Raw genomic sequence first — 287,716 nt, 5'->3', positions numbered from 1 at the left:
GCGCACGGTCACTGCTCACAACAAATATGAAGGTTACAAAAGAGCTGGGAAAAAAAGAAAACTTTTCCTAACGGGACTAAATCGCTGTTTGAATCCACTGCAGAGCAGCAGCTCCTTCAAACCCCATCGCTTCAAGGGCTCGGTTTGCATTTATTTCCACTTGATATAGGCTGGTGCTTATAGAAATGAAATAAATGACATGAAATAGATGACAATGAAAATAAAGGCAGCTTTTATACATGGACAACGGGCTTAAAACACCTTGTAGGGGGCCAAGTGAGCCTCTTCCCTGCTCTGGCTGGGAAGGAAGGAGCGAGCGCAGTGGGGATGCTGCGGGATGCGGGGGGATGCTGCGGGGGGGATGCTGCAGGGGGGATGCTGCGGGGGGGATGCTGCGGGGGGGATGCTGCGGGGGGGATGCTGCGGGGGGGATGCTGCGGGGGGGGATGCTGCGGGGGGGGATGCTGCGGGGGGGATGCTGCGGGGGGGGATGCTGCGGGGGGGGATGCTGCGGGGGGGGATGCTGCGGGGGGGGATGCTGCGGGGGGGGATGCTGCGGGGGGGGATGCTGCGGGGGGGGATGCTGCGGGGGGGGATGCTGCGGGGGGGGATGCTGCGGGGGGGGATGCTGCGGGGGGGGATGCTGCGGGGGGGGATGCTGCGGGGGGATGCTGCCGGGGGGATGCTGCCGGGGGGATGCTGCCGGGGGGATGCTGCCGGGGGGATGCTGCCGGGGGATGCTGCCGGGGGATGCTGCGGGGGGATGCTGCGGGGGGGATGCTGCGGGGGGGATGCTGCGGGGGGATGCTGCGGGGGGATGCTGCGGGGGGATGCTGCGGGGGATCAACAACAACCAACCAACAACCCCGCAGAGACCAGCTCTTTCAGAAATAGGAAAAACTGCCTCCCGAAGCACCACCACACAGACTCACGTAGCCTCTCCTCACAATTTTTGGAGGAACAGGGGAGCTCCCACCTGGAATGGGATGTTTTGGCACAGGAAAGCGATGGGAAAAGCACGATAAGGAGTTAGGAAAAGCATCGCACCCCGGTTAGTCCTCGGCCATGACTCTCTGGGACCCCAAGACCCCGAAGGACACCGGCTGCCGTCCCAGTGCTCCCAGTAGCACAGAGGTAGCTGGGCAAGCGGAGCCCACGGAGACCCTGGGCACCTGAGACCCCCGTGTAACGGAGACCCCCGGGGCAGAGGGAGACCAGGACACACCTGGAGCCCCCCAGGAAACAGAGAAATCCAGGGACCGGAGGCCCCCAGCCCCAAAGACCCTCGTGCACAGGGGAGACTCTGCACACAGCAGAGAAACCCGTGCGCACGGAGACACCCGGGAGGCTGCACCCACCACGCACACCGAGACCCGGAGAGGCTGCACCCTCCTGCACCCCGGAGCTCCCGGCTACCGAAGACACCTCACTCCGGAGCTCCCGGGAGGCTGCACCCCCATGCACCCCGAGCGCCAGGTACCTAAGACCCCTCACCCGGAGCTCCCGGGGAGGCTGCACCCCCCATGCACCCCGAACCTCCCAGGAGGCTGCACCCCCCGTGCACCCCGAGCTCCCGGGGAGGCTGCACCCCCCATGCACCCCGAAGCTATCGGGGAGGCTGCACCCCCCATGCACCCCGGAGCTCCTGGGAAGGCTGCACCCCCCATGCACCCCGAACCTCCCGGGGAGGCTGCACCTACCGTACACCCCGAGCTCCCGGAGAGGCTGCACCCACCGTACACCCCGAGCTACCAGGGAGGCTGCACCCCCTGTGCACCCCGAAGCTCCCGGGTACCTAAGACCCCTCACCCCGGAGCTCCGGGGAGGCTGCACCCCCGTGCACCCCGAGCTCCTGGGAAGGCTGCACCCCCCGTGCACCGCGGAGCTCCCGGGAGGCTGCTCCCCCTATGCACCCCGGAGCTCCCGGGGAGGCTGCATCCCCCGTGCACCCCGAGCTCCCGGGGAGGCTGCACCCACCGTACACCCCGAGCTCCCGGGGAGGCTGCACCCCCATGCACCCCGAGCTCCCGGGCACCGAAGACCCCTCACCCCGGAGCTCCCGAGAGGCTGCACCCCCGTGCCCCGCATCCCCCGCGCCGCCCCCTCCTCCTCCTCACCGTGCGGGGCGCAGGCGGCTCCGTGGCGACGCCCGCCCGCCGGGGCCCCGTGCCGGGCCGCCCTGCCCCGCAGCTTGGAGAGCGTCCTGCGGAGCGGCTCAGCCATGCCGCCTGCTCAGCCCGGGGTGGCGGCGGCGGCGGCGGCGGGGGGGGGCGGTGCGCGCTGCCCCATGGCCGAGCGGCCCCGCGCGCATACCGGGCATAGCTCGGCGGGGCGAGATTGGGGGGGGGGGGGGGGGGGGGGGGCCGCGCGCGGCACTGCGCACGCGCGGGAAAACGGAGCGCGGGAACGCGCGCGCGCCGAGCCCGCCCCGCAGAGCGCGGGAACGCGCGCGCCGCCCCCTCACACCACAAACACCCCCCCCCAGTAAGGCGGGGGCGGGGCTGAACTCGCCAATATGGGGGGGGGGGGTGAGAGCTGAGGTGGGGAAGGTGTGTGTTATGGTGAAGGTGCCTGCAAATAGAACTCTCCTAAGAGTCGTTTTGGAGGTTTGGGAGTCCAACCGTTCCTATCAAACCACTAACCCGTGTCCCTCAGCGCCTCGTCCACCCGTCTTCTAAACCCCTCCAGGGATGGGGACTCCAACACCTCCCTGGGCAGCCTGTTGACCCTTTCTGTGAAGAATTTTTTCCTAATGTCCAGCCTGAACCTCCCCTAGCGGAGCTTGAGGCCATTCCCTCTCGTCCTGTCCCCTGTCCCTTGGGAGAAGAGCCCAGCTCCCTCCTCTCCACAACCTCCTTTCAGGGAGTTGTAGAGAGCAATGAGGTCTCCCCTCAGCCTCCTCTTCTCCAGGCTAAACACCCCCAGCTCTCTCAGCCGCTCCTCATAAGGCCTGTTCTCCAGCCCCCTCACCAGCTTCGTTGCTCTTCTCTGGACTCGCTCCAGAGCCTCAACATCCTTCTTTCCTAAGGATGTGTGATAAAGCCTTAACTTAGAATCACAAAGGTTGGAAATGACCTCTAAGCTCATCCAGTCCCAGAATCAGCTCAACACTGCCAGGCTCTTGTGCCTCATCTGCGTGCTTTTTGAACCCCTCCAGGGATGGAGATTCAACTACTGCCCTGGGCAGCCTCTGCCAGTGCTTCAACTCTATTGCCATAAGGAATTTTTTCCCTAATATCCAATCTAAACCTCCCCTGGCGGAGCTTGAGGCCATTCCCTCTCATCCTGTCCCCTGTCCCTTGGGAGAAGAGCCCAGCTCCCTCCTCTCCACAACCTCCTTTCAGGTAGTTGCAGAGAGCAATGAGGTCTCCCCTCAGCCTCCTCTTCTCCAGGCTAAACACCCCCAGCTCTCTCAGCTGCTCCTCCTCAGACTTGTTCTCCAGCCCCATTTCCATCATCATGTGCAACTGATCCCCAAAATAACAGAAATAAAACTCTCTAAGAGTCAGTTTTTTGAGTTTTAAAAAGCAAGCAGCCTTTAATTTCAGGGCTAGGCAACACAAAGGACTGATGCCCATCACTCATCCCCAAAATGCCCACAAATAAAACTCTCTAAGAATCCTTTCTTGGACTGTAAAAAGCAAGCAGCCTTTAATTTCGCGGCTGGGCAACGGGAGGGAACGATCTCCATCGCTCACGTGCAACTGATCCCAAAAATGCCAGCAAATAAAACTACTTAAGACCCATTTTGGAGCTTTAGAAAGCAAATATGCTTTAATTTCAGGACTAGGCAACACAAGGGACTGATGTCCATCAGTCATGTGCAACTGATCCCCAAAATACCAGGAATAAAATTCTCTAAGGGTCGTTTTGGAGGTTTAGGAAGCAAGCAGCTTTTAATTTCAGGGCTGGGCAACATGAGGAAGTGATCTCCATCAATCATGTGCAACTGATCCCCAAAACGCTGACAAATAAAACTCTCTAAGACTCATTTTGGAGTTCTAGAAAGCAAGCAGCCTTCATCGGGGCTGGGCAACGTGAGCGAATTGATCTCCATCAGTCACGTGCAGCGAGACAAGAGCTGGTTACAGAATGTATTTCGCTTTTACATGAATGTGTATATATTTTCCCAGAAATCTTATGCGTATTCTATTACTTTCCAAGGTCTAATTTTAATGTCACCATGAGCTTTGCAGCAGAACAGTCAAAACTTGCTACTTTGGAGCTAGCACCAGCATGAAATAATGCACAGATCCAGTCTCTTGGGATTGTAGAATCATAGAATAGTTTGGGTTTGAAGGGACGTTAAATTCCCATCCAGTTCCACCCCCTGCCATGGGCAGGGACACCTCCCACTGGATCAGGGGCTCCAAGCCCCATCCAACCTGGCCTTGAACCCCTCCAGGGATGGGGCAGCCACAGCCTCTCAGGGCCTCCCCACCCTCACAGTAAAACCTTTCTTCCTGAGATCTCATCTCAATCTCAATCTCTCCTCTTTTAGCTTAAAACCACTACTATCTTCTAGGAATACCCTGGCCTCTGCTCAGGAATGCAGACACCGAGTCCTCAGAAAATGATGAACTCAGTAGTTCATAGAACCATAGAAACTTTGGGTTGGAAGGGACCTTAAACGTCTCCTCTCTAAACAAAATACTTTGTTCCAGGAGGGGTTTTTTATTGACTTCAGGTAACAGCGCCCCGCTCGGCCCCAGGGTCGGACCTGGGTGGGCACAGGCACCCCATCACCACCTCGAGTTGTACCTGACTGCTTCTCCCAGTATCATTTTCTCTATCAGCCGTTTGCGTAGTGTTTCTTGCCAAAGACCAAAGGATTCACAGCATATTTTAAATTCTTCTTTCCCCTTGATGTTCTTTGTTTTCCTCCCAAAGAAACGAATCCGTAGGCTGCAAACTTATTCTTCCCCTCTGGGCTCAGGCTGCGAGTGTGGCAATTCTTGCAGGTTTTTCGGCAGCCCTGGCTGCGTAGGAACAGCAACGCGCTCGCTTGAAAAGCCTGTGGATGCTGCATCCCCAGCAAAGTGGGGATGGAGTTGGCTCTGGGGTCAGTAGCCTTTCCTATTCCAGCCAAAATGACACATAGGTAGAAGACAAACGGCATTAGGACAGAGCAAATAATGAACCGTGGCCGCTGAAGCAGACGAAAATTTGGATTTGTTGTATGTGTTGCTCAGCGACATCGTGCATTTATTCCATTAGCAAGTGCACGGCCTTTCAAAAATCTGTCCTAGGAAATGGGATGCCATTGATTTTTCACCAAGATAAAGCACTGAGAGAGCTTTCATTGGTTAACATCTAATTCTCCTGCACTTCGTTTCATTATAAACAGTTTCAGGAACTTATTTTGCAGTTCTTTATATAACATATTTCAGAAACTGCTTGATAAACCTATCTTGGGGTTGAATGGTTGGACTCGATGATCCGGTGGGTCTCTTCCAACCTGGTTATTCTATGATTCTGTGATTGGGGAGGGTGACAGCAGAGGAGCCATCACCACCTCCTATCTGGTGGTGGTGGGTGGGACACTGCCTCCCTGAAGAAGGCAGCATTGAGAGCAGCCCTGAAGAAAAGGATTGAGGGTGTTGGTGGATGAGAAACTCAACATGAGCTGGTGATGGGTCCTTGCAGCCCAGAAAGCCAACAGAGTCCTGGGCTGCATCTGAAGCAGCGGGACCGGCAGGGAGGGAGGGGATTCTGCCCCTCTGCTCTGGTGAGACCTCACCTGGAGTCCTGTGTCCAGCTCTGGAGTCCTGAGCGCAGGAAGGACATGGATCAGTTAGAGCAAGTCCAGAGGAGGCCACGGAGATGATCCGAGGGCTGGAGAACCTCCCACACAAGGACAGACTGAGAGAGTTGGGGTTGTTCAGCCTGGAGAAGAGAAGGAACAGTTTTAAGCCAAAAGGGGAGATTTATATGAGACAGTAGGAAGAAATGTTTTCCTGTGATCAGGTTGCTCACAGCCTCCCCCAGCCTGGCCTTGAACACCTTGAGGGATGGGGCAGCCGTGGCTTCTCTGGACAACCTGTGCCAGGGCCTCCCCACCCTCATTGTAAAAAATAGTTACCACGTGTCACGTTGCAACACCCCGAAATGTCGTTTTGCCATCCCGTCTTTTGAAACCATTTGCATTCCTTTAAATACACGTATTGGGAAATGTCTGTCTCCGAGTTTCAGAGCGAGATGTAAAACCGTCCCAGAGCGCCTCTGGTTGGGAGACATCCCAGACGAGGCTGTGGTGGGTGGGATGTCCCAAGGTTCAGGAGCCGGGTGTCCTGAGGGGTCAGATCCTGCCCTCTCAGATGGCCACGGCTCTCCTGGCCTGGACTAGGAACAGCATCTCAGGCAAAATAACATGCAAGGAATGCAGAAACCCCAAAAGTATCTGACAGCGCACTCGCTGTGCCCAACAAATGCACCGATCTCCAGCAGATTAACCCAAAATTCCATTTTCTTCGTGATCTCTGGGCCCAAGGAAAGGAAAAGCCCAACGCCACCTTCTCTACCTGATCTTAACCATAGAATGGTTTGGGTTGGAAGGGACTGTGAAGGTCATCCAGATCCAAACCTCCTGCAGTGAGCAGGGCCATCTTCAACAGGATCAGGTTGCTCAGAGCCCCATCCGACCTGGCCTTGAATGTCTCCAGGGATGGGGCCTCCACCACCTCTCTGGGCAACCTGGGCCAGCGTTTCACCACCGTCAGTGTAAAAAAATTGCACTTTAAGTAACTATATGGAACTTTTAGCCAGTTCCTTTTATTTAGGTGGCATTTGGGGAAGGTTTTGTTATTTGGATATTTCTTTTTAGCCGTTAAAACATCAGTAGAAAGTAGGTACCAGCCAGAGTAAGGACCAGGTCCTGCCCCGAACTGGAGTAGTGACGTTTGCTGTGCAGCCCTGCCTTCTCCCATGAGTATTAGCTATGGAAACAAAAGCAAATTCACCATCGTTGTGTTTTCTGTGCTACTTCCCACAGTATTTTCTTCATGTTTTATATGGTTTTCTGTGTTAGTTTAAGCACTGAGATTATTGCTCTGTGCAACAGGCACACAGGAAATAACTTGTGGAAAAGCTGCCAATAGCTGGGTCTATAAACACAGTTTGATCCGTATCTTAGAAAATTGTTTCCATTCCAAACCCTGGTTACAAAGCACTTTTTCTTGTTGGCAGCTGGATTTTTACTTTAAATCCCTACGCACCCCGTATTTGCCCAACAGAGTTGGCATTGATCACACAAAAAACCCCTCTGCAGATAAAACAACACGAAGGATCTGGCTGGAACTCACTTGAGCCAGTGGGGTAAGAGTCAAAGCTGAGCTTTTGTTTCCAGCTCAGCCTGGTTTGTGCAGGAGCTACAAAGCCCTGAAGGTGAGTGCTTTTACTCAGCTTTTTTTACATAAAGTAAGAGCTACTTCAAGACAATGGAAGCGGAGCTTTGATTGGCTAAAGAGGCTTTTTATTAGGAGATGGACAGACATTTAGGACATGCTTAAATAAATAGAGAGCAGTATTCTTCTGAAGGTACACAGAGAAATGATTTAGAAGTTCTTTTCATTAGCAGACGGAGATATCACCAATCTTTTTGGATTTAGAATCACAGAATGTCCTGTGTTGGAAGGGACCCAACAAGGATCATTGAGTCCAACTCCTACCCCTGCACAGGACAACCCCACCATCCATACCATGTGCCTGAGAGTGTTAGCCAAAGGCTTCTGGAATATTGATGTTGTGAGGATTGTAAATGACTGCACAAACAGAAAAGTCAAACTTAAGTTGGAAAACAAAATGCCTTGATGAGGAAGATATCCCTGGTCAAGAAGCTGATACGTGGGTGGCAACATTTGGGCCCTGATGAATTGATGAATTTGGGCCCTGAGTGATGAATTATGGAGATAAATAGTCCCAGACTGAGGATTCCAGAGCTGAACACAGAGCTGCAGGTGAATTTAATGAATGTGTTCCCAGGAGGATAAACTTTCTTAAAGTTCCTTTCTACCACCACGTCTACCATTAGAAACAGCAATTTTTTTCCAATGCTTGGAAATATTTTCTGAGTTGGACTGGAAAGTCCATGTATCTCAGCTGACTTCAAGTAGATGGGAAAGGCTACAAAGTGGTCCTCACAGTAAGGGCGCCCTTCAGGTGAGATGTTATTGAGAAGTGCGAGCTATTGAAAACATTCAAAATATTTACATTCTTTAGTGGACAGAAGCACCACTCTATCTTAATTTCATCTCTACTTACTTGAGTTTCCAGTCGTGCCATGGCATTATCTGTGTCACACCCACAACAACGGCCCTCAGCACTTTAATACAGCTGAAAGAGGGGAAATTGAGATGAGATCTGCGGAAGAAATGTTCTCCAGTGAGGGTGGGGAGGCCCTGGCCCAGGTTGCCCAGAGAAGTTGTGGCTGCCCCATCCCTGGAGGGGTTCAAGGCCAGGTTGGATGGATCTTTGATCACCCTGATCCAGTGGGAGGTGTCCCTGCCCATGGCAGGGGATGGAACTGGGTGGGCTTTGAGGTCCCTTCCAACCCAAACCATCCCATGGGTTATAGTTAAACTTCAATTTTATTACATTGAGCTCTAAGATCTAAAATTGCTGAGGTTTTTTCAGATCTATTTTTGGATGGGTTTAACTTTGTGTGTTCCCAAACACCGGTTTCTGCTCTGAAACATCATGTGCAAGGTCATTTTTCAGTGTTCTTCCACTTTTGACCAGCAAATTCCCCTGTTGTTTCTATAGAAAAGAAACACAGCTAAACAGGATACACTGAGTGTAAAAACAGAATCTGCATGGGAGGGACAAGGGCAGAGGGACGTCTGAAACTAAAATTACTCCAACTGGCTTTTTGAAGCTACGTTTCCAAGGTGACAGAAACTCCTTTATTGCAAGGTTGTTCATTTACCTTGAACAGTTGCCAGGATTTTGATCGAATTTTTAGTTCTGAAGAACTAATATTATCCCAAAGCCTTCTCAAAATAAAGCTTAACCAACCAAACACAAACTAAATAGATTTGAACTGTGTCGCGTCTCTTTGGATTCTGATTAGGTGCCTAGTTTTCAGCTGAAAACCTTTCGCCCTCATCCCATCCCTGCTCTCCCTGATCAAGAACCCCTCCCCAGCTTTCCTGGAGCCCCTTTCAGCACTGGAAACTGCTCTAAGGTCTCCCTGGAGGCTTCTCCAGGCTGAACAACTCCAACTCTCTCAGCCCGTCTCATCCAGGAGGTGCTCCAGCCCTGGGATCATCTCCGTGGCCTCCTCTGGACTCGCTCAAACAGATCCACATCCTTCCTGTGCTGAAGTCAAACTACTCGTCATTCCCTGGGCCAAGTCTTTAAGATTCCATTAGGAAACGTACCCAAAGCATCAGAGGAAAGGTGAATGATGTATTTTTATACATCTGTTTCAACAAGCACTGGTGAGTCAGTTATCTACTGCGAAGCACGCTCAATGTAGCTTCTGCTTCTGTCTCAAAACCACATCCATCTCCTCTGCTTGCCCATAGGAGACAGAGAGAGGGAAGCTCCAAAGTCAACAGGGGCGATTCCCATCTATTAATGCAGCCATGACAATGCACATCTATGCCTCTATGCTTTTAAGATGCCTCTTATCCTGGCTTGCACTCTCCCTGTCAGTTCTGCGTATAAAAATACATACTCATATTTAAATATAGTCACAAATGTTATCATGAAGCAGAATTTTTCTTTGCCTGTGAGCAAAGAGCATCTGGAAATGATCTATCTCTCTCTCTCCCTTGCCCTAATGTCCTCAGGGAGAAATCAAACCAATCTTCTAAGAATTGAAATGAAAAAATCCTCTTGTAAATGAGCTAAATTCATATACTTGTTTTCCTGAGAAAAAAGCTTAAGGAGGGGAATAGGATCCATTCTTTCTAGGAGTAAAACAACACAACTCACTTTCCTTATTCTGATGCTAGGTACATGGCAAGAATCACAGAATCCCTGAGGTTGGAAGAGACCTCGAAGCTCATCCAGTCCAACCATCAGCCCAACACCGCCGTGCCTACTAAACCATGTCCCCAAGCGTCTTGTCTACACACTTTCTGAACCCCTCTAGGGAAGGAGGCTCCACCACCACCCTGGGCAGCCTCTGCCAGGGTTCACCACTCTTTCAGGAAAGGCATTTTTCCTAATATCCAATCTAAACCTCCCCTGGCGCAACTTGAGGCCCTTTCCTCTCGTCCTGTTACTTGTTAGAAGAGACAAGCACCCACCCCACCACAACCTCCTTTTGGGGAGCCACAGAGAGCGACAAGGTCTCCCCTCAGCCTCCCCTTCTCCAGACTAAACAACGCCAGGTCCCAGAACCTCTGGGCTCCAGACCTTTCCCCAGCTGCTTTCTCCTCTTCTGGACATGCTCCACCCCTCAGTGTCCTTGTTCTGAGGGACCCAAAACAGAACCCAGGATCTGAGGTGCATCCTCACCAGCACTGAGCCCAGGGGGATGATCCCTTCCCTGGTGGCCACACCATGGCTGATCCAAGCCAGGATGCTGTTGGCCTCCTTAGCCACCTGGGCCACTGGGTTCACGTTCAGGTGCTGTTGACCCAGCAGCCCCAGGTCCTTTTCTGCTGGGCAGCTTTCCAGCCGCTCTTCCCCAAGCCTGGAACGTTGCCTTCACTCCCTGTCACGAATGAAAGGCCCCATGCTGTGGCTCCTAGAAGCACAGATTTATGTGTGTGATTAGCTTCAAACAGAACCCTTTCCACTGCCTTGTAGTGGGATTCAAACAGAGCTGAGCTCCATACACACATTTGGTTCTTGCAGGAATTAATGCAGCATCCCTAAGGAGAAATGTTACCCATCTGGGAACGGAGAAGCAATGATTTTGCTCCCACTCTCATTCTCCACCACCCCTTGCTCTTAATATAAGAACCAGTGGATCAATTAATAGCAAAACCACCAAAGGTGAGGATAAAGCTGAGTCTAGAAGGTGATACTGGCTCACTACCAAGAGCACAAACCTTGAACGCTGTTGTTCTTCCCAGCAGGGTGTATTTGGGTGCACAGGCGTGTCCCGGGGCCGCTCGGGCTCTGCGCACGCAGCAGGGTGTGCCTGCAGAGGTATTGCGGTTTGGATCAGGAGGCTGCTTTTGAAGGGACTCTCCCTATCAGCCCGTTCGACTCCGCTCAGGTTTGCCGAGCGCACCAGCTGGATTCCTTTCAGATGAGACTCAGACCAGAGGATGCACTCCAGGAGTGCCTTTAATGCACTCAGACTGCTTCACAGGCGCTCTCTTACTGTGCCAAATGACTTGCTGATGTACGTGTGGCCACGTGGAGAGGGATTCCATCCAGAGGGACCTGGACAGGCTGGAAAGTTGGGGCCGTGCAAACCCCATGGAGTTCAAAGCCAAGGGCGACGTCCTGCACCCGGGTGGGGGCACAAACACGTGCCAGGTGGAGAATGGATGGAGAGCAGCCCTAAGGAGAAAGGCTTGAGGTGCTGGTGGATGAGAAGCTCAACATGAGCCAGCAACGTGCGCTCACAGCCCAGAAACCAACCATATCCTGGGCTGCACCCAGAGCAGTGGGACCAGCAGGGTGAGGGAGGGGATTCTGACCCCCTATTCTGCTCTCATGAGACCTCACCTGGAGTCCTGCATCCAGTTCTGAAGTCCTCAGCACAGGAAGGACATAGATCACTTACAGTGAGTCCAGAGGAGGCCACGGAGATGATCTGAGGGCTGGAGCACCTCCCATATGAGGACAGGCTGAGAGAGTTGGGGTTTTTCAGCCTGGGGATGTTTTGTCAAACCCGTCTTGTAAGTCTTTATCAAGCAGTTTTGATCCTTCCTGCAAAAGAAGTGAAATCAGTCTGTCACGTTACCTGTCTGGTTCCTCAAGACATCCCTTCCCACCCTGGGTCAGAGAAAACACTTGCTTAACAAAACTGGACCATGTTCTGCTTCCCAACGGGAATGCTCCCCAATTACTTTTGCTGGGAATCTGCTGCTGTACGGGGTGGTTTGTTTGTTTGTGCTGTGTTGAGCAGAGCATGTTAATCCCCTCCTGATAAGACCTCTGGTTTGGGTTTAACTCCCCGTTACACTTTAGTGGGGTTACCCCATTTTTAATCCTATATTTGTTTTCACATCAGTCCCACCTACAGCAAGAAACAGTGGGAGAAGTTAAGCAAAGGGATGGGAAATTAATAAGTGCTCCAAAGAGTAAGCTTGCTTTGGTAGAACACAGCACACGGAGTCCTTGTGTCGCTGCTCATACCCTACAGCAAAATAAAGATGAGATTTGTCTCTTGAAGCTACCAAGACAAAAATATTTGAAAGATGAAGAGCACTTCGTCTTCTAAATGACGAGCACTGATAAAATTATTTGATAAGGACTCAAACTGCTTATCTCCATTCATTGAATTCATTGCATTCTTCTGTCAATCCAGCTCCACAGGTCCTGGCTGCCCTGAAAATTCCTGCTTTTTTCAGAAGTGCCCTGAAGAAAATAGTTCAAAGGAGCCAGGAGCACAAACCCATTCCAATCTCTGGTGTGACTCTGCCTTCCACATCTTTGTACTTTTCTATCAGTGACACAAATTCTTTGGACTCTCCTGAAGACGACGTCGCTCCCCTCGCTCTGGTACTCTGCGCAGGAGGAACTGGCTCACTGCGATCTCTGTCCCGCTGTCATTCTTGCTGTTTCTTGGTTCCTAATTGTATGACTTACAAGCTTTGACAAAGCAGTCCACTGCTACCAACACGTTTTTCTCAGAATAGAACCATTCTGAGATTTGCACGTCCCACGGGAAGGCTCCTGTGCAATGAAAACACCAGATTTCAGGTATTTTATTTACTTGCACAACGTTTCACACTACAGAAATCCTGCTTTTGTTTCAGCCTTTGCGTTTTGAGAGAGCTGCAGACTGCCTAGCTAATCGCTGCCTCTGGTTGTATCCTTCTTTCAACCTCACCTTAGTCAGCACATCCAGAAAATGCCTTTGGCAGCAATGGAATGGGATCAAAGGAGGAGAATAACCTCCCCCAAGAATAACCTCCCCCAACAATAACCTCAAGGGAGGGGATTCTGCCCCTCTGCTCTGCTCTCATGTGACCTCACCTGGAGTCCTGCTTTCAGTTCTGGAGTCCTCAGCACAGGAAGGACACGGAGCTGTTGGGGAGAGTCCAGAGGAGGCCAAGGAGATGATCCGAGGGCTGGAGAACCTCTCATATGAGGACAGGCTGAGAGAGTTGGGGTTGTTCAGCCTGGAGAAGAAAAGGCTCCAGGGAGATCTTAGAGAAGCTTCCAATACTGAAAGAGGCTCAAAGAAAGCTGGGGAGGGGCTCTGGCTCAGGGAGGGCAGGGACAGGATGAGGGGGAATGGTTTTCAGGTGAAAGAGGGGAGGTGGAGATGGGATCTCAGGGAGAATTTTTTTCCTGTGAGGGTGGGGAGGCCCTGGCCCAGGTTGCCCAGAGCAGCGGTGGCTGCCCCATCCCTGGAGGGGTTCAAGGCCAGGCTGGATGGGGCTTGGAGCCCCTGATCCAGTGGGAGGTGTCCCTGCCCATCGCAGGGGTGGGACTAGATATGGGCTTTAAAGTTCCTTCCAACCCAACCCATCCTATGATCACAAATGCACCATGCACTGACTGGCACTTTAAAATTACCAACTCTTTGTACTGAACTAAATACACTTTGGCAGTAAAGACTCTATCACAGCTCTGTCATAAATATTTCTCATATAAATATCTAGACAAGATTTTCAGTTTTAAGAAGATTTGATTCTCCTGGCACCAGCTCATCTCATGTTTCACTGATGCAGACCACATAACATCAAAACTAATTATCAAATATCAAACTCCATTACCAGGCCCATGTGTTTTCTGTTTGCAGTTGTCTATTTATTACAAACAAAACCCTGAGGAATATGTTGTGTCATAACAAATACATCACTGAAACACATACAGCACTGAGTTCATCCCTCCTCTTCACCAAGCACGTAATGCAATGTTTATACCACACAGGCTTTCAAAGGTAGTTTTATTCCAGTGACCTATTTTCACTCTTTACACGTTTCAAAACACCGTTATGCAAGCACAGCACCAGGACAGGACTTTAGTTTATACTCCTTTATAAAAGGGTTTGACACAATGGAGAAGTCGGTCCAGAAAAAATCACGTTACTAGGTTTCTGGATAAACAAAATACCACGAAGCTCCGTAACCTCCATGAGCACAAGTATCTATCGGGATGGATCTTGCTTCTGAATCCCTCGTTTAAATAAACAGGTTTTGTTCAGTAGTTGAGTTCCTATCACGACACAGTCCATTTCATTTTGTGCTTTCCAAAAGGCAAGCGTACTATGGAAATAAAATTCCCTACCCGACAGGAGAGAAATTCAGCAAACACATATTTGTTTCCCATTCCGGCAAAGGAATGCAAGTCCATTGAAGTGGCCAAATCCAGGATGAATCCTTATGATTTCTTCTTCTTCGTCTGCTCCCCAGAGTCCAGTTTACGTTTCTTGGCAGAACCTGGTTCGTCATCTTTTTCGTCATCTTTAAATAAAAGACAGAGTTAAGCAACGTCAGCAAAGCTCGCAGCTTTGTCTTAAACACCATCTTTATCTCAGGGCAACTGACTGAAGCACATTCAAGATGCCTGGAAGAAAGGCAGTTGAATTGATAGACAACATCCTCATTTTTGGACTGTGGACAGCGTGTGGACAGAATGGGAATGGTGTTCCTACCAAAGACCATCAGGGATAACTAAAAAGGGGGCTTGTTAAGATACTGTGCCTGTTCTAAAAAAGCATTACTTAAACAGATAAGACAAAAAGTGAGAAAATGACATCTCAAACATTGACGTTGGTCAAAGGAATGTTTCTCTTCTCATTCTTTGGATGAAGGCTAAGAGAAAGGGAGGGAATAAGCCTCCAGGACAACTGAAGTAAGACAGAGACAGGAAACCTGCCACTGGGGAAGGAACATCCATAACAAAAAAAAAGGAGGAAGAGAGCAAAAGTCCTTCCTTTTGAGGTTTGCTGACAACTTTACCAAAACACCATTGTGTGTTCTGAAAGCTCAGAATTTTTCTCGCTTTGTTCTCTTGGTTGTCACTGGCTATTCCTTAGCAGCTTTCTTCTAGGTCTCCAGCCACAAACCACCCACCCAGTTCGCCTCCCCATGCACACGCTTGTGAACCACACGCGCCTGTGTGGAGCACAGCGGCCCCACACCACGTCCTCACCTGATTCTACGGGTTCCTGCTCCTCATCTGGCAGGAACTTGGCTTTGCTGGGCTGCCGGGGCGCGTCATCACCATTATCCTCGTAGATGTTGGACCACTTTATGGCCATGTCAAGGCCTGGAGGCTGTGGGGGTGGCTTCTCAGGCTGCGTGTAGCTCTCTGGTGGGGGCACGGCGTTAGTTTTCCACACCTTGAACTCCTTCGGGGGCTGTGGGAGAGAGCAGGGACCTGTCCCACCAGGCAGAAGCAAGCAGGGACCCATCCCAACCGGATACCATGGAGCAGGGATTGGTCCCACCAGGCAGGGACAGAGCGGGGACACATCGCAACCAGAAAGGACAGAGTGGGGACACATCACAGCCAGCAGAAGAAAGCAGGGACCCATCCCAGCTGGGCAGGAGAGAACGGGGAGACCCATGCCAACCGTACACCAGGGAGCAAGGACCGGTCACACTGGGTAGAAGAAAGCAGGGACCCATCACAACCGGCAGAAGGAAGCAGGTACCGTCCCCATCACACAGAAGAGAGCAGAGATGCATCATGACTGGACAGGGGAGAGCCAGGACCCATCCCAACCGGCAGAAGAAAGCAAGGACAGGTCCCACTGGGCAGGTAGAGAGTGGGGACCCATCATGGCTGGACAGGGGAGAGCAGAGACCTATCCCAGCCGGCAGAAGGAAGCAGGGAGACCCATCCCAACCTGATACCGCGGTGCAGGGACTGGTCCCAGCAGGTGGGAGGGAGTGGGACCAGGTCATAGAATCATAGAATCCTAGAATCACTAGGTTGGAAAAGATCTCTAGGATCATCGAGTCCAACCATTCCTACCAATCACTAAGCTGTGTCCCGGAACACCTCATCCACTCATCTTTTAAACCCCCCGGGGACGGGGACTCCAACACCTCCCTGGGCAGCCTCTGCCAGTGCCCAATGACCCTTTCTGTGAAAATTTTTTTGCTCATGTCCAGCCTGAACATCCCCTGGCGGAACTTGAGGCCATTCCCTCTTGTCCTGTCCCCTGTCACTTGGGAGAAGAGCCCAGCTCCCTCCTCTCCACAACCTCCTTTCAGGTAGTTGTAGAGAGCAATGAGGTCTCCCCTCAGCCTCCTCTTCTCCAGGCTAAACCCCCCCAGCTCTCTCAGCCGCTCCTCTTGTTCTCCAGCCCCCTCACCAGCTTCGTTGCTCTTCTCTGGACTCTCTCCAGAGCCTCAACATCCTTCTTGTGGTGAGGGGCCCAGAACTGAACACAGCATTCGAGGAGCGGTCTCACCAGGGCCGAGTACAGAGGGAGAAGAACCTCCCTGGCCCTGCTGGCCACGCCGTTTCTGCTCCAAGCCAAGATGCCATTGGCCTTCTGGGCCCCCTGGGCCCCTGCTGGCTCATGCTCAGTCGCTGTCAACTCCCTCTCCCGGGGGCCGCTCTCCAGCCCCCTCTCCCCTGCTCCGTAGCCGCTCGGGGCTGTGTCCCCAGCGCAGGCCGCGGCCCTCGGCCTCGTTCCCCCTCACCCAGCCGCCCCCCCGGCTCGGCGCGGCCCGCGGCTCCCTCGGGGCCCCCCTCACCTCGCTCGGCGGCCTCAGCACGCGCTGGTCCCAGTCGATGCGGCGGAGCAGGGGGCTGTGCAGGAACGCGGGCGGCTGCCACTCGCGGCCCAGCAGCTCGTCGGGCGGGGGGAGCCGCGCCCCGGCCCCGCGGGGCTGCCCCGAGCCTTCCCCCGGCCGCCCACCGCCGCCCTTCTTCTTCTTCTCCCCCTCCTCCTCCTCGTCTCCGTCCCCGTCCGCCGCCTCCGGCTCCGAGTCCGAGCTGGAGCTGCCGTAAGCGGCGAAATAACTCAGCGGGTCCTGCCCCTCGGCGGCCATCGCGGCGCCGCGCGCAACGCCCCGCGGGGAGAGGGAGGGGCCGGGGGGGGGGGGCGGGGAGGGACCGGGGAGGGGGATGAGGGAGATCGGGGATGGGGATGGGAGACACCTGGGATATGATGGGATGAGGACAGGGGATGGGATGGGAATGGGAAAGACTGGAGATGGGGATGAAGACTGGAGGTGGGAACGGGGATGATGGGGATGGGAGAGACCAGGGATGGGGACAGGGGAGTCCAGGGATGAAGTCAAGGGTCTGGGGTAGAGGAGAGACCACCTGCAGATGGAGGTGAGGTGAGAGCTGGAGCATCTCCTGTACAAGGAGAGGCTGAGAGAGGTGGGGTTGTGCAGCCTGGAGAAGAGAAGGCAGCGGGGAGACCTTAAAGCAGCTTCCAGGACTGAAAGGGGCTCCAGGAAAGCTGGGGAGGGGCTCTGGATCTGGGAGGGCAGGGATGAGGGGGAACGGCCTTAAGCTGAAAGAGGGGAGATTGAGATGAGATCTTAGGAAGACCTTAGGTGGGGAGGCCGTGGCCCAGGCTGCCCCAAGAAGCTGTGGCTGCCCCATCCCTGGAGGGGTTCAAGGCCAGGCTGGATGGGGCTTGGAGTCCCTGATCCAGTGGGAGGTGTCCCTGCCCAGGGCAGGGGTGGCACTGGATGGGCTTTGAGGTCCCTTCCAACCTGAACCATTCTCCGTATAAGCAAGGCCAGGGCAGACAAAGCTGTGACCGCTGCCTATCAAGGTCCAGCCTAAGCAGGTCTGGAGGTCATCTTCACCTAAAAATTTCCTAAATCGGGTAGAAGCAGCACGTCCCAGACCTCCTCTGTCAACCAGGCCCTTCCCTCTGTTACTGCATCAGCTAAAATACGTGCTGGTCCTGGTGAGGTTCCTCACGCTACCACAGAGACAGGATAAAGGCCAGGGAAGGGGTTTTGGATACACTACGGTGAATGCCTTTACTCTAACGATACCAAACCATGCCCAGCTGATCTCTCATAATCACTGTTTTGAAAGAAACCCTACACAAAGTATGATGAGAACAACCAGCGAGTGAGCCTCCATGGCCCCTGCAACATCTGCAAATCCTATTATGAGTCAGCCTCTTGGGCACTCAAAGGTTTGATTTCTCCCCTGCTATTAATAGAAAGGAAAGCCTTAAATTAAGAATTAAGTCAATATATGCACAGCTAGAAGCGATGCTCAAGTTAAGAATCAAGTCCCGTGTGGCTGGAAGCTACACTTCTCACATCTTTAAGAAGCCGAGTCTTAAAAAAAGCAAAAGTTGGGTTAGTGGTACCAGTCATGAACCAAGTTCACCGACACCTTGTTCCTACACGCAGCTCTTGAATGTCGTCCGGCAGGCACAAGTGTTTCACGGGCCACCACCCCAACCTCTCTTTAAAAACAGAACAAGAAGAAAAGCCTCCCATGCACACAAAACCACACCCACACATCAGCATGAACTTCTCTTCCAACCCATACAATTGAATAAAGAGAGGCTGACAGGAAAAGAGGCAATCGTACAAAAGAATTTATTCCAAAAGGTGATAAAAACATTCTAAATTTACAAAAAAAAAGCATGTTATTACCATTCGGTAAGAGAATACATTCATTTGAAGTCTCAGGTTAACAGGCTGTGCCGCACAGGCAGGTTTCCTGCAGGGAACACCCCTGGCGTGTTTGGATTTCGAGCTGCAAGGCTGCTTTCACCCCAAGCTGATGCTCTTTTCCAGTTAACGCCATGCTTCCTCACTTTCCCCCGTTTACAAGAATCCAAACCTGAGCACAGCTCTTTAAGTGGGCACTTAGACATCAAGTTTTAGACATTAGAGTATGTGCAACTACAGTTCAAGTTAATGGAAGAGAGGGTTTAAGCCTACCTTTAATTTCACGTTAGAGAGCACAATTTTGCTTGCAGATTGAGGCACTTGACTTCCAGAGCAGCTTCTGAACCAAGCGGTTTTGATGAAAACCATTTTCACTGGCCTGATGTGTACATCTAAGGTCACAGATTAAGAAAACCCAAGGATCTTTACAACCACTAATCAGAAGCCCACATCTCCGCTGACTGTAAGCTGTTCATTATGGCACGTAGGTGAACACCGTTTATTCTAACCTCCTACCAAAACCAGAGTAAACATTAAAAAAAAAAAAAAATAGAGATGATATTGAGGTCCCACAGATGGGCTGCCTCCACAAATGGAGAACGCAGCGTAGGGATGCTACCTGGGTTTGGATTTGAATGGAATTGCACAGCCACAGTGCTGTATGAGAGCCCAAATAAATGAAAACCCTAAATACAAACCTACCCTTTGATATACTGAAAGCATCCCACTGCTTCCCAGTGTAGAGCACATTCCCAAGTAAAAGTTTGTCTTTGCCTATTGATTTTAAAGGGATTATAGGCCAATTTCATTAAAAAAGTAGATTACAAGTGAGAGTGTGAGCGGGATATGGCATATTACGTTGTGTCATGAAATGAGAACGTTCCCATGCTGAAACAGTTTAAATGCATTTGACTCTAGACAATTTGAAAAGTAAACCTGTCTGCTTTGAAGAGTTCTGAGTGCAACACTGCCAAGAGCCCTTCAGTTCCAGGTACTTCCTTGCTACAAGACTCCTCCTCTGCTTATCTTCTGGGACCACACAAGCAAACTTTGCTCCTCAACAGCATCACACAAGAACATTTTCTTACAGCCCACGTGATGCTGTTACAGCAGTTTACATTCCGTTGCCAGCACTAACGAGAATTTACATTTAAAGTGCATCTCAAATTGGAAATCTCTAACTAAATTTTAACTAAATAACAGGTAATACAAGAATAATATGCTAAGACTTGTGGAAGTCTATTTGCTAGCTCAAATCACCACAATACCGAGTGCCTTTCAATTTCCTGGTAGGACACAGAACAAAGTTCAGACAATAAGGACACTTCTGGCAAAAAAAAAAAAGCGTAGCAACATTTCGGGATAGATTCTCTTTCCTTTTGCAAATGGAGCACAAACACAGAAGGCAGAATTTATCCTACAGAGAACTGTTCAATTTGGTGAGCTTAAACTTTTAGCTCAGAAAGTAATTTTCAATACTCAGTACTTTCCTTCTCCATCTTTCCCAACTCACCCATCACAGAAACATTAAGAAAGTCAGATTTGTTAGGTTTTTTCTTCCTACAGAAACTATTTGTTCCATAATTGCAGCTTAAACATCTGTACCTAAATGTGAAATCTTAAATATAGCAGTTTAAAACCCAAACGTTTGCTGGTTTAATATCATGATCTTCTGAAAAAATGCTCCCTAAAGAACATAAAGTCAAGTAGGTCCAGAATCATCCACTTACAAAAAGACCTGCTCCCTAAAAACAGTAAACAGCACAGATTGTTTCCTCTGATTGTGCTGGTTAACAGTTTGAAAACATTGGTTTTAACATTTATAAGACATCGAAAAACGTTTCAGTACCAGTTGGATGAACAGACAAGAGTCACTGCATTCACTGTGGCTGAAGAGAACGTGACCTTAAAGGCAAAAAGCAATTGTCACTCGAACTCGAACATGGCTCCTGCTGCTCGGACTGGAGCTCTGGCGGAAGAGGGGGCGCGCCGGGGTCTCCTGGCCCTGGGAGGGTACCCGAGAAAACAGCGCTCTCGGCACTTCCCATCTCTGCAATCGGAAAATTCATGGAATGGAGAGAGACAGCGGACACAAAAGGGGCGGTGCTATAATCCTCTTCTGGGTGGTGTATCTGGGTAGATTCTGTCTCTTTGGTTTTGTCAAAAAAATTCGACTCATCAGAATAGGATCTGGAAAGATCGTTCATTCCCACATACAGTGAGGTCATGCAGGTGCTGCAGCTGAGACCTAGGACAAAAAACAGAGACGGGATTAAATTCCCATCTGGTGCATTCGTAAAACTCCGCTCTGGTTTAATATCAGTAAAATGGTCATAGGTCGATTATTCATAATTTTAAGAGACGCATAACAGACTCATGGAATGGTTCGGGTTGGAAGGGACTTTGGAGATCACCCAGTCCCACCCCTGCCATGGGCAGGGACACCTCCCACTGGATCAGGGGCTCCAAGCCCCATCCAGCCTGGCCTTGAACCCTTCCAGGGATGGGGCAGCCACCCCTGCTCTGGGCAGCCTGGGCCAGGGCCTCCCCACCCTCCTCACAAAGAATTTCTTCCTAATGTTTAATCTAAATCTTTCCCTTTCCCATTTAAAGCCATTCCCCCTTGTCCTATCACTCCATGACCTTGGAAAAAGCCCCTCCTCAGCTTTCCTGGAGCCCCTTTCAGTCCTGGAAGCTGCTCTAAGTTTTCCCTGGAGCCTTCTTTTCTCCCGGCTGAAGAACCCTAGCTCTCAGTCTGTCCTCATAGCAGAGATGCTCCAGCTCTTGGATCATCTTCTTGGTCCCCTCTGGACCTGTTCCGACAGTTCCATCTCCTTCCTATGTTGGGGATTCCAAAACCGGGCACAGAACTCCAGGTGGGGGTCTCATAAGAGCACAGTAGAGGGTCAGAATCCCCTCCACTGCCCTGCTGGCCACGCTTCTCTTGATGCAGCCCAGAAGACAAACCTCTTCATCTCACCTGCGACATTCCCACATTCATGACAAATTCAAGGATATAGTCAGGATACCCAGGCTGATGCAAATGATTTCTCTCTGTGTCTGGTTAGCTGCTATTTGATAAAGATGCACTGTAATTAAGCTTCATTTTAGGAAGTCGTTACTGCCCTGGGACCTATCTCTTTATAGATTTTCCTCATTGTGTTCTTGAAGCATTTAAACGCTTTAGCTCCATGGTTCCACACCAAAGCAAATGGTGCTTGAAGGCTGTTCTACCCCAAGCCAGTTAAAAATTACAGGCTCTTTTTCACCTCTAGGGTTAACAGGTACTACTTTCTCCTCTATTTCCCTTTTGATGGGTGTGGAAAGGGAAGTAAGGTTTTTGGTTTAGAAGGCTTATACTTCCTTTATCTGCCTTAAAATACGAGTGCACAGAGTCATTTCAAGCTTTGTGTGCCAAGAAAACCTCTATGCCTGTGTCACATCACACAGGTAGACATCTACAGTGCCTAACTTGACATTTTGGCATTGCAGGCCCACAGGAGAATTCCTCTTAGGCTGCATTCGCTGGCTGATCTTCTGCTGAGGTGCAGAGCTTAACCAAACCGGAACAATAAAGAGCTTCAAGAGAAATGCAAGATGGAAGATAACCACCTACTCTGAGTTTTGGGTTAGAACCGCATAGAAAGCAAAACTGAAATGGGAAGACAGAGTTATCCATCAGAACAATAAGGGGATTTGCAGTGTATTATTTACAACTGGACTTGATGATCTCAAAGCTCTTTTCCAACCTTAATGATTCTATGATTCTGTGATGTGTCCAGATAGTAAAAAGGCAAAGCCAGGACACACGCGCTCAGATCTTAACCCCAAACTGGTGATAGTCCCAAGAACCTTTTCCCAAACACAGAGGAAGCAAGGATAAAAAAATAATCCGTACAAAGAAACACGATTTAAAGAATTGATGGAGTTTAATTTTGCTGCCCCTCAATATAAAACAAGTCTCACAAAACATTATTATAAACTTCTCACCTTTGAGAGCTTCCAGTTTCTCATTTTTTACTTTCAGCACTACGTCAGTTATCTTTTGTAAGAGGAAGTTCTGTGTCCTCTCTCGTCTGATGGATTCAACCAAAGCATCCAGTCCCTTCGGGTTTTCTGCCAAGTAGTCCAATAGCTTCCCAGTTTTTTTCCTGCTGGAAGATCGAGAAGAAATTTCTTCTGTGTCCTCTCTAGTGAGTATTTTCTTTGAGCGCAGGTAATCAAAATGTCTCTCGGCTATGATTTTATCACAGAGGTAAGGACGCATCCTTTCTAAAGCCTGAAAAAACAAAACAAACAAGCATTAGCCAAATCTTTCTATTTATTTATGTGTGAACCCCATGAGGTTCAACAAGGCCAAGTGCAAGATCCTACACCTGGGTCAGGGCAATTCACTGTCTCAACACAGGCTGGGGGACAACATGACTGAGAGCAGCCCTGAAGAGAAGGGCTTGGGGTGCTGATGAGTGAGAGACTCGATATGCGCTGGCAATGTGCACTCGCAGCCCAGGAAGCCAGCTGGGTCCTGGGCTGCATCCAAAGCCATTCATGATTTGGGAACTGGAACACCTGGAATCCCACCACATTCCCTCAGAGAACATCTTCCTGGGGAAACGTGTGCTTTTTTGTAACCCTATTCAATTCTAACCCACCTGCTGATTTAACGATTTTGTAGCAGCATCAGAACTAAAGACTGCATTGTCACCTTTCTAATTTCCTTGGAAGATCAAGCATCCTCTCCTATACCAAGCAGTTTATTTGTACAGTTATCAAAACAAACCGCACTCCTCCACCTCATTCAGAGCGCACATACAAGCACAAACAGTGCAAACATGGAAATGATATTTATCTTATTTCAACCTGTACATTAACAAGCCTGCCTGATTCCAACATCAAAGCGGAGTTAATGCATGCGTTCACAACTCTCTGGTTTCAGTATCTACTGCTTTGTGAAGATGAGAATCACAAATGACATCCCTGTGTTTGAAAAACAAGTTCTTGTTTTATATAACACTAAAAAAGTTTCCTCTGCCAGCGTTTTCACTGTGCAGAACTGCATAAGGAGTCAGACGCCTCTTAGCTGAGTGTTACTGATGTGAAAAAATTAAGAGTCCTCCCAGCCTCACTGGATACAAAATAATAATTAAAAAAAAAAAAAAAAAAAAAAGATTTGAGAGCCAGGAGCAAAATCACCTTTACATATCCCAAATATAAAGAGCTGGAAATGACCAAAACTCCTGAGAAACATTTTCAAACACCCTGAAACCTAACAACTACAAGAGCAGAAAAGCACAACAGCACAGCTTCTACCAGTTTAGGTGGCTCTGGAACACATTTCCAGTGTCCAACTCCAACCAGCTCATGCCTGACTGGTGAAAAACGGAGTGGGCAATACAGATTTCTTCAGTTCTCATGGAAATCTCATCCTGCCACCTAAAGGATCAATCGACAAACTCTGAAACGTCAGCCAGCTAACGTTTCAACCTTAGAAGAAGACAGTTGTTATTGAAAGGAAAGACTAACTCTGACTAACGTCTTCCTGTAATGAGTCTTTCCCTGTATGAAGTGTATCGGTTCTGAATTCCCCTCCTTACAGGTTAATGGTTTATGAGGGACAGAAAGAGTAAACGCATTAGAAGACAAACTTTAAACAGACTTTGCTCTACAGTAATGACTTGGTGGGGCTCGCTGCTTCCTTCCCACCTCTCAAATGTTAAGACGACAAACTTGTAATTCCTCCTCACGACAAGTTTACCCATAACGAGTCACCGTTGCGAGCCAGCTCCTGGAGTCAAGACTTTGGGGAATGCAGCACTTCTGCGGGAAGCAATCCTATAGCAAAGTCACTTGATCAATTTTGAAACAGCAAAGTCAGTTTAGACTGAAGCCACAACCTTTAAAACCGAAGAGGAGCTCTGAGGTCAGAGTTAGAGGATTGTTTTTCAATGATAAAACTAACAGTATTTCTTTCTATAGATGAAGTTTCCATCATGCCCTCCAATTACTGAGGGAGATGCTGTAAGACTAATGGCTGAAATGCCATAGATGGGCCTCTGTGAATTCAGGCCTCTGACCCAGATCACTTCACCCCAGCAGTCTGATTTAAGCAGTTCTTATTTCTTCTGGTGTGACTACTGGATGCTAACCACTGCGATACTACCCTGTGGCTCCAGAGAAGCAAGTAATAACTCGAAAAACACACCTTGTAAAACTATGACAAAGCATTTAAACGATTACGTATGCATAAAGCTAGTAAGAAATCAAAACTGAACTCTAAACGTTCTTTATTGTACCTTAAAGTACATAAAAACCCAAAATTGAGGAAGGTGATTCTGCCTGTCGACTCCCCTCTCATAAGACCCCAACATAAGGAGGATACGGAACTGTTGGAACAGGTCCAGATGAATCATAAAGATGACTGAAAGGCTGGACCACCTCTGTGATAAGGCCAGGCTAAGAGAATTGGAGTTGTTCAGCCTTGAGAAGGCTCCGGGGAGACCTTAGAGCAGCTTCCAGTGCTGAAAGGGAGTCCAGTGAAGCTGGGGAGGGATGTTTTACAAGGGCCTGGAGTGACAGGACAAGGGGGAATGGCTTTAAGTTGAACAGGTGAAGATGTAGATGAGACATCAGGAAGAAATTCTTCACAATGAGGGTGGGGAGGCCCTGGCCCAGGTTGCCCAGAGCAGGGGTGGCTGCCCCAACCCTGGAGGGGTTCAAGGCCAGGTTGGATGGGGCTTGGAGCAACCAGATCCAGTGGGAGGTGTCCCTGCCTGTGGCACAGAGGGTGGAACTGGATGGGCTTTGGGGTCCCTTCCAACCCAACTTATTCATATAATTACTAGGTTGGAAAAGACCTCTAGGATCATCAAGTCCAACCATTCCTATCTGCCAATAAACCATGGCCCTGAGCAGCTCATCCACTTGTCTTTTAAACCCCTCCAGAGATAGGGACTCCACCATCTCCCTGGGCAGCCTGTTCCAGTGCGCAATGACCCTTTCTGTGAAAAATTTTTACCCGATATCCAGCCTGAACCTCCCCTGGTGGAGCTTGAGGCCATTCCCTCTTATTCTGTCCCCTATTATCTGGGTGAAGAGACCAACACCCACCTCTCCACAACCTCCTTTCAGGTAGTTGTAGAGAGCAATGAGGTCTCCCCTCAGCCTCCTCTTCCCCAGGCTAAACACCCCCAGCTCTCTCAGCCGCTCCTCATAAAGCCTGTTCTCCAGCCCCTTCACCAGCTTTGTTGCTCTTCTCTGGACTCGCTCCAGAGCCTCAACATGCTTCTTGTGGGGAGGGGCCCAGAACTGAACACAGGATTCGAGGAGCGGTCTCCCCAGTGCCGAGTCCAGAGGGAGAAGAACCTCCCTGGCCCTGCTGGTCACGCCGTTTCTGCTCCAAGCCAAGATGCCATTGGCCTTCTTGGCCACCTGGGCCCCTGCTGGCTCATGCTCAGTCGCTGTCAACCAGCCCCCCCCGGTCCCTCTCCTCCAGGCCCCCTTCCCCTGGTCTGTAGCTGCTCGGGGTTGTTGCACCCCAAGCACAGGACCCGGCACTTGGCCTTGTTAAACCTCACAACTCTCGTCCCAGCCCTTCGGAAAGCCTCCCCTCCACGATGCTATTCGACGCCTTTTCAGTACCACGCGGGGGCCGCGGGGAGGAGGCGAGGAACCCGGCGGGGAACCCCGCGCGGCCCCGGCCCGCTCCCCTCCCGCCCCCGCTCTGGCCGCCCTTCCGCTTCCCCCGCCCGGGCCCCGCCCCGCGCCCCCCAGCCGCCCACCCCGGCCCCTCCACTTACGTCCTTCTTCACCTCGGCCATCTCGTCCTCCGTCAGCAGCCGCGCCGCGGCCCCCGGGCCCGGGCCCGGCCCCTCCATGTCCCCCGCCCGCCGCCGCCGCCGGAAGCCGCTCCGAGCGCCGCTTCCGGCCTGGGACCCGCCCACCAGGGGCTGCGCACCAATGGGCTGCCAGGGGCATCGCCCCGCCCGCTAATAGGCTGCCAGCGGAGGAGGCCCCGCCCACTCCCGCCCCTCCACCAATGGGCTGACGGAAAAGGCCCCGCCGCAGGGGCAAGCCCCGCCCACCCCCACCCCTCCACCAATGGGCTGACAGGAAGGCCCCGCCTCAAAGACAAGCCCCGCCCCTCCGCCCCTGGGCTGTCAGGGAGCCCTGGGGGGGAGGGCTGCCTCTGTCACCCTCACGGGAAGACGCTCCAAAGATCCCATCTCAATCTCCCCTCTTTCAGCTGAAAACCGTTCCCGCTCATCCTATCCCTGCCCTCCCTGATCCAGAGCCTCTCCCCAGCTTTCCTGGAGCACTGGAAGCTGCTCCGAGCTCTCCCGCAGCCTCCTCTTCCCCAGGCTGAGCAAGCTGAACGCTGTCAGCCTGGCCTCATGCTGTGAAAATGTGTTCACAAGGCCCCTTTCTCTTGCCTTTCAAGTTTCAGTTGTGCCCTTAGCAGGATCTGAAATTAAGGGCGTCCCTGCCCTTCCCTGGTTCCATCACCAGGGTGTGACGGTGCCTGCGGCTGCCACATTCTCCTTCAACCTCCCAACACCCTCTCCAGGGTAAAAACCTGGCTGGATGGCTGAGCCCAGGGCGATGTGGTGGATCGAACGCAATTCCAGTGGCTGCTCGGCCCCCGGGGATCAGCGCTGGGTCCAGTTCTGTTCCATACCATGAACTACAATCTGGATGATGGGATCGAGTGGCCCCTCAGTGGGTTGGCAGGTTCGGCATTGGTGAGGTCGCACCTCAAACCCTGCGTTCAGTTCTGGGCCACTCACTCCAAGAAGGTCATTGAGGGGCTGGAGCGCATCCAGAGAAGGGAATGGAGCTGGGGAAGGGGATGGAGAACAAGGGTTATGAGAGGCTGAGGGACCTGGGGTTGTTCAGCCTGAAGAAGTCTGAGGAGAGACCTCATCACTCTCCGCAGCTCCTGGAAGGAGGTTGTGGTGATGTGCGTGCTGGGCTCTTCTCCCAGGTGACAAGACGAGAACAAATGGCCTCAAGTTGCAGCAGGGGAGGTTTACTAGCAAAAAGGTCTAAATGAAGCATTGGGACTAGCTGCCCAGGGAAGTGGTGGAGTCAGATTCTCTGATGCTTCCAGCAAGCCACTTGTGGCACTTCTGAGACAGAGCCAGGCATCTTCTCAGCTCCTGATTCCCATCTTTGTTCATTAAAAAAAATGCCTTCCAGCTCCTCCTCTCCAAGGTGAATCGTAGTGTAGACTTTGCTGCCTCTGTCCAACACTGCTGATAAAAAATGCTATCGTGCATTTTGGATTTAAAGAACTCATTAATAACCCTGCTCAGCCAGAGGCATAGTTCAAAGCCACGTGATGTCTGGATTCCCAAGCTGTGCATGAGACAAACTGAAATGAATTGACTTCAGCAATCAGGAAAAATGAGAATACAGGAATAGAAGATATTTTAGCAGACTTAATGCCGATAAACCCTAACAGAATTTAATGGTCCAGGCAGCTGGAAGAAGACTATTCTCAGCATGAAATTCCCTGCAGGAGGTTAGCAGCAGTTCAATAGTAAGAAATGAGCCTAGATGAAGAATGATTTCGAGATCATTTCTTTCAGGGGAGCCGGGAAGATTTTGGATGCTGCATTGGTTGCGAGTATGTACATTTGAAACATCCATCTAGAATAAATTCCTGAGCCAAAGAATTTCTGGAAACTGCTTACAACCCATCACTGTTCAATTTTTTCACAATATTGGTCCTAGAAAATGTAATGCTGTTGCAGTTTCTCAGAAGAGGTTGGTTGGCTCCAGGTTTTCTCCCCCCTCTGTCCTCACCGATCGACTCCTCTCCAGGCAGCAGGGGCCCCCACCTAGGACCTGGGAGCTTCAGTTCAGGTGCTCCCATCTCATTCCGCCTCCTGGTTCTTCCTCAGGAGTCTGGTCCTGCCCCAGGACAACTCCTTTTGGAGCTGGCAGCACCTCTGTGAGAGCAGCAGGGCTCTACAACCACCCCACCCGTCCCCTCCCTAGGGGTGTCCTTATACCAGAGAGTGAATTTGCACATCTGAGCGCTGAAGTCTCTACTTGCTGAAGAAATATTCTACAGCTCAGTTTTACAAAGGGCACTTCTTTTTAAATGATTATTATGCTTTTGTTTTTGAAGGGCTTGATATTTTAGGAGTAACTCCTTCATATAACAAGCAGTGGCAGCTTTTGATGGGTTTAGTTATTGCCATTTAGAGACAAACTCTAAATTGGTACCAACACTCCCCTGTAGATAAGAGGGGCTCCAGGAAAGCTGGGGAGGGGCTCTGGATCAGGGAGGGCAGGGATGGGATGAGGGCAAACTGTTTTCAGCTGAAAGAGGGGAGATTGAGATGATGTATCAGGAAGAAATGTTTTCCTGTGAGGGTGGGGAGGCCCTGGCCCAGGCTGCCCAGAGCAGGGGTGGCTGCCCCATCCCTGGAGGGGTTCAAGGCCAGGTTGGATGGGGCTTGGAGCCCCTGATCCAGTGGGAGGTGTCCCTGCCCATAGCAGGGGTGGAACTGGATGGGCTTTGAAGTCTCTTCCAATGCAAACCATTCTATGATTCAGGTACACAAAGATGCTATGTGCATACAGTTTACTCAATTAATTGCACCGAGCTCAATGTACCCACATCAAATGCTGTACTGATTTAAATACTGTGTAGTATTAATATAGTATTAGTATAGCATAGCATAGTGTATAAAAATCCTACTTTTAACCAGTGTAGTTAAACTAGTAGAAAGGCTATTTTTACATCTGCCCCATGGAATATTACCTGCTTCTCCAACGAGAAGAATATTAGATTATGGTTTATTCAAAGTCCTATTACTACCAAAACTGTACAGTTTGGAAAGGATGCAGTTCTTTTGCTACAGGACTGTTCATTTATGTTGGGCTTCTTAAAAAGTTGAAGCAACAACATTGAAGCAACAACTAAATTTCGGATTCCCACAAGGTGGCACTGAAGGTCCACATGCACTTACATGAGCGTCCATGGACTCAGAGTAACTGCATCGTATGCCGAGTTCCTTAATCCTAATATCATAACCTTACAATATTAGAGCAGAAGGGTATGAATAGAGTAATTTCACATGCACTGTTTGTAGCACTCAAGTGGTATTGAGATATAAAACATGCGCTTATCTGTCATGTTACTACAAAGCAACATCTGAAATGTCATCGCCTCTCTTGACATCCTAGGGGAGAAAAGACACATGAACAATAGAATAAAATGCCATGAGACCTTTGTAGTTTCACCTTTTGTAACTTGCGGTAGATACAGGAGCTGCAGAGTACTATAGTCAAACCTGTTTAGTTATCTTGGAAAGCAATAAAATTTAGTCACAACCATTGCACCCAGAACGCAGAGACAGTATCATAGAATGATAGAATGGTTTGAGTTGGAAGGGACTTCAAAGCCCACCTAGTTCCACCTTCTGTCATGGGCAGGGACACCTCCCACCGGACCAGGGTGATCCAAGCCCCATCCAGCCTGGCCCTGGACACTTCCAGGGATGGGGAAGCCACAGCTTCTTTGGCAATCTAGGCGAGGACCTCCCCACCCTCACATGAAAACATTTCTTCCTAAAATCTCATCTCAATCTCCCTCTTTCAGCTTAAAACCATTCCCCCTTGTCTTATCCCCACACTCCCTGACCAAAAGCCCCTCTCCAGCTTCCCTGGAGCCCCTTTCAGCACTGGAAGCTGCTCTAAGGTCTCCCTGAATAAAGGTCTCTTCTGAATAAAGAGATGGCATAGAACAATATTAAACACATATGCTTTCAGCTTCCAAACAAGAGGCAGAAACTACATGGTGCACAGTACAACTGACACTTTATTCCTTCGCAATGGGGATATAGAGCATTGAAACCGCAAGAATCACCAAAAAAAAAAACCAAAACAAAGTGCAACCCCCTATTAGAACAGATTATGGAATGTATTGATGACTTTGGCACAAAAAGTGGGGAACTATATACTGCAATGAGGTTCTCAGTGTAATGAAACGCAACGCTTCTGTGATCAGTAGTCATATTTGTGCACTGCAGAACAATTCAATGTAAACCAGTGACTAACACGTTCGCATGCAGCTCTGTACCAGTTACATCATCTGTCCAGTTAAAACTCTTCTGAAAACACATGTAAGGTCCAATAACACTCTCTTAACAATCACAATCTCTTAACAAATGCCATTCTTTAAGCAGTTTTATCTTTCCAGCTTCCTTATTGATAAAACCAAAAATAGAGACTCGTAAATAGTAAGCTATTTTCCCCCAAACGGATCCATGTGAACATTGATGTTTTCTATCAAAGCAATTTGGCTCAGACCTCATTGATGTAATGTATAAGAAGCTGAATGAAATCAACAGCTCATTTTTTATTCAGATTTCACCCCCAATTTGCTGTGAACAAGCAGCAAATTCTGTGCGCTGACTTTCTGTGTTTCAAACTGGACATGGTGTTGCCTACAAGCTCTGTACCTATCACATGGCAATCACCAAAACATCAGAGTGCAGCTTCATACAGTGGCATCTATTTAAGACAGGAAAGGAAGGTATTAGTGTAAAAAAGACAAAAAAAATTGCAGAAATGGAAGAATTCAAGTTTATCTTATAAGGTACAGTACGCATTCACATTTTCATTGCGGAGAGAGACACTGTTATTCACATTCTGGCGAGGAAAGAAACCCACGGATCACAGCTCTTCCTAAACTCTTGGCAAAGATAACGCCTGTGACAGATCTCTAACGCACAGTGTAGCTCTTTCATTGAAACTGAGCTAAACTGACTGCTCAAAGGGGGAAAAAAATCCCTTTGATGAGTCATTCAAGCTCCACTGCTGTTATCCACAAGACCTTCTGCACGGTCCTGCTATGTCCTACAGCCAAACAGTCACTATCAAGTGTTTTGTGTGGGCAGCTATTAGTGTTCAGTATCTCATCTCCTTTTTTGGTTTGAGATTTTGTTTTATTATTTGCATTAAGCAAGGATGATTATTTAGAGCAGGCATCTGAGAAATGTTCTGGTGACGAGACATACAGGATGCCCGTTAGATGCCCATGTATCACAGCAGAAACGTCCTCACAACTGAATTCTTCCTTTGGGCAACAGAAAAAAACAGCAAACACCGAGAACAAGAAGCGTTTGGCATGGGTTTAGTTCCTAGTACCATACTGCAAATGCACAAACTGAAGTGCTCTTAGTGGTTTTTTGCTTTGTAATGCCAGAATAAAGAATAACATGAAAAGCAGAGAAGCAAGGGCAATCCCACTAACTAGTTTGGGTGACTTGTGGTATCAGGCTAAGATGTAACTTGGAGCATCTGTGTTAGGAGACTATGAATCCTACTGAGACCAACAGAGAGAGCGCAGATGTGACTTAGAGCACCTAAATTCTGTGCCTGAAGTTAGTCTGAATACAGCTTGGAATCTTCACTTGAAGGAATTCAGGTTCTTCAGCCAGTCCCTATCCCAAAACGCAGCCTCCGAGGCACGGAAATCCAAATGGCAACAGGGGAAAGACCGGCCTCTCCATCAACAGAGATGTTTCTCAGCTCCGAGATCCCGACTGCCCTGCTCCTTCCCCTTAGGCAGCCAGGGGAATTCATTGCCCCCTATTCCATTGCTCACAGGGACACAAGATACCAACAATATCTCCTGTGAATGTTTCTCTCTTCTAGAGTAACACTAAACAGGAGGAGTCACTCTTGTCACTCTGGATCTACAGCTCCTGTTGACAGTCACCCTTCCAACTCAAGAGATGTTGCTCGGAGCCAAAGCAGACCCCTCCATTTCCCCTCCCTCCCGGTTCCTGACTCAAGGAGGGAGGGGGTTTAGGGTAGTCATCTCTGGGTTGGGATACTCTGGAGTGAACAACAAAGAGGGACGAGTGCGGAAAAAGATGACTGAAGTAGGAGAACTGAGGCAACAGAAGGAAAAATCACTTGGGGTTGAAAGAGAAAAGTGCCTATAATCAAAAAATCAGAGTCTGAGGAAGAGAAAGGTGAGAAAGCGTGGAAGGAAAACCCACATCAAGAGGTTTCAGAGATAAACTGAATAAGAATCCCACAGCTTAACGCTACCCCAGCGTAGCTGGGTGCTCTGGCTCCCTGGCAAGAGGAGGGAAGAGGGACTGAAGGCCATGGATGGTGGCCAGACCCCAGGAGACGCACAGACAAGTCAGGGGGGTCTGTTCTGGCTTTGTACAACACCTCCCACAGCTGCACAGGTTTTTAACAGAGTACAACTTGCCTCCAGGAGGCCACAGGGTCACTTTTTGGCACAACCCCTTTGTTTAATGTCATTTTAAAACGTAAGGTGCTTTATCAGTTCTTATAAAAGCACCAAAGGAAGGTAGGAGAATGCCCCACTGAAATGGTTACATCCTTCAAGCCAGGGTCAGGTTGAAACGATGGAGCCTGGGGATGGAGGAGACAAAAAAGAGATCCCTTTGAGACAGCACGCAGCCATAAAAAACAGTGATTGAAACAAGATCTTCTTTGGGACACGCTCTCTTTTCACGTACATTTCTGCTCATCACTGGTCTCTCCCTTGTGTCATCACAGTGCACCGTGCTCCCACAAAGCATCAGCTCAATTCTGGTCCCTGCCAAGAGGTTTCCTCCTCATTAGCCACTGAGATGAGGGAGGAATTATGCCTAGGAATACCTACGGATGTGAGTACTCGCGCTTCCTCCCTTACGACTGCACAAAAAAAACCACGCAGGTTTCCAAATGATATCCAAGTGTGTGTTTGGAAAACACTGTTTGCTTTCCTGCAGACCACACTGCCTGAGCTCCCCCTGCTCGCTTCCTACTGTACCTCAGCAACTTGCCACAAGCGGTCCAGGAAAGGTGGAGGAGATGTCTAGGAAGCTGATAACATGTTCAGACTATTCGTCAGTCTCTGGAGAGTTCCCACTGCTGCCTCTGTTTGGGAGTTTCTCCATCCCGAGTTTACAAATGGTTTAACCAGAAGCATGCGAATACAATCGGGTCTGCCTCGCTTTGCTGCGGTGAAATAAAAAGCGTGACTCAGTGGGTAAACGCGTCGTGGAATGTGCTACAACAAATATATTTGTTTTAACCGAATGCCATAGTAAATATTCATGCAATTAAAAAAAATAAGATGGTTATTGTTCCAAGGAAAATCGCCCCAAGGGCAGATAAAGTACAAACGCCAGTCTTTCAGGAAAGAATCGCTTCCCTTATTCGTGCACAGAATCCAGGAATAGCTGTCCTTCAACTCCTATCACCCAAATTCTTCTGAGATTTGCTAGTAAGTGGCCTCCAAAAGAGGAAAAAACAGGAGAGAGAGAAATAATAATAATAAAAAAAAATTGAATTAACCCCACGTACACATTTTAGATTACTTTTGTAGGTTTAACCTTTCCACAAGCATCTCAACCTTTCATTTTCGTGGTCCAGGTGCTCCCTGGGATCTGGCCTTTCAAAGTCTCTCCCATTCTGACAAAATTGTAAGTCATGGCATTAGCAGCAAACCGGGACCTGAACCTGCAGGATAGACCTTGTGTGGCTGCACAACTACTGCCTTGTTTGCCGTCATTCGTGTTTCCCAGGCCCTTGGATGCTCCCACAGGAGGAAGCTTTGTCCAAAGTTGCTACTTGGTGTCGGAAACTGATTCCAGACACAACAGCAACGGGATATGGCTGAGACAGCGAGCACTGCCCAGGGTTCCAGGAAGGTTCCCCACCACACAAGACACCAAGTTCACGAGCCCACTGGATTTTCATCAGTCCCCCCCCGATACCTCGCATCGCTGAAAGCAAAGAGAAACAGAGATGAAAGATGGAGGAAGGCGAAAAAGATGCAGAGCAAGGAAGCAAGATAAAAAATTCAGGAGAAGGGAACAGTGTAAAGACAACAGAGGTGCTTGAGATGCTGAGAATTAGTTGGTTTTCATTAAATTTTCATTAAATTTTCACACAGATATGTTAAATCACTAAAGCTAGGGGTTAACCATTACAATTGTCTTCTGCTAGCCCATGGGACTAACGTACTTCAGAATTATGTGCCCCCCGACAAATCACACGTCTACCTTAAGTACCATCATCAAGGACATCATAAAAATACATGAAAGCAAGAAATCTGTAAACAAGGGTTAGTAGCACAGTGGTACAGTAGATTGTCAATCAAACCAATAAAAGTGTGGATACAGACTCGTCTACCTTGTGTGTAACATTATTGCCAGGTACAAGGGAGGGACTCTGTAAACTCATAATTCTGAACTCTTGTTAATGAGCACAGAGCAGCAGGTGAGCGACCCATCCACCTTCTCCAGTTCTGTGTTGGCTATTGGGATCAGCATGTGGTCCTTCAGTTTTTCAAATACCTGTTTAAGAAAGAAAACCGGAATAGAAATGACTACACTTTATGCCTCTCTAGTCTCCCTTTCCTCTAGAATGAACAGACATGGATTTATCAGTGAGCACGGGGCCACTTCATCCTTAGAGGAGCCTTCCAGTTCCTGAAGGGGGCTACAAGAAAGCTGGGGAGGGACTTCTTACAGGGACATGGAGTGATAGGTACGGGGGGAAAGGCTTTGAATTGGAAGGGGGAAGATCTAGATTAGACATGAGGAAGGAATTCTTCACGATGAGGGTGGGGAGGCCCTGGCCCAGGCTGCCCAGAGCAGGGGTGGCTGCCCCATCCCTGGAGGGGTTCAAGGCCAGGTTGGATGGGGCTTGGAGCCCCTGATCCAGTGGGAGGTGCCCCTGCCCAGGGCAGAGGGTGGAACTGGATGGGATGTAAGGTTTGAATCGTTTGGTTAGAAAAGACCTTTGAGGTCACCAAATCCAACCAGAACTGTTGCTACATCCAGTTATGCAAAAGAAGCACCAGGGGCACAAGAGACATGGAAATTAAATCAGCAGTGGAGTTAAGAACAATGTCCAGGCCTCCCACCTATCACCATCTGATATTTCCATGGTGGGATCATAGAATCCTTAAGGTTGGAAAAGGCCTCTAAGCTCATCCAGTCCAACCATCAGCCCAACACCACCGTGCCTACCAAACCATGTCACGAAGTGCCACATCTACGTGCTTTTTGAATCCCTCCAGGGATGGAGACTCCACCACCTCCCCAGGCAGCCTCTTCCAATGCTTCACCCCTCTTCTGGTAAATACAACCCATTCCAGAAAGCACCCAATTTCCATTCCCACTGATGTCCCGGCAAGACTGGGATGCTGGGGGTCTCCCAGGCCCCCTTGGTGTGACTCTCACCTTGGCACTCTCCGGGTACTCCTCGGGTGCTCGGTGCAGCAGGACGTGGCCTTTGCTGGGAATGTTTAAGTAGATGCAGTTTGCGGCAGCATCGTCAGGCACCGTCAGCTTGTCGTAGCGGTGGTCGCTCATCTGTTGCATGGTCTGCCGGGAGACACAAAGCGCAGCTATTGAGACCCAAGGCATCAGCAGCCCCAAACAAACGGGAGAGCAGAACCTTCAAAAAATTAGGTCATTGCGATCGCCAAGTCAGCCAAGAGCCATTTTGCTGTGCAGCAAGTGAGGAGACCTTTCATCTCTGCCCTTCAAGGAAGGATCTACCAACCCTAAATGAAATGAGCAGCAGAAAACCTTTTAAAACAGTTTCTGCAAGCAGCAGGATTAAGCGGGGCACTCAGTAAGCATTGTCCATGAGGTCTTTTCATCAAGGAACACATATTGAGTAAGCAAAACTCCCACTTGTGTTGATTGATGGGAACTAGAGGTGCTCAACACCTTCAGAAAAAGCAGCCATCATTCAATATTTCTAAACCCAGTGTGGATTAACACAAACAGGACAGGAACAGTTCCCAGCCTGGATATCAGCCCAATCCTGATTCTTTTCAAGGACCTCCTTTCTGCTTTCCAAGCAGTTCTTCTTTCAGCGAGCACCTGTGCTGGGGAGCAAGAAGGCACGTCTGTGCTAATCTGCATTCCCAAGGGGACAACACAATAACCTCCTTGGAACAGTGGAGCTGGTGGGTTTCAGAGGTTTGGGTTGTAAATATTGGGCTCATACAAAAATTTGGATCCTGGCTCGAATTTCAGAGACAGAGCCTCTCGGCACGTTGGAGGCCCGAGATCCTGTGTTTTGGATCAGGCTCAGCCCTTTAATAAAGATGGGAAAATCCTGGAGACAACACACCCGTCTCCCAGTTGTGCCGTTCCAGCTCTATATCAGCATCACTCTGACAGAGATCGAGAACAATGCGGAAGCGAACAAAGCTCAATGTCAAAGACGACTGAAAGCCTAAGCAAACGCTTCAGTTTCTTTCCAAGTCCCCTGCTCTCATGCGGATTGGAAAGATGTAAACAGAAAGAAAAGGCTTTTATTCAGCTTAAAAATCATACAATCATAGAATGGTTTGAGTTGGAAAGGACTTTAAAGACCATCCAGTTCCAATCCCCTGCCATGGGCAGGGACACCTCCCACTGGATCAGGGGCTCCAAGCCCCATCCAACCTGGCCTTGAACCCCTCCAGGGATGGGGCAGCCACAGCCTCCCTGGGCGACCTGGGCCAGTGCCTCCTCACCCTCATCACGAAGAATTTCTTCCTGATGTCTCATCTAAATCTTACCCCTTCCAATTTAAAGCCATTCCTCCTTGTCCTATCACTCCAGACCCTTGTTAAAAGCCCCTCCCCAGCTTTCCTGGAGCCCCTTTCAGCCCTGGAAGCTGCTCTAAGGTCTCCCTGGAGCCTTCTCTTCTCCAGACTGAACCATCCCAACTCTCTCAGCCTGTCCTCATAGCAGAGCTGCTCCAGCCCTTGCACCATCTCCATGGCCTCCTCTGGACCTGTTCAAACAGTTCCATATCCTTAAGTTGGAGATTCCAGAACTGGACACAAGACAATTTTTTTTGACTCAATTCACTTCTCGGGGAAAGCCCAGAGTTACGTTGTATTGCAGAGAGCAGACGCTGATTTGAGGCACAGTTAAATTTATCATTAAGTTATTTTCCAGGTCATACATTTGTATCTACTTCTCATTCATTAAAAAATTACTGCATAAACCTGAATTACAACAAGGAGCTACAATACACTGGGAAGCAACAAAGCAGCTCACGCTTGCACACACCTACACCAAGCAATTCCTTTAGAGGTCTGGATACATTTCTGCTGCTCTAGCCTGAGTCACCCACATCCCGTGGAGAACACGGAACTCACAATGAAGAATTCCATGCATTCCTGAGGAAGCGTTATCAGATTGTCATTTCTGATTTCTTATGAAGCCACGAAACCCTCCTGAGCTCCCAAGGTCACCTCCACCTCCCTAAAAGGCCAATGTGTTTTTCTGGGGAAAAAATCCTTGCACCTTTACTTCACCGGATGTATTTTTATTACTGTGCTCACCACTGTTGACTTTCCTACTTATGGTTTGGTTTCTGAAACGTTGCAAAGATGTATGTTGTTATGCTCTCGTTGCTCTTGCGGACATCAAGCAGCAGGTGACGTGCTTGCACCCAGTGCCACTCAAGTCAGGAGAGCCGGCAGACTCATCCTCTACAGGCAGCTTCTCTTTTCTTCCCTACGTCGTCTTTATAGTCTGGATTAATGCAACACATTTATTAAATCTGCACTGAAACACACGTGTAAGGAGAGAAAAAGCCATTATACCTGGACTTGCTCAATTCTCAGTTTTGCTTTCTCCACTCAGAAACACAGAATCATTAAGGCTGGAAAAGGTATTTCAGCTCATCCAGTCCAACCGCCAGCCCAACACCACCGTGCCCGTGAGCCATTCCCACACGCTTTCTGAACCTCTCCAGACTCCACCACTTTCCTCGGCAGCCTCTGCCAGGGCTTCACCACTCTGTCAGGAAAGACATTTTTCCTAATATCTATTCTAAACCTCTCCTGGCACAACTTGAGGCCATTTCCTCTCATCCTATCATTTGTTACTTGGGAGAAGAGACCAGCACCCACCTCGCTACAACCTCCTTTCAGGGAGCCACAGAGAGTGATGAGGTCTCCCCTCAGCCTCTTCTTCTCCAGGCTAAGCAGCCCCAGCTCCCTCAGCCACTCCCAGTACTTCAGCCCCTTCCCCAGCTCCATTCCCCTCCTCTGGACGTGCTCCAGCCCCTCTATGTCCTTCTTGCAGTGAGGGACTCAAAACTGAACCCAGGATTCAAGACGTGACTTCACAGGCACTGAGTCCAAGGGGACAATCCCTTCCCTGCTCCTGCTGGCCACACCATTCCTGGTAGAAGCCAGGAGGCCGTTGGCTTCCTTGGCCATCTGGCACACCGCTGGCTCACGTTCAGCCGCTGCCGACCAGCATCCCCAGGTCCTTTTCCACCAGGCAGCTTTCCAGCTGCTCTTCCCCAAGCCCGGAGCTGCACGGGGTTTTTGTGACCCACGTGCAGAACCCGCTTGTTGAATCCCATATAACTGACCCTGGCCCATGGATCCAGCTTGGCCAGACCCCTCTGTGGAGCCTGCCCAACAGCAGATAGGGCTCCAGGACAGAGAAAGATGAAAGCAACGTCATTTGATTGTATTTTCTATCACGTACACCCCAGAAATATATGGTTTTTGGCAATAAGCTTGCAAAGACTATAGCGGTTGCACAATGCGTTTGCAGAGGGCTGGCTCTCTGCCCACAAATGTTGTACGACCCGCTACGTTAAGAGCCAGGCATTTCCCACATGCCTAGTTTTTTCTGGGAATTTTCTTCATCCTGAAAAGGGTAATTTTCATTGCACATTCTCTCAGCCCTTAGTCATGCTTTCCTTACGTTGAAGTCATTCGCGTAGCCTAAAATGCCTTTTCTATAGTGTGTCCTCAGACAACTGAGGTAATGGATAAGCTCAATAATCCTAAATATGAAGCGGAATGATGCATGAGGGAAAAATGCCTGTGTTTGGGGTCTGTTATCACCGACAGGGTCAAGATGACGGCATGCGCTTCTAAAACAGGCCCAGCCTAGTGAGGAATGTTCCCCCTCCATGAGCCCTGCCGGCATCTGGGACTTCGTCACATCCCGATGGCTACAGGAGAGAAAGTGACCAAACCCACCACACCTGCACCGCGCTCTTGTGCCTCCAACGCCCCACAAGCAAACCAAACACACACTCACTGTTCCTCTCGCTGACGCGGCGATGAACATCGCACCTAAAAATGCCTGCGTCGCGTCAACCGAGAAGCCAACGTGCAGACTTGCAGGGATTGATTTCTGCTCAATTGCCCCCTGGTCCTTAAACCACTAATATTTAGAAGAAAAACCAAACTTAAGCCCAAATCAAATGCATGGAAACCTTTCACCCGCAGGACGATTCCCTCATCGGATTTCACCTACCTTGTCCTAAATCCTTCAAATCTCAGTGTCATTAAAAGTCAACTGTTTACTTAAAGCTATTTAAGATAGTTTTCCATCTCACCTCTTTCTTTCTTTCCAAGCACATTAAAGCCTGCTCTGCTTTACAGACATTTGCCCTGGAGCATGGAGAAAACCGGAAGATTTGAAAACAAGAGATTGAAAATTATGAGGAAAGGTCAAGCTAGATCAAGACTTCACCTGTGACAATGACAATAAAGTCTTCTGTGGTGCAGCCCAGCTAACACTGATGAGAGGAAAAACTCAGTGACACACAGTCACACCTCCTTGTGTTGGCTGGGAGTGTGGAGAACAGTGGGCTTCTCCTCTGCCTAGAGAAGAGGAGGGTCTCTGCAGCCCCCTGAAAGGAGGTTGTGGCGAGGTGGGTGTTAGTCTCTTCTCCCAAGCAAGTGATAAGATGAGAAGAAATGGCCTCAAGTTCTGCCAGAGAGGTTTGGACTGGATATTAGGAAAAAATTCTTTACAGAAAGAGTAAAGCGAAGCCCTGGCAGAGGCTGCTCAGGGCAGTGGTGGAGTCTCCATCCCTGGAGGGGTTCAAAAAACAAGTAGATGTGGTACTTTGGGACATAGTTTAGTAGGTACGGAGGTGTTGGACTGGATGACCTTAGAGGTCTTTTCCATCCTCAATGATTCTGTGATCCTATGAACAGTCGGCCAGGCTGACCAGAGGGGACAGCGATCTTGCTTGAATGTCAAGTTCTATCAGGAGCATCATCTCTGAAATGCAGACAGGCACAGCCTCAGAGTGGAGGGGACAAGACAGACACTTTAAGCAGCATAAATCAAAGCAAAATGATCTAAGGCTTCTCGTCAGCTACTAAAAAACCTGCTAGAGACACAGGATAGGATAGTGTAGACCTCATGGATGCAAACCTAAATCAAGACCTCTTTGAAACCAGCAATGCCCTGACCTGCCACGGTCCATACGCCAGATTTCTCAGCCCATACACAGCCAGAGTGTTACTTTAATTTCCACCCACGCTCTCAGCAGCTGGGCTTTGGGCTCTTCTTCCCTGCTGCACCCTCTCAGTCATGTTTTCCAGCAGGCAGAGTTCCTTTAAGCAACCTCTTCCCCTTGGCTTTTGCTGGCAGGGGACACCTTTTGCATCCCCACAGATGCGATGGGTACCACGCGCCCACCAGCACCGCTCTGCTCCTCTGAGCCACCTCGCTTCACGGTCACATTGTCACCTGCCTGCCAGCTCTGCCTGAAGGGAAACCCCAACCTGAGGAGGGGAAAAGGAAGCAGCTTACGTGTGTTACTGCTTTCAGCCAAGAAAGGGAGAGAATGAACATCCTGTCTTCTGGAACAGGAACCCGGGGAGAGAATAGTCAAAGGAAAACAAAGAAACAACGGAATAGAAACATGAGTCCCCATTTACGCAAGTCAAATGACATCTTCTCAGGCAGCCTCTGACCCAGCTCCCGTGGCTGACGGCCTCGCTGGTGATGACAAATACATATTGAAAGGGATGCTTTCCTCACCCTATAAAAAAACCTCAATGAAATAGCCTAATACAACAATCTTTATTCTACAAATACATACTTTTGAGTCTGTATCTTCCAAAGGACTGGATCCTTCTGCACGTATGCAAAATAAACTCCTGATCAGGGAGAGCAGGGATAGGATGAGGGAATGGTTCTATGATAAACAGCACTAACACACCATTGAGCACAGTCAGTTTATCACACCATCTGATGTTAATTAAAAGAAAAACACAACTTGTTGCCTTCTTAACACAGCGGGACACCAGGTGCTCAGTCAGAACCTGCGTCCTCTGATATGCCGTACACCTTTCATTCATAAAGTAATGGAAAATCAGGAGCTAAAATGCACAGAACTGCCTAATTTTCCTTTCTATAACTCAGAAAGCAGCAAAGTCTCCTTTGTTCGTTTTTAAGGGTAAGCTGTCAGTTGTTCTCTGGATTTCCCTAACCTCTCTTTGCTGCTGCATAACAAAGAAGTCGGCATTCATCTGCGCTTTCTGCTAATTCCCCATCTGATGTCATCCTCTCTGGGTTATTAATATTAGCAATTATCTCCACAGCAACCCATTATGATATCGTAAATAGAAGATTATGACTTCATGCGGGGAATAAGCAGAGGTACAAATGATGAATTCTTAAGGAGGAAGAGATAATGTTTGTGCACTGCTAGGAAAGCCAGACACTACACAGACAATGGGAAGAGCTGATTTAACTGAGGTTTTTGACGCTGCCTGGGAGCACTGGCTGCCTTCTAAGAACACCAGAGAGATGAAGCTTTCCCATAGGTGCCTGCTCTGGAGGTGCCGCGGTGGCAGAGCTGGGAAGCCCCTAGCTGTTATGCAGGCACTACAACCCTGCTCCACAGCAGGAGAACAGCACTTTTTCCAGCTGGCACACTCCAGAGCCCTCGCGAACAAAAGGCATTTAATCTCAGGGATGGGGGCAACCGCTAAGGCTAGAACAACTCCTCGTGCCCAAGTCTTTAAAAGCACTGCTCTGATCACAGCTTTGGATACAGACCAGCGGCTTGGTTGCCCAAGAGAGACTCCTTTCTATTTCATCCTTAACATGTGGTTTTGATAAGCCTTGACCTCTGCCAAAAGAGTGTATGGGGCTGCATTTCACGGAATCACAGAATCTCAGAATGGCCCTGGTTGGAAGGGAACTCAAAGCCCATCCAGTTCCAAGCCCCTGCTACGGGCAGGGACACCTCCCACTGGATCAGGCTGCTCCAAGCCCCATCCAGCCTGGCCTTGAACACCTCTGTTGTCACAGCAAAATCCAAAATTCCATTCCTTGCAGAATAAGCGGTGCAGAGGGTCACCCAGAGTGCTGCCCCACCACCTCCCCGCACTATTCACAGCCTGGATTTGTCCTTGTTCACAGAAGAGGCCAGCGACTCAAACGATGCAGGATCAGAGCCCAAAGGTGACAGGTTTGGAGGAAATCCTGGCTTCACCGAAGGAACAGGAAAATAATCCTAGGCTTTATTGGCTTAACAGTCACAGCCAATATGCAACTATGGAGTTAACGTGTATGGAATTATGAATGGGTTTAACTACAAGAAGGAATTAAATGCATGCTGGAAACACAGAGGGAAGTTAAAGTTTCAGACGTGACAGGCACTGGGAGCTGCTACAGTTCATCTGTCTCTCTCTTTCACCCCATTTCTTTGAGTGCCACTTTCCAGCTGCAGCTCAAATATTCTCTAGTTGCCAGAGCCTGAACAGGATTGCATGGTTAAAATGTCACTTCTGATTTATTATCCGCTCCTACCACGTGCTCCGTAATCCTAAGCCCTGCACACTTACTTCCTAGCTCACGTGCAGCATTTTACATGACACACACTGAACCCAGGACTGATCACGCTCTGCCGTATGTGAGCACCAGACGCTGTTTCTTTTTCTATTTTTAAAGCATTGTAGGGATCCACGAGCTGCACCAGTAAGAACAATCAAGAAAAATCTCTCAGTCAAACGAGATTGTTAGCAGGAAGATAAATCCTACTTTAAACATACAATGTTAACATAGCACGACATCGCAGTTCACTTGTTGCCTAACAAGAGGCGCTGCAGAATGAAAACAACTCAGCTACCAGAGATGCTTAGAGACAGCTTCATCATCCTGATTGTGCTTCCAGAGCAGACATGAAAAATGGCAACAACAAAGGAGAGGTTGAAAACAATGAACCAGCTCAATAAAGGAGCGGCACGGCACGCTGGGCTCTGCCAGAGGCTCGGGGGACGGTGCTGCCTCACAGGCTGAGGTGGGTGACAAGAGGAGCAGCCCACAGCACAGCTACAGCTCAGCCCACCCGCTGACACCCAGGGAGCAGCTTGCATTCTGAGTTAGGGGCTCAGAGATCCTGCTGCAAGTGCATTTCCACGACTACGAGAAGATAATCAACAACTGAGGACTTTTTCCTTCACAGGCAAAGGAACAAAGACAAAGAAATCACTGAGGGCAAAAAGCAAGAACTCAAACGCTAGAGAAAGCGGCGCTGCCAGCTCCCTCCTTTCCAGGACGGACGCTCTACCCATTTATTTTCCAGTTATTTCTCTGAAGAGATTTAGAATCCTGAAGGGGAAGCTTGAGGTTCCCCCAGGATGTCAGTAGATTTGGATCCAACATGCTGAGCGAGAAACACTCTCCAGGGAGACCTTAGAGCAGCTCCCAGGACTGAAAGGGAGTCTATGGGAAAGCTGGGAAGGGGCTCTTGATCAGGGAGGGCAGGGATAGGATGAGGGGGAATGGTTTGAAGCTGAAAGAGGGGTGATGGAGATGAGATCTCAGGCAGAAATGTTTTGCTGTGAGGGTGGGGAGACCCTGGCACAGGTTGCCCAGAGCAGGGGTGGCTGCCCCATCCCTGGAGGGGTTCAAGACCAGCTTGGATGGGGCTGGGAGCCCCTGATCCAGTGGGAGGTGTCCCTGCCCAGGGCAGGGGTGGAACTGGATGGGCTATGGGGTCCCTTCCAACTCAAACCAGTCCATGATTCAATATATCAGCTTTTTCCTCTACCTTGGGTAATGCTGGTATTTACCTGACTGATAGTTATCAGCAACATTTAATCAGCTTATCCAAGAAACATTTTTGGCTACAATAGCTAAATTGAAGCCTTGCAACGCGATGAGCCGAGCTGTGCAAAAGGCTTTAATCAAACTGATGAGTTCTCAGATTAGCCCTGGCTCAAGTTCAAATTGCAGCTCTGAGAGGCGAGTATTGTACATGAATTTTGCTCGTGTTTATAAACACTCTATCCAAGTGCAGAGCTGTCTGGATATCTGCAAACTTCATCAGGCTGCTGCTCACGATGCATTTGAGTTTGAGCCGGAATATTCGGGATAGCGCATATTTCACAGGGAACGGAGCAGGGCTCTTTCCATCCCAGCCTAAATCAATCTGGCAGCATCAGGATGTCAGACCTTTACAACCGAGCCCATTTGTCATAAGTTTCTCAGGGGAGAAGACACAGGAATGTGCTCCCAGAGCTCCACGTAGTGGTCTCTAATAAGAGTCACTTCGACAGCTTGTTCAAATGAATGGGCAAGCTACGTGGGAAGCTAAGGGACCGTCCTCTTGTTTCAGAGCTCCCCATAGCTCACACGAAGCAATTAGCCTGCTCTCCCATTCCCTTAATTGCTGCCAAGCTCCAAGCCTAAGCCAGCCAAAACTGCACGTTCCTGGCCTCCCTACCTCAACACACGTCCAGCCGGGGAGATTGCGAGGTTTCAAATATTGGTTTTATCGTAGCTAGGGACTGGGACATTTTAAATCTTTAACTGTCACAAGATAAAAAAGGGGAAAAAAAAAACCCAAACCACCAAATCTCTGCTGAGCTCTGAGAGTAAAAATGAGGCTGCTGGGAAATGAAAAGTCTTAGAACTATGCCCAGGAGGAAAATGTATAAGATTTGGAAAGCAAACGAGTAATGAAATATCACAGCATGGCATAAAGGACAAGAAGTCTCTCAGGTCTCCATCCTGCCAATACTTAAGGATGCTTTAAGGCAATAAATACCACCACCTTACAGAAGCCGAGGAGGTGTACGAGATGTGCGGGATGGGTTCCCAAGGTCTTAGGGGGACAGGGATGTTGATCTCAGAGTTACACACCATTTCTGCTGTAAACGTTCTGCCTGGCACAGGTTCAGATCAGTAGCCTTGGGCATTGCTAGCAGTGCTTTCCTTGAAAATAATTCATGTTTCGGAATCAAGGCAAGACATAGAAGTCAGGGTGCACACGTTGCATTTAAATTGAGAGGATTTCAGCGAGCTTTATCACAAATTAAGCAGAGCCATGCATTAGTGATCATGTCACACCAAGGAGGCTTTTGCAAAGCCAAAGAGCAAAGCCTGCACTCAGGTTCTTATTTACTGGCAAAGGAATCGGTATAATCATAAGCAGAAAATTTGTGACTTGTTGCCATCACTGAAAAGTAGATTTTGGTTTAACCTTTGAAGGCAAGTCCTGATGAAAATGTGTAAGACACTTGGCTGTAATACTTTCATGGAATCATTAAGGTTGGAAAAGACCAGTCCAGCCGTCAGCCCAGCCCCACCGTGCCTGCTCAGCCACGTCCTGAAGCACCACAGCCACACACATTTTGAACCCCTCCAGGGAAGGAGACTCCACCGCTGCCCTGGGCAGCCTCTGCCAGGGCTTCACCACTCATCAGGAAAGACATTTTTACTGATATCCAACCTAAACCTCCCCTAGCACCATTTGAGGCTATTTTCTCTCATCCCATCACTTGTTACTTGGGAGCAGAGCCCAGCACCCACCTCACTACAACCTCCTTTCCAGAAGCTGCAGAGAGGGATAAGGTCTCCCCTCAGCCTTCTTTTCTCCAGGCTGAACCAATCCCATCTCCTCAGCTGCTCCCAGAAGCCCTGGGCCCCAGGCCCTTCTCCAGCTGTTTCAGACACGCACTGGCTTACCTGAGCCTCAACCAAACCATGCAGGATGGTAGGTCCTAATTTATCAAAGGGGACAAGCTCCCTTCTGCTTCACTTCAGATAAAGTCTCAGCTGCACTTCAATGTTTTGGTGCCCTGGCCAAGGTTTCTGCTGCAAAGCATCAGTGCCTCCAGCTGTGCTACCGTGCCAGAGCTGAGATGCTCATCTCCCAGCTGGCTCCTTGCCTCTGTGGGTAATGAGATTTGTGGCCTCAGGTGTCTCTGTGCCCACACCTCTGAAAAAGTTTAATTTGGTACATTTGCTCTGAACACACCCAGCAGGCAGGAAAGCCACTGAACCCAGTGCAAACCACATCAGCAATAAACATTTCCCATTGAGGATGATGGTTGTAGCACAGCATTGACCTGCTATGTGATGGGTTACTGGTTTGCAAAAGAGAATTAGGCTTCAACCTGGAGAAGAGAAGGCTCCAGGGAGACTTTAAAGCAGCTTCCAGGACTGAAAGGGGCTCCAGGAAAGCTGAGGAGGGGCTCTGGATCAGGGAGTGGAGGGACAGGATGAGAGGGGATGGTTTTCAGCTGAGAGAGGGGAGATCGAGGTGAGATCTGAGGAAGAAATGTTTTGCTGTGAGGGTGGGGAGGCCCTGGCCCAGGTTGCCCAGAGCAGTGGTGGCTGCCCCATCCCCAGAGGGGTTCAAGGCCAGGTTGGATGGGGCTTGGAGCCCCTGATCCAGTGGGAGGTGTCCCTGCCCGTGGCAAAGGGGTGGAGCTCATGGTACCAGAAAGGAAAAAGTGTGACTAGGAAGGAACTTGACTTTACAGCCAGGTGGTGGAGGAAGGAGGGATGGAGAGTTCTGCGCTCTGGTTCCTGCAACCAGAGGTGTCGATTTTATCCAGAAAGTCTACACATCAAAACACATACACAAGTCACCTTTGCAACAGGGACCAGACCTGTCTCCTTCCTCCTTCATACCAAAACTTTTACTTTCCCTCTGGCAATTTGAAAAGCCCCATTTCCTCATGGACACGGCTGATGTAAACATCTCCTCCTGCTCAAATATCTTCTTCCTCCCTCCAGTCACCAAATTACTGCCTTTTTAGTCAACAAAGCTTTAAGTAATAACCTCTATAATCCATTTTAACCTGTATAATCAATTTATTCCCTGAAGACAGCTAAAGCTGAATTAACATCTCTGATCTCTTGCCTGATATAAACATTCTGTATGGTTTGCACATACAGGAGACCCTGAGATGTCCCAATTGCCTGTTTCGTTGACCTTTACCTATTTTAAAATCCCAGCATCCTTGAGCAGAGATTAAAACAAAAAAACCTCCTAAGTTTGTAGTTTAGATAATGGTCTAATGTACTTTACCTTGAGGGCTTTCTGTGCAGCTTCACTTGATCCGATGGCAATCAAGTTTGGTCCAGCCATGCTGCAAAAGCTCTTCAGATGCAAAGCATCGTGAACAGGGACTGTGGAGACAGCATAATCCTGCACGGGAGCAAAGAACGGTTGCTATAAAATGTCCTAGTTCCATAATTATATTGAAACATTCCATAATTAGTTTTACTCTGCTAATTAACAACAGCAATGTAACCCAGGGCACTGTGTCAACTGTTTAAGTATGAGATGATGTGATAGGACAAGGCGATTGGCTTTAAATTGGAAGGAGGAAGAATTAGATTAGACATTAGGAAGAAATTCTTCACAATGAGGGTGGGGAGGCCCTGGCCCAGGCTGCCCAGAGCAGGGGTGGCTGCCCCATCCCTGGAGGGGTTCAAGGCCGGGTTGGATGGGACTTGGAGCCCCTGATCCAGTGAGAGGTGTCCCTGCCCATGGCAGGGGTGGAACTAGATGGACTTTGAGGTCCCTTCCAACCCAAACCATTCTAAGATAGCTTGTATTTCCCGCGACACAAATGAACCTACAAACCTTAAATGTGTCAGCCAGAATTTCCGCACCGCGTTGATTTGTCCGCCTGGAAAGACCCACAAAAAATTCTCTGCCTGAAATGGAAAAAAAAAAAAAGGGCAAAACAGTTACAGCTTCTTTTTTATCTGAACCATCCAAAAAAGCCACACATCAGCTCCTCCATCAGTACACACATTAAAATCAGGCCAGCTTTAGCTGCTGCAATGGATATAATTTTCTATCTTTCTTTGCTCAAGTTGAATAGTAAAAACTGAAAATTCAGCTTACAAGAATGCAACCTGCAATTGTCAGCTGATAATTTAAAGCAATTATCTTTTTCCAGAAGACACATTTCACCAGAAGCATAAATAGCTTCCTCTTCTATAGCTCTGTGATGGTCATTGAGTCGGGAAAAAGAACATCTGGGCTGCATTAGTACTGCACTGATTGACCATTTCTCCCTCCCTCTGAGATTTCCTCTGGTCTTTAAGGCAGCTGCCGACATCCTCCAGCTCCAGAGGAAATCAGGGCTGGATCTGCATTGCCTTCCTTCCCAGCCTGCCTCTGTAGAGACCCCTCTTTCTCCTCAGCGAGCTAAGGAAAGCAGCCACTCTGCTGTGATGCTGATCCAAACAAACAGGCTCATTCAGCACAGGCAGGGAGCAAGCGTGTGTGCAGGTGATGTGAGAAAATGCCTAATGGGTTTAATGACATAAAAAAACCCACAGCCAGTGTCTTCATCTTTGAAGTCAACCATGCATATAAGTTGTCTGGCACAAGACATCTGGCAGGCAACTCCACTGCTTTCTCCATGAAAGAGAAACACATTTTTTTGTATTTGATTTATGGAATCTGTAGTGACTGGAGAGGGAAGATGTGCTGGAGAGAAAGAGGAAACTCCAGAGAGCAGGTCTGTCTTGGCTTATACAATCATGGGATGGTTTGGGTCGGAAGGGACCTCAAAGCCCATCCAGTTCCACCCCTGCCATGGGCAGGGACACCTCCCACTGGATCAGGGGCTCCCAGCCCCATCCAACCTGGCCTTGAACCCCTCCAGGGATGGGGCAGCCACCCCTGCTCTGGGCAACCTGGGCCAGGGCCTCCCCACCCTCACAGGAAAACATTTCTTCCCGATATCTCATCTAAATCTCCTCTTTTTCAGCTTAAAACCATTTCCCCTCCTAACTGTTTGAACTCATTCATTGAGCCAGTGACAATTATGTGCATCAAGCTTTTATACGAGCCTTGAAAATCACTCTGGTGACCGTAGCTGCTCGTAATAAGGAACGTGGAACAACCACAGGCAGTTGACTACTGAAAGCATTTTTCTTCTTGGCATTTCACAAGCTAAAATAACATTTGCATGCACAGAGCTGCTCTTTGTACAGCGTGTGCCGCTACTTCATTGACTCGGGTATTAGGCAGGACAGTAAAGGCTGCATTGAAAATTCATCTCAGCTACCTTCATGACATTTAGTAAACAACTGATTTAACACAATGCACAGACATTTTATCACGCTGAGGACAGATAAAGTGGTCTTCGAGGCAGCCAGAATACGTAAAGAGCAAATTCACTACCACTGTACCTGTAAATAAGACGTCTCCACCATCCAAGGTTGCATTTTCATCTACCATCTCTACTATGTTGAGGTTGAGGCTTTCTAGTACTTTCTTCATGGCTTCAACCTGTTTAAAAGAAAGTTGTTTAGACTATGTTTTATCATTGAAAAACTCTAAAACACTACCAGAAACTAAAACACTACCTCTCATTAGTAAGATTTTCAAGCCCTTTAGCAAGATGGATGGTAGGGTCCATTGTGCCCTTGCTCATCGTAGCTTCCCAACCCTCTCCAGCGACCTTTGTGGTCTTTAGGGGATGGGGTGTCAGGGGGCAGTGATCAGTCTTCTGCCTTTGCCTTGAACTCAGGGAGAGAGCTGAAGGGTCCAAAACGTGTGTCAAGTCTGGGCCCTCTGCACAGCAATATCCTCTCTTGGAGACCTGAGACCAAGAGGGTTCTCCCTGCTCCCTGATTGGAGGCCGATCCCATCTAAGGCTCTGGCACAGAGACTGGGAGAGCCCACAGCACACCACGTACAATCCTTAACACTTCCTTGTGCTCCACTGCCTTTCACTTGATGCTACAATGACCTCAGGCTGCAAGCTGGCACTCCAGGGTCTCCAGGCTGAGCAGTAAGGCTTCATCCTCTTTAATCTTGCTGCTCCTTCTCCAGTGATCTTTAAAATCAGGTTTATAAGGAGGACTGAACCCGTGTGACATTTTAAAAATAAATGGGAAACAACTGAGTTACTATTGGAAAACTGTCATACAAACACAGTCGCATTTTGTAACATTCAAATGATTTTTGCCTGCAAAGCCCAGTGGTTTTTACAGTGCAGGTGCTACGCGCGTAAAACCCCAAAGAAGAAAACAATTGCTCAATGTGGAGTTCTGGAGTTCCAGTTTATACAAGGAGGTTCCAAATCCAAGAGCACGTAGACTCACTGATTTGTGCTGACATGAAGCAGACAAGGAAAGTCACAACCGAGACACCCGAGCACACCACCCGCAGGCAGCTGGAATAAATAAATAGACCCATCAGACAGGGTTATTTAAGGCAGAAGGCCAAACCACAGGGAAAAACAGGATCAGCCAGTCTGTTGCGTGGTCACCTATCTCCAGTTAATCCACCACCAAAACCAAAACACCAAGAAGAGGCAGCTCTTTCAGGGGGTCTGCTGCTTATCAGGTGGTCCCAGCAGGAGCTGGCTGGGTTTGCAGGAGAAGCCGATCCAGCTGCTGCCCTCGCCCAGCACCTGCTCCACATTCCACTCCCAACCTCCTCGCTGATACCACGTCCCCACCAGTCTGGAACACCAGATGTTCCTGTGGCAGAAGACCATCCTAACTGTTTTCTGTGCGGAGAGGAAAAAGCTTCTCTGGTCCACAGAAGAACCCCTGAGAGAGTAAAGACATATAAAAAAAGAAAAGGTGCGGATGCCCTCTCCCTGGAGCTATTCAAGGTTGGATGGGGCTTTGAGCAGCCTGGTCTAGTGGAAGATGTCCCTGTCTGTAACAGGAGAGGTGGAACCAGATGGGCTTTGAGGTCTCTTCCAACCCAACCCATTCCATGAAAAAAACGAGCAGCCTGCAGACCCAACAGGGCCAGGAACCGTGCAACAAGCATCTCAAGCAAGCTGGGCATGCTGGCTGGAAAACTCGTGCCTAATGGCTTAATAAAGTTAATGGCCAGGAGGCAGATTATTGAGGGGAGAAGAAAAGCTACGTGCATCTTGGCTACATACCAAGAGGAGATTGTGGGGGTATAGGAACCCAAAAGAACCTGCCTGTGAGAAGCTGCACCCATCACCAGAACAACCAAGCAGCCGTCACTGAGCTGGAGGTGGGTTCCCTCTATGTTTTATCGGAGCATCACATCCGCGCAAAACGCTGCGAAGCAACTCCAGCACCATCAGCAAAGGTGCCACAGAGCTTCCTGAGGAGAAGCAAGTAGGGAGGCAGCAGCACTTCACACTTCTGCCCCAGGATGGCCAATTAATAACACTTGCACTAGAGAACCAATTAAGTAAATTGCCTCGCTAATGAGAATAGTGGAAAGTAAATGCTGACTTTGGGTTTGTGCTTTGAGTCACATGTATGTCTTAATCACCTGCTGCTGATTACCATTTAACCACCAGGCTACGTCACAGATGCCTCAAATTGTTCCTTTATTTAATTTACAAGGCTTGATGCAGCTGTAGCACAGACATTAAGGAAAGTTAACAGAGGTAAAAGTTGTCCAAAATCAAATAAAACCAGTTTAATTTGCTTTGCGATTGTTCCAGGCTTTGAAGATATTTATAAGATGCTCAAGATGTTTTCCCCCAAGAGTTGAGCTCATTTTGGGTTATGAAACCAGACTTAAATAAATAAATGACTGCCATATAAATAGCTGGATCTGTTTTCACGATGGGTGTTAATGGACTCTAGTCTACGGTTCAATGTTTTGCAGGGGTTTTAAGCAACCGGTAGAAATTCCTAGAGCTTTAATTGGAAAGTGCTGTTCACACGTCTGGTGATATGCGCTGGGAATATCTTTCAATATCCTTTGCTTGTGTAAAAGAGAAATCTCAAGTTACTGTTTGTCTTCTCTGGGCAACACCAGGAACTCCATTCAGTGGAGGTAGAAATGAAAAAAGAAGCATGAACTGAGATGGAGAAGATTGACAAGGGAAGACTTGACATTATTAAAAAATAAAATAAAGAACTCGCAAATGCAGGAAAAACCAAATAAAAAATGAGCAGCCCATCTGTGTTTGCCTATAGCTGAGTTTCCTGCATAGGGGATAGCACAGACCCACATTGACCCCACCACATCATCTTTAAAGCCCATTCTGCAGCAGTCCTGAGTTGGGTCCCCAACACAGCATGTTTGCAGTACATGTTTGACAAAAAAAATCCTAGAAACAGTGACTCCATCCTTGAGGCTTCTTGCATGAGGAAGGATTGTGCCACTTTCTAATGGACAGCCTCCCCTGGAGAGAAAATAAGATACAATCTCTAGCTAGAGGGACAAATGATAACAGAATCATGGAATGGTTTGGGTCAGAAGAGACCTCAAATTCCATCCAGTTCCACCCCCTACCATGGGCAGGGACACATCCCACTGGATCAGGGGCTCCAAGCCCCATCCAACCTGGCCTTGAACCCCTCCAGGGATGGGGCAGCCACCCCTGCTCTGGGCAACCTGGACCAGGACCTCCCCAACCTAACATGGAAACATTTCTCCCTAAGATCTCATCTTAGCCAGAGAAAAGGAGGCTGAGATGAGACCTTATCACCGTCTACAACTCCCTGAAAGGAGGTTGTAGCGAGGTGGGTGTCTCTTCTCCCAAGTGACCAGCGATAGGATGACAAGAAATGGCCTGAAGTTGCGCCAGGGCAGGTTCAGATTGGACATCAGGAAAAAAATCTCCACCAAAGGGATTCTCAGGCACTGGAACGGCTGCCCAGGGAGGTGGTGGGGTCCCCATCCGTTCAGGTGTTTGAAAGATGAGGTAGAGGAGGTGCTCAAGGACGGTTTAGCAGTGGACAGGTACGGTTGGACTCGGTGATCTCAGAGGTCTTTTCCAACCAAGCGATTCTATGATATTCACTACAAAGACAGCTTACTGCTTGCTGTTTTCATAAGTAGCCAAGAGGAAAAGTCACCTTCCCTCTGTGTGAAAACTAAAATCCCAGGTAGTCAGAACAGTAGCACACAAAGAAACCACTCATCTGTGTCCTTTAAGATTGCTGTATCAAATTATCTCAGGTCAGCATAAGGTTCGTAACACAATCTTGGGGTTTATTGTACATGTACCCATTAGAACATCGGTTGAGTGTTAAGCTTGTATGCTTTGTGCAGGGATATTTTTTCCAATAAGCACATTCCTGGTGTGAGGCGGGATGTGTCTAATCCAGAGCAAAGCTGATTGAGAGACAATGGGCTCCAGCCAGCTCAGCTCCGTTTCAAGGAGGGAGGACAATAACTGCGTTTGACATTTATAAGAATCTAATTTCGTTGCGCTTTAAAAATGGAGCTCATTACCCTCTGGACTGGTGCCTTCCACCAATTACTGTAACTGATGTGCAGGGATTTTTCCTTCTCTAGATTAGTGTTTGATACATTCTAAACGGAGGCTGCTTCCTGAATTATTTACTGGTCTTCTGTGCGCTTAACCATGTTACAGGAGTTATGGTATTGACAGTAAGAAAGGAATTATCTACTCAAAAAAAAAAAGTGTAAACAAGGAAATGATCCTGGTAGCCATGTAAGAACAGAGCAGGTTTCTCCCCTGCCCCTGCTGCAAGGGCTGGGCAAGGAGTGCAGGGATAGGACAAGGGGGAATGATTTTAGGCTGAAATAGGGAGATTGAGATGAGATCTTAGGAAGAAATGTTTTCATGTGAGGGTGGGGAGGCCCTGGCCCGGGTTGCCAAAGAAGCTGTGGCTGCCCCATCCCTGGAGGGGTTCAAGGCCAGGTTGGATGGGGCTTGGAGCCCCTGATCCAATGGAAGGTGTCCCTGCCCATGGCAGCGGGTGGAACCAGATGGGTTTTGAGGTTTCTTCCACTCCAAACCATTCCAGGATTCTCCAGAGAGCAAACCCCAGCCCTACAGACTCCCAGCCCCAGCCACAAGACCACTCTGCATCCTGGAGTTTTACATCCACCACCGATTTCTCCAGCGCGGTGAATCACAGTGACCAAGGATCAGCCTCCACTTCGTTGTGTGTTAAACAGTCATTTATGGCCGTGCGAAGCAAATGTCAGACTTAATGTGTGCAGAAACTCAGCTATGATATCTCTGAGGTGACTATTTCTGGAGCCATTAGCTCTCGGCTCACAAAGTGCCACTGTCAATATCGAATGCATTTTTCAGCAAGGCTCCAGTGCAGGCTATAAATAGAGATGGACAAATCCGGGGCCAGGAAAGGGTAGACTCCAGTTTTGCAAAACCAGATACCAGCGTTGGTCACGGTCCAGGTTCTCGCCTGTCTGAATCTACTCTGATCAGGAAAGAGGAAAGCCTGTCATCTTTTGATGAAAAGCATTGCCCTTGTGGGCTTGCAGGGGCTTCGAAGAAGATAAAGCGGCACTGTAACAGCTTTGAGAAAATCCCACTACTGGTTGTTTTATTAGCCTGGGTGGAAGGAAGAACTTTTCTACAACGAGGGTGGTGAGGCACTGGCGCAGGTTGCCCAGGGACGTAGTGGAGACCTCATCCCCAAGGTCAGTTTGGATGGGGCTCTGAGCAACCTCATCAAGTTGAAAGTGTCCCTAGTGCAGGGAGGGACATGGATGGGACGACCTGTAAAGGTCCCTTCCAAGCCAAAGCACTCAATGATTCTTGCTTTAAGACAGATAAACACCTTTGTGTGTAGCGATCTCAGAAATTCATGGTGCGTTGGTTGTGGCAGAGCTTCCAACTCTTTCTCCCAGTGTTGATACCTGGAAGGGCCCTGGCTATTGAGCAGGAAAGTGGTGGAAGACCAAGCTGCCCAAGCCCCATCCAACCTGGTCTTGAACCCCTCCAGGGATGGGGCAGCCACCCCTGCTCTGGGCAACCTGGGCCAGGGCCTCCCCACCCTCACAGAAAAATATTTCTTCCCAAGATCGCATCTTGGTAGGTCTTGGGAGGTCAAGCAGCAACCTTCTCTTCCAAGTCCATGTAGTTAAAAACACAATTAATCTGGATGCCCTTGGAGGACGTTGTGTTTTAATTGCTAAGCGAGAACTGAAGAACATGAGAACAACTCCACGGGACCCACTAGCAGTAAAACACACCTGGGATTCCCTGTCCATTCCTCAATCACTTTTAAATGCAGGGACACAACTTCCCACAAAATAGGAGCCAGTGACCTGCTCACTAGCTACAAAGAAGCTGGGCTGAAATTTGAATCCACAGCAAGTGGAAATAAATTCAACTGAGTTTAAAAAATATCACAGAAAAAATATATTTAAAAAAATCACCTAAGAAAGGATGCTTAAAAAGATGGACCTGGAAGAAAAGTCTCACCAAGAACCACTAAGCATAAAATCAGGTTAGTGGAAAAGTTTTAGCAGCACAAATGCATTGTTACAGAAAAACAGTGAAGATTTTGTCAGATAAAGATGACAACGTGAAATTTAAGCGGCGCGCAGGCATGCTGAGAAAGTAACGTTCTAAATACTTTCTGCTCACAATCACAAAATGATCAATTGTTACGTGTTGGACAGAGAAACGGATTCCATTCTGCTTGGACATGCACAGCGGGCCAAGAATGCACCTGGATAAGCCAAGCATTTATTATCTCCCAGACACTCAATATCCCATAATACCCCCAGCGGCTGCCAGCTCCTTGTCCCCCCCTTGACCACACGCCATGTGCCCCATTTCACAGCTGAAAAGTCTTTAAAATTCATGAAGCCCGTTGAAAGCTCGACTGTCACATTCTGCTCATTCCACGGGGTATGGGAAAAAAGCGCCGAAGGGACATTTCAACCGGGGCTATTATGGCTCTTGAATAACCAATATTCCATTAAATTGCTAATAAACCCACTTGAAGATAAGTTGATCACAATCAAGCCATACAGTAGCATTCCTTTCCTTTAACGCCGAGTTGTCAGGTTTCACTCTGTACTGTACTCCTGTTTCTGTGCCGTTTGTTCGTGCCTTGACACCGGCATTCAAGACGCCCACTTTGTCCTCGCTCATCTAAATGCCCTATTCTAAAGAGGCTGAAAGATCTTTGGCAAGGGATAATACTCCGCTTATTTTAAGGTAGGCAACGCTTTCAAAGGAAAATCTATGCGAAAGCGGTGAAAAATAATTCCACCTCAACGGGGATATTTGGGGTTTTGTAATTTCTTGACCGTCGTGGTGCGCATCCTGGCTTCCCCAGTGACTGCTCAGACTTGGTCTGCTCTGAAGCTTCATTTTGAGTTTGCAGTTTGGCAACTCATTTCCTCTTCCCCCCAGGAAATCTAAGGTTTATCAACCAAAGCAAATTTGAAAACTCTGAATAACCCCCTTTGAGACTGTTAGTTTGGCTTAAAATGGATTTTGTTTGAATCCTTGCAGTTAAGCCCCCTGCCCTGGGCAGGGACACCTCCCACTGGATCAGGGGCTCCAAGCTCCATCCAGCCTGGCCTCGAACACCTCCAGGGATGGGGCAGCCACAAATTTCCCGGGCAACCTGGACCAGTGTCTCCCCACCCTCACTGTGAAGGATTTCTTCCTAATGGCTCATCTAAATCTTCCCCCTTCCCATTTAAAGCCAGTCCCCCTTGTCCTGTCACTCCAGACCCTTGTAAAAAGTCCCTCCCCAGCTTTCCTGGAGCCCCTTTCAGTTCTGGAAGCTGCTCTAAGGTCTCCTCAGAGCCTTCACTTCTCCAGGCGGAACAACCCCAGCTCTCTCAGCCTGTCCTCATAGCAGAGGTTCTCCAGCCTCTTCATCATCATAATTGGAAAGATCTGGTCCCATCTAGTCCATCTGGTGGACAGCTACAGACAAGACCCAGTAGAAGGCCACTAGGTGTCCATTGCCACATTCTGTGGACAGACACAGAGGAGAAGCCATTTCTGCAGCAGGCGCCTGCCCAGAGTCCCCTGGAGCCAGTCCAGCTCGAGGAGCAACGACCATCGTCACAGGCAGCACAGAGAATATTTTCCTTCACACTGAATTCTCTCCATAACTGGCCTTTCTCTGAGGAGCATCCGGTTGCTCCCATGTTATTTTATAACAAGGGCCTCACGGGCAGAGGTTATACTAACCCAGCATTTTTTCCCCCTCTAATAATAGGTTTCATTCATGCTTTCAGAAAAGTTGACTTGTCTGCCTTATTTTAGCTATGCTAACACATCCTGCAAGAGCGCCCTGAGGTGTCTAGACACATAGAACAATAATCATCACAGAAAATGTAAATTCTGACCATTTTCTGACCATTTCTCCCAGTTAGTTCCAGTGAGATTCCCACTGCTGGCTAAGAAAAGCAGCATCCCAGTTATGAACACAGAATTTTGCTGATATACATGAAATGGGATTAAATTCTTGAAGACACATCGACAGTTTTAAGTAGTCAAAAACACACAGAATCATGGAATGGGTTGGGTTGGAAGGGACCCCAACGCCCATCCAGTTCCAATCCCCCTGCCATGGGCAGGGACACCTCCCACTGGATCAGGGGCTCCAAGCCCCATCCAGCCTGGCCTTGAACCCCTCCAGGGATGGGGCAGCCACCCCTGCTCTGGGCAGCCTGGGCAAGGACCTCCCCACCCTCACAGGGGAACATTTCATCCCGAGATCTAATAATGCACAGAGACAGGGGGACAAATGAAGAAAAGCAACGTAACAGCTACATAAGAAAGGAACTGGTCAAAGACTCTACTTAATGAAAGCTCTTCTTGTAAAAAGATGCTCTAGATGTGAGACCCCTAACTCAACCCCATCCCTTTAGCGAGGGGTGCCTGTGCACTCTGAGCCATCTCCCCTTCACCAACCTCACTCACCGGACACTGGGGTGGAGACACAGCCTCTTCAGTATCTCACTACTTTGGTTTGCAAACAGCTACTTCGGGAAGGGAAATATCTCTCTGAAGGCTTTTAAATGCATTTTAGAAATCATGGTTTCACTTAAGGTATTATTAACCAAGAGCTACTCTGAAGAGGGAATAAATCCAGCAAGAACTTTTCCCAGCTGCACTCCACTGGGCTAACTGAATTTGATGACCCACATTTCCTAATTACGCCTCCTGTATCTGAGGTAGCAGATGTTCCAAGCCGGCGCCCCTTGCAGCAGCGATGCTCCCAAGGGGTTACACACCGGAGCACTCGAGCTCTGCCCTCCTGCCCACAGCGCCAGCCCCACATGCACGAGGCACTGGTTTTGAGGGACCCAGTAACACCACGAGGATGAGCCAGCAGTGGCCCGAGTGGCCAAAAGGCCAACGGCACCTTGACCTGTAACAGAAACAGCGTGGCCAGCAGGACCAGGGAAGTGATTGCACCCCTGGACTTGGCATCAGTGAGGCTGCAACTCAAATCTGGGTTCACTTCTGGGCCCCTCACTACAAGAAAGACATCGAGGAGCTGGAGCGTGTCCAGAGAAAGGCAATGAAGCTGGTGAAGAGGCTGGAGAACAAGTCTTATGAGGCGGCTGAGGGACCTGGGACTATTCAGCCTGGAGAAAAGGAGACCAAGAGCAGACCTTATCACTGTCTACAACTGCCTGAAAGGAGGTTGTGGTGAGGTGGGTGTTGACCTCTTCTCCCAAGTGATAGGTGATAGGATGAGACGAAATGGTCTCAAGTTGCGCCAGGGGAGGTTTAGACTGGGTATCAGGAAAATTTCCTTCACTGGAAGTGTTCTCAGGCACTGGAACGGCTGCCCAGGGAGGTGGTTGGGTCCCCATCCCTGGAGGGATTTAAAAGACGGGTAGATGGCGTGCTCAGGGATCTGGTTTAGTAATGGGCAGGCAAGGTTGGACTCGACGATCTCAAAGTTCTTTTCCAACCAAGTGATTCTATGACTGTCCCAACAGTCCCTATGGTTGGTGCAATAGCTGCCTCCTCACAGAAACCTGGTCCAAACCTACCACCGCACAGAGCAAACAGCAGTGGCACGAGCAACAGACGCAAGGCAAGAGCAGCCCATTCCCAGACTCACGTGGGAATAGGGAGCATGTCTGCTGGAATAACAGCCACGGGCTGATGATACAGCAGACTCCGGTGTTCCTTTACAGTCAGCCTAATGGCTTTTCCTTTCTCCCCACACCACGACGTAACTTCACTGCCATACAGAAACAAAGGGAATGACTGAAATTTATAAAATTGTAACTAAATGGAAACTCTTACCTCACTAGATGCTATCAACACTCTTAAAGCTGTGGAAGGAACCTGACAGCTTGTAACTGCAGCGCTCCCAGACAAAGGTGATGCCAGAGCCTGCAGGTACCTGCAGGATGTGCTGCAAACAAAAGGTGAGCCTGGGGCTGGAGCAGCAGTCGGGCATGGAAAGGTTAAATGAAAACCTCTTAATGCACTCCTGCCACTGAGGAGCTAAACTGTGTATTTCCTTGGCAGCTGTTCTAGGTTTGGGCTGCCGTGGGCTCCTGCCCCACCAGGGAGGACATCGGGTGCTGGGGGATGAGAAGCTCCACATGAGCCAGCAGCACGCGCTCACAGCCCAGAAACCACCCGTGTCCTGGGCTGCATCCAAAGTGTGACCAGCAGGGCGAGGGAGGGGACTCTGCCCCTCTGCTCCAACCCCACCTGGAGCCCTGTGTCCAGTTCTGGAGTCCTGAGCACAGGAGGGACACGGAACTGCTGGAGCGAGTCCAGAGGAGTTCCGTGCCCCTCAAAGTCTTTGACACACCCCAGCCCGTCAAGGTCTTGCTTATAGTGAGGGATCCAAAGCGGAGTACAGGGGGATGATCCCTGCCCTACCCCTGCTGGCCACCCCACGGCTGATCCAGGCCACCTTGGCCACCTGAGCCACTGCTCACACCATGTCGTTTCAATACTTGGCTCTAAAGGCAGAAACACAGCTGCTTCTTCAGAGACCACTTGTGAAAACAACCAAAAAGATGATCATCCTGAAAAACCTAACGTGCAGTTCACAGATATTAATTTATAAAGGCGTAATTTGTTCAGAGTACAGACAACACCCCGTGCTCTTCTGGTTACAGAGCGAGTGCTGAAGCTAAAATGCATCAAACAAGGGATAGATTTCGCAGACAAACTGGATGGCCCTGATAAGTAAAAGCAGTCACACAATAAACACACAGAATTAATAATTTGCAAAAGCCTTATGTTCACAAAACTGAAATAGTTGAGCTGTTTTGCATCCTAAAACGAATTGATGCCCATGAGCAGTTTTAAGAAAATGCCATTAAGCGTCCAGAAAGCTCTCACATGAGAAAGAACACGGTGCTGGATTAAGGATCAAAGATAATGGCTACATTAATTGGTGTAGAGGAGAAAATAAATCAGATACAAAAGCCAAAACAAGTGGGTTGGAGTGCAATGTATCAGAAATGAAGAGAACTTATCAAAGCAAAGGACCCAGTGAAAATCTCTGGATAGTAGAATTCACGAGGGCCTTATTTTTCTCTCCTTTGCTTCCCTACTTTGGAACAACAGGAATCGCAGCAGCGATGCTGATTCATTCCTACCTGGAAAGGGTGAAATCTTCAGTATTCACACCAAAAAGGTAAAAGAATTGAATAAAGATTTTCTTTCTGCATGGGGAATAAAAGCCAGTTGAATATTCTGACTGCATCCCAACTATAACACAGGAGGACGTTAAACAGCAGCTATTAAAAAGCACTTTAAAACAGCAGGTCAGGACGATTTCCATCTAAGAGGAGTTTTGCGGTGTCCATAACCCTTCCCAGCCTCATGGGGATGCCAGACACGTGTGCAAAAGGATTGACAGGGGAGTAATAAGGAATTAAAGAATAAAATAATTAATGCCAATCAGCATGTGTTTACAGAAAGTCAATCCTGTCTGGTTTGACGCACCTTTGGATGGGAGGGCATGGAGATGTTCCAAAGGCTGGAGCACCTCCCGTATGAGGTCAGGCTGAGAGAGTTGGGGTTGTGCAGCCTGGAGAAGAGAAAGCTGCAGGGAGATCTTAGAGCAGCTTCCAGGACCGAAAAGGGCTCCAGGGAAGCTGGGGAGGGGCTCTTGATCAGGGAGTGCAGGGATAGGATAAGGGGGAATGGTTTTCAGCTGAAAATGGGGAGATTGAGATGAGATCTTGGGAAGAAATGTTTTCCTATGAGGGTGGGGAGGCCCTGGCCCAGGCTGCCCAGAGCAGTGGTGGCTGCCCCATCCCTGGAGGGGTTCAAGGCCAGGCTGGATGGGGCTTGGAGCCCCTGATCCAGTGGGAGGTGTCCTTGCCTATGGCAGAAGTGGAACTGGAAGGGCTTTAAGATCCCTTCCAACCCAAACCATTCTATGATTCTATGGTAACTCCAGTCGCTAGCAGTGATGGCCCTGATGAACCAGGTTAAGACATGCACACGCACACACTGTGGCTGGTTAGCAAACAGAACGCTTTCACACATCTCTAGACCTGATGAGAACGGAAATCATAGAATCATAGAATAACCAGGTTGGAAGAGACCCACCGGATCATCGAGTCCAACCATTCCTATCAAAAATTCCTATCAAAATCATTGCTGAATAGGGGTTTTTCAAACAGAAACCTCTCCGTGCAAGGTCACTCAGGTTCCACACAAGGAGCCTGAGGGCACACAATCATCACTGCTCAGAGCAAACCAGGTCACGGGCAGGAAGGACGGCACAGGAGCAGTGACCAACCCGCATTGCCATATGGTCACCACGCAGCCTGTTTGGCTGGCACAATGACCTCAAGTCACAGCCAAAGGACAGGCCATCTGTTTAGTTCCATAAACCGAGGCACCACAGACAATCCTCGTCTGCACACGGGCTCTAATTGCAACCCCATCACCACGGAGAGCTTTGGGCAGACAAACCGGGGGACTCCATGAAGGGGCAAAGAGATTCGCCATCCTGGCACATGTGATTGCCACAGCTGCTGCCTAGAACCACATCCACCTCATGGAGAACGTCCAACAGTCACAAAGGGCTCAGAGAGGAGCCACCAGGAGCAAGGAAGAATTTCCAAAACCTCAATCAAAGCAGCAGGCACGGAGCTCAATCTGTTTCGCTAATAAAAGAAAGGTTTATAAAGGCCTTCAATCACACCTGCAAGGACCTGGAAAAGGAAAAGAACTGTGGTAACAAGCTCTGACAAAATACATCACCTAGAAGCTGAATCCAAACAAGGAGTCATGGGTGATGTGGGGATACTGGGCTTTTTTTCAAACAGGAAAGCTGGGCCAGCTGGGTTGGGTCGGAAGGGACCTCAAAGCCCATCCAGTTCCACCCCTGCCCTGGGCAGGGACACCTCCCACTGGATCAGGGGCTCCAAGCCCCATCCAGCCTGGCCTTGAACCCCTCCAGGGATGGGGCAGCCACCCCTGCTCTGGGCAACCTGGGCCAGGGCCTCCCCACCCTCACAGGAAAAAAGCTGATGGGTGAAAAGCTGAACCCGTGGGCCCACGGCTAATCCAAGCACCAGAAAACACTGACAGACAACCACAACTTCACAACTTTTCCTCCTTGTTCAGTAGAGGGCAAGAAGATACAAAGCTCGGTGTGAAACCACAGCACTTCTCAGACGGTGGGTTATGCCAGTGCCAATGATGTCATTTTAGGAACAGATGAGTCTGAAAATCTTAACTAAGGAACGTTTTTCTGCTACTTTTTTAATTGCTGCCACACATCCCCGCGCAGGCAGGAGCCTGCTCACCGAAACAGATGACGTACTCGGTTTACTACCGACAAATGGATCAATTTTCTCTTTGCGGGTAATAAAAGGCCTCCCTGGAAAAGCTTGTGGCCGTATGGGACGGACAAAGTGGTTAAAGATATCTCACAGTACCACTTACTCGCCACTTCTGCTGGTGTACTTAGCAAACATTAAACAGTAAAACCTTGAATGAAAGCCCACAGCATCTGCAGCACGTATCGAGGCACGAGCGATGGGATAACTGGGGAGAAGCGGTGTGACCAGTGGAGTTCACTTGGGAGGGGGCGGGGGGCAAGGTGACTTGGGAAACACTGACGTATTGTCTTTCCATTACTAAATGTGACACTCTGTGAACCAGCATTAGATCATTTTAAGAGGTTTACATAAGGACACTGAAAAACAAGCCCTTTTGCACATTCTTTGTAACGTCTCCCTCCCCTTTCTATTTCCACTATGCATCAGGTCGTGAAAATCCAACATGCAATAAGTCTGGTGTTCCCAGACAAGAGACCAACCTTGACCCAAGTTACATCTTCCAGCTGTTCCCAGCTCCTTCTCTTCTCTCCATCAGACAGGCTCACAGCAGCGCCTTAATTACTTGTTTAGGAAGGATGTGACATGTTCCAATTTAATACATTTAGCCCTTCTTTGAGCGAACGTCGAATTAAACCTCAGTATGCACTTGACAGATCTCTTAGCAACTGGCGTGCGATCAGCCAACAATGGATGATTCACAGTTTTAGCAAGAGTGTGCAGAACCGCCTGCCAAAAGTCTGAATAAACTCACATTGCTAGACACTATGGTAAAATGTACCCTGATCTGTTTTAAACTCTTATATCATAGAGGAAAGTTAAACTGCGTGCATTCCAGCAGCTCGCCCAAGTCTGCAAATACAACTGAATTGCAACTCCTCGAGTTTAGGACAACCGAGGCTCTTCAGTGGTTGTTTTCACTTCATTAGGATAATTATACCTTTCAAGGGAAACAGCTAAAATCCATCAGTTTGTGTCAAAAAGGGACGACTTCTTCCGCTTCCATTCCTCTGAAATGGGAAAAGGAAGAGAGTGGGGAACGCTAGTTTATCCAGAGTCACAGTGACTAAAAGATGGGCTTAATCCCACGCCTCCTGCTGCAGAGCCCGCTGGCATTTCAAATATTTAGAGATCTCTGTGCAGTCCATGAGTCAGAAGGGAACAGCAGGAAGCAGCACGAGAGTGCAAAGATCCATCCCGACACATCCCCACGCTCTCCTCATTGCCCTCCAAAGCCCAGGCTGCCACACCAGAGACAAGGCTGTTTGTATTTCTGCAGCCCAATCCCTACCTTCATTGACCAGTTTCACTCCAAGCTTCAGCTTTTGCCTTGGAAGAGTTTCCTCTGTGCTCTCCACGTGGGTATCTGCCTACACAAAACCAGACTCAAGCAAATCCTTTATGAAATGCTATTGAAAACATGACCAACAGCGGAAAAGCACTGTTGGGATTAGATCCCACACAGTGAAGGTGACAGAGGATAAGTCACAGACCCTTCCCTTCCAGCTACAACCATGAATCATGACCAGAGCTTTTCCTGTGGGGCACTGGAGTGAAACCCCTTGTGAGGAGCAGGGTCTGGTCCCAGGAGACAGGGATAGCCCTGCCCCAGCATCCCAACCTCACCTTAATGTCATTGCAGCCAAGGGGCCCTTCAGATCTCTGGCACAAACTTCAGCTCTGGGGGTCTGAAAAGCTTTTCACTCGAATTTATGGCAACCTATCCATTCCTCCTGCTCCTATCTCGCATTTTGGACTGGTTTTCATCATCCCTCGCCCAAGATATCAATATTCACAGCAGAAGAGAGCTAACACTGCTGTCCCTTCTACTTTAACTGCCTCAAGCCACCACTCACCTGGTACACAACTGAACAAAACCCCATTTGAAAATCACAGAAACATGGAAGGGTTTGGGTCAGAAGGGACCTCAAAGCCCATCCAGTTCCAACCCCCTGCTGTGGGCAGGGACACCTCCCACTGGATCAGGGGCTCCAAGCCCCATCCAGCCTGGCCTTGAACCCCTCCAGGGATGGGGCAGCCACCCCTGCTCTGGGCAGCCTGGGCCAGGGCCTCCCCACCCTCACTGAAGAACATTTCTTCCCAAGATCTCATCTCAATCTCCCCTCTTTCAGCTTAAAACTGTTCCCCCTTATCCTATCCCCCACTCCCTGATAAAGGGTCCCTCCCCAGCTTTCCTGCGGACCCCCTAAAGGACATTTTGCCACCTTCCTTTGCCATCTTTTCAGCAGCTTTTGTCCTCCTGCTCTCTCTGGAGGCAGGGGACGACTTGGTGGCACCCGGTGAAAGATCCACCCTTAGGTCCATCTTGCACCACACAAGTGATCTGTCCTCGCCTCGCTCCAAGGAAAGAACATCCCGGTCCTTACAGACCGGGCGCAAACCCAAGACGAGGAAAAGCTGCGGCGTGTTAAATCTATTTACAATTTCAGCAACACACGCTGGCAGCCTCGCGCTGCCCCAGCCACCGGCAGCCTGGGACCTCTCTGAGTGCAGGCAGAAGCCTTCCTCCCGCAGCCTGGAGCAGCCCTTTTCCAGGTAAAGCAGATACGCTTGGCTAAATAAGTAGCTTGCTTTGGCACGGAAGAGCGGGGTGCCCGAGTCGGCTGGCAGACTTCGCTTCTGAGAAGAGGGCTGTGGTCAGGGAAAGGAATTTGAGCACGCTGAGCTCCATGCTGTCTTTAACACTGGGATAGTCCCACGATTCCGCTTGCATGGGCTGATGAGCCTTCGAAGCGAAACGAAGGCAGCAGGGGAGGTACGGCGAGCGTCGGCGAGACGCATCTAGTGCAAAATGAGAGTTGCTGTAAATGCACAAAGACAAAAATTAAGCAGGTAAAGAGAGGAGAAGGTACAAAGCAAAAGATGCTTTGTAAAGAGAAGCTTCCTATTGACAACACTCAAACCAGAGCTGAGGAGATTAGGAGATTTTTCCATCTATTTCCACAAGGATGAGATCAAAGGGCTGAAAAGAATGTGAGCAGCGGGGCCGCAGGGAGCTGGGACACAGGTGCCTGGGCTGGGGAGGGAGTCAGGAGGGAGGGGGATCTGGAGTTTGACCTCCATCAGGCAGCAACGTCTGATCTGTGCCAGGTACCACCAGCAGCATCACGTGCCGTCAGCTGTAAAAAGCTGTTTTATATCTAGAAACAAAATACACTGGGGACTGATTCTGCCTCAGTGCGACCCTTTGCCGGATCGAGGCAGACGGGATGTCGACGTTTACATCCCTGCACGGCTCTGCTGCAGCCCTTAAGCTGGAGAAAAGAGGGCTGAGAGGAGACCTCATCGCTCTCTGTGGCTCCGTGGAAGGAGGTTGTGGTGAGGAGGGCACTGGTCTTTTCTCCCAAGTAACAAGGGGGAGGAAATGGCCTCAGGTTGCACCAGGGGAGGTTCAGATGGGCTATTAGGAAAAATGTCTTTACTAAGAGTGGTGAAGCATCAGAATGGCTGCCCAAGGATGTAGTGGAGTCCCCATTCCTGGAGGGATTTAAAAGACAGGCAGACGAGGTGCTCAGGGATCTGGTTTAGCAGTGGACAAGTACAGTTGAACTCGATGATCTCAAAGGTCTTTTCCAACCAAACGATTCTACGGTTTTGGGAGCTGTGCTACCACCTCAGCCGCAGAGCGTGTGCCGTGGTATTTCTGCCTTGGGAAAGTCAATGTTACTCAACAGCTGACGTGACTCCCTGCGTTGTACGAGGCAGCCAAGCAGAATTCCCTCACTCCCTGCTTTCCCCTATAAGGACATGGGATGATGGCGCTGCGGACCTGCGCCGTCGCACAGCTTTGCTGCAGCTGCCGCGAAGCCAAGCCCAAGGTTGGGATTCTTGTGTGTTGTGATAATCAGCTGGGGGTTCGGAAAAGCCTTCCAAAAATCTAATGTTCTGGCAACTTAACAAGGCTTCTGAAAAAAAAAGAACAGTTCAACATCTGGAACGAAAATTCTTCAAGGAAGTCCAAGACCAACACAGCAGAGAACATTTTTCCCCCCATTACTCTTACTGTACAGCACTTCCTTGTCCCCAGCTCAGTGAAACTGGAATGTTTGCATCGAGATGCTAAAATATTTTATTGGAAGGCATGCAGGAAGGTAGAAAGATAAAGGGCTATTCATACGCCTGAACAGGAATTTTTCTTAATTTTCTGGGTTTTGTTTATTTTTATTCCTGTCCCATGAATTTCCTCCGTCTTTTAATGCATCTTAATCTTCATCAATATTTAACTCTGCAGCAGGAATACTGCATACCTTGTTTTCCCATTTAACTTGAGAGTAGAGGGGGGCAAATAAAAACATCGATGGGAAGAAGAAAAACAGCCAGTTTTAAAGGAAATGACTTTTCCTTTTTCCACAAGATGTCCTGAAATACAGGCAGGGAGAAGGATGAAAGAGAAAGGTGGGTAGCAAGAACACCATGCTATTTTGGGGAGTTAGCTAGGATCATCGTTTAGGACACTTTTTTTGGGTTCCAGGTTTAAGACCTGCCTAAGATCATGTCCAAGGATGTTTCTCAAGCATGGATTTAACTCCTAAGGTTTAAGCAGTGCAGTTTAAACAACTGCAGTATCGTTCACAAGGAACAAATAATTACATATTAACTGACCCCATCGCTGTCTACAACTAACTGAAAGGTTGTAGAGAGGTGGGTGTTGGTCTCTTCACCCAAGTGATAGGTGATAGTAGAGAGGGAATGGCCTCAAGTTGTGTCAGGGCAGGTTCAGATTGGACGTTAGGAAAAACTCCTTCACTGAAACGCTTCTCAGGCACTGGAACAGCTGCCCAGGGAGGTGGGATATGGTTAAAACAACTGAGATTGTCTTCATTGTGAACGCGTATAGAGGTCTAAGCTTTCCAGCACAGCGTTGGCTACGAAACGCTGCACGGTTTTTCCTTGAAACAAAGAGATTTGCTGTGTTTGGACAAACTCATGCTCTCCCCTCTAGGTTACTGGGCTACAGCAGATCAGACCCCAGGGACCAACACAGCGTTAAAAGCAGCGCAGAGCTCCCTGCACACAGTCACCTACCAGTGTCCGAAAGATCCTGAAGAACCTGTGCACACCCTCTGCTCAGCCAAAGAAACCAGTTACAAAAGAGCTGCTCCAGGCCTTGGATCCAACAGGAAGCAACCCTAAACCCAGAACACATTTTTATTTCTGTGTATTGCACAGAGGGTTTATAGGATTTAATCCTGATGCACCAAGCTCTCCTGCAAAGGGGATTCGGACCTAGCAGAGAGCAGGAGCTCAGTCCTTGCATCATCCCTCCACATGATTATTTCTAAGGAATTTCACTAGCGGAAGAGGACAGCAGAAAGGGGCCCTGAATTACTGAGGTTTGTGAATGTGTTCAGCAGAGGGGGACGATGCCACACAAAGCCCTGCTGTGCAGGAAGCCCTGCAGACTGCAGAGCCTTGGGACCCCTCCGGATTAACTGCAAAACCAGACAAATCAACCTAATAAATCTCATGTGCAGGTACACCTCCCACAAACGTGGAAAGACTGAGAAGAGTTAAGCCCCGACAGAGCCACCTGCGGAAGTCTCGAGTTACAGAACCAAGGAGTGATTTTGTCTCTCAGTTCCTGCTTGCAGCTGAAATCTGGAGCCACATCAACAAACACTTGGCACATAAAAAAATCAAAGAATCATGGAATGGGTTGGATTGGGAGGGACGTCAAAGCCCATCCAGTTCCAACCCCCCTGCCCTGGGCAGGGACACCTCCCACTGGATCAGGGGCTCCAAGCCCCATCCAACCTGGCCTTGAACCCCTCCAGGGATGGGGCAGCCACCCCTGCTCTGGGCAACCTCAGCCAGGGTCTCCCCACCCTCACTGAAGAACATTTCTTCCCAAGATCTCATCTCAATCTCCCCATTTTGAGCTGAAAACCATTCCCCCTTATCCTATCCCTGCCCTCCCTGATCAAGAGCCCCTCCTCAGCTTTCCTGGAGCCCCTTTCAGCACTGGAAGCTGCTCTAAGGTCTCCCCTGTGCCTTCTCTTCTCCAGGCTGAGCAACCCCAACTCTCTCAGCCTGTCCTCATAGCAGAGGTGCTCCAGCTCTCAGATCATCTTCGTGGCCTCCGCTGGCCTCGCTCCAACAGCTCCGTGTCCTTCCTGTGCTGAGGACTCCAGAACTGAACACGGGGCTCCAGGTGAGATCTCACCAGAGCAGAATAGAGAGGCAGAATCCCCTCCCTCCACCTTCTGGTCACATTTCTTTCAATGTGGCGCAAAATCATTTTCCTGATTATCTGATAAGACTCATATAACTGCAAACCATCTAAGCTTTGCAAGAGGTTGCAGGAGTCCACCCACTCTCTTTGGCTCTGAATACACTAAACCTTCTTAGAGGGCAGCAGAGGACAGCGAGAGGTTTACCCTCCTACGCACAAGCAGGATGGGCACATCCCTCTCCAGCTCACCACAACACCTATCCCAACGCTTCCCTATCCCTCCCGTTTCCCTCTAGGATGGAACCTCTACCTTGATCACTTTCTCCTTTCCTGCTCTGCCGTAGCTCACCCCTCCCAGAGGACACTGCTGCATTTTCCCTGTTGGAATGCAATGAATCTCTTATTAAATGGGCTCGACGAGGAAAGTCATTCAAATTAGGCTCCATCAGCAATACAAAAACCCCAGCTGTCTTTCCTAAAGGATATAATGAAGCACAGTTTAAAATACCTGGAATCCAATTTTAGCAATGCAGAACAACGGACAGAATTTTAGGTAAATGGGAACAGCTGAAAGAGAAAAAATCCTAAGATCTGAAACAACCAGGCACGTTTTAAGCCATGCAGCTTTTATGGCAGCTCCTTCTTAAACCAGGAGCTTCTAACAACTTAACAGACTTGGTGCAACCTGTAGCAAAAGTGCAGCCGGTTCCACAGGGGCTGTTTTTTGCACAACCAGTGCCATACAGAAAAAGAGTGCAAGCACCCTGGAAAAGGCACCTCTGGGAAGCTCACTGGAGCTCCGTGGAAGTGGTATAAACAAAGCATACATCATCAGCACATCCTCAATGCGTTTCTCGTCCCTTTAGGATGAGAGCAGCACTAGGAGCACCTGTGACAAGAGGATTCTGAATGACTCTTCCCATTGAGTCCAGTGGGAACAAACCGCCCTGGACTGCAGGAGAAAGAAGCACTAACAGAAAGTTAATGAGATACAAACCAGGTTATGAATAGAGTGAAGAGAAAACTCTCCTAAAGCTATTTCCTGCCCCGCTGTGATGGAATCCATGCCTTTTAAGACCTCACCTTACCCCCCCTCCTTTCTCCAGGCAATGCTTTATTGTACCCCACTTTCACTCCACTTTTCTAATCAATTTCCATAATGCCCTTTTCCTTTAAAGTTTCCCACTGTTACGGCTCCACCAGGAGCAATAACACTGAAAACGGCGGCACAGACTGGCTACAGCCTTTTAAAGAGGCTTGAAACGGAGCCAAGATGGAACGAGTCTGCTGGACAGGGGGGTTAAAGCATCAGGGCTCCGACTGCAGCGCCTGCAGCTCCTGCCAAGGCAGCTCTGCACACGACAACATGGAAAGTTTTAGAGCAGTCTCTAGCCTAGGGTAAGGAAAAACCATCCTGACCTACAAGTATTAAAAAGGATGTTATGATCCAGAGGGCTGGATTTGGCCCCCTTCAAAGCAGAGGGAGACCCAAAGGCAGAGCAGCGCTCAACCTGTCCCCTCGCAAGGGGAGGAGGAGGAGGAGCAGGTGCTGAGCTCTTCTCTGGCGACCGATGATAGCACCTGAGGGAACGGCAGCGAGATGCCAGGAGAGAGTTAGGTTGGACATTAGGACAAGGTTCTTCTCCCGGAGGGTGGTGGAGCATTAGAACATCTCCCAGGGAAGCAGTCACAGCCCCAAACCTGACAACATTCCAGAAGCATTCAACCAATGCCCTTGGCCACACGGTGTGAACGCTGGGGTTGTCTTGTGCAGAGACGGCGGTTGGACTCGATGATCCTTGTGGGCCCCTTCCAACTCAGGGCATTCTGTGATTCTATACAGTGAATTTTCCCTATCCCTCCTCCACTAGAGGAAGGAAGGTGATACAAGTTGTGTATTTCCTTCTTGCTTTTACGTTCAACCCACCTACCCCATGCACACATACTTCTAATGACCCACTTTACCCACCTTCAAATACCTCTCTCCCAAGCCCATTCCCACCTCCCCAGCTCGCACTCACAACCGGCACGGCTCAGCGCTGGCTGGCAATCTCCTGAGACAGGCTCTCACAAGAATTTCCTGCTTCTGCTTCGGCCAGACGTACTGCAACAACAGACGCTCTCGCAGTATTTTGGCACCTCCAGTCCTCGTTCAGGCCAAGACCCAGGAATGCAAGTGAAAAAAAAAAACCCCATTTTTTAATTTTTGGATTTTTAAAATAACTCAGCTCTTCCCTCTGCGGCCATGGGTGTCTGGTTGGCTTCCATACTAAAAGGCTGCTTCCGCAGAGATTAACTGAGTTTGGACACCACGGCGCTGAAGGTATCACCAAAAAATTTGCTTCCCAGAAAACAGCTTGGTAAGACACCACCATCCCAGCGGGGTGTCGGAGCAGTTTACTCCAGAGAAGCAAGTGTTATGGAAAGAACAAATGACTGACCCTCCAAGCACACTGAATTAGGTTTTCCACAGGTCCTGGGGCACTTCCAGCAAGTACTTCTATTGGGATGACCTAGCTGGTGAAAACTCTGCATAGGAGCCACGGGTAAGACCTACAGATTTTTTGCAATTCGGGATCACAAAATCATGGAATGGTTTGGTTTGGAAAGGACTTCAAAGCCTATCCAGTTCCACAACACTACAGGCTAAGACTTCCTAGTCAATATTTAAGGCTAAGAAATACTTGAAAGCAAAAGCAATATCATCCTGACAAACATTACAGTACATCAGACTATCCACTATTGAAAAACACAATCATGATCAGCTCAGGGAGATGGGAAACAAGCAGACACCAGGCAAAAAAAGAGTTTAAGTGGTTTAAACGAAGAAGACTGATAACAAGCTCTGCGTTAAGCATTGGCACCTTACAGGATTGAGCCCCAGCTGCTTAGAGGCTTGTGTCACAGGCACACTGCTTAAAGTTAAAAGGAAAAGTCCCTTTCCTTGAATCCCAACATAACATACAGAACGCACAGCAACTGCCAAAGCTCCTCCAGTTGAGGAGCAGCTGAGGGAGCTGGGGTTTTTAACCTGGAAAAGAGGAGGCTGAAGGGAGATCTTGTCAGAGGAGGTTGTGGTGAGGTGGGTGCTGGTCTCTTCTCCCAGGCAGCAAGTGACAGGATGAAAGGAAATAGCCTCAAGTTGCGCCAGGGGGGGTTTAGATCAGGTATTAGGAAAAATGTCTTTACTGAAAGAGTGGTGAAGTCCTGGCAGAGGCTGCTTGGAGTAGTGATGGAGCCTCCATCCCTGGAGGGGTTTAAAAACTTGTAGGCGTGGCACCTGGGGACAAGGTTTAGCAGGTGTGGTGGTGGTGGCTGATGGTTGAACTTAGAGTAATTGTGGTTGGAAAAGACCTCTACGATTCTACGCCTGTCTTTATCCTATCTCTCCTTCCTGAACTGAAGCCATCAGCTAGATCTCCATCCAGCTCCCCTACACTCCTCCCTGCTCCAGATCCCACCAGTGCAGGCAGCCAACGCTTGTACTTCACCAATGGATACCTCTATGGATACTTAATGCCTCCTGCTAGCATGGAGGCTGCAGTTCATTCCACATGTTTAATTATTTAACATAACCATCACCATGCAGTTTGTAACTTAAAATGGTGTTTCAGTACTTTTCACATCCCTCCTGAGAAGTCCAGTTTGTTACCAGCACAGCACTTCACCAGAGGAAGGAATGTGGTGAATCTGCTTTCAGAAATGGCAAACAGGGCCCTATTTTTAGACACGGTCTCAGGATTTATGTAAATTGGAGTAAGACCTTCCACACTGCTTTATTAGCAGACCTTTGTTTACATTCCATCCTGCAGAAATACAAACCCACTCCTTAAAAAGTCTGGGGAATACAGCTGTGAGCTGGAGGGCTGGCAGAGCTTCTGGAGCTCCCGTTAGGCTTCTGGTTGTGCACGGCAACCTTGTAAAGATGGCAAGGGAACTAAAGAAAGTGGAAACTAGGTTAAAATTGGAGAAGCCTGGTGCGGAATTACAAGCAGTGCCTTTAGTCCTTAAGATGAAGCGTGGACAGAGCACATTACAACCATACAAAAGCGTTGGGCGGTCACTGGTGGCTGCTGACATCTGTGCCAAGGTTCCCCTAAGGATGGAGAAATGAGGAAGACAAAGCCAGGCTCGGGAAATATCAAAGCCAGGACATGAAACAGCAAGCCCAGGGGGGACAGGATGCGCTCACAGCTAGCAGAGGGGACAGGCACAGGAGGATTTTCTCACTGGTAGCACAAACCCAGCTGCCTTTGTCGAAGCCTGGATTGCAGTCACCTCTCTTTGTATTAAATTCATAGAACAACAGAATCATTTGATTGGAAAAGATGTTTGAAATCATTGAATCCAGCCATTCCTGTCCACTACTAAACCACATCCCTGAGCACCTCACCTACTCATCTTTTCAACACCTCCAGGGATGGGGACTCCACCACCTCCCTGGGCAGCCCTTCCAGTGCTCCAGAACCCTTTTGGTGAAGAAATCTATCCTGATGTCTAATCTGAACCTCCCCTGGCGGAGCTTGAGGCCATTCCCTCTCGTCCTGTCCCCTGTCACTTGGGAGAAGAGCCCAGCACCCACCTCACCACAACCTCCTTTCAGGCAGTTGTAGACAGTGATGAGCCTCCTCTTCTCCAGGCTGAACAATCCCAGCTCCCCCAGCTGAAAACCAATCCCCCCTCGTCCTATCCCCGCGCTCCCTGATGAAGAGCCCTCCCCAGCTTTCCTGCAGGCCCTGTTTGCTCCTGTAAAACTCCCAGTCAGCCCAGCGTGACACCCGACTGGCTTGATGCTCTTCAGCCTTACGGCTGCTCACGGCAGTATCCCAGACAGCGAGATGGATGCCACTCCTGGCAGGCTGCCATTCATCAGACTCACCTAGAAACAGCTCCCACTTCTGCCATTTGCAGGCATAAAAAGACCAGCAGTTCTGCTATGAAGATTTTTAGTGATTCAATTAGCTGTGAAGCACGGGTATCAGAGCAGAAAACAGCAGCCCCTTTTCCAAAACGCTCCTTGTGCCCTGAGAATGAAGAACTCGTTCCTGTCACTGATGTCGGTGTTTTCAGGCTGATGCGAGCTATGTTAGGCTCTTCAGGAAAAGCCTCTCCATCATCCCCACAGCACAAACTGGCAAGTTATCAACTGTCCTATAAGACCACAACAACACAATTAGGTCTCCCTGGAGCCTGGAGATGAGAAGGCTCTGGGCAGACCTTAGAGCAGCTTCCAGGACTGAAAGGGGCTCCAGGAAAGCTGGGAAAGGGCTCTGGATCAGGGGGTGCAGGGATAGGATGAGGGTGAATGGTTTTAGGCTGAAAGAGAGGACAATTAGATGAGCAATTAGGCAGAAATGTTTTCCCTTGAGGGTGGTGAAAGATTGCTCAGAGAAGTGGCCACCTCATCCCTTGAGGTGTTCAAGGTCAGGTGGGATGGGGCTTGAATCAATCTGATCAGTGGGAGGTGTCCCTGCCCCTGGTAGGGGGTGGGACTGATGGGCTTTGAGGTCCCTTCCAGCCCAAACCGTTGTATGATTCTATGAACACAACCCCAGCACCCAAGGGAGACGGTCCTCCCCCGGCACCTTGCTGCAAAAGCTCTTCCAGGACGCTCTCTTCCATAATGTTAAGCCTGGCTCTCAGTATCTCAAACCTCTGTACGCCAAGTATTCACTGCTCCGCCTTTCTAAGAATCATTTTGCAAAGCTTGGAGGGCAATATGTTTTCACAGCTGAAGTGGAAAAGCTAGAAACAACATTCCTCGATGAGAAATCACTGCTTTACAAAGTAGGCACTGTTTCTTAGGGTTAAACTGACTTGCTAAGGGGAGGGAAAAAATCCTTTTAAACTGTTGACATAAAGTATCTCCGACTGTCTTAATGGTGAAGTTGATCCATTTTCTACTATCTGTTTTAGGATGGATATAGTGAGGCAGGGACTGCTCTGGTTTGAGCTAAATTAGAATCAGTTTCTGACTTTTCAGCCAAACTCATCTGAGTAACTTCGTTTTCTGGAAGTTACCTGCATATTTTTCAGACAGAGTTTCTCTCTAGAAGTGATAACATGGGGCACTGAGATAGAGAAAGGCCATTCCTTGTCCTTATCTCTATAGAAACCAAGGCTATCCTGGAGCTGGTGGAGCCGTAAGAGAAAGGGGAGGAAAAGGCTCCTGCCTGCAGGGAGGGTTGGACAGCAGAGGTGACCCCAAACTGACCAGCAGAGCATTCCACCCCATACATGTCATACTCAGGATAAAACTAAGGGATCACGAAGGTCACTCTCTCTTCTTCGATGGCCTATGTCCAGTGAGGACCTCCTCTATCTTTTCACCCCGTTTCCCAGTGCATGCGTTCTTCAATCCAGTTCCCAAACTCAGCTCCTCCTGCCACAGAGATCTCAGTTTTGATGCTAGTGATGACCCATCCTATGCCACCAGACACGCCGATAAAGCCTGAACGCAGGTTCCCCTGTCCCAGAGAGATGGAAACACCAGCGAGATCTCTGCAAGGTTAAGGCAGGGTGGCTGCCTCCTAAATAGCAGCCCTTGGACAGCTCGTGACCGTGAGGATCACAGCACGTGGCTAATTAGGAGGCTGCTAAACACCTATCAGCATCATGGCTTATTCATAATACACGAGCAGCTTAAGTGGGTCACTGAGACCTGGATATCCACGTCGCCCAACTCCAGCAGTGGTCGCTACTGGCAGCTTAAGGGAGGAATAACAGAAAGAGGACAAGCATAGAGTGGTGATGTCTCCAATATAGTTTTCTCAGCTTACTGTACATATTTCCAAAGCCAGACAATGCATCTGGATCAAAGCGTTAAACGGCTATTGATGGATTTTGCTTCCATCCGTTGACATCCAGCTGTACTTCTGGCCCCCACAGCATCCTGGCAATGGCTCTGACAGTTCGCTTGTGTGCTGCATGACAAAGTACTTCCCCTTGACTCTGCTGCCTGGGTATTTCTCTGGATGTCATCAAGTTTCCTAGTATTCCCAGTTCATTTTCTCTATAGCGTTTGAGATGTCGTAGAGCTCTCCTATTTCTCCCCTCCCCTGCCCAAAATAACTTTGGGCAGCAGGCATTGATCTCATTAGCGTCACCCCATGCAGAAGCAACCCTACGCTGCAGCAAGGTCTCCTCGTCCACCCCTACCTTTTCTGCTTACACTGTGCTTCCAGAATGGGTAACCAGAACCTCACACAGCATTTTGGGTTCAGATGAATAATCAATTTAAGACCAGTCAAAAAAATGTCCTTTCAGCAATACTGGAGGCATACAGCGTGTAAAAGCTCATCGCAAATGCTCATCTGCAAGGGACTGCCCTAACCCAGAGCCCTGTGCTCAACGGAAACTGGTTGTCCTAAGGGGTAACAACAAGGTCTCATCCCAGAACAAGAGAAAGGTGAACAGAAAAATTTGCTTTAAGGATCATAAAAATAAGACATAATCGTGCGGCACTGCTGAAACTCCCTTTTATATGTTTGGAGTTTCACAGCTGGACTTGTCAGCTGTGAAAGATGTGGCATCAAGCACGATGCAGAAACATACACACAGACTGTTAGGTCCCTGTCCCATCTCCCCCAACCCCGTTTCCTTCATATCAGCTTTGACATCATTTCTCTTCTACCCCAACTTCTGCCCTCAATACTTTGGTGAGATTTTACCTTTCAGTTTCTTTCCTTAAAACAAGTCCCCATGAGTCAAAGGAATCAAGAATTATTGGATAAAGATCAGTAAAGCCAACAGCAGAGTAGTATTTGCCTGATTTCATCTGGAAACCACACTAAAACAGTTGTTCTTTGCACAGGTTTTTAGCTGCTGCAGGCAGGAGGAGTGTGGAAAAGGGTCCATCCAACCTCAAAGCCCATCTGGTTCCACCCCTTGCCAGGGGCAGGGGCACCTCCCACTGGATCAGGGGCTCCAAGCCCCATCCAACCTGGCCTTGAACCCCTCCAGGGATGGGGCAGCCACCCCTGCTCTGGGCAACCTGGGTCAGGGCCTCCCCACCCTCACAGCAAAACGTTTCTGCCTAAGATCTCATCTCCACCTCCCCTCTTTCACCTTCAAATCGTTCCCTCTCATCCTACCCCTTCACTCCCTGATCAGAGCCCCTCCCCAGCTTTCCTGGAGCCCCTTTCAGTCCTGGAAGCTGCTCTAAGGTCTCCCTGGAGCCTTCTCCAAGACAAACAACCCAAACTCTCTCAGCCTTTTGGAAAGCAGGTCACAAACTAGCTCCATCTGTAAACCACTTATCTTTCTAGCTTGGGTTTGCACAGTGACCATCTCCGTGGCTGCTGGTCTATGATTCAAAGACCGCTGACCACACAGTAGTGCAGAAACATATGCACAAGCAGGATTCTTCTCCTCTAAGATCACTCTTCCTACAAGGCATGGGATTCATCCTCCCTGAACACCTCAGAAAAAGAAAAGAGAAATGCAAAATCAATCACGACACAGTCAATAGTGTCCAATTATGTGGCAGTCTTGTTGCAGTCGGCTTCAGGGGCCAGCTGGGACTGAGCTGAGACAGATAACCTCTGCCTGCCAGCTAACTCGAGCTGGCATCTAGAGGCAGACGTGGATAGCCAGTTCCTATACTATTAACATGCATAAACCTTCCAGAAACAAATCATCACTATTTTTTTTTAAAGGCTAGTGCCAAATACTGAATCTCTACCAGAATGAAAATGAGTTCTGCAAGTCTTGAACAAGCTATTTGTTAAATACTTGTTTGGTTGACTCAAAATGACAGAAAAATGACACGTTACAGTGTGGTTCGGCTGACCTGTACGCGATCGGTCGCCTTGGATGGACGCAAGACCTGCCTTGGGGACCTCTCGGCCATAAAATGCATCATTTAATTTTCCTGAAAGAGAAATTCCCAGTACTGTTCCCAAAGAGGCAGCAAGAAAAGATGTTGTCACCTCATGTTAAGGGTGCACCACCTACCCTCACTCAAGATCTGTGACTGCCCAGCTGTGATACCAAGAGTGAAGCTTTCTTATGCCATAAACTTGATTGAAATCATAGAATCATACAATAGTTTGGGTTGGAAGGGATCTTAAAGATCATCTAGTTCCCACCCTCTCTTTTGCAGAATGTGCAAGGTGTTACAGGCTTGTAGGGAGCATAGGATTAAAAATACCTATCAGGCAATCTCCTCTGGGCATGTTACAAACATCTCAAAGCTAAACTTCCAGAAGTGACTTTGGTAAAGTAGTTTTTACAATGCCTTTAATGAGACGGTCACCAAAGACAGAGATGTAGGTTCAGTTTGAAAGTCAAGGCAGAAATCTCTCGGGGAAGGAGCAGGGTAGCTCCAAGCCATCTGTATAAGTCAGAGCAGCAGCAAAGGCTCTTTTCACTTGAGGAAACGCTTACAGTTATTTGGAACCTTTAACCATTTAGCATTTCCACTGAACTGTAAGCTCACCAAGGGCTACTTATCGCAGCTAAAAGAACAGTGATTAACGAAGTACAAAAGCTGACATCAGGCTTGCACAATAGTAATCAGTGTCCACAGGAGACTGAAAAAACAGGCATTTAATTTGGGTTCTGCCTTTTTTTAATCTTCTGGTTGGCATCTTGGATATTCCTGAGAAACCTGACATCACAACGGAGTATCAAGGTCCAAGGAAGTGATTGCACCCCTGTATTCAGCACTGGTGGCCACACCTCGAATCCTGGGTCCAGTTCTGGGCCCCTCACTACAAGAAGGACATTGAGGGGCTGGAGCGCATACGGAGAAGGGAACGGAGCTGGGGAAGGGGCTGGAGAACAGGGGTTATGAGATACGGCTGAGGGAAATAAGGTTGTTTAACCTGGAGAAGAAGAGGTTGAGGGGAAACCCCATCACTGTCTACAACTGCCTGAAAGGAGGCTCTACCAAGGTGGGTGCTGGTCTCGTCTCCCAAGTGACGGGCAATACAACCAGGGGAAAGGGCCTCGAGTTGTGCCAGGGCAGGTTCAGATTGGACATCAGGAAAAATTTCTTTCTCAAAAAGGTTCTCAGGCTCTGGAACGGCTGCCCAGGGAGGTGGTGGAGTCCCAGTCCCTGAAGGGATTTAAAAGATGGGCAGATGAGGGGTTCAGGGATCTGGTTTAGTAGAGAACACATACAGTTGGACTTGATGATCTCAAAGGTCTTTTTCAACCAAACAATTCTATGATTCTGTGAAGTAATGCCTCTGCTAGAAAAGCACAAAACCCAAGTTGCTCCTAGACTGTCCTTAAAGACAGTCTTACGGTTCTATAGATAGAAACCAATTACAATGAATACAGCCCACTTACACTGCTCTGACTAGGAGCTACTTCCTAATGTTTTCATTAAAGCTGTGATCACAGAAGCAAAATTGAAAACACAGTTCACCCAAAGCATCGGTCTTAATAATGTAGGGTTACAGCAACAGAAGGAATGAACTTAAAGACCAACGAACTATCTACACAAACCATGAGGCAGCACTCAAACTGCAGAGCAGATGGAAGGGGCAGAGCCACGGAAACAACTCCAACTGCTTTTGAAATAGCTTTATGAGTCTAAAACCTAAATCATAAAATGGTTTGAGTTGGAAGGGACCTTAAAGCCCATCCAGTTCCAACCCCCCTGCCATGGGCAGGGACACCTCCCACTGGATCAGGTTGCTCCAAGCCCCATCCCCATCCCCCTTGTTCTATCACTCCACGCCCTTCTAAAAACCCCCTCCCCAGCTTTCCTGGAGCCCCTTTCAGTACTAGAAGCTCCTCTAAGGTCTCCCTGGAGCTCTTCTCCAGGCTGAACAACCCCAACTCTCTCAGCCTGCCCTCACAGTAGAGGCACCCCAGCCCTTGGATTATCTTCGGAGCTCTCCTCTGCACCCATTAAATACCTTTTCATGTCTACTGATGCTACCATTACATAGGCTCCCAAGGGACACAAACTTGGTAGATATGCTCTGAAAAAGATAACCAAAACCCATATTATAACTCAGCTATAAATCTCACCTGGTGCTTCTCAATTTGTTTTCAGTATAACTGAGAATAACACACTGACAATATCCTGCACACCTTCACTCTAATGTTGAGGTGGGACTAAGAAGATGGTGAAAAGGACAGGCTACAGGGGCACGTATGGGGCTCATTGCAGAATGGGAAAGGCGTTCAAGGAAAACCAATCTGATAAGAGGGTGGAAAGGCACCTAGTTCCTAATTTTATCAACCTTCATGTAAAGCTTTTGCCCATCTTGATTCACCTGCTGTTTTCAGCACTACATGATGACACCATGGTGAACTCTGTGCTTTCTATCATCAGCTTTCTGTGCAGAATACCAAAGTTAGTCTGAAACATCAAGGGTAAAGCACAACAAGGGGTCAGTGCAAACGTACCAGCCCTCCACCATTTGTTATGACAGTTTAAACAACTACGAATTATTTAAAGTCGTAATAAAATGTTGAATCTCCTGCCCCTCCAGTGATCAGAAAGTGCTAATCCTCCATGGAAACGAGACAGGTCTTTGCCAGTTCTGCAGAGAGATGCTGGTTTAAGCGATTAGTCAGCAAATACAGGTTCTTTTGTACTAGCAGGGGCTATAAAATAAAACTCCCATAACCTAATTAAGCTAGGAGCTAGCAGAGCCTTGAATCTGTTTCTCCTGAGCCAAGCGTTTCTATTTTCATCATTACCCTACTGCACTGTCCAGGTCTACAGAGGGAGTGGAGGAAGTGTCTTGCATTGAGCAGCCGCACTGAGTCTATACAATATATACGTAAACTTAATATTGTACTCTTTTTTGCCTTCAATTTTCTCACAAGACCCCACCAGCTGGGCTGAGAATCATTCCTGTGAGCAGTGAGCTGCAGCTGGGACCACTGCCCAGCGTGGGGGCTGAGCTGTGGTTCCCGTAGGGCTGAGCAGCCCAGGAGACGCGGCACAGGGTGGGAAGGGGGCAGCAGACGAGCAGGTGAGAACGCTGTTATGGATAAAGCCCTGCCACCCAGCAAACAGAACGAGGAAGCGGTATCCAGAGATGCTCAAAAGGCAATTAGGAGGCTTCTCCAATGCTTGCTGAGAGGATGGGGTTTGACAAACATACTCCTTTGCTGCTCGTCCCCTGTTCCTCACCGCTGAAGGACTGTCTATCCTCCTACACCACAGGAACGTAGCCCCACAAGTTGTCCCCAGTGGGTCTTGGCAAGCTGAAGTACTCTTGGGTGAAAGTTTCCTCTCGACAACCAAGCGATCTTTCCTGCAGCAGCTCCTGAAGCTTTCCCACCACCAGCTATTCCCCCTTCCCTGAGAAGCCAGGTCACTGTGGGTGCATTTTGCTGAGCTTTTGGGTTTCCATCTGCCCGCATAAGCACAGAAACGGTGCAAATGTTGGGGTTTGTGCTATCCCAAGCACATTAAGAGAACTTAGGCAGTAAAATCAATGTGCTGATGAGGGCTCTTCTCAGCAACTCGCCCTGTTGTGTTCAGAAGGTGACGTGAAGAGTTTATACTGGAGGAATAAACAACTGAGAACATACTGCTGGAACAAAAGGTGCTGGAACTGCCAATCTGATCACATTTCCATTAGAGTTACTCAACTTGAACATCAAGAACACTGGTGACTGCACACAGCTAAACAAAACATCAGCTTATCCGCATTAGTGATCTGCTTACTTCAAAAGCCAAAAACGTTCCTGCCAAGCCCAAAACTCCCCAGAAACCATGAATTTTAAAAGAAGTTCTGAAATTGATAACACAGAAACATAACGCCTTGAAATAAGTCTGACTCTTCCAAACAAATCATTAAACGCATGACTAGTTTTTCTACTTTGCTAAGAAAATACTGGGCTCTTTCCCAGTCCTGGCTGAACATGACCAAATTTAATGCAATTCCTTTTTTCTCACTACAATAACTTGGAGCAAGAACAGACATAATCCCAGATTTTATTTTCCTTTGTTTTGTTCCAGCAAAGAACCCAGTGGTGCTGGAGGGGTAAGCAATAGTATCTATAAAAGCATGAAGGCTCAATCAATGCTGTTACAAACGACTGCAGAAATGCGCCTGCTGCATACAGTGTTGGAGTAATTGATGACGAGCCTTTTTAATGAGGAGTCTAGTCAGCGAGAGAACACGCTGCATCAGGGTTTAAATATTACATTATGGGTTTTCAGACGGAGGCAGCGCTGCTCGGTTCACGCATCGGGCAGGCGCTTGCTCAGGAGGCACAGCACACCTGAAAAAGCGCTGCTCCAGCTGCACATCCCACCAGGCTCTTGCCTTTGGAATCACAGAATGGCTTGGGTTGGAAGGGACTTCAAAGCCCATCCAGTTCCAACCCCCGTGCCATAAGCAGGGACACCTCCCACTGGATCAGGGGCTCCAAGCCCCATCCAACCTGGCCTTGAACCCCTCCAGGGATGGGGCAGCCACCTCTGCTCTGGGCAACCTGGACCAGTGTCTCACCACTCTCATCATGAAGAATTTCTTCCTAATACCTATACCGTTCTCCCTTATCCTATCACTCCAGGCCCTTGTAAAAAGTCCCTCCCCACCTTTCCTGGAGCCCCTTTCAGTACTAGAAGCTGCTCTAAGGTCTCCCCAGAGCCTTCTCTTCTCATCCAACCTGGCCTCGAACACCTTCAGGGATGGTGCATCCATGACTTGCCCATCCCTGCACTTTGGCAGCCACCAGAATGATCAAGCTTCAGCACCTGACCTGCCGCACACCTCTCAGCGTGTTTCCTACATACAAGCTCTCCCTCTCTTAATTCTTTGCAGAAACGCTACCCTACGACCCCGCTTCCCTTATCCCTTCTGCTGCTCTGCCCGCGCTGTACAGAAGGTCAATAAGCAGTGAAGAGCTCAACAAGACAAGCCTGGCTGAGTCCTACAAGGATGCTTCGGTCAGGAGTGGATGCTCAGGAGTTGGGCTGTACCTTAACTGGGTTAAGCCAAGTGCACACCAACTGCACTGCTAAAATATTCATGGGTTTGCACTTACACGAAAAGAATAATAGAGTGCACTTTGAGTGCTGTTCACACACCGCGTCTGCCCTCTTTCCCTCTCTGTCACCCATATGAGTGACAATGCACTACAACAGTCTTAGCATCTGAGCCACATGAGGTGGGAGCATCGTCTTTCAGAGGTAACGTGAAGAATCTGGTCTCACGGGGCTTTGCCCTTCTGCTTTTCTAGCAGTGGATCCATCAGACCAGGAGCCAACTAGATGCAACGACTGTCCACTGTCTGACAGTAAAGATTTCACAGCAGTTTAACCAGCTCCAGGTATCCTAACATACAACAGCTTTCATGCTCACACAATAAAGAGATTTAACAGGACAGGTCCTTGGACAGACCCCGCAGCAACTTCACTTGCCACCAGCCTGCAGGAATTATCATAGAATAGTGGGGGTTTTTACTTTTTTTTTTTTTTTTTACTACCCAGGAGACATAGGGGTCACCTCAGGGGATACCTCAGAGGGCAGGGGGACCAGGATCAGTCAGGCATCGCAGAATCATTAAGCTTAGAAAAGACCTCTAAGCTCACTGAGTCCAACCATCAACACAACACCACTGTGCCAGCTAAACCATGTCCCGAAGCGTCACATCTGCATGATTTTTGAATGCTTTCAGGGATGGAGACTCCACCACCGCCCTGGGGAGCCTCTGTCAGTGCTTCACCACTCTTTCAGTAAAGACATATCCAATCTAAACCTCCCCCTGATGCAACCTGAGGCCATTTCCTCTCATCCTATCCCTGTTCACCTGGGAGAAGGCACCAGCACCCATCTCACCACAACCTCCTTTCAGCAGCTGCAGAGAACGATGACGTCTCCTTTCAGCCTCCTCTTCTCCAGGCTAAACAACCTCAGCTTCCCCCAGAACCCCAGTACTCCAGCCCCTTCCCCAGCTCTGTTCCTAGCCCCTCAATGTCCTTCTTGCACGTAGGGACTCAAAGCTGAACCCAGGATTCGAGGGGCAGCCTCACCAGCATCGAGTCCAGAGGGACAGCCCCTTCCCTACCCATCGGCCACCCCATGGCTGATCCAAGCCAGGAGGCTGTTGACCTTCTTGGCCACCTGAGCCACTGCTGGCAGCAGAACGAGCCTCTTCTCCCCCTCTCCACAAAGCGCTGCTGTAATGATGTTCCCAGGAGAAAGAGGAGTTTTAAATAATTAAGACTTGCATGTTCAGACAAGCACTTGCACCGCAGCACCACGCATTGTTATAGCTTTAAGAGAGCGTTCGTTCCATTATTCTTTGGGTTTTTATTCCATGGATAACTTGGGAGGGATTGCTCCATCATTCAAGAAAACCAATAAGGCTCAAATTATGCTTCAAAGCTTCTTCTCACCTCTTGATTCAAGACTTTGCCTGGACAAGTCATGAAGTAAATCTGTTCTGCTGCTTCTAGTAACACTTCTGAGCTGCTATTTCATGCAAAATACGGACTGCTAATCAAGAAGAAACCTGGTTGCAAGGCCAGCCAAGCAAAACAACTCCGTAATATAAACAATAGATTCTTATTATTCTCAAACTGACAATAAACTGTGCAGATAAATGATAAATTTTTACCCTGTGCATCCCCTGCAGCACAATTCTTTTTAATTGTTGTGGATGCTGGGAAATAATACCTAATTATTGTTTAAAACAGTGTCACATATTTAGGATTACAAAAGTGAATCTGACATCTTACGGTTTCTTATTAAAAAGCTTTGTTTTACCTGACTGGTACTTACAAACGGGCAGGATATAACTAATATTGGGTGCTTAATTTGCTGGTTTTAACCCCAGGGAAGGGCTAAGAGTACTCACATCCAACCCTGTTGTGCAGAAGGGTCCAGCAAAGCCCTTCTCTCCGCCTCACACATCACAACCTCTGGTTACATGTCTTTGTCCACCACCTTTGCTGAGCCAGAACAATTGGAGACGCTGAAGGGAGGAGGCAGAGGAATTAACCCGCTGCTTTGCAGAGAGTAAGAAGCACCCTTTGCTCCCTCATTCCACGCTATTCAGTTCCCTTTTGGCACCTCAAAGGGTACAGCGAACAGTTACAACCACTCTCGCCTTCAGCTCTGCTGCCGCATCACATCTCTTCAATTCCCCGCACGTTGGCAAAATTTGAGACCTCAAAATGGAAAATAAAAACTCTTTGAGGCAGAGCCGATTCCCCCACACACTTGTGAATTTGCACAATCTCCCATTTAGGAGAAATATCTTTGTTATTGAATTTGCACAAAGCAAAATAACTGAGATGCTTCTCCTAAAGGGGGAATTGTGTGAACGGCAATAGGAGCCACATCGCTACGAACCAGTGAGTCACGGGAAGGACCAGTGAAAACTCGCTTGGGCTCTGGCTGGGCAACAGCTGCTTCCGAGAGCTGCATGTGGCACACACACTGCACTGCCACTGGCACCTTTAAGAGCATTCGGATGTGCTTTAAAGAGTGAACGCACGCGGGTACGCAAAAAGAAGTGTGTGTACACACGATCCACGCAGGATCTGGATCTGTATTTGTCCATAGGAGGCCACAAAGCTGATGCGAGGGCTGGAGCACCTCCCGCACGAGGACAGGCTGAGAGAGGTGGGGTTGCTCAGCCTGGAGAAGAGAAGATTCTAGGGAGACCTTAGAGCAGCTTCCAGGACTGAAAGGGGCTCCAGGAAAGCTGGGGAGGGGCTCTGGATCAGGGAGTGCAGGGACAGGGCAAGGGGGAATGGTTTTCAGCTGAAAGAGGGGAGATTGAGATGAGGTCTTAAGAGGAAATGTTTTCCTGTGAGGGTGGGGAGAACCTGCCCCAGGTTGCCCAGAGCAGGGGTGTCTGCCCCATCCCTGGAGGGGCTCAAGGCCAGGCTGGAGGGGGCTTGGAGCCCCTGATCCAGTGGGAGGTGTCCCTGCCCAGGGCAGGGGTGGAACTGGATGGGCTTTGAGGTCCCTTCCAACCCAAATCATCCCACGATTCTATGATCTCAGACTGTTACACCGCTGGGTAAAACTCAAGTAAACTTCGTTATTGCCAAAAGAAGGGCGCTATATCAAAAATACCAAGTGGAGACACTCATCCATTGCCCTCAGTGACCAAGAACAGCTACAGGCACACCAGTAAGTGCTGGCAGATGACATGCTGGTACCCCAGAAAAGATGGAAACTGGAAGAGATGAGAAGAGGGTTGAGTTAAGACACGCTTACAGGAAGGCAGGTTGCCAGCGTAGTAGTTTTACAGCTTCCATCACAGTAAGGTTTGTTTAATTTACCACTCATCGAGGAGATAACGGGGTGGTACTTCAATGATGAACGAGTTTATGAATGAGCTGAGCATATTAAAGGAATCCTAAGGATATCTAAAGTCAGGCTCCTACGGCGGCACATCCCTCACACCTCTCTCCAACACGACAGTTTGTACATCCACACACCAGCCCAGAGCCTGCAGTGACTGCTCAGCAAAGGTGACATCAGGTTCAAGGGCACCCACGCTATTGCCAAGCACGTGAAAAGAAACGCCAGGCCAGCGTGGGCGATTACCGTAGGCGTCCGTAACGCACTGATTGGAACAGAGCTCAGGCTGAACGTGGAATGGAAGCAGGTTGGGACTGAACGGTGCTACAGCATGGACACAAACCTGCACAACCCACCAGGGATCCAGGACCGAGAGGGGCAAGTTTGCAGGGAGCCCACACACCCTAGAAGGGATGAGTCACAGCTTACACCATCCACTTGTCTCCGAGAGCAGAAGAGTGCTTTCCAACAAACCCTCTGTGCAGCCAGGAGGCAGGGCAGCAGCCACCGCCCCGGGGAACACCAGGGCAAGAGCTGATGCCCCTGGGGCAAGAGACGATGCCTCTGGGGGGACTCGCTGGGGCAAGAGACGATGCCACTGAGCGAGGGTCTCACTGCGGCGAGAGATGATGCCCCCTGGGGCGAGAGCCAGAGCAAGAGGTGAAGCCCCAGGGCAGGAGCTGATGCCCCCAGGGGTGGGACCTGATGCCAGAGGGGACATGTCTCTGGGGCAGAAGCTGATGCCCCTGTGAAGGGGCTCAGAGGGGCAAGAGCTGGTGCCCCTGGGTTAGTCTCCAGGGCAGGATCTGATACCCCTGGAGGAGGAGCTCAGTGGTCCAGGAGCCAGTGCTCTGTGGGGGAAAGGGGGGTCTCCAGGGCAGGACCTGGTGCCCTGTGGCAGGGATGGGGGTGGGGGGGGGTCACTGGGGCAAGAGCTGGTGGCCATGGGGAGGGGAGAGGGGTCTCCAGGACAGGAGATGGTGCCCCTGGGGAGGGTCACTAGGGCAGGGGCTGGTGGCCACGGGGAGGGTCTCCAGGGAAGGAGCTGGTGCCCCTGGGGAGGGGAGAGGGGTCTCTGGGGCAAGGGCTGGTGGCCATGGGGAGGAGAAAGGGGTCTCCGGGGCAGGGGATGGTGGCCCTGGGGAGGGTCTCTGGGGCAGGGGATGGTGCCCTGTTAGGGAGGAGAGGGGTCTCTGGGGCAGGAGCTGGTGGCCCTGGGGGGGGTCTCCAGGACAGGAGCTGCTGGCCTGTTAGAGAGGAAAGGGGTCTCCAGGACAGGAGCTGGTGGCCCTGGGGGGGGGGGGGTGTCTCTGGGGCAGGAGCTGGTGCCCCTGGGGGGGTGGGGGTCTCTGGGGCAGGAGCCGCCGTTCCATGGCAGGGAGAGGGTCGTCGAGGGCAGAGCCCGCGGGTGCCGGGTCCGGAGCCGCCCCCCGGAGCCCCCCGCACCTCCTTCCTGCGGCTGGGCGCGCCGGGCCGGGTGAGCAGCGCCGTCTCCTCGCAGACCACGGCCGCGTCCTCGACGAAGACGCAGTCCGGGAGGCTCTCGTCGGCCGGCAGCTCCAGCACCTGCAGCCCCAGCTTGCCCCGCAGGACGCCCACGTAGAGCTGGTGCTCCCGCTCGGCCCGGGCCAGCTCCACCTCGGCCCCCGGGGCGCGGCGCAGCGCCTGCCGGCACAGCGACTCGGGCAGCGCCCGCACCACCGCGTGAGTGCAGCGGCCGAACCGGCCCGGGGCCCCGCACACGCCCGCCATGGGCACCGGGAACGGGGGGGAGCGGGGGGGGATGCGCGGAGAGGGAGGGAGGGAGGAGAGGGGAGCGGGGAGGGAGGGAGGAGAGAGGAACGGGGAGGGATGCGCGGAGAGCGGGGAGGGATGAGAGAGGGGGGATGCGCGGAGAGGGAGGGATGAGAGGGGAGCGGGGAGGGATGAGAGGGGAGGGATGGGAGAGGAGGGATGCGCGGAGAGCGGGGAAGGATGAGAGAGGAGGGATGCGCGGAGAGAGGGGAGGGAGGGATGCGCGGAGAGCGGAGAAGGATGAAAGAGGAGGGATGCGCGGAGGGGCGCGGTGGAAAGGACAGGCGGTCACCGAGGGATGCGCGGGGAGCAGGGAAAGGGAGGACTAGGCGGGCTCAGAGGGATGAGCGGGGAGAGGGTGGGAGAGGCGGGCGCGGAGGGATGGGGAGGGGAAGGGAGGGGGTGGGAGAGGCGGGCGCGGAGAGATGCGCGGGAAGAGGGAGGCAGGGATGCGGGGGGGGGACGCGGATGGGAGGATGAGCGGTCGGAGGGATGCGGGAGGGCGGCGGCGGCCGCGCTGGGGCAGGGTCGGGGCGCGGCGGGGGCTGCGGCCGCGGGGAAGCGCCGCCCGCGGCTTTTGGCCGCCCCCGATTGGGCGCGCGGGGCCGGGGCCGCCGGCCGAGGGAGCCGATTGGCCGCCAGCCCGGGCCCCGCCGCCATTGGCCGCCGGCAGGAGCCCCCGGCGGGGCTGAGGGGACCCCGGCGGCGTCAGGGGCGGGGGGGGGTTTCTGGGGAAAGGGACCTCAAAGCCCAGCCAGTGCCACCCACCTCCCACGGGATCAGGGGCTCCCAGCCCCATCCAGCCTGGCCTTGAGCCCCTCCAGGGATGGGGCAGCCACCCCTGCTCTGGGCAGCCGGGGCCAGGGCCTCCCCACCCTCACAGCAGAACATTTCCTCCTAAGATCTCACCTCAATCTCTCCTCTTTCAGCTGAAAACCATTCCCCTACATCCTATCCCTGCCCTCCCTGATCCAGAGCCCCTCCCCAGCTTTCCTGGAGCCCCTTTCAGCGCTGGAAGCTGCTCTAAGGTCTCCCTGGAGCCTTCTCTTCTCCAGGCTGAGCAACCCCAACTCTCTCAGCCTGTCCTCATAGCAGAGATGCTCCAGCCCTCAGATCACCTGTGTGGCCTCCTCTGGACTCGCTCCGACAGCTCCATGTCCTCCCTGTGCTTAGAACTTGGCATCTTGGCTTGGATCAGAAACGGCGTGACCAGCAGGGCCAGGGAGGTTCTTCTCCCTCTGGACTCGGCACTGGTGAGGCCGCTCCTCGAATCCTGTGTTCAGTTCTGGGCCCCTCACCACAAGAAGCATGTTGAGGCTCTGGAGCGAGTCCAGAGAAGAGCAACGAAGCTGGTGAGGGGGCTGGAGAACAGGCCTGATGAGGAGTGTCTGAGAGAGCTGGGGGTGTTTAGCCTGGAGAAGAGGAGGCCGAGGGGAGACCTCATTGCTCTCTACAACTCCCTGAAAGGAGGTTGTGGAGAGGAGGGAGCTGGGCTCTTCTCCCAAGGGACAGGGGACAGGACAAGAGGGAATGGCCTCAAGCTCCGCCAGGGGAGGTTTAGGCTGGACATTAGGAAAAAATTCTTCACAGAAAGGGTCATTGGGCACTGGCAGAGGCTGCCCAGGGAGGGGGTTGAGTCCCCTTCCCTGGAGGCATTTAAGGCACGGGTGGACGAGGTGCTGAGGGACATGGGTTAGTGTTTGATAGGAACGGTTGGACTCAATGATCCGGTGGGTCTCTTCCAACCTGGTGATTCTATGATTCTATGAACTAAAACCACAGGGCTCCAGGCTGGGTCTCAGAGGGGCAGAACCCCCTCCCTCCCTGCTGGTCCCAGTGCTGTGGATGCAGCCCAGGACGCGGTTGGTTTCTTGGCTGGGAGCACCCATTGCCGGCTCATGTGGAGCTTTTTATCTACCGACGCCTCGAGTCCTTCTCCTCAAGGCTGCTCTCGATCCGTTCTCCTCCCAGCCTGTGTTTGTGCTTGGGATTACCCCCACCCAGCTGCAGGACCTTTGTCTTGTTGAACTTCATGGGTTTTGCTTCCTCATGAAGTTTCCTTCTAGCTCTTCTTTTGCTGGCAGGGCTCTTCCAGGTGTCCCTCTGGTCGCGGAGGGTCCCCCCCAGCTCACAGCTCCACGTTCCCCCTTCGGTGCTGGGACAAAACCCAAACAGCTGCCCTGGCCATGCTGGCACTGGCGCACGTTCAGCATGTGAGAAGATCTTTAATGAGTAGGAGAAAGGAAACACCAAAGTGTGCTTGCAACAGGGTAGTTGACTCGATCTTCACCTCCATTTTCCATGGTCTTCATCTCCATTTTCACCTCCCAATACCCATTAAAGGCTGCCTTTACACAGGCAGAGTTATTTGAATACCTGTCATTCGCTGAATTATGTGCAAATACCATTCTCCTTAAGACAAACAGACAGGTAACTGAGTTACGATCACGCAAGACGCTTTGGGTTCTCGGGAAACCACTACAAATGGGATTACACTGTCTCTTGTATAGCATGTGGTGCTCCCACAGTTATTAAAGCCTGTTTTTCCTTATTACAGATTTGGGGTACGGGCATTGGCACGGTTTGGTTTGCTTTTTGTTGGCGTGACATTAAGCCAGAAGAAAAAGTGCTAGTGTCCTTCTGTAAATTAAAAAAATTCCAGGATCCCTATCTGAAAAGGTATTGAAAATAGCTATTCTTGCAGCCAACGAACTGGAAAGTTCTAGTCAATGCAGATTTTTTTTTTTTTTTTAACATTCATAGATTACTTCTGAATTTATAAGTGATGACAGTTTTTAGGTCTCACCGAGATTAATATGAGATATGAGGTGATGCCACACAGTCATCATGTAAGCACGTGCTGAGCTAACACAATGAGGCTTGGGCTGGAGACATTGTCCCTGGCCCAGGCTGACCTCAGGTGGCCACGGCTGCTTCCTGAGGGCTGGCCAGGTATCACTTCTAGCTTCTCAATATCATTCCGCATGATAGACAAGGCTGGAGGAAGGAGGATCTCTTTATGAGATGCAGTGGTCTGAGAGAGGGGTATGCTAGGAATACAGCGTGTCTGGGAAATAGAAAACATCAGCTGTTCAAATAAGGCTGCAAAAGTAATGACTAAAATAAAAAAATATTAATCTCTAGTTCTGTAAATGTATAAAACAGTGCAGTTTAAATACAAACAAAATTCTGTTTGCTGTTTGTGATTGTTCTATTATTTATGTTGAACAGAAAGGCATCATTAACAGTCTCGGAGCAGATGCATCCAGAGCAAAATTGTGCATGTTTATAATAAGATTACAAAATATCAGTTTACTCACAAATTAACATTACATAATAGAATGTGCTTACAGAGTCTTGTGGGAGTGATATTAAAATTCATCAGAGGCAGTAATACAAAATGGGTCAGTTACAGTCCTTGATGTAGTATTTATCGTCTACCTTGCTCTGTATCCAGTATTTTCCTCTAATTTTGTCTTGCTGGAGCAAATAGAATGAAAGGGCAAAGCTGTCCCCCTGCAAAGAAAAAACCTCTCACACTACAGAATTGTTAGCATCGTGGAATGGTTTGGGTTGGAAGGGACCTCAAAGCCCATCCAGAACAATGAAAAACACACCTGCAACAGAGGATGGACTGCAGACCACTTACTGCTTCATCCAGAAAATACAGAAAAGGATGCAAACCCAGGTGGTTTGTACCTGGTTTGTGACTGACACTACAAAGAGTCGTCTCTGGCAGTGACAGTGACAAGCAAATCGCTTTGCAAAATGTACTTGAGGAAGCACATAGGAACTGCGCATTTGCTATGAGGCGAATGGAAAAGATATTGAAAGAGGAGATATGGCTTAAAAGTTATGACAGAAAAGTTATCCATACACAGAGTGAAATTTCCTCCATTTGACAAAATCACCAGTAGCGTGTTGGTAAAATTTCTTTTTTAATTTACAGCTGTGACTTGAGCCCAGTCTGCAGCCGTGTAAATAGCTGCCACAACGATGAAGGGAATCATTTCCACTAGGTAGAAGGCAACCGACATCAATTATTGCAAGGGAAAATATGGAAAACTTATGACAAGAAGGGGTCCATTCCAATCCTGTGATTCTGTTATCATTTTTACATTGAAAATGATTGATGATTTTAGTGAAAACAGCTATGTAATGATGAGCCTGACGTCCCCGATGACGAATGCGCAACCTTTACATGCACCACTGAAGGTCACGGCTGGTCGCTGCTCTTGAACCATGTTTGACCATGACAAAGGAGAATTTGGATCCCCTCCAAATAAAAACGCGTATCACACAGGCTGATTGCTTGGCCATGCTAGAACACTGCGAAGTCTGAACACATTTCCTATCACTTACAGATGCTGGGACAAAACTGATGCTCTAAAGCCTTAAAGGACGTCTCTCACAGCATCAATGAAACACGTGAAACTCAAGAGAGTGAAAAGCCAGGGCAAACCAGCAACTGAGCACCAGCACATCTCGTGATGGTGGTGGGAACCGGCACCAGGAAGGTGGAGGGGCACTGAGTTTCACTCTGTAATAGGAACACAAATGTGAATGATTTCATCACCTCAGTAGAAAAACATGCAGCTCCTGCACAACCAAATCCCATTATTAATAGAAGCAAACGCTGCTCTGCAGAAAAAGTCCCTGTTGTGATCAACGGGTCATTCTCTTTGTAAAGGTATAGGATCAGGTCTTACTCGTGGCCATAGAAGAGAAAAATGTCACTTTAATCATGCTTTAGATGCAAAAAGTGACTCGAAGGGGTTTCCACCCAGATAATTGACAGAAGCTTTCCATTTCTGCTCTGATACTGTAATATAAAAACTCACAGTGACTCAGTGAAGCAGTATTTTTACTAAATAATTAAGCATCTGGGCTCCTTATTTACAGGAGCTAAAGACATTAGGCAACAAGTCACTTCACCCCAGTGCATGGAGAAGCTCCCGAATGATTTTGCATTTTCCAAATGCTGAACAGATTTAGCTCGCCATCTATTCTTTATGTAAGAGACGACTCCTGGAAGAGGAGGCCAACTGCTTCTGGATGGCAGAAATCAGCAGCGCATCTGCCAGCCTGTAGAGAAATCCGTTTGGGGAGCAGCATTTTCTCATGCCTGAGCCGAACCTGAGCTATCTCACAGTCTTAGCCAGGGTCAGATTAATTCTATCTATAGCTCTTTCAGGGGAAACACAATATTTGTTTTGTCTGCTACAGGATAGCGAACAGGGCATTTTCTCAGCTGGCATTTCGCATCCTCTGGAGAAGGAGGAATTCCCTTGAGCTGACAGCTACGCAGTTGTTGGGAGGCGAAGCTGTCAAAGGGTGATTCTTTAAACTTCAGTTTTGGCAGCATTGTTGCCACAACACATGGCACCAAGGAGCCTGGACAGCAACTCAGGGCATTCCTCGCGTTTGTAGTCTTCCCACATGTTTCGTTACAATAGGTTTCACTGGTGCGACCAGGATCAGCTGGTGGATTCATGTGGCCGAGCAACCAGAGCACTGGGGAGAGAACTACCGAACACTGACTGTTTACCTGTGCGTGTTGGTGGATGAGAAGCTCAACGTGAGCTGGCAATGTGCATTCACAGCCCAGAAAGCCAACAGCGTCCTGGGCTGCGTCAAAAGAATCGTGGACAGAAGGTCAACGGGGGTGATTCAATTCTCCCCCTCTACTCCGCTCTGCTGAGAGCCCACCTCGAGTCCTGTGTCCTGTTCTGGAATCCCCAACATAAGGAGGAGATGGAATTGTTGGAGGAGGCCACAGAGATGATCTGAGGGCTAGAGCACCTCTGCTATGAGGACAGGCTGAGAGAGTTGGGGTTATTCAGCCTGGAGTAGAAAAGACTCCAGGGAGACTTTAGAGCAGCTTCCAGTACCTGAATGGGGCTACAAGAAAGCTTGGGAGGGATGTTTTACAAGGGCCTGGAGTGACAGAACGAGGAGGGAACGGCTTTAAATTGGAAGGGGGAGGTTTAGATTAGACATTAGGAAGAAGTTTTTCGGGATGAGGGTGGGGAGGCCCTGGCCCACGTTGCCCAAGGAAATTGTAGTTTCCCCATCCCTAGAGGAGTTGAAGGTCAGTTTTGATGGGGCTTTGAACAACCTGATCCAGTGGGAGGTGTCCCTGCCCATGGCAGGGGGGTAGGAACCGGATGAGCTTTAAATCCCCTTCCAACCTACACCATTCTATGATTCTACCTCCTGTGTTCCTATCTCCTCACCTTCACCGTGCCTTATGTCCACGTCTGCCCTCTCTTCTCTGCAGAGAATTTTAGAATTGAATTTTAGGCATGGGTTAGGTACCACAGGTTCAGATGACCAGGGCTAAAATGTGAGATAAGTTCTCCGGGGGCATTCATGCTGAATTACAATGGTGGCCATCTCTCTTACGGAAAAGAATAGAAAGACACCATTTGTTTCCCTGAGGGATGTACTTCCCAGAAATACAATGCCAGCCAGGAGAGAAACAGGGGAGAGGAGACAGGGCTAGCATAAGTACTTTTTAAGTCATTTTTGTTGTGGCTCCCTTGGGAAAATTAGACAATCAGAGTTTTTCCTGCTATCAGGCAGCGTTTTTAATAAGCCATGCTGTGTTACCAGCCTGGCAGGAAAGCATCAGCTCCAGCAGAAGTGGGGCTGGCTCGTGCCATTTGCACTTACACGGCTCTTGCTCAGTGGGTCTCAAGAGTCCAAAACCAGCTGCAGGTGCCCCCACAGAAGCCCAGAAAGTGTGGTTGGTAAGTCGGGGCTGCCTTGATACAACAGGAATGAAGAACATGCTGGGTTTTTTCCTTCTGTTCAAGACTTCCACCAAACTTACACCCTAAAAGAAAAGCAAAAAGCTTAAAAATGCTTATTGGTGCACCTTAATATTTTCTAAAGGACCCAAGGCCTTTGCAATGTAACTTGAGTTGCTTTGTAATGTTTATCCCAAGTCTCTGTTTCCCTTTTCTCGAGAGCCAGCTGAGCGGTTGGCAGCGTCCCGCAGGTGTGGCTGCTGCCCTCCCCTCTTGTAGCCTGAAAAGCCCTTGCAAGCTCAGCAGTAAGAAGCAACAACATCTGGCTGGAGCATTTCTTAGTTTTCCTTTCCCATTCCTTCCAGGAGCCAGCTGCCTGAGGATGAATTCCCAGCCTTTCTTATCACTTAACCATCTTTTGCCTTGATTTGTACATGATTGATGTTGACTTGGTCAATAAACTTGCAAATGCAACTATGAAACCGTGCATTTACATAGAACTTGTACAAGTGGAATTAGCTTTTGTATCCACAAGAAAGAGAATATGGAGAGAGGGAGAGACGCGCACATCTGTGTTCATTTTGTATGCACACGAGTCAACAACTTTGTGATTTCCCTGCAAAGGGTGAGCAGCTCTTTTCCCAGTTTCCTTGGCATCAAGATTAGTGCTAGAGACAGACAGATTCATACATCGCCAATCAAGCTAAGAAAGCAAAAGCTCTCCAGTAAACCGTTTTTACTGAGTTTATTACTATGCTGTCCTAAGCGTCAGAGTGAAGAAGCTATAAAACATGAAAAGATACACAGATTAGCTTCAGTATTAGTGTATCCAGGCTGGTAGCAATAATTCTGGCTGAGATTGATCACAGAATGGACATGAAACGATCTTTTCTTCTTCAAAGGGAAATGTTTGATAGCTGTTTGCCCCTCCGTAGGGAAACAATGTGCAGAGGCTTCCATAGGAATCAGGGAATACTGAGGGAGTGATACTGGTTGGAAGGCTTGAGAAGGCAGTGGGTGATCAGTTTGTTCCATTTGAACTTGTGCTGATCTTCAGCACTTAACAAAGAGGTTTCTGAATGCCTCTAACTCAGCAGCTGAAAAGGAAAGCAGCGATGAAGAAGTTAAGGTGCCATTCAGAAGAGGGCAGAACTGCTGCTCCCCATTTGGTGCTGGGTTCACATAACCTTGTCGTGCAAAACCTCTCTTAATGTCCAACTGGAACCTTGCAAGGTGCAACTTCTGCCTGATTTATCCTTTGCATCTATTCAGAAGAATTTCACGGATCAAGGAATGGTTTGGGTCAGAAGGGACCTCAAAGCCCATCCAGATCCAACTTCCCTGCCATGGGCAGGGACACCTCCCACTGGATCAGGGGCTCCAAGCCCCATCCAACCTGGCCTTGAACCCCTCCAGGGATGGAGACTCTACCACTTCCCTGGGCAGCCTGTTCCTATGTTTGACCATTCTTTTGGTAAAGAAATTTTTCCTTGTATCCAATCTGAACCTGTTGTCTTGAAGTTGATGGTCACAACTCTTTCTGTTCCCCAGATCTGGAGGCCTCGTGATGACTTGTAGATCACTATTTGCTATGTGCTGCAGTTGCTCTGCACTGATGCTCACACTTACTGTCTAATCTGTTGATGTTTCGAAATCTCTGTCCTTCTGCACTTGATAGCAACTTCATATCTCATGGAAATCTAATTGTAGGTAGACATACAAACATTGCCAGCTGGAACGGAATGAATGTTGTCTTAATAAACTACTAGAAGTCACTTCACACAGTGAATATGTCTGCTGATGGCTTTGCTGACCATGAAAATTCAGGTCTGTTTGAAACGTGTTTGTGAAATCAAGTGAAAAGGATCAGTGATGCCTTTCACCATATAACTGCAAAGGCAGAATTCGACAGTAAAAGCAGATCGCTCTCATTGATTTCTCTGAAAGTAGTGACAGCGAAGTATATTACATGCATTTTGGCAGTTCTGCTCCTTACTGCTATAAATACGTACGGAACAGTGCCTCAAAATGCTCATATTCTTATTCCATTTGGGATCAGGGAAGAAATACCATATGGTAATGAGCACAGTAAGCAGGGAGGAAAGAAATATTACTGTGCATCTAGATAAATATAATTATTTAGCGATTAGGGTCGTAGTTTTGCTGGTAGCTAGATCTAAAGTATAATTATTTGCTCACTTTAACAGATCTGTTAATGGCCAAAATAGAACGATAGCCTTATTTATTCCTTTCAGGTACAACTGATTTAAAACAACTTTTTTTAATAGCAGAGGGAAAAGCATTTATTTAGTTATTTTTCACAAGAGAAAGGTGTGGTTTTGACGATAACTACTGCTTTCAGGCAGCTCCCCTTATGGATGCTCTTCTTTGAAGACCCGAAAGTCTAAGGCTTGGGGAAGCACCTCGGAAAAAGCAACATCTGAAGCATCCTAAGTAGGACACACCACACCATGAGTCATTCCTCAACATCTCTCCAGAAACAGTGAAGACAACAAGGCAGTGTCACCTGGGAAGTATTTTGTTACGAAGAGTAGAACTGCTTTGTGTATAAAATGAGACTATAATCCAACACTGGATAACACAGGGGTATATCAATAACTGTTGTATTTCCACAGCTGCCTGAGGTACCTGATGACTTCTGCTGCATATGTTGTCATCTCCTGATTAGAAAGATATACACACATAACAGTAACGCAGCAGTGGCATCATGATTTAAAAATACTCTAATAGCACAAGATGGAATTTGAGATCTCACCAACCAACAGAAAATGCATCATTTTCCTATTTTAAATTTGGCAAGCATGAGCCTAAAACTTGCCTGTTTTATCTCTGCTCTCTTGTCCACATCTAAGGTTTGCTTTCCACTACCGGCTATTTTAATGGGATTCGTTATTAAAGTCAACGGGAAATAAATCACTGTTTCCAAGAAGGCCTGTTTGAATTTGGAATTATTCTCTTTTCCTACTGCATCGAGTTAAATCTTTCTTAAACAATGACAAACAAAACAATCGAGATACGACGTGTCAATGACCGTGATCACTCCAGATCAAAACACAAGCAAAAGGAAAACCAGGCCTTCATGCAGTTTTTTTCTTCCCATTTGGTGTACAAATAATTCTGTTAGAACTGGGTACATTAACAATTTTTTCTGTTGACCATGATTATTTTTAGAGTATAGCGTCCAATGCCCCTGGAGCACCTCATGATGGCATTTCCTACATGGATAAGTTGAATCTGCTGAATATTATCATTCAACTAATTACCCACTCCACAGCAGAAGGGGATTCATTATTCTAACCTTTATTTCTTAATTTCAGAAAGCCAAACACACACGTCTACCCTACACCGGTACCAAGCTCTATTACATACGCAGCATTTGATTGATTAGCTGTATAACAATCTGTTTGTCTCTAATGATGCTATTTGCATATTGTAAATCACAGCAAGTCTATTTTTTATAGACAAAATACCACCAAATTTCTTTTTTCTAATTAAATTGCTGCACTTTGTGCCCGCATATGGGGTTTCTCCTTGTGTCCCCGTTTCAAGATCACGACCTGCACCAGCTACGTGCTCCTGGAGCAGCAAGACTGTCAATGACAGGGCAAAAAATGTGGCATTTAGCCCATGAAATTTGGAAGCTGCCCCCAAAAGAGACCACGTTGACTGTGAACATCTGCGTCTTCAAAGTGAAATGCAAAATCCACTTCTTTGATCTCGTCCCCCGCTCAGTAACACCACATTTATAAACAAACATGCATCATATAAAATAAACACGGCCTTGCTCCCGTTGAGAAGAGAGAGGAGAAGGCTCCTTCTGTGCCCATTTTATTTTTGGGAGGCAACTGGGCTCTACGGCAAAGAGACGCTTTATATAAGGACCTGGAGATGTGGAGCTTTTCCAAAAGCAACAGCACGTTGTGCGCTGACAGCGTGGTAAGGAAGGCGGTTTTCTACCATTAACGCCTTGCGATTCTAACCACGCGTCCAGCTGAGCCCCCACCTGGAACCCACCGATGAAAGCAGCTTTAGCCTGCGCACAGCAGTGATGGGGAATGAAGATACACAGCAGGCTGATAAGCACTAAGAAATAAATTGGTTGCCCAGATGGAAATCAATAGCTCTCTTCACTCTCTTCATTCTTTGGCAAGATCAGGAGCTTTGGATGGCAATTAGAGCTCACCCAGCTGCCAAGTGTCCTAATTACACTCACAAGAAATCCCACATTTCTCCTTCTACCTGAAACATCCCTTGTGCCACATTCATTAAGCTCATTACAGTCAAGGCTGCTGCTGTTGCTAGCACTAATGTTTCTTTTTTACTGAAAAAAACACTCCAAATCCTTGCTTGTACCAGCCTCCAACAGCCAAAGACCCTCTGCTGAAGCCACAAGGATTTTCACAAGACCTTTTCAGGTAATTCTTTCCCTTTACCACTCTTTTTCAGCATTTTCCACCTGCCATTTAACTTTGCAGCCCACCCTGCCCTCCCTAGAGCATTTGCTATTAAGAACTTCACTCCTGCCTGCTTGTTCGTCAACCAGTTTTGTTTTCTTCACACCGAATTTCCCCACATCCTCTCCAGCCGTCGGTCTCGGCGCTCGGAGCAGCACTGATAGACGGCGAGAAGCAGCACGGCCGCGGCTGAGATGCGACACCAACTAACGATGCGCGGGATCACACACACACACAACTCATCGCTGGTGCCTTTGGCTGCTCACCTGCAGGAGCAGGGAACAGGCTTCCTAGGCAAGCAGGACAGAACAAGGAGGAATAGTTTTAAACTAAGGGAGGGGAGATTTAGACTGGATAAAAGGAAGATTTTTTTTCCACTGAGGATGGGGAGGCACTGGCCCAGGTTGCCCAGGGAGATGGTGGATGCCCTGTCTCAGAGAGCTCTGAGCAACCTGACTGAGCTAAAGATGCTCCCGCTCTTGCAGGGGGGTTGGACTGGATGAGCAGTAAAGGTCCCTTCCAACTCAAACCATTCTATGATTCCAAATGGAGCAGAGAGTGGTTTCAGTTCGACATCCCTGGACTTGTCTGCTTCTCCTGGAAGTGAAGCCCTATCTTTTATGTCTTTTGTCATTACGGTGTTCATCCTTCCTCTGTGAACTGAGGCACGTCTGGATTCCAAGAGGAGAGAGGAGATTTTACTTCCCTTGTAAGGAACAACAGCAAAAATTTCTAATAGATCTTCCCAATCTCTTTAATTTTCCTGGATTGTTTTTCGTCCTGTATAAACAAAAGTAAGTAATGGACAGCTGAGCTGGAGCAGTGCCAAAGCTTCCAAGAACTCCTCCTAATTGTCCTTGACTAAAATAGGTGTTTTTTCAGAAGCCTTCAATAATTCAGGTCTGAATCTAATGCAATTAGTGAAGCTATGCAAAACATACTGAAAAGAAAAGCCACTAAAAGCTCAGGTCTCTTATTTTATTGTCATAATTATCACATTATTATTAATTAAAGAGGGAAAACGCATTGAGTACCCACAGATTCAAGAGCAAGGGCTCTGAAGAGCTCTAAAAGACAAAGGTACAATAGCATCCCCCCTGGCCCAGCAGCTTAAGACCACAATGCCCAGTCCATTGTGCTGTAGAAATCACCTTGCGTTTGCACAAAATGCTTAGATGATCTTAATTAAGCCACAAGATTAGGGGTCAACTACATTCACCAAAGAATAAATAAGCTATGAGATGCATCAACGGAGAAAAGAAAGGGTAAGAGAGAATCCATCGTTCCCCTCGAGCCACTCATAACCTTCCAATATACTCATGGTAAATGATGAAGATGTGAACTTCTAAGGAGCAGGAGGGTTGGAATGAGTATTAAGGACGTTAAAGAGTATTAACTGGTGTCAGGCTTCTTTCTTTTGGTCTCTTTAATAGCTCTTCGATTCTCATTTATCCTCAGTCTCTGCTGTGCTGCTCTGGAAGGGCACAGAGGCCTTAAAGGCAGGTATAAATGAATTCACACGCCAGAGGAGCACAAGGGTGCCTTGGAGCTAATGAAAATGATCTTCATTATAAAAGAAAGAAAGAAATATGGAACAGCCGGCACTATAGTACACGCAAGAAACAGCTAAAATTTTCCCTTCATCTCAACGCATTCTAGTTCATCAATGAATGCCATATTTTAATAAAAGTAATTCATATGCACATAAACTCTTGCAAATAAAGCCTGATGGGAGTTCTCCTTGAAGGAGAACAAGACCATCTGTCCTCCCTCAGCCAGGCACAAAAGGGATGCCTCGCTACTTCATAAAAGCTGCCACTCAATTCTAGGTGCGGGATCGTCCATCACGATCGGCAACGTGCCATCTCCCACTCCGCGGAAGAGCTGTGTCATTCGCAGTGCCAGGAACATGGTTTGTAATTATATTTGATAGGGCTACAGGATGTAATTGCATGGTTGTTACGTCTAGTTGCTACCGCAAATTCTTGCCAGCCGTTAGCTCCTAGAGGTTTGCAGCAGGGATAAGGAGGAAGAGGATAAGACATGCTCCCTACTTCATAAAAGACATTTTTTTTTAAATGAAAAATAGTTTTATGACAAAAATTAATACTATCTACATGGGAATGCTTTATTATTACTATTGTTTTGTTGTCAGTTCAATTGGACAACATCCTAATAAGACCAGCAAGAGTCCTCAGCATAGGAAGGACATGGATCTGCTGGAGACCACAAAGATGATCCAAAGGCTGGATCATATGAGGTGAGAGTTGGGGTTGTTCAGCCTGGAGAAGAGAAGCTTCCAGGGAGACCTTAGAGCAGCTTCCAGGACTGAAAGGGGCTCCAGGAAAGCTGGGGAGGGGCTCTTGATAGGGGAGTGCAGGGATGCGATGAGGGGGAAAGGTTTTCAGCTGAAAGAGGGGAGATGGAGATGAGATTTTAGGAAGAAATGTTTTGCCATGAGGGTGGGGAGGCCCTGGCCCAGGCTGCCCAGAGCAGGGGTGGCTGCCCCATCCCTGGAGGGGTTCAAGGCCAGGCTGGATGGATCTTTGATCACCCTGATCCAGTGGGAGGTGTCCCTGCCCATGGGTAGGGTGGAACTGGATGATCTTTAAGATCCTTTTCAAACCATTCCATGATTCTATGATAATTTTTTACATTTTTCAATTTTTCTGGACTCTAGGCTGGCAATATCTATCCAAGTACGTCCCACAGACCAGTTTTCTTTGCCTTTTTGCAGTCGTTTGTAAGCACAGCTGCCAGGCAATATTCTGATCTGCAGTTCCATAAACCTGATACCTTATACCTCGTCGTGTACGCACAGATACTCTTCAGGTCAGAAAGCGAGAGGCCCCCTTGTGCAGAGACCTTAGTGCTGGAGTCTGAAGAGGCAGATCCTAGCACAAGACTACACACGCTGCGATTCCCTGTTTCACTGTCATTAAGGAACCGGTGGCTGAACCGATGGCTCGGCAGGGCCACCTGCCAACTCTGATCCCAGGGAAGAATGAAACGAGTGAAAATCAGCAACTATTTAATCCATTGTGGCCTGGAAAGAATTTAAGAAGAATGCAAAGCTTGAATCAAAACTTGAGTGAGCCTGAAGCCATCCTGACATGTTTGCGAACTAAATTCCTTCCCCCCCCGACACTTTTCTATTATTTCAGTTCTTGGATCATCATTCTTTGCATGCTGGGACCAACAATGCCTTTTATTGTAGCCTGCTTCGTTTTCCTCTCGCGCACAAAGGGAAAGCTCCCTTGGTGAATGCCAGAGGCAAATACTGCTTTCTCAAAAAGTTACATGGGAGAAGTATTCCTTGGCTTTTGTTTGCGCGCTGTAATCTTCAGCTGTGCTGAGAGCAGGCTGAGTCATTCATAAATACGGCTTTTGGATTTTAAAGGTCAGATATGCTTTTCGTAATAAAAAAAATTTGTTAACACAGAACCACCCAGGCAAACCCAAACATCAGTTTTAAGTAACGTGTCACATATGACCCACCACGAGAAACGCTCCACCCAGAAACTGCGGCTCTGCAGCCTACACCAAGCAGGACCCAAACTGGAAAAAGTGATGGAGATAAGCAGGTCTAGGAAAATCTGGGATGCTTTTCACAAACCATAGCTTGGTGGAGGTGTTCACAGAAATCTTAGAATCATAGAGCGGCTTGGGTTGCAGGGAACCTTAAAGATCATTTGATTCCAAGTCCTCTGCAGTGGGCTGGGACAGTTTCCTGCATGGGGGGTAGCACAGACCTGCATTAACCCCACCACATCGTCTTTAAAGCCCACCCTGCGGCAGTCCTGGGTCTTCAGCCGGGGCAGCTTCCCCACCCAGAGCCCATGCAGTCACCTCACGGCTCAGCACACGCAGGTGTGGGATGGATCTTGGGTTTAGAGGTCAGATGTCAATAGGACACCTTTTGCTTTTTCCCCAAAATGGAAAACTCCTTGTGCTGGAATCAAAACAATTGAGAAGTTGCTGAAACAAGAGCGGAACAGTTAATCCTGCCAAAGCGGAGAGCAAAATTCTCCCTGGAAAGGCTACTGCTTGTGGGATTATCTACAGTGGTTAACCAAATATTCAAGGGACATTAGTAATTGCCATAACATCCCACCACTTACTCTGTCAACTGCACAATTTATGCAAGGAGCTCGCAACTTCAGAAAGAATTTGTTTGCTTTAAAAATAGTTGGGAATACATTTCCAACCCACAGGTTTTTCCCTAATACCTTCCTGTCCCCACCTCAAAAAATGCCTGAAAGGCTTCTAGGTGTTTTGTGCAAACACCTTGGCCAGTGAATTTTCCCTCGGTGCCGTTCATCTCTAACGCCTGCTGTGCCGGGACACACAGCTCCTTCATTTCCCTGCTCTCCTGGCTGAGGTGCAACCAGCCACCCATACGAGATCATAGAATTATGGAATGCCAGGTTGGATAGAACCTCAATGATCATCCGGTCCAACCTTTTTAGATGATTTCTCATAGTTTAAGATGAGATGGCCCAGCACTCTGTCAAGCTGAGCCTTAAAACTGTCCAGTATAGAGGAATCAACCACTTCTCTGGGGAGACAATTCCAATATTTGACTGTTCCCATGAGGAAGAGTTTTCTTCAGGAATCCAATCAGAATTTCCCCTGGAACAACTGATCCCCACTCCCCCTTGTCTTTTCCACGTGACTCCTTGTAGAAAGGGAGTCTCCATCCTCTGGACAGACACCTTTCAGGTACTAGTACACGGTAAAGGTCTCCCCGAAGCCTTCTCCTCTCAAGGTTGAACAAACCCAGCTCTTTCAGCCTTACTCCGTATGGAAGGTTTCCCCAGCCTCTCATCATGAATGGCTCCTTCTGCTGCCCCACACGCCCCATTGGCTTTCCCATTGATCAGAGCATGGAAGATGTCCACAAAGAAGGTTCCTATGCAGAGACTAAGCTTTATGCTGCAATTTCTAAGCATCTAAGGTTCATTGACCATACACCTCTGGAAGCAGCGAGTTACAGATGAGCATCAGAAGCCAACAGTTCCCACCACTCTGCAACACCCCCACCCCAGGCACCAGAAGCACTCTGGGAGGTGGGAGAGTTCATACTCCTCTTCGCAGCTTCGCTCCTGACTTGAAACAAGCTGCAGCCCCCGGGGAGCAGCCAGCTCTTCCCTCGAGAGCCTGCAGCTGTCCGTGGGAAACCTCCCAGCCTCCCTCCTTCCAGGCTGCGCTGAATCAGGACCCTAAAAATAAGAGCAGCCAGTTCCAGCCCCCGTGCCCTTTGATCTCCTGGCCCTGATGCTGCGCTGACCTACAGCTTCTGGAGGACTTTGCCGGTGTCCTGCCTAGACTTGTTGTGCACCGATGCAGCCCCATCATTCCAGGAAGGTGCCAAACCATTAACTGAAAGCTGGCCCTTGAAATCTGATGTGTGTTTCGGTAACTTGCTTGTCTCTTCCTACACTCTGGGGTCACCAGATGATTTTAGGGACAAGGGATCAAGATGTGCCCCTAATAATGCCGTGGTTTTATAGCAGCACCTCAGTTTCTGATGGGATTTATTTAAGACTATGAAATATTTATAGTTACATGGAAATGAGCAGTGGAATAAAAATAAATTTATAAGTTAAGCTCCTTGACTCAGTGCTGGTGACTGAGAAAGAAGTAGCGCTTGGTGAGATCATTTTGCCTGATCAGTCCTGCTTAACAAACACATTGAGCTTAACTCTGACGCCCTTGCTCTTGCAGGGGGGTTGGACCAGATAACCTGTAAAGGGTCCTTTCCAACCCAAAGCGTTCTATGACTCTAACTGGTTTTCTGAGCTTTCGCTCACTGCCTTCACCTGGACCATGAGTGCTTGAAATGAATGAAATTCCTCACTGTGAGGGTGGGGAGGCCCTGGCCCAGGCTGCCCAGAGCAGGGGTGGCTGCCCCATCCCTGGAGGGGTTCAAGGCCAGGTTGGATGGGGCTTGGAGCCCCTGATCCAGTGGGAGGTGTCCCTGCCCATGGCAGGGGGTGGGACTGGATGGGCTTTGAGGTCCCTTCCACCTCAAACCACTCTGATTCACCATCCCTGCCTTTTCCCCAGCGCAGGCACAGAGCCAGCAGCACCTCGTAGTGTGGCACGCTGGCAGAAGACCTCAACAGCACAGGAGGCAGCAGCCTGTGTCCATCCCCTGGGCTTGCTGTCACCTACAAAGCTCTCCCAGCCACCCCTCTTCTGCTCTGCTTTCCGCTTAGTTTCGCCTCTGACCTCAGTGGCTTTGCAGCCTGAGCCTGCGCTGGCAGAGACTCATCACTAAGCCTTACAAGGTTATTTTAAAAACCCGATCTTGCAAAGATATAGGAACTGGAAGTCCCACTTTGTTCATATTTGTCTTCCCGCGGCTGTGTGCGTGCCAGAGGGCTATCATCTTCCTTCTCGGCCGAAATAGAAATTCAGTAATGCATACTTGGGGAGTTTCGTCACCGCAATAATCATTTAATGCTGACAAATAAGCCAGGGAATAACACAAACAGCTGGAAAACGGTCGTCCCCATCCATGGGCACCTGCTCTGGGATGCAGCCTGTAACGGTCTGTATGCACTCCGGAGACAAAATTACTTTCCCACATGCTGGCGAGGATCTGTTTGGATCTGGGAATGAGTTATAGGAAAGACATCATGGGTACCAAAAACGGCATCAATTGAACTGGCTAAAAAGTATCTAGTTGTAGTTTTGAAAATAACAGATTATCTCATTCACAAAAAAGCTCTTGAATTGGGAAACAACATAAGGGTAAAAATATCCCTTAAACTAAACCAATCGAAGCCCCAGCACTCTTCATCCCCAGGATGAGTCACCAACACCATAAGCTTCCAGGGCTTTCTCAAATGTGGGTTACTGAACCTGATTTTGTTCCTCTGACTAAGAGCGAGTTGAGCCGTCCATGTATCTCATTCCCAGGCTCAGGCTTTAAGGCAATGAGACAGAAGTTAAAAAGTTTAAAGAGCTTTAAGGCTCCTGAAGCCCATATTGAATTGGGAAAACCTACATGCTCAACACTTCCAAAAGGCAAGGCCAGCCTGATCGGATACCTAAACAAGACTTTAGGAGCAAGCATCCCAGTCAGTGTATGGATTACAGTAAAAAGAACCACCATTGGAAGAAGATTTCACATCTTGTTCCCTCAGCAAAATTAACTTTATTAGACTTTTTTTTTCCAACGTGCAGAGCAATGATGCAAAGAAAACATCCTCTATTCCACAGCACCCTCCCAGCAAGAGTTTCCACCTCCATCCTTCTGCCAGAATGTATTTTCATTCCTGTGTTTTGAAAGTACCTCAGAGTGCAGATAGCCAGAGCACTCACGGAGCAATCGGTCATAGAATCACTTGGCTGGAAAAGACCTTTGAGACCATCAAGTCCAACCGTACTTGTCCACTATAAACCAGATCCCTGAGCACCTCATCTCCCCGTCTTCTAAATCCCTGCAGGGATGGGGACTCCACCACCTCCCTGGGCAGCTGTTCCAGTGCCCGAGAACCTTTTCAGTGAAGAAATTTTTCCTGATGTCCAATCTGAACCCTGGTGCAATTTGAGCTGTTTCCTCTCATCCTATCACCTGCCACTTGGGAGAAGAGACAAACATCCACCTCACCACAACCTCCTTTCAGGCAGCTGCAGGCAGGGACAAGGTCTCCCCTCAGCCTCCTCTTCTCCAGGCTAAACAACCCCAGTTTCCTCAGCTACTCCTCATAACTCTTGTTCTCCAGCCTCTTCACCAGCTTCGTTGCTGTTCTCTGGACTCACTCCAGCCCCGCGATGTCTTTAATGATGTGGCCTCACACTATGAAGTCACTATCGGGTAAAATTTCAGCTCTTTCAGTACATGAGTATTTTTAGACTAGGATCACCAGCCTTTATTTGTAGGAAGGCCAGATTTAGGTTTCCACAAACCGAATAGAACAAATTCTTTCCCCGCTCTGCCCCTCCCCTCTTGGGTTTAAGGGAAAGCAGAGTAGGTCCTAAATATACATCAATTCATTCATTCCCTTGTCTTTCTGAGAGCATGTAAATACATTAAAGCAGTCCCCTAGTTTCCCCCCTCAGAAGAAAAGCCTAAGTAGACAACATAATGTGACGATTAACCTACTGCGACATCAACGCTTTTGCGCAAAGAGAATAGATATTATTGCAGCTCTGGCCTTTGAATTGAATCCTTGATATCTAACAGCTTCATAACAGGAAGGAAACAAAACCAGATGTAAACATGGAATGACAATGGAAAGCAAGTGGGTTCAGTTTGGGTGGCAATTACACAAAACCAGTGTGAGCAGCAGAACAGATAGAAAAACCTTATTGCATGTTTAACATCAATTATAAACCAGCATTCCAAAAATATCCTTCCTGGCAAAACCCAGACCCACAGGAGGAACAGCAAACTCTTATAGAAAGGGAATCGGGGTCAAAAAAGAAGGTCCAGGAACAGGGATCTATTCACAAACCCTGAATTACTTCACCTCTTGCACGGAAAAATACAGGACAAGCGTAGGCTCTCTCACCTTCATGTGGTTCAACTATAAATACATCTCCTGCTGACCTGCAGGTACTTCCTGATGCCAGGCAGATGAAGGGGAATGCTTGCCAGCCTTTTACACCTTTTTTGATAAAAGGTACATCTCCACAGCATGGTTCAAAAATGACTTTGGGACTCGTACCGGTGAGGGTGGCTCTTCTCACGATCCACTTGTCTACACCTGCGGGATTTCCCCCATTAGACAATCGCTATTTTAAGATGAACTCGTCAGCCAGAGAGATGAGATCCAAACTTTGCACTGTTTGTGTCACCATCTTGAGACACCAATGGGTAATGCTGTAAAACTACTCATCTGAGGCACTCAAGAAACCTTCTGCCCAGCCAGCACCGCGAGGAGACCTGGCCCTGGTGGAAACCCATCCAGCACATTTCAGATGCTGCCCTGTGCTATTCAGCAGGGAGAACTGCTTAACCCTGAACCAAGACGCAGACAATATTGCTTCTAACCCACTGTATGAGCCACAAGGCTCATCGAGAGCTTGCTGGTGCCCTGCCTCTCTCTCTTTGCTTGCAAAGAGCATCCTGACAACATCGTCCTCTCGCTGCTGCTGCCCATAACTTGAGCGCTGAGCAACGCAGGTTGTGCACAAGTTCAACCGCCTGGGAAATAAGTTATTTTTCTTTCTGTACAGAAAGGAATGGATTCAGCACAAGCCAGACTTGCCTCTTTTTTTTGTTTTTGACAACTTGCAGCCCATTGTTTATCAAACAGGGCCCCGAATCCTCTACATGATATTTTCTTTGACATAAATACTTGGACTGACACAAGTGCACAAAGGCAAACAAACAAATCAATTTAAAAAAGCAAGACTGCTGTGGAAACAAACTTTAGTGTTTGCCACATAGATTAGATGCTGATTTTCCTAATGAAATAAACCATTTGCATCCAATTCTGCTGCTCTGCACTCCGGATGAACTCGGAGCCTCATGCTGGATCTTTTCAGGGTGACAGCTGATTACAAACATCTTGCAATCACCTCACCTTCTTACCTCTGATTTTTTTTTTTTTTGAGATGTTATATTTCCATTTGGCTTCTGAACTTTGTTCCCCCTAACTGGAAGAAAACTGTTCCAAGAAATCCCCACGTCAGCCTCCCAGCGGGGAGTTTCGGGGCTGGCTGATGCAGCCAAGGCAGATGACCAGCATCCCTGGCCCACCCTGGGGTGATGCTCTACCACACACGTTCCTGGGCTCTCACCAAGCAGGGAACCTGCCAGCAGCTCACTGGACACAGAAAGGGTTTGGCTGGACCCCAGGATGGCAACTCCTACAATTTGTTAATAGCTTGAATAATTTAGAGCAGCCTTCGTCCTGCTCCAGGTCACTCGGGGGCTCCTTAACCCTCCTCGCTGTGCTGTTGTTGTGGTGATTGGAGTCCATCTCCTTGGCCTTCTCCAGTGAAACTGTTTTAACTTTTGCCTTCAAACAGGGTAATTAAACACGAAATTCCACGTGTGGTTTGCAAAGCTGGCAGGAGACCTCTGCAAGGGTCAGCCAAGGACAGGCAGCTACCCAACACCCTGCCCGCACCACCTCACCAGTGCCTTCTGCACATCGCTCTCGTCCCCCTCCACTCATGCCCAACTGGGGAAAGGAATCAACCCCCAAAATCCCTGGGAGCTATCAGGCTGTCTCGTGGGGTTTCAGATGGCTACAGCCCTTCTAGACCGAGAGCTTTGCTGTGAAGGATTAATGGACCCAAACATTCAAATATTTATGAGCAGCATGGAACAAGGCCAGGTGACACAGAGGGTGCTGGAGCTGCTGCACTAAGTTAGTATTTTTCAATGGTACCATCTTCTCCAATTCACCTTCTGTATGAGGACAGGCTGAGAGAGTTGGGGTTGTTCAGCCTGGAGAAGAGAAGTTTCCAGGGAGACCTTAGAGCAGCTTCCAGTGCTGAAAGGGGCTCCAGGAAAGCTGGGGAGGGGCTCTGGATCAGGGAGTGCAGGGATAGGATGAGGGGGAAAGGTTTTAAACTGAAAGAGGGGAGATTGAGATGAGATCTTAGACGAAATGTTTTGCTGTGAGGGTGGGGAGGCCCTGGCCCAGGCTGCCCAGAGCAGGGGTGGCTGCCCCATCCCTGGAGGGGTTCAAGGCCAGGCTGGATGGATCTTTGATCACCCTGATCCAGTGGGAGGTGTCCCTGCCCATGGCCGGGGTGGAACTGGATGGGCTTTGAGGTCCCTTCCAACCCAAACCATTCTATGATTCTATGACAATTTTCATGGTGGATTTCGTTTTTCAATCCTAATATTCTTTTGGACTCACTCACCATTTTCTTTGGAGGTTCTTTTCTTCAGGCAGCCAGGTGACCTGTACTTAGAGGTTTACAGTGTTTTGCTTTGTTTTTAAGCAAGCTACTGTGTTGCAAATAAGACCTTTGATGACTAAAGTGGCATGGGATTGACGCACAGGGCTTTTTCAGGCTGTTTATTAGAACATTTGAGGAAGCCTGGTTCACTTTTTCCTCTGCACAAGCAACTTTCCTCTGCGTACAGCAGAGGAGAGAAACACTGGGAAGATGCTGGAAAATATGATAGCAAAACTGCAAACACTGACAGGTGGGCTCCGAGGAGGTAAATCTCCACCTCATTTTGTTTTTAATGGACTAGGTTTGATATTGAAGTGCTGCTTTCCCCTCCTGTTTAAGAAGCAGCCTGTTTACAGGGGCAGGAAGAAAGGATGAAGGGTGGGAGCAAAGGATGGCGTTGGCATTTCACTCAAATTTCTCCTAGCTCTGCAAATTCACTAGAGTCTCCCGAGCCCTCTTTCCCCTGGAGGGCCTGGGGACCCTTCCTGCAAGCAGGGGAGCGCTGGCTCAGCCTTGGGAAGCATTTGGGTTCATCCCCCGGCACAGATCAAATGCTTTGGCCAGATGCGATGTTCCTGGGGGCCACCAAGCTCAAACCCAGCAGCAAGGTGGCCGCAGCCAGAATGAGGAGCTCGGGTAGCGCCAGGAAGGGTGTTGAGGGCACCTCCCCAGCCTTCAGGGCGACGTTGTGGTCAGGGTGGCTGGCAGCTCCCCGCCAGCCGAGCCAGGGCTGGACCCACAGCCTCGCTGCGCTCGCCCACACCGCTGCCAGCTGTGCCACCGGCCAAACGAGCAGCAGAATTTCTCGCTAGGAACATTTGAAAGCAATTTCAGAGCCATGCCTCCCATTTGGAAAACTCTGTGTCACGGAGGTGTTGCGTTTCTCAGGGGGGAGATGGGAGGTGGAGGGGCAGCGTTTGGCAGGCAGGAGGAAAAGGCTTTGGCAGGGCTTTTGGAACCTGGGCTGCCACTTGTGTGTCCCGAAGCATCCGGGTGATCTTTCCCTAGCGATGCTCCTGAAGGGCTATTTTGGTTTCGCAGCCCTGTGTTGTGCTGCACAGGCTCTCCCAGGTGCTGCGCTACCTCCCATCACTGCATGATGGAGAAGCAGGAAAAACTCCAACAAGAGCTCAAGAAGCCGCCCCAGTGCCGGGCAGTGCCACCCACCCCCTCCCCTGCCTCCTGGGGGGAACCTACACTCTCCCTCCAACACCAACGCCCTCACCATTTCTTTCCAACACAAAGAAGGCTCCAAGCTGCCAGCAAGGGATGAGGAAAGAGCATCCCTCCAGGCCCCCAGCCCCTCTTCCCTGGCAGCCAAAGGCAGAGCAGAGCCCGTTCCTCGCCTGCAGAGGCAAAGACAGCAGCAAGAGCTCACCCAGGGGTGCTGGGAGGCATCAGGGGCAGATCCAGCCACATCTCCAGACCCGGGCTGCATGGTCAAGCTCATCAGCCAGAGCATGGAGGAACAAGGACTGTTCAGTGGTTTTAAAAGGAGAATTTCTTTTTCTGCCAGACCGTCCCAGGCTTCCAGCACTCCCCAAACCATGAGCTGTGTTTAAACCACGCTCTCTGGCTCTTACTTACCAGGGAGAGGATCTGAACAACAAGTGGTGCACCCTTCTAATAATGCCACATTTTTCTGGTTAGTAAGACCTCTGTCACAAACATGAAGAAGGTCCAGATGGATTTTTGAGCACACCAGCTGCAGGCTGGGTGTCTGCAGGACGATGGCAGCTGGATGTCACCTCCTCTAGCAGCCTTTGGCCTGGGAAGCACCTCAAGCTTGCTGAGGTGGAGAGGAAGGGTGATTCAGGGAAGGCATCTGCACAGTTTCCAGTAGCCCTTTGACCAAACTGAATGCTTGGAAGCCCCGATGGAGCCATGAGCGAGTTGTGGGCAGTGGAACTAATGAAACCTCATTTCCTATGGATTTGTGTCTTGCGGTTGGACTTGCTGGTGTCTGAAGGCCACACGAGTGCCAAGGAGGCATTTTCTGTGGTCAGGGTGTTCACAGCCTCTCCCTCTGCCTCCCCACCGTGGATTCCTCCTCCAGCCTTTAACCAGAGCTGTGCTCAGGCTGCCAGCTCTCCCAGGGCACCAGCAGGGTCTCCCTCCTCCCCCATGGCCACCACCTTCCTGGGCCCTGCCTCCAGCTTAATCTCTTGGAAACAAACACCTTCTGTTCATGGCTGGCTGCGATTGATCCAATGGACTCAAAATCCAGAGGGGAACTAGCAGGCTAGCGTGACCAAAAAAAAAAAACCCAAACCATTTAATAAGAAAGCCAACATCACAACATTACAGAAACGTTACACTGTAAAGCAGAAGCAGCCACAAATGAAAACTCTGTCAAGACCAGGAGGCACCAGGCATGGAACATGCACCTTCAACTACTCATAGAATCACAGAATGCCCCGAGTTGGAAGGGACCCACAAGGATCATCGAGTCCAACTCCTGTCCCTGCAGGGAACACCCCAACATTCACACTGTGCCCAAGGGCTTGGCCAAACGTTTCTGGAATATAGTCAGGCTTGGCACCATGATTGCCTGGGGAGCTGTTCCAGTGCTCCACCGCCCTCTGGGAGAAGAAACTTTTCCTAATGTCCAACCTAACCCTCACCTAGCACATCTTCTTGCCATTGCCTTGGGTCTTATTATTGGTCACCAGATAGAAGATCTCAGCACCTACTGCTCCTCCTCCTCCCATTGGGAGGAAGCTGTAAGACACCAAGTACCCTCTCACTGTCCCCTTCACCAGGCTGAACAGACCAAGTGACTTTAGCCGTTTCGCATACGGCTTCCCCTCTGAACCCTTCCCCTTTGCTGCCAAGGACAGCAAGAGCGCCGTGACAGGGTTCCTAGGTACCTTCTTAGACTGTGGTGCAGCTCCGAGCACACCATTGTGGTGCCCATCAAAGAAACCAAGGATTCTCCCTTCTGTGCTTGGTGGCTGCAAGAGTGGTCAAGAGTGATGAAGATGCACACACACCAGGCATGAACCAGCAGCAATGACGACCAGCAGCCTGGAGCAGGGAAGGCTCCAGGGGGTCCGAGAGCAGCCCTTGGCACGTCCAGGGTGATTCTCCAGAAGGCAGAGCCAGGCTGCTCACAGTGGCATGCACAGGAGAGATGCTGGGCATCAAGTGGAGTGAGAGAAGTTCAGATTTGGCTCTGAATTCCAGCCTGAATTATCCAATGGTCATTTATTTTCTCTTCCCACATGTACAATGCAAAGACATGTCAAGACAGCATGTGCCACTGGCAGGAGTTTCATGAGAACACATGCACTAAGCCCATGCAGCACCAGAGACCTCAGAGGTTTAAAAATAAATACCTTTTCAAGACAATGAAGAATAAATACCCATCACATGAGCAAGTGCAAAATTAGCTGGGAGAGCTTTGTCTGTGGGACAGGAATTCACTTTGCTGTCGAGCTGGTTTGCTGCAGGGTGTGATCTGACAGCACGTCCCCTGCCGCAGGAGGCGAGCAGGACAGCGGGACGCAGCCTCCCTCTGTATTTCCAGCTCAGTCCACGCAGCCCACACCCTCTCTCTGTGCATGATAATCCGCTTCACAAAATATTTTCCTTCCTAAAGCCAACATGAAAATGAGAGCAGAAGAAACTTAGCCTCAAACTGTTTAAATAGCGCCGAGTTACTAAAAAGCAAAAGGGAAAAGCAAGCTGAAGATGCTGTCAGCTGCGGTAGAAGAGACTGACAGGCAGAAAGAGGCTTTCAGATACACTGAGGGGAAGACAGCTACGATTCACATCAACAGCAAAATGTCACTCAGCATCTGGCTGGGGACCCCTCTGCAGAGCAAATCAGCTCTTGGATGTGGATCGGCTGCTCTTCGGTGTTGCCTTGTTTGTGCCACTCTGCTGCTAACAATTGATTTTGTCCATTTAGGAGCCATCAAGTTATCTCAATTATTTAGCAGTGTGTAAAATCACAAACATTCAACTACAATGCGTTCCTCTTGCGTAAACCTCTCCTCTTGGCCACATACATAATGAAAACCCTGTTGAGTCAGTAATAAAATCCAGAGAGCTTTCAAGTCTCAGAACTGAATGTTCAAATTTTGTAGCTCACTTCCTTTTCTAACCAGACAGCGGGGCTGCCAAGAGAATTTCTGGGCGTTCAGCCTCTTTTGATATACATACACACACAAATATATATATATATATTGCTCTACCAGGGCTGGCAGAGAGCAGGCACCGATTGTTTTAAACGCAGTTAGGAACAAATGCATTTTGAAAAGAAAGCAGAATGCTCCTTGTTTTCATCTGACAGAACAGACAGCTCAGACCCTGACAGGGAAAACGATCAGCTCCAGCTCTGTCAATAAATAAATATTTGCATTTCACTCCAGCAGAGGAAAAATGCAGCACTGATTTTAGGAACCAACCTCAAAAATCTGCGTGTGGAAATACCATGGTTCTTTATGCAAACAGGCTGGTTGCACATGCAAAAGCCCAACTTGCCTGAATAACGGTGCTGTAGGCATGGGGGACATAAAACCCCGTACACTGCATTCTTTGGAGGCTCAACCTCACTCCTGCGAGGAGCGGAGCATCCTCATCCTGCACTGAAGCCAAACGGTAATGAGTGAACTGGGAAGACTTCGACAGCTAAATGAGAGCCTGAAGACTATTTTACACAGAAACCTTCTGATTTCTGCCCAAACAACTCAATAGCTTCTAAATCCTTTGCACTATTTATAACAACCACCACCACAATTACATTTATTTCTTTTCAGAAGCCCTGTCTGCTTTTGTATTTATACTGCAAGCAGCGCATTAAAAAGGGGACCAAATAGCTTTCCCATATGTCAGTGCAAGACAAGAGCCGGCAGCAGCCACGTGAAGGGAAGGACAAACATTCAACGAGTTTCATATGGCATAGAAATACAAAGCCAAGTTCAAGTCTGAGAGTTTTCCCACACTTGGACCGAGTAGGTTCCCAACAGCCGCCGAGGTGTTTTCAACCATCGGATGGGAGCAGGATGATCCAGGGCGTAATCGAGCATCCCCTCAGCGCGCACCAGGACTTACACTGGTGGGGGGATGAAGAACTAAACGGGAGATGAATTGGCTGAAGAATTAGACCTTGTGGCTTGTCACTTGGCAGGCGGAGCGAGGTCATCCTAACCTACCCCGTGCTCCAAACTGGGAGATCTTTGCATAGCTTTTGTGATGAAATCTTTCCGCTGTCAGTGGGCAATGACTCAGAATCGGAGAGGGATGCTGTTTACTAAAAAACTCTTGGAGGGAGGGAAAGGCAAATATATAGGAGAGGCTAACGATGGGTTCCAAAAAACAAGATAAGAAAAATAAACCACGGTTAGAATGTGGGAGTGAGAATGAAGGTGGAGACAGAAATACCAAAGTGAAGGCAGAAAGGGGGACACGTGCTAGGAGAACGTGGACAGAAAGCTGACTACAGGTCAGAAATAGCAGAGGGGTGTGAATGGGAATGAGAGAGATGAGAAGTGAGGGGACAAAAGGCAGCGGGTTCCAAAGTTGTGTGCTATTGATGTGCCCTTTCTTAGAATCACAGAAGCGTTAAGTTTGGAAAAGACCACCAAGATCAAGTCCAACCATCAACATAACACCAACGTGACTACTGAAGTGAACCCATCGCCAACACGACCCTAACATCATCAGGACACCTATGACCCTATCAGGACAGCCAGCTTGCACTGGCAGGGGGTAAAAAAATAAATGTTCTAGTACGGAGAATCATGGCAGCAACTAAAATGTCTGAGGTCAAAGGGAACACCCATTGCCCCCACACCAAAATGCCATTCCTGGCTCTGCCAGGGGTCAACTTACGCATTGTAGCTGCTCTGCACATGCTCTTGTAACTTGTAAGCACCCATAGCACTCTCACTCATCCTTCAAGTACCTAAAATCCTCCTAGTCCTTAGCAAACCCTCCTGACATTGCCATGAAATTAGATCTCAGGAAGAAATCTTTTCCTGTAAGGGTGGGGAGGCCCTGGCCTAGGTTTCCCAGAGCAGGGGTGGCTGCCCCATCCCTGGAGGGGTTCAAGGCCAGGCTGGATGGGGCTTGGAGCCCCTGATCCAGTGGGAGGTGTCCCTGCCCATGGAAGGGGATTGGAACTGGATGGGCTTTGAGGTCCCTTCTGACCCAAAGCATTCCATGATTCTATGAAATATTGTTTATCTCGTCTCTAGAGGGGGACATTGAAGCCTAGGGAGATGAATGACTTGCCCAAGACCACACTGGCAGGGTGTGGAAACCCAGAGCTCAAACCCAGCTCTCCCAAATCCCAGGACAGAACTGCAGCTGCTAATGAGAACCAAGAAAATGCAAAAAATGCAGATGAAGCATCTTGAAAGTTTCATAAGCACAACTCCTGCTGCAGGCATGAATGGAGGAAGCACAGACTCCAACAGGCAAATTCCTTGCCACCCCATCTCCCAAGTCCCAGAAATCCTGTTGATCTGAGCTAATAAATTTCCCCAAGCCCTAGTCGTTCTCTTGGCCCTCATCCCAAGCTCACATAAGAAGCTATTTCATAGGCAAGGTTCTTATTTACAGTTACTCAGCTCCCATAATATTTTATCTGAGGTGGCATTTTTAACACTCCCCTCCCCAATACTGGATGAACCGTCTCTTTCTTTGCTTTATAGGTTTGTAACTAATCTAGTTAAAATCCCATAAATATTGGGATGTTTCTGGGCTCCCCATTCAGGCAGGAGGCTGGCTGAGGAAAAAGCCCATTAGCATTAAAATGATGGTGACATCCAGGCTGGAGCTGACAATTCATTCATTTTTTAAGTCTCTTGTCATCATGCCAGCTGCCCTTTTGGAGCTGACTGTGCAGCAACTGTGTAGTGCGATACTCAGGGAAACGGTATCCTGCCATAAAAATCAGGAGTCGCAAGTCCTTGCCAGGTCACACAGGGGGTTAATGTGCTGGTTTGCTGCTCCTGGGAGACCTCGGCTGGAGTCTTTGTTTTACTGCAGACCTGGGTGCCACTGACAGCGAGAAGAAGGTCATAAAGGAAGGGAATGGGGCACTGGGGAGCAGCCAGAGCAGAGCAGGGAGCCTCAGGCCAGCGCTGCTCCGGAATCAATGAATCTAAGTTTGGGTCTCACATGGCTGGGTTTGCCCAAATTGGTGCTCACGAGAGCTGGGGAGGGGCTCTTGATCAGGGAGTGCAGGGATAGGATGAGGGGGAGCAGTTTGAAGCTAAAAGAGTAGAGATTGAGATGAGATTTTAAGAAGAAATGTGGAACTGGATGATCTTTTCTGTGATAAAATGGCACTGGGCACCTTGACTGCCCCTTTCACTGACTACCAAAACGAGGAAATGTTCTTACCCCACATCATGGAATCACTGAGATTGGAAAAAGATCTCTAAGCTCATCCTCCAACCATCAAGAAAAAACTATGGTGCTGACTAAACCATGCCTCCAAGTGCCACGTCCACACAATTTTTGGACATCCCCAGGGATGGAGGCTCCATGACCACCCTGGGCAGCCTCTTCCAATGCTTCATCACTCCTTCAGTAAAATAAGTTTTTTTATAATATCCAATCTAAACCTCCACTGGCACAACTTGAGGCCACTTCCTCTCATCCTATCCCTTGTTAGTTGGGAGACCAGCACCCACCTCACCACAACCTCCTTTCAGGAGCTGCAGGGAGTGATGAGGTTGCCCCTCAGCCTCCTCTTCTCCAGGCTGAACCCCTCCAGATCCCTCAGATGCTCCCAGGACCCCTGTTCTCCAGGCTCTTCCCCAGACACTCTCCAGCCCCTCAACGTCCTTCTTGTAGTGAGGGGCCCAACATCCTCACCAACTGCCATCTAGTCCTCTATTTTTGCAATATGCAAGGCCTGAAATGTAAAATTTGGGGTTTTACACCAGCTAATATTAATAGAAACATTCTCAGAATTCCCTCCCCCCCAATGTAAATGGAACACACTATTTTTTTAAGCGTGCCCCAGTGGTGCTCGCAGCCAAACACTGCAGCATTGTACCCGCCCGGTGAGCTCCCTATAAACACATCCCGAGCTGCTCTGTCAGCCCCACTGAGCTTTCTGTAAACCACTAAAAGTAAACCTACACGCTTAATATTTACTGTTTTAAGCGTGTATAATCTAGAAGCATTTTTAGCAGCACAAGCAAAGCACGATTTTAATCACTGATTTTTATCTTGACACAGCCCTGCTAAATGCTGGATGGGCACAACCCAAGAGAGCCCACTCCTTGAAACCAGAGGCTCTCCTCTCCCAATCGATTACAAACATTGTGTTATCACACACTGGAAGACCCTTCCTATCTCCCATTTTTTTTTGCTCTGATCCCAAATTATAGAATCATAGAACGATTTGGGTTGGAAGGGACCTCAAAGCCCATCCAGTTCCACCCCTGCCCTGGGCAGGGACACCTCCCACTGGATCAGGGGCTCCAAGCCCCATCCAGCCTGGCCTTGAACCCCTCCAGGGATGGGGCAGCCACCACTGCTCTGGGCAGCCTGGGCCAGGTCTTCCCCACCCCCACAGGAAAACATTCCCTCCTAAGATCTCATCTAAATCTCCCCTCTTTCAGCTGAAAACCATTCTCCCTGCCCTCCCTGATCCAGAGCCCCTCCCCAGCTTTCCTGCAGCCCCTTTCAGCACTGGAAGCTGCTCTAAGGTCTCCCCGCAGCCTTCTCTTCTCCAGGCTGAAGAGCCCCAACTTTTTCACCCTGTCTAGAAGTTGAGCCATACGTGGAAAAGCTGAGCTCGTGGGTAGTTTTGGACGCAGATCCCAGGTTAGGCAGTAAGAGAGGACAGGGACAGATATGGATTTGACTGTGTACAAAACGATATGGATGAGTGCAAAGAGTTAAAACACTAACAACACAACAGCAAACTTATCTGATAGCAAACAGCTGCCAGGCAGCATTAATTTTCTTCTACGATTATCATAACAGTTAGCTTTTAGTGCTCAGTCCATGCAAAAGAGATCTCACTTTCACCTCCACCCTGACACTCAGAGTCACAACTTCTGTACAACAACAGGAAAAGAGACCTCAGTGCAGTCATAAAAAAGTCTCCGCATCAAAGTCATCTGCTGATAGCCCCTGTGAACCTTCTGCTTCCTGAGGACACGCGTTCCTGGGAAAACCGTAGGCAGCAGACGGCCTTCCTGGCTGACTCAGCGAGATGTCCTTCTCCCCATGGGGCTGCACAAGCCACCAGGCTTCTGGATGGAGCCCATGGATGGACCTTTGCACAGAGAAGCCCACCAGCTCTTGCCAGCTGCCTCCATCCACTTTTATTTCAGCCCTCAGCAGAGATAAGGTAAGGTAAGGAAGAGATTCCATTCACATAGTTTCTTCTTTGTTCCCCTAGAAGAATCACCCCAACCAGCTCCACAATGCATGACGGGTCCTTCAGATTTGGATGCTACTCAAGCCTAGAGATGGTTTAGCACTTCTTGCTAACGCCGTCACACAATGCTGGGATGGGCAGCTATTTGCACATTCTTGGACTCCATCTCCACAAACACAAACACCTCTTAAAGCACATACACCATCTCTTGGCTGCCTGCGAGTCCTCCCTATCTGCAAGGATGACATCGTGTCTACTTATTTGTCTGCTATTGATTTTTTCACTACGCTATCACAGACTAGAAGTGAAGGGGCAACAAGCCAGGGAGCAGCATACGTCACTGATCTTCAGCAGCCCTGGAGAAGGTCTTAGCTGGCTTCCTCGCATCTGTTAGCTCACGTGGGCCACAAAATAAGCACACAGAACACAGCTAGCTGCTGCTGTAAGGTGCTCATGCAATATGTTGGTAGTAAGCAAAGGGTAACAGCCCAGATGGAACAGAATGGAAATAAACAGTAAAGCAGCAAACACAACCAGGGTGGTGTAATAAGCTTGTGAATAGCAGAGAATAATGAATCCGGAGAAAACCGACAGATACCTCTGGGGATTCTGAATCCTGAGACATTTCCAGCAGCTGGAAAACACAGTAAGGGACAGAGTTCCCTGTGTGGCAGAGTACACCCAACATCCTGCCAGACCATACCTCCCCTCCTATTTGCATGCAAAAAGTAAAAATACATTAAATCAGTACTCATACTTCTCAAGAAAATAGCTACAAAAACATGCTCTTAAAAGCAAAGGCTCTTTGACCATCCAGGTATCAGCCAAAAGTAACTGTTCCAACAGGTCACAAACAACAGCAAAGGAGAAAAAGCATCAGAAGGAAGGCAGAGAGTTTCCCAGGCTCTGTAACAGAATAACCTTAATGAAACACAGATTATCAAGTACAAAGAAATAAAATACCTCCAGGAAAGAAGAGTTTACCATGTATTTCAAATGCAGAAAAAGAAACAAGCAAACCTGATCACGCTGAAGGGAGCATCTTCTGCAGCACACAGCCCCACAATACAGAGAAAAGCAGGAGGCAGTTGTCTCCAAGGTGCATTTAAACTGTAGGCTGAGGCAGACAGCAGCTGCCGACCATTAAGGACCACAGCCTGGAAGTGTGCTTTGATCAAGGATTTCTCAACCACTCCCCAACTGACAGCAATCAGGTTCAGCTCCAGGAACTCCTTGGAATCACGAGCAATTTTTTCTCAAGCTTGCTCTTTTGCCTTAACAGATGGCAGTTTGTGTGCATTGCTCCACTGGGAAATCCTGTTCTCTGAGGACCAAAGTTTAAAGTTAAGAAGTTTCTACTGGGATCATTTGGGATGATTAACTCTGTGGGATGGGATCTCTGTCCAGGAACTCTATCTCAGTTGGGAAAGAACATGTGTGTGGTCCTGATACCTCAGACTCCTTCATGAAACTCACAAGATGCAGCAGTGAAATTTTTGTTTCTAGAATATATAAGGAGATTTTAGGCATTATTGCTATCATTTGCAAGCTACATTGCTGGATGAGAAGCTCAATGTGAACTGGCAATGTGCATTTGCAGCCCAGAAACCAACTGTGTCCTGGGCTGCATCCAAAGCAGTGGGGCCAGCAGGAAGGCGATTCTGTTCTGCTCTGGTGAGACCTCATCAGAGGTCTCTTCCCTGGGCAGCTGGTTGCTTTACCACTCTTTCAGCAAAGAATTTTTTTGCAGTATCCAATCTAAACCTCCCCTGGTGCAACTTGAGGCCATTTCCTCTTGTCCTGTTTGTTACTTGGGAGAAGAGCCCAGCATCCACCTCACCATAACCTCCTTTCAGGGAGTTGTAGAAAGCAATAACGTTTCCCCTTAGTCTCCTTTTCTCCAGGCTAAACCATCCAAGTTCCATCAGCTTCTCCCATAACCCCTGGGCTCCAGTCCCTTCCCCAGCTTTGTTGCCTTTCCCTGGACACACTCCAGCCCATCAATGTCTGTACGGTGGAGCAGGTCACACAATGAAGCAGCAAAGAGCACAACTGGATTCCTCTCCTCTCCTCTCCTCTCCTCTCCTCTCCTCTCCTCTCCTCTCCTCTCCTCTCCTCTCCTCTCCTCTCCTCTCCTCTCCTCTCCTCTCCTCTTTCCTCTCCTCTTTCCTCTCCTCTTTCCTCTCCTCTTTCCTCTCCTCTTTCCTCTCCTCTTTCCTCTCCTCTTTCCTCTCCTCTTTCCTCTCCTCTTTCCTCTCCTCTTTCCTCTCCTCTTTCCTCTCCTCTTTCCTCTCCTCTTCTCCTCTCTTCTCCAGAGTTAGGAGGCTCCCAAGTCCCACTTCCATACAATGGGAACCTCTATGACACCTTGACAGCAGTCAGAGGGGAACATGATGCTCTTAGAAAGCAAAAGGACTCTCAGGGCACAAATTGTAGAATCACAAGGTCGGAAAAGACCTTCGAGATGATCAAGCCCAACCGTACCCATTCACAGCTAAACCAGATCCCTGAGCACCTCATCTACCCATCTTTTAAACACCTCCAGGGATGGAGAGTCAATGCTTTGAAGCAAAACCCCCCCCACATATGAGAAACCAGAGAGAAGGCACAGACTACACCAAACCTGACAGACATGGGCACAGCTGAAAGGGAAGGCAGTAGGGAAGAGGAAGAAAACAAATAGGAAATGCCATACTCTAAAGAATTCAGCATAAAGTCAGCAAATCAAAGTGAGAAAAAACCCAAACCGATCTGAACCCACTTGAATTTTAGCTGCTGAAGCCTTTCTGGCTACTTGGCCGCTCTGCCTGCGCGTCGCCCTGCTTAATTCGCCCCACTGGATTTGCACCTCCTGTGAGTGACTGAGAGGAGCCATTGACTCCGGGAGCCCTGATTTAGTGTGGCAGGAACCGGCGGCCTGGCAGCGGCTGCGGGAGAGGCCCAGCCCGAGGTGGGTAAACATTGGAAGAGGAAAGGCCACAGGGAAAGAGAATGGAACAGGGAAAAAGAGAAGAAGGAGGAGGAGAGATGGAAGAAATGTGTGGCAAAGGATGGGCAGAGGAAAAAAGAGAATGAGAAAGAGGAACGTAAACACAGTACAAAAAAAAGGCTGGATGCTGGGTTTAGAAAGACCTTTCACCAGAATTCACATGGGTGTAAATCTCTGGGGTGCTCCAGTTCAGTGCTGGATAGAGTCACAGAATCATGGAATGGTTTGGGTTGGAAGGGACCAGTTCCAACCCCCTGCCCTGGGCAGGGACACCTCTCACTGGATCAGGGGCTCCAAGCCCCATCCAGCCTGGCCTTGAACCCCTCCGGGGATGGGGCAGCCACCATGGCTCTGGGCAACCTGGGTGAGGGCCTCCCCACTCTTATCCTGAAGAATTTCTTCCTGATGTCTCATCTAAATCTTTCCCATTCCAATTTAAAGCCATTCCTCCTTATCCTATCACTCCAGGCCCTTGTAATAAGCCCCTCCCCAGCCTTCCTGCAGCCCCTTTCTGTACTGGAAGCTGTTCTAGGGTCTCCTCAGAGCCTTCTCTTCTCCAGGCTGAACAACCCCAACTCTCTCTGCCTACCCTCATACAGGTGGTGTTTGAGCCCTCGGATCATCTTCACCTCCTCCTCCGGACTCGCTCAAACAGATCCATCTTCTGTCTGTGGTGAGGACTTCAGAACTGGACATGGGACTCCAGGTGGGGTTTCACAGAGCAGAGCAGAGGGCCAGAATCCCAGAAACCCCTCCCTCCCTGCTGGTCCCACTGCTCTGGATGCAGCCCAGGACACGGCTGGCTTTGCAGGCTGCGAGCACACATTGCTGGCTCACTCACTGTCAGTCTGAGCACCAGCATCTGGAGAAGCTTCCACCCTAGACATCTCTTCACGCTGCTCCGCGGTCCCGAGGCACGGCCACACAATGATGATGCTGGGCGGAGAGAGGATAAACCATTCAGTCATTCTTTTCTTGATTTCTTTTGCTGGAAAGTCCTTTCCCTGGGGACACGCAGGCCTGTGGAAACGACAGGATACACTCACTAAATCTGTAATACCTGCTGCATAAGCCAACTGCTTCAAATTCCTGCTTTTGCATCAGCCAAGCTCCCAGTAGACTTCACCTGCCCAAAACAGCGACTGCCTACGGCACTAGAAGTGAGGAGCCAGCAAAACACTCTTCATGACGTGAAGCAGAGAGTATTTCCCAGATCACTGAGGACAACAAAGCTCTGGAACAGTGCCTTACACTGAAAAAAACTAAAAAAAGAGGAAGATATTTCAAAGTTTTTTCCTGTTTTCTGACGTACATCAGGAGATGCAGGCCCAGCCCAGAATGTAAACACTGAGTCCTGGTTTCTAATGCAAAACGTGTGAAGGGGAACCCTGCGAAAGGGTCACAGCCTAACCTGAACTCCAGCGAAACTCAACCCATCTCAAGTGTTGTCATCTACTTGAAATTCAGGCCAGGCTTGTTAAAAGGTGCTTCAAAGCTTTCAAAATGACCCTTTTTTGGAGCAAGTGTAGGTTCAGTTACAGTTTCCCATCAAAGCCATGTGAATGTGAGGCAAGACACGAAACCAAGAGAGAAAAGGTGCCATTCATTGCATTTTCCTGCGGCATTTGCTGGGTGTTGTGGAAGTCACAGATCAAAGCAAATCACTTGGTGCATGTCTTTAAATTAGATGGCATTAAATAAATAAGTGTTTGCATGAATCCCTGGAAAGCAAAACTGCCCAATTTAACTGGGATTCGGTGTGTGAGCTCCTTCTGTTTTTCCAAAATTGGTGAAAAATATCCAAAGTTTTCATTAATTGGAGTGCGTTGGATCACAAACTCGGTCCTGCTGATCACAATGCTGCTGTGAAAAGAGTCATCATGGGGGGAAAAAGGACCGATTAGATTCTCCATCTCAAACCCACCTGCTGGAGTTTTAAAACTAAAGTCCCACAGAAAATAACTACACACCTACAAAATTCAGGGAAGCCCAGCAGACTGGACAGGTTGGAATTGCTCCTCCTCCTCCTCACCAGCTGGGGCTCGGCCAAATCAGTAGGGATGGGACGGCGCTACTACCATTGCTGGCAACCTTCTAGGTTCACTGGTAGCCTCTGTCAAATTCTTAATAGGCACATAAAATAACTCCTGTTATCAGAACTGGCACTACATGGTCTGTACTTGATGGTTGGACTTGATGGTCTTAAAGGTCTTTTCCAAACAAAACCATTCTGTGATTCTGTCTATATCAGCCTTCTCAGGAGATGCAACTGAAGGCAGAATTTCCCTTTCAGCTATCGTCCTTTCTGGTCAGACTTTGAGGCATTGATGAAGAAAACGACTGCTGCCTTCTGTAGGCCAAGTTCTGGGTAACGAGGGCCTGGAGCTTTCATCCCATCACCCTTCCTGAACCACAAACCCACTGCAAATTAAAACATGGATCAAGTTTACTTTAACGTAAAGAAAAATACAAAAAGAGTAAATTGTGGTGGGTGGGAAAAGCCCACAATGGGAACCTTAGAATCATAGAATGTTCAGAGTTGGAAGGGACCCACAAAGACCAACTCCTGCCCCTGCAAAGGATACCCCAAAGTTCACACCACATCTTTGAGGGTGTTGTCCAGACCTTCCATCAGGCCTGACCCAGGAAGGTGCCTGGCCCCCACTGGGAGGAGGGCTGGCAGTACAGGGGACATAAATTCTCCTTCTTGGCATGGAGACACCCCTGGAGGAGAAGGCTGGGCTCTGCAGCCCTGTCTGAGAGTGGCACCAGTGTCCCTGCCTCTGTCCCAAGGGCCACAGCATTTTCCTGGGCAGAGAGAGGCTGCCCTGTCCCACATCATCCATTTCATCTCCATCCCATCCCGTTCTGCATAATCATTGCATCTACATCCCATCCTGTCTGCATCACCCATTCCATCCTGTCTGCATCATCATTGCAGCTCATTCCATCCCATCCCGCATCATCCATCCTATCCTGTTCTGCATCACCCATTCCATCCCATATCACCCATCCCATATCATCCATCCCATCTCATATCACCCATCCTATATCATCCATCCCATATCACCCATCTCATATCATCCATCCCATCCCATCCATTATCATCCATCCCATCCTATCCCATCCCTCTCATCCCCATCCCTCGCCGCATCACCCATCCATCCCATCTCCATCCCATCTTGTCCTGCGTCATCCACCCCATCCCATACTGTCCTGTCCAGGTGGTGATGCCACTTTTTGTGAAGCTTCAGCGGTTTCTGCAGGGAAAGTGCACAAAGCTGGGCTGTCTCCACCAGCCTCACTCCGTCCCGTGGGAACTGGAGCCGCTCGGGGCGAGATGCCCGTCGGAGAAGTGGAACAACGCGGTGTATGTGTTTGGAAATCGCGCCGTACGGCTGGAGGCTGCGCTGCCGCCTGGCCCGGCCGAGGACAGGGGCCCCATTGTCTGCACCCCTTCTGCTGTCGCCTGCCTGGCAGCCGGCGTCCCCCTGCCGCTCTCCTCCGGCCAAAGCCACGTCCAGGAGCCGTGCTCCCAGGACAACAACCACCCTTTTTTTTTTTTCCAGCAAGGTCCAACAAGGCTGCCTTATTATTCCTGGTGGTGTTAAAACACAAAACAACCCGGCAGGCAGACGTGTCCCCGGCCCCTGTGCAGAGAATCATAGAATCTCAGAATCATTTGGTTGCAAAAGACCTTTGAGATCATCGAGTCCAAGGAAGAAGAGCTTACCTGGAGCCATGAGTAGAGTCCTGGTGAAACAGGTCCTTTCTGTAACCCTCTCGGCAGGCGATGGGATGTTTGGGCTTTGCTCCTCCGAGCTTCAGAGCTGCTGCTGCTTCTCCTCCCTTCCTGCCCATCCTTGAGGACCAGCGCTCACCGACGCTGACTGTACGGGAACGCGACGCAGACAGGTTCATCGCATCCCTCTCCTCTTCACACCCATCTCCAGTGTCTGCCTCAACCCCCCCCCTCCTCCTCCTTCCCCTCTCCGCTTTTTTTACGGGCTTTGGAGGGGTTTTGCCAAGTTTCACCTCTCTGAATCTGCTCCTCCACCTTCCAGCCTTGAAAAAAAAAAAACAAACCAAACCCAAAAACCAGCTCTGAACTTGTATTAGGAACAATAATCTCATTTGCAAAGAAAAATCCCTGGAATGGGGACTTATTGTAACGCCGTTGGGTAGCAGACTCAACTGCTGGGCTATTTTCAATAAAGGAGCAAACTGCGGGATAACGCCAGTTGGCTCCTCCAGCCCAATTCTCCTAAATCATGATAGACAGATTGCGTGAAAAACAGGAATTCCAAAGAATTTCCTGCCCTGGGAACAGAAGTTAAGGCTATATTTAACAACATCTGAAGCTGTCAAGAATGCTTTGTGGTTGGATAACAGAGCAGAAAAATGTGAAAAATGCAGGCTACTGCTATACCAAATATGGAAATATTGTTACGTCTGGTGTCTAAATCTCCATCTGGAAATACTTACAGCCAGGAAAAGAAAAGACGCCACAACAGAAGCTTAAACTCCCTTCCCTGAGCCTGAAGCATAAACTTCCACAAGGTGATATGGATCCAGGATGCCCAGATTGAGGAGGGGGGCAAGAAACCAGCAGTGAGAAGGATAAGAAGCTGGTGTCCCACCAGCTCCTAGCTGGAAAACCTTGATGCATCCTGGGCTGTGGGGCTCTATGTTATCACCAAACATCTCATTTATCACCAAACATCTCGTTTCTCCCTCCGACAGCAACTTCGTTGCTGTCGGAGGGAGAAACGAGATGTTTGGTGATGAATTTTTTCACCCCGGTGCAACCACCAGCACGATGCCAAAAGCACCAAGGTCCTTGCTTTAACATCCTTGTGTTTAGACGCATCCGTATCTCAGCCTTGAGAGGAGAAGGCTTAGGGGAGCCCTTATTCCCATGTACCAGTACGGAAAGGGTGTCTGCCGAGAGGATGGAGACTCCCTTTTTACGAGGAGTCACATGGAAAAGACAAGGGGGAACGGGGATCAGTGGCTCTGACTGGATTCCAGAAGAAAATTTTTCGCTATGAGAACAGTTAAATATTGGAATCATCTCCCCAGGGATGTGGATTCTTAAGGCTGAGCTTGACGGGGTACTGGGTCATCTCATTTAAACATAAAAAGCTTGGACTGGGTTATAGAATCATAGAATCCCTTGGTTGGAAGAGATCTTCGAGATCATTAAGCCCAACTGTACCTGTCAACTGCTAAATCCCTGAACACCCCAGGGATGGGGACTCCACCACCTCCCTGGGTAGCCGTTCCAGCGCTTGAGAGCCCTTTCAGTGAGAAAATTTCTCCTGCTGTCCAAAGTAAACCTCCTCTGGCACGGCTTGAGGCCATCTCCTCTTGTCCTATCACCTAGATGATCCTAGAGGTCCCTTGGACTAGATGATGCTAGCGGTTGCTTGGACCAGGTTATCCTAGAGGTTGGTTGGACCAGATGATCCTAGAAGTTGCTTGGATCTGATGATCGTAGAGGTCGCTTGGATCAGATGATGCTAGGGGTTGCTTGGACCAGCTGATCCCAGAGGCTGTTTGGCCCAGATAATACTATGGGTTACTTGGATCAGATGATCCTATGGGTTGCTTGGATCAGATGACGCTAGGGCTTGCTTGGACTGGGTGATGTTAGGGGCTGTTTGGACCAGATGATCCTAGAGGTGGCTTGGATTGGATGATCCTAGAGATTGTTTGGACCAGACGATCCAAGAGGTCCCTTGGACCAGATGATCCTAGAAGTTGTTTGGCCCAGATGATGCTATGGGTTACTTGGAGCAGATGATCCTAGGGGTTTCTTGGACTGCGTGACGTTAGGGGCTGTTTGGATCAGATGATCCAAGAGGCCAGTTGGCCCAGATGATCCTAGAGGTTGTTTGAATCAGATGGTCTCAGATATTGCTTGGACCGGATGATCCTAGGGGATTGCTTGGATCTGATGATCCCAGAGGTTGCTTGGACCAGCTGATCCTAGAGGCTGTTTGGCCCAGATAATGCTATGGGTTATTTGGATCAGATGAGGCTAGAGGGTCGCTCGGACTAGGTGATGTTAGGGCTTGTTTGGCCCTGACGATCCCAGAGGTCGCTTGGCCCAGCTGATCCTAGAGGTTGCTCGGCCCAGGTAATGCTGTGGGTTAGTTGGCTCAGATGATCCTAGGGGTTGCTTGGCCCAGCTGATCCTAGAAGTTGTTTGGCCCCGATCACGCTCTGTGTTACTTGGATCAGACGATCCTCGGGGTCGCTTGGACTGGGTGCTGTTAGGGGCTGGTTGGCCCAGAGGATCCCAGGGGTTACTGGGAGCGGGTGATCCTAGGGGTTGTTTGGCACAGGTGATGCTGTGGGTCGCTTGGACTGGGTGCTGCGAGGGGCTGGTTGGCCCAGAGGATCCCAGGGGTGGGTTGTCCCACACAGCGCGGGGTCCCTCGGCCCAGCCGCCCTTCGGGGCCGTTCCCCTCAGGCAATGGCGGGGGGTCTCTCTCTCTCTCTCTGTCCCTGTCGGCCCGGGCAGCGCGGGGTCCCTCGGCGCGGCGGCCCCGGGTGTCCCCGCGGGGCAGGGCAGCCCGTGAGGCGGCGGGGGGGGCGGCGGGGACCCCCGTGGGGCCGGGAGCCGGGGCGGGGCGGGCGCATTCCTGGGATGCCGCGAGCGCCGGCCCGGCCGCTGCCCGGAACGCGCGACGTCAGCGGCCCCCGCGCCCCCTTATAAAGCGGCGGCGGCGGCGGCGGCCCCAGAGCGCGCAGCGAGCGCCGGCAGCGGCACAGGGGCGGACGCGGAGGATCCACCCCCCCACCCCGGGCACCGGCACCCGCCGCAGCCACCGCCGCACGAACAGCCGCAGCCAGCGCCATGGCAGCCGCGCCGCCCGCCATCGCCGCCGCCATCCTCTGCCTCGCCCGCCTGGTGAGGGGGACGGGGGAGATGGAGGGGACGGGGGAGATGAAAGAGGTGGAGGAGATGGGGGAGATAATGGGGGAGATGGAGGGATGGAGGACATAGAAGAGGTGGAGGGGACGGGGGACATGGTGGGATAGAAGAGATGGAGGGGATGGGGGAGATGTAAGGGGCGGAAGATAAAAGAGATGGAGGGGATGGGGGAGATAGAAGAGGTGGAGGGGACGGGGGACATGGGGGGATAGAAGAGATGGAGGGGATGGGGGAGATAATGGGGGAGATAATGGGGGAGATGGAGGGGAAGGGGGACATGGGGGGGATAGAAGAGATGGAGGGGATGGGGGAGATATAAGGGACCGGAGATAAAAGAGATGAAGGGGATGGGGGAGATGGAAGGGACAGGGGAGATTGGGGAGATGAAAGAGATGGAGGGAATGGGGGAGATGGAAGGGACAGAGTAGATAAAGGAGATGGAGGGGATGGTGGAGATAAAAGATAAGAGGGGATGGGGGCATGGGAGATGGAAGAGATGGAGGAGATGGAAGAGATAAGAGGGGATGGTGGTATGGGGAGATGGAAGAGATGGAGGAGATGGAAGAGATAAGAGGGGATGGGGGACATGGGGAGATGGAAGAGATGGAAGAGATAGAGGGGATGGGGGAGATGGAGAAGATGAAGGGGATGGCAGGGATGGGGAAGGTGGGAGGGGATGGGGAAGATGAAAGAGAGAGAGGATGGGGAGATGGAGGAGAGGATAGGGAGATGGAGGGGACAGGGAGGAGATGGAGGAGGTGGGGGATAGGGAATGGGGGAAATGGAGGGGATGGGAGGATGGGGAATGGAGGAGAGGATGGGGGAGGTAGGGAATGGGGGGCATGGGAGGACGGAGGAGATGGGGGTATAAGGGAGATGCAGGGGTTGTGGGAGTTGGGAGGATGGAGGGGATTTCGGAGATGGAGGAGATGGGAGGGATTGGAGGCATGGAAGAGATGCGGAGACGGAGGAGATAGGAGGAAGGAGGGGATGGAAGAGATGGGAAGATGAAGGCATGGAGGGATGGGGTCATGGAGGGGAGATGGGGACATGGGGGAGATGAGAGGAAGGAGTGTGGAGGGATGGGGTGCTGAGAGATAGGGATATGGAGGGGTGGAGGGATGGACAGATGGGGGCACAGAAGAGATGGAGCAATGGAGATATGGTGGGATAGGGGTATGGGAGCATGGAGGGGATGGAGGGATGAAGGGATGGAAGAAGGCTGCATGTCTCTGCTCCCCACACTCACCTGCTCTACTCTGCTCTGCTCCGTAGGCTCTGGGCTCACCCTGCCCCGCCGTCTGCCAGTGCCCGGCGACCGTCCCGCAGTGCTCCCCGGGCGTGGGGCTGGTCCTGGATGGCTGCGGGTGCTGCAAGGTCTGCGCCAAGCAGCTGAACGAAGACTGCAGCCGGGTGCAGCCCTGCGACCACACCAAGGGGCTGGAGTGCAACTTCGGCGCCAGCCCCGCTGCGCTGAAGGGCATCTGCAGAGGTAAGCGGCTCCCCCCAGGAGAAAAACCCACTCCCCGCAGCGCCAGGTTTAAGGAATTTCGAGCCCATGTATGGTTATGCTTTTGTTGTTGGGAGCTTGGCAGAAAGGCACATGACTTCAGCAGTCTGGAATGCGATTCAGTGTGTCTGGGCTCCGCTAAACGCACAGAAGGAAAAGTGATTCCTGACTAAGTTATTGTTCTGGCCCCGCGTCTCCCGGGGGTTGCGGGGAGCTCCGCCGTAAATTGAATTTAACAGCCCAGCAAATACCTGTGTGATTCCCACCGCTGCTTCCCACCGCTGACTCCCTCCTTTTCCCTCTCCTGCAGCCCAATCCGAGGGGAGGCCGTGTGAATACAACTCCAAAATCTACCAGAACGGCGAAAGCTTCCAGCCCAACTGTAAACACCAGTGTACGTGCATAGATGGAGCTGTGGGCTGCATCCCGCTCTGCCCGCAGGAGCTCTCGCTGCCCAACCTGGGCTGTCCCAGCCCCAGGCTGGTCAAAGTCCCTGGGCAGTGCTGCGAGGAGTGGGTCTGCGATGAAAGCAAGGATGCGCTGGATGAGCTGGAAGGTTTCTTCAGTAAGGAGTTTGGGCTGGATGATTCCGAAGGCGAACTAACCAGGAACAACGAGCTCATCGCCATCGTGAAAGGAGGCCTGAAAATGCTACCTGGTGAGTATGGGTTAATTTGCTTGACAGTTACGGGGAGGAGGCAGGAGGGCAGCTGTACGACTCCTTAGACCCCGATGGAAAGAAGGAAACCTGGCAAGAGGATGTATTTAGGCTAAGCTCTCCTTTCCTTTTCCAGTTTTTGGATCCGAGCCACAAAGCCGAGCTTTTGAGAATCCCAAATGCATTGTGCAAACAACCTCCTGGTCCCAGTGCTCGAAGACATGCGGAACCGGCATCTCCACGAGGGTTACCAACGACAATCCCGACTGCAAGCTCATCAAAGAGACCAGGATATGTGAAGTCAGGCCATGTGGCCAGCCCAGCTATGCCTCCCTGAAGGTAAATAACAGCCTCTTCCAGTGCTCCTCTTCTTTCCAAACTGCTTTGGGTGGAGGGCAAAGGCTGGAGAAGGATCTCCTGCTAATGATATTATTGCTTCTCCTTTACAGAAGGGAAAAAAGTGTACCAAGACTACGAAGTCCCCATCCCCGGTGAAGTTTACTTATGCTGGGTGCTCCAGCGTGAAGAAGTACCGGCCCAAGTACTGTGGCTCGTGCGTGGACGGCAGGTGCTGCACGCCTCAGCAGACCAGGACTGTCAAGATCCGATTCCGCTGCGATGATGGAGAAACCTTCACCAAGAGTGTCATGATGATCCAGTCCTGCCGATGCAACTACAACTGCCCACACGCCAACGAAGCTTATCCCTACTACAGACTAGTCAACGACATCCACAAATTCAGGGACTAAGCTGTCTTGGGGGTGGGATGCTAAACCGAAGTGTGAAGTAACCAGCCACGGAGAAAGGACCTTGGATGGAAATGGTGCCTTGCCCAGTTGAGGGCAACATTGAGGTGTTAGAAGAGTGCACTGTGCAACTGGACACTACCGCAACAGAGATTTTTAAGCATACTTAAAGCTTCATAGTACTGGAGCAACTTTACTGCTTCTTTTTGGAGCACCTTATTGAATGATATACTGTTTTCTGTTTGTAAGTGATCAGATAAATGTTTTGTTCCGGTTTTGAAACCTTTTTTTTTTTCCTATCCTGTCCAATTTAACACTACGCTTCTCCCCTCCTCCCTCCATCTTATCTCACCTTTTCCCAACCAAGTTGGAAGTTACATTCCTTCCTGAGGTGGGCACTTGTGGGGTGTTCACAGTGGCAGCTATTATGTACCAACTGTAGTTTAATGGCAAACAGAAATCAGTTGTTTTAAAGCTGAGTATTTTATTTATCAAACTGTAGTGGTTTTGTTTGGTCCCCCCCCCTTGAGTTGGTTTTTTTTTTTACCCCCCCCCAGCCCCTGTAATACTGGAATAAGTTGTAAATGATTTTAATTTTATATTCAATGAATTAAAAGAATTTATTTATGGAATTAATCATTTAATAAAGAAATATTTACCTAACTACTCTTAGTGCACCATCCTGATAGGCAACAGACTTGAGGACAGCAAAGGCAGGAGCTTGCTGTGAAAACAATGCTGAAAAGCTTAGATTCCTGCAAATTAAACCAAGCTCTGCTACAGATGCACCAAGGAACTAGAAGCCGAGTCTAATTCTTTGGGTAAATGACGTTTTGAAGTGGTGCATGCAGGCTGTAACCCCGTGCTCTAGAAAGTATAGACAGAAAAAAAAGCTTCTTGGCATTGAAAGCGAATGTTTGATAGCCAGACTGAAATGTTAATTAGACTGTCAGATTATTCAGACCGTCCTGGAATTTGCAACATAAGGTGCTTCATTAGGATGCAGTGCATGCACGGGGATGTTGAACATCGGGGTGCAAGTGGTCATCAAGCCTCGCATTTTTGGGTGGCTGCTTTTTGCAAATTAATACATCTCTCCGGCAGAAGAATGTTTCCCGCAGCCTGCAGGAGGTAGTTTGCTTTCACTAAATTCAAATTAAATGAGCTTGAAGCAATGACTTTTTGTTAATCCTAATAACCCAGTGATGAAAAGTAAACATACTGTTAACAAGAGAAGAATGTGAGGAATTTCGAGTACTTCTCCAATAGCGTAAAAGGCAAAGCAGCCACTCTTCCCTTCTAAATCTCCCCTTCCCACTTTTAAATATGCAATTACACTTGGTACTGTGGGACACAGGGGACGTTCAGCAACCCAGGGAGAAAGCTGGCACATGGTAAGAAAATGACATTTAAAGAAATTAACTAGCAGAGGATCTGGGAAAGCATCAACCCTTTGTACTATGCTGGGTAGCACAAAGCTGCATTACAGTGAAGACTGAAAGGAGACCTGAAACAGGGTTGGTTTCACTCCTTGGAGGACTTAATTCCTCCCAGTTAATTCTCTGGGAAAATGTCCCTCCCTAGTCTTCAGTAAGAAAGCTGTGCTGGTTTTTGACGTTTTAGAATTGTGAAGGGGCACATCCAGTGTCAAGACAGTTCAATGCTGAGGTTGTTAAGAGTCAACCTGTTTGTTAGATTTGATGTAAATATCTCTACAATCACAGAATCATGGAATGGTTTGGGTCAGAAGGGACCTTAAAGCCCATCCAGTTCCACCTGCTGCCACGGGCAGGGATACCTCCCACTGCATCACGTTGCTGAAAGCCCCATCCAACCTGGCCTTGAACACCTCCAGGAATGGGGCAGCCACAACTTCCCTGGGCAGCCTGGGCCAGGGCCTCCCTACCCTCATCGTGAAGAATTTCATTCTAATGTCTACTGTAAATCTTCCTTCTTCCAATTTAAAGCCATTCCCCTCGTCCTATCACTCCAGGCCCTTGTAGAAAGTCCCTCTCCAGCTTTCCTGCAGCCCCTTTCAGCACTGGAAGGTGCTCTAAGGTCTCCTCGGAGCCTTCTCTTCTCCAAGCTCAACAACCCCAACTCTCTCAGCCTGTCCTCATAAATAAATGGCCACATATCTCTGCCGCTCATCTCTGGCAGCTAAAGGTTTGCCTGAGAAATTACAGCCGTCTCTCTTCTGCTCAGTCAAGTTCTCTCCCCGCAGGCATTCAAAACTGGAGCTGGTTTGGAATTCACCACCTGGCCACCAGTCTCAGCTGTATCTAAACTTGTCTGTACAATATCTGCTGACAGTAGAGGTGTAAAATGCAGCGAAGCGCTTTTGTTTGGCTCCTACTTCCACCCAGCACCGAACACATCGCTCCCTCAGCTGCTCACCGAGAAATCAGCAGGTTTACACGTTGGGTTTGTGCAAGGAGAGAGGGAGAGGAGCAGAACACGCTGCTCACAGACACCCAGCGCCTGCACGCGCACTCCTCACCATCCCCACCATCACGCACGCTTGAAGGACACCCACCTTCAAACCAACGTCAGTAACAGCTCCCTAGAAAATCACACATCTGTGTGACTACGGCTGGAACACCCACATCGCGTACAAACACGTAGCCTCTCCACCTCCTGCCTCCAGCGTGGCTCTCACCAGGGTTTTACACCCTGCACTTTGGGCTTTCCATGTTTCATCAGCGGTTCTGTCATCTGCTCGCAAGAAAAATGCACTCTCGAGACAAAAAGGGTTGCAGGAGCAGGTTATGCCAACCCTGAAACAGATAAAACGAAATCATCCTGCCATAAAGAGGGAACGGTCCCTGCTAAAATGAACCGCAAGGCTTGGGATCCCACACCAAATGATCATCACCCACACTGTCCTCTCTTCATTCTTTGCATCTCGCACTTAGAGCAAAACTACCAAACACCACAGTTCACAATAGCATAAAAGGAATCAGCGTCGGGTTTTGCGTATCAGCTTTGCACTTGCTTTGAAGGCTTTATATCCCGTATTTTTCCAGTAGACAAACCCCCAAGTACTCAGCATAAAAATATAAATGATAAAAGCACAGGTTCTTTTAAGTGGATTCAGCAGGGCTAACAGAGAGCATTAACGAACACGACTAGAATTGTACTTCTTGGGCAAAACCTAAAATATCAAAATCCTTCTTCAAGATGAGGAGTAGGGATTTAATAGATAACAAGGAGCAGAAGTGAGTTTCGAGTGCATTTCAATGCCAGGCCACGGAGCAGCCCAAACGCCAGCAATAAGCTCCGTGTGGAGCTCCTCTATGCTGGGCAGACACCAGGAGACCCTGCGCTTCTCCGGGGAGGCACCAGAAGGATGAGGGCTGCTCCCGAAGCCTGCGGGCACCGTCCTCTGGGCAGCAGCCCCTGCTCCAGCCGTCCCACCTCTCCCGTCTGCCCCGTGGCTCTTGGCTGTTGCTTTTCAAAGGGTTCCCATTTGTTCCACAACCCTCCAGCCCCGCTGCACTGCTGGAGGTGCTGGGGTCACCAGGATGGAGAGGTGGCACAGGGCATGTTGCTGAGGCGGATGCTGCCGCCAAAAGGAGCTTTTCTCTCACTACAGCTGGAGAAACGCGTGTTCTCGTATTCAAGGCGCTTACTGACACAGGGTTGATGGGGGTAACTGCTATAATATCAAGGCTATGCGTAAAATCTTCCCAACTGATGAAGGCAATGCAGCCGAGACAAAGTTTCTGCTTCCTTACAAGCTGCATCACAGGAAACAAAATAAAAGGAATGCGCTGAAAACACACATCCACGATGACATGAAATCCTCTCCCATAGGATGCTGTGAGCTCACTCTCCTGAACGAGCAGCAGATGGAGGAGAAACTAACATCTTACTGACAGCGGGGACAGCCAAGCTATTAATTAACTCTCTCTGAGCCATAAGAACCTGTATAAACTACTAGAGAGCCCACAGCAAAGCAGTCCCTGCTGGGCTGCCTGGACACCTCCTGCTGCTGCTGTGAAGGTGAGGAGGCACATGGACTATGTGGGAAGGAGGAGACACCATGGGATTTGCTGTCGGAGGATCTCCTGTGCTCACAGTCCACTGAAGCTGCAGGAATTCTGTGCCCTCCCCACTCCTCAGACAAGGAGCTCTGCCACAGATATGGGTATGGAGGACAATTTCTGAGCTACAGCTGGACAGGTCTTGAGGACTGAAAGAAGGAAGCTTGCAGAGGGCAGCCCTTCAGGGCTGGGAGTCAAACTTACCTACCCAGAAGCAGTTGGATGTGTTACACCCGTTTCCTTTTGCCAGGTACTGGCCCTACTGAGCTGATCCTGCTGCAAAGCCCTTAGAGGCACATGCACATTTGAGTTTACTCCTGTCTCATCAGGGGAACCATCCCCATGCAGCGCCCAGAGCGCTCAGCACACAGCAAGGGAAGCCTGGGTCTGCTTTGCCTCAAGCCTGGGTTTTTCATATAACCACATCTCTGGTTTTATCTTCACAATTTTTTTTGCCATGTTACAAAGCCCTGTAAAACAGCACATCAAAACACAGAGGTGCCGTGTGAAAGAGTAGCATCCAACCAGCTTTGGAGAAACCCGCAAGTGTATTTCAGCTCATGAACAACTGACCTGCACTGAAGTCCTGTGAGACTTGGTGTCCAGAAAATATAAATCCTGTAGAAGACAACTTCAACAAAATCATAGAATAGAATGATAGAACAGTTTGGATTAGAAGGGACACCTCCCACAGGATCCAGCTGCCCGAAGCCCCATCCAACCTGGCCTTGAACACCCCTTGGAAACCTGGGACAGGGCCTCCCCACACTCATCGTGAAAACATTTCTTCCTAAGATATCATTTAAATCTCCTCTTTTCAGCTTAAAACCACTCCTCTCCCTTGTCCTCTCACTCCATGCCCTTGTAAAAAGTCCCTCTCCAGCTTTCCTAGAAACCCTTTCAGTCCTGGAAGCTGCTCTAAGGTTTCCCCGGAGCCTTCTCGTCTCCAGGCCAAACAATCCCAACTCTCTCAGCCTGTCCTTGTAAGGGAGGTGCTCCAGCATCTCCAAGGCCTCCTCTGGACTCACTTCGAGAGATCCATGTCCCTTCTGTGCTGAGCATTCGAGAACCAAACTCAGCAAATGACAAAACAAGCATCTGCGCCTGTAAAGACAGAACACCAAGGAACTGAATGGGTGGTATCCAGTGTGCTATGATTTTTTGCTCCTGAAAAACTACAGCGCTATGACTTCCACATACACAATTTATGTTGGAGAAGATCCTGGAAGACCCCAAGGCACCATTCACGTAAGCAACTTCATCTGTCTTGAAGTACGCTTACAGGATGGAATGCAGCAACTGTCCAGGAGGAAAAGATTACACAAGATTTCGTAAAGGTTTTTGTTTCCTAGATAGCAGAAATTTAAAAGTAGGGTGCAGAGATTTATCCAAATGGGAATCCAGCCAGGACACACACATTATCTCAGGAAGGACAAATATATTAACAATTTAATTGCACCGTGGATGCGGTTTCAGTTCCAACGAAAGGACTCGGTTACAGATATCGGTTACAGCCAGCAGTGCAGACCAGCAGTAGTTTGAGACCACTGGTTGAACACCAGATCAAAAGGAGCCCAGAGACCGTGTGAGTCAAAAGACACCCATTTCTCACAAACTACTGATTTCCTCCAGCATCTCAAACCAACCAGGTTAGATCCTAATTAGCTTATTAATTTGACAACATCAGACCTCAAGACATCCCAGCTGCAAAACCAGTGAGTCTATTGAACCAAGAAAATACATTTTACTCTACAGAAGCAGATACTGGTGCTGTAGTGGATCAATCCCATCAAAATCAACACAGATGCTCAAATGCAGCTGGAAGTTGAGGTTGGGAAAATAGGTCAACAAAGACCACTGAGAGTTTAGACGTGAAAGGGATGAGGGCTCCTCAGGCAAGCTTTGCATGCCACCCTTGTCTGCTCTTTTCCCTGAATGTCTATACCTCATCCATCAACTTATTTTTTACCTCACTTGATCGTAACTCTGCTCCCTATTGGCACCCTTGGCCAACTGGACAAGTTCTGGGCTTATGATACAATTCAGCAGCAAATCTGGAATCGAGGGTCTGACAGGCAGCTTTCACAGTCCTCCTTGAGGCACAACTCAGATGACAGGAAGAAAGCAGCAATGGGTTTTTAAAACCACTTTTGCTTTCCCCACCAGCTAGGGTCACGCAGAAACCAGCCAGCTCCCAGTGCAGCGATCTATTTGCTTAATCAAGACAACCTCTCCCCTCAGATTTTTATCCCTAATTCTTCGGCAGATTATTTTAGCTCTGATTTATCACGCAACCCCACAAACAGCTGTGCTGATGCAACTGATGCAAAAAGAAGAAGCCTAACGCCAAAGGATTAAATAAACATGAGGACAACTGAGCCAGTTAAAATCGAAACCCGCTGTTTCTATCTCTCGTGGGAGCCAGTAAGTCCACAAAGACTCGTAGAATGGTTTGGGTTGGAATGGGCCTTAAAGCCCATCCAGTTCCACCCCAGCCATGGGCAGGGACACCTCCCATGGGATCAGGGGCTCCAAGCCCCATCCAACCTGGCCTTGAACCCCTCCAGGGATGGGGCAGCCACCACTGTTCTGGGCAGCCTGGGCCAGGGCCTCCCCACCCTCATCCCAAAGAATTTCTTCCTAACGTCCCATGTAAATCTTGCCTCTTCCCATTTAAAGCCTTCCTACCTCGTCCTATCACTCCAGGCCCTTGTAAAAATCCCTCCCCAGCTTTCCTGGAGCCCCTTTCAGCACTGGAAGCTGCTCTAAGGTCTCCCTGGAGCCTTCTCTTCTCCAGGCTCAACAACCCCAACCCTCTCAGCCTGTCCTCATAGCAGAGGTGCTCCAGCCCTCGGATCACCTCCCTGGTCTCCTCCCGTTCCAACAGTTCCATCTCCTTCTTATGTTGGGGATTGCAGAGCTGGACATGGGATTCCAGGTGGGGTCTCAGGAGCATGGAGTAGAGGGGGAGAACCCCTCCCTCGACCTGCTGGACTTCCCCTCACCCCAAACGTAGGCAAGGCGTTAGTGGCTTTCCATCTTTCACCACTTTATTGATTTTTCCTGCCAAAAAGCCTACTACAATAAGATAGCCTGGAAATACTTTTCGGCAGGAAAAGTTAGTGGTGAAATCAGGCCAAGCCAGCGGAGCTTTGCTTCCCAAACAAAGCAACGTTACAACACACAGAGCCAAGGAGGGGAAGAAGCTCTCACAATAAAAGCATCGTTAGAGCAAAGTCGCTGTCTGACGGGTCACTGAGACCCAGCAGGGCACAGCAGGATGCATTTCTGTTATCGCAGACAGGCGGCAAAACAACCATCCTTGTTTTCCCCTGGTTTTCCCCGGCATCTGCGACTTCCCTTTCAGTTTCAGTATTTATTTAGAGTTGTTTTTGCTGCCATTTCTTGTTTGTCTTGCATACATGTGACTTCCTTCCATTCCACCACAAATTTCCACCAAATAAAACCATATGCACTGCCATAGCAACATTTTAATACAAACACCGGGTAAGCTTTGTTCCCTTCAGTACGCAGCTCATTTTTTTTTTTCTCTCTTATTAACAGCAACGCATCTGCATACAGTTTAAGCGAATGCCCTAGCAACAGCGTAAACACAAATTCAAGCTATTTTTTGCCTTTGGAGGGTGGAAGGATAAATGTTTTTGAGGAAAAGAGCGTGGGACTTAAGAAAGCAGAATGAAATGTTTGTGACCAAATACGGCCTGAAGTTACATCATCACAACTGTGTATTTACTCTCCAAGAGCTTGCTCTTGTAAGGTGTTGGACGTTCTCAGCTCCTACGGATGTCAACAGAGACCAGAGCGAGGTCTGAATCCCAGCTATGCTGATACACAAGGCAGAGGTTGGGTTTCCTGTCAGCACTACTGTGAACGTAGAGATTTATTAGAGGTTTATGCACTTCTTTTAGACTAGACATAAGGAGGGAATTCTTCACAATGAGTGTGGGGAGGCCCTGGCCCAGGTTGCCCAGAGCAGAGGTGGCTGCCCCATTCCTGGAGGGGTTCACGGCCAGGTTGGATGGGGCTTGGAGCCCCTGATCCAGTGGGAGGTGTCCCTGCCCATGGCAGGGGTGGAACCGGATGGGCTTTGAGGCCCCTTCTGACCCAAACCATTCTCTAATTCTGTGACAATGCAGTATCTCACACCTTGTCCGCCTCTGGAAGCTCTACAAAAAAGGAAAAGAATCAAGTTCTCTCATAGGGCTGGCTCAATCCTACCTCTCCATTCCTGCTAAGCACTTAGCTATGCTCTATTTTTGTCCTGTACGGCTTGAGAAAGGGATGACTTCATTAAGCTTTTTATTTTTTTAAGCAGTGTGTTCATTCAGGACAAGAGCTCTTACTCTTCGCTTCATAAGCCGATGGCCCTTCAGCTCGAGTGCGCTGTAAGGGCTCAGAGCCTGAAACATGAAGAGCCTAAACATTAAAAGAAATGCCATAACAAACAGCTTGTTCCTCCCGTGACAAGTAGTTTATAGAGGGAAATAAATGAGTAAGCGTAGTAGGCATAAAATCAAGCACTCAACACAAGCTGGTGTTGAATGATGGAGATTAAAACAACATCACACAGTTCTCATTCACAGACATCATCTGTGCTGAATCAAGTCAGAGTCCTGTCAGGATCCTTGGACAAATGATTACAATAGTGTGTTTTCAAAACAGACAGAACTTAAGTCCGCCAGGCAGCCTCAGCTCCATCTCTTAAATGACCAGAAATTGAAAAATACAGCTTTTACAGCTTTATCTTCTCCCTTCGGTTTATTCCAAGATGCTCATTCTGGGCTAAATCACTCAGAGAGGAATTAAAATTTCCCTCTGAAAGGTTTATAGACCACCTCTCTTGTCAAACAGTGCGTAAACTTCAATTAAATCAGTAACCTTATCATCACAAAGAACCACCACCGCTGCAGGACCTGTCTAGGTCCTTTGGCTTGTATTCGATGCATCACCACTGCTCGAACTAATGTAACCGTTACCAAAACCAAATAAAACCAGGGGAGACCAGAAGGCCAACCATGTCCTGGGCTACATCCAAAGCACCAGGACCAGCAGGGCAAGGGAGGGGATTCTGCTCCTCTACTCCACTCTGGTGAGACCTCACCTGGACTCTTGTGTTCAGCTCTGGAATCCCCAACATAAGAAGGAGATGGAACTATCGGAACGGGTCCAGAGGAGGCCATGGAGATGATCCGAGGGCTGGAGCACCTCTGCTATGAGGACAGGTTGAGAGAGATGGAGTTGTTAGCTCTAAAATTGGAAGGGGGAAGACTTAGATTAGACATTAGGAAGAAATTCTTTAGGATGAGGGTGGGGAAGCCCTGGCCCAGAGAAGTCGTATCTTCCCCATCCCTGGAGGGGTTCAAGGCCAGGTTGGATGGGGCTTGGAGCCCCTGATCCAGTGGGAGGTGTCCCTGCCCAGGGCAGGGGGGTTGGAACTGGATGGGCTTTAAGGTCGCTTCGGACCCAAACCTTTCTACAATTCTAAAAGTAACCAAGGAATGAAAGGCAAACATCACCAAGGCTTTTACTCTCAGTTTGCCTGCACTCTGGAAGCCTATTTCCAGCTTTGTTTGGGGAATTCCAGTTCCAGTAACCAACATAGGAACGCTGCTTAACAATTTTTTAAAGCCTTCTTTAACATAGGAGAAGATTTAAACCTGCAGGAGAGCTTTAGGAGCATCTTTATTTAAAAGCAAATTACGTTTGTGTTTGGCTCACAAGGAAGCTTAGGCTTGATTTATATCAGAATGCGGGCAAACCCCTTCATACAATTAATGACAACCTCCAAGAGGGGAGGAAAGCAATGCTAATTATCAATCTGCGCTCCTCAGCCAAAGCCTAATCACACACACATGCAGATCAACACTAATATTTGCAGCACTCTAACTTCCACTGCGTGCTACGAATCTCAACCGAAACACCACGCTTCTACTCCAGATGAGACATTTGCTGGCAAATGAACTGTGGCAGTTCTGCTGTTCTGCTCTTTTATTGGCGTTGTTATGAATGGGTTCAAGACTGGTTTAGAGTAATTTGTGGCTACTAAGTCAGCATGCAGTAATCACTCATTAGGAAAAGCTTATTCACTTTCACTGAACTGAAAAAATATGAAAGCAGCACCTATAGCGAGGAATCTCAGTCCTTTAGAAAGAGAAAAAACAAACAGTGAAACAAGGGGTGGGCAGAGGACCAATACTGACTGAGGTATGGTTGGACTTGATGATCTCAAAGATCTTTTCCAACCAAGTCGTTCTATCATGGAATCATTAGGTTGGAAAAGACCTTTAAGATCCAGCCATGGCAGGGGTTGGAACTGGATGGGCTTTAAGGTCCCTTTCAACCCAAACCGTTCTGTGATTCTATGGCATTTGCAACATCTGGCTGCAGCAGATAAACCAGTAATGAAATGCACAACATAAACATCGTTTAGAAGTCTAACATATTAGCACTAGTGACTATGTATCCATTCCTGCTGATTCTAAACCCCACGCTGCTATAGAAGATTGGGGTGGAAGATTAAACAAATAGCCACAACAAACCAGAAAAAAAAATTACATTGTACCCTAAATGTCATAGAACCACAGAATGGTTTGCATCGGAAGGACCTCAAAGCCCATCCAGTTCCACCCCTGCCATGGGCAGGGACACCTCCCATGGGATCAGGGGCTCCAAGTCCCATCCAACCCGGCCTTGAACCCCTCCAGGGATGGGGCAGCCACCCCACGTCACCACAGAAGATTAAAGTAAAAAGTAAAGTAAGATCATTTGCAGCAGCTCAGCATGACAAGGAGGTATCTTAAAAGAAAATTAATCCAATGAAAAAAACAGTGGGGTTTTTCAGTAAATTTAAGCATTAAGACTCAAATCCACATATAAATACAAATACACAATCAGAATTTAAACTCAGGTACTGAGCTGTTAGGATAAAAGGAAAACATATATTGTTGAAATTAACTCGAAACTTTCAACCTGGGTTACTCTGATTGAATAAAGATACATAGGAAAAAGAGTGCAATTCAATAAGAATATCGGATTTGTCTGGAACTAGCAGTTCTCCATCTCTTTGTTTAAATCCCTAAATACACATTACTGAATCCTGAAACAGGCAGGCAGTTTGGAAGTGTGGCCATTAATGAAGGAAGCCAAACCAAACCTCTGAGAATTCAGTAGTATTAAAAAAGCTTTAATTAAAATTATAAAGGCTTATTCCACCCTCTTCTCTCAACAAACCGTCACGAACTGTCCCGAATTTCCCCTTCTTCTACAGATGAAAGCGATGAACTTTCGCTGTCCGAGTTCTCTGCAGGTTCACTGGCATCTGAGGGTGTAGGACACAAACAAAACCCATGCAATGAGATACAGCAATGATGTTTGCTCATCAAACAGAAGCAGTTCTACATCTTATTTCCTTTTTAATCACAATTTCATACAACCACGGAATGGTTTGGGTTGGAAGGGACCTCAAAGCCCATCCAGTTCCACTTGTTCTCTTGGCTTCTTTGTTTTAAATGCTGTTTTCTGGCTTGCTACATGCACATATTAAAAACTATAATACGTTACGAATCATTTACCCTTCTGTCAGCATTTCAGTTAAGATGAGGAACTACTGAGACAGCGATGGAAAATTAAGATGATGCACCTATGTGCTCCTTCCATGTGCTCCAGCATCCCAAAGATGGCATTAAGCTGTGTGGATCCATGAGCCAAAGCTGACAAAGTTAAAGCTGTGCAGTAACTTGTTGTGCTCTGCTGAGATGACATCGTGAAGCACTCATTTCCCAAAGTGGCCTCCAGCCTCACACCCTGAGACTCTTCCTTAACAAGCCCCGACCTTGGTCACCACGTGGTGAGGTCACCAAATGCCACTGCTTGGTGGCACTCGAACAGCACAAAAATAAACCACAGCCAAGCCATGATTCACACTCTGCTCTCACTGTTATTTTCAGTATTCGATCCAACTATGACTTTAAAGAAGGTTTTGAGCATTAAGCGTCAGATGCTTCGTTAATGAGACGCTATTGAAAGGGAGCTGATGAGGCATCGTTACTGTCCTGTCTAGATAAGTTCTACAGCTGGCAAACGCAGATAACACGTAGGACACAGCGTGCACCTGTACAGCTGCGATGGAATTTGTTCAAGAAAATAAAAGCATTTCACCCAGAAACATTGGAGGTCACATTTTGTCTACATTAAATCCAGTGTATAATCAATTAACATTTATATGCCAGATATGTAGTGAGCAATGCGCAAAGTAAGGATTGTTTCTGCCCCTAAATCCTGTGAAAGCTCCTGTAATCCCCTGCTATCTTCAGCCATGACTGACCTTGTATGCTGAAATTGGAGCACCTGTAGGTTTTGCTACAAGCAAGTCAAGCATCAAAACATCACATAAAAGGACGTGGCAATCTTCTGACTCACAGGGAAGCTCGCCAGACAAATTTTAGCTTGAGTTTAGTCTGCTACGCTAAGTTCTATTTAACAGGAATTACCTGCTAAATGTATTTTTATGGATTTTTTGTGTATTTTTATGGTTTTTATTTAAGTGTATTTTTATGGCATTGATAGCATTGCCTATAAATTAAGATCACCCAGTCCTTCCCATCCTAAAACCGGCTGCAGACTTTTTAGAAGTAACCAGCTCTGTCAAACTTTGCCATGTACAAAATTCAGCCCAAGCCTGAAGAGGTGTTTTACCTCAGTGACTAAAAATGCACAAAAAATGAACCAAGCACCAGTAAGTCAGGAAAAACACACAGAATGTAGCTTACGATGTAAATCATCAAGCCAGCAGTTTGGAGAGAGAGCATTCACAACAGCTTTTTTATAGCAATCTTTTAGATTCAGAGGGAAATACAAGATATACTGCACGCTCCTTGTAGTATGAATAGGTGTATTCCTAATTATTGTTTATTTAAGTAAAATATCTAAGAATAGCATAGCAGGACATGAATATATTCTTACCTTGGCCAAGTACCACCATGTCATGCTTCAGTGTCTTCAAGACCACAAATAACGTTGGATACTCAATGATTATTTTGCCTTTCAGATTGTCTAGGAGACTTCTACTGGCATCCAGCTCATTGTACCTTAAAAACAACAGGGAATTTTATTTTGGATTTTAATACCACCAAGGACATAACGTACGCTTTCTGGGGGGGGAAAAAGGCAAAAAACAGCTTCGTGTCAATTCCCAGGAGTTTCAGATCATGATCAGAAGAATTATCTTCTGATTCAACTTGTGTCCAGTCTTATTATCCAACTACATCATTTTTTTAAGCTCTCTTAACACCAAAGCATAAGAACAAGAGGAGAATCAAAGCCAAATTTCTCTAAGGGCTGAAATGTTTTATGAGTCCTTAAAGAGTATCTTTACCAAAACCAAATGTGGACATAGGGTTATCAAAATGGATATGGTTACCAAAATGAGAGTCTAAACTAAAAATAACATGTAATGTTCTACTTGCAGGCTTAAACACTACAGGTTTCATTTACATGGTGAGCAACACACCTCATTTATCATGTTTGTTTATGTACTATCAGTGGGAAGAGGCAATAAGCAGCATATCCGAACAAGCACAGGTATACTGGAAGTACCTAGAGCTCTGGTTTTGTTGAAGCAAAGGCTCCGATACCCAGAATATTGGGGTTATAATGTGCAAAAGATGGTACAACGTCTCCTTTTGCAAGCAAATCCCTGCTTGCAGCACCATCTGCAAGAGCTCCCTGTAGAAATCCCCACACGTGTGTGCTCCGAGAGCACGGGTTGGACTCGATGACCCGGTGGGTCTCTTCCAACCTGGTTATTCTATGATTCTATGACTCGGAAGCCCAGTCCTTTCCCAGAAAAGAGCTCCTCTTCACGCCGCGGGGCGAAGCCGGGTGCGTAACGAATGATGCCACAGTAACAAAAAGTAAACTAAACGTTTCCTCCACACTCATTGCTCAGAATTGTAATATTTTCTCCCAGGTCTCTAACTGGAAATCTGGACGTGGGATTTTGGGGAAAGGAAGGGATACTTCAAAGCCCTCTTGAAAGTGAAACCCTGTTGCTGTCACTGCTCTAACCGTGACATCTGACAGATGCTCCGATATTACTGCACTGCAATCCCAGTTATGCAATTCTTTCTGTAATCAGCATGATTGAATTACCACTAAGCTATTGTATCAGTTAAAGGCAAGTGAAGTTTGAAACCAAAATACGCTGTGGGCAATAAGTGGAGTATTTCCCCGGGCTGCTCTACTTTCTCTCTTCATTAACATGTTACGCAGTTGGGATTTCTTCTGCCAAACCCAAGGCTGGAAGGGTAAAGGAAATCATATCCTTTACGATTTACAGTAACGTGCAATTAAGAACAGGACATCAGAGCAGTCAGCAGACAAGAATATTGAAGGTAAAACAGGATTTGAGTTCTTAGGATTTAAGGGAAACAGTTTGAGCAAAAACTATTTCTCTCTCCTATTCAACTTCAATCATCATGAAAATATTTGGTTTCGTGTTTCTTTCAGCCCAAAGTAATTACGACCTCTCCTTACCGAAACCCTTTAAAAGGGATAACAGTGTATTACATTTCTTCTTAAATGAATGCATTCATAACTTGTGGATTTACACACATGAAGAGAAACATATTTACTGCTTTATTTACAGTACTCTAAATGCAAAGCACGGCGATACTTTTCCTTTGGCAAGGACCTCAACACATTCTTTTCTGGTTAAGCAAACATTTACCACCAAGAGGCCAAAGTAATTCACATGCCACAATACACTTTCCATTATCTCATGTTTTAGACAAAACATCTTTACTGTCCAGTTTGGCATAAGATAAAACATTTGTACTTAAAACTATTTTATGATAGTAAATTACTGAAGTGTTAGATCACTGAATCAGAGCTTTATCTTTCTAAGCTGTAAATTTTATTGGTTGACAGAGAAAACATCCAAATTTTTAGTGCATAATGTGGGCTGTAAACTGCAAGGGAAAATATAACAAAGGAGGTTAATGTGTCTCTCTCTTAAACTTTTCTGAAACTGTCTCTGGTGTCCAAAAGACCTTAGTCTACCGCATTCTCTGCTTTATACACAAGTGCAAGTTGAGGATTTCTGCTAATCCACCTGCCATCCTCCTTGTCTGTGCAGGCTTAAAAGACCTCAAAAGAAAATTTGCACTTGTCGCTCAATTCCAAAGTCTAATCCAGGGCAGCTCTTGAGCACGACTGATACTTCAGGTTCTCTCAGAGTCATAGAACAAATCACAGAATCAGAGAATGGTTTGCATTGGAAGGGACCCCAATGCCCACCCAGTTCCACCCCCTGCCACGGGCAGGGACACCTCCCACTGGATCAGGGTGATCAAAGCCCCATCCAGCCTGGCCTTGAACCCCTCCAGGGATGGGGCAGCCACCACTGCTCTGGGCAACCTGGGCCAACACCTCACTGTCCTCATTGTGAGGGATTTCCTGGAGTCCCTTTCAGTCCTGGAAGCTGCTCTAAGGTCTCACCGGAGCCTTCTCTTCCCCAGGCTTAACAAGCCCGACTCTCTCAGCCTGTCCTCACAGCAGAGGTGCTTCAGCCCTTGGATCACCACCGTGGCCACCTCTAGACCTGTTCCAACATTCCATAAACTTCTTATGCTGGGGATTCCAGAGCTTTGCACCTTAAGCATCTCATCAGTCAGCACCCCCAAGACTTTGCGCATGCACCAGAGAGTGAAAAACACAGACCTATGGACAAAGACTGTGCTGTAAGGTTTTTCCAGACGCCTAGAAGTGCACGCAATTTCAATTTTTGCTTATGAAAAGTCTAGATCTGTTTGGAGAAAAACTAAAATTGAAAAGAAATGGCATTTTTACAACTCTTGTAACTTCCTGTACTGATTATTCACCAGGATGAGCTGAGGATGCAGGGTAGTGCTGGAATGAAGGTCCTCCTGAGAACTGGCAGGGAAGTGGTCTCCCCCCAGGTGGAGCAGGAGGAACCTGGTAACCAGACATTACCAGGTACTCCTTTATCACCATTTTTACCTGCTTGTCCTGTATCACTGGGACTGTGTAGCCTGCTGAGCAAGAACCCATGTGACCCTTCTTTTGCTGTGAATTTCAAGTAACAGCCCAGTAAAAGGGATGACAGCAAACAGAGCCCTTTCGCTTGGCCTCTTCCACCTTCTAGGGCCGGTCACAGAACAGCTTAATGGGGGCTGTCATCCTACAGGAGCTCCTTTGGCCTTTCGTGACAGGATGGATTCGAAGATCAGTCTGGCTCTGAATGAACTCGCCACCCTGACAGAACCTTGAATGCCCCATCGTCACCTCTTTCTCCCAAACCTTCTCCCTCCTCCCTTTTCTCTGACTGCCAAGTTCATACAAATTGTCTGCACTGCAGCTTCCCTGTGTTCAACGGGACTTTTCTTTGCACCCTTCTTTCTCAATCTTCTTTCCTCCTCACCTATTTTCTCTCTCTCTTTCACACATTTCTTCAGCCTCCTTGTCTGACACCCACTTCCCTGATTAGTTTCTTGCCCCAAACGAGGCTTTGTGCCTCTGTCACGAAGCGAGAAATAGGCCTGGATTTCTTCTTAATGAGACAACTCCATTTATAAGGGCCACAAAGAGACAATCTTGGCAGACAACAGCTTTTGGTTTTAGCTGGGATGAAATAACAATAACTACTTTTTAAAGGACAAAAATTAAATAAAGCTTGCCTGCCAGCACAGCCAGTTTAAAAGCCTACAAAAATGGTGACAATTGAAGAAATTTAACAAGATTCAGCAATCCCACAGCAGTTCCCAGATGTTCCATTTGCTCTATGAACGCCTTCGTTACCTTTAATGTCTCTGCACTTCTGATAGCATCTACGAGGTTCTGCAAACGATACTCTCACTATCTATAGTTATTCTACCACCTTCCAGGAATTCAACCGTTCCATCTCCTAATCTGTCTCCCACAGGCAGGAATGCCGCATTAGGTCACTGAATCACAAGCAGCTCCCCTCAAATGGAGCCCGTGGCTATCACCGCAGCGCCGTGACTTGTCTCCATGAATTCAGACAGCAGGAAATTCCCTGCTGATCAGGTTTTCCTGGATGTCATCTACAGGAACTTTGATTTTAATAATAATAAAGAAAAATCTGCAATCTGGAATTAAAAGATAAACTGGAACCATGTTATTTCTTTAGTCTGCTAGACACTGAAAAGAAAGCAAACAAGTTTCAACCATCTAACTAATTGCAAATATGACTAAAATGCATATTTGTATAGTGATGTTCATCATTTTCCTGTGAGAGACATCAACTAAAATCCTTGCGTGTATTTTAAACAAAGATGATTTTTCTTCCTAGAACTGAGTGGAAAGATCGAGGTATTTACTTGGCGTAATTCAGATACAATAAATCACGCTCTCGATTGCGGGCCTGAAGATCCACAATGCAAACTTCTACTAACTTATAAGAAGAATGAGGATTTTTTTCTCCCCAAAACAAAAGAAGGTGGCACTTCCGAGGTATCTGCACAGGCCTAGAGGAGAGCAAAGAGTGGGCACAGCATTTAAAGTCTCTCCCAAGCGCTCCTTCTGAAGTGCTGCAGCAAAGCAAAGATAATAACTACCAGATGGATTTTCATTCCTAAGTGGTGAATAACCTCTTCGTGTGGTTATGATTTTGGTGAACATGGAAGAAGCAAAGTGCACTCTTGAATTAGGTAGCAAAGGCAAGTCGTATGGCAGAGAGTAAACACCACGTACGGAAACAATGCACAGTTGCTCTATACTTCGCTTTGTCACCAGAACTTTGACGTTCTCAGACCTGGAACGCAGTGAGTTTTGTTAGCTCATATGTGTGAAAAAGAATTAGAAAATTCAATGAGCAAAAAAAAAAAGAGGAGAACTGAGAAACAAAAAAAGGAAATTACTTGTCATAACATTTCCTTTGCAACATAATTCTTAGAACAATGTGAAAGTCCCTACTTTGCCCAAACACACTTTTAAGGAAGAAGGGTAGGAACCATGTTCATTAATAATTTAATGTGAAAATAATTACACTATAGTTTACACAAATATTTCACAGGTTGCTAACTCTTCCTTCCACTCTTGGTCCTCAGTTTCCCCCCCAGGCTTGGACCTCCATAATTTGCCTCCACTAATGTTCACCAACCTCTCCTCCATATCATCAATACTTGCACAGCCCAACCTCTACAAACACAGGCGAGATGCCAGGCCAATCCCTTTTCAAGCTATAGAATCACAGAATGCTTTGGGTTGCAATGAACTTTAGAGATCATCAAGTTCCAACGCTCCTGCCCTGGGCAGGGACACCTCCTGCTGGATCAGGTCTCTCCAAGCCCCATCCAGCCTGGCCTTGAACCCCTCCAGGGATGGGGCAGCCACCACTGCTCTGGGCAACGCGGGCCAGGGCCTCACCCACCACCCTCACAGTAAACAATTTCCTCCTCATATCTCATCTCAATCTACCCTCTCACCTTCAGTAACACTGCCATCACTAATGTCCTTTTTCCAAAAAATAAAAATAAAGAAGGAAAATGAAGACAAGACACCTCCTCTTACCAACCCTTTGGCACAAAAATCCTGCTGGGAACCAGCTGAAAAAGGACAGGAAGAAAAGTTACCAGCGTACCAGGAAAAGTACCTGGAAAGCAACTCTGATGTTATCACCATCTCCTAAAAACGCCTACATACACAGAATGTGTAAACGTACTTCCAAGTAACAACAAAGCCATGATGCTGTTCCTTTTCCTTGCCATATTTTGGCCACAGATCATCCTCAAACAAAGACTTCAGTAAGACAAGGTACATCGATCCACAGTCTCCTCTCTTTCATGGGCTCTAAGAGGCCATTCCATCGGGGAAATTGAAGAACTGCTTGAAAATAGAAGCGTAAAATGGAACAAACCAGTCCTCACAGAATACACCCTCTTTTTACAAACATATTTAAGGGAGTTCAAAGAGAAAAGAATAATATCCAAGTGAAGACAGCAGGAACACCAACTGTCAACTAAGTTACTGGGCATGATAGTAGATGTCCAGAAACTCTGAATGGTTTGTTTCCTTTTACCCTAGAAAATATATGAAAATATAGAAAGGTATGAAAAGAGATAAGCAAAATAAGACTACAAGTATGTTACCACTGAAGCACAAAGGCTGTCCTTGTTCAAACCTCTGGAGAATGAGGCGATTACAAAAAGGAAAAACTACAGTAAATCTTGTTTAAGGACAATCATTAAAAAATATATAATTTTCATCAACATCACCACTGATGGCAAAACCCATAAAGCAGGGAAGGCACTTGCTGCAATAATTGAATAAACTGGTATCAAGAATGATGTGGCAAAACGATTCAGGAAGCACAAGAATGATCTAAGAGATCCAAGGACCTAAGATTAACCACAGTACAAACCGTTCTGAATCTTTTAGTTATGGGAGAAAGTATGACAGAACAGAAGGAAAATGTGAAGCTTGCAAATGTCAGTTTCTTGGATTCAGTAAAATTTGGTCCAAAGACTGCAGAAGTAAAGTGATCCTGAACTTCAAGAAAGCAAATACTTTCCCCATCTCATAAGATGTAATGAAAAGAAGGAACAAAAAGTGAAGATGCTGTAATCCAAGTTCATCACAGCAAGTCCTCTACACAAAGAGGAATTTACTTACTTTGAGAAGCCAGGCAGCTCCACAAGCTACTCAAGGGTTACAAATCTTAAAGGGGTATAGAAGCAGAAATACCAAAAAGGGGACACCATGTAGGGCTTCTGTATGACTAAAATTAAGGCACAAAACAGCCTAATGAGTTGGTGATGGCCAGAAGGCCTAAAGGGAACACGGAATTTCACAGGGGGAAAGTTATTAAAAAGAGAGTGGGTTTACTACTGAAGATCATAGAATCACAGAATGGGTTGTGTTGGAAGGGACATTAAAGCCCATCCAGTTCCAACCTCCTGCCATGGGCAGGGACACCTCCCGCTGGATCAGGGGCTCCAAGCCCCATCCAACCTGGCCTTGAATATCTCCAGGGATGGGGCAGCCACCACTGCTCTGGGCAGCCTGGACCAGGGCCTCTCCATCCTCACAGGAAAACATTTCTCACCTAAGATCTCATCTCAATCTCCCTGCTTTAGTACAACTGAAAGCGGTGGGTGGTTCCCCAAAAATGCAGGGAAGTCAAGATAACTTGTACCATTAAGAAAATACTGGCATGACCACCAAGAAAAAGTGAATTAATTACAGTACCTCTTTTACGCAGCCTCATGAAACATTACTGGAGGGAGGGAGGGGGAGAGTGTGAATGAAAGAATACCAAAGAATGCAATGAAAACCTCTTAATACATCAAGTTCAGAAAACTACTGGATCAAATCTCATTTGATAACTTAATTAACGTAAGTAAGAATTACAAAGATAACAAACAGAAATAAAATGCTAAAGAGAAATAAGGTGGCAATACTTCTGTTATTATGCTTGGGTTAATCTAATGAACAACCACTTCAGAAACGGGAAGAACTGATACTTCTGTGATTACGGATCCCTAGATAGTAAATTCTAACTTCCTGAATTAAGCTTATACGGAGACAGCCTGAACACCTCTAAAACTCTACATTAAATGGTGTAAACGCATCCACAAGTTTACACTTATTTGCATGGGAAATGCAGTGCCGCAAACCTTCCCTTAAGGGGTTACTAACGCTTTACAATGGAAAGGAAGAGCTATGAAATAATGAAAACAAATTATTTTCTTGGCAAACAAGCAAGAAGGTCAACTCCCTCCTTGGCGATGTCGAAGCGATCAGCCCAAGCTCATTTCCGTCAAGAAAGAGAAAAACCAGAGGGATTCCCCTTTGGCAGCATCACGAGGAAATAACAGGTTTTCTCCTTCCTGACTGGAACGTGAAGAGGTTCTCCTCCACTCCGCTTTTGTGGAAACGCCAACAGCTACGCTGCCGTGTTTCACAGCTCTGCGGCTCCCAGGTTGAGCCTATCCCTGCAACGACCCTCAAACTTGAACGCATTTATCTTTGCTCCTAGAAGCCTCTTTTCTTCAGCCTCCCTGCACTGCCTAGTCCCCAAAACTGAGAAACTTGGCTAACTTTAGATCAGCATCTGAGTGTGTGCTTTTCTTCCAAGAAACTAGCAGCAAATACTCTTTTACCTTCAGAAAAACGTTTTAACAGCAACTCAGATGGATACAGTTGAATTAAACCCATTGATACGCCTTCACAATTGTGAAGAATTTCTTCCTAATATCTAATCTAAATCTTCCCCCTTCTGACTTAGAACTATTCCCCCTCATCCTATCAATCCATGCCCTTGGAAAAAGCCCCTCCCCAGCTTTCCCAGAGCCCCTTTCAGCTCTGGAAGCTGCTCTAAGGTCTCCCTGGGTCTTCTCTTCTCCAGACTGAACAAGCCAAACTCTCTCTGCCTGTCCTCAAAGCAGAGGTGTTCCAGCCCTCAGGTCATCTTCGTGGCCCATGTGCCAGCATACGCAGCTTTTACTGTAAAAACCAGTCACTTTTCCTTCCTATCTATTTTGGGTTTTCATTGAAATGCTGTATTACACAACATAGATGAAGAGCAGAAAGCTGGTCATTGCTGACTATAAGAAGTATGTATGGTCTGAATCTGTAGCGTGCATAGCTAAAACGTTTATGACGTCTGATTACAATTACTTGACCTTTGAGAAGATCATTGGGATGATTCCAAAAAAGAACAGAATTTGTCCATCTCACTATCTTGAGCAATCGTTTTTTTTTTTCTTGAAAGGGATTCCTTCAGGAACCAGCAGGCGCCTGTTTTTTAAAGGAACAATCCAGCATTTTGTAACCCCTCCTGAATTCTTTTGGATTAACTGGTTTATAATGAATGGGATTGCGTTAGGGTTTCTGGAGTGTCCCAGCTAGAGAGTCACTGAGATATCTATTGCACAAAGATTTATTAGAAATTGTAGCCTCTGCTCCAAAATTCTGCAGGCTGTGTTGTGGTGCGTTAGTTCCAGACCACTTCTGGAGGAGGAATATGTGAGTACGTAAAGAGGTGGAGGATGAGCTAATGATAAAAGCGTTAGTGTTGGCTTCAGCCAGTGCTTTGTCCTGTCCAGTCACCAGGTGGTGTTCTATAAGCAGACCTTCAGACCCTTCACATTTGCAAAGCAGGTAGGTGGACCCCAAATTCTAATCCTTACACAGCAGCCCCTTCTCTACATCCTAACTGGGCTTGAAGCATGGAAGCAACGTGTGCAGCTATAAGCAGGCAGGTTTTCTCCTTTCTGAGAGACGTGTGCATCTAGGAAGGACTGTTCTGAGAACAAGTCTTGCCATTTGTTCCACCCTGCCATCTCTCCTAGGGACTAGAGAGGAATCAGCCTGTATTTATGTACAGAGCATTGTTTATTTATGTAAACATGCACAGTTGGACCTGTTTGAACTAATCCAGACGACTAGATGCATTGGAAGGTGTCCCTGCCCATGGCAGTGGGATTGGAACTGGATGATCTTTAAAGGCCCCTTCCAACACAAATAATTTTATGATTCTACGATCTGTTGCTCTCCAATCTTTTGTCAGCAGACTGATGTTCAGACAAAGAGGCAGCATGTGAAAAATGACAGTGAAATGGCTGGAAAATTAGAAAGCCCGAAATGACCAACAAGAAAGAAAGTATTCTGTAGGAAAAGCTGAAGGTCTGATATAAAAAAACCCTCACGAAACAAAACCCAACGCTCTGGGAAAAACCAGCAGCAAGTATGAACACACAGGAGTGCTGTGTTTAAGGAACAGCCTGCAGACTAAGTTCTACTTCCCCTTGAACAGGACAAAGTCGCCTGGGCCTGACTGCAGTTGTGTGGTGAAGAATAACTATTGTAAGCCAGCTCCCTGCTTTTGTAAAGCTGGCAGAGCTGCCTTTGTGCCAGCTGCTGCGAGCTAGAGAGGAGGAAAGAATTCTACTGTCAATCTTCTGCTGGCATCGCTTAAAGCCAGCTTGGGGTCTGTTCCAACTTATGCCAAGGCCAGCAGTTCAGCCAGGGATTTGTATCCTTAATTCCTGTCTCATGTATACACCACGTACTGCACAAATGTGAAGAGCAATCGCTTCCTGAGACAGCCTAGAGAATCTTAAATAAACCACCTCGACTTCTCAGGAGTGACAGAAAACGCAGAGGAGGAAATAATGCTTTAAACGCACCAATTCCAGCACATTTGTTTTGCTAGATGAAGCAGTATTTCTGAAAAGAGGTCGTAATATGATGATAAAAAGAATTGATCCACGCACAACATTAAGAGCAGTGATTTTTTTTTAAGCTACTGAATTACATTTGATAAGCAGCAAGCAAAGACTGCAAGCTCTGTTGGTTTTACATAGAATCACGGAATGGTTGGGTTGGAAGGGACCTCAAAGCCCATCCAGTTCCCCCCCAGCCATGGGCAGGGACACCTCCCACTGGATCAAGCTGCTCAAAGCCCCATCCAACCTTCAAGACTACTTCCAACGTATTTAAATATAAAAGGTTTCGATAATCTTAAGCACCCGACAAAACAGAGATCTAATAGACATTATTAAATCAGTAAAGGTCCTTTCCAACCCAAAGCATTCTATGATTCCATGAATGACAGGAAGATAAATAATCCCATATAGATACTACATTCAAAACTATTTGGCTCCATTACATTTCTATAACTCTCAATTCCAAGATGACTTTCTAGAAGTCTGCTGGCATTTTTGCACACGCTAAAGCAAAAAACTTACTTCAGCTTCCTACATCTGACTATGACTCCTCCAACCTACTAATGTGATCTAAGCCTTAGTTATGTAGAAACAATAGACTAGAAAAGATAATTCGCTTTGAGTGCAGAACTCAGTCATCCAAGGAAATAACTCTCATTTCTGCCAGCTGATCTTGAGACAGGGAAGTCCTCCAAAATTATTAACATCATCCAGCCTTCTGGGAAGCAACTGCGCTGGATCGGTTCAAGTAAAATAAGCATTCACCACCATAAAGCAATGGCATTTCGCAGAGAAGAACCTCTGATACTTATTTAGCAGATTTGCTTCCCTGTGGTCCACAAGAATGAAGTGGCAAACATGCCAGTATTCTCATGTGCACCAGCCAATGTCACAATGTTTTTGGTATTTTCAGCTTTCTGAGGAAGTAAAGCATGAGCTGCACCAGTACTGACATGAAAACCAATGCTTACAGCTGATTCCATACGCATCCCCCGTATGGTGTGGCAGTTTTACGAGAGGAAAGCTATAGGATACAGCCTGGCATTGCTTTATACTCCAGTTCCTTGGAGATCATGGTCCATTAAAAGCAGTGGGCTTTGCAAAGCTCTTAAGGCCAACCAGAATAAATTTTTGAAGCATCTAAATATTGTCACGGTAGGGTGAGAGGAGATCTTAGGCAGAAATGTTTTGCTGTGAGGGTGGGGAGGCCCTGGCCCAGGCTGCCCAGAGCAGTGCTGGCTGCCCCATCCCTGGAGGGGTTCAAGGCCAGGCTGGATGGGGCTTGGAGCCCCTGATCCAGTGGGAGGTGACCCTGGCCAGGGCAGAGGGTGGAACTGGATAGGCTTGAAGGCCCATTCCAACCCAAACCATTCTGTGATTTTATGATTCTGTTGCAGTTATTTCTCTCCAAGAAATAGGACAATCACATACTATTAGGATGAGTAAATAAAATTTTCATTAAATATCCACAGTTACAAAAAAAAAAAAACCCAACCATGCTGACCAATAACTTATAATAAATATCAAGGGTCTGTTGGATTAAATTTAGGAATTCTTTTCTTGAGGGGCTGGTTTGGTGGGATTTTTTGTTACACAAAGCCTAATAAGGCAATTCTAAGGAAAGAAGAAGGTGTATTTCCCAAAGCAGATTGTATAATTTGGCAGTTGCATCTTTCCTTAGTGGAAAAAGCAATACTCTTACCATATGAAGTCACTTTGAAAGCATCCCAAATAAAGGACTGAAGACAGTCAGGACACTAATTTATCCTGAAGAAAGAAAAAGACTACTTCATAAAAGAACGCAGACTGTAACAATCATCCAAGAGGCAGCAGTTAAACCTTTCTTGGAATAGTTACAGCCGAGGAGAGAACGGACACCAACCACGAACTCAATATTGCATAACAGGTGATAAAGGCAAGCACCACCAAACGGAAAACTATTCTAACCCTTTCAAAGGCAGATTTTTTCCAAACCAAGGTTTTAAAGGAAGAAGGGAGTTGTGTAACACTTGTTTTTTCAAACTCTCCTTCACAAGATTCCTTATGAAGTAAGTGCAGTTAATGAGAAGAGAATCAAGAATCATGGAATGGGTTGAGTTAGAAAGGATCTTTGAAGCCCATCCAGTCCAACCCTCCTGCAGAAGCAGGGACATCTTCAACTCCATCAGCTTGCACAGAGCCCTGTCCAACCTGACCTCAAATGTTCATAGGGCGAGGGCATCCACCATCTCTCTGGACATGCTGGACCACTGTTCCACCACATGTATCATAAAAAACGCCTCCTTTATATCCAGTCTATATCTCCCTTTTAGTTTAAAACCACTGCTCTCTGTCCTATCGCAAAAGGCCCTGCTAAAAAGTTTTCCCCATCCCTCTTCTAAGCCCCCTTTCAGTACTGAAAGGTCGTAATAAGCTCTTCCAAGAGTGAAAAGCCTTGAAGTGGCCTTCAAGTACCTGAAGGGGCTACAGGAAAGCTGGGGAGGGGCTTTTTCGAAGAGCATGGAGTGATAGGACAAGGGGAAATGACTTTAAATTGGAAGGGGAAAGGTTTAGATTAGACATTAGGAAGAAATTCTTCATGATGAGGGTGGAGAGGTCCTGTCCCAGGTTGCCCAGGGAAGTTGCTGGAGCCCGTGATCCAATGGGAGGTGTCCCTACCCATGGCAGGGGGGTTGGAACTGGATGATATTTAAGGTCCCTTCCAACCCAAACCGTTCTAAGATTCTATCATTCTTAGAATCTGGTTTTAGAGAAGACAGAAAGGAGAGCGTATCACAAAGTTCTTTAAGAACTGTCACCACTGATGACAAAAGGCACCCAGCAGGAAGAAGCAAGCACTGTGTCATTTGGCAGCTACCCACGATATCTGCACACCAGGAGATTTACCCAGCTGCCATCTGAAGTTCTGCAGAGCTCGTGGGAGGAAGCAGCAATGTGGACTACATGGCTAATTTATATTTCTGGAGAAAGAATACAAGGAAAACCAAAAAATTTAAAGCATTCTGCAAAGGACCTTCAAACTAAGAAGCTTATTTGCTGTGAAACACAGAAAACAGCCCAAACGAAACCACAAACTCCTGTTTCATAAACAATTGCAGGAAATACTAAAACCCTTCTGCTACATACTTATCTGAGAACTAGAAGACTAACGTTTTATAACCCATAATAATCCTGCTTAGATATTCTCTGAAACACCATTGTGCTTCCTCAATAAGACATAATCATTAGCATGAAAAGTATGTTTTTCAAAAGCTTCCGCTAAGCCTAAAACCAACATCCGATTCAACAATGTGTATTTACAGCCTTCCTTTTATCTAGGGCTGGTGGAGAAGGAATGTTTCTGGTGGGCAAAGGGGAAAGTTTGGATAACACAACATTGATGTAGACTCATACGTATTAGCAGAGTGCACCAATCCCTCTCCTCCAGCCTGCCCACAGTGACAGAAGAGGATTTTGCCATGCAGGAACAGCCTCAAGTCCCACACAATGAGGTGGCACAGGATGGGAAATGCCTCTGAGCTAAGAGTGGGGCCCTTTCAGTACTGGAAGCTGCTCTAAGGTCTCCCCGGAGCCTTCTCTTCTGCAAGGCCAACACAGTAAGATTTTAAATTCCCTCACAGAGCTTTTGTCACGACAACTACGCTGGCCTAACGCGCTCAGAGCGCCTGCTGGCAGAGACAGAGCTTACGTCAACAGAAGATGCTTTTCTGCTGACACTGCAGTCCCACCATGTCAAACAAACTTTGTTCTTTCCTTTCATAAGTGGAATTTTCTTTCAATACGCCACTTCCTTGACCTGCCTGCACTGGGACCACTCCACCAACTGACACGAAAAGATTCACACAACTTCCAAGTGAGGAGTGGCATTCCTCAAGCCAAAACACTTTTCTATTTTAACTTTCTAGAGTTCTTTTTAAACTTCACATTCACTAAGTGGGATAGATACTAATTACTGTGGTTTTAATATCAAGTAACACAGCAGATTCTGGGAATACAGATGAGGCTCAACCTTCAGGATATCTTTGTGTAGCCCAACTCCTGCGATTCTTCTGAAAACCTTCATGATAAAGGATTCTCTCTCAACAAGCCTGTGAGCCGAGGAAACATTACGCAGGTTTCAGAAGAGGAAAATGGTTAAGTTACAAAAGAAACTGATGACCACAAGAGATGATCCCCTTCAGTGTTAGACTGTTTTTTTTCCCTAGCCTTCTATGCAACCCACATACCATGCTTCAGAATATGAAATGGTGAACTTCACCTGCTACTACAAAAGCAATTTCTTCTTCCTATGTAAATAAAGCAAGATGAAGAGCCGAGCACTAAAACACAAGTGTATGAATGAAAGAAACACAAATAAATTTTCAGTATCATTGCTCGAATACTCCTTTCCAGTCACAAACTGCAGGTTATTAAATGTATTTTCAGGTCTTGCTGCATTAACTCGAGTTAATTACTTGAGGAAGGGACAAGTTGTTCATGAGTTCCACCATTACAAGATGAGCAGAAGAGCATTAAAAATATTTCATAAGTGGGACATGGTTTCTGCTCACGTTTCCCAGAGTTAAGCTCTAGAAGGGCTTCTTCATGCAGGTGCAGCAGTGCATCCAGTCTGCGTGACTGAAGTGCCCGTGCTGAATGGAACATTGGAAGATACAGTAGGAAGACAGAAAGAGAACTGAGCAAACTTCACCTGCCCTGTGCTTTTGCCTTGAGCTTTCCAGGGTAGCTCATAATACCAGTTTTCCTAAAGTTTCTCCATCTAGAATGTGGCTATTCTGGAATTGAACGGAAATCAGTCAAGACACGTCACTTAAAACTACCAGGTTTCTAGCTGACAACTCTGACAGCAAATGTTCCAACCAGATTTCAAATAACTATTGCAAAAAGAGGAAAAGAAATGAAAACCATCAAGAGTTTGGGGCTTTAATTTTGAAGTATGTTGCATATTTTTGAACAGTACTCACTGGGAAAGAATAAAGCACAATTAAGAAGGCCAGTTACAACTTAAGTTTTTTAACATACCTTTCCTCCCCCTCAAAACTAACACACCACGCTTCAGGGAAGCATGTCATTTACAGTTGTTTGAAGAAGAGAATGTATTTTAAGAATCCTAACTGGGAATCACTGATCAACGACAACAAGCTCTGATATGACCGTATCACTGTCTACAAGTAGCAAGGAGGGTGCTGGTCTCTTCTCCCCGGTAGCTAGTGACAGAACAAGGGGAAATGGCATCAAGAGGCAACAAGGGAGGTTTAGGCTGGGTTTTAGGAGGAATTTCTTTACTGAAAGGGCTGTGAAGCATTGGAAGGGGCTGCCCAGGGAGGTGGAGGAGTCACCATCCCTAGAGGTGTTTAAACGACAAGTAGATGTTGTGCCTGGAGATATGGTCTGGTGGCAGACTTAGCAGAGCTGGATGGATGGTTGGACTTGATGATCTTAAAGGTATTTTCCAACTGAATCCAATCTATGATCCTATGAAGCTGTTCCATATCCTTCGCAGTAACAATGATGAGGTGGAGCATTCAAAATGATATTTATACCAACAATTTCTTTAATTTGGAATTTCCAGATTATTGTCTACTCTGGAAACAAAGAAAACAATTCTGCACACATCTGAATTCTGGAGACTTCAAAGTCTAGACCCAGAAATACGGTACCATGAAGTGGTGAGCAGTAAATATTAGAAAGATGCGTTACTTCAAATGCAGTGACGGGACGCTGGGAAGCACATAAGTTTTACGTGGTGATATCAACAGACAGCTCCCCTCAATTATCATTTCCTCTCCCTTGGGGAGGTTAACGTATCCACAGAGGAACCTGCAGAAGCGAATGGATGTCTACATTCCTGCTGGTCAATACACTAACTCAGCATTTTAACGCCAACCTGTCTTCGCTGCAGGACTGGACTGAGCTGAAGCAGCTCAGGTAAGAGGAACACTCACTTCATAAATTGTCCAAGTCACCTGAAATTACCACTCAACTAATGACACAGAAATTTCAGTCTTGACATGTTAAAGAAATACCACTTTTTCAAATCACTTTTAAAATGACTGGTAATTACTCACTGCAGTTTAATTCATGAGATTATCCAATCTCCATTTGTAATGTTAAAGACCGAGAAATGTGTTATTTCTTTTTGCTATTTTTAATTAACAAGCACACCAAGTGAAGAACCACCTCACCTGACAGAGTTTTGTCTCCTGTTTTCTATTTTCATTAAGATCTGTATGTCTGACTGAGGAGCCGCTGTATAGATCTTTAACCTGAAAAAAGAGAATATACAACAGAGATGAAGGAACAGTGCTATACAATGACTTTTCTTCCTATCATCTATACAAGATGGATACCTTTTGTACCTCAACAGTCAGAAGTATGTATTTCTTCATGAAGACAATAATTTGCGACATACCGAGTATTTCCAATAAATGAGGGCTACAATTACTGGTATGCTTTTCTAATTACTCTAAAGAAAAGGTTCACTGTCACTCCCGCTGAGGTTAATTATGGTTACATTTTTTAGCATTACAGCTGCTTTATTTGATCTTTATGCCACAGTCTTAATCTGTTCTTGGTTTAAATATGGTGGCTACCCTCCAGGATTAGTTGCTGGTGAAAGTTAGGATGCCCCGTCCCAGGAGGTGTTCAAGGCCAGCTTGGATGGGGCTTGGAGCAATGTGACCAATGGGAGATGTCCCTGCTCCTGGCAGGAGGTCGAACTGGATGGACTTTGAGGTCCCTTCCAACCCAAACCATTCTGTGACTCCCTGTACTGCAGGCAAGGAACTCAGCTCTCCGTGCTGACAGCATAGTTGGTTGAAGCCATCTAATCAGAACAGTTTCCTTCTTTCATTAGTGCATTAGATAAACGAGGTAGAAAAGTTATTTCATACACACCTTTGACAAACCACAGGATCTGACTCCACTGGATCAATGTAGGGCTTAAGGATATCAGTGAGTGTTCTATCATCAGGCACCCTTTCACCAAAGATAAAAATCAAATACGTAAGTCATAGTTCATCCTGTACACAGAAATCTCTCACCTGAGTCATTTGGAAGCAGCTGTACATTCGCACGCTACAGTGGCACAACCGAGCGCTTTCTGGGAGGCTCATAAATGCATATTGATACAGCACAGATAATTCACAGCTTTATCTCAGTTTCAACACTGGGACTTCGCTGGCATCTACATGGGGTAAACAGATGCATATCTCTGGTTTCTAACCCTGCAGCAGGAACACGGTGTTCCTACAGCACTAGAAGCAGAAAAAGACATACTCCTCATCCCCCTTCAGGCTAGGAAAGTGGGAGAAGGATGTGTCAACAAAAGCTTATTTTTTGGCCATTGCAAGACCCGCTTGTGGGCTTTCCCGCGAAGCGAACAATGCAAGCGTTTCAGCCTGTAGGAGGGTCACCTCCCGTGTGCGGGCGAGGAGGGACGGCAGATCTGGCTGAACGTCTGCTCCATGAGAATCGAATACATTAGGTGTACGGGATATCGCCATGAGAATATACAAAGTGCTCTGTTCACACAGAAAAAAGGAATAGCAATCACATTTTGCCTGATTTGAAAAGCCTGTTAGCTTTCAAAAAGGCTACACAACTTTAAGCTTTCAAAGAGGAAAGGACTACACAACTTTAAGCATTTTGTTTAATTTAAATACCCTTTTAATTAAGACAAAAAGTAACAGTCGCGTTTACCTTGTATAATATAAATAATTAAGAACTGATCAAAATATTTTGCTGTTCCATTTCAGCAATCTAACATAAACTTTATAGAAACCTGTTTTGCAAACTCTGTACCTTTTTAAAGTGTATTCGGCGTGACAGTGAGGAAACACAAGCTTCAAATGCCAGTAGAACTTGTCCTCCCTGAAAAGAAGAAGAAAGGTATATTTTTAGTGTTAGCTGGTAATCACTGCGTTGTTTTCTACCATACACCTTGGTAGCTTTTAGCCACGGTGCAGTAGAAAATACATAGTCAATATTTTGAATGGAGTTTTCAAAGACTAAAAGGGGCACATAGAGAAGCCAAGATGCACTTGGAATGGTGCAATGCTCCCAGACCCTGCCGAATTTAAATCCTTATGGGATGCAAAGCTGTTCCTTACAAATCCAGGTAAGATATCGCCAACTGACTGTTTTGAAAGAGAGTATCTCCCAGCTGGTTTTCCCTATGTATAGCTGCCCTTTGGTTTCAGACAAGGGAACTGCTTTTCACCTTATCAAACTGCCAAACCTGTGTGACAATGACAGCCAGAGGTCCCAGCTGAGGCCAGGTCCTACACAAAACTGGGGACTCAACTTTTCACAACAGTGAGGGCAGGGAGTGAAGCTGCATTTTGGTCTAATGTGGATAAAAGAAGGTAAAATGAATGTTTTATAGTAAGATCATGAAGCTTTTCATAGAAACCAAAACTGACATCATGTTCCTTTCTCCAGTTTGTTAGTTTTAATAACTCTCTTCCCTTTCTAGCTAGCAGAATTAACACCTGAATAGAAGCTGCTAAGACATGGTTCCAGTGCAATATGATCTTAAAAAAAAGGCAGTATTACTTAGAGGATACTTAACCAGACTAGGAAATCTCTTTTAGCCTTTTTATTCATCTGCAGAAACTCTGCTGAAGTCAATACTGACTTAAGACAAAGCATTTTTCCTCTCCTTGATCCAAATTCTCCCATTTGGAATGGTGAGTTTAACAATATTTTCCTAAAAGGATCTCCTATAAAAAAATCACAGTCTAAAAGGTCGGCATATGGCCCTATGCTCTGGTTTGGGGTTTTACACCCATGACAAACAGCAAGAGCTAGGAAGCGGGAGGAGAGGACTACTACCATTTAGAAATCAGAGGCCAGACATTTATGTGAAGCACAGAACACCTAATGGACTCCCTTCCCTTTTTTAAACCCTGCTGAAGATCCATGAACCATATACCCAAGAGAATCACCATCAGCTATGAAAAAATTGTGGTACCACAATCAAAGTAAACATAGTGTTGTTCCAACACGCTGTTTCGTTTGTTTATCAGGCAGATGAAACATTACCTAGCAGGTCTGAGCTGGCTGCAGAGACAAGATACTTGCATCCAGCAACAAACCAGCCAACTTGAGTGCTAAGTTCAACTAACTTAAATGAATTAGTTAAGTTCCGTAGTTAAAAGGGTCCTACAGGAAAGCTGGGGAGGGGCTATTAATCAGGGAGTATGGGGACAGGACAAAGGGAATGATTTTAAGCTGCAAGAGGGGAGACTGAGATGAAATCTTAGGAAGAAATATTTTCCTATGAGGGTGGTGAGGCCCTGGCCCAGGCTGCCCAGAGCAGGGGTGGCTGCCCCATCCCTGGAGGGGTTCAAGGCCAGGTTGGATGGGGCTTGGAGCCCCTGATCCAGCAGGAGGTGTCCCTGTCCATGCCAGGAGGGTGGGACTGGATGGGCTTTGAGGTCCCTTCCAACTCAAACGATTCTACGATTGCATGAACTATGCTAACAATTTTTAAGTGCAAGCACATTATAAAGAAGGGCTTTTATCAAATAAATAACGATTCTCTTACCTAGTTATTTTTAGTGGAAAACTGAGCTCTGTAGCTGAACTATACTTCCTGAGCTGTAAGTAAAACCCTAAGTGTTAGTGTTTACTGAAAAACGAGCAAGCAAGAACCTGAGCTCCAAGAAGATAATAATTAGAATAAAAAGAAGTAGTGAAGGCTAAGATCCCCAGTGCAGCATACAACTCAGTAGAACTGTACCTGAAAGAGGCTCCGGGAAAGCTGGGGAAGGCTTCTTACAAGGGTCTGTAGTGACAGAACGAGGGGGAATGGTTTTAAATTGGAAGGGGAAAGATTTAGATTAGACATTAGGAAGAAATTCTTCTCCCAAGTGTCAACAGACAAACCACGACACAGCTCACAGAAGCATGGACGTGGCCTTGACGGCTGTCTCTAAACCTGGCACTTGAAAAAGAAACATTCCAGAAGTACTTTGAGCTATCTGTTACCTGCTGTTAGGAACATTCTTTATGCGTCTGCAGAAATGGCTGTCGCAGAGCACATTCTGATTTCACACGCCAGACCAGCTCCCTGCGGGCTCACTGAGGCAGACTCAGCTCATCGCTGCAGCTGAATAATCAGCTTAAGAGGGCTCTTTTCAGACTTTTGCCCTCCCTCCCCCTTCCAGGCACAGTCTAGTCTGTGGAACAGTGCACAGAGAGAGATATGAATCAGGGATTCCGAACGCTGAAGTTAAAAAGATCATTCCTTGTCGAAAAGTTTCACTTTGGCAAAAACAGAAATACTGATTATTTTTCCCAGCATGCTAATACCAAACCTGCAGTTCATGACTTCATCTCTCTTTAAAGTACTCTTGCCTGACAGTAAAGAGCAAGCAGAAAGAGGTAAGATAGATCAAGAACAGGGCAGAAGGAGGGAAGGAAAAAGAAGCTTAAAATTCAATAGCCTCATACCCTTCACTGTATAGCAAAGTCTTGAAAAACAACCTGCTGGATGCCTTTTATTAAATGGAAGCACCCCTCGCCATCGCTGATCTCTGCCCAGCCAGAGAACTTGATGTCAACTGTAGATGCTATCAAAGCTGCTTCACAACAAGTTCTGATTAAAATGAGATATCCTGGCTACACATCTCCCTGACTTCATTTTCCATTATGGCTCACTGGGGTAGCATTTCCTTCAAACGCGACTGACATGGACTATGTTCATTTTCTAAATGAAAATGCTTAATTGAATAAGTCATCCACAGTTGAGTAACAGCTCCCTGTGTGAAGTGTTCCATGCTGCTTGGCTGCCATGGAACGCCGCTCCAAGGCCTTCTCGAATACCAAGGCACTGACTATAAAACTACCAACTGGCAGAGATCTGGATGAGGCAGATGTCAGTAAAAGCAGCATTATAGCCCATCCCTGCATTGCTTGGCTTCACATCCTACTTTGGCTACTTCAGAAGCATGGAATCTGATCAGAGGGAAGAAGAGGAGCCAAGCACCTCTTCCCATGCGTGAGATGTGACTACAAATTATGTTCAGAACTGCGCAGGCTGTTTTGCAATTACTGTTCTTCTAAAGCGGAGTCACAGTCTCCCTTTCAATTCTCCTTAAACTCACAAAGGAAGATTTTCCAGAACCAACCGTAGTTTTCACAGTACTACATGGAAATTATTTTTACATTGTTCACAGCAACAAGACAGGCTGTTATTCCTGCTGTTACAAAGACAGCAGCAGTGCATTCAAAGTCGTTGTTACCTCCAGCTCGCTCAGAATTGTAGAATCATTTGTTTGGAAAGGACCTCTGAGATCATCAAGTCCAATCGTTCCTGTCAACTACTAAACCAGATCTCTGAGCACCTCATCTACCCAGCTTTTAAATCCCTCCAGGGATGGGGGCTCCGCCACCTCCCCAAGCAGCCGTTCCAGTGCTTGAGAACCCTTTCGGTGAAGAAATTCTTCCCAATGTCCAAACTGAACCTGGCCTGGTGCCAACAACTCTCATTGCTTTTTATAGTCAACCCAGCAGCAAGGAAGATGCTCCAAGTACACTGTGGGTGTAGGGAGTGCAGCTTCTGGGAATTAAGTGAAAGATTGACAGAGGGTTCTGCGACTCAAAACATAACAGTTAAACAACTTGACAGATTCTTGAAGTATCCAACGTATATGTATTTCTTAAAACATTGATAAAATATCTCATAAAGCTGAACTTCCTTGCCTGAACAGTCAATTTTGCCCCAGACTGCAGCAGAATTTTCAAATATGTGTGTGTGTGTGTGTATATATATATGTTAAATAAAATATATATTGATAAACAACTCCAAATTCATCACATCATAGAATCGTGGAATGGGTTGGGTTGGAAGGGACCTTAAAGCCCATCCAGTTCCATCTCCTGCCATGGGCAGGGACATCTCCCACTGCATTAGGTTGCTCCAAGCCCCATCCAACCTGGCCTTGAACCCGTCCAGGGATGGGGCAGCTGTGACTTTTCTGGGCTACCTGGGTCAGTGCCTCACTGCCCTCATCGTGAAGAATTTCTTCCTAATGTGTAATCTATATCTTCCCCTTTCCAATCCTATCAGTCCATTCCCTTGTAAGAAGCCCCTCCCAGCTTTCCTGGAGCCCCTTTCAGCACTGGAAGCTGCTCTAGGCTCTCCCCACCACCTTCTTTCTCCAGGCTGAACAACTTCAACTCTCTCAGCCTGTCATCATCTTCACCTCTGCCAAAATACTTCACTGCCAGCCTGCCAAAGACAGCAATTCACTGATGGCTTCGTTTCTATTTAGTAACCAATAGTCTTAAAATATTTTAAAAATAACATAAAGGACATCTTAGACCAAAGTGCAAATGCATTGTATTTCCTGTCTATGTTATTTGGAATTGATAAAAGAGATGAAAAGGACATAAAAAAGTTTAATGAAGAACCAGTTATCCTTTAATTTGACAAAACTGAGTACTCCCACCTAATGCATTGACGTTTAATTAAAATACAGGACATTCAGGATCTATGTGTGCCTTTTTCAGCTTTCTCAAATAATGAAGATTCAGCGCAAGTAAGTGATAGATTCTCTAGTGGATTAAAAAATGTAAAGATTTAAAAGATGAGAACATGCAGAGGTGTGATGATTTCGTCCCACATGATGATTTCATCCCTCCTGTCCCTCCAGACTCTGTGCTTCCAGTGCCAAACTGACTTTGTCACACGTCTAACAGCAGCACACGCACATGCAGATGCCTTCATTTTCATTAAATTTCATCAAGCTAGTTCTTGGATTTAATGGATAAACAGGAAAACTGAAATATTTCTCCTGCTAGTTCCTATGTTTCCTAGTAACAGTAAACAGCAAGGCAATCAATGAGAGAACCAAAGTGAACTTCCTTTGAAGCACATATGGTGTCCTACCAAAGGGCTCCCAGCAGCAGAAGATGTTACTAACCAGATGTGTTGCAATAATCAAACGTGTTGGGCTTGAACTGAGAGCCCAGTGTAAATCAAAGAGCCGAGTCAAGGCCGAGCAATCCAGACTGTAACAATCTTTAAAGAATGAAACTACTGTCGCCCTTAGCTTCTGCAAATAAACATAATTGATAGAAGATTTGCTATGAGAATGAAACATTTCAGTTGCTAAGATAAAAAATCGTCTCAGGTACAGAACTCAGTACTCATCTTCACGTGAGGATTTTCTGAACAGCTACGGATTTAATGAAATACAGGAACATCCTGCTCTCTGATCAGGCTAGAGTAGCATTTCCTTGCCTAGGAGCAAAGCTTTGTATTTAAGTAACTAAATTCAAGTGTAACAGCTCCAACAGTGCAATATCAGCCCCAAACCCAGCTCATTTCACTCCTGGTAAATCCTCAAGATCAGCAACACTTCAATCAATTTTAATTATCCCTATCTAACTACGGATTAGAGTTGACATTTTCAGGCTTTCAAAGTCACTTCTGTAACACTAATGATCTCTTAACGGATGCTAATCCCAAATACCCACACTGTATTTTGTCCTCAGAATTAAATCAAAGAAGAGAGATAATGAAAAAAGTCCCTTCTTCTCCCACATACACGATCAGATCCAACGCTCCCACGCTGCAGGATGTGCCTTCCACCAGGGAGGAGACTTGCAGCCCTCTGGCCCCTCTTGGCGGCGAGGAGAGGCAAGGAGGGTTTTGCCTGGGAGGTGCTGTGAACGGAGCCGGGCAGCACCGACTGCAAAGCTGAGGGAGCTTCCCAGGAGGGAATTATTGCTTCTATTGGAAAATAAGGTAATGAGAAGCAACACATTCAAAATAATTTGCTAATAAGGCAACCTAAATAATCTCAGATGCCCCACGAGTTCCCAAACTGGACTCAGACTTTGCTTTCTAACAACTCTCATTATCTAGATATTCAATATCACGAGTCAGTCTGATCCATGTGCTGCCCAGCATCGGCACGTTTGCTTTCACCACGCTGAATTTAGCAAACAAACTAATGGAAACCAGGAACCAAAGAGTCTGGTTAACATATCCAACTGTCCACTGATCTGTCCTCCAGACCTGGCAGGAAATGACACAAGAATACATCTTGTACTTCCTAGTTTTGGATTAGTCTCATTCCTGCCTTGTACCTCCCAACAGCTCTGCTCACGTGGACAGCGTGAAGAGGACATTAGAGAAGACTGTTCTTTCCATGCAAATATGCAGACCAGCTTCCAAAATCCAGCCTCTAGAGCAACCAAAACCAGCAAGAAAATGGGCTCAGATCTACAGAAGAGCCGGCACATCAGAACCTGGCCACCATCAGATAAGATAATCAGCTAAGACAGCTGAAAAAGGCAGAGTGTGTGGCCAAGGAACAGAAAGCTGCTGCAGAGGCAGACAGCTGCTGCTCACACGAGTAACGCCTGCAAGGTTTGAGGCTACGCCCTGCTCTGTTTTGATGGGAGAGCCTCAGGGATGTAAAAATTTGGGGCAGAGGGAGGAGAAAATGCTCCAGATTTCCTTTCTTTCCATTGATCCACCCTGGGATTTCTCTAGCACAACTGGTAAAATGCAACTTTAAAAGGTTCCGCTGCTACATCTATTTCATACCAATATTCTGCTAAAAATTAAGACATCTGCCAGCACAAAGAGACAAGCTTTTGCCTTAGAACAGCAGCAATGAGACAGGCAGGAGTGTCTGGTGTCAGAGTGACGCCTGGCGGTGATACTGCACCCTGCCCGCTCCGATGGACGGAGGGGAACCAGCTGCAGGGGGGGAGATGCATCCAGAGTGGAAGCTGCCACCACTCCAACAAGAGCAGAGGATGCAGCAGGAGCAGCTGCTGCAAAGATGATCTGAGGGCTGGAGCACCTCCCGTACGGGGACAGGCTGAGAGAGTTGGGCTCGTTCAGTCTGGAGAAGAGAAGGCTCCAGGGAGACCTAGTTGCAACCTTCCAATACCTGAAGGAGCAACAAGATTGCTCGGGAGGGATTGTTTACAAAGGCTTGTGCTGATAGGATGAGGGGCAATGGGTACAAACTGGAGAGAGACAGATTTAAACTAGATATAAGGAAGAATTTCTTCACTACGAGAGTGTGAGGCCCTGGAACAGGTTGCCCAGAGAAGTCGTAGCTTCCCCATCCCTGGAGGTGCTCAAGGCCAGCTCGGGTGGGGCCTTGGGCAGCCTGATCCAGTGGGAGGTGTTCCTGCCCATGCCAGGGGGGTTGGAACTGGATGATCTTTAAGGTCCCTTCCAACCCAAACTATTCTACAATTCTATGCTTGCTGTGAGAGGCTCAAAAGGGATTGATGGATTTAAATCTCCAGGAGCTCACCAAGCTCAACTCCAGACCTGTTTCCCACATCATAAAATACTTTGTAATTTTGGTTTTAATTTTTATGTGAAAATACTTTAAAATATGAACTGGACACTAGAGAGAACCCACAGAGTGGAGAAAGTGAAGAACATTTAAAGCCCTCTCAGCTGTTTTCCTTAATTCCTACTTGCCTGTCTGCACTTGTTTTTCTAAGTTTTGCATTCTCCAACAGAACAAAATGTTTTAGAAGCACATCCTCAGCCTTCTCAGAGAAGGAGCTTTGCAACCATTCTACATCAATCCTCTACCATAAATCTTTAGAAAGGTGTTTTCTTTTTCCAGCAATGAAACTCAATGTGAATTATAAGATGGAAAAATGCAGCAGCAGCGATTTTTCCTCCTACTCTCAATGTTGCTGTTTTACGAAATAAAGCATGAATTACAGGAGATGCTAAACTGAGCTCAAAGAGCCTAAAAAAATTAAAATCTGCAGCATGAAATATTAAATCTAGATCACTTTTGTAAAAAAATCAAACATCTAACAGATTTCAGAAGCAAGTGCATTGGTACAAATTCAGCTTCTCATCATTATGAGTGCAGTGAAAACAAAATATTGCTAACTGCAACCAACTAGAAACTCACGCGCGATGGAAAATGGTTGAATTCTCCCTTCTTTTTGTAAATCCAGTGGGCAATATTCTCAGGTCTATATTGCACCTTTCAGCCTTGTTCCTCAAGCAGGATGTCTAGCAAAAAAAGGAAAAAAATTAAAATAAATCTGAATAATCTACTAAATCACTGAAACTTAATAAGAGAGCAACGCTGACAGGAATTATGGGGAATAACAACAGCCAGGACTGAGAGGAAGCTGGAGTCTTCTGAATTTAGTTTGTTATCAACACTAGTTCTCTACAACTGACTATAGGGCTATAGTCAAACGTATTGTCACAAGACTGCAAAAAAACGCGGCCCTGATGCCTCCCTGTGACACATCAACGAGTCAAAGTTATTTTTGGAGTAGATTTTAATTATCTGGGGGAATTTTGTTTAGTTATTTCCTCCTTGAAAGGAGGTTGTAGAGAGGTGGGAGCCAGGCTCTTCTCCCAAGTGACAGGTCATAGGACAAGGGGAAATGGCCTCAAGCTGCACCAGGGGAGGTTCAGATTGGACATTAGGAAAAAATCTTTCACCGAAAGGGTCATCAGGCAGTGGCAGAGGCTGCCCAGGGAGGTGGTGGAGTCACCATCCCTGGAGGTGCTTAAAAGACGGGTAAATGAGATACTTAAGGATACGGTTTAGCGGCAGACAGGTATGGTCAGACTCAGTGGTCTCAGAGGTCTTTTCCAACCTGGTGATTCTATGATTCACTGTTCCTTAGATTTATTCTTTGGAGAACTGGAGTTGCCTTTGTTGGGTATGCGGAGAAGCATGTAAATATCTTTAGGGAACGAATAAATCCATAGCTGGGATTTTATACTGGGGGATTTTTGTACATTGCTGAGATTTAAGTACACTTTTGTACCCAAAAATTCAAACCAGCTGTAGAGGTGGAAGGAAACATTCAGGCTTTCTTAACACACATTTATCACCAAACAGCAAGCGTGGTCATGTATCACTTTTAAGAATGTACAAGCAAGCTGTTCTTCTAAGCAACTGGATGTAGCCATCAATACTATTACCACATAACCTTAGAAATGACTTTTGATTTCTGGCTCTAAAATTTAGGGTCATTCCTACCTTCATCAGAGAGACACCAGCTCTGAAATCTGGCCTGGCACTGCCTCAGCGGGTATTCAAAGGTAGTCAATCCTATCTCAAATACACCCAGCTGCTAATTTAAAACTCACAAGTCTTTTTCCTGTCGAACTATGCATATTAAGGTGCCGAGCAGCAGCATCTGCTGTCCTTCCGACGTCTTCCAGGAAACGATAATCTGAATGTAAAAAAAGAAAAAGAACAAGGAGAAAATTAATGCTAAGCTAGTACAAAAAAAAAGGATTCTAAAAATCATCAGGAATGTTCTTACCACTCAAAAGGTTCAAGTCAGTAAATTCATTTACAGAGACAAACGCTGTTTTATCTCTGACTCCGTTACAGTTCAGCGCCAGCTTATGCTTTTTTACACACAACAGACTGAAATGACAAAAAAACCCCACATTAACTTGCCACAATCAGCACGAGTGAGGAAATAAACCCAAAGCTAAACCAAATAAACCCCAGGTTAATTCAGGCAACAGATACCTGCACGAGTATTTCATGCATCGCGGACACCTGTACTTAGCCTCCTCTTCACTACATGTTTCGCATCTGAAAGAAGTAAAAGTACCTGTTAATAAAACAGCATTTTTGTGTCTGACCAGCCTGGGAAGGTGCCTGCTCAACAACCAGGCACTATGAAACCAATTGGCATTTACAGGGAAGTTAGCTGAACCCTGAAACAGAAAGAGAAAATACAAATACCCTGGATTAAGGTGGCAGAGAGTGTAACACAAGCGATGGGGAGTATCTCCAAACGCACACAGGGGTGGTACCTATATGTTAACACAGCACAGATGCTTGAAAGAAAGAGAGAAGCCCTACGCTAACTGCAGAGTTGGAAGCACAGCAAGGCTGTATCAGTTTATGCTTTGTGGCCTAGTTGTATCAGTTCTTTTCTCCATTTGTATCACCCGTAACGTGCATCGTAGCTTCTAAGGGACCCAGTTTTAGGCAGATGGAAAGTAAATGTCCCACGTTCACATTAGACACTGCATCCCATTTTTACAATGAAACAGAAAAATCACAACAATGCTGCCAGCAAAACTTCTTCCCACTGTTAGCCGTGCAAATTCCAGGGTCAGATGCTGTCAGATCATAAAACATTATGAACAGAACTAGTGAACATTATCTCATTAGCAAAAACCATCCTCTATAATCTTCTGCTTTTTAACCAGGTGGTTACAACAGCTGCTTCTAGTTTCAGGAAGCTCCAGCTCCCAATGTCTTGCAGTGAGGGACCCAAAACTGAGCGCAGAATTCGGGGTGCGGCCTCACCAATGCAAATACAGGGAGATGACCCCATCCCAGCTCCTGCTGGCCACACCATGGCTGATCCAAGCTAGGATGCTGCTGCCCTCCTCCCTGCCCACTGCTGCCTCGTGTTCAGCCCCCTCCCTAGTTCCCTTGTCCAACCCCAAGATCCTTGTCCACCTCCCCCAGCTCCTTGTCCACCCTCCCAGGTCCTTCTCCATCCCCAGCTCCTTGTCCACCCCACCAGCTCCTTCAGCTCCTTGTCCACCGCCAGCTACTTCTCCATCCCCAGTTCCTTCAGCTCCTTATCCACCTCCCAGACTCCTGCCCACTCTCCCAGCTCCTTGTCCACCCCCCAAGCTCCTTCAGCTCCTCATCCACCCCCTCAGCTCCTTGTCCAGCCTCAGCTCCTTCAGCTCCTTGTCCACCCCCAGCTTTTTCCATCCCCAGCTCCTTCAGCTCCTTCTCCATCCCCAACTCCTTGTCCAGCCCCAGCTCCTCCAGCTCCTTCTCCCTCCCCAGCTCCTTCTCCATCCCCAGCTCCTTGTCCACCTCCCCCAGCTCCTTCAGCTCCTCATCCACCCCCTCAGCTGCTCATCCACACCCAGCTCCTTCAGCTCCTTGTCCACCCTCCCAGCTCCTTGTCCACTCCCAGCTCTTTTTCCAGCCCCGGCTCCTCCAGCTCCTTCTCCATCCCTCCAGCTCCTTCTCCAGCCCCAGCTCGTTCTCCATCTCCATCTCCTTCAGCTCCTTCTCCATCCCTCCAGCTCTTTCTCCAGCCCCAGCTCGTTCTCCATCCCCAGCTCCTTCAGCTCCTTCTCCATCCCCAGCTCCTTCAGCTCCTTCTCCATCTCCAGCTCCTTCAGCTCCTTCTCCATGTCCAGCTCCTCCAGCCCCTTCTCCCTCCCCAGCTCCTCGTCCACCTTCCCCAGCTCCTCACCCACCCCCTCCCAGCTCCTCCTCTCCCCGGTCCCGACCCGCTCTGCCCCCCTGGGCCCCGCTACCTGCGCAGCGACATCTTCCTCCCGCCCGGTGCCCGCGCGAGGACCGCGCCGCCCGCGGGATCCGCCATGGCCGCCGCGGGGCGGGGCTGAGGGGACACAGCGCCCCCTGGCGGGCTGGGGGGGGACACAGCGCCCCCTGGAGGGATTGAGAGGGCACAGCGCCCCCTGATGGAATAGAGAGGGCACAGCTCCCCCTGGCGGGCTGGAGGGGACACAGCGCCCCCTGATGGGATTGGGGGGTCACAGCGCCCCCTGGCGGGCTGGAGGGGGCAGCGCCGAGAGCATCTTCCAGGGTCCATGAGGTAGAAGGGACCTCACCCCCCCCCGCCAAGTTCCACGGGCAGGGACACCTCCCACTGGACCAGGAAAGCATTTCTGCCTGATGTCTCAGCTGAATCTCCTCCCTTCAGCCTCATTTCCCTTCCGTGAGGGTAGGGAGGGCCCAGGCTGCCCAGAGCAGGGGTGGCTGCCCCATCCCTGGAGGGGTTCAAGGCCAGGCTGGATGGGGCTTTGATCACTCACCTCCCACTGGATCAGTCTGGATGGAGTTGGATGGGCTCTAAGGCTCCTCCCACCCCAAACCACTCTGTGATTCTACTTAAGGGTATAACTGAGTGTCACTCGAACGTTTCCAAAAGAGCCTTTCGTGATGTTTTGCATCACTCCAATTAAAACCACTTCTCTATCAAACAACACACAGTTACTATCCCAGACCATTAAGAAAACAAAAATACTCGTTGTGGGAGCAACGCCAAGTATATGGAAGATTAATTTTGACTAAGATAAAGCACAGAATCATAGAATCACCAGGTTGGAAAAGACCCATAGAATCATAGAATCAAGCAAAGAATCATAGAATAACCAGGTTGGAAGAGACCCACTGGATCATCGAGTCCAACCATTCCTATCAAACACTAACCATGTCCCTCAGCACCTCGTCCACCCGTGCCTTAAACCCCTCCAGGGAAGGGGACTCAACCCCCTCCCTGGGCAGCCTGTTGACCCTTTCTGTGAAGAATATTTTCCTAATGTTCAGCTTGAACCTCCCCTGGTGGAGCTTGAGGCCATTCCCTCTCGTCCTGTCCCCTGTCCCTTGGGAGAAGAGCCCAGCTCCCTCCTCTCCACAACCTCCTTTCAGGTAGTTGTAGAGAGCAATGAGGTCTAAGACTGCTAAGAGTGAACTATATAACACAAAACAGAACAGTAACAGACAAATCGATAGCTTGGAAGCTGATTTTATTATACTTTGGTAAGTCTGGTTTCCTGTGGATCAAGACAGTTAAACAAATTGTTTGAACGCTCTCCCTCTCCCCAGTAGGGTCTGGTATCATCTTGCTGTACTACTGAGCAGACTTTGGATCACTAATAGAGACATATTGTTCTAAAGAGTGCTTTTCCTAATAGCAAAATCAGTTATTTTTAAAGAAAATTGATGGTTGGACATTTTAGTCTTAATTTAAGAAAACAGCAATGACCTAATAATGCAGAAAATGAAATTTCTAGGTTGCTGAAATGCTGATTATAACGTAACAGCAGCCATTCAGATGACATGCTGTAGTAGACTTCTTTTTTTTTTCACAAGTTTCAAAACATATACACAATATATCATCTTAAGACACCTTTGGCATTCGAAACGTTAACTGAAATGCAGAATCTAAAACTCAAGACTACTGTAGGTAGCTCTTCTACAATGATTTTTACACTGGCTGTAAAGCTAAGTGTCCTGACTATACGCATCATATACATCGTACTGTCTCATATACCATTTCCACAACAGCACAAAAAATATTTTAAACAAGAAACCCACATAAATAATGTTTTCATCGGAGCGAAGAATAGGACCAACACTTTAAAATAAGTACCTTTACAACAGAAACATATCCTGATGTAACCAGCACATACAGTCTCAAAGATAAAAAGGGACTCCAATAATCTCTGCTAAGGCCACAAGCACCTCGTGTGATGAAGAGCACCAAGGCAACACGGACAGGGAACACAGAAGAGGTAGTGTGCCATCTGTTAAGATGTGTGTGTCCAGGAAGGACTCTAGTAAAACAATGCTTAAGAAAAGAAGACGTGTTGAACTGTGGCATAATTCACTTTTCATACATAAGCTATTGCACATTTAGGAGCATTAGCCAGTATTGCTCCTTTGTATTGTATGTCTCCAGCTTTCCTCGGGGTGGTTTCTTCGCAGTGCTGTTAGATTGCCAAGAACACTAGAGATCCTGAAAAATTCTATGTTCAGATATTCCGTTCCAGGAAATAATGCAAGAGAGCACCAAGCAATTTTTAAAAAATACTTTATGAAGATCCTCGTTAGTCTTTCCTTTCTTTCTTTTCCTTGTCATTGCCATTTTTCCCTAGGAGAAAGTCTTTTTCTTTCTCAGATCCTTTAACCAACACTGTTCAAAATAATTCTTCAGTTTCCTACAAACTTTGCCTGTAATGGATCATTATTTTGCATTCAACCCATGCAGCAATTCCACGTTGATAAAAAAAAATCCAGGAACCTTAAAGGAAGCACACCGAACCACTTTCTATGAAGTGCTGCTGTCCCGGTTTGAGATGAGGAAGCGCGTTAACTTGAACAACTGGAAGCTGATTCGTGTCCTGAGTGTGAAAGAAGAACTGTGTCTTATGCCAGCTGCCATCTTCGATCTGCAACACACGGAAGCGGAACATTAGATTCATAGCAAAGATGAGCTTCAAAACATGATACAAAAAGTCGTTACTATTACAAGTGGAACATTTTGATTAAAGCTAAAGGAGAATTACATTTTGTCTAAGCAGTTGTGGGTTTTGAAGGTTAGACAGAACATCCCTCTGACAAAAAGAGCGACAGACCTCGTAGAATCTCATAGGAAAAGGACACTTCTCAATAGCCATCACTGCATGCTTTGATTTCTCTCAGGGATTTAACCAGCCTGGGAGGTGGGGCTGCAATGGCAAAAACTTAGCTACATGACAGCACCTCATTACATGGGTTTATAAAGCTCAGAAGCCTGACAGCTTTGAAATGCCTCAATAAAATCACTTTCTACCTTGAGATTAAAAATCTCACTTGATGCCCCTGTACTGATATGGAGCCAAACTCACATCTTGCATTATTGTAAATGAAAGCAGAGCTGTGAAACACTGACAGCATAAGGTGCTTGGGGGCTGTATTTCATAGTGTTCTACCAAGACATTTACCAAATAGCTCATGTCTTGGTAATCTGAGGAATCTAGTAATAATTAGAAAATTAATAAGAATTAGAAAATTAATAATAATTAGAAAATTAAATATGATTTCAGTTGGGCATGGAGTCCATTTCCATCCATTGTTATTTTATTAAATAATTAAGCCACTGACTCAGAGCCAATGAATTTGAAGTTACCTAGTTGTCCAGAATGAACCTGAGATTTTTGTATTAGATAACCTCAACAAAACTCTTACTGAAGCCTGAATTTTCATATTGAGAGTAACTCTTCCTAAAGTTTCCTGGAGGACCTCTTTTAATTTTGTTCTGATCTCTCTCCAGTGTCTTTGTAGAGTCTTGAAATACGTGGCGCTCAATGCAAATAGCAAGGATAGACACCTTGTATTGCTGCATTTTTGGTTGGGTAGATGTTGAATTCAACAGAGAGATGTTAGCAGAGAGAGATTTACGCAAAGCAATGTAAGAAGTAAGCTTCAAGGGATGTGAATCTAAATGACCATTACGTATTTGCTGAAAGCTCATAACATCTAAACAAGAACTCATTACGGTTTTAATAACGCAAGTGCTAAAAAGTATTTACCATGCATTCATCCACAAGCACCTTCGGTTCAAGTAGAGTATTTGCTTTAAATATCTGACCGTTCCATCCTCTGAAGCTAACAGAAGTCTTCTGGCCACCTGCTTTATTTAATGCCCACATTGGTGTGTTCAGACAATGAAACGTGATGCTATGGGTTGCTTCAGAGCTCAGCAAATGAAGGAAGTTCATCTGCACTTTTCCAACGCCGAACTCCAGCTAAGTTCCAAGAGAAACGCATGGTTAGACTAACAGCTGGACCATGCTGAATGACCACAACAACACCAAGTGACATGCACATATACGTGTGGTATTCAGGCATGAGAGCACATACACATGTTTATGCACTGGGGTCAAAGCCAAAGAACACAATTTGTATTTTTCAGGAGAGCTTTAAGGCTCTATTAAAACGATGACTATAAACAGAAGCTTCATAGGACGTTTTCAAAACTTAAATCTAAACATTTGTTAATGCTTACAATATCATTGAAACACAGCTGGGCAGAAAACACTTCTTTGAAATAAGGAGATGGAAACAAATGATTTTGTGATTCAAAGAAAGATATTATCAGCTGGAGTGTTTTAACTGCAGCCACACCGTTCTGCTGTTTAATTATCTTAGACCGCAGGTTCTGGCAATGCCTACATCCAATTAAAAATGCAAGCATTTCTTATGATCATAGAATGATTTGGGTTGGAAGGGACCTTAAAGCCCATCCAATTCCATCCCTCTGCCATGGGCAGGGACACCTCCCACTGGATCAGGGGCTCCAAGCCCCATCCAGCCTGGCCTTGAACCCCTCCAGGGATGGGGCAGCCACCACTGCTCTGGGCAACCTGGGCCAGGGCCTCCCCATCCTCACAGGAAAACATTTCTCTCTAAGATCTCATCTCAATCTCCTCTCTTTCAGCTTAAAACCACTCCCCCTTGTCCTACCCCTGCACTCTCTGATCAAGAGCCCCTCCCCAGCTTTCCTGGAGCCTCTTTCAGTGTTGGAAGCTTTTCTAAGGTCTCCTCGGAGCCTTCTGAGGCTGAACAACCCCAACTCTCTCAGCCTATCTTCGCATCGGAGCTGCTGCAGCCCTCGGATCATCTTTGTGGGCGATCATCTTGTAAGTGCACATTGATTTTAGACAAAAAGTATAGCTACTCATTACTTGAAAAGAACTTCTCCGAGATTACGTGGTATTCAGGGATCTTCCAAATGTAGGGATGCTTACAGGAACTTTATGCTATTTCTGATGCTCTCCTGCGACTGCTGTGCATGAGCAAAACTCCACAAATATAACATTCCTTTTCCTAAGGGTTTTAGGACTACATGGAGTAATGACAAAGAAACCAGTCTCTGCCTAATGGCATTTAAAAGCAGCTCAGTTTTGAAAAGAAGTCATAATTTTCTTCCTTCCTTTTACAGTGGCCTCAGCATCTCTACGCTTCGCTGCTGTGAGCAATAGGTTACTAATGGAGCTTAGAAACATTTCAGGGTTAATTTTATACCTTGCACAGAAAATTATAAAACAAACCAAAATAATTCCACCAGCACGGAAGGTGAGTAAATGACCAAAGTGAGATTAGACTCAAATGGATTGTCTCCAGATAAACTGCTGTAACAGAATATAGCATATCCTTCCACAAAGATGTACACTAAAACCCCACTGAAATCCAACAACTTTTCATGAGTTGGGTAACTAAGCATTCGTTCGCTCAGTGTTTCAGCACAGGCAGGGATTCTCAGGAAGCAATTCCTACCTTTGTCACAGACAGCGGCGTTAAACACGTCTGACCACCTGCAGTGAAGTTGCAGAAAACTTCAATGGCATCAGAAGGACAGCCAATATTTGGGTCAATCCAGTATTTTCCTGTTAGTACATAATCCCAGATGGAAAAGAAACCCAAAATATAATTGTTACTAAGCAATTTGCTAAAATATTCATACTTTTTGGCAAGTACTAGGTCTATTATATTGTTATATTAGAAGCTCCACTATAGCTTCACTAGGAAATGAAAGAAAAGGAACATGAAGCCATTTCACTATTATAATTCTACTAATAACAAATACTGAGCAGAATGATCATAACCATTCAATTCTGATTACATATACAATGACTTTTGAATACTGTCATGGTTTCAAAAATGTTTTCTCTTTCGACAGCCAAATAGTGAGAACAAATGGTATTTTCAGCCTGTTCTTTCTGTATTAAATCATAGAATCAAATGGTTTGGGTTGGAAGGGACCTGAAAGCCCATCCAGTTCCACCCCTGCCATGGGCAGGGACACCTCCCACTGGATCAGGGGCTCCAAGCCCCATCCAGCCTGGCCTTGAACCTCTCCAGGGATGGGGCAGCCACCACTGCTCTGGGCAGCCTGGGCCAGGGCCTCCCCACCAATCCAGTAAAAGAGAAAGGATACACGCAAATTACATCAGGATTTAGCTTCCCTTAATTTTTGGTTCCCCCTTAGCTCCTTAATGCTAATGCTTTACAATAGGGATATTTACAGGTATTTATTATTTTATTAGCCACTCAGAAACTGAATTATGTCACAGTATTGACATTATAGGATTAAATAATTGGTTTTGATTTGAAATATGAATTCAGGATCTTCTGGGATACAACAACTGTCAGTGTGTCTGACAGTAGTAATGTTTGTTTTCACATTAGGAATCCAGATCAACACACAATTCCTTGCAGATTAACTATAAAACCTTGGGAAACTTTAATCACAAAATTGGATTAAGTTTCAAGTTTTCTGGACGCTTTTGTGTACTGTATATAGCACCTGCCACCAATATCTGTTTAATATTGATGGCTACGTACATTCATCTTTACAATTCAGAAAGTTTATCTTAAATAAAGATAAACCCAGCTGTGACAAGTACGCTGCAACAGAATATAATAAAAATACCTACATGACAGAATTTCAGTGTAGAAAGCAATATTTGAAGCAAGCCCTTTCAAAGCCCAGTTGCATTCAAGCTTTAAGGAAAGCGAACACTTACCATCTGCCACTTTACGTTCACAGCTGAGCAAATCCCTGCAGATACGCGCCGGGTTCTCCCGCGTACCCAGGGGGTTCTTGATGCTGTGCAGTAAATTGCTAAGGTAGTGCAGCGTTTTGAATATCTCTGTACTGTGATCTAGTAAAGTTACTTCAGTATTCTGGTATTTCTGCCCAGGGTCATTAACAAATGCGTTATCGTGAAGAAGTTATGACAGCAATGGAAAAAAAACAAACAGCCATTCAATAGCCAGAGAGAAGCAAAGTATTTACAGTGTGTGAAATCAGCCATATTGAACAGGGTAAGAATAGCGTAAACAAATTAGCATATTTAATTAAAGTTATCAGAGCCGAGAAGTTACAGGCAGGTAAAGATCATGCAAATACGTTATTATGACATAAAAATGGGGATAGAGGAGAAAAAAAAAAAGAAAAAAAAAAAATTAGTGCATTTTAAAAGCATACTTGGCAGTTTCAGATTTTCACAGAATCATAGAATAGTTGGGGTTGGAAGGGACCTTAAAGCCCGTCCGGTTCCACCCCTGCGATGTGCAGAGACAACTCCCACTGGATCAGGGGCTCCAAGCCCAACAGCTCATCGTCTGTGGCTGAGCAGACACAGTCTGATGGGTGTGACAGCTGATAAATTTCTGTTACTGCCAATCATGACAAAAAAGTAGAAATGCTGCTGTCTTTAACTTGTTTTGAATTGTGTCCTATAGATCCTAGCATGTTTAATTGTATTCCAGCAATTACTTGCTATCTGTGACTCATTTTAAATTGTCTTTGCAAAGAAGCCCCGTTCTGTGCTCAATAGATTCCTCATTGCATCCCCTGTATGACAACAAAAGTGCATTGAAATACGTTACCTCCATCTGCAGTGCAGCATTTGAATCAAGCAACGCTTGAACAGCAGCATTGATGTCCACTTGTTTCTGAAACAAGATTTTTCAGAACACAAAAAGACACGAACAAGAATATTCTAAAAGATAGGTGGTAAATTCTTTGAGCACTGTAGCAACATACACGATAGCTCTGTTATTTTAGGAAATAATTTATTGTAAACACTTACTTTTAAAATAGGACCATGCCTTCCTTTTCCACAGAATGCAAGCATGCATACAGAAAAAGCATATTTGATTTTTATTAGCACCCCCATATCCAATTTAATCATCACACTCCTGGAAAAAAATACTATAATAATTGTTAGAGCCTAACGTCTAATGTGCAAATAGCACCAATTTTTCTGTTTCTATCGTTCGGAGTACTCACACACAGAAGAAAAACTTGATGGAGTGTGATGGAGTTACCTCATGTCAAAATATGAGCAAGTCCATGAGTGTTGCCCATTGAGGGCTCAACAGCACGGCAGAACAGAATTGACATTCAAAAATAAGGTAAAAAAATGTATTACTGTTGTGATAGAAATTGTGGAAAAATCTATTTGCATTTCATGTGCAATGATGGAACAATCAATGCATCTGAAGAGGATCCTGCTGGTTTCACTTTCAATAAAGGACTCTCTAGTAGGTTGGGGTTGTTACAAAACTTACTCTTGGTCCTGGTGGTCCTGGTGGTCCCTGGAAAATGCGGAAAACCAGATATTAGGTGCTTGACATGTTTATACAACACAATCACAACAGAAAAATACGGCTTTCTATGCACTTACAGGTGGTCCTGGCTGCCCCTGAGGTCCCCGAGGCCCCTAGAAGAAATGGAGATAAAATGCAACAGTTAGAGATTAACATCTCTGCTTTTAGATTTATGTATTTTTTAAATCACAAAACCTGATGAAGAATACAATGGAGAAGATGTGATCATTGTTTTGGTAAAGCTGTAGATTATTAGCTACTATTGTTAAAGCGCCATACTCTTAACATCTGAATATTCCTGCTAGAACTGCTGGTTTGTCTAGTCACTTGTATAACTAATTACTTTTATATTAAGGCAACTTTAAGAGTCAAAAAATATTCACATATAACGTGTTAGACATTGTGCCAGCACTACATGCATGTTGCCAACACAAGGGATGAATCATTGTAAATAACGTCATGGGTAGTTGTAAAAAACTAATTGATCTGCTTCAGTTTGGGTTGGAAGGGACCTTAAAGATCAGCCAGTTCCACCCCCCTGCCCTGGGCAGGGACACCTCCCACTGGATCAGGGGCTCCAAGCCCCATCCAGCCTGGCCTTGAAGGCACAGGCCAGATTTGCACCATGCATTAGTAAAACCAGCAAAAGCCCTCGTACACCAATAGGGTGAACGCTAGCACTAAGTCTCTGCTAAAATAAATAATGTTATCTGACATGGTCACGCTGACAAATATTGTGAAACCGATCTGGTCAAAGAGGTATTAAGTTGTAAACCATTTAATATAGTAATAAGTATTCCCGCTGTGAGATTTCACAGCAAGATCTCCAGGAGGGTCAGTGCACACTACAACTGATGACCTTGGGCTTATGCTTCAAGCTGCCACCAACGCAGCTGGAAATGGGAAAACAAAGGCCAGATTCAATCTTACGTTGATTCACGTCTGTTTAAGAAAGGATCTCAATGCAGAGCAGTGATTTGGTTCTTAAATCACCGAGGCTCCGAATTTATCAGTTTTTAGGAGAATACCAGCTGCACTTCCTACTATGGGTCCTCAGTGCAGGAAGGACGTGGAGCTGTTGGAGCAAGTCCAGAGGAGGCCACAAAGATGATCTGAGGGCTGGAAAACCTCTGCTATGAGGACAGGCTGAGAGAGTTTGGGTTGTTGAGCCTGGAGAAGAGAAAGCTCCAGAGAGACATCAGAGCAGCTTCCAGTACTGAAAGGGGCTCCAGGAAAGCTGGGGAGGGGCTCTGGATCAGGGATGGGATGGGAAAAAGATGTCTTAGAGCCCCTTCTATATAAGTACAAGTGGATGAAACATGAATTAATAGGTCAGGATGCCTCATTTGAAAAGCTGACAATATTTACAGTCCTTAGAGCTTATGGTATTAAAGTCATCTTTGTTAAGTCTCAGAAGATCATCTCCCTGAACACCCAGAAATTACTTCAGTTTTGATTCTCCCCCGTTCTGAAAAATCCACCGGAATGTCTGAATCTCAGCCCCTAGCACCAGGATATGGATTCACCAGCGAGCAGCGCTCACACAGCGACAAACTGCTGAAGACTTTGTGCCTTCCCTTGGTGTCTGCATCATCAAGAACTGACCCAAGATAAACAAGTCTTCCTTAGACTGTGAAATTAATTTCTCATGTTTCTTTATCACGCTTTCTCTTTCATTTTATACTAAATATACATCACTGAGCATGATGAGCAGTTTAGTAATATATTCCCATGGGATAGCAGCCAGCCAGTACCTAAAGGGACTGCAAGGGGCTCCAGGAAAGCTGGGGAGGGGCTGTTCATCAGGGAGTGCAGGGAGAGGATGAGGGGGAGCAGTTTTAAGCTGCAAGAAGGGAGATTGAGATGAGATTTTAGGAGATTTAGACATTCCAGTGGATTTTTCAGATGACTGAGTGCTTCAGTTAATAGTCTTGTTCTTGGCACGTGTCACAATTTTTAGACCCCAAAAGTCCTGGGACAAGAACAGGTCAAATTCATAGTGGTTTCTGAGATAGAACTCAATATCATTTAAAATAATCAAAACCTGCGCTGTTCCAATGAATCAAAGGTATTTTGCAAAACGGGAACGTAATTTGTCTTAATTCAGTCTCTCTGCCAATAACATCCATGTGAATAAAAGGTAAATATTGAATGGTATTTGTTAACAATAATCAACTACTTGTGGGGAGATCACATTTTTGAAGTGCATTAAAACTTCACAGAGCGGTATCAGTCACCTTTAGAAGCCTTTAAAATATAACAAAGCTGCATAGAGTGTGTTGAAAATCCTGTAGGGATGTTATAAATGTTCATTCTTGCTGCTACAGAGCTGCAAAATAAGGTTAAATTATGCTTTTGGTGGATTAAGTTAATTGGTAAATGTTCTACTGGAATGTACAGGATTACCTTTATAAATCGACTTAATTTACCCTTTGATGACATCAGGATTTAAGTGAGAAAAGTGTGATTCCAGTTCTTAGTAACAAAAGCAGAGAATTGAACAGTTAGTTTTACTGTGCTCTTTAATTCTTTAATCACCCAGTTTGATTGCCAGTACAGAAGTTTAAAGGTCAGAACTCCAATCTTTTTCTAACACCGTAAAGCCTTGATTTTACATGGAACAATAAATCGGCTGAAATTTGAAAACATGGGAAATGACAAAGATTTCCATATTTTCCACGGCTTCTGACATTTTCCAAGAAATAGAAGGTATTTTTTACAAAAACGATTAATGTTAAGCATTCCCTGACCACTTTTGTCATTTTGATGCTGTGTCAGCATATCTCGTAATTTACTGTTTTTCTCAAAGTTTCAATCACAGCTACAGGAATATTTTGAATTGAAAAATAATTTTGATTAAAATTTTTCAACAAACCTGTTTCGGACTCATCAATTTTAATCCAGAATCAGCCTACAGGACCTGAACTTTGGTTCACCAATGATAGATGATTTTACATTTCTTTTTTTTCAGGGGAAAATGGATATTTCTTTCTAGTAATGAAAACTGTAACCAAAACTTGAACTGCTACAAAAAAGTTACATTTTTTTGTGATTGTAGGAAGAATGCCAGTATCCATTTTAAAGGTATAAATTCAAGCTGGGAATACACAGCTGGACGAAAATAACTTTCTCTCATTTGTATCTGAAAACAGGTTGAAGTAAATCCTTTTCTTGGCTACATATTGTAAACTAATGCCACTAGGCATGATTTAAAATGAAACTTTCTTCTTCTGAAGAATGGAGATTAATTCTTCTTGATGAACTCAAGAACTTATTTAGGAAATAACTTCTTAAACACCAGCCCCAAAAATGGGAACAGGTGTTTCTTGTTCACTGTTTTGGACACGGTTTATTCTATTGGGACCACGGTCAGGGTTGCTCCCAGCCCCATCCAGCCTGGCCTTGAACCCCTCCAGGGATGGGGCAGCCACCACTGCTCTGGGCAGCCTGGGCCAGGGCCTCCCCACCCTCACAGCAAAACATTTCTTCCTAAAATCTCACCTCAATCTTCCCTCAAACAGTTGCACCTTGTCCTATCCCTGCCCTCCCTAATCAAGGGCCCCTCCCCAGCTTTCCTGGAGCCCCTTTCAGCACTGGAAGCTGCTCTAAGGTCTCCCCCGAGCCTTCTCTCCTCCAGAATGAACAACCCCAGCTCTCTCATCTTGTCTTGCATGTGAGGCTTAGATCTTCTTAGTGTCCTTGTTTGGCTTTCTAGGCTGCGATTGCCCATCGCTGGCTCATGCTGAGCTTCTCATCCACCAGTATCCTAAGTCCTTCTCCTTAGGGCTGCTCTCGATCCATTCTCCATCCAGGCTGTAACTGTGCTTGGAATTTTTCTTTTAGATCTGAACTGGGACTGCTGCACAATCAGGGGCCACCAGTTCCCGTCAGCACACACTGGGCATAGCTACGTAAGTCAGCTTGGACAACAAAAGGTTTGACTCATGCTACCAGCTTTCTTGGCCAGCACTCTCCAGGAGCACAACACAACTGTCTGGCATTCAGAGCATGCAAGACTACATTCAGAGTAATGCAGGAATACTTTTTACACAGCCAAGAAATATGAAAGCACAAAAGTTGTTTCATCTTACCATTTCACCCCTTGTGCCCTTCTCACCTCTCGGTCCCTGTAAGAAAGAGAAACTGTCAATCCAGTAGGCTTTCTAGTCATCTATGCTGGAATAAGCAAGTTAACATCCATGGAGTTACACTGCTCACATGAAAAGTCCTATCTCATCCATGAAAGAGTTTACAGCTCTGGGGCTTTAATTCTTATGTATGATTTAAAAAAAAACAACTTGAAAACATCTTTTAATTCACAGACTTATAGAATGGGTTGGGTTGGAAGGGACCTTAAAGCCCATCCCGTTTCAACCCCTGCCCTGCAGGGACACCTCCCGCTGGATCAGGGGCTCCAAGCCCCATCCAACCTGGCCTTGAACCCCTCCAGGGATGGGGCAGCAACAAGTTCTCTGGGCAAAGTGGGCCAGGGCTTCACCATCCTCCAGATGTGGAAAACCAACTGTTTTCTTCAGATTGTATATTTGTTCTTCACAGTAATTTTAACTGCATTCTCCCCATCAATCAGCTGTACTCTATAATTTGATCCATAATAACAGATGAGTGCTTTATCATTTTAAAAGCTAAGAACAAAACTTATAGAATCATAGAATCATTTGGTTGGAAAAGACCTTTGAGATTGAGTTCAACCATACCTGTCTGCTACTAAACCTCATCCCTGAGCACCGCATCTACTCATCTTTTAAGTACCTTCAGGGACAGTGACTCAAATTCCCTGGGCAGCCTTGGTGCTCTCCACCACTGAAGAAATCCACGGGTTACATATCAGCTTTTATTAATGCATTTGTTCACATCTCAGTCAGATTAGCCACTGTTTTTCTATCTCCATGGCATTTTTACCCAGTTTTGTACTTAAACTGCTTTTCTGAAGATGCTAACAATCTTACAGTTCTTCTCCGGAAAAAATTTGCATCTTGATGGTAGCATTTCATAACACGTAGAAGCGATCTTCAGCTCTAACGCTTTCTTAATGGTGCTGTCAAACTACCACACTATTAAAAGCCTTTGTACAAGTAAAGTTTTCCTTCTGACTGGGACTGAAAAGAGTGCAGCAACACATAAAAACTAAACCACATTGAAACTAAGTATGTATGAGGCCTAAGGTTGAGAAAGAACATCCAGGTGGTAGCTACCGTGTGCTGCTTTATACCTTGACTTGCCCACTGCCCAGCAGACATGCCCTCTGTATACTGGAATTAGACAGAAGGCCATTGCAAAAACCCTTTTGTCATTGTTTTTTGCCACTTTTGTCATCCACAGGTGCTGGAGTCACATGTGGGAGCTCACCAGCTTGGTATAAGATGAAGATGATCATGCTGGATGTTATTTGCCAATGGAAAAATGAGAAGGGTGCTAATTGCAAAACAGAGTATTGAAAATAAAAGTAGGTGAAATAAATTATACAAAGAGAAGGGAAACTTACAGCCCTGCCAGTTGGGCCTGTTACACCTTCTTGGCCAACGGGGCCAATGTAACCCTGCAAATAAGCAAAGAATTTATTAGACCATCATGGTTTTAAAACAAAGAAAACCCTCATGATGCGTCCCGGTTTAGAGCTGCTCAGCACACAACACTGGCAAATACCCAAAAGATTTCTTTCTGAATATTGCGTACACATCGCTACATAGTCAGCAAGGTGATTGTCTTAATAATTAATAAAAGTTACGCGTGGAAAGCCCCCACACATTGTTTTATGTGCAAGCTGATGAAAACTTAAGAATTGGTTACCGAAGTCCACGTGTTTATTGAGCTACAATCTACTATATCCTGAGCTGTGTTACTACCCACAAGAACTCTTCTAAAGCTGCCAGTAAGTCCTGCTAAAATGTTACTTTCCTATCCATTCCACATAGAGCAAACTCCTTATTTCCAGTGTTTATGAGAAAGATTAGCTTAGAGGTTTCCAGCCTTGCAAATAAGAAAAGTTTCTCTCAATTAAAAACCTGTGCTGCTCGCAAGCCATCCTGACAACCTCTTTCATGGAGTGAAACACTTACAACTTGGCCTGTTGGACCTTTTGGGCCCAGAATTCCAACTAAGCCGATGTCCCCTGCAGGACCCTGGAAATGCAAAGGAATGGGTTAATCAAGCATGGACACTGGTTATCCACTTGTTAGTCTCATGTCATCAGGGGAAGTAAGATAATTTCTAAAAGCAATAACAGTGAAAATACCAAGCACACTGACCCAGAACATTCATCTTTGGACATGGAGCACACAGTTCTGCCTACAACGCTCCAACAGGTCAGATAGATTCTGAACTAATTATTGCCCAAGCCAGTGAATTCTATTCTTTCCTCAGTTTCTCACTCTATAAATGGCTTAAGATGTAACAGAAAAGAATGAGCACATACTTTTGGACCTGGGAATCCCTGAAAACCCATCAAGCCTTGATCTCCATCTTCTCCCTGTAACAGGAGCAGGCATCCATACTATTAGTTCATGTTGGTAGCTCTTGGACTACATGTTATGCATCAACAGCTGCGATTACATACAGTCTGTCCTTTTGGTCCAGTGTCTCCTGCTGGTCCTTGGTCACCTTGTGACCCTGGGTGGCCTCTCTTGCCTCGCTTTCCTGGATGTCCCAGAAGCCCTTTCTCACCCTGTGAAGAGGACACATTCTTTAATACAATTATGACAATCTACATGTACAAATTGGGTTCCTGGCAAAAGCACGGAACATGCTTTCTCTCTAAGAAATAGACCTACTCCATTTGTTATATTTCCGTCAGGAACGCTTTCAATAATTGTATTAAAATGCAAATCATAGAATACTTTGGGTTGGAAGGGACCTTTACAAGTCATCTAGTTCCATCCCTCCTGCAGAAGCAGGGACATCTTTAACTCAAGCAGGTTGCTCAGAGCCTCATCCAACCTGATCCTGAATATTTCCAGGGATGAGACCTCCACAACCTCCCTGGGCAACCTGTGCAAATGTGACTTGACTGTTCCTTGACACGGGAACATACAAAACCCATCCATCCTGGATCATTTGGAGGATGGTATCCTCCCACTGCACGTGCTAAAATTCATAGAACAAAATACAGAGCAGGCGATAAATTTAAAAAGCAATCCTCCGAGCAAGGCACAGGATAGTTTTGCCTCATCTCAGCTATTCCTTATATTTTGGAGACTGCAAGAATTTGTGAGCAGGAATGACCTCCTACGGCTCACTGTCTAGACAAAGGAGTGAAATCCAGACTGGGAGCAGTGACAACAAACACTACAAACAGTGAATGCAGTTTACACTAAAATATTTTCAGGAAAAGGTAAGAGACAGCATTCCCTCTGCCAGCTTTCAAGTAACATAGGGTTTTTAAAACTGCTGACCAATAAAATCTCACAGATAATTTTAGATCATAGAATCTCAGAATGGTTTGGGTTGGAAAGGACTTTAAAGCCCATCCAATTCCAACCCCCTCTGCCATGGGCAGGGACATTTCCCACTAGAAAAGATGAAAAATCCTATTCTAAATGGAAAAAAGTAACTGTAACGTTTCCTTTTTTTGCTTCTTCTGCCACTGTCTAACTAATATGATGTTAAGCTGATGCCAGGTACCTGGAACTGCCTGGAAAATGGACCGCTCTCTGATTTATTTCTTTCTGACAGGGCTTAAAAAGAACAATTTAATACCACAGTAAATGAACATCCCAGACACACTTGTTAGCCCCCAAACTTGGGATTTAGGCTTGAAATTACAGCACTTTTATCTGTTAATTGACTGTGTAGATGTTCAAACCATCCAAACGGTTCTAGTAGTTACAGACATCTAAAAAAGAATGATCAGGAAACATTTGGCCCTAAAGCTTTGAGTGGCTAAATACAAACTGCTCTGAATAGCTTCTGGAGTTGGGAATAACATCCAGATGGATGGGAACTGTGCTTTTGAATTATAGTTTTTAGAAAAAGAGTCAGCACAACTTGCAGTCCTACCCTTCAAACCAGTTTTGGTGTCAATTACTGAAATGATTTACAGTAGCATGTGGGTTCCACAATCACTGGACGCAGTACGAAGACCAAGCAGTATCAAAAATAAGGCACCCAAACATGATCCCATGCACGTACCTTCAGTCCAGGTGCTCCCATGGGTCCTGGCATGCCTGGCAATCCCTTGGGACCTCGAGCTCCAGGATAACCTGCCAGACCTGGTAAACCCACGTTTCCTTTATTACCCTTGAGAATTGAAAATAATGGATTACAAGAATAGCCAAACATAGTTTTTCATTGTATAACATCAAATCAGCCAAACCTGCTTAATGCTTTCTGCAGTTATAGAAACACATTGAGGGTGCATCAAAATATATGGAAAGACAGTGTATCTGGATACAATATATGGCTCAGCAGTATCACCTGGATTTCTGCTAGTACTCCAAAAGCAAACCCTCATCATACTTAGCAACAAAACTACATATCCTTTAACTGTTGTAGATTGAGGTTCACAAGTTATTATAGTTTACCAAGTCAACAACCATCAGCAAAGCAAACGCTAACAAAGCCATAATCCATTGCGGTTGTTCAGTTCAGTGTTCGTATCAAACCTTGTTCTGTTCTACCCTAAATATAGAGGATGATTTGGGTTGGAAGGGACCTTAAAGATCATCTAGTTCTAACCCTCCTGCCATATGCAGGGACACCTCCCACTGGATCAGGGGCTCCAAGCCCCATCCAACCTGGCCTTGAACCCCTCCAGGGATGGGGCAGCCACAGCTTCCCTTGGCAACCTGTTCCAGGGCCTCCCCACTCTCACGGTGAAGAAATTCTTCCTTATATCAAGCCTAAATCTGCTCCTCTCCAATTCATACCCATTACCCCTCATCCTATCACCACAAGCCTTTATGAATACTCCTCCAGCTTCCTTGTAGGCCCAAGAATTTCTAACTCTCTTTTGAAACATGTAGGAAGTGAGCACTAATCTCTGTTAATCAGAGAAAATGTCCCTTTGAGATGGTTCTTGGATCAGCATTGTGTGATATCTGAGGATTCTGAGCTTACAATAAGGAGCTCCTGCTGATGAAAACAAGACACTGGATTCATTCATTACAGATGGGCTGAAAATAGAGTTGAGATTCACAGAATCCATTTTTTCAAGAACAACAACAAAAGGAGACAACCTTCCCCCAGAAACATTCAAAACTCAACATACTTATTTACAAATACCAGACACACTGATAATACTGCTATGCTTGTGTACGCTCCACAGAGATTCATACACAATAACTTTACCACATCAAGAACAAACATTCTGTTATGAAAATGCATGAGAACATCAGACAATAACCAAAGCAACTATTTTTAATGAAAAAAACATGAGAACGTGGAGCTAAGCCAAGTTTGACATGTTGAAAAATACAAAATGGAAATTCGCTGTCATCCAAATGCATATTTCTGTGATGTGATTTAGTAGAAATACACACATACATAAATATATAACTTATTTCTTATTTTATGTGACATTCCGTTAAGCATTCATAGAAATAAAAGGGCTATAGGGAACAGGTTTTTTCTATTAAATGTGATTTTCAGAGCTTTTAAATATGGTATTGTGGCTTACAGCCTAATGGACTGATAAACTAACCAAGCAACATTTCAGTTCTTTTCATTCATTGTGACAAAATTCAGTTAAAAGCCTCTCTGTTACAAACTGGAAAGCTGCTACATATTCTTTATATGGAGTAATGGAATCTATTTTAATATGAAAGATGATATTTTGAGTGGAAAGGAAAAATTACGATTTTTTTGGGTGATACTCCTCAATCCAATCCCAAAGAATTGTAAGTACTCAAAAGAGGAGGACATCACCACAAGATGAAGAAGGCTGGAACTGGGTCCACCGGCCCCGTATGAGATAACATGTTTAATTTTCTCTTCAATCAACCAGATCAGTTAATTTACCCTTTTAACAGAGGTGCCTCATTCAGCACCTTGATTAATTCCCAACACCAGGTCTAACAACCTTTTATTACAATTATTGGTCCATCTAACTAGAGGTACTGAGAAATACTCCAGCAAAGCTTGTTTCCAAGAATATTCCCAGCTATATCAAATACCTGATATTCCTTTTCACTGGTTTTGGGTAAAGCTTAAGGGGTAGAGAGACATAGGTTACAAATTCAAAGACAATAAGGAAAACGTGGCATTATCTTGGAGACTGCAAGAAACTGCCTCAGTTGAGGTCTATGGCTCATTTTTAGGAATGCAGCTGTGATGCCTCTCGTTAAGACAGTGTTTTCACTCACCTCTAGTTAATACTAACATGTGCTAATGAAATGGATCTTCTCACAGCACGTTTCCCTCATGCTAACCTTACATCCTGGCCAGAATATCGGGAATGAAAGAGAGAAACAACAAAGAATTTGTCTAATTTTCAAGATGCTCAAGGAACTGAGAATAATTCCTTCTGTTTAAATACCCCAATCTTAGAATCACAGAACGGTTTGGGTCAGGAGGGACCTTAATGCCCATCCAGTTCCAACCTCGTGGGGCAGCCATGAATTCTCTGGGAAAAAAAGGAGTAAAGCAAAATGATTTAGAGAGGGGCAATGTGGAAAGCAACTTACCTTAGGGCCAGGCTGCCCTGCGAGTCCAGGCTTGCCGGGGTTGCCGGGAATGCCTTCTGGTCCAGGGTACCCAACTGCTCCTTTCTGCCCTGCTGGCCCTGGTTTGCCCTTGGAGCAAATTCAGATCAAACATAACACTGTTGGGTCTCCATCTTCACCATCACAGAACTAGATTTCAGCCCCAGTATTTCCTAAACCCTACGCATTAACAGGCTCAGTGACATTCCTGAACACTTGCAGAGGGGGCTCGGAGTTCGGATATTTGGTTTAAGATGCTTAACCTTAGGCTTGTGGTCTTGTGGGGGCTTGTGGTTCTGCAGTTCTCTCTGTATGAATTCACTTCATTTAAAACACACTATGTACAACACAGCTCACCTGAAAAAGGACACTTAGCACCAGCCACACAGAAGCTGAGCAGCGTGTCACCTCAGTCTTATTTCTAACTTCCTCTTGCTGAGGTATCCTGCGCTTTGGATGTGCCTTTATGCTTCCTCAAGTTCCACTTTTACTGCCTGCTCCTCCTCACTGTACGTCTCGCCTTTCCCTCTTTTCCTCTGTCTGCCAAACACTCTGCTCTCTGTGCTCCTCCAGAGGGCAGAGCCAAGTGTTTACAGAAGACACACAGCTTGCTGCCTTCAAAAGGCTGTTCTTGCCCTCTGCCCAGCAGGTACCAGCTCCGTCAAGCAGCTGCATTTCTCTGCTTACTGACAATATTTTGATGTGAGGCAGTAAAAGTTATTTAGAATATGTCCTTGTGTGCTGTTATTTATTTTCTTGATTATGTTTCCAGAACACCCACTGCTTCCCCCTCTTTCTTCTCCCTCAAGGAGAAGGGGATGCAAGTTTGTGTCTCTGACTCAAAAGAAGAGCATCAAAAATTTCAGCTCAGGGCAAGCAAGAGAAAGAAGCAAAAGCTCAAGGGATCTGCCAGCCATTTCCGTGGTGGCCACATGGACCCAGGCTTCTGGAGGCTGCAGCTGCTCCAGCTGATGGGAGGGAGCTAGGAGTGAAGAGCCCTGTGCAATATAATGGGGATAACTCACACATGGACTATGAGCCACATCCAAAAATGTTCTAATTAAGTAACTTTTCAAGTGGAAAGGGCCTTGTTGTTACACAAGCTGCACCTCACTTCCCGTGCTAGGCAATTCAGTAGAATTTACGTTTAGAATTAACACAGTCCCAACAATTATTCTTATTTTCACAGGGATTCCTTTGCACATCCTGGAGAAGAAGGGGGTTCTTTAGAGTGAGCATAAGACTTCCTGGTACTACTGGCAGGACTCGATTTTGGTTTTATTAGTTATTACTTTCTCTGCTTTATAACGTGTAGAATTTTGTTACTTACAGGAGTTCCAGGTTTGCCTGCCTGACCCGTCGCTCCTTTCTTCCCAGTGGGTCCCTAAAAATCACAAACACTCATGAACTTAGAAATGTTTTAAACTCATCCCCTGAGAAGAGAATTGATCCCCTCTAGGAAGCATTGCCTGGCTTTGGATCAGATTATTTCCATTTCAAGAGACAGCAGGAAGTTTTTCAAGCAGAAAGGAATACATTTTTGGTAGAATTCTGTATATTTTCCCCTCTCCCGAATTGGAAAAGTGGAGTTTTCAGACCTTTTCTCCCTCTCTCAGCCACACCTCTGTAAGGAAGGATGCTTTTACATCACTTCCCATACCTTTTGAAAAGGGTTGTCAAGAAAAAGAGGCAATGTAGATGCACCGAGTGTATGGGGAAGAGAATACCAGAACACAAGTGTCACAAACAGGAACATTATTTTTATCTAAGATGCACATGAAAGATAAAATTTACTTAAAACCAGACTTTTTTTTTTCTGTCTTGACTGATCTAAGAGTCTGTAGTGTGAGAAAATTGAGTCATCCTGATAGCAGATAGCATTCTTGTAGGGGGTTTTATGACACCAGAGGCCAAGCTCAGAAAGGGTCAAAAACACCTCAGAAAATTATTTATAGAATATTTTTCATAGAATTTAAAGATCTATGGCAAGAATTTTATACTGTCTCTAAAAGATAAACCCACTCAGACAGCAGGGACAGAATCACACTTGTAAGCACAGGTCAAGCTTCCAAGATTTTCTGAATTAATTACTTCAAACTCTGTTCTTAAAGCAAAAGTGATGCTAAACTACTACCACAATAAAGTGAAAAAGCTAAGGTCATTGTAAGTATAAATGTTTTCTAATTAACGGAAATATGATAATATCAAGAAAGTTTTGTTCTATTCCTTAATTTAATGTCCTTTTATTTTAGGAAAAGCATAAAAAAGTCCACCAATTAGAATTTTACATCACTCCAATTAAAATCACTTATCTATCAAATAACACTTATTTACTATCCCAGATCATTATGCAATTTGCCATTCTATATTTTCAACACCCTTGCAGCTCTGAAAAGGAAACCCAAACACTGACGTTTAGCCTTTTGTCACAGTTTTCCAAGGATAACAAAGAGTAAAAACATAAATTCCAATTAGTGCAATTTTGCTTTATTTTACTTACTTCTGAACCTCTTTCTCCTTTTGGTCCTCGCTCTCCCAATTCACCTGGCTCTCCCTTTGGAAAGAACAAATATTAAAGAAATTATTTTAAAAAAAACCATTTGAATGCAGTTGAAAATGCATTTTCAACACTGTCAGAGAAATCTCACTTGTTTGAAACACTCACCGGAGGTCCCTGCTGTCCAATAGGTCCTCTAAGCCCTGGAAGACCAACATGACCCTGGGAACCAGAAAATATTATAACATATTGCACTATAAGTAACTCAGAAAAACAGTGCTTAAATTTAATCAAAAAATGTTAATTAATTCAATATTACAGAATCACAGAACTGTTTAGGTTGAAAAGGACCTCTTGAAATCATCTAGTGCAGCCCCAAAGACCACAGACAAGGTTGTCCAGGACCACGTCCAGTCAGGTTTTGAGGACTTCCAAGGATGTTGACTGATGGTTGGACTGAGTAAGTTTAGAGGTTTCTTCCAACCTTAAAGATTCTATGATTCTAAGGTCAGCCAAGCCTTCTCTTCTCCAGCTCATGAGTCCCAAGTCTCTCAACTTCTCATATGAAAGTTGCTTTGATGTGTTCCAAGAGCTCATCAGTGCAGTGAGGCACCAGGAGGTGCATCTCTACACACTTGCGAGAGAAGATGTTACTTCCCCGTTACTCTACGTGTATGCATAGAATGTCATGTTCAAATTACAGTTTGACTCCATGATCTCAAAAGTATTTTCCAACTGAACGATTCTATGATTCTATGAAATAAAAAGAACAAAAAAGAAGAGGTATTACCTTGTAGCCCTCATCACCAGGTTCTCCTCTATCACCACGTTCACCCCTAGAACCCTAGAGAAGAACAAAGTGCCAAATATAACAGTTGAATTGAAATAAACACAGTGTAAAATTCTGTTCCCAATGTGCTGGTCTAAACCCAGACTAATGGCATTAGAGTAATTAAACACAAGGCGTGTACTCTTAAGCAGGAAAGAGCACATGACTGCATTTTTTAGAGAGGGATTACCACTTAAAGGACCACCATCCCACATTTTTGTACAAGAGGGTACTGGTTCCTGAGACAGTGACATAAAGTTTCTAAAAGAACCTGCATTGGCTCTTGTCTCGAGAGGCAGTAATGTAATTTTTTTGAGAAAGAAAGACCTACTGGTTCACCTATGGGCCCAGGTGGTCCAGGAACTGTGTTGTCTTCACCTGGGTAACCCTGAAACAAACACAAGGATTAGAAAACATTAACTCATCCACAATGCATATGTTCAATGCTGCTAAACATCCAGAGAGAACTCAGTACAGATGACAGAAGTGAATATCAGAGAATCATGGAATGGTTTGGGTCAGAAGGGACCTCAAAGCCCATCCAATTACACATGAACACACACACACACCCCAGGGAGGGACACCTCCCACTGGATCAGGGGCTCCAAGCCCCATCCAACCTGGCCTTGAACCCCTCCAGGGATGGGGCAGCCACCCCTGCTCTGGGGAGCCTGGGCCAGGGCCTCCCCACCCTCACAGTGACAAACTTCTTCCTAAGATCTCATCTCAGTCTCCCCTCTTTCTGCTTCAAACCGTTTCCCCTCATTCTGTCCCCACCCTCCCTGATCCAGCTTTCCTGGAGCCCCTTTCAGAACTGGAAAGGGCATTTCTTCCCTTTATAATTATTCAAATTGTAAGACAGCAATAGTCCTTCTTCATACCTTTTCACCTTTGGGTCCAGGCGGCCCTGGGGGCCCTGGAGGACCTTGGTGACCCTAAAGAAGAATACAAACCAAAAATTAGTTCCAAAACAAATAATCAAAGCAGTAATTAATCCCAAACTTTGTTTTTCAGCTGCTTGTTAGTATCATTATGTTTTCCTGCTTGCTAATAATGCTAAATAGCAATGTGGCACAAAATTAATGGGCCCAGGCAGAAAATGTCTTGTATGCAGGAAAAATTCTGTGCAGGGTGGGAAACCAAAGGTACTGGCAGGGCTTGATGCAAGTGAGGGGAGCTGGGCTGGTTCTTGCTTCAGGGTTAGGGTCACCAATGGAAGATTCTCTTTGGAAAAAGGACATGGCAGTCTGGTCTGTAAGTGCAGGACTCAATACATTTATGATGATAATCATAAATATTTTTCAGTGAAAGCCACAATATCTTTATGTTCTTCAACTACGGCCACAGAGATGATCCGAGGGCTGGAGCACCTCTGCTACGAGGACAGGCTGAGAGAGTCAGGGTTGTTCAGCCTGGAGAAGAGAAGGCTCCACAGAGAAATTACAGCAGCTTCCAGTGCTGAAAGGGGCTCCAGGAAAGCTGGGGAGGGGCTCTGGATCAGGGAGTGCAGGGGTAGGACAAGGGGGAGTGGTTTTAAGCTGAAAGAGAGGAGATTGAGAAGAGATCTTAGAGAGAAATGTTTTGCTGTGAGGGTGGGGAGGCCCTGGCCCAGGTTGCCCAGAGCAGGGGTGGCTGCCCCATCCCTGGAGGGGTCCAAGGCCAGGTTGGATGGGGCTGGGAGCCCCTGATCCAGTGGGAGGTGTCCCTGCCCATGGCAGGGGTGGGACTGGGTGGGCTTTGAGGTCCCTTCTGACCGAAATCATCTAGGATTCTACGAAGTAACCTCAATTATTCAGTTTCTGAAATGGGGGCTGCCTGGCCAAATAGTAAGCAGAGGCGGTGGTGTTTGCTGAACTGTCTCTATAATGAACAGTTGTTGTAGTTTTATAGGAACTTTCTTCAAAGGGAACGAAATACATTGGACAAACAAGGGTTTCAAATACATGGTAAGAAACAGTTGCTAGTGAAGTCACGAAAAGCAGTGACCGTTGCTTAAGGCTGACATTACTGAGTCGGCAATCACATCCCTATAAACACACATGAATGTCTGACACTCCTAAAGATATTTGAGTATTCTAGACACAGAACCCCATCATATTTGAAATTATTTAGAGTACTACAGACTGACTTAGCAATGTGTATGTGCATACAGTAAAATACTCACCCCATAACCTGGAATTCCTGCCTCTCCTTCAGCCCCCATTCCTCCTGGGTGTCCCTGTTAAATACAATAATTGGTGATGGAAAAATGAGCATCCTTGTAAAATGTTACAACAATGCCTACTTTATAAAGTTATTACTTGGAAACATCTTCAGATAGTGAGATTTGAGACCCACAGATATCTTCCTCGTTAGGACCAGTTTCATTTGATGAAGAATACTGGGCTTTTCCCTGTTCTGTGAAAAAAATGGTCAACATTTTCCATCTTAACCTTACAATCCCTGTGCATGATTAAGATCTGAAGGATCTGTGCTTTCAGAGGTGTGGAGGAACTCTGTTTATAATGCTAAGGATGCCAAGAGAAGCTCAGGGTGGACCTCACCATAGGAAGCGGAGCCCTTCTCTTGAAAATATTGGCCATTAGATGGTTACTTTACTTATGTACTTTGTGTACTCAAGGACACAGTGCTGTATTCAGTGGCCACAGGATTGGACCCTGCAGCAGTGAAATGCACATGTTGCCTCATTGAATTCAGGGGCCTGACCAGAGCACGAGTCCAGAGCCTGGACTCCTTTCAGGTCCATGACCTAAGTTTGTCTGGAAAGGTCCACAAGTCTCATTCTGATGCTGAAAGACCAGGTCCTCTCATCATCTTAGTGATGCAGGCAACCTCCTTCCAAGCCTGAGCATCCTGATGATGAGAGGACCTGCCATATGAAGTAAGGCCAAGACAACTAGGTTTGCTCAGCCTTGAGAGGAGAAGGCTTAGGGGAGCCCTTATTCCCATGTACCAGTATGGAAAAGGTGTCCGCCAAGAGGATGGAGACTCCCTTTTTACGAGGAGTCACATGGAAAAGACAAGGGGGAATGGGAATCAGTGGCTCCAGGGGAGATTCCGATTGGATTTCAGAAGAAAACTGTTCACCATAAGAAGACTGAAACATTGGAATCATCTCCCGGGGAAGTGGTGGACTCCACTGCACTGGACACTTTTAAGGCTCAGCTTGACAGGGTGCTGGGCCGTCTCATTTAAACTATCGATCACCTAAACAGGTTGGACCAGATGATTCCTGAGGTCCCTTCCAACCTGGCATTCTATGATTCTGTGATCTCCAGCTACCTCAAAAAATATTTACATGTGCTACAGCTGTGACTTGCCTCACACACGATTCTGCTAAACCAGAAACACATGAGCTGTCAAATAAGCATGTTTTGTACAAACCAAGGGACCTCGAGTTCCTCTTGCGCCTTTGGGACCAACTTCTCCAGGCTGGCCAGAGTCCCCAGCAGGTCCAGCTTCTCCAGGAGGGCCAAGCTGCCCCTTTTCTCCCTGTTGGTGTTATTGTGTTTAAAATAATAAGAGATTGATACTAAGGTTTGAAATGCTAATAGGAGTATTACTTCTACACATGTCATTTTTACTGTTGTTCTTAGAATGCCAAAACCAAGAACACTGTAGTGAAAAGAACTTCTGCTAAAGCATTTCTATGATTTTTTTGGTTTTGTTTTAGCCAAAGCTCAAAATTTTTTATAGCTGTTCTGAGTTGCAAAATAGCATCTTGATCAAATTTAAATTTTCTAAGGCTCTGAGCATTATTGGTTGCAGAACGATGGTCATTCATTGCTACGGCTAGCAAGAAAAACAAGCGGCTTGAAGCACGACATAAACCAGGGACAGACTTTGTTCAACACAATTATTTTGTAATATAAATTTGAGTTTCAGATTAAAGGAAGAGAAATGGGAAGATGAAAAAAATCTACCTTCTTTCCCGAATGGCCCCTTTTCCCTGGACTTCCTGGTGTTCCTTCGGGACCCTAGACATTTATTAGAGAGAGAAAAAGAAGTGATTGAAAAAGGCCTGGAAACATATTTCAACTGTGTTCTAAACTGGATAACTAAGTAGACTTCTGTAACGCAGAGAGGTGGGAGGAAAAATCTCATCAAGTGTGGCTGTGAGCAAGTCAGTAGGACTGTCTTGAGTTACAGCAGGAATAAGGAGACAAACATCAGGGATCACTTACCAAACTAGTGAAAATGCTCTTAAAATAGGGGAGAAAACCCAATAAATCTTGTCTACATGGAAAATACTAACTTAGGAATAAAATTGCTTTAAGACAACCACTGGGTTTAGAGCAATGCACCACACAGGCAGAGGAAAATTAAGAAAACCTTGGGGCATAAAGCTTAAAGAGCAGGGTCCTGGCACGCTGGGCTACAGAGCAGAGACCTAACTCAGTAGTGCTCGTGCCACAGGGCTGGCCTCTCGCTGGCTGTGGAAGTCGGGGTGGAAGTAAAGGGTTCTGGGGAGCTACAGCCCCACTGCTCTCTTGGTCCCTTTGAAACGTGACCCTCCCAAAGGGCTGGATGTCTTCAATTCACCACAAAGCCCCTGAGTTAGAGGAGGCAAAGCTGAAAGAGTGGAGATTGGGATGAGATCTTGGGAAGAAAGGTTTTGTTGTGAGGGTGGGGAGGCCCTGGCCCAGGCTGCCCAGAGCAGTGGTGGCTGCCCCATCCCTGGAGGGGTTCAAGGCCAGGTTGGATGGGGCTTGGAGCCCCTGATCCAGTGGGAGGTGTCTCTGACCACGGCAGGGAGGTTGGAACTGGATAGGCCTTAAGGTTCCTTCCAACCCAAACCATTCCATGATTCTATGAATTTAGGGATGTCTTTTTAAGTCATTGTTGTGATAACCAAAGGTAAATATAGTTTAAACTGATTTGTGAAGCTTATTTGTTGCTTTATAAGATTTTCTTTTTAAGGAAAAAGTAATATTACTCTCACCTCCAATAAAAACCTCCGACAATCAATTTTAGGAAACTGATTTCCATGTTTAGACCAGGATGCTGTGATCTGTCTGCATCCCTAGAAGGAGGTCAAACCCAAGCTGTGATGGGAGACCTCCCAGACACCAGGGAGGAGGAGTGGGGAGGGAGGCAGCTCCACAGCCGCCTTTGGAATGCGTGGAAGAGAAATGTGAAAAATTCCCTGCTAACCATATCCTCCTAAACATGGAATTGCCAGACCGGCCTGTCTCACTGAGCCACAGCAGTGCTGCTGTTTGCTGCACACAAGTAGAATTACTTCCAATGTCGATACGCCAGGGGCGAGATGTTTTATGATCACTTCGATGGATGAAGCTTTCGACCTTCTCCAGAATTGCCAACTCAAAACAGAAAAAGTCAGGCTTGATATCACTGTATCAGAACCAAAAATTGTTGTGTAGCACACTAAGTGTGCTGACAACTAAAAGAACATTTCGTTTTTCCTTCAAACAGTTCACTGTGAAGACTCCAGGACTAAAGAACAGATTGTAGCACTGATGGTTAGAGGACAGCGGGGACAGTGCTCACAGCTGCTGACAGCTGGCTCTCCAACTGATGTTTACTCAGAGTCCATCATCGCATAAGAGCTGCAGAGAAGGCAGCCAGAGGACTACAAATGAGAACATGATGATATTTGGTGAGGGAATCTGGTGTCTGACTGGAAGCTACATACTTGCTTTGGAAACTGTGTTCTGACGTATTAGTTCACATTAAGAAGCTGCATAAAACTTCAGCAAAACAGATTTTATAGATGGACTTTAGCTGCTAGGAGCGATGCCAGAACAAATAGGCGAACTGATCTAACAGTGTTGATTATGGATCCCAATGCTCAATTCCTATTTCCTTGCTGCCATTCCTCTCCTCTGCAATCTCCGTTACAGCTGTCTATGGCAAACCATTCTCTGATTTTATAACAGATTCTCCTTTCTGAATGTCAGATCCAGAGCAGGATGGAGAGCATCCATAACACTGTCCTCATAACACCTTGGCAGCAGAGCAGACAGATCACTTAAGAAAGGAAGGCCATCCAGCTCACCAGGAATCAACATCAGGATTTGCATTATCCAATAGCTTTTGACCTTCTTTTTATTCCTTACCAGAGACGGTGCAATAATCTACCCACACTTTAAGAAATCTTGTGCTTTTGGTGTCTGTGCTGCAATAATTTTGTCACTAAATAAATGACAATGTTCAGGATATCACATTTTCTAGAAATGTTATTTTTAGACTTTCCTCTTGTTGTTAAGTTTTATTAAAAGGAATGACAGCTAAGCATGTCTGTGGTAAGAACATTAGCAAAAACCTTAAACTGGAGCCAAACCTTGTGTGTTCCTGGGTCTAATGCTTCATCGTTTACAAGCTGCTCTGAATAGTATTTCCTTGCCCTAAGAAACTTCTAATACAGAAAACTAGATAGTCTGGGGACAGTAAACAAATTCATGAGGTGGGAAAGGGATAAAGAACAATGAAAGATCCTATAGCACAATTTATGGCAGTATATGCATCCTGCCAACTTCTTTGACTGTTCTTAAAATTTAAATAACAATCTCATACCTTGAGATTGCTCCAACTGAAGGTGAGGATAGAGACTAATGACAGAAGCTGTCTGGAGAGGAGAGATCTGAAGTGAGAGGCTCCAGGGTACAGAATCATGGAATATTTAGGGTTGGAAAAGACCTCTAAGATCATTCACTCCAACCATCAACACAACGCCAACATGTCCACTAAACCATGTCCTGAAGTGCCACATCTACTTTGTTTTTAACACCTCCAGGGATGGAGACTCCACCATTGCCCTGGGCAGCCTCTGCCAGCGCTTCACCTCTCTTTTGGTAAAGGAATATTTGCTAATACCTAATCTAAGCCTAATCTAATATCTAAATGCAACAGAAAAAAAAAAGTAAAATAAGCAAGCAAAATTAAAAAGAAAATAATTACAAAAAGCAATTGAAAATAAAAGTCCACTTAAACCTGAACACACTCACAGGAATGCCCATTATGCCAGGTTCACCAGGAGGTCCAGCAATTCCTGGTAATCCCATCTCTCCTTTTTCACCCCCCTCTCCAGGAAGTCCTTGGTCTCCAGGGTCTCCCTAAAACAAAGCAAAAAGAAAAAAGCTTAGTCAAGCTGCTGCTACAGAACTTACTTACTTATCCTTGAGAAAAGTAAACTCTGAATCTTCAAGTCTGACAAAAAGCACACTAAAACGGATGAGAACCTCACCAGTCCAATTCGGATCAGGCTCAAAGTTAGGGTAATGCTCTTTCTATCTCGTTCATACATGCCTACAGTCAGATTTTGCCTCATCCATCATGTCTATGTGACATGTCCTCTGTGACGTTCCCAGTCCTGTCACCTGGCACAGCAATGATAGGATGGATCAGGTGGAGCAGCCTTAGGCTCGCTCTCTCCAGCATGAAAGTCCCCATGGAAACAACCTGTATTTGGTTCTCCAGCTTGTATTTCTCTGTTAAGCCACTCAACTTTGCAGCCCTTGCAAGGCAGGTACATGCCTAAATGGCACAGGAAAGCCAATAATATACAGGCCTCCTATGTGACCACTAAGTGCACTCAACTGGCCTCTGCTAACCTGGTGAAATGGGACAAAAAACCCAAAGAGATTTGGGTCCTTAAGCTAATATGACTGCTTTCCACCTGCTTCAAATACTGAATGTACCTTTAGGCCATCTTTTCCTTGAATGCCATCTTCTCCTGGAGGTCCTGGTTCACCCTTATAGAAAGGAAGAGTTGAAAGCACAAAGTTATTGCTATACTGCTCGACACAGAAATATGGCTTAAGAAGAACTCAGTCTATTTTTACATATGCTTATTACTTTTTGACAACTTTTATGTTGCTGTTAATAGTTTATTTGCCTTCATTTTTCACTGATTTACTGTGACAGAGTCATCACCCTGTGAACCTCGAACACAGGAAAACAGAAAAGGCAATCAGCATTAAAAAGATGAGGCAATACTATGCCCTTATAACACTGGAAATTGGGACAGTGGCAGTGAGATGGTTTAGTTTAAAACTATACAACATGTAATCACAGTAACCTCAAAAATATACTTGTTCTGCCTTGAAACTTCCACGTTTACATGGAGAACTGCCATATGGGTATGTTTACTGACTGAGTTTAGGGCCACGAAAAACTCATCATTGATCAACAGTATCAGCAAAATGGTATTTTAGAATATTTGCTTTTCCTAGGTAAAGACAGTGGCAACCTGCGACTTCTGATGCAGATAGTAATGTAATGTGATGTAATGTACTATTGAATAATATATTATGGCAGGCATAATGGTACGTTTAAGTCTAGACCCTTAATGTGGACCAGTCCCCTCTTTTCCGAAGACTTGTGGATTTTGAAATGCACCTTGCTGGAGATTTTAGGCAGGAGGTAAAGATGACAGCAAGGAGCCAATGGAACAAGACAGCTTAACGGCAAAACTGACATCTGAAAGGATATAGCTTTTGAGAAGCAGCCTGGATAAAATCCATTTTCTAAGGGATTTTTAGCCTTCCAAGGCAGGCAACTGTTTGGCTCAGATGAGGGTGGTAAGATGCACGGGGACACAAGTGGTCGGTAAAATCAAGGGCCAAATGAGCCACCCACCTCACCAGAAACAAATCACCTGCTTTAGGTGGTGGTACCAAGGGAAACCCTGCCCTGCAAAGAGTATAAATGTTATTATCTCACCAAGGCTGGGTATCCACACACAGCATTATTATGTGCTGTCATCTTCACAGCTGGGCTGGACACCCAGGGATTTACCTTATTGCTCCAGCCACTCATTCATGTCCCTCAGTGACATGAGACAATTGGATAGAAACATTTCAATGTTATAGCCAAAACTCATTTTAACTTGCAACAATATTACACATTTTTATTTTTTTTAAATAACATATATCAGAAAACAGCTTTGTATTGAACTCTTCTGATAAATCAAGGCTTCTCAACCTGCACTTCTCACACACTTGTAACACACTTTCCTTTTTGGAAGAAGATTTGCATCCATAGCTTACCCTTAAACCTTGGTCACCTGGTTCTCCTGCCTTCCCAGCAGGTCCAATGTCCCCCTGGAAAAATAAATCATTGGATTTTAAGGGGCAATATTCCTAACAACGACAGAGTTTACATCTAACACATTAATCATAAGAACAATATTCCTTAATGACTTTTTTCCTGTATCACTATCTACACAGTGAACAAATCATAGAATCATGGAACAGTTTGGGCTGGAAGAGATTTTAAAGCTCATCCAGCTCCAACCTCCCACGGGATCAGATCACTTTGATTTGCTTTTATAGAAACTGGAAAATTTAAACAGCTCAGGTGAGAATAATTTCAACACTTACCTTTGCACCTGGTTCTCCCTGCAGGCCAGGTTCTCCTTCAGGGCCAGGAGGTCCCTGCATGGCACAAGAGCTACCATTACACATGGTCACCCAATGCAAACACCAAATATTACACACAAAATACATTCTGTCATGCTTCTGTCAAGGACATGTCAAAACCAAAGTGAAAAACGAAATCAAAAGTTAGCAAGAAGACCACCTGCAGCTGCTTTTCTTCACCTACCAGTTGTAAAGACATACGATTAATGCTCTTCTACTGTCTAAGAATCGTTTACTCAACTCAACCTTCACCTTCTAGGTGCAGATGTCATGACTCTAAGTCCCAAAGACAGTGAGCTCATAATGGAAAAAGCTACATATTTTAGACACTTTTTTTTTTTGGTAGTAGCTTTAACAGAGGCTCTCAGGAGCTCAAGGTATTTAAGTCAGCTGCAGGTAATAACAAATACAGTTTATAAACACATTGTACAGGCTTATTCAGCTGCTTGAGCATTTGCAATTGCTGTATAACTGATTAATAGCTCACCTCAAAGCCCATTTCTCCGACAGGGCCAGCATCCCCTGGCTGTCCTCTTGGACCCTGGCATTAAACAAAATTTTGGATGCATCATTCAATTAACATTAAATTACATTGCATACTCTTGACTTTGACTCTTCAGAACCCTACCAGCTGGTGTAAAGAAGCGTAGTTCATTGTCCTTCCTCATAAATCCAGCCGTGTATCCAAGAACCACAGTGCTGATCATCTCATTGCTAATGTTGACACCCTGAAGTAACAGACTTCATACAATAGCACAGATGTCCCTTCTTTTAGACTCAAAGTAAATTATTATCTAAACTAAGCTCTCCTCTCGATTAGCGGAGCCTTTGTTTAATTTTTTGTTAGACTGTCTGGTTTGCTTTGTGGAAAAGCCTACTGTCTGGGATGGAATTCACTGAAAACAACTCGAGGGTACTTCATTATGGATTTAGCAAAGCTTATACAGGGTGATCACTGAAGTGTGATGGACTGAAGGCTGGAGCTTTTTTGGTAACGTTAATAACTCTACTATAAGCATTTTCTTATAAGTCCTACCACTATTAACACACAGGGATTGTTTCCTAACTCAGATTCTCTGCCCATGTTACATTGTCCATTGCTGCTCACAGAGTGGGATTTGGGTGCTGGGGGGTAAAGGCTCCCTGTGACAGCTTCCAGCTGATCCCATAGTTCCTATCAATGTCTGTCAAGACAAATCAACCCTCTGCATGTACCCAGTCTTTGAACTTTCAGGGAGTTCATATCCATTTACCCCATTCGGACTCATCCGTATTTAAACACACTTGCAATTCAAAACATTTTCTTGATCTATTATTCTCATGTGAAAGAATACCCATATTTATGATATAAGCCTTTTAAGCAAATATTTACTCTTTTTTTTTGTTTCGCTTCCTTTTACAGACTATCCATATGGTTTTGCTCCTCCTGATGACTTGGCAGTGACAATGAGAGTATATTCTTCCCTCGTAACCACAATGTAAACCGCATATTGCTGAGCCAATCTCAGCAGATGCCTGTGTTTTACCCTGTAGCTTCATTTAAGTGTGAACAACTTAAACCGCAGAGAATTTCTCATTGAGAATTCACTTGGTCCTAAACAAAGTCCATCGGTTTGCATTTGCAGCAGCTCCATGGTGTTCCTCTAGGTAAAAAGCTGAAGTTTGATTCACAAGTCAAGTATTTCTTCACAGTTTCACCATGGAGCCAAGGCTGCTGGACTCGTAATGGATCTGTCCCTGGAGACTTCCAGGGAAATGCAGAAGTCAAAGATTTATAGCAATGCTATAAAATGCTTTTAACCATTAACAACATGGGATTTGCAAAGAAGGATTTTACTGAAATGCCTGACAAGTAGGTAATATTAGAGCACAATTTAGATCATGCCTGTTACTACAAAGAGTTCTGTTTGCTTTTGCTCCTGCACCAAAAATGAGGACCACTGCTTTGTACAGAACCAGTGACAGGGTCAGAGAAACTGGTCCAGCAGCTGGTTTTCACATCATGAACGGCTGACAGAAGATGAAACCAAGCTGCTCGGGTGGGTAGTCTATAAAAGCACCATGCATTTCATTTTATAAACTCTTGCGTCAAAGAGTCATAAAAACACAGAATAGTTTGGGTTGGAAGAGACCTTAAAGTCCATCCAGTCCCAACCTTGCCATGGGCAGGGACACCTCCCACTGGATGAAGGTGCTCAGAGCCTCATCCAACCTGGCCTTGAACCCCTCCAGGGATGGGGCAGCCACATCTTCCCTGGGCAGCCAGTTCCAGGGCCTCCCCATTCTCATTGTGAAGAAATTCAGAAGCAGCGAGAAAACACAATTTTTGACAGCTCTATCAGATTTCTGCACTATAGAGTGGAATCCTTCTTCCAAGTCCCCCTAGGACAGCAGACACATTTTTATAGTATCTTATATAATCTGATTTACCCCCAGAGATGATGATGTGATGCTATTCCTGCCATGGGGACACCTTGCAGCACTTGGCTGCCACGAGCTTCTGTTACAATATCAGCAGCTTTGAAATAACAACAATCAGAACAAGAATCCATCCAGCAGAAGAATGTCTGAAGTATATTAGATCAGTCTCCTTTTTTTGTTGAGATTTTAAGGCGCCAAACCAACATGGTCCCTAAGGTCCTGAATAACTATCCTATAATTTCCCCGAAAAAAAAATCCCACTAGCATCTGTATTGACACTTCTGTTTACATAATCCACAACGTATAGATGTTGACCTTGATGCAGCATAAAGACATGTGAAGTTGTGGTCTGGATGCTCTCTAACGTTGTGCACCTCTTACTACTGTGCTTCCCAACATGACTAACTGTTCTCCTTACGAATAACATATGCTAAGCGAAGGGAGCAGACTCCAGCCCTGCAGTTCTGGGGACAATTACCACACAATTCCTACCTAACCACAGCTGGCAATGTTGAATCTTGGTAAAAAAAAGAGCTGGAGTTACCAAGGAATTCAGGATAATACATGGAAAAAAAGTTATGCAGGCATAAGGATCAACTTACTGGCTCTCCCATTGGTCCCCTGTCTCCTATGGCTCCGGGAGGCCCAAGCAAACCCTAGAAGATTAAAATAAAATAAAAACATCATTGGAAACAAGCTGTTTCATGTTCTGAAAAAAAGCCACTTCCCCTCTTATTTCTGCTCACACAGAAACATCCTTTTCTTCTGGTTGATGTGCATTCCACATCACCAGCTCCCATGGCAGGTGAGGTGAATAAATCCTTCCTTAGTTTCTTTTATGCAAAGACAGATCTTAGCTGACCCCGTTTAACCAGTGCCTCATCATCATCCTCAGGCACATGAGCTGCTTGTGTGCACAAACCCAGCCTAAACAGAAAAACACCAATGTTACTGCTTTTATAGAACCATGAGATGGTTTGGGTTGCAAGGGACCTTAAAGCCCATCCAGTTCCACCCCTGCCATGGGCAGGGACACCTCCCACTGGATCAGGGGCTCCAAGCCCCATCCAACCTGGCCTTGAACCCCTCCAGGGATGGGGCAGCCACCCCTGCTCTGGGCAACCTGGGCCAGGGCCTCCCCACCCTCACAGCAAAAGATTTCTTTCGAGGACCTCACCTCAGTCTCCCCTCTTTCAGCAGAAAACCATTCCCCCTCATCCTGTCCCCACACTCCCTGATCAAGAGCCCCTCCCAGCTTCCCTGGAGCCCCTTTCAGTCCTGGAAGCTGTTCTAAGGTCTCCCTGGAGTCTTCTATGATATCCAAGACTGAAACCAAGTATGAGACCTTGTGGAATTCTTTTGGTAGAAGTACTGGAAAATTTCATACTCACAAGCGCACCCTGATCTCCTCTTTCTCCAGGATTTCCAGCTTTACCCTTGTCAACGAGAAACATCAAAAGACAATGCTGGCTTCAGATAATTCCCAAACACAGCTCAGAAACAAGCAGCCCCTGCGTTAAGGCTTACTACAACGATTGGCTCCAACACTTACAATGAGCCCAGGAAGTCCTTTCTTTCCCAGATCACCTCTTTCTCCCTGATAAAGAAGAAGCAATATGTGAAATCTATGTGCATTTGCTAGAGAAGCTGCAGAAAGTGCACATTCAGGCTTAGATGGGATGGTTTTTATGTTGGTTTGTTCGCTTTTTAAAATCTTTTATGGTCTATCTCAATATTTTGTGTAGTACTGAGCAGCAAGCACTTACCTTAATGCCTTGGGCTCCTGGTTCTCCTGGAGGACCATCCAGACCTCTTGGCCCCTGAAGGTTGAACAAGTGATTTGCAATATTAATTACGAGTTACTTCTGCTTATCATCAGGGAGATGCAACAGAAGCTTTAGGAGCAGGGCAACACGCTTTGTTAGAAGGGCAAGTGTTGTCATTGTATATTAAGTGGGAAATAAAGTTTCAAAGAAAAAAAGAAGTTTCTGGTTTGCTGAAATATAAATATAATAAAAAGGTTAAAAGTGATTTATAATTTTGCACAGTGAAGTGCTCTATTATTAGACTAAAATCTCATCAATTCACTTTTTATACCCAATAGATGAACAAAGATAACCTGTTATACTATTGCATCACAATATAGCAAACATTTATTGCCAAAATGTTTGGAAATTATTATTTAAGGTTGGAAATCTAAACCCATTGGTTTACAAGCAAATGAATAATCCTTAAAATAGATTGCAAGCAGAACAGACAAGAATATTTTATCCATGTTGCCTTTGGATATTTCCCTAATTCTAAACATCATGACTGTTTGGGTACGGAAAATAAAATTTAAACCAGTTACTAACAACCTAAATCCAATGACCAATTTAAAGAAAGACCTAGATATGCGTCAAGACAGAGCCAGGCTCTTTGCAGCAGTTTGCAGTGTGAGGATGAGACATGACAGCTTTCCTAGCAGCATCTGGATGTCCCATCCCTGGAGGGGTTCAAGGCCAGGTTGGATGGGGCTTGGAGCCCCTGATCCAGTGGGAGGTGTCCCTGCCCATGGCAGGGGATGGAACTTCGAGGTCGCTTCCAACCCAAACCATTCTACGATTCCATGACTCAGGCACACTGTGTATCCAGAATAATTCAGGCTTTCCTCCTGAAACAGAAATCTCAAGAAAAATCCATTCCTATGAGTCGATATAAATTAGAACGCCTGGCAGAACCAGAATTACCCCACAAGACGCTCATCTGTCAGCACTTCAGCACTGCTGCTTCTGGCCACGGAACACACAGAAACCACAGAAAAAGGAACAGGCAGAGAAAGCTGTGTGAAAACATTTGATAACTCGGTAGTTTGAGGCACAGCCATGGTGAGGCAATCCTTGGGTCAGTCTAGCTACTTCTCTTGTTTTGGTCTAAACCAGGACTGAGTATTTACAACCATTTCTTTTAAGCCAGAGGAGAAAAGAGGCTACAGAAGAAAACACTTTGGGTTGTTGCATGGCACTCCATGAAAGAGGTCCCAAACCAAAGAATACAGAAGACTGTGGAAAAAAAACAGACTTTGTAGATACATGACCTGTGTCAAGCATTTGCAGAGGCTGCCCAGGGAAGTGGTGAAGCCTCCTTCACTGGAAATGTTCAGAAAGTGTCTAGATGTGGCATTTGGGGACATGGTTCAGCAGCCACAGTAGGGTTGGGCTGATGGTTGGACTGGAGGAACTCAGTGGGCTTTTCCAACCTCAATGTTCTACTCTCCCCACAGAGCTGATGAGGGGACAGAACTTCAAGATGAAATATTCAAGGAAGAGAAAGGTCATATTTTGATTGTAGACTTGTAGTAAAGGAATTTCTCTCTAGGTTTTATCTCCTATCATTAATGATATTAACAGATAAATTCTTTTAACACTGTTGATTTCCTTTTAACCACAAAAGGGTCATAAGCCCATAGTTTGAGAAATGGTCCTGGCAGGAGACTAAAAAGTATTTTCAGTCTGTTATGTGTGTAACGCACCCAAACCTTTCTGCTAGTCACACAGATCTCCACCTCAATGGAGTTCACACCAACAGCTGAGTCCTTCAGAAGAGAATGACAACTGATTCGACCACTAATAATCAAAGGAAAAGGTCTACCATTCAAAAAAAACCTACTATACAATTTTGAGTTGAAAATGAAGTAACAGAATCAGCAAGATGCTCAGCTTGCGGCTCTGGGCCACGCGTGCCTTCACCCTACCTTCAGCTGCAGAATAGAGTACAGGAACCCAAGGGAAAGGCAATCTAATATTCTAACAAAAGCACAGCACAACTTTCCTATAAATAGTATGGTGTGACTCATTATTGGCACAGATTAATTGGATCTGTATTATTTCCTACTATAGCAAGTAGAGACTGAGCGATACACATGAATTCCCTGCTGTTATTTAATTTAGGTTGCAACAGAGCTGAGGAGTGAAGCTGCCAAACGATTGCTACTGCTTTTTTCTTTGGCGTGCTTTCAGCTTTGTTTCTAAAATGGAACTTATTACATTGAGAACCCTAGGATGGATAAGCTGAGAAAAGTTCTTGTAAGAAGGCAAGAAGCACCAGTTAACTACTTTTGTTCTTTCCCATCCTGCTTCCTAAATACAAGAGGAGTGAAAATAACAAACACACTATGCGGGCACCTCTGATTTGTTGTGGTTGACATGGAGGAATATTACAAAATATCCTATTCTGTTTCACTGGCCCAGGTCCCCAGAGCAGTGGTGGCTGCCCCATCCCTGGAGAGGTTCAAGGCCAGGTTGGATGGGGCTTGGAGCCCCTGATCCAGTGGGAGGTGTCCCTGCTCATGGCAGGAGGTGGGGCTGGATGGGTTTTGAGGACCCTTCCAACCCAAACCATTCTCTGATTCTATGACACCTCCCACTGGTTCTAATGTATTTCTTCCTTCTGGTCATGGAAAGAAATTCCTTCTCCTAGGTACAAATATTCCCATCCACCTAGAGCCCCACTCTCCCATTAAGGGATCTATGAAGCAGTGTTCCCCTCGTCTTCTCACAAGTTTAACACTGAAAATTAAAATGTGGGTCACCAAAGGACCCAACCTCCCACATGATTCCAGCTGAAGTCTGTCAAGTCTAGAGCAGGAGCTGAGGGAGCTCCGTGCTAGCACTACGCTCAGTGGCACATCCCCCAAATCCCTCAGAAGGGAGATCCACGGACTCCTAGGCAGCCTGCCTTCAGCTGGCCGGAACTCCCGCGTGAACCGGAGACAGAGCAGCTGGATCCTCTCAGCTAGAAGTAGGCTGCTGGGTAATCTTGGATGTCAACCGGTTGCTGAAAGGTACAGAATTTATGAGATAAAAGAATTCTACTCTGACAGTGCAGGAGCGGAGGGTCAGCGCTCCAAAGGCTTCCTGCAGATTTCAGATGTGAAGACGGGATACGTTCTTCTTTCAGTGCACAACAAAGGGAATTTCCATATGCTCCTGTTTACCTTCCACATGTGGCTGTGGTGTATATATTCCAAGGGCTGCCACACAGAGCTGGGAGTTCAGACATTTCTCTTTCCAAGTCCAGGTTTCAGAGGCCCTCAGATATTTTCCTTAAGCAAGATCCCACTTTGAGTCTGATATTTTGAGAGCAGGCAAAATTCTTAGAAGCTTCAGTGGGATTTTGTTGGCAGAGCCTGAAGACCTGGGTCTGCTCCAAGAACCCCCTTCCATCAGGCATTCCCAGTCACGCTGGAGGGAGGCAGAGGGATAAACCACAATTCCAAACTGGAACTTCCACAGAGCTTGGGATGTTTCGCATTATTTATAATTAAACATCACTTAAAATAAATGCACTCCACAACGCGCTGCCAAAATCATAGAGGCAGACTCCCTCAAAGATTCCTGTCTTAGCTGGCAGAAGATGTGACACTCCTTAAATAAAGGTTCTTTTCAACCTTCAAAACAGAATTTAAATTAAAATAGGTCAATTCCCTCATATAAGCAATCACCAGGTAGCAGAGGCTGCTGGGAGAGAAGAGTGAAGTGAAAACGAGTGTGCATGTACACACCTCATCTGATGCCACTTCCTAACATCTAATCTAAATCTCCCCTCTTTCAGCTTAACACCATTACCCCTCAATCCTATCAGTACACTCAGGGATTTACTCAGAATGAGTGCTAAGCACTGCCTGATGCCACCATGAAGTGAAGATGCACTGATCCAGTCACTGGTACGAGTTGCGTAAGTCTCACAGAAAACCTGGACGTGCTTCCAAACTGCTAAACGAGGCTGATGTTAGATGGGTGCATCTTCATTGTTACTCTTGACAAGCTCCATAAATCCAGTGAAAATACACTTGCTCATCCTACAGCCATTTATACTATGAGCTGGAAGGGCTTCCTGCAGGCACCTTGAGCTCAAACTGTAAAAATATGACCAAAACCACCTTCACATCCAGGAACTGCAAGTTACTGGTGGGTTTATGAAGGGAAATGTTCACAAAAACCATGTGGCCACTCATCCCCAGGTAACAAATGGCAAATACCAATACTGATTTAATACACGGTCATACAAACTGATGTGCACAGACTCCCCTTTTGCTGATGTGGGCTTTGGATTAGCTTTTTTACACCGTGAAAAATCAGTTCCCGCTTCCCTAATAGAAATGCATGAAATGAAATGGAAATGACAGCCTCATTGGAGGTTTGAGGTGCTGACTTTACCTCTTCCTCTCTCAGAATGATGTTGATGCGATTTTGATTGTCATTCCAAAGACACAAATGGCATGCAGATAAAGAAAATAGTCCTTAAAACTTCGAAACAGTCCCAACGGTTGCTAAAAATGCCAACATTTGTATATTTATGTACACAGAAAATAAGGGAAGTGGTCCTTTTGGTTCTGGTCTTGGTCTTCACAGAAATCAAAGACAAAACTCCCTTTAACTCTAATGTAATAAGAAATGAAGATCCGTACCATTTCCTACATGGAAATACAAGTATCATCTTTCTGATGTCAGTACAAATGGCTTGAAGACAGAGCTCAAAGAAAGCAACCGTACATGGGTTACTTCTTGGATTTACATTGGTAACACGTTAGTCTCTGCTCGAAGTACCATGGAACAGAAATCTTACTTACTCTTCTTCCCTTAGGTCCTTGTGGCCCTGGTGGTCCTCGTGGCCCTGAAGGTCCCTGCATTTCAAATAAACTTATTATTCATCATCTTTGATAGAGAACATTCTGAAAATTACAAGGCACAATGAAAATTACAATGCAACCAATACAAATCAACCAGTTTCACTGATAGCTCAACTTCAATTAACTGTTTTAGTATAATTTATCTATAAAAACCTAAATAAGAATCTCTATGTAATTTTATTCTGAAAAAAGAAATCATGATCCAACTCTTGGATGAATTACTTCTGTGCAGAACAAAAAAATAATTTGAAAACAGTACATTTTACACCAAATCAAAGCACCACTCTATACCTACAGGTAAACCTTCTGGCCCCACAGGTCCAGGGCCTCCTGGAGGTCCTGGGTAGCCCTGGAATTGAAATAAATATAGAAAAGAAAGAACAGTTATCAAAATTGTTATTATAAACCAAATAATAAATCTAGTTACTTAGCTGAAAAAATGGAATTTAATAAAATGTTTAATCTTGCACTATCTCATAATTTTGTTTAGAAAAAAGATATTTGTTTGGATACTTCACAATAATCATTGAGGCAACCTAAGAAATCAGGCACACAGGTATGAGCTGAAAGGGATTTACTGAAACAAAAGTTGCTGGGTTCTAAACCAGTTTCAGAATCCTGACATCAAGGCTGGGACAGTGGGAGCAGAAAGCGGACACATCCTGGTGCAGACAGGTCTTTATGACTGCTTTGGAAAGTAAAGAGCCTTTGCAAGTAAAATCATGATGGATTCTACATGATTTGTGACTTACCATGACGCCTTTCTCTCCAGGAGGACCCACCGGTCCCGGGCTGCCGCGCTCTCCCTGGAATGAAGAATTCAAAAGACAGTGAGCGTTCTTTCCCTGACTCATTCCACGTCCTTTGAGTCAGGGATACCTGGCCAGCGAGGCTAACCTGCAACGAGGACACCACAGCAACCAGAAAGGTCTTTACCCATAACCTACAAGAGACTTGGCTGCTAAAGGAACAAAGTTTTGCAGCGCATCGCACCACCAGATCAGGGACTGTCCTTCAGAAGCAGCATAGAGGCTTTTTTACACTTTTGTTGTATCTCTGCACTCTTTCCCTCTACAAGCCCATATTTTGAAAAGATATAATTTATCTATCTTCCATTTTACTCAGAGGCTGAAGAAAATATTCAGTATGTTACTCTTTGCGGACTGCTGCAAGCAGATCCCTTTCCTCTCTGTTGGTTGCATCACATTTATAGTTATGTTCTCCTTTAATCGTCAGAATTCACCACAACAAACAGGTAAATGAGAAAATGTTGTTCCCCTCTCCCTCATTTCTTCAGTATGCGTTAGGAAAGCACAGGTCTAAAAGCAAGAGCAGCTCTTCAGCAGCCACAGAAGCAATGGGAGTAAGAAGAGCAGGAAGGGTCCTAATTTTGGAGGAGAGAGGCTCTGGGGACCTTAGAGCAGATCAGATAGTACAGGGGTAGGACAAGGGGAGCGGTTTTCAGCTGAAAGAGGGGAAATTGAGGTGAGATCTTAGAGAGAAATGCTTTGCTGTGAGGGTGGGGAGGCCCTGGCCCAGGTGGCCCAGAGCAGGGGTGGCTGCCCCATCCCTGGAGGGGTTCAAGGCCAGGCTGGATGGGGCTTGGAGCCCCTGATCCAGTGGGAGGTGTCCCTGCCCATGGCATTGGGGTCAAACTGGATGGGCTTTGAGGTGTCTTCCAACCCAAACCATTCTCTGATTCCACGATTTGATATCTTGTTAATAATACAACACTTCCTTTACTATCTATCAGTATTGATTGACAGAAACTGGCATAAATTATACTGTTCTTACACAGGGGGCACTGGTTATGACCTGCTACCTAAAGCAAAGACAAAAGTAGGAAGGTAAAATCTGCCTGTATGCATTAACTGAGCAAAGACAGCATTGTTAGTTTTGTCTGCTGTGCCGTAACACTTGTGTTTACGAAAGCAGTTTGGCAAACTTAACATGACTAGAACAGTATAAATAGCTTAAGCATACTTGACATGGTTTTATTTAGGTGAAGTCTTTTAAAACTGAAAAACAGGAAACTATTACTAGACTGCATGTCAGCTTTAATTACGTTAAAAACACGATTGTTTGTCAGAGTGATCTAGCATCATTTATATTTCTGTGCTGCGGGGCTGAATTAATTCACCTAGACTGGAGGCTGCTATTTAGATAATTCATTGAGGAAGTCTTAATAATGTATTAAAAACTCCATGAAAATACGATTTTGATTTCTATAATCTGTGGAAGGAAATACATTGGTGGAAAGTACTACTCATTAAAACTAAACTTTAGAAGTTTAATATGGTTTTAATCATAATATCTTGGAATTCAGTGTCAAAGGATTCTTGTTCTGTATAATTACATTGGCCCAACAAAGATTATCTTGGGATGTGGTTGCTAGTTTAGCTAGACAGGAGAAGGCAGTAAGAGACTAACTACTCTATCAGCAAATGGAAGCAAGCTTCTTCATGGTGTAGTAATGCAATCATAGAATCACAGAATGGTTTGGGTTGGAAGGGACCTCCAAGCCCATCCAGTCCCACCCCTGCCATGGGCAGGGACACCTCCCACTGGATCAGGGGCTCCCAGCCCCATCCAGCCTGGCCTTGAACCCCTCCAGGGATGGGGCAGCCACCCCTGCTCTGGGCAGCCTGGGCCAGGGCCTCCCCACCCTCACAGGAAAACATTTCTCCCCAAGATCTCATCTCAGTCTCCCCTCTTCCTGCTGAAAACTGCTCCCCCTCGTTCTGTCCCTGCGCTCCCTGAGCAAGAGCCCCTCCCCAGCTTTCCTGGAGCCCCTTTCAGCACTGGAAGCTGCTCTAAGTTCTCCTCAGAGCCTGCTAAACAAATTTTAGCTTTGTCTGTGGTCACTAAACCAATCTCTCACCAATATTTTATCACCCCAATGGATTTCAAAACTGATTTTTGCTGCTGAGCAGTCATATATATATATAATTATACCTTTTCACCAAGACTTCCAGATGGCCCGGTTTCTCCAGGTAAGCCAGCTGGTCCCTGTACAAAAGGAAAACAAACTTGTATTAGTACAATATCCATACTAGCTCATGGTCAGCAGCTCCTCAGCAACCTGGCAGCAGAGCATGGCACGTTTCTTCATCCTAGAGAGCTACCAGTGTGTTTGTGTGAGTGCTCTTGTGGGGAATCGAGGACTGCGCAAGCAAACTTAGCTTAGAATCCTTGCAGGAGGATCACTGCATCCAGGGAAGAGGTGGAGTCTCCATCCTTGGAAGGGTTCAAAAAGCATGTGGACACAGCACTTTGGGACACTGTTTAGTGGGCACGGTGGGGTTGGGCTGACGTTTGGACAGGATGAGCTTAGAGCGCTTTTCCAACCTCAGTGATTCCACGATCTAGACACGCCAACAGTGAACAGCTACTACTCAAAAAGAAATTGCATTTATTTAATTTTCACACTGTGCCACCACCTCAGCTCTGCCACCAAGCTCAGTCTCGCAGTGCTAGAAGCTTTACAAACATAAAATCAAAGGTGACAATTGCTCTGCTAGCACTTCAGTCTGACCACAAATTTCAAGGGGAATGAATTTAGCAGAACAAAGTAAAAGCCAGTCAAACCAAAAATGATATTGGATCAGGCGTTGTCAGAATTTTCCTTCTAAAGCATTGTAGCTTCAAATGCCTGTGAAGTCAGGGATAAGAGCCTTTCAGTTCTTTAAAAAAAACTAAAGAACTCTCTCCTGAGGCTCTCCCACAAGTTTCCACTGGACAGAACAAGTACCACCATATGGAATAGGAAACAGGAGAGGAGGTACTTCAAAAAAGCTTATTCCCAGGTGCTTGCAGTACCCTTTATTAGCCAAAAAGGAAAAAACAATGACAGTGCAATGCTCCAGTTGGGCAGAGTACAAAACAGAGAGCTCGAAGAAAAAGCAATGTGTCGAGAGTACATGGCATGGGTGTCCGTGACAGATGGCAGAAATGTGGAAGCTGCTAGTAGAGACATTATATACAACTGTAACGTGCCTGTAACACTTTAAAAAGTGCAATAAAATGGCAAGTCCTACAATTAGCATTATGATCTCTACATTGTATTAGCTTAAGTAGCACTACACTGGCACTTAAGGGAGAAATTTTTTTGAAAGCATTAATTCTGAGCTCACTAGACCCCTCATATTCCTTTCCAGAGGCTAGGAGTAGTTTGTTCCACAGAAATAACATCATAGCAGAAAGACAACTTTCCAGTCTGAGATCTCTTTGGAAATAAGAAAATCTACATTTTTGTAGCTTTTACCTGTATAATTTCATCAGAGGTCAGACTCAAGTGCTTTAACCTAACAGGTGCAAAATAACCAAGGCTTTACAATGGCTTTTTATTTTCTTCTAGTGCTGGCTTCTCTAAAAATGTCATCATTTAAATATACTGCACTAAGCCATTGAAAGTGCTGACAATCCTGGCACTTCTTACTTTCTGAAAGGGGCTAAAGAGACAGACAGGTATCTCGTTGGCTGCTGGACTGATGTATCATGTGTGAGAACTCGTGTATTGTATGTCACAACCGAGACGTCGCTTGGCAGCAACCAAAGATTCATCCTGGTGATACCGACTCTTGAGGTGATTCCTGATGTCACTGGCAGGAATGAGGGACTTGGGTGACGAAGTCTGAGAACCAGAGCTACCTCTGCTACCAGTCCTGGCCAACAGTGAACCTCAGCACCAGGTACAAAGGATTAGCCTGTGCTCTTGCTCATCAAGATAAGAGGTGTGGAGGTACAGTTTCAAAAGGCTAAAGAGGGATCACTCTGATTCTCTTATTCCAGAAAGGACAGAAGACGTAATCAGAGCCAAGATGTAACTCAGACCTATTCTCCTTCCAATAAGACACTCCTGCACTCCCAACACACTGATTAGAGGAATGAAGACATCAATGAGAAAGATGGGCAAGCTGTGCCTCACACCAGCAGCGAAGCACTTACTCTATAGCCCGTGATCAAGTCTCCTTCTCAATTCACAAGTATTGTCTTTCTGACTTGGTTGCTCTGGTCTGAAAGAGAAGGAATGACTAGAAAGCAGTGTCTGTGAATGTGCTGTTGTATTACCCGGCACGCTAGGTCTAGCCTACAACACCTTCCACAGTGAGGACTATTAAATAGCAGGTTTCCTAGACACTGGCTGTTTATCAGAAAAAAAAAAAAAGTAGTTAAGAAAATGTACAGTAAAATACTAAAAGAAGAAAGTGGATTTTTGCTGATGCAAAAGATGGAAAAGAACCTCTGCATGAGTTCAAGTGTATATACATGGAAAGGAAAAAATAGTCAAGATGACAAGAAAACTGTAAGTTAATGAAACGGTAAAGGCAATAGGGACTTCAAGAGGAATGAAGGAGAAAGAAGTCTGGGAAAACTCAACTAAAACCTCTTCTGCTTCTTCATCCAAAACAGAGAGCAAGAGTCAGGCTGAGATAAAAGCTGGGGCAAGGTATGAAAGAGGGCAGGTATTTGCAGAGGCAAGGGACTGGGGGAAAAAGCTTACTTAGGAATCTAACGTTGGTCCTTAAAATGATTCGTAGCATACAGTGAAGAAAATACACAATCAGAGAGCAAAACATCTTGTTCCATCAACACTTTAACCCTAAAGCCCTGTTTTCCCTATTGACTTTCTTAAATATCACACGGCTCCCTAAATCTACGATTTGGATTGGCTTATTATAGAGAGGAGACACTAAGACTGGACTGTGGTTTCAACTCTCTCTCCTTCTTATGTAAGAGGATGAACACAGTCCAAAGCAGGTTTCTTGAGGTGGTGCCTTCCAGCATCCCTTCGATCCTTTGGGGAGCAGTAGTAGAATCCAAAAATCAAACTGAACATATTGGGCAACAGAAAAGTACAGCAAAAAAAAAACAACAAACCCTTCTTTTTTTTTTTTCTTTAAAAATAATCATGCTTTTCAACCTTATTAAAAAAATAGTCATAAATGTTCATTTACAAAGATTTGTGTAAAACTCCCCCGTGACAATAACAGCATTTTTGAAAGCTTCTTGACAGGACCATTTCTGTGGAAAATTAATCAGAGAGCAGATCTCACGACTAACACACGCCTGAGAAAGACAGATCCATCTTGCCAGAGCATGTGCTCTGTGTTAGAAACTGGACTGTAGCTGAATAATTGAAAACACATAAAAATACTTGATGTAAACGCAAGGATGGAGTGAGCCATTGAAAAGCTTGGTAGTGAGAAGTGAATATACAGCTGGTTCCAAACATTCCTGTCAGGTCATACACGAACACATCCTTGTGGGTTAACTGAAAATTTTCCAATCCAATGTTATTTAAAATTCAACCTTTTCAAACATTTCCATTCAGCATCATTTATTGAGGTGGCTAAAGCAATTACAAAGTATTATCTTGCCACATTAGCATTTGTCTGTGAACTTTTGTTTTTGTATTTTTAATCAGTTTTTAATAATTTGATTTTTTTATCATTTTTTAATCATTTTGATTTTTAATCAAATTTTTTAAAATTTGCCCTGACTCTGTGCTGATTCACTTCACTCCAGGTCCAGCATTCACCAATATCATGATCTCTGTCCACTCACTAGGATTCCTACTTCAACATTTCTCTAGAACCCCACCAGTGTCCTATTTTGTGAAGGATTTCATACATTTTGGCACGGTACTCAGAAAAACCCAAATGAGCTAACATTTAAGCTTGATTTTAACAGGTCCAACTTTACTTGAGGATCCTTGAAGATTCATGCCAACTGCCTATGCTAAAAAGATAATCGTGGGTGAGAGACAGCAGGAAGAAGAGAAATAAACGCTCTAACAATCAGCTTCTACTATTCCATATCCAGCTGACAGAAAAATACCTCTATAAGTCATAATACTATAAAAATGAAGTTCTAAGGAATAAATGTTAGTTTAGTTTTGCTAGCCAGACATAATGGTACTTACAAACAGTTTTTTAACCAGCCTGTCTGGACCTTGGTGTCAAAGGCAGTGACACTAGGTCTGTCCACGCGTGCTTCCAACAGATGTGACCCAGACTAAGCCTGGACCAAAATTAGGAAGAAAGCACGATGCAGGGCTTACACTGGCTGCTATTTGGGTTTCCTGTCATCTGCAGTAGAACAAAAGGTAGCTGAACTGTGAGAAAAGAGTTCTGGAGCCCTGAGCACAGGAAGGACACGGAGCTGTTAGAGCAAGTTCAGAGGAGGCCACGGAGATGATTCAAGGGCTGTAGATCCTCCCGTATGAGGGCAGGCTGAGAGAGCTGGGGTTGTTCAGCCTGGACAAGAGAAACTCCAGTAATATGGGGTATTTGAAAGACTAAATAAAGAATATAAATTAAATGAATGCCAGTTTACTTCCAGTTCAGTTACTGAATTAGTTACTTTTTAATCCCGTAGTGACTAATACTACGTTTGCCCTCTAACAGCACTTCAGTTTGATCAATCAAAATGCAAGAGCAGACTAGAAAAAGAGCCTCCTGTCAGACCTTGGCATCTGAGGAGCTCTGTGCTGACAGCTGCGCAAACTGCCGCACATGTGCCAGAGAGCAAGTCTGGCTCTTGGTTGTGTGGTCCTTTTTTATTATTCAAGCTGGTGGTTCCACCTCTAAATTAGAGGCCATTTCCTACCTCATAACCACAGCACTAAAAACGTCATGAAGTGACCCCCTAAGGTCTGTAGCTGTTTTACCCGGGCTTACTGATGCTGAGATCTGGCCTTCTGTTTCAGTGGCGCGCTCTGTCTGTGGAGAAAGTTACCTAGTAGTCATCCAGAGGCGATAACCCGAGTGCAAAATCTCTGCTTCATTACTGCCAGCAGAGGAGGTGAGAGAAAGCAGAAACACACCACATTTGTACCTCGCAGCTGATGTTTCACTCAGCTTTTTAAAAGACTCAGAATTCCAACTACCTGAATATTTGAAAAGCGAAATGTACTGGCACCATTGCTTAATCTACAGCAGTTTCAGGAAAGAAAGAAATGGGTTAAATTTTGCTTCCAGTAGCACCAGTTTAAGGTAGGGTGATTTATTTGATCGCATTATGCAAGCACTTACACTTAAAGGAAGCCGGCTTTGGAGTGGCAGCAGGATCTGCCTACTGGCAAAACCCTGGAAGCCAAACTCCAGGTGCCATGTGCAGGTATTATTCCTCAGTCTTTTTCTTCCCAACCCACTACAGGACATGAAATACACCAACTGCATTTAGACAAACAGAGTAAAGATGCGAGCTGATACCTTCTCCAGCCCTCAATAAGTTTAATGCGTGCTGGAACAACTTATCCTTGCTTTGAACAACCTGATCTAGTGGGAGGTGTCCCTCCCCACGGCAGGGGGAGCGGAACTGGATGATCTTTAACGACCCCTCCAACCCAAACCATTCAATGATTCTATACTGTAACCTGCCTCCCCACTCTTAGAGAAAGACCCAGCAGCAGTTATCAGTTCACCTAGGGTAAAACCAAGAAGCACAACATAGACACAGAAGCATTGTTATCACCATTCACCATAAAATCTTCAATTAATCTATATCCAATCTGCTTCTGAAAGCAGCCAAGCTAGTTCCTTCTTCTGAAGCACTTGGCAACGCCCCATGCATTCACCAGTCTTTGAAAAAGTTCAAAGAACTTCTACTGAGCATCCCAAACCCATCAATTAAAGCCCATTCAATCTTTTTCTTCAAGCCAAACGAGTTGCAGTTTCCATTCTCCATGAATTAAGCATCCCTGGTGCCTAATCCAGCTAAACCTTACCTCTGCAGGAGATGTGGTAATTGCTCTAGGGGAATTCTTCTCAAAAACAACTCAACTCCTAAGTATGTGGCCTGACTGCAGCGTTTTCTTGCTTCCCACAGACTCTCACAGGATGACCACCTCCAGCCTGCTGCAGAGCTGCTGCTGACAGCTCGAATACCACTATTTTTTCATTGTTGAACTGCAACTTTCTACTCTTTTTAGCTTTTCTTTATGTGTAGGGGGGGAGCACCTCTCATTCCAGCTTGGTTTCTCATCTGCTGTGTCAAAAACTAAGCTGGAACCAGGCAAACTTGCTGACGCTGAACTTTTCCAGGTCTTTGAAGATTATTTTTTCAGGATTTGTGTTCATGAACTCTGCTTATTTTAGTTTGTCCTTTTGACACCAGCTGTACACGCCGCAGCTGACAGTTCTACACTTGTATTCCAGTTCAATATGTGTATAAATGTCAGTACTTTCTAATTCAGAAGTGTTTGGGCCAAGGGGTGAATTTGTGTAACGGAGCTCACAAGGAGAAATTGGAATTAACTTCCACTTAGTTATTCAGTGTGGCCCAATCTGGGTAAACACCAGCAGTACCAACCAGTAACACAGTCCTGACCAGCAACTTGTTTTAGTTTAGATGAGTTCAATTTTATGCTACAGACGTTGAACAACAACTCATTTTCTTACATCATCCCTGACACTTGAACACAGACAGGTCATTTGTATGAGATACTCAAAGCTGGTTTCAAATACTTGCTGTCCATCACCAGCCAGCATCTGATCTAAGCAGACAAAATCCAGTTGCATGTGGCAGCAAAGTGAGATTTTCCTCCCCCAAATATAAGTTTCTCAGAAAGATCTTGTCAGCAGCGTAAATCTGCTCTGCCTGCTGTCCCTTGGTTCTCACTATCTTAACCAAACCTTCTCTTCAGTTGTACCTAACGGTCCAGCGGCTCACTGAATACCTTGCAGCAGCTTCTTGTCACTTATGAGACATTGGACAACATAGTTTCTAGGGTACAGAATTTCTTTAAACAGTATGATTCTGAAAGACCACAAAGGTAGAGCCAGCATACTACAGCTTCAAAGAAAAACAAGCATCAACAGAAAGTTACTGCAACAAATTCCTCTTTCACTCTCAAGTAAACACTGATTTTAAAATAAAACCAGAAAGAGAATTCAAGCTTACTGCTTCACCAGTTTTTCCAAGGTTTCCTTGGTCTCCTTGTTCTCCCTATTAAATGTAGAAAACACGATATAGCTCATTAGAAAAGTAATTTATTTCATATGTGTACATTAAAGTCCTCTATTTTCCTAGGAGCCTCTTTATTTTCTAAATTATATCTGCCAATTGAAATACTAAAAGCTAAAAATTCAGCAACCAGCAAAAATGTAGTTTCATAAGGGGCTAATTTTGATTGTGTAAAAAGATGTGAGCACTCTCCCAGGGTATTTAGGATTTGCTTACAAAAATGAGACTAAGTGTTAAATACACTAAGTCAGCAAATACTACAAATTAATGATTTAGTTTTTATTTAAGTCTTCCCTTCAGCAAATAACCTTCATTATTCCACAACTGCTTCAAGAGTAAATATCACATGTGCACGATATACATCGGGCCCTCAGGATAAGAAAGACATCACGGGGCTAGAGTGTGTCCAGAGGAGGGGGACGGGCTGGAGCACTGGGGTTCTGGGAGCAGCTGAGGGAGCCGGGGTTGTTTATCCTGGAGAAGAGAAGGCTGAGGAGAGACCTCATTGCTCTCTGCAGCTCCTGAAAGGAGGTTGTGGTGAGAGGGGTGCTGGGCTCTTCTCCCAAGTGAGAGGAAATGGCCTCAAGTTGCACCATGGGAGGTTTAGATTGGATATTAGGAAAAATTTCTTCATGGAAAGAGTAGCGAAGCATAGGAACAGGGTGCCTGGGGCAGTGGTGGAGTCTCCATCTCTGGAGCAGTTCAAAAAGTGTGTAGACATGACATTTTGGGACATGGTTTAGTAGGCACAGTGGGGCTGGGCTGACGATTGGACCAGATGAGCTTAGAGGTCTTTTCCAACCTCAGTGATTCTACAAGGAAGCACGTGCACTCACAGCCCTGCACCACCAAGCCGCTGCATCTAGCAGTGCATAACTGTACACAGCTGATACTGCAAACATATTGTATTTTACACATAAAACCATTACTTACCTTTAAACCTTCTGGTCCAGGATCACCTACATAACCTTTCTGTCCCAGCTTGCCCTAAAATAATGATTAGAATAAAATATTCACAATACTTCTTTTTAAAAACAAAACTTCATCCTAATTTCTGTATTTATCAAAATATGTACATTCAAAAATGTACAATATAGTAATATTTAATACCAACATTTGAAGTTAGCGTAGTTATAAATCCACAACTAAAAATACACTAATTGTTACACTGAATACTTGCACAGCAAGGAGAATCTGTATTAACTCTTACAGCAGTTAACACTGAGAAAAAACAGAAATCAAGAACCAGATGTATTTCAATTTCACTTTAAAAAACATATTAAGGAGATAAAAAAAGGCAAGTTCATGCTCTCTTCTGGCTAATTCCAGCAGAACAGGGACTCATACTAATAGAGATGGACGCTTAGACTTGACTGGGGCCATAACTATCCTTCCTCAATGAAACCAAATCAGCTCAAACAGCCTCTCCTCTTTGTTCATTGAATTCATTCTTTTAAGCCTCATTTAAGACACAACAGATGCAAGTTGATCAGGATGTGTAACAAATCTATTTAACTGGTAAAGTAATTTGAAACACAGAGGTTGGGCTTTAAACAGATATAAAACACAACTGTAAATTACACATGGAGGAAAAGCCACTGACAGACAGTCAATCCAGGCTGGCTGCTTTTCTGAGTAAGCAGGGAAGCATCCTCAGGTTTGGCTCCAGTTCTTTTAGACATAGGTGAATTCTTTTCCAAGCTGGGACCTGGGGAGCTCAGTGCAGGTTCATATCCACTTTCTGTTCCAGTAGAGGATGATCTATTTTGCTGGCAGCATTGCTCAGCTGGGACCCAGGGGGTTTTGAAAAAAAATGTTAGAAACGGAAGGGGGAAATGAGGTGAAAATTTATGACTGCCTCTTTGGCACATACCTAAACCTGAACCAGGGCCTGAAAACTACACAGTAGAAGAGATGAGGAATTCCAGAAGCAATAGAAATCTGCTTCATTACCATCCAAGAGAAAACCATACACCTACAAGGATAATTTACCTAGTTTTGACCAGAGTCCATGCATGTCAGGACAGCGGTGGCTGAGAAGAGCTCTGACCTATTAACCATGCCTACAAGTAAGGTCTTGCAGGACAGGAAGCAAAGTTCTAGCAAGAAAGACACCAGCAAGACTTGGCATCAGAAAAAACATCTGGAAAACAGCCAAAGGCTGAAGCAGACTGCCAAGAAGAATGATGAATCCGCACCCCTGGAGGATGCAAGAAAAAAGTTAGAGAGACATCTGTGAGCTAAAGGCAGAGCTGATGGTGCCTCGGGGCCATGACCACTTCTCCAGGTCCCCCTCTGCCCCTGCAGCTATTTAATTTGTGCAGTGACAGCACTGCTTTGATAGCATTTACTCTCACATGTAAAAATTTACTTTTTAAAACTCCTTTCATGGAAAATGGAAACAAAGCCTATGCAAATCAAATAAATGTGAATTATGAAGCAATCATACATAATTTAAACAGACAGATGTGTCCAGCAGTTTACTCAGTCCTACTAAACTACATCAGATTGAACAGCTTCATGGTTGGACTCACTCTCTCCAACATAATCCCACAGTCTGTGTTACTAGTGGGAGTGAAGAAGCAAGGACAAGCAGAGATCGGAGCAGAACTCAGAGCAGCGGTGCAAACAAGTTGGCTTGGAGCTGTGAAACAGCTGGAGCTAACAGAAGCTGTAGGATCCAGGCGAGAGCAGACAGGGCCCGGGACAAGGGGGAAAACCAGACAGGGCTCCCCACCAAGTGAAATTCCCATTTCCCTGACCTCTCATTTCAGGAGATGTCAGCCAGCAAGCTACTCCAAAAATGTCTGGAGACAGCAATGCTGGGGCCCACCTCACATCCACATGGTCTTCTCTCAAAAGCTCATTGTGAGAGAGAAACCAGAGAGCCTCAAGCCATGTCAATGGTGTGTGTATTTCCCACTGAGAGAAATCAAAATCAAAACAATTTAGGTCAAACTGACCCCAAACAGATAAATATTTTAGTATACTAGGTTAGACAGAAATTTTTCCTCTTAGGTCACTTTGACACCAGCCGATGGTGGCCTGTGCACACTCTGCGACACAGAGAAAGTGAAGGCAAGTGTCTCACTGCCCATGAGTCACCCGTGGTAGCATCTTCTCCAACTGCCACCAGCACAAGATGGGAGATGCTATGCAGCCACGAAGCACTGCCCAAGGAGAAGACTCGAAGTACAATGCAGTCAAAATAAAAATTTCCATGAGGGTCCTGGCAGAAGCTCACACAAATTAAACTCAATATTGAACTGAGTCACTGTTCAATGTTTTTTGCATGTTTTTCTCAGCTGAGAAGAAAAAAAAGTCTGTTTTGGTGTTTTTTAAAAATTACTTCTACTTACTTTTGGGCCGACTCCTCCAATAGGTCCAGTTGGTCCCACTTCTCCCTAAAAGAAATCAGGACTTCAATAATCTTGATGCCAAGCCTAGCTTAAAAAAATAAACCTGCAGCTAACTTCATATTCATTATATATATAGTAATATATATATTCAATTTGCTTCACATGTATAAGCTACTTAAAAGTCTAGAGCTCTGTTCCCAGAATTACTGATTAAATTATTTCTAATGTCAATTACTTTTAGCCTAATAGACATGAAGTTTTATTTTTATAAGGAATTAAGAATACTCAATAAATTTACAAGATTAAAAGCTGCCTTCCCCCCCTTCAATTAATAGGGCTCTAATGGTTTACTTCAGTGTACCTAGGATACTGTAATTAAATTGATATACGGTTATATTAGAAAAAATGTCTTTGCTGGAAGAGTGGTGAAGCATTGGAAGAGGCTGTCTAGAGAAGTGGTGGAGTCTCCATCAATGGAGGTGTTCAAAAAGCCTGTAGACATGCACTTGAGGACATGGTTTAGCGGGCACGATGGTGTTGGGCTGATATTTGGACTGGATGAGCTTAGAGAGCTTTTCCAGCCTCAATGATTCTATGATTCCTACCTCAATACTATCCCCACGCCCATTTCCCTAGTTCAGCTAGAAGAACCACATCCCACTCTGGACTCAAATTATCCAAGATTCCAGTAAAATATCTGGAATGAACCACGTAACAGACACTCAGCCCTGTAAAGCTGCTAAAATATCTTTGCAACACCTGCCAAAGCGCAAAAGAAACTTGAAATTCTGCATACTGCCACCACCACCACCCAACCATTGTTGTGCAGCCCTCTTACCCCTCACAACTTTTCGTTTCAAATAGAATTCTTACCTCAATTCCTTTGGGGCCTTGTGGCCCTGGAGGCCCTCGGTCACCCAGAAGTCCCTAAACATCCAAAGAGACCCAGTGAGTTACATTAACTAATGATCAGGCTGGTGCAGTTTCTCTCCTCTTAACAAACCTGGACAGAAATGCAAAACTGAGGAAGCAGAACTCATTTCTTACCATTGCTCTTAGGATTTCCCCTAGGAAGCCAGGAGAAAATGCAGCAGAATTTTAATATGCTGGAAAACAGAGTATCTTATAAACTTCTACTACATGGATTTTGCTGAGTTTTTTTTTTTCTTTTATTGATTTGAAAAGGAAGTAAGGAAATACTTTAGCTCATAGAAGAATAATTCCTTTTTTTTTTTGGAGCTGTAAAGCCCACTATCATATTAAGATTAAAGCAGAACCAATGTAACTCACAGACCTTTGATTTAGATAGTCTTTACCATAACATATAGTGACAACATTGCAATGGAAATGAACTACAAAGTGAATTTAAGTTGCCAGCTTGTCCAAAACTACTTGTGATTTCCAGCCCTTACTTTTCTGTCAAGGTATAATCAGCTTCCCACAGATAAAGCACCTTATCCTCTGCTAACTCAGAGTTTTCATGACTGCTCAAACCAGCATTTACCAAACTTTTTGACTTTGCAGTTAGTGGCGTGTCAAAAATCTTGGTCATTCCAATTACAATGGGAATAATTGGGAAAAGCACTTGATCTGGCATAAGACAAGGAAAAAAAAAACTGTGTAAACATATTATAAATGTTCTGGGAAAGCTAAGCTTAACAATATCAGATAAAGCAATAAGAACAAAGAAACCGCCCTTTAGGAGAGATATGATTAGCTTCTAAAGAAAGCAACAGTGGGAATGTTCCAAGCATAAGCCTTATTAATTGCTTACTAATGAAGCTGAAGTCTAGACAGAAGGTGCAGGAATTGGTCCAGTAACAGTTTCCCTGGCATGCAAAGGAAAATGGAACAGAAAATGGAACAGGCCACCTCGAAGTAGTGAGTTTCATCAAAGAGCCCATCAGTCTGGGTAAGACTGGGCTGAACCACTCTGATGTGCCACCACAGAAGTGACAGAAGGGCACTGCATCATCAATATTCCTGCGTCACAACAGTTTTTCATTGACAGAGCTGTTTTATTCGAATAGCAAAGCACATTAGGAGATGGGGCTGTCACTGCAATACAACTGCACAGTGCAAGCGTCATCAACACCGATAACGTGCGCCCCCTCCCACTGCACTGAATTGTGTCTGGAAAGAAGTCCCCGACTGTGAAATGAATATTAAATGAAATTTCCATCTCCCCTTTGAGGTTTCAGGCAACAAATAGAAAATGAAGGTGGTCACTCGACCTGTGCCAAAGTGTCTGGAAAGAACTGACAGAGTCAGCAAATGTGGGCAGCCTGTATTTCACTTCTATAACTTCCCAGCTGAGCATCCCTTCCAGAAGTGGTGGAACTTCCAGTAGCTGCTTCTATTAAATGTGTTATCCAAACAAACAGAAATGAGCAGAGGAAGGAAGTTCTCAACTACTTCCATGACACGACACACACTGCTGGAAAAACTAAAGTACAGTCAGCGGATTCTGACCATCTTTTCCTCTCACTTTTCTCAGTCATAGAGCACAAGCACTTGCAAGAATAACATAGGAAACTAAATTAGCTCAGAACTTCTTAAAAACATTCTTATTCCATTTTTCAAATGTGTAGGGTTTAGGTTTTTTTTTTAATAAGTAGTGGATGAAGATCAAACACCTTCTGAAATACTGTTTCCAAGCTGGGTAATATGCTGCAGGCCGAAGTATGTAATTAATCCCTTAAATGTAATTTTAGAGAGGTCAGACTTGCTGATTCCTACACTAATTTAAGGAAAAATGACTATCCAGAACGTCTAATGATATTTAGAGATGGCTGATCAGACTCAGAGCTTAACCTTTCAACCACAAGGCTGAATTTCTCCCACACCAACTGCTAAAAAATAAGGCTTACCCTGCTTTCTTGGCCTTTAAACTGGGGTTTGCTTCTGAGGAAGCATAAACAAAAACATGAGGAAAAGAGCAGCACGGTGAGAACAGTTTTCTAAAAATAAAAGCTGGAAGAAGTTTGCTAAAGCTGCAGTCAACACCAGCCAGCTGGGAATCCCAAAAGCCAAACATTTCCAGTGTTAATGCAGCCCTTCTCCCTTGGTACTAGGAGCGGTGTGAGAGTATTTCCAATTTGGTCAACTTTCCTTCTCAAATGTAAGCCAACAGTTCTCCCCGGTACACCAGGCTGCTAAGCTTTCTGTCTCCAAGACCAAACAAGCCAGAGACCACTAAATATTGCTCAGCTATCTCATTTCTGTATCCAAAGAACAGTCTCTTAAACTTTGCAGGCTACCTTTTAATTCTACTTGGCTGGAATCTGTGGAAAGGCAATAGATCAGTAATGTATGTATTCAGCATCAACCTAATTCTCACAAATACATCTAATTTAACACTTTGGTTACAATATGACCATGCTTAGTGAAGAAACTGGGCAGCAGGGATTATGTCTCATTTCATACATGAGCCTGGAGGATTAAATCTGATCTGCAGTTCAACTTCTTCACAATGAGAATGGGGAGGCCCTGGCCCAGGCTGCCCAGAGCAGTGGTGGCTGCCCCGTCCCTGGAGGGGTTCAAGATATGGGGGCTGGAACTGGATGGGCTTTAAGGTTCCTTCCAACCCAAACCATTCCACAATTCTATGACTTTAAATATAGCTGAAACAGTCACCATCCCTGAAAGTGTTCAAAAAACAAGTGGCTGTGGCATTTCAGGACATGGTTTAGCAGGCACGGTGGTGTTGGGCTGAGGGTTGGACTGGATGTTCTAAGAAGTCTTTTCCTTCCTTAAATTCAATGAATCTATATGCTACTTTCTAGCCACATAGCATTTTCTCCAAATTTCCTTGCCTTAACTTGCCATCACACGCTTCCATCTAAGGCAGCAATTACCCTCACAACTGCATGGACAGCATTAAACATTAGATTAACTTCCTCAGATAAATACCTGAGGCAGAGTACCTGCATTTTGACAGTAAGATTATTGTCTCGTAATGCCAGTGCCCATCCCTCAGAGCTTTTCCTCAGACTCACAGTTATGAATAAGTTTCCATATAGCCTTACCTTAGGACCTTCAGGGCCATTTAATCCAGGTACGCCAATATCTCCTGGGAAACCCTAAAGAAATCACACAGACAAATGATTCGCTGCGTAGGAATGTTTCCTGCACGCTTGTTTTGCCTCTGTTCATTCATTTAACAAACTTGACTCACAGAAACAAGAAATAAATTTGTGCTACCATCCCCAAAATGTCAAAATCCATTAAGTTTCCTTGAAAGGACTTGGATGAGTGACAGATTTTAGGCAGCTTCATTAAACTCAATTTAGCAGATGTCAGCATGGGTTTCATTTCTCCTAGCATAAGACTTTTTATCCACCAAGCAACATTTGAAATAAAACCATTGGATTGGCCTTGATGCACAAAAAACCCTCACAAAGCAGCCGGCATGAGGTCCTGTACTCGTGAATTCAACTGTTATTTAAAAAGCTTAAAGAGCAGCTGAAGCCTTTTAATCCTTGGCCACACTTTAAGGACAAGATCACTGCAAGATTAGGAAAAGGGTAGGAAGCCTTTTGCCTCCAAACCAGCAGGTGCTAATCCAGGGCTGGCTGGCAGGAACTGCAGGTCACCAGCTTGGAAAGTTATTCAGAATAAGCTTCGGTGAAATAGCGTGTGCTACAACTTGGTAAAGAAAAATGAATACGCAAAGGAAATGAAACACCTAAAATTAGCATCTCAAACCATCCTGGCGGTAGGACACCATAGGATGCTTCTTTGTCAGAGGAATCCAGGGCTACAACTGGATCACTTTTTATAAGGAATGAGGGTATTTTGAACAGGTTGCCCAGAGCAGGGGTGGCTGCCCCATCCCTGGAGGGGTTCAAGGCCAGGTTGGATGGGGCTTGGAGCCCCTGATCCAGTGGGAGGTGTCCCTGCTCATAGCAAGGGATGGGACTGATGGGCTTTAAGGTTCCTTCTAACTCAAACTGTTCTATGATTCTAAGGGAACAAAAACGATGCAGCAAACCCTTATGTGATACAGGAGTGAGTTAAATTTCACAAACATCCAGTGAAGAAACCTAATGTGTGTGCTTATAGGATGAAGTAAAACATTGGTAATTGACTCTATTTCAGCTCACAGAGCTCACTCAGTCACCTGCCAAGATAGTATTTAATTTTGTTATTTCTATAAACTTCTAAATTTCATTAAATCTTGCTTATTTGAACATAGAAAGGCTGCCACTGAAAAATTTTTCCTATAAGCAAAATATTGATTACTGCATCTCTGCACATCCATTGCCTAACACGAGTAAAACCAAGTTTCCTTCTTCCTTAACAGATTAAAAATGCTAAGCATCAGTCTTTGTGTGCGTATTTTTACAATAATGGTAATGAAAGCACCACACACTTTCAGAACAATTTAAAGAGCATCTCATAACGAACTTCCAGCATGAAATCCTTTCTGGCACCCCTCCATACCTATGCAGGCTAATACATGTTATCATTAAAGCTTCAAGAGTCACTTTTTAGGTTCTCTAAGCACAAAAGAAGTATTAAAAAAGTTTGCCTCCCTAGGTGGATAATAATTCACCACATTCTGTTCTTCCAGAACAGCCAAGATTCAAGTACAGCTAATAAACATTATTCCTAATTAGCTGAGTTGAGCCACAAAAATAAACTTTTCAATAAAAGTAATGTGAAATCATATTAAGGCAAGAGATTTAAAAGAAAATATTATTTCACCCTCAACTGGAACATTATAATAAAATTTAAAAAGAATTTCGGGCATCGCTGCTTTTACTTTCTATCAGGGCTTTCTATCAGTTTTCCATCTATAACTTGTTCTTAAGGATGCAGAGAGACTTCTAAACAAAGACTCAGATGGAATGCAAGTAGTTTTAGGCGTGTTTATATATTAAATAAAAAATAAATGTAAAAATGTGAAAAGGGATTATGATTTCTTTTAAAAAAGTCAGTTTTACCACTTGAATGCTAATAATTACTAAAACAAAGCACTAAGGAGTGAAAAAGAACTGACCTGAGCTTTCAGAACAAGTGGAACAACCCTAATTTCACAAACATCACAGCAGTGATTTCTTTTTGCCATGAAGCAGAGCTACCAGCAGGGCTGTGCAACAACTGCAAGGTGCCTCTAGGTGGCACAGAGCTTATTGCTCACTTGTGAATCATAGAATCATAGAATCACCAGGTTGGAAGAGACCCACCGGATCATCGAGTCCAACCAAGGGACCCCTCCAGGATTCACTGACATCAGCCTCAATTGCTGTACAGTTCATAAAAGGATCTTGTAAACTCCTGACCACATCCACTACTGAAATCCACTGTAATGTTAGGTCAGTTCTTTAGAAGTTTCTAACTCCTCCTTTCTTAAATTTCAATTTTTTTATTTATAGACATTATACAGTGACCAAGGGGTGAGCTGTTCTGTGCGCCTGTAAATCCAGAATGTGTGAGCAGGTGCTGAATGCCAACACAGAGACAACTTCCCTCATGGCAAGAAACAATTCAGAAAACAATCTGTCAAGAAAAATGTATCTTTAGACAAATTCTTCTATATGGGAATAATCTAATCTATTGATTTATTTGCATAAATACTTCTAGAAGGAATTCAGCAAGAACTAGGAGCTGCAAGGTTGGCAAGCACTATAACAGAACAGTCAGAATCATCGAATGGTTTGGGTTGGAAGCGACCTTAAAGGCCATCCAGTTCCATACCCTGCCATGGGCAGGGACACTTCCCACGGGATCAGGGGCTCCAAGCCCCATCCAACCTGGCCTTGAACCCCTCCAGGGATGGGGCAGCCACGGCTTCTTTGGGCAACCTGGGTCAGCACCTCACCACTCTCATAGGGAAGAAATTCCTCTTTATGTCTAGCCTAAACCTGCCCCTCTCCAGTTTATACCCATTGACCCTCGTCCTATCACTGCATGCCCTTAAAAATGCCTCCCCAGCTTTCTTGCAGCCCCTTCAGGTACCAGAAAGTTGCTATAAAGTCTCCTCAGAGCCTTCTCTTCTCCAGGCTGAACAACCCCAACTCTCTCAATAATAATAGAATCCAGGGCACAAGGAGCCACTTCAGACAGCTCCAGGAAACGAATGAACCAGAAAGGAGTTCTTAGAACACCTCAGCAGTGGCATTTGCTGTTCAGATTCTAAGCAGTGAAGAGTTACACGTTTTTACCTACGTCTGCACTTGCCAAGAGCTGTTCAGCACCCAGTTCCCTGTGAAGCTACTCCAGATGAAAACTTCCTCAAGGGAACGACCCAGAGAACAACGCAGTTTCCAGCTGCAGCGTAATTATCAGCAGAGACTATTCGGAACAAAACCTCACTCAATATTATGACTTCTACTAAGTGTAGATTCTTATCTCCCCATCAGCCAGGATCCTGGCGGCTGGGAGGTTACAAATCATTTCCCAGCTCTGGCTGGAGACGTGGCCTTTTGCCAGCAAAGCACTTAAGAGCTCACTCTGTTTCAGCAGACGAGAGGCGGTGTCAGGAAAACCTGAAGTACCAGCTATCTCAACACAAAAGAGCTTCAACCTTGCTGTGAAAGTGTTGCTTTCTGCACTGAAAAAAATTAAATATAAAATTAACATATTCATTGCCCTTCATTTATCTAGATACTCTTTAATTAACAAAACATGCAGAAATGATCAGGCTATTACTATATAAAGGTGTGGATCTGTTAGAGCAAGTCCAGAGGAGGCTACGAAGATGACCCAAAGGCTGGAGCTTAGAGCAGCTTCCAGTACTGAAAGGGGCTGCAGAAAAGCTGAGGAGGGGCTCTTGGTCAGGGAGGGCAGGGACAGGATGAGGGGAACGGTTTTCAGCTGAAAGAGGGGAGATGGAGATGAGGTCTTAGGAAGAAATGTTCTCCTGTGAGGGTGGGGAGGCTCTGGTCCAGGTTGCCCAGAGCAGTGGTGGCTGCCCCATCCCTGGAAGGGTTCAAGGCCAGGCTGGATGGGGCTTGGAGCCCCTGATCCAGTGGGAGGTGTCCCTGCCCAGGGCAGGGGTGGGACTGGATGGGCTTTGAGGTCCTTTCCCACCCAAACCATTCTGTGATTCTATGCCTTTTTGCACTGAAAAGCTCTTGCTTTCCTTTTGTCTGTTTTCCTGCACGGCTGCTAATGTGGATGCTGAATAGCAGGAATGTTTGGAAATTACATCCATTTCCACTAGGAATTCCCTTACATTTGCAGAATCCCACTCCCTCCAAGCTCTTTCCACAGACATTTGCCAGCAGTGCTATTAGTCACCGACCCTCACGCCCTCCAGCTCCTCAGCAGTTCAATGGGATCAGGACATGAGCTCTGGAAGGGCACCAAGAGCAAAAAAACTTTCCAGGAACCATGACAATCCCTTCAGTCAGCACATTTCCCTGCTCCAACATTAGTTCATTCAATCACATTCTGTGTTTCATTTGAAGGAGAACTTAAAATGAATATTCAGCATTAATTCTGACTGGATGCAGCTACTGAACCTCATGGAGATGCCTTACTAAAGCTTTCTTACTAGTTATTATCAAATTACAAAAGGAAGATTTCTGCATAAAACCCCAATCTCTCTAAACTGAGAAAAGGATCTGTGATTTTATATTCTCAAATAAGAAGTGGTTACAGTACTTCTGTCTTTTTTTCTCTTTTTTTCTCTACACAATTTTAGAAATGTCAGTATTCTCACAGTTACTGGACTTTGCTCTTTGCCATTTGCGCAGCTGCGTGACAGTGTCAATAATGTGCCAAGCACGAAGAGAAAAAGAGTAGGAAAAAAAAAAGATTTGAAATGAGCTTTTTTCCCCTACGTGTGCCAATCCAGCCAAAGTTTAATGCCAGCACTTGTAAAGGGCAGAAACAAAACTTTAATTTTTTTCTTACAGACTTTCAGTTCTGATTTTGGAAAGGGTGGAGGAAGGAATCCAGCACTACAAATTACAACCGTACCATTGCAATTTGCCAGAGAACAACAAAAAAGGCAATCACAGATTACAGCGCACAATACAGGAAAGCTTTGCAATTCACTGCTGCTGAGATGTCAGTAAAATGATGCCCACTCTGCTTTGTGCTTTTGTCTAATTGTTCATGGCAAATCTGTTCGGTCATGCTCACTGAAACACTAGTGATTGACTTTGTTGACAGAAACTTAAAATCACTATTTTTCCAAATGTGATGCATCATCCTTTAGAGCCATCTAATGCATCTACATTTTATATGCAACACAGGTTAGTATCGTTGCATTCACACCAAGTAGTATCTGGTGTAGTCTACATTATAGCATGAGCAAGTCCCTACAGCAGCCCTTCAAAACACGTCCTTCACAGACCTGCTCTGCTGCTTGATAGCCAAGAAGGTGGCTGCTGATTCACCTGACTGCTGAGCACACCAAGACCAGCCACCAGTCAACAGAAGATTGATCATTAACAGACCTCTAAGATCAAGTCCAACTGTCACGCGCCATTGGACATCCAATCCATGTGTCTTGGCACAAACATGCCCTTGAAGAAACCTTACTGCTTTGGTCTCCTCTGAGAGCAGGTCTAGCGGCACCTTCCCACTTAGTTTGGTAACAGAACAACATCCAAGTGCTCAGCTTGGAGAATCACAACATTAAGGACCAAGTCTTGAAGCATTCTGTAAATCTACAATGGAAGAAATTAAGAGCTTTGGTAAGAACTTCAACGTAGAGCCACTCTGAAGACCAGATGGGATTTCCAGAAGCAGCTTGGCACAGTTTGGTTAGAGCTACACTTGCTGTTGAACTCTGTTTAACTGTCTCTTTAATCAGTCAACCCACAGGGCACACCACAGAATCATAGAATGGTTTGTGTTGGAAGGGACCTTAAAAGCCATCCAATTCCAACCCCCTACAGCGGGCAGGGACACCTCCCACTGGATCAGGTTGCTTCTAAAGCCAACACCAAAACCCAAGAACCAAAGCAGTGTGGGTGTTTAAAACCAAATAAAACCCATGTCATTATTAGGTTGCCTTACTCTAGAAAGAACATTCAGAGTTAAATAATTCCGTGTAAAGCAACACAAATCAAGTTTTATCTATCTGCATGTCCCTTCTTTTCTAGTGAAGTCTCACCACAGCTTTGCCTGAAAAAGGACAAGCCTCCAACATGACAAATTCTATGCAAAGTACCTATGAAGGTTTGTGGGAACAGACCAGGACCTAGCGGGCAGAGACCGATTTATCATAACTGCTCTGAACAAAATATAAGCCACAGCAGGGTGTCATGAACAAACATTGTTCAACGCTAGTAAAAAGTCAAGGTAAATAAAAGATCTCTGCAAAATTAACACGTATTTCTTAGAAAGAAGATCAGAAAAATGCACTTCTGTCCAATAAATTTATGAAAGGGACAGTGAAAGATTCTGTGCAAGCAGAAAGTATAATTCTGCAACAAGAACAGCTATGCCAGACCAAGCAATTAGATCAGCTATAAAATGGTCTTTTTTGCTAGATTTCCTTGCAAGTTATTTGATGCAATATTGAAACAGAAGGCTCTGTTATGACTGCATTCATGGCATTGTTTGCACATCAACCTCAAACCATCATGTGATGAGACAAACTTCATTTTTTTAATTTTTTGACTACTCAAAGCAGTCAGTGATTCACTTGCAAAATACATGTCTTTTTGGCTGTTTACTATTATTTGAATGTATCCTTTTCCTTCGTAACGCTATTGCCTTGAGCATGAAACACTGCATCTGAAGCCCACACCAGTACCTTCCTGGAAGAATAAGCTAACAACTTCAAATTAAAATACTGTACACATGAAAACAGTTCTGTTGAAGATAATGACTAATGCTCCCTCTGCGCCAGATGAAACCCATTTATAACCCTCAGAACACAACTGAAGGCACATCTGAAGGAGACTATCACCCACATTCTTGGGGGATAATTAACTGTGATTCGTTAAGAGTGAAATTCAACTATAAAGTATTCTGAATACATGTAGAAGCCTGTTAAAACCTTGTTTGATTTAATTCACATTAACAATAAACATTATGTCCTTCATCATACACTGTAAACACAGGCAGTGTGGGTTAAGCCAGTCAGATTGAAGTCAGTTAAACCACTTCCCAGTTGTTCCACCAATAAAATAAAGCTCTCTAGAAAACTCAACTTTTGACTGTTCATCTTCAGCTGCACAACAAAGCAGAAAAATGTGTAAACTGATGAAGAATACACTCCATAAAGCACTCACTGAAGATACACAGTGCTTGGTGAGCAGCCCACATTCAGGCACGTGACAGACCCCAGTTCTGTGGCAACGTACCAAGAAGAATATTCAGCTTGCCACTGCAGGACTTCTGCACTGAAAAACATGCACTGGGCAGCCAACCCTCATACGGCCGCCCAGAGAGCGAGCACGAGACCTCCGTCCCTCCCACTGCTCCCTTCTGCCCATCAGCACCTCAGGTCTCAGATGGACCCTGCCTATGAGTGGGTGGCTTATTTCAGCTCTGATCTGGTGTGGCCAGGCCTCCCAGCTGCAGAGGAAAGACTGAGGAAGCAATTCTCTGCTGACCTGCATAGAAAACGCCAAAAAGCCAAGCGGATGAATGAAGCCTGCCAGGCCTGCTCCCACTGTTGTGTGCGGAGTCAACTATAGACCTCAGCTGTTCTAGTACCTGATCTACAGCAGCTGGCAGGACAAAAAAGTGTGTTGTAGTTTTTGTTGATCATTAGTTATGATTTGCATTTAAATTTCGCATTCGCATTCTCGTCTGCAGGCTGAACAACCCCAACTCTCCCAGCCTGTCCTCATAGGGGAGGTTCTCCAGCCCTTGGATCATCTCTGTGGCCTCCTCTGGCCTCGCTCCAACAGCTCCATGTCCCCCCTGTGCTGAGGACTCCAGAACTGGACACAAGGCTCCAGGTGGGGTCTCACCAGAGCAGAGCAGAGGGGCAGAATCCCCTCCCTCGCCCTGTATATTGTATGGCCAGAACAACCATCACTTCTAATCCAGATCTTCCAGACATATTTAAAAAAAAAAAGGCATCCATTGGAGGCGGATCAGAAATAATAATCTACATTTTTTGCTTCCACCTCTCCAGCAAATATGAGTGTGTCTCTACAAGCATGTCTTTTCTGTACAGGCCACATCATTTTTTCCTGTAGCTCGTGGTTTCTGTGTGGACTTCCACAGCACCATACAGATCTTAGGCTACTGCACTGCCAGATTCACATGCTTGGCAACGTTTCCCATGTAGCTGGTGTTTATTCTTTACATTCCTTGCAAATAAAGTTATTTTGTAAACGAGAACTATGCAACCAGGCTTGGAAAACCCCTTTGTAAACACACCGTACAATTCATGAGTGGAAATGTGCCTGAGAAAACACACAAGCCTCATTGAAGGTGTAATCCATAACACCTGGATTCAAAACAGAGCAGATCCTAATCGCATAGGCACATGGGGAACTATTATGTATGCAAAAAGCCTGAATATTTAAATTAGCATTAAAAAATTATTACTAATACAATAATGTTTTGTAAAGCAAACCCATTTCCCTCTGATTTTTGTAATTTAGATCTTAATGACATCCAATTTATCCCTATAAAACATTTCTTACCTCAGGTCCTGGAGGACCCAATGGTCCACGGGATCCAGGATCTCCAGTTTTCCCCTTAAAAAAAAAAATCCAAACTGTTAGAATTTTGATGACAGTTGGTTTTAACAACAGATTGTTATGAAGATTTTCAAAACATTTATCAAACGTAAAGCCAGCAGAATTGTTGAGATGATTTTTTCCATTAAATAGGAACCTTTGTAACTGCCTCTCTTTGGATTCAATTAAGACAAGTTCTTCTTTGTACCTCTTTGAAATCACAACAGAAAATGCAAATTAGCTTTAAATAAAATTGGGAGGTTTGGAATGGTCCAAGGAGTTGCATTAAAAAAAACCAAACCAACTTTGAAATAAAAAACTTTTTTCATAATAAAAACTATGTACTCTTTAAAAGTCCAGGATGTAACTTCTACGATGCTGGTTTGCATACTTACCTACATAAAGTATCCAATCATGGCCATAGAAACAGCAGTTTTGTGATTAGTAACAGTAAAATGAGGTCCTATCCACACATCATAGTTTCTCCATTTTATGCAAGTACCGACACACTTAACTCACCAAAATATTTCGCTCAATTTTATCTGGTTTTCCACATTTATTGTTCCCTGAGCAAAATTAAAGCCTGACCTGGAAAATCTCTTTTTTGACTATTATAGTAAATACTTTTATTGTAAATGTATTCTGCAAAGTTAAACGTTATATTATTTGCAGGACTGAGGTCTCATATCTGAATTTAACATAAGTCAAGCTGGTCACATTCAGTTTATGTTTAAAATCCACGATGTTCAGGACTGGGCTAAAGCACATGCTTATCGTTAAAGCAACACGGTTATGTCTTTAAAGGCAAAAAGGACAAATTTTCCCATCCAGGCTTAAGCAGATTTGTGTAAGGGTTTTTTTCAGGATTAGTGCTTATAATATAAATTCTCTGGGACAAAGAAAGCCTTTTTTTATTGAGTTTAAGTGCCTATGACATTCATGAGGTCTAAGTAGGTTTATCAGATAATGGCTTGATGGCACATAAGATTACACAGCTTAGACCTTATTCTTTGTGCATTTGGATTTAGGCAGCTTCTAGAGAATTCCATGTACTGTGAACATAAGATACAAAGAAGTATCAAATATCATAGAACCATGGAATGGGTTGGGTTGGAAAGGACCTTTAAGCCCATCCAGTTCCAAGTCCCTGGCATGGGCAGGGACACCTTCCACTATGTAGTAATTTACTGAGTGAAAAATAAATCAATGTGTAAACTTACTGGGGGTCCTGGCTTTCCTCTGATCCCTGGGGGTCCTGGTAAACCCAGAGCACCCTGAAAAAAAGAAGGCTATTAAATGCACATGAAAATGCATTGTGGTGTTATGTTGGAAGCAATAAATAAATGGCTACACTTTGCCACCTGAAACAGCCTTTGAAATAATTCTAAAGGATTAGAAACATCTTCTAAGATACAACTTGCATCAAAAGAGTTCTCACAGGATGTGCTATTTCAGTCACTTCTGATGTAGTGGCCAAATGGGAAAGAAGACAGTTATTTATCTTGGTTTGGGGATATGAAGGAGCACGCCAGACCATGTGCTGCTCCAACCACAGCTGGTCCAGGTGAGCTGCAGATGAACCTCGAAGTTCAAGGGAAAAACATCTTTTACAGGACCTTCTTAGCAGGTCTCAGATCATACCATAATTCTTGTCTTGTCTGATCATCTGGCAGTCAGAATTCTGCCCCTGCCCTTTACCTGTCTTAGTTCACTACTTTCCATGACAAAGTTTAGCACAGCATTTCTTAAAAACATGTTCATTCTGTGGTATCCAGTAACATTTACTACTGTGCCCTGCTTTTATGCCACTGACTTATTGCATTTTAAGAGACTCAGAAGCCTGAGGAAGTTGTTGCAATCGGACAGTTTTGTAAAACAAAGCAATTTTAAGTTACCTTGTCTCCTTGGTACCCTTGGTCTCCTGGCTCTCCTGCAAGGCCATTTTCACCCTAAACAACATATTATTTTATACAGACATCCACCTATGGCTTCAAATGGGGTAGTTATCAGCATTAGAGAATGAAAAAGGTAACTTCAATATTCAGTATTTAAAATTAACACAGATCTTTGAATGACAATGCAAGATGTTGCCCTGAAGCACCCCCTCCAGGAAACCCTGTAGACCCAGCACTGGGTTTTGTTACACACAGTAGTGAGTGCTCTGTCCAGGAGTAAATCTGTCTAAAATACCAGAGCCTGAGACTGAAGTCATTAAAAAAAAATAAAAGTCAGAAAAGGAAAGAACTCAAAAAGAGGGGAGGCTTTGTCAAGTACATGATTTCCCTCAAGATTTAATGAGTCTAAAAGAACTATATATCTCTAAGATAATGGAAATATTTAAATCACCTTATCACCTTTGATTCCAGGCTGTCCCACACTCCCTGGGAGACCCTGTTAAAAAGAAGAAAACAAATACCCAGTGTTTGTCTCTACTTTGGAAAGCAGCACAGGCACCAGGCTGAGGGATTGAGCACCGTACCGTGGGCCCTGGAATCCCTGATGGTCCACTTGGTCCTGCTGGCCCAGTGCCTCCCTGTGAGACAGCGAGAAATGTAACTGTTTTAAACACTAGGAGTGCAATCTCTAGTCTCATGAGTGGTTCAAATATTTCAACTGACAAGAACATAATGAGTCATGGCTGCATGACGAAGGCTGGAAGCCACAGGGGTTCCTTGACCAAGCTTGTGTGTCCTCACTACAGCAATGCCATAACAACCCAAACCAGGCAGCAACAGACTTCTTATAGGAACATTTTATGTTATGAACATATCATTAAAAAGATAATAATGGAACACAACTGTGGTACTTCAAAGAAGAACTTAGATGACCATCAGTGTAAATTAAACAAACTTATCAAGAAACAGATCTCTAGATACCAAAAAAACCCAAAACAAACCCTAGAGACAACCACGATTTCTTCATTCAAGTATAAACATACTATGTTCTCCCAAATGTTATGAGCTATGAACATGGCTGGGTAGCCAGCCTTGATTTAGACAACATCGAGAATCAAATCCAGGTCCTCTTTCAGTAAACACATGGATTTCTTCAAATATGGGAGTAAGACTACGTGGTATAAAAGTACCAGTCCTTCCCACCTCCTGTAGGACTCATTCATGTCATGGAGCTTCTCTGGTGCAACTGTATTACACAACTACAGCTTGCAACTCCATAACAAGAATCAGGACCTTATTCTAAAACCATAAAAAAGCTATTGAATGTGATACTGTATATAGGACAAAGTAATTTTGCTTATGAATTAATTCTGCTTAGAATTTAGTAGCTACGTACAGGAACAATGAGGGCTGTAGAAGTTAAAATGTATAAAAGTATTGCACTTCCTCAAAGAGTAACACTGGCTCTAGGGGTAAAAACTAGCAAACTTGGTTATTTCCAGTAAAAAAAAAGACGACAGATCAGAAATAAGTATGTAAGTCCAAACCTAGTGTAGAACTACTTGATATAATCAATTTTGGAGAGTGATTTAAATTGAAATCACGGGTAACTAAAACAAAACCTGTTTCAATCCCTGGATTCTTATATTTGCTTTAATTATTTCACAAAGATACAACACAAATATTCTAAGGAAGCCATGTCAAAGTAAATAATAAAAGTTTACTCACTCTTAGTCCTGGAAATCCAGGAGGACCAACACCACCAACAACTCCCTTCAAAGAAAATGAGTTTTAGATTACCTGAATTTTACCATGTTCAAAAATTCCCAGTGAGAATACAAACAAAAGTGATGGGCAAAGCAGTCAGTTGGGATTTTTATAGAGAGTTTCTGAAGAATGACAGCTTATCACTGCACAGGGGAACATGCTTATTAAAATCCCCAGGTCTTGAATTAGATCAGTATATTTGCATCGTGAAATCAATCCTGCACTACCAAGGAACAGGAGGTTTGTTACCATATCTAAAGTAGGAAGAAGAAAAAAGAAATTTTTTGGGGTGGAAACAGCACTCAGAGCAAAGGGGAATTTTTTATACAAGTAAATCAGAGCCCACTCTGACGCTGACCAACACGACATGGCTGCTGGGCATGGCACAGAGGACAACTTCGTGCTCTCCTACCTCCTCTGGTGCCAGCACATCTTCTCCAGCCTGGTCCAGCCTAATCACAGGGGAAGCTGAGTGCTCTAACAAAATCATCTGAGGCAGATGGACATCCTCAGAGGACTGAGAGGATGTCGTGGAAAGGAAAGTTGCAAGGACAGGCTGAGAGAGTTGGGGTTGTTCAGCCTGGAGAAGAGAAGGCTCCAGGGAGACCTTAGAGCAGCTTCCAATACTGAAAGGGGCTGCAGGAAAGCTGGGGAGGGTTTCTTGCTCAGGGAGGGCAGGGACAGGACAACGGGGAACAGCTGGAGCTGAAAGAGGGGAGATTGAGATGAGATGTTAGGAAGAAATTCCTTGCAGTGAGGGTGGGGGGCCCTGGCCCAGGCTGCCCAGAGCAGGGGTGGCTGCCCCATCCCTGGAGGGGTTCAAGGCCAGGCTGGATGGGGCTTGGAGCCCCTGATCCAGTGGGAGGTGTCCCTGCCCATGGCAGCGGGTGGAACTGGATAATCTCAGTTCCTCCCAACCCAAACCATTCTGTGATTACGCCGTTAAGCAGAAGAATTTAGGTATGGAGACAAATGTCATTAGTGTCAAGTTAGCACATGGGAACAAACATCTTCTCTTCACGTTCCTGCCACCACAGGCCTCCCAGGCAGGCCCTGCTCTCCACCGCCAGCTCACAAACAGCTCTGTAAATATCCCATTCGACTGCAGCCCCCCACAGCTGCAGCTCTGGCCCCTTGCCTGAACAAGCCCTGCAGGGAGGGTTGTGCGGGAGGAGGGGAGGGGGTGCTGCCTGTCTGAGAAGGCAGCAAGATCACCAGCTGTCTTGGCAGATTAGAAGGAACTTGTTTGCAAATGCTTGTGTCAAACCAGGCTTCTTTGTAAAGCTCAAGTCTGTAATTTCAGATCCAGGCTTTCTGAGCTGGTTTCTACTAAAGTACTGTTGTACTGCAGATCTTGTGGAGAGAGCGGATCTGCTTCATCAGGAAAGGAGGGAGACTTTGGAGTACAGTCTCACCCTTTTATATCATTCACAAAGCAGCTGGTGATATAACTCACACCCTTTCAGAGGGCTTTCAAGATGAAAAGCCCCGTTTTTACATCACCTATGTTCCCAAAAGGTGAACTTCCCCTCAGGGAACAGAAATGCAAACTAATTATTTTCCTGTGTTCCAAATGCTGACACCCAATGTTCATAACTCACCTGAAAAATTAATGTAAACTTCTCTACAGAAAGTTTCTTTAAGAGTGTCAGGAAAGGGCAGGCCTTCAGAAAGGAGCCCATCTCCGCCCAGTTGCGGACTCTGGTCCATATCAGAACAACCTTTAGGCACACATTGATAACAATTTCCAAACAAGCACCCAGTGATAAAAGCAGATTCAAATCAGTTGCTCTTTTACCCAGCACTTATTGCTGTTCCCTTCTCTGGCCCAAAACCTTTTAACTGGTTTCTCGTATCACAGGAAACCTGAGTTTGGAGCCTACAGCCAAAGTTTCCCAACAAATACAGCAAGACAGCAAAGCTCTGTTGAGGGCAGCCAGTGAAGAGACGTGACTGTGCCATGGTTTGAATCCCATACCACGAGAGCACTTGAGCCTGCACACGCTGCCAAGGACAAAGCTGTTATCACCCTGATTATAATGCACTAAATGACATACTCGCATAATCTTACTCAGTAACAGCTCAAAGGACAAAATCAACTGTCAAATGCAGAAGCACACAAAAGCCAGGGGTTTGGCATGCATGCAGAAGCTCATTTTGTTAAGGTGATCTTAGAATAGTGGTTTAAACAAACAGCACGAACTCAAATCCCATGCAAATATTTCTGAAGATGAAACATTCATCAGTCATGCAACGAGGACAGCAAAGCATCCGATTCTCAAGGTAGTCGGCACTCGCAGCAGTGGAAACTTTGTTCTCTCAGCATCCTTCTTCTTTTCTCTCTCTTTTTGATACCACTGCTTATTACAGTACTATCCTAGCAATTTCCATGGAAAATCAAGAGTCTAGCACTTCTCGATGGACTTTAAGGCAAAAGTTCTTTTCATTTGGGTGGGGAGTTAACATCAAACGTTACAAATTTTACCCTGTTAATCAACAGCCACTCTGATACTTACAGGACTCCCATCTGGACCAGGGGGGCCTCTGTTTCCTAAGTCACCTGGAAAACCCTAAAGCAGAAGACTAAGTGAGAAGACTGTGCGCGGCGGGAGGATGCTAATGCAGTTTCCAATCTCAAACCAGAAGCAAGTTAAAATTGGAAACTCCTGGATAGCTTAAAAGACCTAAAATAATAAGGTTGTGGCACAAAACAAAACATCTGGCACTGAAGATGCACCACAGGAAATATGCAAATCTTGGTAATGTATACTTGGCAGGTTTGTGTTTATTCTCATCTGTAGGAATATATGTTAAGTAGAGAATAGCTATAATTTACCATAGTCCAGAAAGAGCAGAAGCAGCTGATTTGCATTCAAACCAATGCCAAAATCGGACTTGGGAAGCTTGCATCATATCCGCACCTTGTGCTAACATTAATTTTTACAATATATTTAGGTGTTTCCATCCTCTTTTAATCCTTAGGTAGGTGACATCAGTAACCAGCATCAAGTTAAGTCTTCCTCACTTCATAATATCTAGCAGTTATAAGCTGCAGATAACTTGCAGTACTCCCAAGTACTAACTGGAAATAGAAAGTCATCTACAGAGAAAATAAAGCTAACATTTTTCAGCTGATCAAAGTTACAGAGTGAGTTACAGGTACATTCACGTTGTCAACAAGAATTCTAAGATGTGTTAAAAGCTTTACCTGTCTCCCTTTAGGACCTCTTCTTCCACGGAGGCCTGGGATGCCCTGAGAAAGAAATAACCCGTAAGTAGGTTTTCTTTTCTTCAATAGCTTAAATTCAAGTAATTTAACCTGCATTTGACTGGAAAGGACCGGGTGAGGAGAAGCACAGATTTTCGCAAAGAATCATAGAGACAACAAGGGGAAAAGAAACAGAAACTTTGTCTTTACTGTGGCCACAACAGCGTAACTATGAAGCGCCATACCCGCTTCCATCAAAGTATGTGGCCAGGCAACCTTTGTGATCAAGAGAAGATAAAAAACTCAAGCACAGATTAAGATACCCATGACTGGCTTAATTGCAAATGTCATCTGAAAACTGACAAGCAGTAGTTATTGACCAAATAAGAAAAAATACTCATTATGGACATTAGTGGGAAGGAAAAATACCCTCAATCCTTGAAACTGTAGATTAAATTACAACAATTGACAGCTGCTCCCCATTGAACTTCAGCACTAGTTCTTTGCATTTATGACACTAATCAGATATTACCTATTTATCTAATTTCCTCTGCATCAGTTGTGCTTCTAGACAAAGATTTATATGAACGGTTATCCCTTCTACATCTCACCCTCCGTCCCCATTTTAACGTATACGCATTACCACCCAAACATCAATATCTCACTGATGCTCCATCAAACCTACCCTTTCACCTTCAGGTCCCAGCTGTCCTGCCACACCTGGAGGTCCAATGAACCCCTAAAAACATAAGAACAGCTTTTGATTACAAGGATGCTTCCCCATAACACCACTTGTCTCATTATCAGCCTGCTGTGGGCTCAAGATCCAGGGATAAGAAGTACTAACAAAGTGCACCAATAGCACAAAGTTGCATTAGACTTTATTTATTGGAATAAATGAAATATGAAAAAGCTAAAGTTAACCATAGTCATGACATATGTCAGAAAAGATGTTCTCATCTTTAATTACGCTGGGTGACTGCTGCTGTGTACGAGAGTTCTTGAAAATTTCCCTAGTTGTAAGCAGAATGTTTTTCTTATAAGGTCAGTCACAATGCATTTCTCTCCCACTTTCCCCTCAGAAAGTCAGAAACAGATCTTATAATCAACTTTATGGACACAGAAACATGGTGTTAACACAGCAAAAAGGACAGTACAATGTGTAAAAATAGCAGTAGAGATGGATACTCTGCTACTAGAATCAAACAGAGATTGGAATGAAAATACTATTAGTTACCTAAACAAAACACCTTACTTTCTCTCTCTAGTCCCCTGATTTTAATAATTTGGGGGTGGATGGGTTTTTTGTTTGTTTCTTTGCCTTTAAATGATGGAAGATAGTGCTTATCTTGTCATCCAGACCTAAGAAATACAAAGGTATTTCTTTTTTCCGCACCAATACAGAAGTAGGTCTCAATGGGGCTTGGTCATCACTTTGATTGGAAGTTGCTTGTAGAATTCATTTACAAGGCTTCACCTTAAGACTTGATAAATGTTTTTCCCTAAAGTTACTAATATGTTGGCCGCCTTCAGCTTTGTGGCAACAGAATAGTGGTAGCTTTTCAGGAAGCGACTGGGATCACTCAGTGCCTTGTTGGTTGAGGGGAGAATGACACAAAATGCATTGAGAAGCTGAGCAAAAATAAACTGAAGAAATATAAAAGATACAATCCCCGAGGGTGCAATATCTTGTTGGCACTTGATCCTGACAAACTCATTTTTCCCATCAATGTAATGAAAACTGACATCAAACAACCCCACACCAAAACAACGAGACATAGGTTTAAGGAGCTGCTGCAGGTAAAGGTTTTATGTATGATTATTTTAAGAGATACTTGAGAACACAGCACACTGCTCAGGGCCTGAAAATACCCAGCAAAAGGCTCCTTCAAATCCTAGGTACAACGAGCAACATGCAAGCTTCTGGAAGAAAGAGAGTAGGTCTGAAGAAAACACTTTAGCATGCATAGTCATGTGGGGAAATGCACATAAGCCTATTAAAAAAAATAAAAAACAAATGAAAGAAAATAGAAAAATACCCAACCTCTTTTACCTCTGAGACTAATCAAAAGCAAACCCTGACTCAGTAGAACACAGGAAGCCTTCAGTCTCTAGGATATAGATGACTACAACTGAGCTACTCTAAAATCTCAAGATCACTTTTATGGGTTTTCTGTGACAAGATTGTTTCCCTTTATCAGCTTCTGTAGCTGTTACAGATTGCAAATGCCAGATATGTCTCCCTTCTTGACAGCTCCCATTATGGAAATAATGCTTCAGGCAGGAAACGTCAGCTCCTCTTCACTCCCAGCTCTCACACCCCCACAGCTGGGACTGCTTTCCTCCTCCTTCCTGCCTGCATGGCGAGGGAGAGGAAGGGCCACACTGGAAAACTGCTCTACGCTGCTCACATCCTAGGTATATTCTGAACAAAACACTATGTTTTCTCACTTGAAGGTTCTGTAAAGACAGCGCGGTCCAGCAGGCAGAGCTGAATCAAAGTCCTTTCTTTTGTAAAGGGTGAAAATAGACACACATGCCAAAATACTCAAAACGCTTACTTACTCTGTTACCTTTAGGACCTGGGTTACCTTCTGGTCCAGCTAAGCCCTATTATGAAAAGACGTGAGTTGTACTTCAGTTTAAACAAGATACGCTCCATTTACAAGTACTGTAAGTGTATTTAACTGTGAACTGGCAATACAGTCTTAAAATTATTAGAATTGAAGAGGGAGGTCATAAAGCAGTCCCACGAGACCACGATCAGAAAGGTTTCCCATTAATTCATGGCTGAAATCTCCTTTATATTAAAATTATTTCTTCTGTGAGGAAATTTTTTTTCCAGAAGCAGCAATTTTACATTACAATGATATAATTTCACAGGATTTTTCCACAACTTCTATATTAGGACACATTACCAAGTATTTTCAAGCCAATGTCAGAACAGCACATGGAGTCCAAATGCTCTAAACATTTTATGTGATTCAACACAAACATGTTATCATCCATTACTATATGAAATATTGCTCATGGCAGGGGGTGGGACTGGGTGGGCTTTGAGGTCCCTTCCTACCCAAACCATTCTAAGATTCTATTCTGTGATCCCATGATTTCTACTCTCTTATTTGTATCATTGGACTGAGGTATCTGTTACCTAATATTAAAACTAAAAATAAATATAATCAATATTTATATAAGTGTTTGTATTTATAAGAAAACTGCTTTCTGGTTTTATCTGTTCTCCTTCTCAGGTATCTGAATAGGGTGGGGGAGAATGTTTTAGTGTTCTACTTCCCTAAAGGGCTGAAGAAATAGTTTCAGCAGTGAAGTAACTCCACTGGTAAAACCCAGGAAGAAGCTTCATGTTGCTTCTGAACTTTAAATTTGAAGATGACAAAACACATAAAACCACAAGGGATTTAAGGAGGAGTGTGACGTGTTCAGACACTCAGTACTTCAGCATTGTCATTTATGTATTCCCAATCACTACAGCGTTACGGTGTTTAACTCAGCCAAGTTTCAAAGCCACAGGACTCAGTATTGTTATAGGATATAACAAATACATTTCTATGATTAGCAGTTCCAAAACCCCCCCAAAACTGCAAAGACATCAGTATAGTTACTGCACCTGCCTGCCAGGGTAACCAACTGCCCCAGGACTGCCAGCCATGCCTGGAATTCCCTAAATGGAAAAAGAGATGGGAGAGGGGGGAAAAAAGGAGAAAAAAAACCCAGATTTAATGTCATGTTTTGGAGTTTCTTAGTTTTATCATTTCTATTTCAACACCTAGTCATATGAGACAGCTTAAACAATCCGAAGTGCTCTGTTACAAGTTAGGTCGGATTGTTTTCTAAGTGATAATAGTGAAAGAGAATATTGACAGCAGCAGGATAAGAACACAGAGATATCAAACAGTTGCACAGCATCAGGTTTCACATTCTTCAGTTGCTGTTGAAGGAACTTATGTTATACTTGATTGCAGGAATAACAAGCAGAATTAGTTTTCAATGCAGGTGTCACTTTTCCCCCTTCATGGCAACTAACTAGTTACTTTTCACCTGCAACTTATTGAGATTCCTTTTTGTTCACTGGCTATCTCTTTATCTCACTGCTAAATTATAGTCATCACAGAAAAATGCCTGTGGGCCTGAGATAAAAATCACCACTCATTCAGCTAAGATTTGTGTATAAAACTCATTAAGATCATGGATGATGTTCATGCATTTCCATCTCCTTTCTGGTGTCTCTCATCTGTTATCATCACTGTTTCGCTTTCAGCATCTTCCAGAAAGAGACTCACGCTTACATCGATTCTGCTATTATGAGTCTCATTAACGCTAACGAGATCAGATGTCTTTCAAATTCGCATTCAGATTTCTTCTTGGACTGACACGGAAGTGAAGAAAAACACTAAATAGCCATTTCTTTTTCTACACGCTAGGAGATTTAAAATGCATTAAATTAACAGGGGTTTAGAGAGAATTTGAACTGTGCCTCTAAAGAATTTTACACTAACCTCTGCCAAGCCAGTGTGGTAGCTGAAATAAAACAAGCTGGTCTTCTCCATTTCTTTTAGACCACTTCTTACCACGCTCATCTTTAAATAATCTCAATTCTTGGTCAAGAATGATCAAGTATTTCCTTAAGCAGTCAGTAATTTACACTGTTTGTTTATATTGAACACTTCTATGGGATTATGCATTATTCCCTCCTCAACTGTTGATCTGTAGAGCAGAGGGTACTGTGCTTTCATCACTTACCTGCTCACCCCGTGGCCCTCGCAGTCCCAGATAACCCTTAAGACCCTACAGGTAGAGAAACGGATACATGATAAATACAATTAAACACACAAACTGGACTTTTTTTTACCTACTCCAGCCTCCCTTTATCAAGAAAGAATTATCCACACGTGTTTGCTTGCAGCATTAGTGTGTTTTACCTTTAGCAGCTCATACAAGAGCTGAGTTAGAGGTGCAAGAAATCTTACTGGCAGCTTAGACTATTTCAAGGTATTCACACGCTTAAAAACAGTTCCAGACCTGTACTTCTTTAAACACATGAGTAGAGGGGATGCTGCCCCCAGTTATGGCTGAAACTCCAGAACTGGATTTGGTAGAGTGCATTTTCCTCATTCCAAATCCTTGTTATGATGCCCTTCGAGAAGGCAGTTCAGAGCACAGGTATGAGTGCAGGGTCACTCATACTATTTTAGGACACTCTCAAGAAAGATAGACCTTCCGGGACGTGATATCTCTTTTTTAAAATTCACATAGAACAAATTTCAGCCCTTGTCTTATGGAATTTATATCAGCAGGGAGAATAGCCTGTTCCTCATCCCAGAAATCTTTCCTGTGGTGCTGGAATCATGAAGCTGTCACACTTTACTCCCTGTGCATTGACTATTTCATGCACATTTTAGCTCTTAAAGAAAAAAAAGGATTAAAAATAGAGCTGGAACCTGCATCAGTACACTTGAAAGAGGAACCTTATTCTTGGATTTTGTACACTGTACTAAACATACCCAAGCAAGCTGGCCTAACAGGGGGACTGTAACAGTTGCACGATTGATGCAGAAGCCAAATGTCTGGTCTCCACATCCTTTGTAAGAGGTACTGGGAATATGCTAGCTCCAAAAGCTGCAGCTTGAAAGAGAAAGACCAAAATAATTCTGATTCTGGATAGAAATCTATCATAAAATTGGCCTCAAAGACATTAACTGAGTAGCAGGAGTGTCTTCACTGATGTCAAACATCTGGCTGCCTTGCAGCATCATGATACTTATTAGTCAGTAGAGATTTGAGACCCGCTGTAACGAGAAGGAATTCTCCAACTGATTTCAGTAAATCAGGTGTGCCAAAGTTTTAGATAAGCTTCTGTGTGACCACAAAGAGTATTTCTGCAAGCAATTTATTTTATTATCATATACAAAGTAAAAGACTGAATGATTTTGCTTGGTGATAATTTTAGATAATAGAATGGTTTGAGTTGGAAAGAACCTTAAAGATCATATAATTCCAAACCCCCTCCCACTGGCTCAGGGGCTCAAAGCCTCAAACAGCCTGGCCTTGAACACCTTCAGGGATGGGGCAGCCACCGCTGCTCTGGGCAACCTGGGCCAGGGGCTCCAACCAACACCCATCTCCTGCCATTGCTTCTCTGCTTCAAAAGATGCTTGAAAGGAAAAGACTTTTAAACACTTCATAAACATGTTTCTGCTCCTATCCTAGAACAAATTCAGAGCCCTACACCTCGAGCAAAACTTGGCTTTTTATACTATGTGTTAAGGCATGAGAAGTATTTCGTATTTTATATGCAACCACAAAGACTCATACTCCGACACACAGCATGTAATGAAAATAAAGTCTATCACAATAACCCGTTCCCAGAGTCCTGATTATTAACATACGTTTGGTTTACTGTCTTACTGAAAAACAGTCAATTCTAAACTTTATAAAAAGAAACACATCATTTTATAGTTCTAACCCAAAACAGTAGTTTGCTAGTGCTGTTCCATTGAATGGAGTGCTTAAAAAAAAATCTATTTTGGGGGTAAAATTAATCTTTTCAATAGACTCTCCTTAACAAAATCTCATATATTCAGAAAAACAGAATCACAAGCACATGGAATATGGCTTTTTAAAGTCATTCCTGTCAAAAATGAAGTGAAAATAATATCCAGTGTTGCCTCAATCTTCCTCAACACATGTTTTTGTACGATAACCAAATAATGTCACACAGGAAGTCCAGAACCAGACAAATTCTGATTGGAAAAATCTGTCAAATACAGTTTTCCCCACAGCCAAAGCCACCCTGGAGCAGGGCAATCATGCACACCCTCCACTTCAGCTTTCCAAAGCTCCCACCCCAGTTAATGGGAAATGAATGATGATTTCCATATAGAAAAACCTCACATTTCCAGGTCTTTCAGGAAAACACTGATGAAAATCAATATGATAAAAAGTAATCATCATGAAATGAGTGTAGATTTGTGTTACACTGTTAAAACTGGTTGGAAGAACAATAGAGATTTTATTCACTATCAAATACCTTGTGGTTTAGAAACTACACAGTTAACACAAATCACCTGTCAAAACCAAATAGAATTTGGGACACTGCTAACTCATACATAAGGGTTTTTTTCCTTCTTTTTTACCAAAATGAATATGAGTATCAGGAACGTGTGATTTATTCAACATTATAGCAATCCCCCAATAGTAGTGGGGTACAACTCAAAAATGGAAGCCTTTGAAATGTAAGTACAGGGAGCTGGGCAGGCTGGATTGATGGGCTGCAACCAATGGGATGAGGTTCAACAAAGTCCGCAAGTTTGCAGATGACACTAAGCTGGGTGGAAGTGTCGATCTGCTGGAGGGTAGGGAGGCTCTGCAAAGGGGTCTGAACAGGCTGGACCGCTGGGCTGAGTCCAATGGCATGAGGTTTAACAAGGCCAAATGCCGGGTCCTGCACTTGGGGCACAACAACCCTATGCAGTGCTACAGACTAGGAGAAGTCTGTCTAGAAAGCTGCCTGGAGGAGAGGGACCTGGGGGTGTTGGTTGACAGCGACTGAACATGAGCCAGCAGTGGCCCAGGTGGCAAAGAAGGCCAATGGCATCTTGGCTTGTATCAGAAACGGCGTGACCAGCAGGTCCAGGGAGGTTCTTCTCCCTCTGTGCTCGGCACTGGTGAGACCGCTCCTCGAATCCTGTGTTCAGTTCTGGGACCCTCACCACAAGAAGGATGTTGAGGCTCTGGAGCGAGTCCAGAGAAGAGCAACAAAGCTGGTGAAGGGGCTGGAGAACAGGTCTTACGAGGAGCGGCTGAGAGAGCTGGGGTTGTTCAGCCTGGAGAAGAGGAGGCTGAGGGGAGACCTCATTGCTCTCTACAACTACCTGAAAGGAGGTTGTAAAGAGGAGAGTGCTGGCCTCTTCTCCCAAGGCACAGGGGACAGGACGAGAGGGAATGGCCTCAAGCTCTGCCAGGGGCGGTCTAGGCTGGACATTAGGAAAAAATTCTTCACAGAAAGGGTCATTGGGCACTGGAACAGGCTGCCCAGGGAGGGGGTTGAGTCCCCTTCCCTGGAGGTGTTTAAGGCACGGGTGGACGAGGTGCTGAGGGACATGGTTTAGTGTTTGATAGGAATGGTTGGACTCGATGATCCGGTGGGTCTCTTCCAACCTGGTTATTCTACGATTCTATGAAAACCAAGTGCCAGTTCTTGCACTTGAGATACAACAACCCCAACGCAGTGCTCCAGTCTTGGGAAGAGTGGCTGGAATGTTGCCTGGAGGAGAAAGACCTGGGGGTGTTGGTCAACAGCGGCTGAACATGAGCCAGCAGACATCCACCTCATGGCCATGGGTTCGAGCAAGGGAGGGTTCCACGAAAATGGAATCTTACCTTCTGGCCTTTGATACCTGGCGGGCCTGGAAAGCCTATGGGGCCTGGATCACCCTGTAAAACAAAACCAGAGTGTGATAGAAAAGTTTGCGTTGGAAGGGACCTTAAAGCCCATCCTATTCCACCTGCTGCCATGGGCAGGGACACCTCCCACTGGATCAGGGGCTCCAAGCCCCATCCAACCTGGCCTTGAGCCCCTCCAGGGATGGGGCAGCCACCCCTGCTCTGGGCAACAACATCCAGAATTATGTTTCACTGGAACATGACACAGACCTATAAACATGCAGGACCTCATATCTTTGCATCCTTGGACATTTTCAAGGGTCTTAAAAAAAGTGGTTACATACAACACAACATACAATAACGTGTGCACTTACCACCTAATTCTGTCTTACACGATTTTCGGCACCAATGCAAGGTTCTAAAGAAAACTGGCATCTATACTTAACTATACCAGTGGGAACAGAATTCAATGCCTCTGTTCTAAAAGCATTTCCCTTTAAATTTTAATTTTTCTAATTTTATTTTATTTTTACAAATGAAATCAAATATAAAATTTAAGTTTCATCATTGAACACCATTTTTCATTTGTCTTTTGTTCATTACTGCACTGCTCAGTCTCACAGAAATATCAAAATACACCAGCTTCACAGTAAATACAAAGCATTGTGCTTCCCTAACTTGTCTGATATTAAACAGGACTTCAACAAATTAACGGGACAGTCAGAACATTGTGTTCTAATTTAGAAAATTTACCTTTTCTCCACGTTTTGCCTGTCCTGGAGAGAATCCTGGATCTCCTTTAGGGCCCTGTGGCAGAAAGATGAAGCTCATTAAGGAAGAGAGTTTTTGGTAAAGTGTGTGGAAGCATATTTTCACTGATACAGCAAGAGAATGTTTAGCTAAAAAGCACTTATTACAGATTTTTTTTTCTCATCACTTTTTCAGTAAAGAACAATGATAAAACACAACAGGGTACTGGGCCCAGAGGAGAGCAACAAAGATGATTCAAGAGCTGGAGCACCTTCCATAGGAGGACAGGCTGTGAGAGCTGGGGTTGTTCAGCCTGGAGAAGAGAAGGCTCCAAGGAGACATTAGAGAGACCTTCCAGTACCTAAAGGGGCTCTAAGAAAGCTGGGGAGGGACTGTTCACAAAGGTTTGGGGTGATGGGATGAGTGGCGATGACTATGATCCAGTGGAGAGGAAAATACATTATAATACAAATCCTAGTAGTGATCGGTTGCGATTATTTTCCTAGCGATGCATCCTATTACACAGCCAGCACCAATATGGTAAAAATCAACTGTAAACCTTAAAGTTTTGCTGTTCCTATAAAACTACATTATACCAAAAGCACACAAACAATATAAAGTCACTTGGCTTTACAGTGCTCGACACTGAAAGCTTTATTAAATTTCTTTTTATGTCCTCCAGCAGTTTTTAACACCTGCCACGACAGGTCAGATTCCTGCCATGAGGAATCGTACTAAACCAAATCAGGGTTGCTGCTGTTTTTTTCCAAATATATCTATCAAGCTGTTCAAACTAAATATGAGCTGAAGGCATCCTGCAACTGCACAAATCTGTCAAATGTATTTAAAGGGCCTCTGTTACACAAGTTTGAAGGATTTTATCTGAGCTTCCAGTCTAGTATTTTGACTTTGGTTTCAAATATCACATCCATAAATCTTCAGAAAATTATTCCAGCATATTCATCAAGTGACAACATCTGAAATATTAGAATATTTGAATATCAAATGTTGGGCACAGGCAAAAAAAAGGAATTTATGGAGAATGACAGGCTATTTTTCTTCCTTTTTTAATTAAAAAAGTGAGGCAAAATGTTACAGCAATCAAACACTTAAATTCCAGTTTATCAAAGAGGCTAAACTGATTTACAGTAATGCTTTAGGGAAGCACAAACTTCTTGCATGGATAACAGTTTCCAGGTCATCATTCTGCAACATAGGATTTTTTTTCCACCCCAAATAAAGCACTATTTTGTTTTGAAGTTCAATTTGATTGATTACATTTAAATAAAATGTTTATAGTAACATTCTCCATCTGTAAACCAAAGAAGGCCAATTGCTTCTATTAGCAGAAAGAGCTCTGAGGCTTCCAAGAAGTCATTAAGAAGTTATTGTATTTACGTGACAACACGGAGAAATTAACTCACCTTTGGACCTGGCAATCCTGGCAAACCCGGATTACCATGTGGTCCTGGAATACCCTAAGAAATAAAAACAACAAAAAAGAGTGGGATTATTCAGTATTCCACTGGATAATTTGGAACAGTTTCCAGGGAATCATTTTATTACATCATTGTTGCTTTTAGAAGCACTGGTTTCGATTTGCAAACGATTCTCAAGAAATGAAACATGAAAATCTTTCTAAAAGTTAAAAGTGAAGTTGAGTATTTCCTGTTCTTTTAAAAATCTCAGGTTTTAAAAATCTCAGTTTCCATTGCCTTCCTAAGTAAGGCTCTGAGGAGACCTTAGAGTGACCTCCCAGTACCTGAAGGGGCTACAAGGAAGCTGGGGAGGGACTGTTCACAAAGGCTTGTGGTGACAGGATGAGGGGGAATGGGGATAAACTGGAGAGGGGCAGATTTAGGCTAGACAGAAGAAGAAATTTCTTCACTATGAGTGTGAGGCCCTGGAACAGGTTGCCCAGGAAAGCTGTGGCTGCCCCATCCCTGGAGGTGTTCAAGGACAGGTTGGATGGGGCTTGGAGAGACCTGATCCAGTGGGAGGTGTCCCTGCCCATTACAGAGGGCTTGGAACTGGATGGGCTTTAAGTTACCTGCCAACCCAAACCATTCTATGATTCTAATTCTTAACAGGTCTGATTCTTCCTCAGTCGGTGCAGAAAATGGGCTTGTAGCTAACAGAGTTGGACTTAAACCATTCCAGGAATGGAATGAGCTATCAGAACTCTCTATGCTTTCCATGATAAGTCTCTGTTCCTGCAATACACTCAGCAACTCTCACCCCTTGACAAACTGCGCATTAGGGAAAATATTTGTCGCGACAGCTGTCAGCAGCTATTCATCTTCCGAAGAGCAAAGGACCAGACTGGTTTAAACCTATCCCTGGTAAGCTGGCAAAAAAAGCTTTGATAGAATTCACTAAGGCTAAAGTTCCACCCAAATAATTAACCTAAATACCAAAAATAATAAGAAACCTTTTCAGCTTTCTCATAGAAAAGAAATTACAAAGAAATGTTTTGCTGGGGTGAGGGTGGGGAGAGGCCCTGGCCCAGGTTTCCCAGGGAAATCTCGATTGCTTCATCCCTGGAGATGTTCAAGGCCGGGTTGGATGGAGCTTTGAGCAACCTGATCCAGTGGGAGGTGTTGGAATCCATAGCAGAGGTTTGAATTGGATGGGCTTTAAAGTCCCTTCCAACCCATTCCATGATTCTGTTCTATGATTTTCTAGTTTTAACTGTGTCTTGTCCACACCCTCATCTGCAGCTGCTCTAAAAGCACCAGTTCAGTTTTCAGCCCCTCTGACACTTCCCTACCCAGTCAGACCAAGTTTGGAAAGCCAGCAAAGCAGAGGATGCTCAACACACACACTATTAGGCAGCAGTTTTTTTTAAATGATCCTCAAAGTATAAGTCAAAACTCCTCCCACACATGTGCTGAGCTTTCATATAAACTAATCCCTTATCTCCCACTTACGATTTGCCTAGATGAGTGCCTCCCAGCCATAACCACTTACATCCCTAAATACCACAGCCCAAAACCTTCTACACAACAACTATCAACCTGTTCCCTCCAGCTGCCCTTCCTCTAGGACTCCCAAATCAACCAGAATCTTGGGGACTCCCCAGGCAACCAGTCCTTGTCTTTGTGCAGGATTCTTCCATGCTCTTGGCAGCTGGAGCACGACTTTCTGCTCCCTGTGGCAAAGCTCGTGCTCTGTCCCTGTGCACAAGGCACAGCTGCTGTCCCTGCTTGTGATGGAGCAACACAAAATAAACCAGTGTTTGCTACTATAGCTCATTTCTTGGACAAATTACCCAAATATCTACAATAATTTTTATTAAGCTGCTGTAACACAAGAGAGTAAAACAGATGTTGAGAGTGGTTTTTTCCCCCCTCCGTCCTGCAGTGGTTAATTTTGTATCCCCTGCCTGCTCCTCTGTGGCCATGGCATGCATTACTCACTCCCCCTCATTCCAAAAACAAATGATCATGACCTTAGATTGCAGCAGATGGGAGCAACATGGAAAAACTAAAAGTTAATATTGTGAACAGCAAAAGCTAGGTACAAACGCTAACGATGCTCTGTGTACACACCCATATACAGAATTAGCTACACTGGAGGTTTGCAGCAGAAAAAAAAGAGTTTGCTTTCTCTTACTTTAACCTATCTACCAAATATTAAGCAGTATACACTTTCATAATCACCAAGCATTTAAATAAAGTTAAGAAAAACAAAATGCTGCAAACTCCAGTTTGATTATTGGTGATCTCCCTAGAGCCACAGAAGAACACGTGTGTTTTACTCACCCGAGGACCTCTCTTTCCCGATGGACCAGGTAAGCCTGGAGGACCTGGAGGACCCTGTTGATAGAAAATCAAAACAATCAAGGCTAAAACTCACTACAAAAACAGTATCACAAGTCTGAATCAGACCAGTTCTTTTAACTGATGACTTTCCGCTTGTGCAGACTTTCTCAACTTGCAAACTGACTCCCAAACAAGCATGTGCGTTTTTAATCTGGCTCTAAATCAGATTTCTGTTTAGAAAGTATCTTATGTCAGAGGAATTGGAGCTAACAACCTAGAGAATAACTTTCACTTAAGTGTATTTGTATCAAAGGAAGAAGAGATCAGTCCGAGGATTAGAAACAAGCAAGTGCAGTGTATTTCAAAACAAAGAATAAAGAATAATTAAGCCTTTTTAGTAAGCATGCTGGCATACCAAACATTTTAGAAAAATCAGGGTTAACTGTGAAAAATGAGATACCACCTCACAAAAAAAACACAAACATGGAATAGAAGAAAATAAACACAGACAAATGATTGTTCTCTTCCCTCTTAAAAGCTTCTGATAAGAATAGCTGGTGGCATGTTCCCCGTTGTATATAATGAACAGCACTCTTTTTAAAGAAAAAAAACCAGATTGTTTTAAAATCCTACTGTATAACCAGATGTATCCTTTGGATGTAAATTAAATGATTAGTCACTATAAGAATATTAGATAGTATACCAAGCCTTTGTACATCCAGTCGTTTTAACCATAGAAATCTTTCCTTTTCTTTATTTGATTGCTGTTCACATTCAAAACTCAAGAATCTGCTTCAAAATAGAAACAAAAGCTCTAAACTAAAATTGTGCTAATGTATATTATATTTTAACTATCACACTGTAGGTGTGTAGGGGCTGTAGGTTATTCTTCAGGGTGAATTCAGCTCCCATCCAAACCCAATCAACACCAGGGAAACCAGAAGGACAACTCTGGTGGCTGAAACAACCAAATGGCAGGCGGAAAGAGCTGGGGAGGGACCCAAATACTCATTGGGGTTTTATTAGCAACCACTAAACCATTTTATTAAGTCAAAAGTTGCATTTTTAAAAACCTAAAGTTTTGTGGAAGTGACAGCTCTTTTTCCTTGGAAAGGATGTCCCTGGCAGAGAAGACAGGGCTGATTATGGACTTCAGCTCTGACAAGCCAATCCCAGTCATTCAGCCAAAATACAGACCACTTTGGGCAATTCTGGGAAAATCACTGTTGTCCTGATGAAGAAGATAAAATAGACCTTCCTCTCCAATTAACCATAATAATTTTTGGAGTCTAATTGCAGTGCAACTGCCTGTTTAGAGTTGGGAAAACTTTTATGTCCATATACCCTGCATTAAGTCGTGCTGAGTCCCATTTCTGAACTCACCTCTCTGTGTTATTTAGAAGAGACAAACCTGGGTAACAGCTCGGTCTCTAAGTCAAACCTTAACACATGATAATTCTAGCATTGGGAATTTAGCCTGATTGCATACATGTTCCCTAACATTCCTTATCTCTTTCCAGAGTAAAAAGATCATAACTGTGTTTAATAATAAAAGAGAATGTCACAGACTCATGGAAAGCTCTTGACTTTGCACTATCCAAGTCCAAAACAGTACCTAAACCAGCACAAAAAGCTCTCACCCTGCCCCCGCGAAAGCAGTGTGACTTTCAACCTCTCCTCTCAAACTGTAGATTAAGAGATGCACTTTGCCAAGATTATCATCTTGGGACTACAAAGGGAAACATATTATTAAATAAAATTAATAAGTAATAAATTATAAATATTTTTAAAGTATATATATAACACATATAACAGAAAAATATGTATAAATAATAAGCATTTAAGTAAAATAGTTGCAACCACTGTGCACTCCTTTGTGACCTGTGGTACGAAGTTTTACACTATCCCCGTTTCAGATGCTCTCTATATTTCCTTAAAAACACATTAATAGCCAACCCCTATCATTTTCCAAACATAAATTTTAATGAGTATTTATTAGCATCGCCATTGACATCTTTGCTGCTGATTTACTGAAGGAGGGCAGTAAGAACATTTCTTAGGGCCATGAAGATGATCTAAGGGCTGGAGCACCTCCCGTACAAGTCCATGCAGAGAGAGTTGGGGTTGTTCAGCCTGGAGAAGGCTGTGGGGAGACCTTAGAGCAGCTTCCAGTGCTGAAAGGGGCTCCAGGAAAGCGACTTCCCAGTACCTGAAAGGGGCCTACAAGAAAGCTGGAGAGGCTTGTGGTGATAGGATGAGGGGGAAGGGGTATAAACTGGAGAGGTGCAGATTTAAGGCTTGATATAAGGAAGAATTTCTTCACCATGAAGGTGGGGAGGCCCTGGCCCAGGTTGCCCAGAGCAGTGGTGGCTGCCCCATCCCTGGAGGGGTTCAAAGCCTTTTGATCTTCTATTTCTCCTCCCAGCTGAGTGTGTTTATAGTCCAGAAAGCTTTTCTAATAGAGAAAACTTATTCCTAGCTCATTTCTCAAAGGAAGCCAAATCAGATGGGTCTGCAGATGTGGCAACCTACCACTAACAAACCTAAACCAGCTCTTTCACATCAACTCCTCCTTCTACCAATATGCAACTATTAATCGTTACTGCTAACCGCTTTAGGATTGTGCAGTGAAGAATAGGAGTTCGAAAGTTAAACAATTAAAAATACACACTGGATTTGTTTATTTTTTAAAAGTTCATATGTGCCAACACCCTCCGCAACACAGAAATGTTCATCAGCTGAATGGAGCAGCTTTCTCTCTGAAGTTCAGGAAACCACACTGCTCCACTTTTAAACTCATCTTATATTTTTGCAGAGGAATTCGGTCACTGCAATCAATAGAATTTTAATCAGGGTATTAATAGTTTTGAAGAAATAGGTGCTCTTTTTCATAGCCTATCTATAAATGAAAGGGCAAATTCTGGAGCCCTGCTTTGCAGCGGTGGGTGAATTCCACAGCTGTGGGATCATAGAATACAAGGGGCCTAATTATACAAGGCAAGAATCAGTTCTGGTAGATGATTAAAAGCTAAAATGAAGCTGAGGAGTTTAAGAACCACAAAAGCTAGTTCTTGCCTGTCAACTTCAATCGCAAAACATTATTTCTGTGCTGAAATCTTGAAAGAAGGTTCAAGCCAACCACAACATAATGAAAGAAGGAAAAAAAGGGGGATAGGGAGTTCATGCCTCATCAGGATTTTTTTGCTGCAAGGAAACTTTTCAAGGTCCTCACAGTGTTGCTGTTTTGGGCTTCCCCCTGATAAGGCTCTGTGGATACTTACGTATTAGAATCACAGAACAGTTTGGGTTGGAAGGAACCTTAAACATCATCCACTTCCAACCCCTCTGCCATGGGCAGGGACACCTCTCATTGGATCAGGTTGCTCAAAACCTCATCCAGCCTGGCCTGGAACACCTCCAGGGCCTCATCACCCTCATGGTGAAGAATTTCTTCCTAACATCTCATCTCAATCTCCCCTTTTTCAGCTGAAAATGGTTCCCCAATGCCCTGCACTCCCTGATCAGGAGCTCCTCCCAAGCTTTCCTGGAGCCCTTTTCAGCACCAGAAGCTGCTTTAAGGTCTCCCCAGAGCCTTCTGTTCTCCAGGCTGAACAATCCCAATTCTCTCAGCCTGTCCATATACAGGAGGTGCCCCAGCCCTCGGATCATCTTTTTGGCCTCTTCTGGACTTGTTCTAACAGCTCCATGTCCTTCCTGTGCTGTGCGCATTTAAGTGCAGGAGGCACACAGGTACAAGCTGGATTATCTCTGGTCTTCTCCACATGGACGTACTAGACTGAGAAAGCAAACCAAGAGCACCTCAATCAAGTCTGAGGCCAACAGTGGCAGGTACCGTGCCATGCAAGCTCCATGAAACATGGTTCTTTATAAAAACTCATATAGGAAAGGCCATGCAGAGACCTCTTCCCCCTTCAGCATCAACCTCTCGGGCAACACAATGCTTCAGCTTTGCTTCTGTTTCACTGCGTGCTCCCGGCCTCTTCAGCCAGTGTCCATAAAGGTCTAGGTTAACCTAGTTCTGCCATAGATCTCCAAGACCTGGGGCCTGTTATTTAAAAATTACATGCGGAAAAGAGACATAAAGAAGGCAGACAAACAGTACTACAGTACAGCAAGGAGAAGTTGCAGTCACAGCTTTGGCATGCTTTGTGAGGCTTCCTTCAGAGCCTCTGCTAAATGTACATTGCTGCATTAAAGTAAAAAAAAGTAGTAAAGACAACTTACAGGAGGTCCAGGTTCCCCCTTTGGACCTCTGAAACTTCCCATTTCAAGCATTTTGTCAAGATCTTCATAGTTATAAGCATAATTATCAATACCAATGTCATAACTGTTTTCCATGGGGTAAGTCTCATCAGCACCTAATGCACCTTCTTGCCCTGGTCTGAGCTGATTATCCAGAAAGAGGTCAGCAGGCAAACTGGATAGGGTTGTGTTGAAGATGTGCCGATTTTTGCTTGGTTCATCTAAACACTCGTTTTCTTTGTCCATTCCCTTGTTTTTACTTTTATCCTGTTTTACAGGGGTGATCAGAGAAGGCTCATTTTGTCTGCCTGCATCTTCTGTGGCATTATCTAAAGAATCTGGATACGATCCTGTGGAGGTTTTAGTGATGTTTGTCCTTTTGCTCGTCCCCTGCTGATGATGACTGACAGTCTCCCAGAGTTCTGTTTCAGGCCAAGCTTCTAACAGCAGAGATTTGGCTTCTGGAAGCTCTGATGCAGAGACATTTCTCGACTCTAACTGTTCTGGTAGAAAGTGTATCGGAGCAATGCTGCTAACAGGAACTGTTGATATTTCTTCCCTTCTATAAGCAGAGATACCTTCCGAGTGGTTTTTCTCATCAAGCACCTCTGAAAAACCACCCAGCTCATCTGACACACGTGGAGTTTCTTGCAGAGATCGATACGTTTCAGCCTGGCGACACTGCTGCTTCACATATTTACAATAGTTTGCAGAGGCCTCTGCAGAGGGAATAATATCTAGCTGACATATAACCCCTTCAAAGCTGACAGAGTGAGAGTTCATCCTTCCCAGGGTAAACAAACCATCCAAACCAAACGTCTCCACTTCAGAAAGTATTTCCCTGCTGTAATACTTCTTCCCACACTCGGCAAATATCGAGACACTCTTGTCCCTAATGTCAATGGCAAACAAATGCCATTGTTCATTATGAACACTGTAATCAATGTGTACGGACTGCTTCCCTCCAGTGAACACCACTACCTTTCTTGGTAGCAACTGGACACCAAACTGCAGTCTACTTTTGTTCCTAATACTGAAAAGGAAAGCATTATTTACTCTGTAAGAGTACAACCCAACTAATATGGTGAACCGACGCCCTAGACTGGATGGTAGGACTTGAGCGACGGGGGATTCGATGTGTGCATCACTAGTTAAAACAACTCCTGACGCAGTTAGACGAACACCCCGAGGTAACAGAGATGATATTGAAGGTGCTGCCGTCTCTGATAGCTCTTGAACATCTTTCACGAGGCCTAGTTGATGAAGAACATCTATGGCTGTAAAAAGAAATAAAAGCAAACTGTTGATTCTGTTTACAAGCTCATCAACTCAGATCCATATAAACAAATACGCACATCTTAACAATTCTGTAGTTTCCAGAGCACGTATACTGCACACAGCAAGGGCACCAAATCCCTTGCGTGAGGCATGCCAATTTTTCACATTAAAAAAGCAACTGATACAAATGGATATTCACTCTTAGTGGAAAAAGGTCTCGCTTCCCAGTTTTCTTTCTATTTACTGAAAGTATTCATAGCAAACGTTAAGAACAGACAGATGTTGGCTTAATTTCAGTGGTAAATGATGAAAAGAGCCTGAGATTTCCTTGAGAGAGTATATAAATTGGAACCAAAAGCATCAACCTGAACGCACTGTTCATCTTGAAAATCAATTATACACCTTGCAGTATTTCTAGTCATGTTTGAGATTCCTGGACGTGCCAAGATTATCCTGGCTGGTAGCCTCGACAGAGGTATGAAGAAAACGCACCTTTGCAGAAAGTAATGTGCACGCCAATTTCTCAAGATGTTTTGCCTCAGAGCAATTAATTTATTGTGGCTGTATTTTTATCTGTCAAACTGATAACAGAGGTCAGGTTATAGTAGAGCTTTGAAGCACAATGCATCTGCTAACCAGCCACTGCGCTTCCCCAGGACCCCAGTCCTGCGTGGTCTGCATGCAGTTACGAAGAAGCAAGCTGTACTCTTGTTGCTCTCATGAAAGCTAAGCAGCAGCACAGGTCCTGAGCTCTGGGCAACGCAAAGGTCTTAGACATTAAAATAATACCCTAAACCTGGAGATATGCACTTCCATGCACCGGCTGCACCAACTGACTGCACAGAGAACACCTAATAATCTAAGGTGATGCCTAAACATCACATTCTCATCTCAAATATTTGGCAAGCACTTGTATTTTTAAATATTTGCAATTATATATTTGCATTTAAAAACAACAGTGCATGCGACCTGTCCACAGCATCATAAATTACCATCATTTCTTCTTACTGTAAGAAAGTATTAATGGCTTCAAGTTGCACCATTGAGTATTAAGAAATATTTCTCTACTGCAAGAGTGTTCTACCACTGGAACAGGTTGCTCAGGGAAGTGGTGGAGCCCTCCTTCCCTGGAGGGGTTCAAAAACATGTAGCCATGGCTCTTCAGGACATGGTTCAGTAGGCACAGTGGTGTTGGGCTGACAGTTAGACTTCATGAGTTCAGAGATCTTTTCCAACCTTAACGATTCTATTCTATGATTCTTACTGAAGTAGAAAACAAAAAGGTAAACTTGACTGGCGTAAACTAGTTAATGTAAAAATTACATTCAAGAGTATCACTACTAAATGTCAAACTGCAAGCAAAACTGCCAAAATGTTGGCAGTTCTGATTTGAAAACAGCACATCATTTAGAAGTTAAGAAAAGAAAAATCACCCGAGCGCATGATGAGAAACAAGGCTTTCTCCACATCCCGCAAACAGATTCCTGTGAAAAACGACAGGTCCTGAGAAAGCTAAACACGAATAAATGCTTCGTGAAAAATGACAGCAAAAGATTAAGTATCAACTGATTATTCCTTGCTGACTCGCTGCCTGCTAACCCGCTGTCGAGCCAAAAGGCTGTTCCAAGTTTTTTTGGCCAGTCATTTAATTTCTGATCCAACATGTATTTTATTTTAAGGCTTTCAGAAGCTCTTGGCAGTACACAGGGTTTCGGGAACAGGCAACTCTTCTTCCCAGCATGACAACCACTATTTTCTTTACCTATCAGTAGTCAGTTTACTTTGTTTACCCATGTCTGGACAAACATCTGTCTTCACTTACTGTTCACTCAGCCCATTAGTCCCCCAAATTGTAACAGCTCGTCTTCCTGGAGGAAAAGTTGTTTTGGGGTTTTGGTGTCAAGTGCTTTCCTTCCACAAGGACTTGAAAAATTCACAACCCTACTGCACTCACAAGAGGAGGGAAAATCTATCATGGGCTTTGGCAAAAAAAAATCTTCTGACCCTCTTGTGGTACAGAAACAATCCCAAAATTAAATTGTGGAGGGTTGAGGGGATTTGGCTGTTTGATCATTCCACACTCCTGTTCAGTATCTCTTGTTCATTTTCCACTATTCTCCATACTAATGGCTACTCTGAAGGCAGAATATTTGGGGTGCTCTCTCCATTTCAGCAATCCTACTATACAAATTACTTGTTTTCCCTTCTACCAGCATGAGTAAGAGAAAGACAAGGGCCATTCTCCACTCACTTCCACCAGAACTGAGAGTAATTACACATCAGGTTGCGCATTTCTTAGGTGATGCTGCATCTGCAGGTGGGTAAATTAAGATAGCTGGCTGCAGCCAATGCTCTCCTGAACACCAGGCTGAGTGACTGGCATAGGAGAGCCAACCAGGTACACTGATTCTCTATGTCCTTGAACCACACTCAAAGTACTATTCTTAAAGGCTGAAGCTGTATCATGGAATGGTTTGGGTTGGAAGGGGCCTTAAAGATCATCCAGTTCCACCCCCTGCCATGGACAGGAACACCTCCCACTGGATCAGGTTGATCAAAGCCCCATCCAAACTGGCCTTGAACACCTCGAGCAAGGGGGCAGCCACAAATTCTCTAGGCAACCTGGGCCAGGGCCTCACCACCCTCACAGGGAGAAAGTTCCTTCCTAGGATCTCATCTAATTTTCCCCTCTTTCAGCATAAAACTGTTCCCCCTCATCCTATCCCTGCACTCCCTGATCCAGAGCCCCTCCTCAGCTTTCAGTACTGGAAGCTACTGGAAGCTCCCTAGAGCTTCTCTTCTCCAAGCTGAACAACCTCAACTCTCTCAGCCTGTCTTCGTACAGGAGGTGCTCCAGCCCTTGGATCATCTCCACGACCTCCTCTGGACCCGCTTCAACAGCTCCATGTCCTTCCTGTGCTGAGGACTCCAGAACTGAACACAGGTAAGGTGTCACCAGAGCAGAGTTGAGGGACATATCGTTATATACATTTCACAGAACACAATTTATAGCAGCCTACCAAAAGGAACAAGGCATAGCTTCTCCTGGAAAGCATGGACAGGCTATCCCAGCAGCTCACCAGAGGAGGAATGTTAATTACTCTAGCTAGCATCTTCAGATCTGGCAGAACGCTCTTTTTCAAAATACAACTGCCAAGAAAGTTCTAATAACAACTTAAGTGTTAACATATTCTTAATGCAAACTCTGGACAAACTCTAAGCAGACAGAATAGTGTAAGCTCTGCGGGTTATATACTTAGACTGAAGGATATACGAGCTGTTCTTTTTTGAAGTTTCCTCAGTCTTCTGTTCTCCAAACAGCTTTTTCCAGCCTTACTTACATGTTGCTCAAATAAATTGCATGATGGACCAAATCCATGGAATGAATCCCATCTTAACCACAAAACCCAGCGGTTTGTATTCAGCTGAGTATTTGCAGCTAACACACCTACCAGCCAAGGATGACCTAGTTCTTGCTTTACCTGTACGGTGAAGGAACGTGGCAGAGAACTGATGCTGATAAGAAATCCTTAAGTGGCGTGTTAGCCTTCAACACTTTGGGACACTCATGTTCCCACAGCAGCCTAGCACAAGCTGCACATCTGGTGGAGTTATAACAGCTGGCAGATTAAAAAAGGAAACTAAAACCAAGACAACCCTATTTCCTCACCAACATCTGCATCTGAATGTGAAACCAAATGAATACACAATTCCACTTTTCTGTGTTAATGATGCCAGCCTAGACTAAGCCTTCATTATCCACAGTTGTTGCTTGCACAGCCCTAAGTGCAAAGGTAACTCAGTCATAGCTTCCCACCCCCAAGGACACCCACTTGCAGGGAAGACACAATCAAAGCCTTTTCACTGTACAAGGCTTCTCTTCTACGAAGAGCTTGCTTAAATATGTAAGCAATTTCATACACAGAAAATCTGAGTAATTCTCAAAAGGTCATCTTTTCCAAACTGGTTGCTTTAAACTTTCGCTCTCATTATGCTGTAGCTGGTATTTTCTTTAAGTCACCATTGAGGAACTGAACCCAAGGTCACTAGGAACAACGGCCATTGACTCTTTTCATCTGGTAACACATTATACAAATGTCCTAGTACTAAAAAAAAAAAACAAAAAAATCATTCTCACCTTGTTTGGGTACTTGTGCAACACCCACAGCTACACATATTGCAAGAAAAAGAAGAGTTTTCCTAAAAGGGAGAGAAAGAAAAGGACATGTGAGAAAACACTTAAAGTTTCAGAGCTCCAAGGAACCAGAAGCTTAACTCCAGTACCTGAAGGGGGCTTACGGGAGAGCTGGTCCCTTCCAACCCAAACCATTCCATGATTCTATGATTCAACATCCAAAGTTAGGGACAGGCTAACATTGACTTCAGTAAGTCCTGGATCAAAGCCATCACACTGTACAACTTTCCACGGATGCTGAGAAGGCACTTTATACAAAGATCAAGGATTATATCAGCACTCCTGTATAGTACAAGTATTTTACAATGGCCTATATTAATAGAATAACTGCATCTGGTTTACATTTTCTTGCAGCAACCTTGAAGTATGAATGCTGCTATGCAGTAAATTCTTCCTGGAAAGAAAAAACATGTTACTGCGAAGAAACTATAAAATAAGTGACAAGCTAATGTCTGTACAGATCATTGGATACTTTTGACCTGCTATCAGTCTGGTCGCTGTATCACACCATTTTAACATAAATGAAAAGGTCTTGTAACTTTTGTTCCTGTAAAATGTTGTCAGGTTACAAACAAGACAAGCTCTTCGCAAGGTCAAAAAACCCATCATATTTGGACTTAAAGTTTCATGCTTAGATAGAAGAGGGCAATACTGGTTGGTATCACAGACTCACCCCTTGCAGGTCGATATTTAAAGCAAATTCTGAGCACATAATCTACAAAAAGTGTGTGATGTTGGGCAAAGAATACATTTACACCATGGTGAAAAACTGATTTTTTTACTCAATTATCATATTAGCATCTAATTACACTCTTATCCATGACTGAATCTTTCCATAAATGAGAAAAAAAGATTTCCTGTTGGACATCCAGGCACAGAAACAGATGTGCATAACAATAATCATAACCTAGATCGATTTAGTTCTAAGAAGAAATATTTCCAAAACATCAGAAACACAGATCTGATACTGGTTACTCAACTCATATTCAAGCCTCAACCTAATCCTCTGGCTCATTAACATACGTAAACTCATTAATCATTCATAATACTGAAATCTAGATTGATTAAATGCTAAAATTGCTTGCTGGACTACATCAGAGAGCACCTGGGGAGGGCTTCTTGACTGGGTGTGCAAGGATAGGACAAAGGGAAATGGCTTTAAGCTGAAAAAGGGCAAATTTAGACGAGATTCTAGAAAGGAACTTTTCCCTTTGAAGGTGGGGAGGCCCTGGCCCAGGTTGCCCAGAGCAGGGGTGGCTGCCCCATCCCTGGAGGGGCTCAAGGCCAGGTTGGATGGGGCTTGGAGCCCCTGATCCAGTGGGAGGTGTCCCTGCCCATGTCATTTCCTTCTAAAATCACAATCTCCCCTTAAAACCGCTTTGGCAATCAGAACAAATTTAAGGAATGTAATGAACGGTATGGCACCACAATGGGCATATTTTGCCACTGGTGGTTGCCACTGTAAACCTGCAGATACATTGCGATTACATGCCGGATATTCAGAAATGCGCATCATTATTCCAGTTTTGATCACAAAAAGGAAGCGGGGTGGAAACCACACCTTACAAATCCCAACGCGCTTGTAGTGGCACATAATTTAATTAACCACAGCAGCCCCCAGCTCCTCCTCTCTTCCTGTCGTGCTGCAACGAGCAAATGTCTACAGAAGCATTTCTGCTACTCCTACAACAAACTTAATATCAACTGTTGTACAAACAGGAGATCACCTACGAGGCACTCACTACTTTTTTTTTTCCCACCTCTGAAGAGCAAAACTGAAGTTTATAGTTTCTATGCCACACAATGCATCATCTTTTGATCTAATAAGAAGCTCAGCGACAGGCAATAACTGTGTTAATTAAGTCCACGCATTGCACTGTATCAGCTAAAACTCAGGACAACTCTACGTTGATTTGATTTTTGTAGGTGCAAAATGAATTTGCAATTAAAATAGCGTAAGGCATTTTAGTTCATTCCAAAGTCAGGTTGCTCGAAGAACCCCAGAGGCCAAAATGCAGAGATGACTTCTCTTAACATCACAACAGCCTCTTCCAAACCACCAGCCAGGGACGAGCTGTGTGTCAGGTATCTGCCTCCGCCACCTCCCAGAAAATGTTGTAGGAAGGCAAGAAATTCCACAATGCTCCCAGGGCTGTAAATTACGCAGATGTAACTGGATATACAGAGGTAAAGGCAAATGTCTGCCGTACACAGTGCTCTCCAGCTAATGTCAAGAAAAGACGAGTGATCAGCTAAGAGAATAAACAGGGACCAAAAATAACCATAGGGCTCGAGGTCCTCTCACGTGTGGGAGAAGTTAGGCTTCCTTCTACTGTTTTTCACTACAGGTTATTGTAAATGAAACCATGTGCCACCAAAAGTGAAGTTGTACAAGGCAGCCCTCCATGGCCAAAGATGAAAAAATCAAATTCTCCCTTTGCGAGAGAATCTGTTTGTGCAAACCCTCCCTTCTCGCTCAGGATCACTACTCTGCATTTGCAGCTTTTGAGGTGCAGGGCAGCCAGTTCTCAGTCTCCACTCTCACACCACTAAGCTTCCAGGCTCCCTGCTGTGTAATGGATACAGAGCTCAAATTAAACCCTTTTTTAAGTTGCACTTGGATGATTCTTAGAGAAGTCCCCCAAACGCAACCATTCAACACCTAGATCTGGGAAGCCCACCTCCAGGCAGCCACGGAACTGCTCGTAAGCATTCAAGCGCACCCAAATTACACACCAGGCTCACTTGAGCAGCATAATCCTCCCTGCAACACAAATCAAATCCTTTGCTGGCTCGCTCGGAGCTCCCAGTAAACTCAATTTAAGCCACAGCCAGAAAAAAAAGCAGCACTTCACAAAAAGAGACACATCCTGGTGACCTCTATAATTATCATGATATCTATCAGAATATCACAAACATCTCATCGAGGCTGCTTATAAGCCAGCAGTAGGGGAGAGCAGAGCTGTGCCTCTGTATTGCAGATGACTGAGCATCGGAAATGCCTCCACCTGTTGCAGAAGCATCAAAATACAGGGCACCTCATCTGGCCAGTGCTGTTGAGAGAGAAGCTTCTGCTCTTACGTGTAAATTGTGCAGGTTTTGGTTGTATGCTCCGTTTTAAGAGCAGGTACCAAGACCTGGGCTCAACAAAGCCAGGCTGACGCAAGGATGTTAGACAGGACAGGGGACACCCAAGAAGAAGGAGAGAATCATGAAATGGTTTGGGTGGGAAGGGACCTCAAAGCCCATCCAGTCCCACCCCTGCCCTGGGCAGGGACACCTCCCACGGGATCAGGGGCTCCAAGCCCCATCCAACCTGGCCTTGAACCCCTCCAGGGATGGGGCAGCCACCACTGCTCTGGGCAGCCTGGGCCAGGGCCTCCCCACCCTCATCATAAAGAATTTCTTCCTAATGTCCAATCTAGACCTTCCCCCCTTCCAATTTAAAGCCGTACCCCCTCATCCCGTCACTCCATGGCCTTGGAAGGAGTCCCTCCCCAGCTTTCCTGTATGGGACAAGGGAGAGGGGGGAATGGGGCAGCCCGCCCTGCTGGTCATCAGTTTTGGGGGGCTACGGGGTGACACGGGGATGGGACAGCCCGCTCTGGGGTCATCAAGGGGGGAGGTGGTGGTGGGACAAGGCAGCCAGGGGGTCGTTGGTTTAGGGAAGGGGGGGGACGAGACAGCCCAGCCACCAGGGCGGCAGTTTTGGGGAGACATGGGGACAGCCCAGATGGAGTCATTGAGGAGGGTTGTAGGGGACATGGGGACAGCCCAGATGGGGGTGACTGAAGAGGGCTGTGGGGGACCTGGGGACAGCCCAGATGGAGTCATTGAGGAGGGTCATAGGGGACACAGAGACACCCATACGTGGGGGTCAAGGAGGTTGTGGGGGACATGGGGACAGCCCAGATGGGGGTGATTGAAGAGGGCTGTGGGGGACATGGGGACAACCAGATGGGGGTGATCGAAAGGGGCTGTGGGGGACATGGGGACAGCCCAGATGGGGGTGATCGAAGAGGGCTGTGGGGGACGTGAGGACAGCCCAGATGGAGTCATTGAAGAGGGTCGTAGGGGACATGGGGACAGCCCAGATGGGGGTCGTTGAGAAGGGTTGTGGGGGACATGGGGACACCCAGATGGGGGTCAGCAAGGAGGGTCGTGGGGGACACCCAGATGGAGGTGATCGAAGAGGGCTGTGGGGGCCGTGGGGACACCCAGATGGGGTCACGGAGGAGGTCGTGGGGGACACCCAGAGCAGCGCCGCCTCCCCACCAGCCACTTACGTTTGTGCCGCGGGAGAGATGCTTCCTCGCCTTGTCCTCTCGGCTCCCAACTGCATTTGGCTGCATTTGCCCGGGAGAGCCGGGGGAAGCCGCGCTCCGCGCCGCCGCGGGGTCAGGTCCTGCCCATGGGAGCCCCGAGGTGGAGCTCCCGGCGGGGGGAGCGCAGCCCCGCGGGTCCCGGCTCCGGCGGCGGCCGCAACGCGGGGCGAGGGGCAGCGGGGCCGCCCTCACGTCAGCCGCCGGGGGCGGGGAACATCCCGCGGGAACGGGGGGACAGGTGAGGGGAACCGGGAGAAGGACGGGGGGAGAAGGAAGGAAGGAGAGGAAGGCGGGGGAGAAGGAAGGAGAGAAAGAAAGGGGGGGAGAAGGAAGGAGAGAAAGAAAGGGGGGGGGAAGGAAGGAAAGAAAGGGGGGGGGAAGAAGGAAGGAAAGAAAGGGGGGGGGAAGAAGGAAGGAAAGAAAGGGGGGGGGAAGAAGGAAGGAAAGAAAGGGGGGGGGAAAGAAGGAAAGAAAGGGGGGGGAAGAAGGAAAGAAAGGGGGGGGAAGAAGGAAAGAAAGGGGGGGGAAGAAGGAAAGAAAGGGGGGGGAAGAAGGAAAGAAAGGGGGGGGAAGAAGGAAAGAAAGGGGGGGAAAAGAAGGAAAGAAAGGGGGGGAAAAGAAGGAAAGAAAGGGGGGGAAAAGAAGGAAAGAAAGGGGGGGAAAAGAAGGAAAGAAAGGGGGGGAAAAGAAGGAAAGAAAGGGGGGGAAAAGAAGGAAAGAAAGGGGGGGGAAAGAAGGAAAGAAAGGGGGGGAAAAGAAGGAAAGAAAGGGGGGGAAAAGAAGGAAAGAAAGGGGGGGAAAAGAAGGAAAGAAAGGGGGGGAAAAGAAGGAAAGAAAGGGGGGGAAAAGAAGGAAAGAAAGGGGGGGAAAAGAAGGAAAGAAAGGGGGGGAAAGAAGGAAAGAAAGGGGGGGAAAAGAAGGAAAGAAAGGGGGGAAAAGAAGGAAAGAAAGGGGGGAAAAGAAGGGGGGAGAAAGGGACAAGGAAAGGAAAGGGGGGGAGAAAGAAGGAAAGAAAGGGGGGGAGAAAGAAGGAAAGGGAGGGAGAGAAAGGGGGGAGAAGGAAAGAGGAAAGAAAGGGGGGAGAAGGAAAGAGGAAAGAAAGGGGGGCAAAGGGGGGAGAAAGAGGAAAGAAGGGGAAGCAAAGGGGGGGAAAAAGGGGAACAATGGGGGGAAAGAAAGAGGGATGAGGGAAAGAAAGGAGCCAAGAGGGGAAAGGGGGAAATGGGAAAAGAGGTGAGGGAAGAGGGGAAAGGAAAAAAGAAGACAGGGGAAGAGGGAAAACGAGGAAAGGGAAGAGGAAAAAGGAGGAGAGGGAAAGAGTGGGGTAAGGGGAAAGGAGAGGGGAGGGAAAGAGGAAAAGAGAAGAGAAAGGGGAAAGAGGAAAAAGCAGAAGAGATGCAGGCAGGTGATGCCGTTCGGTGCCTCCAAAGGACCAGGAGAGCGTTCGGATCCCGCCGGGCTTCGGCTGGGAAGGCTTGGCAGGAAGCTGGAAGTTAAAGTAAAATGTGGAGGAGGAGGGGGAGACGGAGGTGATGAAATGATATAAAGAGAAAAGGCTGAGTGTGCTGGAGGTTTTGCATCTCGAGTATAATTGGAGCGGGGTCCAGCAACCCTGGAAAATGTTTGAAGAGGAGATGTAATTCGGTAGCATCATGATGCCAAAAGGAAATAAGATACCCTGTCTTCCTAAAGAAACAAGTCTTTTTAGCTTTTATTTCCAGCTTTCTTACCTTGTCGCAGTAACACAGCCTATTGTATCTTTATCCCATAAGACATCTTGATGCAAACTATCTCTCAAAAAGAAAGTGGAGTTAAACAATACCAGACGTTTCAATTCGCTGTGCAGGAAACCCACGGTCAAACCCTCCAGCCTTACTTAGACAAAACTTCCATGAACCTAAGCAGAAGTTTGGCGTGAGTTGGGAGTGTGGTATTTGGCTCTTGTTACAAGAACAGAGATTTCACATAAGACCTGACGCAAAGACCTTCAGGTTGTAGGTAGGATGGAGAATGGGGACATGAAAGGAATCCAAACATTCCCAAAAAGCAGAAAACAAGAGAAGTAAGGAGGCACAAAGAAAGGTTGGGCAAGAAAAGGATTTTGTGTTGTTAGTGCTGAGGGTGCTCTGTTCAGCTGAAAAGGTTTTTTCTGGGTGATCCAAGTAGCTGGGAACAGACAAAAAACCAGAGGAATTGTGAAGGAACCAAGAGCAAACCCAGCCTTTTTGGAGACACCAGAAGCCAAAGTTATAGGGGAAAAAATAACTCTTGGGTAACACCAGAGTGTTTGTATTTAATTTCACACTCAAATTAATTTTCAGTACTTTTAATTATTCAGAATCTATAGTCTCACTGGCTACCATGGGATTTCCTATTTACTTCACTTTTTGGAAGCCAAAGTTAAAAGCTGACCGTACTTTGCCTTCCCATGTACCTTGCATTAAACAAAGTGGTGGCAAAATGTGAAAATGTATTTGTTCACTGAAGAAGACACGGTGCCTGCCCAGGGAGGTACAGGACACTGCTGCAATAAAGGCTTTGTCAGCATTTCTGTTTTAAACCCCCCTCAAATGGCTCCCAACAGCTGCGGGGTTATATTTCAGTTAGACTTTGTTGATTAGCATTAAGATGGACTAAAACACATACAATACAGATAGGGGTTGGAATGGTTTGGTGCCATTCCATGAAATCTATCAATCTCTTAAATAAGATGGCTTGTATGCAGCACACAGTTGGGGTTTTTTAACCCTTAAGCATCAACATTAAGGCTACTATGGAGACAATCCTGCCCTCGTTTCAGTGCAAATCAACAAGTACAGAAGCCAGCCTGAAGAACATGGCAAGGTAGGCTGGGGATGTTACGTGCCAAGATCTCCCTTTCCAGCAGGGTTTGCACTGAGGAAAGCACAATTTGAGATTCCTGCCTGCTGTGCAGAGGTGTAAATAAGGCTTTGCTGATGATGCAGAGACTTTAAACAGGATAAAGTTTAAAAATTTGCACTAGTTGTTCAGTTCTTTCTGTTCAAAGCTACAAATTTAACTTGAGAAAGTAGGACTCATTACTCCTGCTTGGCACTTGGCTCCTTAGGTCCTTGTTAGAGCTCCTGCTGTGGTTTGAACCCCAGCTTCAGGCCATTTGGGCTTGGTCTTTGGCTGTTCCCCTGTAAGAAGCCCAGGGACTGGTCAGAGGTGGCTACTTTCCTTCGACATGAACACCCTTCAGCGCTACTGAAGCTCCTGATAGAAGAAGTTAGCACCACCTAATGCCCTTGAAGAAAACAAATGAAGCAGCACAAGGAAAAGAAATTCCTTCCCCAATGCCAGACACCGACTGTGTGGCTCTGCTGGAAATATCCCAGCAGCCCCAAACTTGTTGCCCATCACCTTGGGTTTTAGATCAGCTCCAAATCTCTTCTAAGCCTCGTGGCAAATATCAGTGTCAGTTTTATTCTTGCACTTGGTCTTCCAAGTGGTCTGACAGCCTAGTAAGCAGACCCTACTATGTTTAAAGCTATCAGATTACTTGTGTTTATTCCCAGAGCTATAAATAGCATTCTGTATACTTAACGCACACGAAAAGACACGGTGGAGCTTTAAATGTGTTCGTGCTCATTGCAACACAGTGATGGTGGAGGTTCATTTCTGATGGTAAATGCCCCCCAGTCCCATTTTTCCATTCCTGCCATCACCCCCTTGACCACAGCCTATCCCCAATTTCTCTTATCTCTCCAAGTAAACCCAGGATCACTCGAATACAAAACTAATTCTTTTCAGATATTATAGAATCATCGCTTGTCTTTATGATGTCATTACAAGCTCTTCTGTTTGTTTTCTCATTTTCCAGGTTATCCCCTCCTTTCATGATCTGTCTTGCTCATCTGTCACTCCAGATTACAGCTGCCGAGTTCCAACTACACTCTGGGGCACAGGAGCTCTGAAACAGCTTTAAGAGGCGAGAAAAATGGCTCCTATCTGTGATTTTCCCAGAAATTCACCCAGGAATTTGAAAGAATATTTGTGAAATGGAACTGTGAGGGCTGAGTGTTGGAGCCTGAGCCTCATCCCACTGCGGTCAGGAGGAGCTTTACCTTTGACTGGAGCAGGAGCAGAAAAGGACCCACACAAGTTTCCTGGTGCTGTCCCAGAATGAGGAGGTTTTTGGCAGAAGATCCGTACTATTGAGTTCCCTTTGGAGAACTGCTTTTTCCCTGCACACCACAATATATGGTGTTAGGCTACAAACTAAAACGTCTGGAACCTTGTTCAGCAAAATTATGTAGAATTCTATCTGTGCAGCCAAAAAAAAAAAACTTAACACGTTGTTCTGGTTAAAGAAAGTTACCGAGCTATCAACTATGATTAAAAAATACAAGAAATGGAAAGGATTACAGCATGTCTTTGACAACAACCAGCTAAAACTGAAGGAAGTGGGAATGCAGGTCTGAAACTATTGGACATCTCTATTCTTTGTGGAATGACCAGCATCTGCCTTCTGTCTCTTGTTCTGCCTTTTGCCTTTTGATAGAAGGAATTCACGAGAAGCAGCCTTCTCCAATTTTGAATATGCCAAGAGTCTGGAGACACCTTTAAAAAGCATAGCTGATGACTTTTTAGATTAATCCTAGCTTTTCTGATTTTCTGCTAGCAAACTAAAGAGATAATGAACATAAATTTACATTGTGAAGAAATCAGAATGGAGAGACCCTTTCTGCCTTGCAAGCCCAACACACAAAAACCTGAGGGGCTGAGAGAGAAAAGGAGAGATGCTGTGGGTACAGAGGACCAAACTTAAGAGGCTCCTGGCACACTGAGCAAAAGAAATTGGCACAATAGAAACAAAAATGACCACATAGACTAGTGAGGTTCCTTAGGATGCTTGGTTAAAGCAAGCAAGGGAATATATCCAGCCAGGAGCGAGAAACAGAAGAGAGCCTCAGCAAACCGCAAGGCAAAGTAGAGGCTCCAGACCACAAGGTTGCAGCAGCTCCAACTGAGAAAGGTGTCTCGCTGAAGCCAAGATGCTTGCAATTGTTTACAAGACCAGGTATTATCCATTTTAGAAAGTCACTGCCGTAGCAGAGACCCACCATAAAGCACAGTAAAAACTAGTGGAAGGAGCTGAAATGGGCACCTGAAGTGAAGCCTTCTGGAGGAGCAGCCCCACATCCAGCAGCTGAAGAGCTGTGACGTCTTGTTCCAGTGATGGCCCATTGGATGCCATACCAGGAATGCAGAGAAGCTTAGCCAAACACACAAGAAAATATTAAAGGAAAAGAGAAGCCTGAGAAGCAGTTATTAGGAAAGTAATAAGGGAACGGAAAATAAGAGAGCAAGAACAAATGCAACATGGGAACCATGGGAATGGCTCACCAAATGAGAAGACTCCAATTACCAAATAGGCCAAGCTGCCAAGAGAGAAGCACAGTAAATTTCCATCTTGAAGAAGGCTGTGAGAGCAACTGGTGAAAGAAAAATCAGAGGCAGGGTTAGAGAAAACCCAATGACTTTCATTTTTAGTTAATCTTTATCCCATCGTTGATGGAATGTTTTGCCACCCATGCAGGAAGTGGAGACACCCACTCTTGCAGGCGGGAAGATGTATTTGACGTGATGCATTTTCTGGGATTCTCATTGAGCTGAAAATCCCCTCGTAGGCGAAGTCCATAAATATGACAGAGTGTATTCCTAGGGCCAAATTACCACCTCTAGTGAACATGAGCTGAGAGAGACAGAGTAAGAAAGGCCTCAGTGAGAGCATTTGATGAGCATTTCCCCACTGCAGTAGTGGCTGTGACCTCCAGCATTCAGCACCCTCGGTGGAGTCCCCTGCACCAGGTCTCCTCAAAGCCTCCTGGCCATGGCATGAGCCTTCCTCAAAGGGTCCTGGTTCTCTAGCATTCTATAAAACTTGGTCTGCCTCCATCAGAAAAAACGAAGGGACCTTGAAGCCCATCCAGTTCCAACCCCGCTGCCATGAGCAGGGACACCTTCCCCTGGATCAGGTTGCTCAAAGCCTCATCCAACCAGGCCTATTTTTGCAAAGAATAGAAAGCTGTGGTTGTCCTCAGTGGAAAAAAAAACCAACTAAACAAGCTTATAGCACTCAAGGACACTTACTGAACCTCCTCAGCAGGGATCTGTAGCACCCTTTCACATTGGAAGGATGGATCAAAAACCCTGCAAAGACATCTTACAGGACATCTTTATGCAGGATAAAATCTGCAGGTGTTCCCTGAAAATCATTCTCTCCAAAAGAATAAAAACAGTTCCCATTTGGAGTGAAACTGTCCACACTTCTGTGGTGTTCTCAGCCCACCAGCAGAATCTCATCAGCTCTAAAAATTGCCCACACATCTGGAAGAACCAGCGCAGTCATCTGAGAAGTATTTCACTCCCGAGCTTTGCACTGGGCCAGTCCTTTTGAAAGCCATTCCCTTTCTTTTCTCAGTAACTCTGGGAGATGCTTCATTCCACAATCCATTAATCCTAGAAAAGTCTTTCTTGACTGTCTCCACTTCCAACCCTGGGGTTGTGCAGGTTTTCACAATCCTGCGTTGCAGCCAAAAAAACTATGAATTCCTCGATATTCCTTCTGCGGGAACTGAAACACACTTTTGGCTTGCTTCTGCAAAATGAGCTTCTGGCACCAGCCAGAGGAGTTCGCAGAAGTCAGTCCTCCACTCTCTCACCTGATGAGAGGTAAGCGACTGATGCTCAGTGGCTAACACCATGTTAAGTCTCTGCTCTGCAAGAGGACTTTTTCTCACGTTAAAATTCTTAATCAGAATTTTCTCCTCAATTATAGAAGCAGAAAATTCAATGAGACTCCAGTTTCCGACCTTCACAATGATACAGATGCTGGAGGTAGCCACAAGAACTCCATTTTACCTGTCCAGACTTCAGAAGAGAAAGAAATAATGTCATAATACTACGAACATTTATGAAGTCCATCTTTGAGCAGAGAGAGAAATTAATCACCGAAACAAAAACTGACCAACTTCAAACAGTTCTCAATAATTAAAGATAAATGATTGCTCTGATGTGTCAAAGTTTGCTCCAAATTTCTACTAATTCACTCTAGTGATTTTTAAACACCCTGAGTCTTTTAACACACAGCATGCCTAAATCATACAGAACAATTAAATCCAACAGCACTTGTTGATGACGCTTGTCAGAACAGGAGTTTCCAGACTCAGTAGGTGTTAATAATATCAATGAAAACAGAAATTGCATATTTACCTGGAGTCTTGCGTTCAGTTCTGGAGTCCTCAGCACAGGAAGGACGTGGGGCTGTTGGAGCAAGTTCAGGAGAATTTCCAAATTAAGAATTCTAGATCAGGCATGTAAAATGGCAGGAAAAGTTTTACATAGAGACTTTAAGTAGGTTGCTTTTTCTGAAAATACCAGACAGATGAACATGTGGAATCCAAGACCAAAATACATTGGCACTAACTTCAATGATGATATTTTTACAATAGTAATATAATTAATTTCTGTAAATCCCTTACAGCTGTACCACCAATATAGCAGAGTATGTTTAATAGGCTATTTTCATCACCTTATTTCTGGAGATGAAATTTTGATCCTGTTCTGTAGTTATTTAAACCTGATTAGATCTGTCAGAACTACTGTTGCAGGGAAGTAAAGGTCTAGCTCTTTTACTTTGCACAGACTTATTTCAGAGCAACCCTTCATGCTCCCCACCCAAGTAAAAATAAAAATAAAATCCCACTATAAACATTGATATTTTTCTTAAAAATTATAACTACACCAGAAAGAGGAGACTTCTTTCCTGCTTGAATGAAATAAGAGGGCCCTGCTCCTGCTGGCCAAACAATTTTTGATCCAAGCCAGGATGCCATTTGCCTTCTTGGCCACCCGGCCACACTGCTGGCTCGTGTTCAGCCGCTGTTGACCAGCACTCCCAGGTCTCTACAGCAAGTACTGGGAAGAATCTTAGTGACAACAAAGCTGTTTGTTCTGTGCTTTGGGATTTTATGCACTGAGGTTGCTTCACTTGGCAGTCATAGAATGGTTTGGGTTGGAAGAGACCTTAAAGCCCATCCAGTCCCACCCCTGCCACGGGCAGGGACACCTCCCACTGGATCAGGGGCTCCCAGCCCCATCCAACCTGGCCTTGAACCCCTCCAGGGATGGGGCAGCCACCCCTGCTCTGGGCAACCTGGGCCAGGGCCTCCCCACCTTCCTCATGCCTAATCTAGACCTTCCCCCCTTCCAATTTAAAGCCATTCCCCCTCATCCTATCACTCCATGGCCTTGGAAAAAGACCCTCCCCGGCTTTCCTGGAGCACCTTTCAGCACTGGCAGTTGCTCTAAGGTCTCCCCGCAGCCTTCTCCTCTCCAGTCAGACAGGAAAAATGCAAATCTTCATCGTGCATAACAGCAGGTAACATATCAATCCAAATTTGTAAATAATTTAACAGACCGGTTATCAGAGAAATATTTGCCAGCACTGACAATCCCTTCCTTGTTGATATTAGGGGGTTTGTTTTCCATCCTTCCCTCTGCCTCTCCAGCTCAGCTGCTTCTCTCATCTGACAATCTTCCATGTAGACACTGAAGAAAACTACCACAGAGCATTTGGAAGCGGGAGTGTTTACAAAGCATATAAATAGACCGTGCTGTATCCAGAGTGATTAGTTGTAAGCAAAGGAATAAAAAAAAATGCGGAGAACTTGCAAGTACACCAGATGAGTGAAAATCCAAGCTTTATTCACACGTTAGGGATGGGTTGTGTGCTGGATGCAACAGGGTAAACGCTGCTGCATCCTCCAAGGGCAAAAGATACGCAGTGGACTCTGTTCAGACCACATGCATGTCATGCAGCTGAAATATCAGTCGAACTAGATGTTCATTTAGCTCAGGAACCTTAAAATACATTTCTACAACCTTATGCATGATGTGCAAATGAGGATGTGCTTTTTCCAGGCTACTCACCGAAAACTAAGTTATTCTGAAGGATAAGCCTTAAACCCCTTAGAATTCTTCAGAACTTGGCATGGGCAAATACAGCTTCTTGGTGGTGGGGATTGTAGAGGAAGAGAACAGTAAGCACTAACAATATACCTCCTAGCCACTGTGTAAGGTGCTCCTTTGCAGTGAAAAAGCCTGGCCCTCCTTGCCCCCTGCTGTCAGGTTTTAAAAAGTAACGCAGGACTCCATCAGAGATCTATAATAAAAGGGCAAAACAATTTTTAGTTATTTAATACAAATATTCGTATTAAAAAATGCAATTGAATGGACATGCAACTCAATGATGTCATTCAGAGGCTGCAGCATCCCATGGCTAACTCAAAGAAACTATGACAACATTGAAAAAAAGCATTTTCCCCTCATCCCATTGCCAGGAGGACACCTTTATTCCTGGCTTTCCCCAGCCAGCACATTTCAGTTGGTTGAGCCAGCTGGATTAGAGCTGCTCAAGATGCTTTCACAGTGCTCGAAACAGCACTCTCCTTTCACTGGTTCTCATGAGAGATCATACAATAGCTTTTATCCTGCCCTTCTACGTACAGTATGTTAGGATTTTTTTCTTTCTTTCTTTCTTTCCAAGATGTTCTGACTTTTGTTAAGTTACTTCTATGGGGTTTCTTGACAGCAGAGTTTAGCTCAGGAAATCTTGTAGCCAATTGTATGAATATCTTGAAGTAGCTCTCCTGAGAGCAGGTAATGATGGCCCACACCGAGGGGTTATTTTGGTCTGCTTCGCTTTGACATCTCTTCGGTTTTATTTTAGCTTGCAATTGTGCAATCCTGAATCCTGTGAATCCTGCAGCAGCAATTCAGCATGAGAGGAGAACAGCAAATCACTTACAAGTCTTCCACCAGACAACTTGTGTTGTCTGGATGCTGTTTTAAATGGAAAGGTTTTTTTTCTCCAAGCTGCACCGATTTCCACGATGATAGTCAAGATTCAGAGTACAGAGAAAGTAGAATCAGACCTGCTGAATTCCCTAGCAGTTTTGGGGATGGGGTTTTCAGCTCAGGTAGCAAGAAGACACAAAGACTACTTACTCAGGAGCACTTCTTCCGCAGACAAGCGACATCAGCAAGAAAAAGCCAAGCAAGTACTGTCATTCTTTACAATACGCTCATAAATGAAAGATTCTTTGCATCTGGGATTTGTATTCAGCCAGCAGGTACTTATCAGGTAGGATATTATATGCATAATAGAGGGGCAATAAATGATCCAACAAAAGCAGCTGACATCTATAAAGCATATTAAATATCAATGTCCATCTTGGGACTTGGACAGAAGTGAACTGGTGACAAAGCAACGGAACCATCTCCTGGAATGTTACACAGTAAGAAACACCAGAAAGCATCCTGCATAAATTACTTTTCCATTCTTTTCCTGATTCAACGACCTTTTTAAATGAATGAATGCATCTTCTTGATGACTTTACCAGCCTTGTTTTAGAAAAGGAAACGGAAGAGACTGTGGTTGATGCATCAAAAACAAGGAGAAAGCTATGTAAGCTTTGTCATGTTTCCTCTTCATTCCAAGATATGACTGAACGATGACTTCCTTGTAGGGTGCTTATATTACAGATATTCTGAAAATAGGAACAGTCTGGGGCTAGTAGCCCCAAACCCCTGCAGGAGCAGGGACACCTTTAACTCAATCAGGTTGCTCAGAGCCCCATCCAACCTGATCTTGAATGCTTCCAGAGATGAGGCCTCCACGGCCTCCCCGGGCAACCCAGGCCAGTGTTTCACCACCCTCCTTGTAAAAAAATTCTCCTTTATATCCAGTCTAAATCTCCCCTCCCTTGGTTTAAAGGTCCAGGTATGATAGGAAGCAAGGAATTTCTACTGCCTTGTGATTTTGGGGGTCATTCACTCCTTTTATCTCTCTCTCAAGGCCAGGATAAGCAAGAGGTCTCCTTCACTGTTACAAACGAGACTTCCATGATGAGGACATCTGAGCAACCCAAAGAGGGAGGGTAGAGGGGGTTCCCACGACCATAACTCATAAAAGCACCATTGCACACAGACAGTGGGATTCTGATGGGCTTCCCATTTCTGCCAGTCCCCCAGCATTGCTACAGCAGAGAACACCCTTATTTATGCTTCAAACTCCCTCCTTTTGCACTCATGTAAAGCCGCCTTACCATAAGTAAGAATCAGCCCCAGACGTCTTTACAGGAAATACTACATGGGAAAAATGCACAGCCCTACAAATATAGAAACATTTCCCCTCTCCATCCATTTTCAAACCTGAAATTTTCTTTAGGCACATAAAGACACATATAATTAAGGACATTGAGCTGGCTGTAGAGATGCAAATTTGTAGCCCAGCTCTAAATCAAGCCATTGAAACAGAAGTGGTGAGACAGACCACTAATCAAGGAGAAAACCATTTATAGAAGGACAGAAGGAGCAGGCACAGTGTGTCTGCCCATGGATTAAACAGTCACTTTGCACCTGCAATGGGCCCCATTACAGAAGGGAGATGTTCTCCTGCTCCCAGCATCACCACGGTTCAAAGGTCGGAAACAAGAAAGAAACTTTTTACATTCAGATATCATAAGTGCTCATGGCTTGTTGAAAAGTCCTATCCATGGCTTCCCAGGGTCTTGCAGACAGTGGGGAGGACACAGACAGGGTCTGTGTAAGGATTACTGAGTTCATACAGTAGCTTGTGGGGGGAAAGTGGGATAACTGGCACGTACATTTTCACTGCAATACAAACTAGTATCTAATGACCTTTTATTTCATTGCAGGACAGGAGTCTGCCGAGTGGCGGT

The 287,716-nt window shown here is 45.9% G+C and overlaps 7 protein-coding genes across 8 annotated transcripts; 2 read left to right on the top strand and 5 right to left on the bottom strand.

Moving 5' to 3' along the window:
• Positions 1-1,593: 1,593 nt before the first annotated feature.
• LOC138723725 (cuticle collagen 2C-like) lies at positions 1,594-2,322 on the top strand. Its single transcript, XM_069863086.1, has one exon. It carries the CDS (start codon positions 1,594-1,596, stop codon positions 2,320-2,322), a length of 729 nt encoding a protein of 242 aa, XP_069719187.1.
• Positions 2,323-13,863: 11,541 nt separating this feature from the next.
• C8H1orf52 (chromosome 8 C1orf52 homolog) lies at positions 13,864-17,121 on the bottom strand. Its single transcript, XM_069862135.1, has 3 exons — positions 16,794-17,121; positions 15,235-15,442; positions 13,864-14,543 (listed from the first exon to the last, which is right to left on the bottom strand). Exons 1-3 carry the CDS (start codon positions 17,088-17,090, stop codon positions 14,461-14,463), a joined length of 588 nt encoding a protein of 195 aa, XP_069718236.1. The 5' UTR covers positions 17,091-17,121; the 3' UTR covers positions 13,864-14,460.
• Positions 17,122-18,604: 1,483 nt separating this feature from the next.
• On the bottom strand, positions 18,605-26,613 carry BCL10 (BCL10 immune signaling adaptor). Its single transcript, XM_069862777.1, has 3 exons — positions 26,492-26,613; positions 22,686-22,974; positions 18,605-20,943 (listed from the first exon to the last, which is right to left on the bottom strand). Exons 1-3 carry the CDS (start codon positions 26,567-26,569, stop codon positions 20,576-20,578), a joined length of 735 nt encoding a protein of 244 aa, XP_069718878.1. The 5' UTR covers positions 26,570-26,613; the 3' UTR covers positions 18,605-20,575.
• Positions 26,614-30,507: 3,894 nt separating this feature from the next.
• Positions 30,508-88,449, bottom strand: DDAH1 (dimethylarginine dimethylaminohydrolase 1). The gene is made up of 6 exons (XM_069862845.1): positions 88,122-88,449; positions 49,928-50,027; positions 48,363-48,436; positions 47,802-47,921; positions 35,930-36,073; positions 30,508-35,038 (listed from the first exon to the last, which is right to left on the bottom strand). Exons 1-6 carry the CDS (start codon positions 88,425-88,427, stop codon positions 34,922-34,924), a joined length of 861 nt encoding a protein of 286 aa, XP_069718946.1. The 5' UTR covers positions 88,428-88,449; the 3' UTR covers positions 30,508-34,921.
• Positions 88,450-129,700: 41,251 nt separating this feature from the next.
• On the top strand, positions 129,701-133,435 carry CCN1 (cellular communication network factor 1). Its single transcript, XM_069862776.1, has 5 exons — positions 129,701-129,834; positions 131,134-131,350; positions 131,679-132,026; positions 132,163-132,365; positions 132,476-133,435. The coding sequence occupies exons 1-5, from the start codon at positions 129,781-129,783 to the stop codon at positions 132,773-132,775; spliced, it is 1,122 nt and encodes a 373-aa protein (XP_069718877.1). The 5' UTR covers positions 129,701-129,780; the 3' UTR covers positions 132,776-133,435.
• A 9,066-nt stretch (positions 133,436-142,501) lies between these two features.
• Positions 142,502-175,420, bottom strand: ZNHIT6 (zinc finger HIT-type containing 6). The gene is made up of 10 exons (XM_069862844.1): positions 175,336-175,420; positions 173,564-173,629; positions 173,349-173,455; positions 173,170-173,255; positions 171,965-172,068; positions 163,851-163,919; positions 162,945-163,025; positions 162,233-162,313; positions 145,801-145,925; positions 142,502-144,157 (listed from the first exon to the last, which is right to left on the bottom strand). Exons 1-10 carry the CDS (start codon positions 175,401-175,403, stop codon positions 144,072-144,074), a joined length of 873 nt encoding a protein of 290 aa, XP_069718945.1. The 5' UTR covers positions 175,404-175,420; the 3' UTR covers positions 142,502-144,071.
• A 1,144-nt stretch (positions 175,421-176,564) lies between these two features.
• COL24A1 (collagen type XXIV alpha 1 chain) lies at positions 176,565-275,987 on the bottom strand. 2 transcript variants are annotated; one of them, XM_069862784.1, is made up of 60 exons: positions 275,907-275,987; positions 271,564-271,625; positions 266,130-267,424; positions 261,885-261,938; positions 259,545-259,598; positions 258,124-258,177; positions 257,368-257,421; positions 253,729-253,773; positions 252,596-252,649; positions 251,533-251,577; positions 249,653-249,706; positions 248,968-249,012; positions 248,276-248,329; positions 245,721-245,765; positions 244,577-244,630; positions 244,444-244,488; positions 243,993-244,046; positions 243,318-243,371; positions 242,062-242,115; positions 233,518-233,571; positions 230,363-230,416; positions 229,490-229,534; positions 227,064-227,117; positions 226,068-226,112; positions 219,117-219,170; positions 216,914-216,967; positions 216,457-216,510; positions 216,102-216,155; positions 211,258-211,311; positions 211,044-211,088; positions 210,883-210,927; positions 210,094-210,147; positions 207,558-207,611; positions 207,032-207,085; positions 206,699-206,752; positions 205,349-205,402; positions 204,656-204,763; positions 201,611-201,664; positions 201,072-201,179; positions 199,852-199,905; positions 198,569-198,622; positions 198,019-198,075; positions 197,649-197,702; positions 197,027-197,080; positions 196,862-196,915; positions 195,692-195,745; positions 194,344-194,451; positions 191,852-191,959; positions 190,281-190,388; positions 190,140-190,193; positions 189,784-189,846; positions 189,210-189,263; positions 187,798-187,833; positions 183,784-183,819; positions 183,668-183,694; positions 182,984-183,049; positions 182,116-182,284; positions 180,866-180,975; positions 179,119-179,334; positions 176,565-177,996 (listed from the first exon to the last, which is right to left on the bottom strand). In XM_069862784.1, the coding sequence occupies exons 1-60, from the start codon at positions 275,960-275,962 to the stop codon at positions 177,850-177,852; spliced, it is 5,067 nt and encodes a 1,688-aa protein (XP_069718885.1). In that variant the 5' UTR covers positions 275,963-275,987; the 3' UTR covers positions 176,565-177,849. The 2 variants fall into 2 exon arrangements, with proteins under 2 accessions (XP_069718885.1, XP_069718886.1); XM_069862785.1 differs by lacking the exon at positions 207,558-207,611.
• Positions 275,988-287,716: the final 11,729 nt, after the last annotated feature.

Source organism: Phaenicophaeus curvirostris, chromosome 8 (genome assembly GCF_032191515.1).
Source record: "Phaenicophaeus curvirostris isolate KB17595 chromosome 8, BPBGC_Pcur_1.0, whole genome shotgun sequence".
NCBI classification, from domain to species: Eukaryota; Metazoa; Chordata; class Aves; order Cuculiformes; family Cuculidae; genus Phaenicophaeus; species Phaenicophaeus curvirostris.
This window is presented reverse-complemented; position numbering and strand designations above follow the sequence as displayed.

Excerpts from the sequence above, each read along its gene's own strand:
- LOC138723725 (XM_069863086.1), top strand. The coding sequence starts at position 1,594 with ATGCACCCCGAAGCTATCGGGGAGGCTGCACCCCCCATGCACCCCGGA.
- C8H1orf52 (XM_069862135.1), bottom strand. The coding sequence starts at position 17,090 with ATGGCCGCCGAGGGGCAGGACCCGCTGAGTTATTTCGCCGCTTACGGC. Across the intron at positions 15,443-16,793 it reads TGCTGAGGCCGCCGAGCGAG|CCCCCGAAGGAGTTCAAGGT; the intron begins GTGAGGGGGGCC and ends TCTCTCCCACAG. Across the intron at positions 14,544-15,234 it reads GCAGGAACCCGTAGAATCAG|ATGACGAAAAAGATGACGAA; the intron begins GTGAGGACGTGG and ends TTTTATTTAAAG.
- BCL10 (XM_069862777.1), bottom strand. The coding sequence starts at position 26,569 with ATGGAGGGGCCGGGCCCGGGCCCGGGGGCCGCGGCGCGGCTGCTGACG. Across the intron at positions 22,975-26,491 it reads TGGCCGAGGTGAAGAAGGAC|GCTTTAGAAAGGATGCGTCC; the intron begins GTAAGTGGAGGG and ends TTGTTTTTTCAG. Across the intron at positions 20,944-22,685 it reads GAAACTGGAAGCTCTCAAAG|GTCTCAGCTGCAGCACCTGC; the intron begins GTGAGAAGTTTA and ends TTTTTGTCCTAG.
- DDAH1 (XM_069862845.1), bottom strand. The coding sequence starts at position 88,427 with ATGGCGGGCGTGTGCGGGGCCCCGGGCCGGTTCGGCCGCTGCACTCAC. Across the intron at positions 47,922-48,362 it reads TTCTGGCTGACACATTTAAG|GATTATGCTGTCTCCACAGT; the intron begins GTTTGTAGGTTC and ends GCTCCCGTGCAG. Across the intron at positions 36,074-47,801 it reads CTGCACAGAAAGCCCTCAAG|ACCATGCAACAGATGAGCGA; the intron begins GTAAAGTACATT and ends GTCTCCCGGCAG.
- CCN1 (XM_069862776.1), top strand. The coding sequence starts at position 129,781 with ATGGCAGCCGCGCCGCCCGCCATCGCCGCCGCCATCCTCTGCCTCGCC. Across the intron at positions 129,835-131,133 it reads TCCTCTGCCTCGCCCGCCTG|GCTCTGGGCTCACCCTGCCC; the intron begins GTGAGGGGGACG and ends TCTGCTCCGTAG. Across the intron at positions 131,351-131,678 it reads GCTGAAGGGCATCTGCAGAG|CCCAATCCGAGGGGAGGCCG; the intron begins GTAAGCGGCTCC and ends CCTCTCCTGCAG.
- ZNHIT6 (XM_069862844.1), bottom strand. The coding sequence starts at position 175,403 with ATGGCGGATCCCGCGGGCGGCGCGGTCCTCGCGCGGGCACCGGGCGGG. Across the intron at positions 173,630-175,335 it reads AGGAAGATGTCGCTGCGCAG|ATGCGAAACATGTAGTGAAG; the intron begins GTAGCGGGGCCC and ends TACTTCTTTCAG. Across the intron at positions 162,314-162,944 it reads GATCCTGTGGTTTGTCAAAG|GTTAAAGATCTATACAGCGG; the intron begins GTGTGTATGAAA and ends CTCTTTTTTCAG.
- COL24A1 (XM_069862784.1), bottom strand. The coding sequence starts at position 275,962 with ATGCAGTTGGGAGCCGAGAGGACAAGGCGAGGAAGCATCTCTCCCGCG. Across the intron at positions 267,425-271,563 it reads TGCACAAGTACCCAAACAAG|CCATAGATGTTCTTCATCAA; the intron begins GTGAGAATGATT and ends TTCTTTTTACAG. Across the intron at positions 211,312-216,101 it reads AAGGACCTAAGGGAAGAAGA|GGGCCAAGAGGTCTGGATGG; the intron begins GTAAGTAAGATT and ends TTCAACCTTCAG.